This window comes from Sebastes umbrosus, chromosome 4, assembly GCF_015220745.1.
Source record: "Sebastes umbrosus isolate fSebUmb1 chromosome 4, fSebUmb1.pri, whole genome shotgun sequence".
Classification (NCBI taxonomy): domain Eukaryota; kingdom Metazoa; phylum Chordata; class Actinopteri; order Perciformes; family Sebastidae; genus Sebastes; species Sebastes umbrosus.
Genome location: NC_051272.1, coordinates 25679837 through 25968194, shown reverse-complemented (window position 1 = coordinate 25968194; position 288358 = coordinate 25679837). Strand labels below are relative to the sequence as shown.

The window sequence follows — 288358 nt, the reverse complement described above, 5'->3', positions numbered from 1 at the left end:
ACTGATAACTTCATTCTCTCTCTCTCTCTCTCTCTCTCTCTCTCTCTCTCTCTCTTTGTCTCTCGACCGCACACTCCCGAGCCGCCGGGCTTGTAATAACCTGGCTGGCAGAACCCGACTTGTCTCGTCACCCCAGAAAAAACCCATGGACTTTCTAGTAAACAAACACAACGTGCGCCGTACGCCTCTCTCCCCTCCAACCCTTACTGAAGTTTGATCTGCTTCATGTTGCCGGCCTCAGTTTGGCAGTAAATTGGGCGCGGCCTGTCAGACACTATGTTAGTGGCTCCGTTATTACCGACGGTGCCAACGCATCAGTGGGCTGAATGGCGATGATATGCGGGTGGTGGCGGCAGACTGGCAGTTGAATAAAATCATGTGCTTTTGTAGTTTGAAAAAGACTAAAGCCAAAACACTCAATCGCCATCTTTCTAAACTCAGCTGCCTGTTACTGTTGCACCATAGAGCTTAACCTCTGTTGGCGCGTGCTGTGCACTACAACACAGCATCAAAAATACAGCATCATAGAAAGCGCAGCATCTGTATTTATGACGATATTGAAAATCCTACCATTGGGATTTCTAAATACCCTGGTATTCCATAATACCGCCCAAGCCTAGTGACAGTATTATCATATTTGCTCAAATTTACCGACTGTAAGTTTAACCTCTTAAAACCCACCTACCCGATGTTGGGTTCTGGTAAGGGGTTAGGGGTTAAATGATGATCAGTAATGTTTTGGATGATGGTAAAAGTTTTTGTGGTCATCAAAATACAGTATATGCCAATTGTCTTCACTCAGTTCTGTTACACTGGAAAACACACTGAAGCATTTTGATGACTATAAAACCTTTTACCATCATTCAAAACATTGCTGATCATCATTTAATCCTAACCCAAACCCACCGGTGGGCAGGTGGGTTTTTAAGAGGTTAAAACATTTTCTGATATCATAAGAATTTATACTAATTGCATTATAGCAAAAACTCTATTACAACAAAATTGGCCTTTTGAAACTGACATTTATTTTGAAACGATGTGCTATTTTGCAGTTTTCTTCTGTCTGCTGTTGCACTAAGTGATGTTTAACCACCAGAGGTCAGAGCGACTCCAAGTCAAGTGATAGACGTACTGTACTTTGAGTTAATGAAGTTGTTGATCATTTACACACCCAGCAGACACAGAGCAACATTATCATCCCATTGGAGTCATGCTTTTGGCCACTTGAATAAAGTAAGAAGAATATCTGTGTGTTTCTCTAGTCAGATGTATGATTACCAGCCATTTAATGAAACCAGTTCTCTGCCATGTGCTGGGCTGAAAGCATACAGTTTAGGTTTTATATGGTAGATTACACACATGTGGTTGAAACATGCTGTCTGTGCACAGCTAAAGAACCCAAACAGTGAGCTGAAAGAGGCTAAAATCTGCACAAAACTGCTAAATTAAGTGATAATACTCAGTGAGTTCGACACTACAAGCAACAGACAAGTCCAGAATTGATCTGCAGTCTTTCTGTCTTTTTCTCTACAACTGACGTAAATGGTCTTCTAAGCTCAATAATGTCTCAGTAATTCATATTTAGCAATAAGTAAGCACTTATAACTCCCTTGTGATGGTCCCACCCAGTACAGGCGTCGAGTTGCCTGACTGAAATTGAAGTTATACTGTAGTTTGTGTTACTCAGTACACTCTTGTCTCATATCTGTGCTGCTCATAGGGCTGTGTATTAGCAACAATCTGGCAATATGATATGCATCATGATAATATATTGCGATGTATTTTAAGCAAGATTTTTGCACCATATGCATAAAATCTGAGTAAAAAATGTTTATTTTTTAATGTAATCAGAACAGTGGGACCTGCGTTTGTGTTTATCACAGTCCCTGTAACGTCCAATATCATAGCATAGCACTTCTTTTTTTTTGTTTTTCCAAATCTTTTTTAAAGTTTTTTTTTTTTGCAGATGTGGCAAAGTCACCATATCAAATAAAGAACATGGCAGGATGTCCATCACATGAAATAAAAACATAGAAAAAGGACCACCCACCCCATGTTGGTCATGGTCACACTAAAGAAAAAAAATATATAAGAATGATAATACAGAAAAAAAATTTAATAAAATTAAATAATAGATTTAGCATAAAAAAGGGAAGTAAAATGAAGTTAAGCATATTGTTAAGTAAAAATAAAATAGTAATGACAATAGTATAGGTTAGAGTTAAAGTAGGTGAGCTGGAGAAAGGCAATATATTAGTATTAGTAGTAGGCCATAGTTAAAGAGGGTCATAGGAAAGGAATAGTGAAGGTCTCCCCTGCATGCTCCGCTCAGGAAACACCATCAGCATCAGGAGTAATAGTGAGGTCATTGATAAAGACCAGCAGGGGACTCCGAGTTTCTCCCCTTTCAGTGAGAATCTTAACTTTTCCAATTGAATGCATTGTAAGACCTCCTGTGTATCCACCTGTTATGTGTTGGGGGGAGGCGTGTTTCCATTTAAGCAACTTTATGTGCAATTTGAGCTGCTGTCTGCCATGAATGTTTGCATGTAAACTATTAATTTTAAAATTGATACAGTGTTTTTGAGAATCGATGAAGTATCACAAATCGCGATGCTCAAGTGTATCGATATTTTCTTACACCCCTAGTTGCTCATGTCTAGTCATTTATCGACCATTGCTTCACTTCGCCCTCAGAAATGTCTGGATACATGGAGAGAAGTTAGACTCAATGGTCTGTTTGTCTGTCTGTCTGTCTGTCTGTCTGTCTGTCTGTCTGTGTAGGATGCATTCAGCCTGCTCGCGTACTCAGACCCGTGGAACTGCCCCGTTGGCCAGCAGTTAGACCCTACCCAGAGAGAAACCCTCTGCTCCGCACTCAACAGCGCCATACTGGGTAAAGAGCAAACACAGACACATACTGTGTGTTACATATGTATTCAAACTACACCATGATAATGTAACAGCCATGTGGCAAAAAGAAAGCAACCGCTTGACGTTGTCACTGCCTTAGATATAGAGTCTCTCATACTACACTATTTGATGCATTGTGACTCATGTGCTGCATCCCTCCCTGACTGTACTTTTCTGCTCTAGAGTCCCAAAATCTGCCTAAGCAGCCTCCGCTGATGTTAGCGCTCGGCCAGGCCACAGAGTGTGTTCAGCTCATGGCCCGAGTCCGGTCTGGTTCCTGCTCCTTCGCCAGAGTAGACAACTTTTTGCACTAGCCCAGGTCCAGGTGAGTACGTTTATGTAGTATAAGACATTAAAGTTATAGTTTGGGTGTTTTGAAGTAGGGTTGTACAAGGTACTTAATTCATAGTCGGTGTAATACTCAGAGTAGATGGCGGTCGGTGTGCTCCCATGTTAGGAGATACAGACCGGAGTACCGACACCGTAGCAAAGCAATGTACAGCTGTGAACGGGGGCAGCAGCAAAATGTATTTTAGCCATCTAAAAGAAAGGATCACCTAAAAAAATCATTATCAGTTTAAAGTGGAACGTATCTATACTGTTTTTGTCAACGGAGTCTTGTGGCTTTGGAGAGAGCATAGATAACTTTACTTTCAGTTCAATTCCCCATTGGAAAGGGCCGTCTGACGGCAAGATAAAGTGGTGAAAATATTATAAATATAGCGTACACTTAAACCAATATCGATTTTTTTTTTTGGGGTGAGCCTTTCTTTAATGTGGTTAAAATAAGTTTTTCTGCCGGCCCCGTCCACAACAGTACATTGCTTTGCTCCGGTGTCGGTACTCCTCTGTCTGTTTCTCGAAACTGGGTGTAACGCAGCATGAACCACCTCAGTCTCCCTCCATTATTTTCCTATAGTGAAGCATCTCATTGTGAATTACATGCATAATAAAATGAAAAACATACAACACTGGTCATACAGTATATGAAGTAAAAGATAATATACCCTAACAAAATGAAAACACCAAATCTATGCTGTGCAGGAATATTAAAGCAAGCTGTTTTAATCATGCTACAGTCATTCATTACCTTGCTTAGATGATTGCCCGTCTCTCCACAGGTTAATGTTAAGTAGCACTGAGAGAAGGCATGTCCAGCAGGTAGTTGTCATGGCGACGGAGGAAAGAGCATGCGTGTGATTGGTGTGTTTGGCTGTCCGTCAGACCGAGCCAGCGGCACAGACAGAGGAGCAGAGGAGAGCGGGAGAGAAGAAAGCTTCCTTTTAATTTAGTATTATCAAATAAAGAAATGTGTGACACTATTTAAAGATAATTAATTATTATTCTGTTTATCTAGCCATTTTTATAGCTCTTTTTTTGTCAGTTTGTTGTGCTCATCCTGGACAAAACAAATTGTAAATCCCCTTTTTTATTTTTTCTTCTGTTTTAATGGGTGGATTTTGATTTCCTACGATCAGTATTTTACGTTGTTGTTCACCATATCACAGACCACAATACCCACATCTGGTTACCACGGTAACCCCCACGACTGTAGGTCAACTTAACAAAACCTGAGGTATATTAACATCATCTTTGATAAGATACAGAGGACAGAAAGACTCTGAGCCCTTTATCCTCCTCAAATACTTTAAAGTGCGTTCATGTCTTGAAATACACTCAGCAGGGCAGCAAACAAGTGTTCAGCATGAAAAACACCATTGATAGTGTGGAGCAGACCATTATCTCTGGCCAAGGCTGATGCCATTCAGTAGTATACACCACCACTGATATAGAATATAAAATGGACTGTGAAAAGTAAATTATTCCAGAAAGTTGGAAATAAAAATCGATTGCTGTGTCACAGTGATGAAATGTTTCAATAATAAAATGCTTTGTGCTAACAGGTTAGACACATCCTGGGAAAACTCATGTAAAAAACACAATTGAAGGGCCTCTGTAGTGGCGAACACCACCAGTAACCAGGGAGAGAGGTTGAAGACAAGGGATTAAAGGGACAGTTCACCCCCAAATTCAAACATACATATTTTCCCTCTTACCTGTAGTGCTATTTATCGATCTAGATAGTTTTGGTGTGAGTTGCCGAGTGTTGGAGATCTCAGCCATAAAGATGTATGCCTTCTCTCCAATATAGTGGAACTAGATGGCCCTCGGCTTGTGGTTACAAAGCGCCAAAATAATACATTGGTAAAACTCAACAACAATGCGTCTTTCCAGAAATTATGACACGGTTACTCAAGATAATCTACATACCTTGTTGTGAGCATTTTCATGCGGGAACTATTTTCTTTTTACCACACTACACCTGCCAACCTTATCACCGCGCAGAAGGAAGCATGCATCTACTCGTGTTATATTTTATAGCTTGCCAATACTGCTAGCTCACCTAGCACCACTGAGCTAGCTAACGTTACAGCTCAGTCGAGGAAGACGCCATTAATGTTTACGTCTCGCGCTGTCACAAGCATGAGCCTCTTGTCCATGGGTAGATGCACACTTCCTTCTGCACAGTGATACGGTTGGCGGGTGTAGTTCGGTAAAAAGAAACTAGTTCCTTCATGAAACTGCTCACAACAAGGTGTGTAGACTATCTTGAGTAACTGGGTCATGATTTCTGGAAAGAGACATTGCTGTTGAGTTTTTCAAATTTATTTTTTGGCACTTTGAGCACCACAAGCCGAGTGCCATCTAGTTCTGTTATATTGGAGAGAAGGCAGACATCTCTATGGCCGATATCTCCAACATTGGGCAACTCACACCAAAACAATCTAGATTGATAAACAGCACTACAGGTAAGAGGAACTATATGTAGTTTTGATTTTGTGGTGAACTGTGCCTTTAAATTTGAATATAAGAGGTTAGAGCCTTAATATTACTGTAACGACCACAGGATCGACCCAGCAGTGATGTCATTGCAGGTGGCAGAGCTCAGCACCAACACCTGCTCTCAAGACCCAACATAATACTATTATCATGGTCGCCTTGATGCCAGCATAAAGAAAATCAGTATCAAAGGAAGACTAATGAGCACAGTGTGTGGACGGCTAAAAGTCAAGTCACCTCTGGGGTTTTCATTACTGCAGTCTTCACACATCGTCCACAGTCTGACCTGCTCTGTGCATGTGCTGTTGCAATTAGAATTTCAAATTAAGAGGTGAAATCACTTAATTTAATTAAATTTTAGGGTGATAATTGTGATTATGATAATTAAGTCATAGTCTTTCTTTCATTTTGGGTGTTTGATTCAAAACCTCAAAGGTTGTTAAAGCCAATTGTGTGTGTTGGAAAAAAAGGCCTTTTTCCACTCAGACCCCTCCATTTCTCTAACACCCATAAACTTGACTTGACTATTTCCTACCTATTATTACACAGGAGGACATAGTCAAGTTAATTTATAGCCCAAAAGTTTGTCCCAGAGTGCCTCTCAGTAAGTACAGAAAAAAGATGATAATATAATAATAATAAAAGATAAGAAATTATTTTTCAGGTTCGCTGCGGGCCACCATGAGATTTAATAGCTGATTAGACTGTTGTCAAGCTATTAAATAGGCGTTATCAGCCGCTATAAGTCCTATAGATGTAGGTCAGTAGGGGCCTACTACACCCACTAGTAGGTTTTATCATTTATTCACATGGTAGATCACCGAAAGAAGGTATTAAAAAAACAACACAACAGCAACCGTAGTAGTTATGACAGGAGTAGAAGCTGAAGTCAGGAGCTGTAGTATATTCACCCATCCATTATCTGTAACAGAGATGATGGATGGGACATGGATGTACTGTAGTTTTTTTTTAACCCAAAACACAATGTTTTCCCATAAACTTAAGTTTGTTTTTTTTTGCCTAAACCTAAAGAAGTTGTAGTTTTGTTGCCTAAACCTAAAAAAGTGTTAAAAACTTTATGTTTCACTCAGTTTTACAACATGTTAGAACGTGTTGCTTTTAACTTTCACTTTCACTTTCACTGCGCAATAGGCCCCTACTGACCCACATCTATGGCATGTTAACACCTATTTAATGGCCCGATAACAGTCGAATCGGGTTCCTTTAACCACATTGCTCCTGATTCGGAGTCAGATCAGCAGTAAAAAAAACTACCAATTACCACTTCTTGCCCCCAATAGTATGAAATTACAGCTACAACGTCGTTTGTCAACCACCCCTCGTTGTCAGCCACTTAGTATGGAGCCCCAAAGTGTTTGATATTAAGTGATAAACTAAGACATTATGAAATACATATCATATGAATGAATGGAGTAAATTATATACTTCAAAATGCCCTTTTTCAAATTTAGCCAGCTAGCTCATATTAGCTAGTGGATAACTTACCGGCTGGTTCCTCATTCACTAGCTAGCTAGTTGAATTAACCAACTTGTTGCTGCTGCTCATAAACACACTACACAGCAACCAAGCTCTCTTTATTTAGCTTAACAAGGCTACATATGCTACCTACCTAGCCAGCTAACTAGCTAGGCTGGCCTGTGGGCCGGTGTGAGCGGCTGCAGATAACATCAGCTGGTTAATTCAGAGTTACTTAGGCAATGTAAAGTGCAAAGTCTTTGTCTTTGCTAGCTAGCTCCTGTTGAGCCTGAGTTGGGTTTTGATAATTTCTTAAATAAGTTCACAGTTTATTGTCTCTTTAATATCTGTTCATGATTTTTTGTTCATTATTTATTTCATATTAATTTGATATTTTAGTTTAATACATTTAAACTTGTGTCTTTCTGTCTCTGTATCTAAACAGATGATTGTTCACTGCAAAAATTACAAATTGGACTTCACCCTATTTCCAATTGGATTTTTAATACAAATTTGTTTTGTTCCATCTCTTAGCTTTATCTGAAACATTTTAACTCTTTTGTTTTTACACTAGACTTATTTTCTACCAAATAGCAATGACTTAATGTTGTCTGACTAGTGGCAAGCTGTCACATCTTTCAGCTGCTTTGTTGTGACCTGGCAAATGGCTTGTGGATCCACCCTGAAGTGTATATTTCCATTTATAAGAGAATGTGAGTCTATGGTAAAGAAATATGGATTAATATGTGGGGTTTACTACAGGGTATGTGGTCAAACTTTTTACCAAGCTGGTTTTTATAAAGACCTTCTGCTATAATAGGAACTATTCTAATAACCACACATACAGTACACACTCAACGACATCTGCTTCTACAGCTGTAAAGGACTTCTGTTACACACACACACACACACTTGTACGTGAAAGAACAACCTCTGTTGCATACCTGTAGGGAACAAGTCTCCCAGCTGTCCTTTGTGTTTGAGCCTGGGCTGCGTCTCAGCACTGTTACAACGCACCCTTCCTCTTATCCCTGCATAGACATAGCCACTGATGTGATCAGTGATTGTTTTAAGGAAAGGAGGGATGTGAACAGTTTTTGGAAATGGGCCCGAGGCCTCTGAAGCCACGTGGACTTCTTCCGGAAAGGCCGGAGAAATGGATTTAGGCATCGCAGACAAGCTGTGCACAATTGACTTCTATCATGATTTTAATTTCATATTTTGACTTTTGAGTTTTAGCAAAAAAATAAAAATAAAAAAAACAATTGTGAAATGAGTTACCCTCTACTTAGCATGACTTTTAAAACGATATAAAAAAAAAGGAAAAATGATAATTGAAAAAAAAAAAAACCTATGTACTGGAAACATGTTAAAAAAGAAATATTGTATTCTGTTTAATTTTGACAGAATTATTTTTATTAAAATACATCCATAAGCATATGATTGATCTCCTGTTTTTATTTTGTGTGTTTTTCTTCTCCTACAGTCCAAAGATGTGCAAAAAGGTGGATTGCAGACTGTAAACTGTGAAGTATGTGGATAAATGACTTGATAAAGGACATTTCTCATATCTACCCATGCTGCCTTTTATTTTATACACCTCCCAATACATCTGTTGTACAGATGTACAATCAAGTATCAACAACTCAAAAGCAAAAGCAGCACTCTATATAAGATACAAGCAGAAAGCACATGGGCAGTTTCCCACAAAGTGAGAATTCATTATAGTGGTGGAATTGGTAACTTGAGTAAGGAACTGTTTAGTCTTGACTCATGGCTGATGAATGTATAAAATCCTTATCAAACAGGGTTGTTGCAAACAGGCCATACAACGAAAAAAATATTGAAGTAATGAAGCAACAAATGATGAAGTAACAGGTAAAAAAAAACATGGGCACAATAATGTGAATGCATCCACTAACCACATACATGTTGGGATGAGATTGAAGGTTTGGAAGAGACCCTTTAGAACCGTATGATCAGGCTTCTAATCATACATTTAGTCGTGCGTGCACGGCCCCTAAGTTTTCAGGTTGTTGAAATGAAACACTGAATCAAACACTAACATATCCCCTGTAGACACCACTGGGAGTAAGACGGAGGCAATCAGTGCTGCTCTTTTTGTAACTAACACACCTGAGGCAGTGTCGATGGCTTGTACAGCATTAATGTGCTAATTATGCTATTTCCTGTGAAATGTCACCCTCACAAAATGTTGAGTGGAAGTTTGGAAACGAACACTGGGAGCTCCCTCTTAGCATGTTTCCTGTTTCTAGATGATGATGTAGGAGGAAAGGGTTAGGAAGGAGGATGAGGGATGAAGGATGAGGGTCGGGGGATGAAGGGATGAGGGATGAGGGGTGATGGTCAAGGGATGAGGGTCTGGGGATGAAGGGACGGGGTCGTGGTGTGGCTGGAGCGTCTGGAACCCAGGGGGCTCTGGGTTATTAACACGTTTACTAACGAGAGCATGGCGTTAGTGCGGTGTGAAAGACCCCTCATCTCTTTCCCAATGTAAGTCTATGGGAAAAAGTCTTTTTGGGCCACGTGACGTACACGAAAGTTGTAGTAGCGCCGTTTGGCCACTACGAAAACTGTCATCAACGACCGGCGCTCTTTCTAGGGGTGTGCACGGGTGGTGCTGGGTGGGAAACCCGGAAGCAGGTGGCCGGCTTTAGTGGAGGAATTGTGCTGGAACAGCTTGGCTTTGTTATCGGTCCGGTGGTCTGGTGAGGCACGCTGCAAGCGTGCAACGGTCCCTGCTGTACTCTGCTCCTCTGCCTGCCTGCCTTCACTAACACACCGCGCTCGTTCTCGCTCAGCTCGCTCCACCTCTACACGTGCATGCGCGCACCCTATACAGTGCAGAAGAGTTAGTTTAGCTCTGAGAATATTTAGTGAATGTACTGTGGACGTTTGTGCAGAAATAAATGCTGCAGCTCCTCCAGACCAACAGAGGATTCCCGTGTCTTGTGAAGTGATGGGGCTCCGCAGCGAGTTACTTTATCGTCTCCGACCGGGTGCCGGTGTCTCCCCTGTTCCCTCCGGCTGCGGTCGGGAGGCTGAAGCAGGAAAAGCCAACACTAGGATCAGCATTGATTCATGGAGAGACCTTCGTCTGGTCAGCTAACATTACAAGCAGGTGAAATATAGAGTGATATTGTGGTTTTAGCTGAGTGTCGCCTCACTGTTTTGATGGATGCTCGCTCACATTCACGTAGCGCGTGCCCATGGTCGAGCGCGAGCAACAGGACACTGACTTTCGTTGACTTAACGGCCAAAGGTGTCGCTGTTACAACCAATTTCTGATTCTTACAAACTTCTTTTAAGCAGATTGTATTATTTAATGTCTGTCAATTGACTACAATGAATATAGCCCATATTATTCAATTGTTTTTATGATACACAATGAAGCATTTTCCAAAGTCACATATAGGCCTACTGTATGTATCACGGAACATGCAGAGTAAAGTGATTGAATCACATAAATATAAATTACAGGAGCTGGGACACTCAGATCGTTTGCATCTTAATGTATTACACTCAAGTGTAATACAATGTAATGTATTTGTCACAGGCGTGTTGCTGGATAGCTGGATGTTTGTGCCTGTTAACTTGTGGCCATAAGACATCACAATATGGAAGTTCAGTTTACTGTATGTTCACTGTGCTGGTGCATGCAGTCTGCCTGTTTTAGTGCAACAACAAACAACAGACATTTTTATGATTCCACCAGCGTTCACAGCAGCTTGTTTTATATACACATCATGTATTATCCGTCATCTATAATTTCTTATGTGTGGTATCTTTCGGCTTTACAGTAGTTGGACAGCAGAGGGCATAAGGGGGTTGGGGAATACATAACCACCACAGCACTGAGAGGCATCCTCAGAGAATGAGCTCTTTTTTAATTTTACTCTGTTCATGTTACACATTCTTAGATAAATAATATACACACAGCAGGCCTACTATGCTGGATATTAGATCTCAGGTCCTCTTTAGAATAGCTTTTCCTTATCACTGTTTTTTTCTTTTGAAGTTACACATTTTCTCAAGCTGTTCCTCATATCCCACAGATAAGACGATACACACAGAATAAGCAACTTTAATCAATCTTTTAATGAAGAGGAAACATTGCACATTCATATCTCAAACATAGAGTTGTAGTACAATTCCCAGTTATACAAAAGCACTAATCTGGAAAGTATATTTTGAAGGCTTAAAGGGAAGGAATTCTTGGTTTATTTATAAGTCTGTAACTGAAAATACAGTTTTGATATCAATCTTTGGTTGAAGACGAATAGAATATTTAGAGACCAACTTTGCCAAAAGCTGAGATGAACTGCTTATAAAGACTAATTTGATCAATTTCTTCTGGGAAGCAGGGAGCTTGCAGAGGTTGAAGACAAATAAAGAAGCCTGCAGAATATGAGGTTAGGGAAAAAAACACACTTCTGATGGTCGCTAGAGACTGTGTCACCTCACTGTGAATTTGTTTTTTCCACCTCATCAGTCATGACTCCCATGAGTTTATCTCTGAAAATTCTGTACCTGTATACACCTGTTTAATTTGAATTACATTAGAGCAGCAGGTAATCTCTATAAACAGATATTGGCATATGAATACAAAATCCAACAGGGACAAGATTTTTGGTATCGGAAGTGTTGTGGTTTCCGTTTGTAGTCCGTAGTATTGACCATCACGTTTGAGTGGGCTTTGGTTGCATGCAGGTTTAACAGTCCGTATGGAGAGCAAAAGAGCGGAACGTATATGCCGAAATGCAATCTGGCAACGCATCGGCTATCATCTGATGGTGATTTAGCTTTTTATTAGCTTTTTTTAAATTTTCTTTTTCCGCATTCATATGCAGATATCTGTTTTTAGAGATTAGCCATAGATGTCATCTCTTAATTCCAACTCCATTCTCGGGTCTCAAGTTGCTAATCAGACTGTAAACATGACCGGCGTACGGAGGAAGAAAATCTTGGCCCTGTGGGGACACCATATGCTGTCGGTCGGAACTGTCCTCCCAGGAAGAACGACAGCATCAGTTGTTTCAGTGCCCCAAAATGACATACAGTGTGTTAACGTTGAAGTGACAAAGCCTGTAGAAGACTGTAGAAGTTAGCACCCAAAACCCAAAGAACATACTGTATATTGATAAGAAGTGAAAGTCAATTGGTCGTTCCATTGCAACATCAGCGCAGAGCTACGCCTACACCATTTTAGACTGAAAGCGGCTACCGGACGCCAGTAAAACGTACGTCTACAAAAAATATTTCTTATTTCTTATTTCAAAACCTTAACCATAGCATTGTCACATCATAGGATTGATTTATTTTCTGATTTGTAACTGTTTTGGAAGGCACAGACAAACAATGTGGTCGCACCGACGGGCGTCAGATCTGAATTCTATGTGTCGCTCTAGAGGGCATGGCAAGGATTTGTCGTTTAATTTGAAGAACTCGTTTGTCGGACTGGTGTCAATGTATTTCCAGCTACAGTATGTTGTCTGCCAATTATGTGATGTAATTGTGGTACCGCAGGAGGCTCAGAGCTGTGAACTAAAAAACAATATCAAATGCTTTTCTTTTTCTATCCTAACCACATGGTCATCATTATATGGGAGATAACGGATTTTACCAGTAAGCTGTTGGGAGGTTTATTGGATGTTCTGTGTCAATCTATACATCTAAAGCTATGTATGTCTATATCCCTACAGCTTAAAATGCCATCACTAATATCTTTATTGCTTCATAATGCTAAAAATGCCTTTATTAAAAACAAAATGACAACCCTGTCAAGCTGTATTTCACTTTTAAAACAATTTGCTCTGAAATAAAAGGCTGTTACTCAGAGCAGAACTGCTGCTGCTCTCCAAATAACCTGTTGCTCATTGACATCCCAGACCCGATTCTGAAACGGATGTGTTCTTCCAGCTCTCTTTGACAACTTAATCTATGTTTATTATAACACATGCCAGCAGTCTGTCTCTTCTGAAGCTGGAGAGACCTTCAAAATATTTATCTGAGCTTTAATACCAAACTACGCTTCATTTTGCAATGACAGTGACAGTTTTTTATTTGAATATTTGAATTTTAAAAAAGAAAACAACTATTTAGTCATCATCAAATAACTCAGGTGGCATTTGATGTCATCTGCATTGTCTGTATTCATATGTTACATAGCACCTTTCATTATGAGTAAACTTAATGAGCTTCACATTCAAATGGATACACTGCATGTCATTCATCAACATCAGGTTTTGGGCTTGTTTCTGAGAATCACATCACATTTCAAGCCTGTAGAGGCTTCCAAATCTGCACAAATTCAATACAGCAGCCTAATTGAATGTGTTTTTCTCTGGACCTTAGGCTATTTGTGGTTTTTGGTCAAGGCTGGTTAACAAGGAGAGGAGTGGGTGAATGTGCTTGACGGTGTACAGGGCTGCGTGTCCTTGTAAGCCTTGTAAATAGAATGGAAGAGAAACGTGTAAACCAGTGCAATTTGCTGCGGTTCATTCAACCCCCCCTGACCTGCACAATGTGAACAACATTCGGCTGCAGGTTTGATATTAAGAATTTTGTGGGAATCAGTATGAAATGGTGTATAGTCAAAACATCTCCAAGACATCTAATGAAGAGTTGGAACAAGCTGAAACATGATATACATAGTGATAATGATATGACTGTGAGACAGTGTGAATGAGATCCTTCCAACCTTGAAGCTACTTGAAGTTGCAATGTGTAATACTTAATTAGTACCTAACAGCAGGGCAAGAATACGCAGAATTCCACCAAACTGCTGAAACTCTGAGAGACGGTCAAAATAACACAGCTATCTTATAATCTTCAGGTGTGGCGTCGGCCATCTTTGTGTTTACTGTGCCACTAACCAGTAGCAGAGCAGTTAAGCATAACAATGGTGCGTCTTGCGATAAAAGCAACAAATCTGGCACAGACGTAGGTTTATATGTTATGAAAAAATACTCATTTAAAGCCAATTTGATATATGATGAAAACAGCCATGTTTTATCATTTTCACCATCTTACATTCGGAAGGTAAGGAAGTGGCCTCAAGGATGGAAGTAACAAGAAATAATTGAAGAAAAGGGAAGTGATGAAAATGCTTACGAATTAATAATGGAAGTTTTTGTTACTTTCGCCCAAAATGTCAATCAAAAACCACGCCCACTGGCTACAGTGCATGTCTGCAAAAAGTCGAGAGTGCGGTTCGCTAAGTGGGCGTGTTCTTATTTTTTGATATGGCGGAAGTAACACAAAATTGCGTGCTGTAAACGATAAATGTCAGTTGTGTGTTGTGAATGATGAATGGTCGACAGTTGGTTATCAGATCAACACTTTCAAATAAAACGTCAATCAAGTTTATCAAATAAGCAATTTATCACTCTATTTTTCAATTCACATACATTTTCATCACTTACGTTATCAATTCAAAAGCAATTTTCTTTTTGCTACTCCCACCCTTGAGGCCACTTTCCTTAAACGATAAATGTAAATTTTGTGAATGATGAACGATGAATGTAAGATGGGGAAAATGATGAAACATGGCTCTGTTTTCATCATATCACGACTGTTTTAGTCAAATCGCCTTTAAATGAATCAAATCACAATAATTTATCACTCCATTTTTCATTTCACATCCATTTTTATGGCTCCATTTTTAAATTTGCATGCATTTTCATCACCTTCTTTTTTTAATCAATTAATTATCGTTACTTCGACCCCTCATACTGTGACCTCTTCACATTCTGTTGATAATATTGGTTCATTTTTTGAGTGTTTTAAAGGTGCTAAATATGGGATTGGGAGCATTTCTATTGCCTCTCAACGGCTCTCAACATGGCGACTGCAAGCTGGCGGCTCGCAGCTAACAGTGCTAACAGCATTAATAGTGCAAACAACAGCGAAAGTGCTGGCAGGGATAACAGTGTAAACAGTGTTAACCAGAGGGGGAACCGGAGTGTGGGTTCCATGCTTCTGCGACGACGCCATCGACATTGTTATCAGACATTGCCATATGTGAGCAGTGCAGAGTGGCGTCTGTGAGCTAGCCAGTGGGGCACGCTCACATACACGAACATGCACTAAAAGGCACATGTGGCCAGCCCGGCTATGTCAACTAAGCACAGAGAAGCTCTGATTACAACGTACAAAGAGGGATAGCTTCAGTGACTTCATTCTCTGCTCGAGTAGACATTACTCCTCTATATCTTTACATAGCAAATAGTTGTTTGTTGCTATGTTAATGCTCTGGATATCATATAGAGCACCTTTAAACTAAAATTCTGGCCAGATCTTACACATTGCACTTTTAAGGGCAAATAAAAGGTAAAATACTGGATATTGAGGGGTTTAAAAAATAAGCACTAAATCAGTGATTAGGCTATAAGGCCGCAGACCATTTTGATTGTGCACCACACACGTACACACAACACAAGCACTACAACTCCCAGTCGAGTGACACAGAAATACATGCCGGTCGTCCAGGAGGTTAGTGGTTCAAACACATGCTTGAACATTTCACTGGGAGCGTTGTTAAAATCCCCTTTCTTGTGCAGACGGAGAGCCGAGCCTGTAATTATGCGTGAGGTGAGAGCGGTGGGCCGCCTCTGTCAGCGCTGCGGCCAATGAATTTCCTACATCACATATTACGCCCTCGAGGCCCGTCGACATCCTCGCAGCGCTGCGAGACCTCTGGCCTTCAGAATTGGGATGGAACATTCAGCGTGGTTGCTATGGTACGCGTTAGTCACCTTGGCAACGTGCTACAGCGTTCTCCGAGGGGGGGAGGGGGGGTGTAAATAACGCAACACCCACTCTTATTGCCAAATCGCTGTAATGCATATTCATAGTCACATGCGAGTCATTAGAGACATGTTTTATTAGTCTACCCACCCATCTATCTATCCATCTATCTATCCATCCGTCCATCCATCCATCCATCCATCCATCCATCCATCCATCCATCCTTTCAGCCTTCTATCCTTTTTGGCTTGACTAAATAGTAATTACTCTGAGGCCAGTTGAAGGATGCAGCCCCCGCCTGCTCTCAGCTAGATTGTAATGGGTTCATAAGCGCTGCTGATTGAATTGATTGCCACAGTTGGAGTCTGGCTGAGATGTACAATGGGGTGGAATATGCAGAGCACAGAACATTAATCAGCTCACACGAACGGGCCACAGTCTCTCATTTTATTTCAGGTACAGTTGAAAATGTATACAGTACAAGTCATATGCAAGAAATGACAGCAAAGAAATAGATAATATTACTTTTTTTTTTTTTCTCCATTGGGTTTGACAGATGTGTTGCAGCGTTGCCTTGTTTGTTAGCCTGGTATCCCGAACAAAGTAGTGTAGCTTTACATTTACCGTTTTTAAATGTTGTGTAAATTTTGCACATTATGCTAACAATAAAATACAGACCCAAAGACATACAATCAGAAGCTACAGTATGGTGGTAAATGGTTAACAGTACTTACCTTTACAAGAATGTGATGTCCAACTAAAAAAAAAAAAAAAGGACTTTAATTTGAGGGTTCCACCTGCAAGGCCATGCACAAGTATTTTAGGGGTCAGGGGTCACAATTAAATTAGAAAGAGTGGTTGCACATTTTTGAGATTAACACAGTTTCTTTAAAGTTGTATTAGGGCTGTCAATCGATTAAAATATTTAACTTACGGCTGTCAAAGTTAATGCGATAATAATGGGTTAACACAAATTCATTTTAATGCCACTAATTTCTTTAACGCATTAACGCAATCGATCTTTCTGAGGTTGTAGCGGGCTCAGTTTTAAAGCTAGTGTGAAGATGCTGGTATCATGTGAAACTAGAAAACCTAATGAATCCATTGGCACCAACCATGTCATACTAGCTTGTCGTGAAGGAGGCTAAATAATGCTCCAAACCATTTTCAAAAGAGTCCCTTGACCTCTGACCTCAAGATATGTGAATGAAAATGGGTTCTATGTGTACCCACGAGTCTCCCCTTTACAGACATGCCCACTTTATGATAATCACATGAGGTAATAACTATGGACAGTCATGCAATTAATTGTGAATAAATATTTTAATCAATTGACAGCCCTAATTTAACTTAAACTCCATTTCTCTCATCATACAAGTACATACATGAAATTTGACCTCTGCATTTAACCCGTCATAAGCATTGTAGGAGATCGAACCACCAACCTTGGGGTTAAAGGACGACCTGCTCTTTCTGTTCAAAATGTACCTTAAAGGGAGTCAAGCATTTAATACTCTTATCAGCTTTATGCAAATGTATGTATATATTTATTATTGGAAATCAATTAACAACACAAAACAATGACAAATATTGTCCAGAAACCCTCACAGGTACTGCATTTAGCATAAAAAATATGCTCAAATCATAACATGGCAAACTGCAGCCCAACAGGCAACAACAGCTGTCAGTGTGTCAGTGTGCTGACTTGACTATGACTTGCCCCAAACTGCATGTGATTATCATAAAGTGGGCATGTCTGTAAAGGGGACACTTGTGGGTACTCATAGAACCCATTTTCATTCACATATCTTGAGGTCAGAGGTCAAGGGACCCCTTTGAAAATGGCCATGCCAGTTTTTCGTATGTAGGTTTTTTTAGTTTCATATGATACCAGTATCTTCACTCCAGCTTTAAAACTGACCCCGCCACAACCTAAAAATCACCAGTTGCGTTAATGCGTTAAAGAAAATTAGTGACGTTAAAACTAATTTGTGTTAACGCGTTATTATCACGTTTACTTTGACAGCCCTAGTTGTAATCCTTAACATTTTCATCATATCAAACCCAGAATACTTTTGGCTGGCATTTATTCTGATATAGCCATTAAATGTATTTGGGTTCAGTCTGGGTTCTGTTTGCGAGCATATTAAGTTTCCAGCAGCAAGTGGAGATCCAGGGGAGCTGATTATAATCGTAAGCCGCAGCCATATGGACGCTGGAGGTCAAAAACACAGACACATACAAAGAGGAAGAGCTGAGGGTGGAGGAGAGGAGGGACGTGCGGGCGTGACTCACTGAGGTAGACTGTGACTTGTTGTCAAGAATGTGAATGTACAACAACAAAATCACTAGTCTTCCACAACGCGTTCACGCTGTTCTGACGGGCTCCAGAGTCAACGCGCTGCCTCCTGATTATCTGACAACAGCAGCCCTGTAAGTCAGAGGAGTTGTGACATCAATTATTGAGGATTCTCCTGATTAATAAAAGGTTTTGTCTGCTCTCTAGTGTGGGGATCAAGAGGAAAGTGAGGAGTTGAAACTGCCTGTGAAAACCGTGCATTATTGAATGAATGACTGAATATTTCATTTTGGGTCATTTACACAACCCATCCCTCATGCAATTAGTCAGACACATGAACTAACAACAAACCCAACATGTTAACGCACCATCATCTAACAGCACAATACATGAAAACCAACCAAAGATAAACATAAACCTTCAACAATTCAAAAGAGTCTGAGGAATTTTTCTATATGTTACTTTTCTCCTCCTGCCCCATGCTTTATTAATAATATTGTCAAATGAAATGCAATAACTAGGGCTGTCAAAGATGACGTGATAATAACACGTTAACGCAAATTTGTTTTAACACCATTAATTTCTTTAAGGCATTAACGGAACTTGCAATTCTTTGGTTGACATGAAGGAGGTTAAATAATGCTCCAGATTTATGCAAAAATTTGGTGAGGAAAAACTGACATGGCCATTTTCAAAGGGGTCCCTTGACCTCTGACGTCAAGATATGTGAATGAAAATGGGTTCTATGGTTACGCACGAGCCTCCCCTTTACAGACATGCCCACTTTATGATAATTACATGCAGTTTGGGACAAGTCAACTAGAGATTGATTGACTATGGACAATCATGCGATTAATTGCTAAATGCAATTTAATCGATTGACAGCCCTAATAAATATCAACCAAACATAAACATAACCCTTCCACAAATAACACACAATGGAAAAACAACAAATATACCAACACACAAACACAAGACACAAATCTACATTTACATCCATTAGTGCCAACACTTTATATTTGATCTAGTTCATAAATTGCTTTATAAATAATCAAAGTCAAATTAAATGTAATATCCTCATTAAACATCAAGGATCACATATCTAAAGAGAGGAAGTCATTAATACTTACTTAATGTACAGTTTAAATGTTTTTTAATCGTTTTTTTTATTGCCAATGTGTGAACAGGTTGTAGCCTAACCTAAAAAATGAGACCTTCAGCGACTTTATGGGTTTCCTCTATCAGCCTGTAGACTGCTTTTTGGTAAACTTAACATTACTACCAAGGATGTGAAACATACAGTGATATTGTGGTTTTAGCTGGCTAATGTTGCTAACGTTAATCAACATGATGCCTGTCAATTACGTTCAGTCTCGTGTGTGTCGCCTCACTGTTTTGACCGATTCTCGCTCGCCTCTACGTAGCGCAAGCGCGAGCAACAGGACGCTGACTGTCGTTGACTTATCAGCCACAGGTGTCACTGGTGTAACAAGCAATTTCTGATTCTTACATAGAGCCCCTTTAAGGCTAATCATAGAACACAGTGTCACAACACACTCCATGCTGTATAATGACCGACCTAAACGTGTTTGTGAATCACTTTGGGCTTCATGACCTTATACATTCATCACACATGATGTAAACATTAAGGGACATTCGGGCACTTTGGGTTCCCATGTTGGTGCAAACAGATGTGTGAGGTAGCAACAAGTCTCATCGTGGTTATTTCGATGTGGATCCTGCTCTGCTTTAAGCTGGGCTGGAGCGTGGAGAGAGTTCTCAGACACACACACACACACACACACCCAAAGCTGAGCAGAAAGTTGTGACAGAGCGGCTGCTTTAATAAGAGTAAAAGGACACTCGTTTAATCTCCTGGTATTGGCTCTCTAAAGCACTGCCAATAAAGTTGGATCTCTGCAGGATAAAGAAGAGGAGAGCTGAGGAGAGGACAGTGAAAAAGGTAAAGGAAGGTAGGGAAAGGAGAGTTAAGGAAAAGAAGGGATAAGAATGGAAAGGAAAGGAAAAAGGAGTATAAAGGAAAGGAGAAAGGGCTAGGAACGAGGAGGTAAAGGAAAGCAAAAAGGAGTAGGAAGGAAAGAAAAAAAGGGCTAGGAATGAGGAGGTAAAGGAAAGGAAAAGGAGGAAAGAAGTGGAAAGACAGAAGAGGAGAGAAAATGAACAAAGAAAAAGAAGAAGGGTTGAAAGGCAGAGAAAACCAAAACAAAAGGGGAAGGAAATAATAGGAGAGGAAGCAAAAGGGAAAAATGGGGTAAGGAAAGGACAGAAGAGGAGAGGAGAGAAAAGAAAAGAAAATGTAGAGGAAAAGAAATGAAAGAAAAAGATAAGAGGAAAAGAGAAAAAGGAAAGCAAAGTGCAAATGAGTGGGAATAAAGCAGCGGGGTAACTGTTTTCATGTTCCGCAGTTGTCTGTTATTCAAGTCAAACATCACAACAGTATTTGTGGCTGCAGGTTGTGTTGTGAATGACAAATATCCTGTAAATGAATGATAATGGCTTGTTTAGCTGTAGCCCGCCTACAGCGCCTCTGCTCCATCCTATTTCCTGTTAATATCGCTGGCTTCAGCCTCGCTGACCTCTCCGCCGTTCTTCTATTTCTATTAATCTTTAATGGCGGGTAAACGGCCCCACGCCACACACTGACCGACGCGGCTTTCCCGTTTCATTATTGTCCCGGAGGAGAGACGGGAACAACAAAAATCACTTATTTGTCTGAAATGTATTGAGGATGTGGATTTTCTATGATGCTTATAATGTTTCTCCATCACCTGTTCTGTCTGCGCCGAGCTGTTTCAAGCATCAATGAATTCCCGTTCTTTAATTATGGCCAAGATGGACAAGACGTGTGACTTCTTGTGTAACGGTGGCCATCTTCCCCGGTCGATGGTTTTACTGTGACAGAGAAGGTGCCAAGCTATTGCTACTTAATAGTCCACATTGTATTTAAACTTGGTATTTTTGTGCTCAGTTGCAGATAAAGATCAGGATACACTAATATTATAAGTATTATACTATTTGTAGAATTAGATTCTAGTGGTGGCTGCGTAAGATTGTTTCTGATTTGTGTGATCCTAACATTTCCAATAACCCCCAGAGCGTTGTTGAGTTGAAAAGTCAAAATTAATTGAAAAAAGATAGATATAATCATTTCCAAAATTCACAATATGTTTTTATCTTACGAAATATTCTGTTTCAGTCCATATTTGTTGGCATTTAGCCTTTCAAAAACAACATTTTCACTGCGGTCAAAAACCTATTTGCTTTCCCGCTTGCACCATAAATTACATTTATTTAACCACAATATAAAATAAAAAAAAAATCTATTTTGGCTCTAACCTTATTATAGTAAATTAATCTAAAGTCTTTACAAAAAAACGTCATATGTATCTGCATTCGCATGACGAATCCGTCAAGACGCCATCACTTTATTTATGTTGACAAAACTAACGAGATATGTTGAAAAACGTCGATTTAATGAAAAAGACTAACTCATTTAATACACTGAATCATCTCATTCAAATTGAAGATTTTGTTCGAGGATTTGTTTTTTAAGGGTGATGTGTCAGAAAATATGGGGCGGGGGCTCAGATTTTCTTAAATACAGGGGGGGGGGGCTTCAAGGAAAATAGGTTGGAAATCACTGGCTTACAGTGTACACACACACACACACACACACACACACACACACACACACACACTGACACCCTGCTTGCTGATCTCAACAAAGGTCTGTGACACTCTGACATTTGGAAGTAGATGAAATGACCGGCAGGGTCGGGGGAGTGCTGCGCTCCGTGTTTTAATGCTTGGGGACAAGAGCTCTTAAGACCTGAAAAGAACAGACACACACACGCACACACACGCACACACACACACACACACACACACACACACACATCTCTTTGGGACCTCAATACCTGCTTCAATACCTTTCTATTCATATCCCTGCTCTCTGGGTGCTCTGCTCTGCGGAGCCTTTCAGGTCCTCGTTGGGGTTGAGGCGCTACAGGACCAAATCAAACCACCGTCTGAAGACCATTAAGGAGCTGGACCCGGGGCTGTTGAGCTGTTAAATGCAGAATTCATATATCACTACCGCTGGAAAAAAACGTCATATCTCATAGAAGCACCTTCATTTTACACATTCTTATTTAACCCATGACATGGATGATTGATGTCTGAAATCACAGAACAGGGTAAATGGATTTCACTGGTTTGTATATTAAAATATACTGTAGAGTACTGTGGGAAGTTTAGTATGACAAAAAAAAAAAAACACCCTAGCTGGTGTTTCACAAGCTTAAAAGCATGTGATTACTGAAAAATCACAGTTTTTCCGCAAGAAACAATACTGTTTCCTCAACACCAAAAAAGTGGTAAATCCTTTAGTTCTTTCTTTAACTGATTTTCACATCCTGGGTGCTAACTAGCTGAGGCTTTGGTGTTTCCGCACTTCCACGGATCATTTATCAGCCGAAGAGCGTGTGTAGCACTGCTTTGCATTATGGGGTTTCTGCAAATAATGAACCTCCTCAGCTATATGAAAAAGTATCTAGTGCAAATTTAAACCATTACAAAAAAGCAGGAGTGTGGTTTGGGAGGGATGACACAAGACCTGGGATTAGGATTCAGGATAGAAAGCTAATATATTACATGGAGATCTATTTTGGGGGTGGGAGTCGCCATTAGGGGGGAGGGGAGGTATTTATTATTATCATTATTAGTAATCAATTTATTATTTTTGTTTCATTTTTTAATTCATTTTTTTCAATTATTGTTTTGCTTTGAACTATGTATTTTTTTGTTAATAATTTCCAATGCATATCTTTAAAACCAATAAAATCTGATCACAAAAAAGGATTCAGGGTAGAAATGACATGACAATTTTAGGTTTATAAATAAGTAATAAAAAGTGCTATTATAAGAAAAGAGAAAAAAAAGATGAATTGGAAAAAAAAGTGAGAATACAAAACAAAACAACCAATTATAAAACTAGAATTTTAATAATAAATAATTTTCTATTATCTAAACTGCTGTTTCAGGCAACTTTATTTTCTCCCAGATAACAGATAAAAAAGAAAAAATATAAAATTGCAGTTTTTGTATGGGTAACCATCAGGTGAGTTACAAAAAGTACAAAAGTAAAAAAAAAAATCTATAGCTCTGGGTTTAAAACTGAAGCTAACTTTCTCTAAAAACATTGAATTTAGTCAAAGAATGAAGATGTGGATCAGTGAAGCATTGAGTTGGACCAAGAAAAAAGGACGTGCAAGAAACTCTGTTCCCTTACAAACTTGTGTATAGTGATCTAATGTTACACACGTAACTAAATACTGATTGGGTTGAAATATCCAGCAAAAATATATATGTGTAAAAACTTTTATGGTGGTGTTTTCCCATACAAGAATCTAGATGAATCTGAATCCCAGGTATGTATTAAAAAACATATTTAGCCAAAACTTAAGAGAAAATAAACTAGATATTATGTGTCTGGTATCAGTTGGCAGCAGGTTGGGCGGCGGTAAAGTGGAGTTGCTTTGTTAAAACAAAAGGGTACCCCATTGATAATTGTGATGAAGATGAAACTATTGAACATTTACTTTTCAATTGCCAGAGATCTAGAGATGTATGGAACAAATAAGATTAATGTGAACTATAATGCAGTGATGCATGTTTTTTATTGGATGATTATATGTACAGTTGTATCAAAAATTTGGAAGATAAGGTGTGCAGTGGTCCTTCACCAAGTCACCATCTCTAGTGATGTGATGTTCAAACTGGTTATAGCTGAACTGAACAGACAAAGAACACTAGACATCAGACAATGACATGCACACCTTGGCACTTGATCAAATTGTAGTATTTTGTATTTTGTGGGCACTGTCTTGTCATGAATTGATCCAACTAACACACCCTGATATATCTTATTTTGACTCAATCCCACATACTCCATCCTGCAGTAAATACTCATTAGAGCACCAAACATGTATTAATCCACGGCTGAAAATAGTCCCCCCAAAAGACACTATTTCCTTCTGTTTGAGAGACGTTTGCTAAAAGCTACAATGCCCAGCTGTTTTAGGAAATTACCAAGCCTTTTTCAAATTGAAAATGATAGAGTTGCGATCAGTTTTTAAAGATTTATGTCTTCAGTAAGAACAAATGGGCTTGTGGGGTTAGTGCCATAGACACGGTAGGGAAGTCAGAAAATACTGTGAGGCAGAATAACGCACAGTTGGTTTTGGTCTTTTGTCTCAGGTGTTTGAGATTTGACTCCCGCTTTCATTGGTCGTTGCCGCCTGTGGCTTTAGATGATGTTGTTTCATATTGTGAATTTGATGCCTGATGAAGGTCCATGACTGAAACGTTGTCTAATGACAGCGTGCAGGAATTCGACTTTTCTTCCCCACGTCTGTCTACCAGCAGTGTATTAGACAACACTTTGAGAAGCAAATATAAAAGCTTTCATTAAGTAGCTGTTTTATTAATATCAAAATATATATAACACAGCAGAGCATCACTGACATTTACTTTTATGAAAATCTCACCGGTTGCTTCTGTAAATACATAATAGAGTCAATAAACTCATCCCGGTTTCTATAAAGAGACAAATAAGGGACTGTATGATAATTACTTATGTGGGGAGGGGGGGCTGAATCTCATGTTGCATTTTTTTGAAAAAGTAAAAATCCAGTGTTATTAATAGTTTTTGGACCTTTCCTTTGTCTTAAAAGAAACTGCAACACCCTTCCCCCCAATATCTGCAAATATTATTGAACAGCACAGAATTGGTACAACTTATTTAACCGTGCACTCCAATTTAGACCTCAATATCTTCATGGAACAATTATATAGCCATCAATGCACACATTAGAAGTGAAGCTGAAATTTTCCAAATGTATGACAAACATCTCGTGCTGCATATTCCATCCACTTCATATTTTTGAATAATAGTAAGTAGCTGGTTATTACTGCCACTGAGTGACCTGGGAAAAGACTCTGAAGGTACTGAGGGACTTGTACTATCATATGTTTACCTCACCCCAGAATCCAAATTTGAACTATAAATAGCAATTAGATCAGATGACATTTTAACTTATGCATAAGTATGTCCAATTGTCGATCATGTAACCAACCAGCCCAGTCGCACTGTCGCAGTTCGTGAAATAGTCACGAAATTGAATGTATTGATCCACGTAATTGTGAACTGGGAAGTATAGAGAGCAGCGAACGCCACAGATGGAGTATGTTGGGGTGGGTGGGTCAAAAAAAAAAAAAGACTTTCGCCGAAGGAGACCGATGTTTATGTCCCGTTTGAAAGCACAAGTCAAAGTTAATTTACTTGTCATGTAACTTCCGTACTTAAGTTACAGCACTTCCGGAGTTATTTTAACCCCAAAAACGCAATCTTTTCCTAAATCTAACTAAGTAGTTTTGTTGCCTAAGCCTAACCAAGTCGATCTATTCCTAAACCTAACTAAGTAGTATTATTCTGAAAACAGCGGATCGGAAATTGACATTCATAGGAAAACGCACAAAAAATACGTTGTTGAAAGTCGTGCACAAAAAAAAAAACAATTTTAGATATTGATGTAATTATTAAGTATATCGAGGGCAGGCTAAAGGAAAATATAAATACGGAGAGAAACAATAAATAAATAAAAGACCACCACCTGCTCTCCCAGAAACCCCATCCCTTTAGCCCAAAGAAAACTTCAATAAATATAATAAAATTAATAACCCTTCTCTGACCCCTCCCTTCCCCCAAATAATTTGTGTACAGTCCCTAACTTGACTGTTGAAAGCTGCTGCAGCTTTAGATCTAAATCTTTATCATCTCGTGGTGAACTTGCACAGCCTCCACATTGCACCACGTCGTGTCTGCAGTTTTCCTGCCGTTCTGCTGAGTTTCTCTCTTTACAATGCCCTCATCAGAGGCTGCTGTCAGAGCCAACAATACTCGGAGTGACAGCTGCCTTCGCTGGCCCGCACCGCCACCAAGTTTAAGTTACAGGAGCCATTGATTCTCTATGGGGTGCTGCCTGCCTGGGTTAGCACGCACAATGCCGGGGCAACAATGTGGCTGCATTGTCCAGGTCACGGCGCTGAGCAGGAGAGTGACAGCGTACAGCCAGCTATGAGTTCATTAGACCAGCACTGCTCTCCTTTCTCTCTCTGTTCCCGGTACTCCTCTCTCTCTCTCTCTCTGCCTGCCCTTCTCAGTACTCATTAACGTCCAGTATGAGCCACTGAGTTACAGGTATTAGCCGAGGAACATTGAAGACCGCCACATAAGGACATGCTGCCTGGTTAAACCTGTGAACCCCCCCCCCACACTCACACACACAGAATGACACATTAGAAATTAGCTCCACGTCCAGTCTGCTTCTAATTCTCACATTAAAAAAGCATATTAAGAAATAATGGGCTCCCCATAGTTCACATAACTTACTGGCTCTAGTTATCTGTCTCTCTGTCTTTCTGGAGGACTTAGGTCACTGCGTGCACTCAGACTTGCGCAGAAGAAAAGCTCGGAGGGTGAGAGTTTTGGACTATTATTCTCCCAACCCTGGTCCAACAATTATGGGCAGCCTGCTGAATAGTTCTATGTCATTAGAGCAGGCTAAATTGTGCTCTTCACTTTGGGATGAAGGTCCTTTCACTCAGATCCAAAGACAGAAATAACTGGGAGAAGACAGTAGCGTTCACAATGAGGCTGACAGAGTGTTCAGGGACAGCAGGCTTTCATTTCTCTTCTGGTAATGTTCTATATTAGACTAATGTTCAATTAGGTTGTCAAGGCCGGTTAGTGAAATGTAATTCTTATACAGGGGAGGGGGGTGTGGGGGGAGAATCCTTTTTATCATATTCCATCATATCCAACATGAATAATTCCCCTTTACATGTATGATAAGCTAATCAAATCATTAACCGTTCGTTCATGATGATGATTTCAAATAGGTTAATGCCGTACAGAAAGAGAGCCTCTCGAGTCCATCTTAATCCATGCTGCCACTTCATATGGACAAGGCTCCTAATGGGGTGATGATGCAGGGGCCAAGCTTTTTAAATGAAGTTACACTATATGCAGATGACACGACAGCGTGTGGATAAAATAACAGGTGCGCCTTAAAACGGCAGTAGGCAGAATGTTTTTGGCATCATTGGGCAAAACTTCCATAATAACCTTTCAGCATATTGTAATTCAAGTGTTCTGAGAGAAAACTAGACTTCTGCACCTCCTCATGGCTCTGTTTTCAGGCTTTAAAAAATCTACCCCGTGACAGGAGGCTTTGGCCAATCACAGGTCATTTCAGAGAGAGAGAGTTCCTATTGGCTGTTCATTCAACGGAGGCAGCTGTCAATCACTCATGAACTCCGATCAAATGGTCAAACTAGGCAGCGCTGATCAAATATGAATTAATATTCTGTTACTGTAATGCCTATTTTTGATTCATATTTGATCAGCACTGCCTAGTTTGACCGTTTGATCGGAGTTTGCGAGTGATCGACAGCTGCTCAGAGACGGCAGGCTCCAGCTCGGCTCTGATTGGTTGTTTTCCTCCGGTCTGTGAAATCTTGCAGATGCCATTAAGAGAACCGGAGGACACAGAGGCACATTATTTTTTTTTCAGATCACCTGTTTCACTTGCACTACCGTCGGGGATATAGTGACTGTTTTATAAAAATAACTTTTTTTTAAATCATATTTGCTCCCACTTTCCTACTTCAGCTTTAAAATATAAAGCAATCAAACTCCAGCACCACCACAGATGAAATGCTCACAGTCTGCACATCGTAAGCTTCACACTAGAGTACTGCAGGGATGCATTATGTTCTACAGGTGTTGCCGTTATTGGGCCGACACCCTGTGTGTTATATATGAAGGCTGATTTATCTGCCGGCTCACTCTCCTGCCTCCACTGGCTCCTCATGTGGCGCCCAAACATATAATCAATCACATTGCTTCTTGTGAATTATGTGAAATGCCCAACGTTTGAAGACATTCTCTGATAGAAAATGAACGGAAATAGCAGCATGTTGACCAAAACCTTTCATTTTGTTATCAGGGGTAAATCTGATGACAAGTCTTGGTGATTGCTAGGAAGTCTTATTTCAGAGATAAAGGATTTTTCCATGTGTTTTTGGTCATTTTCACATATAAAGATTCAACTGTATTTGAGGTATTACAATTTGTTGCCGATTAAGAGAACAAAACTCGGCAGTGGCTGATAGCTTGCTGTTTTTGTGCTCTACTCTGATGGACTCTTCTATGGGCACTTCTACATTTTACTCCTTGGTGTACCATGACTTTTTCTCACTTCTCACAATCACAATCTGCCGAAACTCTTCTCTGTCCTCTTCACATCAGGTTCTCTGGGAGATCCATAATGGCGCATCATAACGGCGCGACTCATGTATGAACGTGAAAACTTTGTGGAGAGAGCCGACGAGGGTGCTGTAATTTATTAATGCAATGTTCACGTCCTTTTTGTAAAATATTTTAGTGAACTGTTCATCATAACTTTTTTTATTTGGGAACAAATATAATTAATGAAACATTATTTAAAAGTTTTCTGAATCTGCTTTCCAGAATAATTAAATGTTCAGACAAAAGCTGTGATAAATAATCAAAAACATTTAATTGGTAATAATAATGGTCCAAAAATAATGTAAAATTGCATATTTTGTAGTCAAAAACCTTCAAATTTTCTTGGGGGAGGACCCCCAAACACAATATCTCCTAGTATCGTTTATTCACTGTATAAATTCAGAATTTATCTCTTTATCCTGCTTCATAATATGTAGGAGCATCCTGACTGAGACACTACTCCTATAACCTGAATGATACCCTACTATAGGCTACACATAACACAGGAAAGCACTTTAACTATTAACACTATATACGAACACACCACCTGAACCCTATAATGTTCCAGTTGGAATATAATTGGAGAATTATAGACCCTCTATAAAAGATGCATAGCCTAAGTATAATAATAATAGCAATAAAATGACCGCTGATTATGACTGATACAGTGTAACATGTTTAAAGAAATAATGTATAAATAGGAATAAGTAGCAAGAGATTGCTGATACCGACTGATAGTGGCTTATTTTTTTTCCACTTCAAGCACTGATTATGTCTGACTGGCGGAGCCTTGATGCTCGTTTTTATGTTATATCTGACGGGTGACCCCTAGCCTCTCGGGACTCGTAAACCCAAATGCCACGGGGGCAAAACGTGACCGACTGCGAGAACACAAGGGGTTGTTAAAGTGGTGCTGTGGCAGTAAAACAACACCGAATAGACAAAACATCTCTCTGATATGGAGCCTTTGTTGCACAAACCAAAGCTTCTCCAGGCTTGACTAAGGTTTCACTAATTCCTCAGCTTCTCTTCATCTAAAGCTTCCCCTATAGTGTAGATTTAATTACAGAAATCAATGTGGAAAGTAGAATCTACTCTTTGAGAAGAGTCCCTATTTTTTTAATAATCTTTAGCGTAACATCTTCTCCTCTTCTGTCCTTTCATTTCCCCGTTTACTATCCTTCCCTTTTGTGTCCTTTCCTTTCACTCTATCTTCTCTCCTCTCCTCTCTTTCCTCCTCCCCTCCCCATCCTCTTCCCCCTCTCTCTCACCTCATCCACAGTTCCTGTCCTCCCACCTCTTGCTCCACCTGCTCCTATCGATTTTGTGTTAGTGAATTTGGAGCCGCGGGGAGCTCGGGGGAGGGATAATGACCACTGAGCGGAAGTGAGCAGAGCCGGACGTGGCTACTTCCTGCACAGCATGGCGGTCATTTCATCACCTGGGTCATTTGTCTAACGCCCCCGCCCCCACCACCACCACCTCTACCCCCTCCACTCCTCCTCCTCCTCCTCCTCCCCCACCTCTTCGTCTTTGCTTTTTGCCTTTCTCTCATTTTCTCTCAAGCTTCAGGATCGCTCTAAATACCACGCAGGGCTGCAGACAGAGAGATGACAGACCATCAAGGGTCACTGTGGGCTGCTCATTAGCAGTGCCCTGTGGTTGACTTCAATTAGCCTGCAGAGACACTGTGCTGCAGCCGAGCGCAGTGAGAACATGCAGTCAGGTGGGCTCTCGCATTTACAGTTACACACAGAGCGGATGTAAATTAGACCGGAAGATTCAAACTTCCACTTTCATTTTGTTGCATTCAGTTTGTGACTCCTGGTGGGATTTTGTTTTTGAAAGATTTTCTTTACAGAATGATACAAATATGATGATAACTAAATATAATAGCTGCATTAAAGCTGGGGTAGGCAATATGGAGCAAATATGAAAACAAGTTATTTTTATAAAACGGTCACTATATCCTGAAAGTAGTGCATGAGACAGGTAATCTGAAAAACAATCATGTGCCTCTGTGACCTCCGGTTTCCAACCAAAACAACCAATCAGAGCTGATCTGGAGCCTTGCCGTCTCAGAGCAGCTGTCAATCACTCGCGAACTTCGATCAAACGCTCAAACGAGGCAGTGCTGATCAAATATGAATCAATATTCTGTTATGTTTTCAGAAACATCTTGTAGTGTACTGTTTAGCTGTAAAATTAGAAAGTTTGTGACCCGGCCGCCATGTTGAGATCAGTTGAGGAAATAACAAGCACCGCCCACCAGCTGGAGCAAACTTTCTAATTTTACAGCTAAACAGTACACTACAAGATGTTTCTGAAAACATTTGAGGCGAGAAATGGGCGTTACAGTAACAGAATATTGATTCATATTTGATCAGCGCTGCCTAGTTTGATCGGAGTTCTCGAGTGATTGACAGCTGCTCAGAGACGGCAAGGCTCCAGATCAGCTCTGATTGGTTGTTTTCCTCCGGTCTGTGAAATCTTGCAGATGCCATTAGGAGCACCAGAAGAAACCGGAGGTCACAGAGGCAGATAATTGTTTTTCAGATTACCTGTCTCATGCACTGCCTCCGTTGAATGAACAGCCAATAGGAACGCTCTCTCTCTGAAATGACCTGTGATTGGCCAAAGTCTCCCGTCACCGGCTAGATTTTCTAAAGCCTGAAAACAGAGCCATGAGGAGGTGCAGAAGTCTAGTTTTCTTTCAGAACACTTGAATTACAATATGCTGAAAGGTTATTATGGAATTTTTGCCCAATGATGCCAAAAACATTCGGCCTACTACCACTTTAATATAAACACTATAATAGTTGGTTAATTCAGCTTTTAAGAAGCAGTCAGTCAGTCATTGTCTTCCATTTGGATGTTGTGAAGCTGCAAATAATCCTGATTGACCCGACAGACTCTTTCTACATATTTTGACTGCTATTATTGAAAAAACGAAGTCAGTGAAAATGTGAGTGAGAGTGGTGGCAGTTGAGGAGGAGGAGGAGGAGGCGGAGGAGGGAAAATCTGTGGAGTGGGTAAAATGGCATGATGGGGGAAATGGAGACAAGAAATCGGGGGCGAGACAGAAAAATAAATATAAAAAAAAAAAACAAGGAGAGCGAGCGCGGAGAGCTGTAGAACTGAACAGACAACTCTGAGATTATCAACAACGGTGACAGGAGAAGATGATTGTTGGTAATGTATGTGTGCGTATGTATGTAGGGGGTGGGGGGGCAATTATGTATAACTCCCCCTTCTCTCGCTACACCCCCCCGCCCCCTCTCTCTACCCCCTACGGCGGCCCTGATGGGACACAACCTTTCATTTGCTCATTGCGGTAATTGGTGTATGTGAGGGGGAGGTACATGTGTTCTGCTCCCCCTCTGCGTCTGTCAGAGAATTAGAAAATGAAATTCTCTGAAGAGCAGTGTGCGTCTGCCTTCCTCATCCAAGATGACACATTTTCATTATTCGCCCCGTGACAGAACAGATTTCTCTGTCCTCTGGCCACCGGCGCACATTATGATTTGCAATTCTGAAGATAATTTCTCTTATGATTAATTTTGCAAAAGTACGTTTAAACAAATGGATGTTAAATTAAAAGGTTCAGCAATTAAGTCTTTATTTTTTTTTTTATTGCTACGGGTCCTTCTCGGCTGGGCTGAAAATAATAAATGATAACATCTCTTTACAACTGAAAACAGTGTTCAAATTGCTTCACAAATTAATTAGAATGAACTAAAAAGGAAGCACACGTCTCCCTCAAGTATCATCAATTCATGCCACCTTTTCCCTGTTACATTAAAGCCCGTTTTAAACCAAATAGCATGGTGGGAATATTCATAATCAGCATTTGTAAGCTGTATTTTAAGAATTCTTATTTTTCTTGTGCTAATTTTTAATGCAAAACATGCAGTATCACACCAATGTGAAGAAGTGTGCAATTACCTGCTTTCAAATCGTCCTGTTGTGGCTCTATAACACAATATGTAGTGATGAAATGATTATTTTATTAATGGATTACTTGACTATTATAGTGTCTTACAAATGAGCAATCACTACAGAAACATTGAAGTTAAGGAGGAAGTTTTTAGCCAAACTGTGTAACAGATAAATAAGATGTAAAATCTAAATTTGATGCCTTTTGTAGGCTGATTTTTCACAGGCCTTAGATAAAACCTAAAAGAGAAATTCAGGTAGCCTTCAGCTCTCTAGTTTTGGAAATCTGAAGGGCACACAGAAAATGCAGTAGTCATATTTTTCTACGTACACTTTCATAAATGCAATTGCTTTTCTCTATTTGATACAATCATAAATTGAATAGTTAGTCACACTACAAAAATCTCACATGCATGTTGTTTGTTCTCTTCAGAGACACAAAGAGAGGGACATCCTTTTTGTGACGGCGCCACATTCAATGGAAAAAAGGTCTTAATTATGAGAAATAATAGCAGTAACAGTGCCACTGGTGTGCAATCATCACGTAGCCTTGTTTTGCTGTAATTATAAGGGTTCACAGTTAATGTGAAAAGCCTGTATTCATGTTTAAAAATACTACAAATCCAGGGCTATAAATCCCCTCTGTGTCTCCAAAAGGGATCAAACGCAGAGCACAGAGTGCAGCTGTCTAAAATAATCGGAGGGTTAAAATGTATCTGTGCAACAATATTGGGCATATGCATATATATTTAACCCTTCGGCGGCCTGAGAGGGAATGAAAGAGTCTGTGATCTCCAGTCATGGTTGAAGAAGCGCTGAGGGGGAGAACAGAGAAAAACAGCCAGACCACTGACCTCTCGCAGAGGGAGCATCCTGTACACGGCGGCCTGAGACGAGGGCTCGCCGCAGGGGGAGAAGCAGCCAGAGACGTGGGGGCGGCGGTGGGTTGGGGGGATGGTGTTGCTGGAAGAGCAGCAGGGAAGGTGAGGCGGAGAGGCGAGGGGTGCTCTCGAGAGCCGAGGTTATTGGGTTAGGGGAAGGAGCGCGAGTGGAAAGAACAGAGGAGCAGTGGTGACGGGGGAGGGAGGGGTGCCTTGTTGCGGGAGGAGAGGTGAGGGAAGTGGTGCAAGAGAGGTGCGAGGTAGAGGAGAGAAATGGGGGAGTGATATAGTGAGAGAACGGAAAGGTGCTATGTAGGGATTAAAGCTGAAATGAGCGACATATGGAAAAGGTGAAAGGGAGGTGGAGAACACGGAGGAAGGAAGCGGCGCGGAGAAAGAGGGAATGACAGAGACATCTTTTATTAAAGAATTGCATTTTGTTCCACACTTCGCTTAAGACCCCCCTAATGCACCTGGCACCAGACTACAACCTCATTAAATCCTAATCAGATAGAAGAAAATCAGATCAACTGCAGGTGTAAAATGCACCCGGAGCACACTGGAGTTCAGACTGCATGTAGTAATTGTGTACGCAGAAATCAACTCACAAACAGGTGGAAGGCAGCTCAGGCTGCTGCAGCCCACTTGTCAATATGGATTCACGAGGATACTTTTAGGCTGACTGAACAAGCGCTTCCTGTCAATATTAATTATCCTGTAAATATTATTAGTGGGAGTGATGTGCGAAGCAAACTGAGGGAGACAAATGCATCCAGGAGATGTATTTTCAGATGTAGCTCTATTCTGAGTCATACGAGGCGTACGTTAATGCCTGGTGGAATGGAGGTTTAGGAGGTAATGGCAATTTTTTTGGGGGGAGCTTATGTTTGTCCTTTCTGCTTTATTAGATAGGATATAGTGGAGGAGAAGTGGGGGGAGGAGCAGCTTTATCGAAATCCGAGTGCCTCGCTATAGGACCTGCGGTTAAAGGACGGAGAGATGGGCGAACAGGAGAACAGGTGCTGCGTGCAGAGGCCGGGGGAGGGTGGTGGAGAAGGATGGAGCTGTGGGGAACAGCGGGGTGCGAGGTGAAAGGAGGGTGGCAGCGCCGTCGACACAGTTGCAGGAGAGAAATGGATGGAGGAAGGGCGGGAGGAGCGGTGCTCTCGGCGGGGTCTGCAAGTCAAAGGACCCTCACTTGGTTCACAATTTGATACAGTCCTTTCTTTTCTGGCTCTCTGGCCAGGCCTCGAGCACTTTCCTCCCTCAAATGTTGCCCGTCCTTTCATTTCATTTGATTTCCTTTCCCTTTTTTTTCTCTCTTTCTATTGACTACATCCTTTCCCCTAACCCTGAACAAAATCTTAAAGCTGCACTAGGGAGTTTTACACATCTGCAGCTTCAGGAAGGATTTGAAATGTAAGGAGTATGAAGTAGGGGGCCGAGGTGGTAAAGAGCTATGTTGTTGCTCTGCAGGAGACAGTTTGTATATCACTCCTAAATGAGGATTTTCAGCTTCCTGACACAAGAAGTTTATCCAGAATCTCCAGTGTCTCAATTAGTGGTGCAGATATTTGCTGTTGTTGCTTCACCGTTAACCCTAAACCCAAATACATAACATTAACTGTTACCTTAGAGGCCATGAAACATATTTCAGTTTCTGATGTCTCACGTAAACACAAAATGTTTCGGGGCTGAAGAGCTCAGCTGGAAAAAGGTGATGTCATGCATTTCTGTACACCGATCAGGATTTAGCAATATCTGAACTATTGATGACAGTTATGGGGCTGTTTGCAGGGGCAGAGCCCGATGTTTAAACATTCAGGGCTCAGCCCAAAACCTTGGGGGTTCCAGGGGAATCCCACCGGGGATATTTGTTTCCGAATTATGGCAGCTATATGATCTATTTTTCCAGCCATTTGATAATAGAACTCCTAAAAAGTTGTACATCGTTTGGGAAAAAACATGATAGTTGCCAAGGTAAAAAAAACATCCTGTAGAGTCCTATTTTGTATTCAATTGTTCTCCAACTGTCTTTTTCATTCTGAAACTATAACACAACAAATGTTGAGGGCGACTAATTTTCACTCCTGCCACCTAAAAAAAGGCACAAATTGTCTGATGTTACTATTTTGAATTTACATAACATTAGGGCTGGTGCAAATTAATTTTAACGACACTAATTTCTTTAACGCATTGACGTAACCTGCAATATTTTAGCGGGCTCAGTTTTAAAGCTAGAGTTTTCAGTTTTAAATATAGCGTGAAGATATTGGTATCATATGAAACTAGGAATCCATTGGTACCAATCATGTCATACTAGCTTGTCGGGAAATGCGAAATGGAAACTTGCGCTAAATTTTGGCGAGGAAAAACTGGCATGGTCATTTTCAAAGGGGTTCCTTGACCTCTGACCTCAAGATATGTGAATGAAAATGGGTTCTATGGGTACCCACGAATCTCCCCTTTACACACATGCCCACTTTATGATAATCACATGCAGTTTGGGGCAAGTTATAGTCAAGTCAGCACACTGACACACTGACAGCTGTTGTTGCCTGTTGGGCTGCAGTTTGTCATGTTATGATTTGAGCATATTTTTTATGCTAAATGCAGTACCTGTAAGGGTTTGAGGACAATATTTGTCATTGTTTTGTATTAATTGATTTCCAGTGATAAATATATACAATCATTTGCATAAAGCAAGCATATTTACCCACTCCCATATTGATAAGAGTATTAAATACTTGACAAATCTCCCTTTAAGGTACATTTTGAACAGATAAAAAATGTGTAAAAATCGTAAATCGCGATTAACTATTGACAATCATGCGATTTATTGCGATTACATTTTTTAATCAATTGACAGCCCTAATATATATATATTTATATATACCGTAGGGGCTAATGAAATATGCTATTGAGTTGCATTATGCATTATGGGAATTGTAGGATCTGATGTTTTTGAAGCTTCACACTCATGTTAGGGAATTAAAACCTGGATATCTCAGCCTCTGCTGCAGTGATTTCTTTTCTGTCTCATGCAAGTCCTTAAATAGCCTACTCTTATGGAACTGCAATACTAAATTGCTGGAGTGCCCCTTTAATGTTATAGAGAAAACTATAAGGTTTAAACTTCAACCCCTATTCCCGTTCTAACCCCTAAACCAGCTCCAGGTCCTAAAGTAGACACTTGATGAAGTGATGACCCACAAAATGACCTCTTTTTTTTTTCTTTTTTTTTTACAAAGAACATCCTCTTTCAGAAGAACTAAATTACACTGTTTCTCACAAGGACAACAAGTACAAGAACACACACACACAAACACACACACACACACACACACCAGTTCAGACTGGGACATCAAGACAATGTTTTTGCGCTCCTGCTGGTTTTCACTGGCAGCAACAAACACCTGTGCATTGTGTGCAACAAAGGTTCCTAGCAACAGTCGTCAAAGAGAGACATCGTCAGGATGCACACCTGTTTGATCTGCCGGGACCCTCTGTGATAAGTGGCCCCAGTAACCATGGCGACCAGGATATGGGATGGATCCATGTGGTGCTATTGAATGGCCTTGGATTATAAACACACACACATACATACAAGGACACACACACACACACACACACACAAACTTAGGAAACACAAATCATGCTTGTAGACTGCACACACCTACACACACACACACACACATACACACACACACACATGCACTGTGAGAAACAGCAAACAAAGAACACAAAATCAAACAAACCAACAGAAGCCGCACACATAACGAGGCAGTAGATGATCACCTCAGAGCGTGTGCGCTTTCACACCTGCATGCAGACTCGTAACAGACTTCACACGTGGAGGAACGTGCAAAAAAGGTCTTACATTCAGAGAAAAAAAATAAACAGCAACACACACACACACACACGTAGTGCAAATCAGAGAAACAACACAATGAAGCGCGTAGAGAGAAAACGAGTCGGCAGATGGCCGACGTGCTGACGGTTACTCACAGTGTGCAGGTGGATGAGGAAGCGCTTTGCCTCTCGCTCGAGAACTCTGCGTCGACCTTGGAGTGAAAAATGTGAATCGTTAACCGCAGTAGTCATTCACACAAAAATAGACGTACAAATCTGCACGAAGGAATACATAATTGTCTGCGCTGGTGCATTTTGTATAGACTGAAAGGCCTGATGGAGATGTGAGTGTGCAGTCAAACATGAACAATGCTGCGTGCTGCTCTGTGAGCTTTTCCTCCACGTCCCCGTCTGATACACAGGGATGTGAATAGTCTCCAATTAAGACGTGTGAAACTGTGAGTGCTGTTCGGCTTCTCTATATGTACTCGCATGCAGTGTGCCAGCTCCGATGCATTGAAGTGTAAATGAAGCAACAATCTGTGTTGTTTGTATTCAAATAGATATAATACATCTGCACAGATTCACCTTTGCTGTTCTGAACAAACATTGTATGAAAGATGAACCAATGAATAGACCTTCTGCAGCTGAATTGTATTTACAATGCCAGATAATTAGCACATAAATGTTTCATATAGGGGTGTCAATCGATTAAAATAGTTCACGATTCATCGCAAATTATTCACACATTTTTTTTATCCGTTCAAAATGTACCTTACAGGGAGATTTGTCAAGTATTTAATACTCTCATCAACATGGGAGTGGACAAATATGCTTCCTTTATGCAAAAGTATGATCAATTAACAACGCAAAACAATGACAAATATTGTCCAGAAACCCTCACAGGTACTGCATTTAGCATAAAAAATAAGCTCAAATCATAACATGGCAAACTGCAGCCCAACAGGCAACAACAGCTGTCAGTGTGTCAGTGTGCTGACTTGACTATGACTTGCCCAAAACTGCATGTGATTATCATAAAGTGGGCATGTCTGTAAAGGGGAGACTCGTGGGTACCCATAGAACCCATTTTCATTTTCATATCTTGAGGTCAGAGGTCAAGGGACCCCTTTGAAAATGGCCATGACAGTTTTTCCTCACCAAAATTTAGCGTAAGTTTGGAGCGTTATTTAGCCTCCTTCTCAACAAGCTAGTATGACATGGTTGGTACCAATGGATTCCTTAGGGTTTCATATGGTGCCAGTATCTCCACGCTATATTTAAAACTGAGCCCGCTACCACCTAAAGATTGCAAGTTGCGTTAATGCGTTAAAGAAATCAGTGGTGCTAAAACAAATTTGAGTGAACTCGTTATTATCGCTCACGTTGTCATCATGAAAGTACATGCTATCACGCCGGACATCTTTTTCAAATTAAATGTAATTTTAATCCTGCTGATCTGATTATATTTCTTCTCCGGAGAGATAAGAAAAGAAATCATTTAACAAAATAAATCAATAAAAAACATTTTTTTTTTTAATATTAGGAGACATGCCTTTTAGCAAAATTCATTCTCACATGCACATGCTGTACTTCTACAATCAGGGCCGGCTCTAGCCCTTTTGGTGCCCAAGGCGAAATTCGAATTTGGTTCAACCCCCCAGAACCCTAACCCCATAAACCGCAACACACGTCAGACATCACAATGGTTTTAATACAAAAATTAAGATTTTTATTTTCATAAATAACTGTATAAATAAACAATTGGTCCCTGATATTGTTGGATTAAAAGTGTTTAGTCAGTTTCACTAGAATTTACACTTTTATTAACAAATAAGTGCAGCCGAGCAGATGAAAAAGTGTATTGCCTTCTTTATTTATTTGTTCATTTGTTACCTCAATGCAGAAAATGAGGAAGTATGCCCACTAGCATTTTTCTTTTTAATTATGTATTTATTTATTTTTCTTTTTTAGAGGGCGATAAGCCTCCTCCTGAAGGTGGTGCCTTAGGCGACCGCCTATATGGCCTATGCCTTAAGCCAGCCCTTTACACAATAAACACATTGTGTTGTTTGTACCATAGTAACATACACAAGCACTCATGTGTATGATGCAGATCTTGTCTCTGACCTTCCACTTTTCAAGCATGATCCTTTATTTCCATTAATCTGTATTTTCCTTTATGCTGACAGTCCTTTGTGTCAGCGCTATTGAAATAAGTCCTTTCTTATCATTGTGCAGAGGGGCGAGTCTGACAGCTCAGATGTTATAGTCTGTCAGAGAACAGACAGACAGACAGACAGACACATCCTTTATTCTACGAGCCAATCATGATTCACAACCCGCGTCACGAGGACCGAGCAGCTCGAGCTCAACGCCTTTAATGCAACTTTTTCCTGCTCCGTTTTAAACAACTCACCTTTCATAAGACTATTTTTTCTCAGTACGGGGGAATAAAAACAATCGATTCTCAGCCGATCTGTCAGTCAACCGTCAATGTTCATTTGCTCCTGTGTTTTCTAGTAGACAGGGAGGATAGCAGCAGAGGTGCCACAGCTGGTGATCAAATGTCAGACCAGATGAGGAGATCCTTCTGACTTATCAACCGGCCGCGGTTTGATCTCATCACACACTCATCGGGAACGGGTTATCACTTTACTGCTCGTTAGTCCGTTTTGATGCTCCACTCTGGTTTTTGCACAGTGTGCCTTTGTGTTCACTGCTGGGTTTTTTTTCTCCAACTAGTCATAATTAGCATGTCCCACCATCTGTCAGTCCAGGATGTCGTTAATTTATTCACCTTTCAGATGAGTTCAGAGAATGCATTTTTAGTCAATCACCTGAAAACATAAACAGCCGGTTTTCACATTATAATTTCATAAAGCGTGCCAAAAAAATATCTTTTTGGAGTTATTATTAATGAAACTAAAATTCTGTATTTGGTCTCGCTCTCTCACTGACACAATAATGTGACATGTAGCCACTTTATTAAAGCTTCTGCATTTATTTCTCATCTGTGCTAGAAGCTTTATTATTTGAACAGAATCAACAGAAGTAAAGGTAGTTAACTTTAACAATGATAGCCACCATTGATAAAAAAACAAAAAAACATTGCCAACTGAAATCATGAAAAAAAAACGTCAAGGTGATTTTTACATTTATGGTTAATAGTTTTATATAATCAAAAGGTGAAAAAAAATCATATTAATTAAATTAATTATTTAATAAATTTGTGGTAATAAAAACTAAGGGCTACACCAGCATCTAAATAGACTGGAATTACATTTACAGATGAAGAAGAGATATTTAAGATGTTAAAGATGTTTAAAGGGATAGTTTGGGTGTTTTGAAGTGGGTTTGTATGAGGTACTTATCGATAGTAGGTGTATTACTTACAGTAGATGACGTTCGGCACGCCCCCAGTATCGAGAAACAGACAGGAGCACTGACACCGAACTGTTTTTGTCATCTGAGCCTGCTGGCTTTGGAGAGAGCATAGATAAGTTTCACTTTCAGTTCAGTTCCCCGTTGGAAAGGAGAAGGAAAGGGCTGTCTGACAGCAAGATAAAGCTGTGAAAATATTCTAAATATAGCGTACACCTAAACGGATATCCATTTTTTTAGGTGAGCCTTTCTTTTAGGTGGCTAAAATACATTTTTCTGCCGCCCCCGTCCACAGCAGTACATTGCTTTGCTCGGGTGTCAGTACTCCTGTCTGTTTCTCCAAGCTGGGGGCGTGCTGACCGCCATCTACTGTAGGTAATACACTGACTATGGACAAGTACCTCATACAACCCCACTTCAAAACACCCAAACTATCCCTTTATTGTGCTGTAGCTGACTCTCTTGGTGAACGTTTAGTCAGTGGCTCATTCAACAAGCTAATATGCAGGATGAGACATGTTTTTCATGTCTGTAAGGTAAGATAAGAAGGAGACGAATTACAAGCATGAGAAAAAAGGAGACAATATCAGGAATGTTAATGTGGGTTGTTGTTCAATGTCAGTTAGCCAGTAACTGTGACCCTGGCCATTTTATTTGAGCGTCTGAATTCTGAACGTGAAATGTATTCACTATATAGAGTCATCAAATTGCCACAATAGAACGAAAGAGTAAAGAGAGTCTACATGTACTGCTTTCTGCCAACAATCCCATGATGCAACGAGTCACATTTTATACATGAGAAACGTATCATTGTGTGACTACACCTGTAAATGATTATAAATGTCCGAAATCTCAGTTTACCTCTCACTATGGAGTAAACAACTGAGTGTGTATAATATATGGAGTAGTGGATGACTGGTCTATGTCAAGACTATATCTACACTGATATAGTTTAAAATAAACTGGTTTAATAGGTTGTATGAAAACAAGTTCTCAGTCTTCGTGGACGGAGAACTAACAGCATTCTGACTGCTAAATGCAAAGACAGAAAAATGTAAAATATTAATTTCGCCTTTTTGGGTTCTGTAAGTAGCACACACAGAATGGGATTCACAGAGCAGGTGTATATACTGTATATATATATATATACTGTATATGCTGCAGCAGGAAAAATACATGCAATTTAATTTTTGTTGGACATTAAACTTCAACAAGGAAATCCAAATAAAAAGACGTCTTAGTGTTCCGTTCAAACCTCATGTTGTCAATATTTGCGATTTAATATTTGACCTCCTCGTTTATTTATATATTCCTTGATTAAAACTGATCTCTAACTCCAAAAATAAGAAACCTGAACCACAAACATTGACAAGCCTGTTGCTGCAGGACTCTTTCTCTTTTCTCTCCCATCCTCAAATGACACTCGCCCCGCACCCACTCCACCTCTACCTCCACCTCCCTCACCTCTCCACCCTGCCCCCTCTCCTCTCCTCTTCTCTGCCTTCCTCCCGCGAATGAAAAGGCCACATCAAACAATGGATTTAGCCTGCTCCCTAAGTACATGAGGGGAAGGGAGACAACAGAGGAAGATGGAGAAAAGAGGCTGGGGTACCAGAGGGTGAGGAGTGGTGGTGGGGGTTGTGGTGAGGGTTGGGGGTGTGAGTGGGGGTGCAGCGTGGAGAAGAAGGTGGGAGAGTGGAGGAGGGGGACGCGAGGACCAGGTGTAGAAAAGCAGAGTGGCTGAAGATGGAAGGAATAGGATTTTGACATAAACCTTCAGATCTTTTACACCAAACTCCGTAGATAAAATGTGTCATTTTAGATACATGGGTATTTCCCATATTCCCTGACATTCCCATTCACTTCTCTTTATATATACTAATAATCCCTTGCATTTTCATTTTGAATATATTCACACATTTTATTTCATTCTATGTTTTCATTAGTGCTGAATGTCATTTTGCACATGCAACACTAACTAGTTGTTATCTGGAATCAGCTGTGTTGCTTGTTTGAACTGATAACATGGATATTGTTGGGCTGAACATTTTTTATTAAGTTTTGATTAATTTTTAATCTTTATCTCACTATGGTTGTTATGTTTCACAACCTGATTATCAATTTATTTGATGTTTTTAAATAAAAAAAAATTAAAAAAATTAAATTAAATTTAAAACATATCTCGTTATATAAGGGTGTTTCCGTCACTTTTGACTCTATGTATTTTAATTTTAACCATCAGAACCACTTTTTATTTCTAATTGTCCTTACTGTAAAATAACAATAGCATTTATACATTTTGCTTTTTTAATTTCTATAATATTCTTAAGACATTTAAATTCATGTTCATCATCATTGTGCATCATTGTATATATTAATATAAAATTTTAAAAATAGGGGGATTTCATGATTTTCTCTACACCTTGAAAAATGTAGACAGTAACCATAGATGTCAGTCTTCACACACAAAAAATATAACATATGTTGTGTTTTATGACAGGTATTGCAATTCTAATGTCTCATGTCCTTAACAGACATGTGGCAAAAATTACCATTTTGCTAATATTGCAGATAAATGGCAGCTAGGTCTGCTACGTTCGCTTTGACTCTTAGTATCTAATATACATGAATTCAACAGAAATATGAAATCATTTTTTAAATGTAGTTAGAAATACACAATTACTAAGCTACATGAAAGAACAAACTAGATTTGTTTGGCTTTGAATAAAACTTGTACTATAGTATTTCTTCAGTGTGGCAGTGAGGACTCAGAGGTGTGAGACAGAAGCATTTAGATGAAAAAAAAATCCCATAAATGATTTGCAAACAAAAAATAATTTTATGTTGTTAGTAATGTAAAGTAATATGTACTGTATATAAAACAATATCATTTGAAATAATGTCATAATATAATTGAATTAGCTCATTTTACATATCTCAAAATTGACACCACAGTTGTGGGACATGAAGACAAGTGGTGTTTGGACCCATAAGATGCTTCATCAATTTTATTAAATCACATTATTTAGTAATTATTTTTTATGTAAAGATGGGCAAATTAGTATATATCCAAAATTTCATTGCTGGGACTTAAAAATGCCCGTAGTTGCAGAAACAACTGTCATAAGGAAAAGAGAGAGAGAGAGAAGGAAATGGAACAACATAAAAGCTATTAGCTAAATTTAAAACCACACACAACACCAGTGATAATGATACATGTAAAGATAATTGTAGTGTTTTATACCATATTTGTCTCATATTCATTCTCAAATTTGCTTTTCTGTATCCTATTTTTTGTTGCTGAAACCAATTTCCACACTGAGACTCATTGAAATGCAATCCATCACAGGTAGCCAAGCAGTAGTAGTACAGAGGGTGTTTTTCCAGCCAGTATTGAAGACGAGCTACACACAAGGCCACACCAGAGGAACAGGTACAAATTGTTTTCACGGCTTAACAAAGAGCCTTTTTTGAAGTTGGACTGAAAGACATCTGAAGCTATGATAACTTAAACCGGGAGAATCGATTCAGATTCTGCCTCAACTGCGGAGGCACTGGCGCAATATCGGTGACTTTTTTCTGATGGGAAAGTGAAAGGAGCAACAGGAGGAGAGGAGGCAGACAGGAAGTGAGGGGAGCAGAGGGTGCAGAAAGAAGAAGAGGAGGAGGAGGAGGAGGAGGAGGAGGAGCAGAAGGTGGGGGAGCAGAGAGTCTCCCACCAGCGCTGTCACAACCACACGCTCGGCTGCTGTTGCTGCTGATTGTGATTGCTGTTCAAACAAGGCCGACAGCTGCCACAAACATCTCCCGCTCTATACGACACACATGTACGCTCACCTATGGACACACACACACACACACACACACACACACTGATATTGCTCAGATGTCACTCTTTATGGCACCCTGTTATCTGTCTTTCTTGCTCCGTGATAAGACGGCGGCCGTTGTGATTGCCCTCTGGTCTCGGTAAAGTACGACAGCTCAATCACTCATCAAATCAAGATGTTCCCTCGTCATGATGGAATACCGGAGTCCTCCATCACAGACTCCTCTCTTCTTGTCATTCTCTGGTTGCTTCAGGATTTTCATGTTTTTACCTCAACTAAAGAATGACGTCATTATAAAAACCTCCTTGGGATCTCAGAAATGTACATTAAAATCTGGACACTCTCTTTTTCTGTTCCTCCAAAGAGGAAGGGATGTGTTCCAACACAGACTCAGGGCAGTTTGTGAAATAGTCACGAAATATTATCTATTTGATCCGTGAACATTGACACGAATTTCCCTTTTTTTTTTCATGACGCTCAGCCCGACTTTCAACAACCTGTTTTTTGTGCTTTTTCATACGAATGTCCAGCAACACGTGACGCACGTGTCTACTTCCGCTCCAGTCTTTTCAAATTAAAACTACTTAGTTAGGTTTAGGAACAGTTTGACTTGGTTAGGGAGCAAAACTATTTAGATTTAGGAAAAGATCGTGTTTTGGGTTAAAATAACTGTGGAAGTGCTGTAACTTAAGTACGGAAGTTACATGACAAATAAATCAACTTTGACTTCTGGTTTCACATGAACACCGGTCTCCTGGGCGAAAGTCCTGTGTTTTTTGATCCACCCAGACCTCCTCCCTACGTGGCGTTTATCACTCTTTATATTTCCCAGTTCAAAATTAGGTGGATTACATTCTGACCATCATGAAAAATTGTTTAAATTGGTGTCTATGTACACGAATCAATACAATAAATTTTGTGAGTATTTCACGTACTGCTGTGCGACTGGAGTGTATGTTCACCCAAACAATATGGCTCCAATGTAAGGCAACAGACGCCTCTGTCACTAATAGAGCTGCAACAATTAGTCGATAGACAGGAAATCAACTACTTTGTCCTTTAAGCACAAACAGTTCACAGTTCCAGCTTCTTAAATATGAGAATGTGCTGCTTTTCTCTGGTTCATATCAATGGGAAGTGGATATCTTTTTGTTTTGGACTGTTGGTCGGACAAAACAAGACGTTAGAGGATGTCTCCTCGGGCTCTGTGACCGAGAGAATAATCCGCAGATTAATCGATAATGAAAGTAATCGTTCACATTTTATTCACTCCACTTCCCCACAAAACGGTTTCACTTCACAGCCGAGGCCCAATCCAATCGGTATGCCGTGCATCTACACGCACAACAGAAAACCAGTTTATCTAAAACCCACCGATCACTCCACTGTACCGAGGGAGCCTGCCTGCTTTTTTATATTTGAAATCAAACACAGTTGTCTGCACCGGAGGGCGAAAAAAAGCCTGCAGTTTCTAGACAATCTGCTAAAGCTGATAATGACTCTGGGCAAAGAGGGATTAGTTATGCATTCACAGCGCGTTCACTCAATAGTATATAATTCACACTGCTTTTTTTCCTTTTTTTTTCATCCTCCACAGGTAGCAACAATCGCGGCATCATCACAAATGCACTGAGGGCTCTCGGTCTTTCTCCTGTTGTTTTACCTCTATCTCTGTCCGTCTCTGCCATCCTCTCCATCACACACACACACACACACACACACACACACACACTCCTCCACAGCAGTTGTACATTATGGAGTGGTAACCAGGCAGCATCTAATTGCAATAATTGGAAGAATGTACCGAGCGGACTGTTTGAACACCTGTTAGCACTGAATTTCTCTCATGGCTACAGATTGTATGTGCTGTGTCACACCATTTGGTGCGCGCATGTGTGTGTGTGTGTACATGTGGGTGTATGTATGCATCCGTGTGGGAGCCTCAGATTGCGTTCCCCCCCCAGTACAAGCTCATGTTAGGGGGGTTTATGTAAATAGTGAATCCTGGCTGCGCTCCAGTTTCCATTTTGACACCTCAGACCCTGCCAGAAGGAGGCTGCCTGTCACTGACACATCCCAAGGCGATTCACCCAGAATAATTTGGGACTTTGACAAAAAAATGAATGATATGCATGATACATCTTGGCCTTCACACTTCTCATGCTGCCATCAGTAGTCTCCTTTAGTTTTTTTTTGGAGCCAGTTTCAGCTCATTTTAATCAGTTGTAACAGGGCCGACTGAAGGCATAGGCCGTATAGGGGCGGGTCGCCCTCTAAAATATATTTTTTTTAAACGACTAAACACTTTCAAGCCAACAATATCAGGGACCAATTGTTTATTTATGTTATAATTAGCGCTGTCAATCGATTAAAATATTTAATTGCGATATATCACATGATTATCCATGATTAATCGTGATTAATCGTAAATTGGTCGCACATTATTTATCTGTTCAAAATTTACCTTAAAGGGAGATTTGTCAAGTATTTAATACTCTTATCAACATGGGAGTGGACAAATATGCTGCTTTATGCAAATGTATCTATATATTTATTATTGGAGATCAATTAATAACACAAAGCAATAAGAAATATTGTCCAGAAACCCTCACAGGTACTGCATTTAGCATTAAAAAATATGCTCAAATCATAACATGGAAAACAACAGCTGTCTGTGTGTCAGTGTGCTGAAGACTCGTAGGTACCTATAGAACCCATTTTCATTCACATATCTTGAGAAAATGGCCATGCCAGTTTTTCCTCCCAAAGATTTAGCGTAAGTTTTAACCTCCTGCCCGACAAGCTAGTACAACACGGTTGGTTCCAATTCCAGTCTCATATGTTGCCGGTATTTTTCACTCTAGCTTTAAAACTGAGCCTGCTACAACCTAAAAGTTGCGTTAATGCGTTAATGAAATTAAAAACGAATTTGTGTGCTTTATCATTGCGTTCACTTTGACAGCCCTAATTATAATAAAAACTGTTTATTTATGAAAATAAAAATCTTAATTTTTGTCTTAATACCATTGTGATGTCTGACGTGTATTGCGGTTTACGGGACTATAGTGGTGGTGGGGGTGGCTCCAAATCTGAAGTCCGCCTATAGGGCACCAAAAGGGCTAGAGCCGGCCCTGATTGTATAACATAGTGAAATAACACATCTAGGGTTTAGTTAGACCAAGTGAGGAAACCTTTTTTTTAGAAGAAGAAGAAAAATAAATATAAAGTAGTAAAATTGTCCTAAATTAACTAAGTGAGAGCAGGCCTGTGTGTGTCCTAGGAGTGTATTTGAGATTCAACCGGTGTAACTAAAGACTCTGCTTCCTCTCGTGTCCTTGCTGGGGGACATCTGGCCAGATGTGTGGAGCTGTCCGCCGCTCCAGGTGCTGAAAATCTCTATTTTGCCATGCAAGGCTTTAACGCGCATTCGCTTCTCTCTCTTTTTTCCACACTATAATTTCACCACAGCTTTTAAGAAAAGAAAAGAAAAAATTCAAGGACACATTTCTCCACACGAGAAATAAACTATTAAAAGCGAAATCCTTTTGCGGCAACAGTCTGGTAAGGAGCTTTTTTTTTTTAACTGCACAGCTTCTGAACACAGAGACCAATGGTAAATGGACTTGCATTTATATAGATGGACTTGCATTTATATAACGCTTTTCTAGTCTTCCGACCACTCAAAGCGCTTTACACTACATGACAGTATTCACCCATTCATTCATACACTGATAACAGAGGCTACTAAGGTGCCAAATTTGCCCATCAGGATCTAATGGACACATCGACATGTGACCTGGAGCAGCCGGGGATCGAACCAACGACCTTCAGATTGGTGGACAACCTGCTCTACCCTCTGAGCCACAGAGACCAACGAAGCTTCTGTGTGTGTTTCATGTGTCCAGACTACAGGGACACGAGCCAGCTATTGATTCAGTCGGAGGGTTTCAACATTGAGCTGTTTGTCATTTGACCCCAGGAAGCCCAAACAGGCTGGTAATCCATCAGCAGGTATACAGACACAGGTAGGGCTGCTCTGTCTGCAGGGGACCCAAAGAAAAAAAAGCACCTTTTTCTTTCCAAATCTAATTACACAGCCTGTTAATGATAATTGGGGCATCTTGAGGATCGATAACACTGACCAGACTTTTAAAAGAGATGTGTGGAGATGTGTGGCCACCTGTTCGTGTAGATTATGAGACACTCTGGTGCGTAAAGATGTGGTGGGTAAAGATCACATACCTGTTGATATGCTGCAGGTCAGTCGCTGCTGCTGCGTCCTCATCACCATCACCATCATCACATCTGAAGGGAGAAAACAAGAAGAGGATCAGGCAGACATCTAGTCATCTTTAATGTAAAAAGTGGTTAATCGGGGTTGTTTCTATCTCCCTATGCTCGCTGTTCATTATCTCTATTTTACCAAAAGACAGTGCGCTGCTCTCCTATACAACCTCCTCTGCTCCTCCTCACCTCCACTCTTTCTATAGGTTCATTTCTTTTACTAAAATACCGAGAATCTCAGTGCTCACCTGGCTGCTGCTGGAGGAGAGATGATGGAGAGATGGAGAAGCTCGGTGCGTCTGAAGCGGAGAACAGTCCTCCGGTGCGCTGCTGCCTGCTCCTTTAAAAAGCCTCCACTGATCCAATAGGAGGTCTGTCAGCCTGATGGGACCATGACGTCACCACCAACCCCCCCTAAACACACACACACACACTCGATTTTGAACTATAGCTTAAATTATATCAGCATTATTTCCTAGACATAGAAGACAAAAAAACAACATTGAGACATTTTGTTTTGTAATGGGTTATGTATGAATAATTGTGATGTGTTTTTTTTTTTTTTGTCTGATGGGTCTTACTTGTCTGTCTGTCTGTCTATTGGATGTGCACTGTTAAGAATTTGCCAGTAAAATAACAGTAAAGAACTGGCAGCAGGGTTGCCTTTATGCTACTGTAAAATTAACATTATTATTTACAGCTTTGTACTGTTAATGAAAAATACAGTTTGTTTTTAATTAATTTCACAGTATTTTACAGTTCATTTGCTGTTTAAAGATACATTATATTGCTGTTTTTCACCTTTCTTTTACATTATCTTACTGATTTGTTTTAATGCACTGTTTAGGTTGTATTCTTTACATACATTTTAATATTTTTGCCTAGATGAATAGACTTAGCAGGTTACAGACATAGGAATAGTCACGCTAAATACAATTAAAAGCACTTGTTAGGAATAAGGCTATAATAGACTTGTTGACACTTTTCCCAAAATGTCTGTCTCTAGCTGGCTACAAGCACAGAATGCAAACCATAACAACATGTGAGTGAAGAACAATAAAACTAATTCACTGATTTAACAATCATTTACAATGTACAAGCCTCACATGTGCAGATCAGGTCCCAGAATTAAAACAATACTGCATGAAACTGTTACTGATGATACTTTAGACAGTTGATCAGCAGTAAAGTGCTGTTTTTTAAGAATGCATTATAGTTCAGTTAAAAAAACGGCCTATGAGCGTAATTTAACAGTAAAGCACTGTTTTTAGCAATAACAGGTTAATACTGTTGAAATCCTGCTGTAAATTAACAGCAATTGTTTACAGTGTAGAAGACAAAAAAACAACATTGAGACATTTTGTTTTGTAATGGATTATGTATGAATAGTTGTGATGTGTTTTGTTTTTTTGTCTGATGGGTCTTACTTGTCTGTCTGTCTGTCTATGGTAACAGTAATGTCTATTGGATGTGTACTTTTTCTCAAACTGAGCTGCCTGTGGATGCAAAATGAATTTAATTGCAAACTGACAATAAAATTGTATCGTATTGTATCGTATTTAAACTGTGTTGCGTTCCTCAGTGAGTTTGTTCATTTTTATTTTCCTGCTTTTATTTGCATTTAGATAAAGAGATAAAAAAAAACAGCAGCTTCTTATGTGTTTTTTCCACTTGAACATATACTGCAAAAAGATTGGAAGCAAGGCGAGCAGGAAAACACATTACTGCTGTGTGTGTCGACCCTTCATGTCTTCATGATGGCGAATCCAAACACATCTCCACTATTATCAATATTATAATCGCACAGACAAAGAGAAGCAGCAGGTGAGTTCCAAATGTAAGAGATGGTAATTGTGCAACAGGCTGCAGCTCATCATCTGAACATGTCCTTTATATTTTGTGTTTGACTTATATATTTTATATATTTCATAATGTTACTAAGGACATTTACTCAAGCATTGTAATTAAGTACATTTGGAGCTCAATCGTCCGATCAACAATAATCCTTAAAATTACAATTCAGCATATTTAAACAAAACCAACAACAACTACCAACAGCCATAGTCCTCACAACCTTAATGTGTTGTCACCGGTTAGATTGTCAAAATGAGAAAAATGAGCTTCAATCCCCGAGGAGCTACATTAGCGTCTTAGCATTAGTGATGATTGCATACAGTTACCTAACTTAATGTTGCAAAATGACTTCATTACTCTACCACAAAAGATTCATCCTTTGACATGACTGTCCGAGTCCCACTCCACTCGACCATAAAATATGCAGTTTGTGCAACGAACTGGCAACTACTTGTTGTGAAGTGAATGCAGTGGAACAGGGGAGGAGGAGTGAGACATCTAATGGCTGAATGTTATCAATGTTACCAGTTGCACCTTTAACAATCAGCTTAACAACTACATTTTGTTTTATTCGTGTTCATGCAGACCTTTGAAATGGTTTCATGAGACCAGCAATGGTTGATTTACGTAACGCAGCCCACAGAGCCGGTAAACCTGCAACTGTAGCTACAGGATTGAATTAACACTGGATTTACATGTTTTCCTTTATGACACCAGTGAAATGTCAACCTTTTAACATGTAGACACATTTCGGGTGTCTGTCCTGAGCACCCACAGCAGCCCACTCTCTCCAAACCACACTTGAATCAAAAACAAGGGAAGCAAAGCACTTCCAATTCTTCCAGCTTTACCAGGTGTCATTAACATCCAAGGCTGCATCGTAGCGTGAGTGTCACAACCTTGAGTGTCAATTATGAATGCATCCATCAACCTGTGTGTGATATAAACATGGATATCTAAATTACTATCTGTCATACCTTCTATTGATTATTGCTATTGAATGTTGGATATGTTGTAATGAGATCTGTGCTGTGAATTGGATGTTTTTCCCAGTAGGGAGCCCTTTTAAACCCCTTTTTTCTTTATTGCAAAGATAGAGCAGTGAACCCAAGGCCGGCTTAAGGCATATATTAGGGTGGAACGGTTCACAAGATTCACAGTTCGGTTCATATCACGGTTTTGGTCAATTTCTGATTTCAACGTGCTTTTCATTTATTTGGCAAAAATAAGTTAACAAATGTTTGCCTTAACAAAAGTCTGTCTTACATAAAGAACATAAACACTTCTTCATTGACAAATCTTAATTGAAAGAATAGGTCTTCTACAGTAATTAATACAAACAATGCAGCTTTTTTAATTTCATGTAAATATGATGAAATTATAGACTAAGACCATTAACTGGCAGGACATAAATTTAAGCATAAGCTCAACCAGAACTATGCTAAAAAAAACAACCAAAAAACAGTATAACATACAGTATGTGTCTCAATTCCCTGGTTATCAGCTCTTAACTGAAAGATTAGTTTTTCCACTCAAAAAGTGCAGTATTTGGAAAGGAATACGGTTGGATTTCTGTACCACTGTGTTATTTAAAAATAATTAATAAATATAAAATACAATACAGGGATTGTGCTGTTGCCCCTATAACAGTTTCCAATCTGTCACTGCTTGTCACAGTGCTTCAGAGAGATGCTCAAAAAGTAGCTTTTTATCTCCCACACATTCAACAGCGGCTCACTGGTCATAATTCTTACTATAACAGTTAAGGCACTCAAATGCTGACATATTCTCAATAAGAAAAAATAAATTACAAAAATGAAATCACAAATGTCTGTAATGTAAATGTAATGTTCCATCTTAAGGTGGTTGGTAAATCCTCAACTGCTGCTTATGCTAGTTTATGCAGGGCAGGCCCAACAGACTAACATTCACACATGAAGGCTCACGCTCTTTGACCATATGATTTAATTCTGTATTGTTTACGATGGAGTGTGGTCATATATGCAGTGATAAACACTCTTATAGCATTAGATGTTACTTTGGCACGGTGTGAATCTGCAGTGGGAGGCTGTCTGAACGCTGTGGGGGAACAGACTCTCTGTCCAGTCTGCTTTTGTTTCGCTCCGCTAATCGACACACTCTGGTGATGTCTAAATGTTTCATGTGTCCACATATAAACCCGACTTCAGTTGAACAGTGTCTGCGTACAGTTTGACACAAATCGTTGTCAGTTTAGCTCGACTATCATGAGCTACTGGACGCTACAGCGCTACTATCATTCCTGGTGCGCTACCAAAACTTTCTGGGTAAAACTCACGCTCCAGAGTTTACTGTTCCGCGCATGTAAATAGTAGGCATAAACAGCTGTTTGGGTATCGGCGAACCGAAAGGATGTCGCGGACCGAACCGAACGTCCTGTACCGAACCGTTCGGGTCAAATACACGTACAGTTCCACCCCTAGCATAGGCCATAATGCTTTCGCCCAGGGCTCCACCTTCTAAGGGGCGCTGGTCAAAAAAAAAATGGGCACCCTTCTTTTATTTTCTGCATTGAGGTAACAAATAAATAAATACATAAAACAAATAAACAAACTAATAAATAGATAAACTTTTTACCCCTCTAACTCGTGTTGTAGTGAAACTGACTAAACACTCAAAATCCAAATTTTGCCTAGGGCACCAAAATGGCTATTGTACATATATTTAACATTGTGGTATAACATTTAAAATACTTAGAGTGATAAATCATTAAATCATTAAATGCCCGAGAAAATCGTGTGCATTGTATCCCAATTGCATTAATCTAACTGTTAGGGTTTCCATACGCCTGTACATACAATGTGATGTTTTGAAAAAGGAATGCATGCATGTCAATATAAGAGCATCTTACTGTATGTGTATGTTTAATATTTACACCCGTCATTCCTGCCTGTCCCCTTGTTTCCTCCAGCTGGAAGCAGCAGCGCTTCAACAGTATTTAGAACCAATAAAGAAATTGAAAAACGATGTTACATTTCACATGAACTCTACTCGCTCAGCAGATGACAGCTACGCATAATCTGTCACCGTGTGTCTCCCTGGCGGAGTGATGGCACAAACGCTAGAAAAGAGGTGTATTTTCTGACACAAATGAGCAATTTGTAAGGCCATTGTGTGCCGCGTGCATCATTGTACTTTCTAATTTCCCAGACTCAGAAACCATTGTGGCAAATGCAATTGTGTTGTTGAGTGCTTGTTTTTTTTGTTGTTTTCTGTGGGTTTTGTGTTTTTGTGCAGCTTTTGAAACGGGTCTGCACACACACACACACACACACACATATAGACACACACTCACACAGACGTTTGTTTTTTCAGTCTTTTTGGGAACTTTAATGTAACCTGTGTTTGTCTGTGTTTCCTTTCACATACATCTAGGCCAAGTCCAAGCCCTTTCATGCGAGACTGTAGTAGTTTGACAAAAGCAGTGACGACAATGAACGGTGGGGCGGCAAGGTCGACGGTAGCACTCTGCCAGCTTACAGTGAACACAGCATACTGTACTCTAAGCTTAGCTTAATATAAAAATTGGACATAAGGGGAAACTGTTAGCCTGGCTCTGTCCAACGATAACCAAATCTGCCCACCAGCGCCTTTACAGCTTATTCATTAACATGTTAGATCTCATTTGCTCACTCACTATTTATTGGTACTAGTACTACTACTACTACTACTACTCTGTTTACTGGAGTATTACAGCCATGCAAGTCTATAGCACCAACTTCTGACTAAACTACGCTGTAGTCGATTTCATTCGCTGATGAAAATTGCGCCTAAATCACATTTCTTTTTTTGCGACATTTTAAAAGTTTGACAATTGAATGGAATCTGATATGGCGTTTACAGCTGGTAATGCCGTCCTGACCCACGGCGTCGTCGCGGAAACGTTGCACCCACTCTTGGGTTCCCCAAGTATTCACACTTTCAGCACTGTTGCCATTGTTTGCACCATTCGTGCTGTTTGCACCGTTAGCTTCTCGCTGCCGGCTCAGCCGTCGCCATGTTGAGAGCTGTGAGGACGCAATCCTTCAATCATAGATAGGCCTATGCTCTGAATTTGGAATTTAACACCTTTAATTAGTGAGCTTTAGAGGTGCAGATATGCGGATTTTGTTACCCTCGGACAAAGCCAGGCTAGCGGTTTCCCGCTGTTTCCGGTCATTGTGCTGAGCTTACCTGGGTGCTGGCTGTGACTTCATATTTAGCATACATATGAGAGTGGTATCAATCTTCTGATCTAAAGGCTGGCTCACACTAAATGATCTTTCAAATACTAACAGATGTTAGAAATATGAGAGACCCCACACATAGCGACATATAATGTTAATTTAACAGTTTTGTTCCTATAGTGTGTTGAGAGCAACAATTTGGCCAAAACAGCAGACTACACACTAACAGATTCCATTCATGAACAACAAGAATCCCGACTAAAAAAAACGGAAATCTTGCAAAATCTCTGGCGAGCAACACAACGTTAGTGTAAACAAACATGGCAGACGATGGGCAGGAAGAATCAGCTATGTTATTTTTTGCACTATTTTGTACTGAAAATTCACGAAAGATGGATGGATGAAGACACGTTAAATAAATGCTTGCGTTGTTGCCACAAATGAACAGGTTGGTCCTCCATTTCTGAGGTCCATCTTATTACTAATTTATGCTTCGGGTTTTGCATTAGCTCATGCATTAGTTGTTGTCCTTCCTTCTTCAGTCAGCTTGGTTCCCAATTGGCTATCGTTCTTTCCCACGTGACTGCGTCATCGGCTGTCTTCGGGGTTCCCCACACAAAAGGATATCCGATCGTAAATATTGAACATGTTTAATGTTTATGATTTGAAATCGTGCAGCCAGGATGGAATTCCGAGCCGATCAGGGGATAAAAAAAACACTCTTAACATACCTCATACCACAGGAATATCTTGAAAGATAATCTTTAGAATCATCAAAAAATCGTGTCTTTGCTGACGGTTGTTGGGAGCGGGGAAACACAACTATTCCTTTAATAATAAAGTGAAAAAAGTGCACAGCAAGACTCAGACATTACTAAGAAATGTGTTTTTGTTAAAAAACAATTAAAATTAAAATTAAAATGAAAACCTATAAAACCAAGTTTTACATACAGACAAACATTACATACATTATGAACACGCTTATATACCAATCAAACCAATCAAAGTCTAACTCTCTCTCATCATTGCATGTATTACAAGCAAACTGTCACAAATGCCAGATGTACAAACAAACACTTGTAATTTTAAATTTAATAGAATGTCCTCATTCACACACACACACTCACACACGCGCGCACACACACACTCACACACGCGCGCACACACACACTCACGCACACACACGCACACACACACACATACACACAGAAAACAACATATGATTATTGCATGCACCAAATATCTACAACACACTCAGCCAAGGAATCTAAACACGATGTGACATTTGTTAGATGAAATAATAGATTAATGGTCTCCCATGGGGGAATTTGGATAATGTTTCAGGTTTTTTTTTTGTTTTGTTTTTTTCAGATGTTTTGGACAACCTGCTGTTATATTCAATTTTGATAAACAATGCAGTGTTCAGGCAACATGAAATATAATCAAAACTGTCATTCACTGGTTTTAGGTAGAGACACGCTGCAGAGCTGTGAGTAATAGCTGGCAGTTCTTCTGCTGTCCTTGGCCTGGTCAACTCCACCTTTACGTCTCGCATTGCATACATTTTTACATAACTGTACTAGATATATCATCATCCTTTTTATCTTGATTAAAAATGAAAGGTTTTGCCCTGCAGCTGTGTGAGGAAGCCTTCTTCTATGTTGCACAAAACAGCATTGCTCCTACTTTTATTAGAAAATTAAGAATCCAGTCACAATGGAACCGATCTGAGAGAAGCCAATAAACAGCCCTTGTTTTTGGTTGGTTGACAATGCAGTTTGTTTTTTAATGGATTACGTTTCATGAGCCCATCGGGGCAACTCAGAGAGCAACACGCAATCATGTGAAAATGTCACACTTAGCAAAATCAGAACGTTTTACCATGACATTGCAGTATACAGCTTTGAAATAAAAACATTTTACGGTATATACAGAGTTGTGCTTTTGAACTATTTAACATACATAATGCATTTTTTCATTGTTAAACCTGCAGTAGGCAGAATGTTTTTGGCATCATTGGGCAAAAATTCCATAATAACCTTTCAGCATATTGTAATTCAAGTGTTCTGAGAGGAAACTAGACTTCTGCACCGCCTCATAGCTCTGTTTTCAGGCTTTAGAAAATCTAGCCCATGACTTGAGACTTTGGCCAATCACAGGTCATTTCAGAGAGAGAGCGATCCTATTGGCTGTTCATTAAACAGAGGCAGCTGTCAATCACTAGTGAACTCCGATCAAACGTTTCATCAGAGTTTGCGAGTGATTGACAGCTGCTCAGAGACGGCAAGGCTGCAGCTCAGCTCTGATTGGTTGTTTTCTGTGAAATCTTGCAGATGCCGTGAGGAGCACCGGAGGACACCGGAGGACACAGAGACACTTGATTTTTTTCAGATTACCTGTCTCATGCACTACTGTCAGGATATAGTGACTGTTTTAGAAAAATAACTTTTTTTAATCATATTTGCTCCAATCTGCCGACTGCAGCTTTAAAGTAAATGTGTTAGACCTGAGTCCTTCAGTTCAACATCTGTAAAACCACTAATAGCACACTGAATGTAAAATCATAACATATAAGAAACATCTAGGAATGTCTATATTGCAAAATGTGGGCATATTGTATACTCACAGCATAAAGTCATCATTTTGACAGACTGCTATATATTCATAGAGTTGAATATGACAGAGATTACAGTACAGTTTGACTGAAGTAGGTCCAAACATCATTACAGAGAAAGACCTTCAAAATCTATAATTCTGTCTCCACAGTTTATACAGAGGGTCCTGTAAGCATGGCAACCACTCCAAATATCACACACACACACACACACACACACACACACACACACCATCAGGTACGTATCATACACCTACGCTCCCAGACACACAAACAGACATACACACGCACACACAAACAAAAATCAACATTGTGAAATCCTTCAGGAAATGTAAACCCTATAACTCAAACATAATTATGTTTTAGAACAGGATCTTAATTAACCCTTTGCAGGTAGGATCTTCAGTTTACGACTTAAATCAGTGTAATGGAAACATAAAGTATAAACAGCTGATACCAGCTAAACGTGTCATTTTTGTAACAATGGCTCAATGACTTGAAAAACATTTTGCAATCGGCAGAGCAGCGTGTGCTGTGGATCTTTAATCTTATTACACGGCTTTGTTGAATACTCGATTCTGATTGGACAATCACAGCGTTCTATGGTCTGTTATTTCTTTATAACAGACGGTTGCTATGTATAACAGACCGTTGATATGGGCGCAATTCTGATGTCAGACTCTGGCGGACTTGACTTGTGACAAGTTATTGATTTCTTAAGTAAGTAGCTGTGTAATAACCGGGATAATGTACAGCTATAGGGCATCGCCCTGTCAGGGTTTCTTTCACAACAATGACCGGCTCACTGTACATTATCCCTTACATAATCAACCATTGGGTAGCATCCAGCCCACTACAGTTTCATATTGAACCGAAAATATTTTTGCACTTCTCAAGTGGTGGGCTGGCCCTCGCCGGGTGCATCGTCTGGCACGCTGCGACCGATGTCTGCCTGGACCTCGCCGCTGCCCGGGGCCGTGGAGTTCTCGCTGCGCAGTGCGCCTTCTCTCCCTGTGGGGATGGACGGGATTCCCGGCGGGACTGTCAAACCGGGGCGGACTGTCCTCAGTGCTTGGGGTCTGCAGCGATGTCGTCACCCCGTCTCGTTTACCATGCTTATGCAGTGTGACTTTTTGCGATCAGCATTCATAACAATACAACCGTCATGATTAAATACTTTACTAGAGCAACAAGTTCTTCATGGATCTAGCCTCGGAATTTTGCTCCCAAAGTGCTACAGATTTAACTTTAATATGTTCAAAATTTTCTTCCGGAGGAGCACCACACCACAGCATCCCAAAACCCTATGGGAAACACTGTATTACATCATCCAAAGCTGGCCCCCACTTCAAAACTCATTCTGGCGCCGCTGTCACTGACACATGATAATGATAAAACAGCATTGTTCTTGTATTGTAGTGTGGTGTGGTTACTGTAAACTACTCCCCTCGGCTCTATCGGGCTTTATAGTGAGTTTCAACAACAGTTGTTTAGCAACTGTACTGTTATGACTCACTCTCACCGCTCCCATAGTGTCAGTTTTCAGATGCAGCAGGGAGCTAACCTGACCTGCCAGATGGTTTGTTACACAGAACCCTCTGAGAAGCCGTCATTGGAAACTGTTTGGAAAAGGGCTGGCACTTATATAAATACTTGGCAGGTGATTGGAAGAACTATCTGTCAATAAAACTCTCTCTCTGAATATTGGACTTACATTCATCAGGTGCAAACAAATGAATGATAAAGGTGCTCTGTAACTGCTGGATGTGTAAATAAGCAACTGTTTGCTAACAAGATCAACCTAAAAGAAGATATGTCAATGTACACAGTTTGTTTCTGTTTTCCCCAAGTGGCCAATATTTTTTCACATGTTTTAGCTACTATTATATAAATGATAAAGAAAAATATAAGATCAGACCATTACTTTGGTCTAACTGCTTCACTTATATACTTTTTAGTCTTTTCAACCAGTATGTTTTCACTGTCACCATTACAAGAGAAAAGGTGGGGGAGGGGTTTAGCCAACAGTCATTTATGTAGATACCGCCTGGTATAACATCGCAGTCAAAGTTGGAAATCGTATTGACGATAACCGTGATATTAAAAAAATGAAATATTGATATCATGTTGATAATACACATATGATAATATTGTGTAAATAACCCAGTTAAAGTGGCAGTAGGCAGTATATATTTTTGGCATCATTGGGCAAAAATTCCATAATAACCTTTCAGCATATTGTAATTCAAGTGTTCTGAGAGAAAACTAGACTTCTGCACCTCCTCATGGCTCTGTTTTCAGGCTTTAGAAAATCTAGCCTGTGACGGGAGACTTTGATTAATCACAGGTCATTTCATTGAGAGAGCGTTCGTATTGGCTGTGCTCCGGTCATGTGACCAGAACTTGGCGTTCCTTCATTAGATTTCACAATGACGGCAGCGTCTCAAACATTCTCATTTTACAGCTAAACCGTGCTCTACAAGATGATTCTGAAAACATTTGAGGCAAGAAATAGTTATTAATGTAACATAATATTGATTCATATCTGATCAGCACTGCCTAGTTTGACCGTTTGGTCGGAGTTCGTGAGTGATTGACAGCCGGACAGCAGACCTCAGATCATCTTGTTTACCTGTGGTATGTGAAATCTTGCAGATGCCGTTAGGAGCACCGGAGGACACCGGACACAGAGGCACATGATTTTTTTTATGTACTACTGTCCGGATATAGCGACCGTTTTATAAAAATAACTTTTTTTAATCATATTTGCTCCAATCTCGCCTACTTCAGGTTTAAGTCACGGTTATGGTTACTCATATTTTTTAATGTAATTCATTTGCCAAAACAATAGAAAAAAAACACTGAACAAAGGTAAAGATGCATTTGACTGATAGCATTATCATTAGGGCTGTCAGAGTTAATATGATCATAAAGTGTTAATGCAAATTTGTTTTAACACCACTAATATCTTTAACGCATTAATGCAACTTGCAATTTTTGCAATAGCGACGGGCCCGGCCGCTATTCAGTCTTTCATAGGTTGTAGAAGGCTGAGTTTTAAAGCTAGAGTGATACTGGCATCATATGAAACTAGAAAACCCAATGAATCCATTGGTACCAACCATGTCATACTAGCTTGTCTTGAAGGTGGCTGAATAACACTCCAAACTTAGATAAAATTTTCAAAGGGGTCCCTTGACCTCTGACCTCAAGATATGTGAATGAAAATGGGTTCTATGGGTACCCACGAGTCTCCCCTTTACAGACATGCCCACTTTATGATAACCACACTGACAGCTGTTGTTGCCTGTTGGGCTGCAGTTTGCCATGTTATGATTTGAGCATATTGTTTATGCTAAATGCAGTACCTGTGAGGGTTTCTGGACAATATGTGTCATTGTTTTGTGTTGTTAATTGATTTCCAGTAATAAATATATACATACATTTGCCTAAAGCAAGCACATTTGCCCACTCCCATGTTGATAAGAGTATTAAATACTTTTTGAACAAATAAAAAATGTGTGATTAATTTGCAGTTTATCGCGATTAACTATCGACAATCATGCAATTAATCACAATACATTTTTTTAATCGATTGACAACCCTGATTATATACATTGGGGTGTAACCGGTATTGACGATAACCGTGATATTTCAAAACTGAAATATTGATTGAAATCATGTTCATAATACATATATGATGATGTTGTGTCGATAACCCAGTTAAATCACACTTTTGTATGGTTATGGTTACAGATTCTCTCGCCATCTCCCTACACTCGTATTTTGAGTGTAATTCATTTGCCAAATAAAGAGACAAAAAGCACAATAAACAAAGTTAAAGATGTATTTTACTATTTCTTTTTTTTTCAAATTTTCTATAGATATTTTGCGATGATATCGTTACCTTGAATTCTTTTGGCCGTGATAATCATGTAGTGAAAATCTGACAGCCCTAATATGTAAGCCCATATGGCAAAATGTTTTATATCATACCTTCTTACCTCTCGGATGTACCTTCTCTTTATTTCAGTCTCCTTTCACTCTGTGACTGTGTGGGTGGAAGTTACTACTTTTTTTTCTCCTAAAGTGGATAATATGAGAACGGTAAAACCTGTGCAGGCACACAATGCAAGTCAAATTGTGTTTTGAGTCACCCTCGTTTAACCTTACCCTTTACCACAGACCTAAACTTAACCCTAATTCATGCCTCAGCCCACACACGAACTCCTCGCATTGTTTTTTTTTACAAGCGTGGAGGTACACGGCCGCGTAAACAGGCGTGTACACACACGTACAAATCCACACAGACAATTGTAGAAGTCCTGATGTTTTTAATCAGCAGTGGGGCCCCACCCTGGCAGATAAGCGTCTGGTTACGTGTCTGTAAAGAGCAGTGGGGAAGGCAGAGTCACCTCGGCAGATGGCCCTATCAGTGTTGGGTAAACCAGCGGCCAGAGCGGCCGTGTTTGGCTTAACGGCCTATAAGTAATTCATTGTGTTCACTGAGAAGGAGCATCTGTCGACCCCTCGGCCCTGGAAATGCACGCATACACACACACACACACACACAGTTATGCATAGATGCATAGATAAACATACTTACATGAGCATTCGGTCACATGCACAAATGCAGGTACACACACACACACACACACGCACACACACACATGCACACACAGGGCTTTCAGGCTCATTTGTAGTGGGCAGTGCAGGTGGCTGGAGGAAAAGGAGAGGTCTTTGTTCCATGTGACCTGCTCTGATCAGATAACCACCACTGATCTTAGTTAATACTCACTAAGAACTCATTTACCTGCTAACACGAAGGCAGGTCTTAAAACAGACGAGGGAGATAGAGGGAAAGAGAGACGATGTAGAGAAAGACGTGCAGCTGCAGCTCAACAGGAGGTCTAAAACTCACAACAACAAAAAAAGTCCAAATACTGGATTTACATTTTTTACACTAATGGCCTAGTCAATTTATGTTGTCTCTCACTTATGCTCTTTATTGAATAAACTCTTGTTCAATCACACCTTCCCTCTCATATTATGTCTTCTCAGTCTGTAAACAATGTTACGCCTCAACAGCGAGCGCTATTATAATAATGACATGCAGAGGCTATTCCTTCCGACACAAACATCAACTTGTATTGCATTTCTTTATTCATAAGCATGGCTGATAACCGCTGAAACTTGGCAAGTCATCTTAAAAGGAGCGTTCTGGGGATGTGATAGTAATTTCAAAAATTGCTTTTAATTGGAGTTGGAAACTGAAGATTTCCACTTCTTTTCCACTTTTGTGTAGAAAACAGGAACAAAAGGTGAAAAAGCTAGAGACTTTTAAATGATGCCATTGATATAAACAGCTTAATGACACGATACAAAACTAAAATCTGTAAAGGGAGCCACTTGATGTTTGATTATAAGATAAATCTGGTGGTATTCTATATTTCTGTTATCGTCAACAAATCAAGACCAACAATGAATTCCTCATGAATTCAGGATTAGTAAAAATATCTATATTCCTCTGTTTGAGCAACTATGACAAGTCAAAATGTATACTATGAAAATGCCTTTTATGGTCACACCACGTGGAGATTAATTCTATATTAGCTATCTTTATTGTGTTACATATAGTATTTGTGGCAGTTTGTTAACAATTAAAACCAGGTACAAACAAGTAGTGTTAAGGCCTTTTCACAGCAGGGGCATGACAAATAAACAACACAGAAAATATGAAATTCTTGCCTTTGAATATTGTCTGTCTAGGGCTTTTATTGTGAACGGTAAGAACAGAAGGAGTGGATCTGGTCTGCGCTGCCTTTGTGCCCTTGTGGTTCCTACTGTCTGCATGTCGAAGTGTCCTTGATCGAGACACTGAACCCCAAGTTGCTCTCCGGGCGCCTTACAGCTTTTACAGCAGCCCACTGCTTCTAAGGGTGCAATGCAGAGGTCAAATTTCATGATGTACCTGCATGTCTATGCCTAATATCCATCCATCCATTATCTGTAACCGCTTATCCTATTCAGGGTCGTGGGGGGGCTGCGAATGTGGAGCGAGCTATAGAGTGAATGAAGAGAGGGAGCAGCGTTGAGAACAAAGCAGTGAATCACAGAAATAACGTTATTTATTAAATTTATTTTCTGATTGTTTCACGGCAGTTATGTTCTAAAGCACAAATAAACATACAACTAACTATGCACAACCTTGCGGGAAGGAGCCATGTTGACGGATTTTGAATGAAGGCAGCTGAAGGGCAGCCTTCATCCAGTCCGGTCAAACTACTGACACACCGGTAGCAGAGACAGAGGAGCAGTGGGAACACTGGAGCACATAAAAACACACAACCTGTTCTCATCCGTCAAATATGGTCGCTTTGTATCTAACAGAGCTAAAGGGGGCCTTGTACCCTTGGATGTATAATGCTTGTGCCTCGGTATCAAACGTTGAGGGCCGTGACAAAGCGACGGTAGCCTGTTAGCTGTTATTGGTTGGAGGTTACACCCTCATGTGGGGCCCACAGGCTCTTTGCTGATGCCCAGAAACGTCCCGAACACAGCAAAATAAGAAGTAAAGGGAATACACAGACAGGGGGTAGGGTCTCTGCAGATAAGACAGGATAAGATAAGATAAGATATACTTCAATTATTACACGGCTGTGTTGAATACTCGAGTCTGATTGGTCAATCACGGCGTTCTGCGGTCTGTTATTTCTTTATAGCAGACCGTTGCTATGTATAGCAGACTGTTGCTATGGGTGGTGGGATGGTTTTTGTGTCAAATTATTGATTTCTTAAGTAAGTAGCCATGTAATAAGTGGGATAATATACAGCTAGCGGGTCATTGTTGTGAAAGAAACCCCTTCAGGGCGATGAGAGACCACCGTGCAGCATCGCCCTGTCGGGGTTTCTTTCACAACAATGACCGGCTCACTGTACATTATCCCTTACTTAGTTACAAATACTAAAACCTGTAGTTCTTTAAATAATAAAAGGTAATAAAAGACAGTAGTTTAAAATACTAAAACCATGTAGAATCATACCAAATAATAATCACTTTACAATATATTACTTCTCAATAAAATCCTATCATATAATACTAGACCTACTTGTTGCTGTATTTTGATGAAGAACGGAATGAATGAGTTTTTGTACCGATTTTAGTCGGCAAATTGTCATTCTGAACCGTCTACCTGAAGGCAACACCCCGAATTGTGGGTTCAGCATACGTGTTGGATCATTCAAAATCTTCTGTGCCTCCCTGAGCACAGATTTTTCATATAAAGGCTGAAGGTAGTGATGATCTTCATGGCCGTTTGAGTAAGACGTGCAAGTTCAGACTTTTACCGTACCACACTTGCATGCCATATCTACGTTCACTAAAATCATTTGATAAAACTGAATCATGAGTTTACTACACCACAGAATCTAAAGCCTTCTCAAAAAATACATCCTCTGTTGTTGCCTAGAACCAAGGTTTTCAATATGCACATGCCATGTGAGCGAGCTGTCCACGTGGACACCAAGATATTTATAGGCGGAAACCTGTTTTTTGGGTATGTTGTGAATGAATGCTGGACTATGGTCACCAATTGACTTTGGATCGAACATCATCTCCTCAGTCTTCTTCACATTTACAATAAGGTGGTGAACATCAGACGGTCCACAAACTGTTTGAAGATACAGACACCACCACACACTTCTACTGATGATTGAGAGGGATTATGTTTGTATAAGTCTATACATTGTTTTATGGGAAATTCCTGCATATTATACCTTTAATATTGGATTTTATGTAGATGTAACTGCCAGTGGTGGTGGCTTTGCAGCCATGTTTCCAGCAGTTTCTGCTGTTCTTGTCGCCAAGTGGGAGATATTGTAGCTGTCGGAAATTCCCGCTATCTCTTACTCTGGCTGATGAATAGGAGGCTGGCAGGAGAGGTTTTTCCCACTTGGCATGAGGCCTGCAGGCAGCTTGGCCTTCAAGGTTAATGTGCTGAATTTTCTATTAAAAGCTATTAATTATATGCAAATATGCACCCTACTGAACACTGAACACTGCTGCTAGCATGGCATGCACTTCTCAGCCAAAAGGAAAGTTTTGGCAACCTGCTGTTTGTCAGTCATGGATCTGAGTATTAAAACGCTTCTGCTGTGAAGCATTTAGGCAGCGGGTTAGGAGGCTACTGCCATACAGTGTAATGCAGGAAGCAAGGAGGACAGATGCAGGCTGAGATATTATATACTGTAACATGTGCAACCGCACTTGCTTTTCAAAGTTAACGATACAACATGACAGAGTTACTTTTACAAATACCGTCTCCAAATACTGCCAGCGGCTGATGGACATGTTCTTAAAGCATGGTTGTTTCCTTCAGCCAGCACTCTGCCAAAAGAATAATAACAGAAAAGTGGTCATCACTCTGCTTTTCAGCTCACACTCTCAAATGGCAGAAATTACAGGCCTGCTTCAGCTCTAGCTGTTGAGACTCGGCTGTAATGTGTAGAGCCGCTCAGTCCCCCACCAAGGCCATTCTCCTCTGACTGAATTGGGAACGTGAGAGGGTAGTGAGGCAAGTTCAGGTGACCTCTTTTTAAGCTCTTCCTTTTGAGCATGGTCTCTTTTTCTTTGGGGAAAATGGCAAAATAATTGTGTCCCTGACTTCTCATCTTGTGCTGGCAACCTGAGTGAGGAGAAAGTTTGACCCAGTGGAAAAAATTGTCCATGTCCTGTTCATGATCAATACTCTCCTAATGCCTGATGCTTGTTCTCTGCTCTACACCCAATACCTGATGCACGCACACACGCACACACACCCCTTAAAACTCAGATGGCCCGCCAGCTGGCCCGCCGCTATACTGTCTTTCAGAGCTTGTGGCGGAGATACACATTAATGCAACTTGCGATTTTTAGTTCGTAGCGGGCTCAGTTTTAAAGCTAGAGTGATATGAAACTAGAAAACCGAAGGAATCCATTGGTACCAAACTACCACCTACCATCATGCTATCTTGTCGGGAAGATCGATAAATAAGGCTACGAAGTAGGAAAAACTGGCATGGCCATATTCAAAGTGTTCCCTTGACTTCTGACCTCAAGATATGTGAATCAAAACAGGTTCTATGGGTACCCACGAGTCTCCCCTTTACAGACATGCCCACTTTATGATAATCACATGCAGTTTTTTGATGCAGTATAAATGTATTATTTTCACGTACTCTAAAATGGTGTGTTCGAATATTTTTACATACTGGGGTCCCTAAACAGTCTTGGAATCACATAAATTAGGTATGACTGTAAAGCTGAGACTCTTGTGAAACCAATGAGCCCAATTGTATTCATGTGTGATGATGATAGTCCCCATTGTAGCCATTTCATCATAGTGAGACCATTTTTTTTTTTTCAAATTTGACCTCACTGTATAAAATGACCTGTGGTGACCTCTAGGATAATCACAGCCTCATGAACCTTTATAACCACAAACTAGAGACCTAGGGCATTCAGAGGATGGATGGTTTCCTAGGTAGATTGACAATAAGGAGGTTTCTGAGCAGTTTCCAGAACAGAAGTGCTCGCCATCCAATCGCTGAAAAATCCAATTCTTGCAGAAATCTCCAAATGTCAAACGTTGAGTGAAAAAGAAAAAAAAATTTAAAATTTAGCACCAAATTTGTGTAAATTGTATAAACCCAAAAATTGCTGCAACAATTTATGAGGCATGACAGAGCCTGGTAATGGCCATCACAAACTTATAACATCATGTTCTACGCTCTTATACACTTTGACAATTTATTTTAATTGATTAATTAATTTGATTAATTTTTATTTCTTATTAATGACAAGAACAACTTGACACACAGTGCTGAGCTGCATCTCAAATTAATCTTCAGGTTCCCAGCTTTCAGATGATGTATACTGTTGACTATTTATCTACCCCTGAACATCCCCGACCGCTCTGAAAAGGGGGCTGAATAGTATGGTTAAAGCCTGGCGAATGAGAAATATAAGCCAAAAAACACAGAGCAAAAAACTGGGACAGGTGTGTGTGTGTTTTAAAATGCTGAATTATAACTAATTGTGAAATGGCAATTTTCTGTTGTTTACAATGATCAAGAGAAAGGAATGGATAATTGAAATTTTTCACATTACATAAGTATGTGCACACACATACAAATGCAAAAACACACACAACAACCCCCACACACATACACACTGACAAACAAGTGTACTGGCTGTTGCATTTTCACTATCCTTCCTTTCCCCCTGGTAACTCACATCTAAAATTATGCCTCACTTGAAGAAAATTGAAATTGAAAATGTGGAACATTTAGCAGGAGGGTTCCCTTATAACCAATTACACACGAGAACCAGGAAACGGCTTCCTGAGGCTGAGGAGTTATTTTCAGCTGAAATAAATAACAGGAGGTTGGAGATATATGATTAATAGCGTGTTTTTTTTAAATGTGAAAATTAATTATGCTTCACCAAAAAATGACACATGCACTTTCCACTGTTTTGTCTAGGAATTTTACATCTTCTCATGACTTTTAAGGCGAGATGTCTTGACCAAATGATTCATGTTGAGGTGACAAGCATGGAGACAAACAGTGCGTGTGGTGTCCTGTGCTGTGTATATATTTAACCCATGACACTTTCTTGTTCGTGTCTAAATGAGCTGTGATTTGCGTGGGTGCACACTGGAAAGAAAAAAAAAGACAAAATTTCCATAAAATATCCAACAGTTGTGTCTGTTATTCGTGCTCTTGTCACACTTGGCCCGTGCCTCCCCACTTCACACACACTGTCTAAGGGGTAAATATACTCTAAGTGGTATCAAAGGTCTGAAACACAAACACATACATTTAAAATGCTGCCGCCTCAGATTCATGTTGGATGTCAGTTAATGTGTCTTTTATCACATGCACTTAAATTTTATGCGCCTGCACCTTCGCCGGCTGAGAGACCACAGGAGGATTATGAGATGTATTATCAGCGTGTACTCTAATTTATTTAATTGTGTCTTATTCATAGGTGTTTAGGGACAGTGTGTGTATTAAATTGTATTCAATTTAACTATTTCTCATATAAGTCATGCTACTTTTACTTAAAGAGGACCTATTATGCTTTTGTGTTTTCCCCCTTTCCTTAAGTGTGTTATATAGTTATTTTGTGCATGTAAAAGGTCTGCAAAGTCACAAAGCCCAAAGTCCACTCCAAAGGGAGTCACTCTCCTCCACAGAAACACTGCTCCTGAACTGCCTGAAACGCGTTGATTGAAGTCCCGCCTTTTCTTCTGTAACGTGGTGTTGTCACCAAGTAACATATTTTGCCTAGCGGCTAGTTTTGACACGCCCTCAAACAAAGTTAGTTTGAGCGGAGCTGGAGCGGTGGTTGGTTCGGTTGACCAATCATAACAGTGGGCCAGCTGACCAATCAGAGCAGAATGGGATTTTCGAGAGATGGGGGGAACAGAGCGTTTCAGACAGAGAGTGAAAAGATGAGCTGCAGCACAGCTGTACGAGGAAGATAAAGCTTCTTTTTTTTTTACGTTAAAGCATGCAAACGTGTACTAGTAGAAACCCAAAGTATGAACCTGAAAATAAGCAACACAGTCTCACGGTAGCTCGTGAAATAGTCATAAAACGTAATCTATTTGATTCTTGGTCATAGACACAAATTTCCCTTTTTTTTTCGTGACGCTCAGAACGACTTTCAACGACGTATTTTCCGTGCGTTTTCCTACGAATGTCCTGCAACCCCAGACGCACGTGTCAATTTTCCGCTCCAGTTTTTTCAAAATAGAACTACTTAGGTTTAGAAATAGACTGACTTGGTTAAGCTTAGGCAACAAACTAATTAGTTAGGCTTAAGGAAAAGATTGCAGTTTCGATTAAAATACCTCAGGAAGTGCTGTAACTTAAATACGGAAGTTAAGTGACAAATAAATCAACTTCTGGCTTCACACGAACACTGGTCTCCTGGGCGAAAGTCCTGTGCTTTTTGACCCACCCATCCACCCTGACCGCCTCCCTATGTGGCGTCACCTCTCTTTATACTTCCCAGTTCACAATTACGTGGATTACATACGAATTGATTTCGGGCTGACCATCACGAAAAAAAAATTGAAATTCGTGTCTATGTACACGAATCAATACATTAAATTTCATTCATGAACTGATGTGTGACTGGGCTGAAATAAGCATAATAGGTCCCCTTTAAGTACAGAATCTGAATCTGGCATTTTTTGTTGGGACAAATACATGCAGCCTTAAGAAATACTAACATCAGAGGGTCCGGCTTTGGGGCCCTATGATCCTTTGGGCCCCTGGACCTGTACCCTGCAGGCCCGTTCATTAATCCACCCATGCAGGAGGCAGAGAAAAGTGTATCCTACAGCTGCATCCTCCTCTCCACCGTCTATCTCCCCGTTCACCTCTCTCACAGTCCGGCAGTTCCCATTTTGCGGCAGCGGAGAAGACTGCAGCCGACTGGCCTGCCGTAATGCATTTGTGATCACTGTAATTTCTCAGGGAAAAAAAGCAGAAATCAGTCACTGCCACAAAAGACACGAAAAGTTCAGCTGCATAAGGATTGGAAAGTTACAATGCTAAAATGTCCTATTGTGCTCTGAAATTAGGCTGGATCGAAAAGTTAAAAGCTTTTGTTAAATGCCAAACACAACTGTCTGGGTAAGAAAAACGACAGAGGAAACGGTAAAACAATGTATTTCTATTTGCTCCCCGTGCTTTGAATAACCTTTTCTAAATGCCTTTTATAGAGAAGTTTGATCAAGTCAATGAATTTGCTCTATACTTTTCATCCAGATGTCCTTTAATGCAAATGCTCTTTTAGATATTTCTATTGGTTATAATGACGGCAATTGTAGACTTTGCACTTTGTTCGGCTCCATTATTTCCTGTTCCAAAACAGGGTGTTAGAGAGCCTTTCGCTCTCTGTTTTTTTTTTCCTACATTTTTAAAGATTGTACATAAGGCCAGTTGTCACAGAAAGTCGCTGCTTGCATTTCTTTACCACCCCTTATTCCCCCTGACTGCTGAAATGGGGACAATTTGAAAATTTTCAAGTAACTCCGCCTTGGAGTGTAGGGTGATAGTGCCAGAAGCGTGTAATTAAGAGCAACATTTCTGTGCTGTGCTGTTTCACCTGGAAAAAGAGAAGAGTGGCAAGAATAGACACTGTCCACTTTGGGCTGTAAAAAGCACAGAAGGATGAAAAAATGATCTTTAATAAGCACTGTGTCTTCTGGCAGATAGGCTAAAAAAGGTGTATAAAAACAATCAGATGTCTCCATCCCTTCTGTACTTCATGGGCTGATGCTAAAAGCTGAGGCGAGGGTCCTGTGCTGTGAGCGCTTCAGTAGCTATTTCTTAGAAAATAGCAGAACAACCAGAGGATAGGTACATAGTTTTGAATTACTCCTGTGTGAGTTATTGTTGTAGCACACTAACACCTGTATGTGCACACATATATGCGTGACAGGCGAACACGGGCACCTCTCAAACACGCGCACTCATGCACACAAACATTACACAAAAGCACACACACACACACACACAAATCTCCATCTTGAAGCACTGGTTTAATCAGGTATAGTTGAAAAGGAAAATGCCATTAGATTTTAAAGTGGATAATTTCACATCCTTCCCTCCATTCATTTCTTAATTTTTCTTTTCAAACTGGCCTTTTATGCCCACTACATGTGCTTTTATGGAAAATTACAACATTCAAACGAGACTCTTTGGTCAGGGATAATTGCACAAAGAACCATTAGCAGTCTTCCAAGACCAATGCACTGTGAACATTTTTCTCTTTCTTTTTATAATGCGGTTCTCAATCCGTAAGAATATGCCTCATAAGAAAAAGGATAATCATAATTTAATTATCTGTCATTATGGGGAGCAAAGCGTGGGTCACCTTGGGTTCACTTATGCTACATGCTGTTATAAACAAATCAATTAAATGAAATAGGCTAAACAAACAAGACAGTTATATACACTGTAGGTACAGTGGCCGAAGGGCTGTTATATTTCTCTGCCAATTTAGTTAAAGCAATTATAGTCATGTTCAAAGTTAGCTGGAACACACACACGTGCTTCCCACCTACTGATCAGTAAATTGGCACTTCAGTGGAATCAGCAGGTGTATGTTTGACTCATGTGCAGCCACTATATGGTTACCTTCAAAGTGGCAGTAGGCAGTATGTTTTTGGCATCATTGGGCAAAAATTCCATTATAACCTTTCAGCATATTGTAATTCAAGTGTTGTGAGAGAAAACTAGGCTTCTGCACCTCCTCAAGGCTCTGTCTTCAGGCTTTAAAATATCCAGCCCGTGACGGGAGACTTTGACAAAGCACAGGTCATTTCAGAGAGAGAGCGTTCCTATTCGCGAGTGATTGATAGCCGTCTCTCATAGACAGCAGATGGACAACAGACCTCAGATCAGCTCTGACTGCTTGTTTTCCTCCGGTCTGTGAAATCTTGCAGATGCCATTAGGAGCACCGGAGGACACAGAGGCACATGATTTTTTTCAGGTTACCTGTTTCATGTACTACTGTCACGATATAGCGTTTTATAAAAATAATGTTTTTTAATCATATTTTCTCCAATCTCGCCTACTTCAGCTTTAAATGCAATTCACTGCACTTAGAATTGTATTCAGAAAAATATTACACTTGGATGCTCATAAATGGAATTATAGTATATTCGTTTCAGTTACGTTTGGGTTACTCACATGTATGATGGAATTCTCTGATTAGAAAACCATTTATAATAACTGTATTATATAACAAACGTTTATTTCATTGAGGTTATTTCTTATGGAGGACAGAACCTGCCAAATTCAAAAAATATATATGAATAAATAAATATATGAAAATTCTATTCATGTATGTATTAATTTTTGTAAATTTATTTATTTAATTATTTTTGCATTTATTTCTTATTTATTTATGCATTTATTTTTTCTATTTATTTCCATTTTCTATTTATTTTTCAATGTACCTATCTATTTTTGTACTTATGCATTTCTTTACTTATTTATTTATGCATGATTTTCCCTTTGCATTTCACCCCTTATTTATTTCCCCAAACATATTTAATTCTGATGCATTTCTTCCTCATTATGCAAATGCGTGGGCTGTCACTCAACAAGGTTTAGCTTGTTCAGAGCAAAAATAAATAAATAAAAATAAATGCAAAATAAATAAATAAAAATGCAAAATAAATTAATACATTTAAAAATGTAACACAGATATATGCATAAATAAATAAAAGGGGAAATTATACAGAAGATTAAATAAATAAGGGAATTAATACGAAGATAAATAAAGACGCAAATTAAAACGGAAATATCAATTTAGGTCACATTCAATCAATTAATTAATTGGTAGTTTTATTTTAGTATTATTTTTGCTATATTTAATGACATATTTATTAATTTATCGAGTCATTTGTTTATTTAATTCATTCATTTTTTTTTTTTTGGCAGGTTCCATCCTCCAGAATTTCTTTCATCTTCAACCAATGTCAATACAATTAAAGTTTCATTTACCTTCTATACTCTATACTCATCTAACATAAGTTTTGTGTTGTACTGCACTGTAACCATTATATATAACAGTCCTTTACTTTGCACATCACTGTATGTGATTTTGGTTTCCTTTTCAGCTGCCTCTATCATAAATCCATTTGATTAGTTCAGGGGTCCGCAACCGGCGGCTCCGGAGCCACATGCGGCTCTTTGGCTCCTCTCCAGTGGCTCCCTGTGGATTTTGTTTAAAAAATTAGTGGAAATGAATAACTGTTTTTTTTTTTTATTTACATTTGCATTTGTATTTATCATTGTTGTAGGTCTATGGTATGATGGTATGATGGTACGACGGTACGACGGTACGACGGTACGACGGTACGACAGAGTATTAGGGCCACATTAAGGAAAAAAAATAAATCTGAGATTTCGAGAATAAAGTAATAATATTACGAGAATAAAGTCATAATATTACTAGAATAAAGTCATACGTTTACGAGAAAAAAAACGTAGTATTATGAGAATAATGTCATAATATTATAAAGTAGTAATTTGACGTGTTATTTAATTTTTTTCTCGTAAAGTTATGACTTTATTCTCGTTATATTACGACTTTTTTACTCGTAAAGTTATGACTTTATTCTCGTTATATTACGACTTTTTTACTCGTAAAGTTATGACTTTATTCTCGTTATATTACGACTTTTTTCTTGTAATATTATGACTTTATTCTGGAAATCTCTGATTTCTTTTCTCAATGTGGCCCTAATACTCCGTAGTACATTTGCACTCAGGCCCTCACTGCATTAGACTTATATACTACGTACTTAGACTATAAACTGTGTTACCTTCATTCAAGATTCAAGATTCAAGATTCAAGATGTTTATTGTCTCGCCGGTTAAACAGGTACAAACGTGTGAAATACTTTTTGCTGGGAAGCTCCATTAAAATAATAAGTTATATTACATTTACATTACAATAACATTTACATTATAAAAGGAAATACTTTGTACAAGGGCATATAAGAACATATATATCAAATGTTTTGCAGCTCCAGACAGACTTTTTTTTTTTTGCCTAAAACTGCTCTTTTGATAGTAAAGGTTGCTGACCCCTGGGTTTGTTGATACAGTTGCTACAGGATGCAATACCACTGTTCACCTGTGGAGGATGTGGTGGCGCTGTTACAGCAGCTCTGAGCTCTTTAGTCCAGCGCTGCTGTGTTCTTCTTCTTCTGCGCTTCCTGCTCGGCTCACTCACAACAAACACAGCGGCTCTCTGACTCTAAAGATAAAAGCTTCAGGAGAGGTAAAGTGATATGTTACAGTTACTTCAGCACTGTGGGGGATAACTGAAGCTGGACATGAGGTAGAAGTCTGTGCTCAGTAGACAACAGTAGCTGTAACTTGATTAACTAACACAAGCAGCTGAACTGAAGGACAGAAAGCCTCCCAGTGGGATGCTAAACACCTGAAGTGAGTAACTGCTTACTGTGTCAGATGTCTAGTGATGTAATTAACGGTAGCTGCTCTGCATTGTCGAGCTGGCAGTCCTCTCCTCATGCCTGCTGTGCTGCGACCATTCACATGTGTGTTTTGTGTTCCTCTATATCCACACATAGCTCATTAAAGGGCACTCCTCGCCCTGCAGATGAGCTTTATAAAGTCAGAAAAAAACAACCCTAGTGACGTCATCAGGGTTATCTCAGTCTGGATTTACACATTTCTAACAGAAAGCCTGCATTGCATGCTGGGGGATGTGGAGTTTTAATGCAAAAACTGCTGTTAACGTTGCATTATGGGAAACGTAGGATCTAATAGTTTTGGAACTTCACCAATACCAAGGCCTATGGAAAGGACTCAGAGTCCAACCAGATCAGGACCGAGCAGAAGACGGTCCTCTCATCCCTGCTGTGCTGCGACGATTCACATGTGTGTGTGTTTTGTTTCTGTGTTCCTTTATATCCACACATAGCGCATTAAAGGGCAATCCTCGCCCTGCAGATGAGCTTTATAAAGTCAGAAAAAAACAACCCTAGTGACGTCATCAGGGTTATCTCAGTCTGGATTTACACATTTCTGATGGTACGTGTCCACAGGTTCCGTGCTTTCCACGCTCCCTATTCATTGTCTATGCAAGCAGCCGCGCAATGCATTCCGGTAGCGTGGCGTCGCGATTCGAGAGACTAGGCGTGCAGGAAGCCCGCTCCTCATTTGCATAAAGTTGAAGTCCTGGCTACTTTATGCAAATCACGGGCGTCTGACGCGACTCGCCGCCTCTCGAAACTCCCGAAGATCTTTTAAAATAAACGTTGTCGATCCAAAATAAAGACATATTCAGCAACTGCATGGGTTATTTCTCGCCTCAAATGTTTTCAGAAACACATTTCAGTGAACTATTTTCGTGAAATAAGAGAAGAAAGTTTCCAAACGAGCCTCCATACTGGTTCCGGTTTGAAGCAGCAGCCAACAGCGGGAAAGCGTTCGTCCAATCAGGAGCCGAGTGCCTTGTTTCTAGGGACAGCCCACCAAGCGTCCAATGTTGGAAAGCGTCGCGTTGCCTCGCGATAAAAAACGCCCCTGTGGACACGTACCATAACAGAAAGCCTGCATTGCATGCTGGGGGATGTGGAGTTTTAATGCAAAACTGCTGTTAACATTGCATTATGGGAAACGTAGGATCTAATAGTTTTGGAACTTCACCAATACCAAGGCCTATGGAAAGGACTCAGAGTCCAACCAGATGTGGACCGAGCAGAAGACGGTCCTCTCATCCCTGCTGTGCTGCGACGATTCACATGTGTGTGTGTTTTGTTTCTGTGTTCCTTTATATCCACACATAGCTCATTAAAGGGCACTCCTCGCGCTGACGATTAGTTGACTCGTATGTCATGTGGAGTAACCCTAATGATGTCATCAGGGTTATTTCAGTCTGGATTTACACATTTCTACGATATTTTAATGAAAAGCTGCTGTAACGTTGCATTGTGGGAAATGTAGGATCTAGTAGTTTTGGAACTTCACCAATACCAATAGAGAGATGAAGTCCCTCCCCTTCCGGTGAATCCCATGGGACCTTATTTCGGGCAAGGCCTATGGAAAGGAGGCTGGGTCACGCGTCATCAACGCGTCATATCGACAACACATGCGCAGTAAAATCTGGCCTGCATTCGCCGAAATTGAGCCAATCGCAACGCACGACCGCAGCTTCAGTAACACTGCGCTTGTGTCATACCCCACACCCCAAGACCCGTGACCCAGCCTCCTTTCCGTAGGCCTTGCCAATAGAGAGACGAAGTCCCTCCCCTATATAAAGGAAGCTGGATCACGCGTCATATCTTTTGGGGTAAAACACATGCGCTGTAAAATCTCGCCTTCATTCGTCGAAATTGAGCCAATCGCAACGCACAACTTTAATGTTTTCAGTGACGTGAAAAAAGCAAGTATCTCTTCACATTTGTGCAACTGGAAATAGCAAATACTTTGTAGTTTTACTCCATCAGTTGCTTAAAATGGTGAATCCATTATTAAAATTGAAATGTATTACTGTGTTTTGATCCAGTAATTGATTTCACAACTGATAATTTTAGCAATAAAACCTGTTTAACTTGAAAACTTCTTCTCCCCTCTCACTTTCTACAGACAAAACATGTAAGAGGACTGTACTTGTGATGTAGTCGTTTCACCGTACTGGCTGCCTTTCTAACTACCTTCTGAGGAGGGGTTTGAGGTCATTCTCTAATCACAGCGATGGATGACGACACCCCCACCCTGAAGCCCAGACGGATCCAGAATCAAAACGTGGTTCATCGTCTCGAGAGGCGCAGGATATGTTCAGGCCGACCCGGAGCTCATTGGTACAGAGTACGGTGCTTCCACCAGAACCTTTTCCCCAACTTCACTGTGGTCAACGTGGAGAAGCCGCCCTGCTTCCTTAGGAAGTTCTCACCAGATGGACGCTGTTTCATCGCCTTCTCTTCTGACCAGACTTCTCTGGAGGTAAGAACAGTTAACTAAGGGTCTTTTTCCCCTCATATTTCTAGTTAAACTGTCTACATAGCAAATATTGTGATTTGTTTTTAATCTTTCAACTGTCTACTGCAACCTGCCCAGACTGGAACATACTTGTCCATCTCACTACTAGGAGTGTAAGACAATATTAATACACTTGAGTATCGCGATATTAAGTTTTGTGATACTGTATCGGTTCTCAAAAACACAGTATCGATTTTTAATAGGGCTGTCAATCGATTAAAATATTTAATTGTAATTAATCGCATGATTGTCCATAGTTAATCGCGATTAATCACAAATTAATTAAAATGTACCTTAAAGGGAGATTTGTCAAGTATTTAATACTCTTATCAACATGGGAGTGAGCAAATATACTTGCGATATGCAAATGTATGTATATATTTATTATTGGAAATCAATTAACAACACAAAACAATGATAAATATTGTCCAGAAACCCTCACAGGTACTGCATTTAGCATAACAAAATATGCTCAAATCATAACATGGCAAACTGCAGCCCAACAGGCAACAACAGCTGTCAGTGTGTCAGTGTGCTGACTTGACTATGACTTGCCCCCAAACTGCATGTGATTATCATAAAGTGGGCATGTCTGTAAAGGGGAGACTCGTGGGTACCCTTAGAACCCATTTTCATTCACCTATGTTGAGGTCAGAGGTCATTAGATGTCTTTGAAAATGGCCATGCCAATTTTTCCTCGCCAAAATTTAACGCAAGTTTGGAGCGTTATTTAGCCTTCCTTAGGTTTTCTAGTTTCATATGATATATATGATACCAGTAGCTTCACTCTAGCTTTAAAACTGAGCCCGCTACAACCTAAAAAATTACAAGTAACATTAATGCGTTAAAGAAATTAGTGGAGTTAAAACTACTTTGCGTTAACGTGTCATCGCATTAACTTTGACAGCCTTAATTTTTAATCCATATTTAAGAACTATATACGGTATGTTTCACCGTCTTCTACATTTTTTTATTTACTTATTTTGTTTACCTATAGAATCCTGCAAGCAATTTTATTTTATTGTTTTTTTTACCAATATACGATTGCAAATAAAGTAGGGCTATGATGTTTTATGTTACAGGGACTGTGATAAATGCAAAAGTGATCCCACTGTTCTGATTGCATAAAGAAATTTACATTTTTTACTCAGAATTTCTGCGTATGGTGGTGTTTTCTTTATACTATGACAGTTTTTCTAAAATTAGATTTAAAAAAAAAAGAAATATAACGCCTAACTTACAGTATCACAATATATCGCAATATATCGAATCGTAACTACTGTGTCGTGATACGTATCGTATCGCCAGATTTTTGCCAATACACAAACTACCCAATTTACGCGAGACAAAGATGTGAGGATAAAGAATTTCAATCCCACTCTTCCTCCTACAGATATATGAATATCAAGGCTGCCAGGCGGCTCAGGACCTGCTGAGAGGCCAAGAGGGAGAGACACTTCTGACGGCCAATGACCAGCGTTCTCTCAACATCCGAGGCCGCCTGTTTGAGCGCTTCTTCTCCTTGCTCCACGTCACCAATGTGGCCTCAAACGGAGAACACCTCAACCGGGAGTGCAGCCTCTTCACCGACGACTGCCGTTATGTCATCGTTGGGTCGGCTGTGTACGTCCCGGAGGAGCCACCGCCTTACTTCTTTGAGGTAACAACACCATCACACTTACTACAAATTAACTCAAAAATAATTAAAACTACAAATTGACTTGCATAGTTTGGCTCAGGCTGCCCCTTTCATCCATATTTCATCTCCTACCAGGTGTATCGGAACAACGAATCTGTGACTCCCAACCCTCGGTCACCTCTAGAAGACTACTCCCTCCACATCATCGACCTCCACACTGGCAGGCTGTGTGACACCAGGTCCTTTAAGTGTGACAAGATCATCCTTTCCCACAACCAGGGCCTCTACCTCTACAGGAACATCCTGGCTGTGCTGTCGGTCCAGCAGCAGACCATTCATGTGTTTCAGGTGAGCAGGTTTACTATTTAAAATGTAAATCTGCACTAAATCATTGTCAGTGATTTAAAACTTTAAAACATGTTCAATTCTGGCACGCCAGTGAGTGATGTTATAGGAGGTGTTTTGTTTTATTTAGTACGAAGAGACATAACAGGTGAGGCAAGACAAGACAAAAAGACAGACATTGCATTGGGTAACATGACGGTAACAGTAACAGCAAAGTAATAATCTGGGATTGGTCCCTTGATTTGGGAGGTTTGTGTGTGTGGGTGAGAAGATGCACGTCTGTTTGTTATGTGGTATACACTGTGTGTGTGTGAGCATGTGCAAAGGTGTGAGTGCAGAGGAGAAATTATTGTTCGTAATGGGGCAAGAGAGAAAAGAATAATAAATGAATAAATAAATAAAAATAATGTTAAAAAAAAAAAAAAGGTTTAAATCTCGATCCGACTTCGGATTACCAGTATCTGGTAGTATCAAGCCAACGCGAAAACGCAAATGGCCCTCTCTAGAGTTGTAGGTCATTTGGAGCAGAGCTAGTGCATGGAGTGTGTGTGTGTACGTGGGAAGTGAGTGGTGAAGCAAGAGAGAGAGAGTGGCGGCGATGGGAGTGAGTAACGGTATCGACTACGGGCCCGAGCAGGAAAAGTTAACAGAGTTGGGTTTGTCCGTTCTGGGCTTCTGTAGAAACATGGCGATGCAATATGGCGGGCTCCATGAAGAGAGGAACCGCTCCCTATGTAGATATAAACAGGTCATTCTAAGATAACGAAAACACAACAATTCTTATTATATATATACTTATCAATGTTATATTTCATTTCTGCCAATAGATCCCCGTAATTGGACCGGTCCTTTTAAATAACATAAATAAGCAGTCTCATACTGCGTTTTGATGTCGTTTATGGCGTGGTGTTTCGCCTAAGCGGGGTTCAGCCCCTTCTCTTACACACACACACACACACACACACACACACACGGAGCTCAGCGGAGTAGAGGAGCGACGGACAGCAGAGAGTTGGAGAGTTGACGACGGTTGCACTTGTTGTGTTGCTGTTCATGAAAGCTTCACGAGTAAAAACACCTGTGTGACAGCTGACGTAAAACGAAGGCTCGGATAGAACTCAATATAGCCAATACCGACCAGTTAAAAAATGAAATTGACTCTGACGTATTTACAAAATTGTTTTCTAACAATTATCTACATAGAGTGCTGCAGGATTGAGTCCTATAACCCGGAAATGATTTATCATTTTAGCACTTCCGGTTCCCTCATCTGGAAGTCAATGGGTCTTTAGTTAGATGCCTGAAATAAGGTCTGTAGTTAACACAAGCTGAAGAGATTTTAACATTTTGTTCTACGATATAAAATAGGTCAGTAAATATCATATTCGTGGATTTTGAAGCTTTTATGCGTCTTAAAAAGGCGGTTGCTAACAAGTGGTTAAATGAGACTACTAAACGCCATCACGCCGGCTCGTCGGCCTTTACAGTCTCGTTGTTTATACTCATGCAACTGTGGTGTAGTTCGTTTATAGCCTAACGTTAGGGTTTTACTTGTGGCGATTTCATTTACACTTCAAAAATCAAAAAAAGTGGTGTTCATTTGTGGAGATTATCTTGCTGAACAAAACGTGTAAGTATCATAACGTTTTTTTCCACAGAGTTTATTTTCTGCAATAATCCAAAACCCAATAGAAAAATCCCAAAGGCTTTTGGTCGAGGCAACCCAGGGCGATGCTAACTTCCTGTTTGGCCTCCAAAAATACGTCAACTGCTTTGTTTTTTACTTCCTCTTTTTTCTCTCCCTCTCCCAGGTCACTCCAGAGGGAACATTTCTAGATGTAAGGACTATCGGGCGGTTCTGTTATGAGGACGACCTCCTGACTCTTTCAGCAGTTTACACGGAGGCGCAGGCTGAGAGTCAGCCGGGCTTCCCTCGCCTTTACACTGACAAAACCATCAACTCCCTGAAGCACAGGCTGCTGGTCTACCTCTGGCGGAGGGCTGAGCAGGACGGCAGCGCCACTGCCAAGAGGAGGTATACAGTGTTACTCTCCTGCTTTCAGTAGATTAAAAAAACAACTTACTTTAATCCATCTATTTTGTTTTGCCACTCACCCAGGTCCAAGTCACATGGTGTTCACTTAGTTGTTGATTCAGTGTTCCCTATTTCACCACAGTAGAAGCCATGGCTGTATTGAGATTTCATTTAGAAATCCTAGTCTCTTGTAAAGGTCCTTAAAGGTTTTCTATTTGATTTCCAGAGCATTAATATAGCAGCAAACAACTATTGTCTATGTAAAGATATAGAGGCGTAATGTCTACCTGAGCAGAGAATGAAGCCGCTCTCCCTCTGTGTGTGTTGAAATCTGACCTTCTCCGTGCTATGTTAACATAGCCGAGCCGGCCGTGCGTGCCTTTTAGTGCATGTTTGTGCACGTGAGGCAGTTACAGCTGATAACGCCGTCCCGACCGACTGCGTTGTTGCGGAACCGTAGCGCCCACCCTCCGCTTAGCACTGTTGACGTTATTTTCACTGATAGCGCTGTTTGCACCGTTAGCTACGAGCCGCCAGCTCAGCTGTCGCCTTGTTGAGAGCCGTGCGGAGGCAATAGAAATGCTTTGACCATCAAAAAAATATTTTTAAGTAGCAAAATGTTGCACTATAAAAATTAAGTGGATGTAGTTGATAAATATTTTAGTTCATAAGCTATATTAGAAATATTCTAAAATTATTAAGTATGCTTGTCGAATACTAAATTCAATGCTTAATTCCTTCGACAATAATCGTGATATCAAAATCTCATATTGTGACACCCCTAGACTGAAATAAAGTAGCGCAACTGTCATATCGTTAGGATACTTTAATCTAGAATCATCAAACGCCTAAAATTGTAGCAATTGTATCACTTTAAGTGACAACAGTTGGTTATTACAATTGAATTGATGTTATATATGTGAACAGTATGATCTCTAATTCATCAATAAAGGGTTCTGTAGTGTAATTTAGGTTTGCAACTGATGACTAATTTCATAGAATCTGTCTTTTTCAGTTAATTAATAAATTCAAAATAGTGAATTAGTGAGTGTGTCTGAAAGATGTTCAGTTTACAAAGACATAAAAGTATTTACAGTTTGGCATACCGCTGTAAAGGTGGATAATGTGTTAACTGCAAAAACTAGCTCTTCAGTCTATCAAGTACCATTTCCATATTGTGCTGATGTTGGATATTCATTTAGCGACCGGTTTAGTTCATGCAACTCTCGGTTTTGCCGTCAGATTCTTCCAGTTTTTTGATCAGCTGAGGAGGTTGAGGATGTGGAAGATGCAGCTGCTGGATGAGCATCACCTCTTCATTAAATACACCAGCGAAGACGTGGTCACACTCCGAGTCACCGACCCCTCACAGGTAGAAACACACACACACACACACACACACGTATCTGAATTCCTCCCCGTGTTCTCCTCGTTACTCTCCCCCGCTTCTCCCGTGTCTTTTGTTGTTCATGCTGCATGACAGGGATTCCTCTTTCAGGTCTCCAAGGACACGTTTCTCTCTTCAGTCCTGTGACTCATTCATGGCGACAAACAAGATACTTAATTAAGGTGTTTTTATTTACGTCAAACCTCAGCTCTCTGGTTTCCTTGCCGATCAGCTATTTTTTTTTCTCACCAATGAAGAATATATAAATAATCTCATATTCATTATAAACATACGTAGAAGCCAAAGCCTAAAATGCCTTGTTACACTATAATAAATACCTCACCGTTCATGACTGTACTCGGTACAGTACCGATTGCAAAATTCTGGGCCGATATCGATGTTTTAAATAACAATTTGGCCAATAGCTGATACCGATACCGATGTTTTTGTTTATTTTGTTTTTGCTGTTATTTATTCCCCTTTTGTGCCTGGGAAACAAAGACCTCTTTATTATAAAAAATAACTGAGCTGTCATTCAGCATGTCATTACACTGACTTTGAATGAGCACAAATTCAATCATACAAATTTATCAAAACAACCTTTAGTATAACCTTCTTTCACATTAAAAACTGCTTCAAAAGCCTGTTCAGCTGCTATACAACTACCTACTCAATGAGAAGAATGTTTCAGTACTTACACAGCCCAACAAAAATATTTGTTTTGTGAAACATAAATTAAATGACCGCATTTAGCCGGCGCAAAACTGATGCAACACAACAGATAAACATCGGCCACTGCCATGATCGGCAAATCTCATCTTATTTGCCGATAGTCAACAAGGCGAATATCAGCCGATACTGATGTTCGGCTGATAAATCGGTTCATCCCTAACTTCTCCAAATCTCCCCATCCCTTCCCTTTCTCCCACAGCCGTCCTTCTTCGTTGTGTACAACATGGTGTCCACAGAGGTGCTGGCTGTCTTTGAGAACACCTCCGACCAGCTGCTGGAGCTGTTTGAGAATTTCTGCGACCTGTTCAGAAACGCTACGCTGCACAGTCAGGCCGTCCAGTTCCCCTGCTCCGCTTCATCCAACAACTACGCCCGACAGGTCCAAAGAAGGTACTGAGGAGAGAAATGTCATAGATATTAGACCATTGAATTCAAATGCCAAATATGTTTTCTGCCAAAATTGAACGAATTTCAGTTTGAACATAATTGTGCTGGCAAGCTGCAGGGTCCACGGGTCTTTTCTGAATGAAAGGAAAAAAGAACTGTACCTGATGGTGTGCTGCCAAATGTCAGGGAGGATTTGAAGAAGGTGGTTAGGAAGGGAAGCAGATCAGCAGCCATCGCCTGGAGGAGGAGGAGGAGGAGGAGGAGGAGGAAGAGGAAGGAGTTTTAGGACTTAATCTGGATATAGAAGAGAGACATTAAGACGGTCAGCATGGCTGGAGGAGCTGTGATTGAATTTGGCGGTTCGACTCACCAGTGTAGGTGACAAAATCCTCTTTGGAAGGTAAAGAGGGAGGACCAGACAGAGGGGGAGGGAGGGGGGGGGAATTGAGGAAGGAGAAAATAAAGGATAGTTTGAGCGAGGCAAAGGGCTTAGAATTGGATTTTAGAGTGGTGAAAATTGATGTCGGGAAGAAGGAGAGGAGAAATTGAAAGCTAGTGAGCACATTCAGCAAACCAGATTTGTACCACTTACAACTGGCTAGCATAAGCCCAGTTCACAGGGTATTAGACGGCCACAAACCAAGTATAGAGAGATCTGTAGGTCTGTGAGAATGGAGCACAAAACAAGGTGAGAGGAAAGACTGAAAGTAGGGATGGAGGATGGAAAGGGACACCACAGAGTCACTGCTGAGTATTGGTAGTGTGTAGTGGGAGTCTGGACTATAATTTTGCCAGGTTTGTTTGAAAGAAATGGCTTCTCTCACGAGGCTGTTTCTGAACTTCAAACCAAACTAAGAGGAGTACCACTTAAGGATCTTTTGTTTTCCATCTAGACCACAGTGCCAAAAGAGACTGTTTATTCACTAATGAAGATTCCTGTTGCTGTTTAATGTTTTATGTTTGTCCGTGCCTCAGATTCAAGGACACCATAGTGAACGCCAAATACGGCGGGCACACTGAGGCGGTGCGTCGGCTGCTGGGTCAGCTGCCCATCAGCGCCCAGTCCTACAGCAGCAGTCCTTACCTCGACCTCTCCCTCTTCAGTTATGATGACAAGTGGGTGTCAGTGATGGAGAGGCCCAAGACCTGCGGAGATCATCCCATCAGGTAAGGACTCTATCGGGGTGAATGAGCATCGTATTCAATTATGTCACAGAATCACATTATCAATAACAGGCCATGTTAACGTTGTTACTAACAATACATCCTTAAAAAGATTCATAGGCTGTAATGATTAGTTCAAGTACAAATTGGGGCTGTCAATTGATAAAATATTTAATCGCGATTAATCGCAAATTAATCACACTTTTTTTTTTATCTGTTTAAAATGTACCTTAAAGGGAGATTTGTCAAGTATTTAATACTCTTATCAACATGGGAGTGAGCAAATATGCTTGCGATTTGCAAATGTATGTATATATTTATTATTGGAAATCAATTAACAACACAAAACAATAACAAATATTGTCCAGAAACCCTCACAGGTACTGCATTTAGCATAAAAAATATGCTCAAATCATAACATGGCAAACTGCAGCCCAACAGGCAACAACAGCTGTCAGTGTGTCAGTGTGCTGACTTGACTATGACTTGACCCAAACTGCATGTGATTATCATAAAGTGGGTATGTCTGTAAAGGGGAGACTCGTGGGTACCCATAGAACACATTTTCATTCACATATCTTGAGGTCAGAGGTCAAGGGACCCCTTTGAAAATGGCCATGCCAGTTTTTTGTCGCCAAAATGTAGCGCAGGTTTGGAGTGTTTTTTAACCTCCTTCGCGACAAGCTTGTATAACATGGTACCAATGGATTCCTCAGGTTTTCTAGTTTCATATGATATCAGTACCTTCACTCTAGCTTTAAAACGGAGCCCTCTACAACCTAAAAATTGCAAATGCGTTAAAGAAATTAGTGGCGTTAAAATAAATTTGCGTTAACGCGTTATTATCGCGTTAACTTTAGCAGCCCTAATTCAATGCAAAGCAGCATGGATCTTTGCCGTATTGGGGCAGAGGCCCTCAGAAAACAACGGACTGGAATAAAAGAAGAATTTAATGGTACTATTTTCTCTCTCCACAAGGTTTTATGCACGGGACTCGGGCCTGCTGAAGTTTAAGATCCAGGCAGGCCTGCTGGGACGGCCGGTAAATCACGCCGTGCGACGCCTGGTCGCCTTCACCTTCCACCCTTTCGAACCCTTCGCAATCTCCGTCCAGCGCACCAACGCCGAGTACGTGGTCAACTTCCACATGAGGCATGTCTGCGCGTGAGGAGCTTGTGCGTGTTTGTATGCAACAAACTAAACTCGCACGTGGAATTAAATCGCAGGACCGTTGGGCTTCTGTTAGCAGCTACTGGTGAATATACAACACAGTTTGTTCTGTTAGTCGCCCTCTCCTCCTCCGGAGAAATCGGCAGACCTCTCCCTGCATTCTCCTCCTGATGGAAGCCGCTGTTCCCCGCCTCTTTCCCCCCTCCATCACACAGTGGTCACTCCACTTCCGCCACTCCTCCCCCTCCGCGAGAAGGCAGCAATTCTTGCCTTTCCCTTTCGTCTGCGCCGCTTCGCCTCCTCTTTCCCCCTTCCTCCGCAGAACAAAGAGGGACCTGCAGGGAGGAGAGGCTGGAATAAGTGTAAATGGAGATGTGGAGAGAGTGATTGATGTGCGACGGAGGTGGGAGCCGTAGGTAGCCGGACCTCTTAGAAGGAACCAAAGGTGTTTTCTTTTTCCTACCGTGCACTGAAAGCTGCACATTCATATCAGAATTACTTATCCGGTTGGTCCATGACCAACTTTCTTTCTTCTCACATGGATGGGGAAAGAGGTAATTTTATATTATATTGTTTTTACACATTTTTACTTATTACCACTTGTATATATTTTATGCCAATAAAATTGTCTAAATTTTGTTCTTTGTTCATTTTTTCCAAACTTTACAGAAAGTAGAGGGTTGCAGAGGGATAGAGATGTTTTTTGCATTTTAGTGTTTGTATACAGTAGCTGTGGTTTGATTTGATTTTAAAGCTGCAGTAGACAGATTGGAGCAAATATGATTAAAAAAAACGATGTCACCATATCCTGACATTAGTGCATGAGACAGGTAATAAGAAAAAAATCATGTGTCTCTGTTTCCTCCGGTGTCCTCCTAATGGCATCTGCAAGATTTCCCAGAAGGAAAACAACCAATCAGAACCGAGCTGGAGCCTTGCCGTCTCCTTGCGAACTCCGATCAAACAGTCAAACTAGGCAGCGCTGATCAAATATGAATCCATATTCTGTTACTGTAATGCCTATTTCTCGTATAGAATATTTTCAGAAACATCTCGTAGTGTACTGTTTAGCTGTAAAATGAGAAAGTTTGTGACCCGGCAGCCATGTTGAGATCAGTCGAGGAAATACCAAGCACCGCCCACCAGCCGGAGCAAACTTTCTCATTTTACAGCTAAACAGTACACTACAAGATGTTTCTTAAAACATTCTACACGAGAAATAGGCATTACAGTGACAGAATATTAATAATTATTGATCGGAGTTTATGAGTGATTGACAGCTGCGTCCGTTGAATGAACAGCCAATGGGAACGCTCTCTCTCTGAAATGACCTGTGATTGGTCAAAGTCAATTTAGTAGATTTTTTAAAGCCTGAAAACAGAGCCATGAGGAGGTGCAGAAGTCTAGTTTTCTCTCAGAACACTTGAATTACAATATGCTGAAAGGTTATTATGGAATTTTTGCCCAATGATGCCAAAAATATTCTGCCTACTGCCGCTTTAAGCTCTTATCTATATATGAGAGTACTTTAAGACTAGACAGAGAAAAGCTAGGTGTGGCAAGAAACCTGAAGTAGAATTGGTATTGTTTCTGCTTCACACCTCTAAATATTGACCTGTGTATTTTCTCCTGTATATGTTTCTTCATATACTGTGTGTTTGTTTGTCTGTGTGTGTGTGAGCTTGTGCATGAGCAGGCATGGGCATTTTTTCTTTTTTTTCTTTTTATGCACGCTTGAGTGGGAAAGCATCAGAATAGAAAAACAATCACTAACAGTGTTTAATCTGGATAAAATTGTGCTTTGTCGTACACCAGATTCTGTACTTTTCCTGTCATACTTGCCTGTAACTTATCTAATAATCGATTTATCAACTAGCTGTACAGACATCCCTGCATTATTTTAATAGAGCTTTATAATGAACCTGAAATGACGTTAGCACAAAGCTGTAACACATACGGAGAGCAGACAAGGCACAGTGTAAGTGTCATCATATTTAATTTGAATACTGATCCCTGCAGTCTGTTCTCCTACAGTATATAGGATCATAACGTCGCTATTTTAAATCAGGTCCATCTGTGTGGCAAACTAAAGCGCAGGACATCTGTTTAGCTCAAATGTGTTATTAAAAACACGTAAACAAATCTACAAATATGCAAATGGACTAACACCCCTTACTTCTGACATAAATGCACAGTAATATCACAAAGGCAAAAAAAAAAAAGCAGCACACACCCAAGCAGCTGCAAGAGGTCATGGTGGTATGGAGAGCAGGTGCTGAGGGATTAAGTGTTCCTCTAGCCTCTGGTTACACACTACAGTGGACCTGGAAGGTGTGTGTGTGTGAGCGAGACAGGGGTTTAAAGTAGAGGGAAGAAGGTCTTTACGGATGGAAAGATGATGGAGAGATGAAACAATCGGTGAGAGACGGGGGGCGGGGGGGACAAAACAAGATGGAGGGAGGTAGAGATGTGAGGATCGATGCGGTGTGAGTGTAGTGGCTGTATTATGCAGCTGCTTAGTTTTTGCAAAGTAAATACTATCTTGATCAAGGCTTAGGGAGGCCAGGTTATGTCATTGTCATAGTGTGTTTGTGTAAGCTGGTGTTTGACAACATGCTGCGATAATCAACTAATTGCAGGAAGCGCACACAGCAGGCAGACACAGGCGTTCATATAAGAGGACACTGTGTTGTCCTCCTTTAACAGATTGCTTATAGAAAATTTGCAGGATTGTGTACGTTTGGCGAGGAGCGGAGATAATGCTTCCTCTCATGCGTTCATGGTTTTGTATTTCATTGTTTTTACCCAAGTAAATGTAACTCCCCTTATATCTAAAGTAAGCAATCATCAGCTATTCAGTTTCCCCACCGATGTTTAAAAGCCACTAAGGAGGCAGGACACTGGAGTTAAAGTCACTGCTGGAGTCTTCAATGCAACACTACTGTATATTACTACATGAACCCAATGCCTCCTAGTACTTAGTACAATAACAAATATGTCATATCTGTCTTATTCTTAAGAATCAGGTAAACCCAGAGCCTTCTCCCTGACCTTGGTTGCTACGGAAACATAACCACTCTCTGCTTGGTAACCAAGTCTTTTCTAATTGCTGTTGTCTTGGCAACAGCTCAACCAATGTAATCCAGAAAAGGCCACAATCCTAAGTGTTTCCTGTTGCAGCGCTCGCCTTCTCGGAGCAGTCTCTAAACACACACAGACACATTTAATCATTTAGACAACAAAATCTAAGAACTGTGCTTCACAGCGTGAGGTTTTGGCTCGGCAGATGGCGGGGTCGACACTGAAATACAGAGATATTATAGCGGCAGCACTTATGGATCTGCGACGTGAAACACTTATTTTATTTTAATATGAATTTTTAGTATGTTGTTCGGCATTGTGAGCTTGAAATGATTCACAGTGTGTCTCAAAAGGAACATTTGAGTTTCTATTCAGGGCTCGTTCTTTTGTTGGTTCATGGTCAAAGCATAACAGCTCAAGCTGTGTGTACTTTTAAAGAAAAAGAGCACTTGAAAACACACACATATGGAAGGAGGTCTGACAGTTACGCACAGATTTCTGCAGCGTCACAAAATGTATCACAAAATCAGCATTAGTATAGTAAACCATCAGTTCCAGTTCTACTCTCCTTAGTGGTGTGTAGTGATTCCCAACCAGAGGTACTTGTATGCCCAAAGGGGCCAATATCATTCTTATACGAGAGCCTCTTAAGCTTAGAAAATCATTCAACTCAGAAAATCTAATCACATTGGGAGAAGGAGCTAGATATTGAGCTGACAGATGACTATTGGGAGGGAGCGTTAAATTGGGTCACCTCCTCCTCATCATGTGCTAACCTAGCTCTCATTCAATTTAAGGTTTTACATAGAATCACTCATTTACCCATGGCTTAGATCCACGGTGTGACTGTTGCTTTCACTCACTCAGATCTGACTCATATGTTTTGGTCATGCTCTGCTCTTCAAAATGATTGGCCTTTGGTTTTTTTACACCCTTCCAGATGTCTTAGGGGCCCTATTAAACCAGGTCCACAAATTGCCATCTTTGGAGCACCAAGGGGTCTTTTTGTCATCTATTGTTCTGTCGGTTTTGTTTTTCCTGAAAATATGAAACATGGAGATATTTGTTACTTCTGGATACTGTATTTGTACGTACATCTCCAGTAATATAAAAAATACTTTGGGGGAAAAAAAATATATCCACATATTGAGTCAACTGTGACACCTTAACACTAGGCCTGCATGTTGCAATAGAGAGGGAAAACTCGTTAACAAGAGAGCAAATTTCTCTTAACAGTTAGCTAAAAGTACTAGATAACAGTTCCAATAGTAAATTATATATTGTATATTACACAAACTAATGATAAAATAACATACATTATAGCATTACTAATAATTGGTAAACATTAATTATTATTTCTTTGTTTTTTTACAGTAAAATAACGATTAACTCAGTGTAATAACTATCAATTTACCATTTATAAATGATGGTTAAGTGTTTTTTTTGTTTTTTGAAGTTTGTTTTGTTCACCCGCGGCTAGCGAACTGCCCCATGAACACCTCTTTTGGTTCAGCTATAGTTAGTTAGATAGAATATTATAGATCCAAGACGAAACTGACAGAAGGATGGGACTTGGGACGGGAGAAAAAGTCGCAATTACTCCTCTGCCCCTACACTCTCTCTGCTACTTGGAGATGGAGAGGGGGTATGACAGGTTAACAAGGGGCATGCATTTTGTTTTTTGCATTCCCCCCTCAAATCGTCTAAATGTAAATGTTGTTACAGTGTGCCTGACTACCATCTCTTGCTAGGGGCCCACAATCCATAGAAGCTCCAATCACCAGAACAGAGATGCAGTACTTCCAAATACAAATACTTAGTCCTGTAGCTGACGTAGAACAAACATTTTTCCAAAAAGTTACCTCCCCAACAGGACTGCTGTTTAAAAATCACTGCATCCCCTACAGTCCACTCAGCTCTGACGGATTTAAGAGCTTCACGAGAGAGCAGTGTGCAGTGAGCAGTGAGCAGTGAGCAGTGAGGGGGGCATGTGGTTCAAGTTTACGACTCAAACTGGTGAAAAATACAGGCGAGATGGTGAAGGAAGAACAGATAATCATATGGATACAAGGTAGTGGCTGCAAAAAGGTCAGAAAAGATTTACCAGGGGGGGGATTTCATTATCCCCTGACATATAAAAAGCAGCCCGAATGTCCTCTGATGACTGAAGGGCCACAGCTTTATTACTCTGAAGATGGCTGCCATATTTCTTCTCTCTGCATTTGCTGTCATTGTGTTTTGCTCCACTTTGTTGACAGTGTACCTCCCGTCTGTTTTGGTGGGTAAACTCACTCTGTAATTATATAGCCTACACATTTCACTGAGTCATATCATTATATTGTATATGAATAGACTCAGTTTAAACAAATAGAGTAGTTAATTTCACAATATACAGTGCAGAGCAGATTAACGTCTCCACTTCCTCCCGCTGTACAGAAGTGCAGCCAAAATATCCCGTATGTGGGAGCAGCCATCTTGAGATTTTAACGTCATTTGAAGCCAGAGTCGGTGTCATCGGGCGGTGGAGCTGCTGTTTCGAGGTCACCTGACCGAACCAGAAATCGTCTTTGGAAAAAAAAAATGTTTACGTGTACTTTTACTTTTTAGTTTGGCCCATATCCCATCCGCTAACATGGAAGAGGCGGGCTTTATGAGCTATACTGCAGCCAGCCACCAGGGGGCAATCAAGAGGTTTTGGCTTCACTTAAGAGGAGCTGTCATGTCTTCCATCTTTATAAACAGTCTATGTTTTTGACACCTGTACATATAAGACATTCCCATAAGAAATGTCATCTAAATTACAAATATTTTTTTCTCAATGACCCTAACAAGATATCCAAGATAAATGCATCTCCTCTTATATGCATTGATGCATACCCAGCAGGAACTATATCACACACTAGGAATACACACACAGTTGTGACACTCACACACACACACACACACACATGTATAAGACCCAACCTCCACCTTTGCCCCCTTCATATCCCTCACCTGTTATTGTTATCGACCACACCAGTATTATTCCTCCTTGTTACATATAACACTATGGCAGTGTAAACATTTCATTTCACACGGATTACCCCTTCAGCCATCTGTACAGCTGATTGAGACCGGTTCTGCACTTGTGGAGCCTCCCGGTGAGAACCATCAAATCACAAACACCACCACCTAATGAGTGGAGGGAGCAGGCAGGATCCCATTGAGGAGGGAAGGAGAGGGTCTAAATATTGACAGCAAATATTTGATTGAAGGGTAGAGGTGTCCCCCGACTCATAGGTGTGTGCTCAGACACACACTCCGAAATCCCCAACCCACAGGTTCCATGTGTTATCAGCGTCTACAGCTGTCTTTGACTTGGAAAGAGAGGGGTGGATGCTTCTTATATGCACCTACACACACAGTCCTCGGGGCCTGCACCATGCTGAGACAAGCTTGACTGTGGTAGAAGATATTGTGTGTGTGAGTGTATTCGCTGCAGATTACTTCTAACTGACTTCATATTTGCCATAGACACACCCAGTTGGATGCCGGCACGTCAAACACACAAACACTACTTTCTATGCAACCCTCCAACACACACTCACACACACCTGACTGAGCACCAGTCGGGGGGTTTCAGGTGGAAATCCGCAGGGAAGGCTTCGCAGCATGGCCGACCTAAAAATACAATGCACTGGGATGTCCTTTGTGAATAAACAATCGCACTGAAACATTAGCGAAGCAGAAAGAACTAGAAAAGAAAGGTAAAGAGACAAGCATCGGTGTTGCACAGAAAATTGCCATGTGTTCGGTGAATAAGAGAGGGAAACAAAGACCTCTTACTTGTGTGTGTTCATGCCTGTGAAGGACAAGGTTAAGCCCATGTTGTCAATTTGCATTTTGAAAACTAACATAGGCTGGACTCTTGCATTGTGTCTGTCTTGCAGCAGAAGCTTTCCTTATTACAGTAAAAGACAAACTGAGGTGAGCCTCAAACTGATTTAAAACCAGTTCTGCAATTTGTGCATGCAGTAGTGTGGTTAGGTAGACCCCGAGCAGTGCACCAGGCTTTGCCCTCCTGCTGGTTCCTGAGACCATGGAGCACTATTCAGGTGATCATTCAACAGGTGATCAGAGTTCTCCACCTGTTGGACAAAACATAGAACTGCATCTTCTTCTTGGCCTACTTTTCTTTGAACTACAACAACCCTGTGTGTCCCCGAGCAGAATTACCTAAATCCTGGATTTAATTACAGTTTAAAAGAGGACAGAACCTCCATAGAATAAATAAATGACCCGCTAAATAAATAAATATGTCATTAAATGTATCAAAAATAATATTAAAAATAAATGTAGCCATTAATGAATTGATAAAATGTGAGATGAATTGATATTTCTGTTTTAATTTGCTTATTTATTTATCTTAGTAATAATCCCCTTAATTATTCCCTCTTATGTTTAATTTTCCCTTTTATTTATTTATGTATTTATTAAGCAGCCCCCTCATTTGCATAATGAGGCAGAAATGCATAAATAAATGTAAAAACAAACGTATTAAAAACTGTATAAAGAAAAAAATACAGAAATCAATAAGTTTGAGGTAATAAATAAGGGGTGAAATGCAAAGGGAAAATCGTAAATAAATAAATAAAAGCATACATTTAAAATAAATGCAAAAATACGTGAATAATAAAAATAAATGCATTCATAAATAAATAATAAATACAAAAATGTATTAATTAATTTAAAAATTAATAAAAATAAATACACAAATAAATAAAAGGCAAAATTAAACAGAGGAGTAAATAAATAAAGGACCTAATACAAAGATAAATAAAAAAAGAAGCAAATTAAAACATAAATATCAATGTCACATTTTATCAATTAATTAATGGCTATTATTGATTTTGGCAGGTGTAGTCCTCCATGCTACTCCACCACATGTAAGGAATACTGAACGTTTTATTCCGCCACATGAAGGCCTGTCTGTACCTAAAGGTCATATTGATAACATTTTTATGTAGACAAATAATTAAAAAAATAATAATAATACATCCACAGAGCATTTAGAGAGAAAAAATTATGGCTTTTCCTAAAAAAATTAATTATGATTGTGAATTAGTCATTTAAAAAAACGGGTCCAAAATGAATGTTTTGTTTATCTCTGTGGAAGATATTTGATGTTCGGTTCCCATAGGGGGAATGCAATGGAACGGGGGTGGGAGAGTGTGACATCTAGTGGCTAAATGTTATCAATGTTATCAAAAGCACCTTTAAAGGAGCAATATGTAGCACTGAAAGCTAGCGTTTTAAAATGGGTACTGCAGTCTAAATTCAAATCATTAGAGCCGTGGACCGTCTGCTCATGTGCCAAGGCTTTTCAGGTCGGGTAGAACCTAACGTTAACGTTATCTCTGTTGATCCATTCAGTTTACTTGCTTCCATGGCTGCAGAAGGCAGAAGGCCAATTTGTTTCATATGTGGCAGCGGGGTGTTGAAATGGGCAGTAGACGGGATCACACCGACCAAAACAAAAACAGACGTTCCGGACCGGATTGGAAATTTCAAAGGATACTGGAATGTGTTCCTCTCCAGATGTTGTTGCCATCTCTACCAGGAAGACGTAACCGAAATGATGTTCAAAGTATAAGACAACAGGAAAGTGGAACAGTTTTATGAGCAGTTTATTCATATTAAAACATTACACAAACATTTACTCACTTCTGTGACACTGGGATACATACGGAAGCATTTTGAGGACTATAACACCTTTTACCATAATTCATAATATTGTTGATCATCATGTAACCCTAACCCCTAACCCGCTGGTGGGCAGGTGGGTTTTAAGAGGTTAAAAAAAGATTGGTTGCTAAAAGTTTCCCAAACTGTGTCGTACACAGCTTTGAAAACTGCCATTTAAAGGCTATGTTGTGGTATAGAACAAAACTTCCCAACATTTATCTTAAAGGTATAATATGCAAGAATGAACTAAAAAACATTTGACGGATGAGAACAGGTTGTGTTATGTGCATGTGCATGTATAAAAAACAGTCAGTATAGTATGTCAAAAAATTACGCAAAAAAGTCATAGTGTAGTATGTCGAAATATGTCAGGAAAAAAAATCATGACACTACATCAATGTGCAAACACAGCAGCGAGATTTGTGAGTTGTTGTGACAAGAAGAGGACATCCAATGGATTAAAAACTATCAATCATCTGTGGATTCCTGCACTGACCATTTGCACTGTGATCTCTGTACATAGACATACTGTACATCCTGTTCATACATACAGAACACATAGGCCTACCTTTAAATACAACTCTTTAAATGTTGCAGTTTACATACTATAGCTCTCATTTCTATTTCTATCTGAAGTTAACTATACTGTATACATATATTTTATATATATATATGTATAATTTATATAAAACTGCTAGGTTTTAAAGCTAAAGTGAAGATATTGGTATCATATAAAACAACAAAACCTAAGGAATCCATTGGTACCAAACATGTCATACTAGCTTGTCGCGAAGGAGGATAAATAACGCTCCAAACTTAGCCTACGCTAAATTTTGACGAGGAAAAACTGGCATGCCAATTTTCAAAGGGGTCCCTTGACCTCCGACCTCAAGATATGTAAGTAAGTAGTAAGTAAAGCTTTATTTATATAGCAAAACACACCCTTACAAAGTGCTTCACACACAAATGAAACATCAAACAATGATAAAAACAAGGAAAAATTACAATATGATACACAGAAACAATGAGAAACAGATCAAACAAAAACAGACAAACACACATGTGGATGAGGCCTATAGAAAGGCTTGCCTACAGAGATGGGTTTTAAGAAGCCACTTAAAACAGCCCAGAGATTTAGCAGCTGTGATAGATCGGGGGAGGTGATTCCAGAGAGTTGGGGCTAAGACAGAAAAGGCCCGATCACCTTTTGTTTTGCAGTTTGAGTGGGGGATGGATAAAAGGCCGAGATTAGAGGATCGAAGTGTTCGACAGGCCGAATACGGACCAAGGAGATCAGCAATGTAACTGGGGGCGAGGTCATGCAGTGCTTTATGTAGTTAGCAAGATCTTAAAGTTGATTCTGAATTTTACAGGGAGCCAATGGAGGGATGCAAAAACAGGGGTGATGCAAAAACAGGGGTGATGTGAGACCGACTGCTAGTTCTGGTTAATAACCTGGCTCCACCAGAACCACCTGTAAGCGATTTAAAGCAGATTGACTGAGGCAGGTGTAGAGGGAATTACAATAATCTAGACGGGAGAATATGAAAGTGTGAATTAATAGTTCAAGATCCGTGGAGGACAAGATGCATCTGATTTTTGCAATGTTTCTTAGCTGGAGAAAGCAGGTCTGGACAAGTTTAGTGACATGATGATCAAAAGTCATATTCCAGTCAAAGATGACACCAAGATTCTTAGCTGTTGGATAGAAGTGGGCCAATAAACTGATGAACTGCTAGAGCAAATTGTCTGGTCCTATTAAAAGAATGTCTGTTTTATCAGGGTTTAAGTGGAGAAAGTTGAGAGACATACAGTCTTTGGTTGCTGCTAAGCAATCATGGAGGGCGGACAGTTGATTGAGGTTATTGGTTTTCGCTGAAAAATAGATCTGAGTGTCATCCGCATAACAATGATATGACACGTCATAAAAGCTGCTGAACAAATGACCCAGAGGAAGCATATACAGTGAGAAAAGGATCGGTCCGAGAACCGACCCCTGAGGGACTCCACACCGCAAAGGGGCTGATAGGAGACATGATTATTTATACAAACATGAAAATATCTGTTAGTTAAGTATGAAAGAAACCAGTTTAAAGCTGTACCAGATATGCCAACCCAATTTTGCAACCTGTCAAGTAATATAGCATGATCGATGGTATCAAAGGCAGCAGTTAAATCCAGTAAAATGAGTATGAAGTGTTCACCTTTGTCTGCATGCATAAGGATGTCATTTGGTACTCTGAGTAACGCTGTTTCTGTACTATGTTTTTGGCGAAAGCCAGATTGGAATTTATCGAATATTTTGTGCCCCTCCGCCACTTTCAGAAGTTGGTCCGTAACTATTTTCTCTAGAATTTTTTATATAAATGGCAGTTTTGAGATTGGTCTGTAATTATCTAATTGAGCTGGGTCGAGAGAGGGTTTTTTAAGAAGCGGTTGAACACTGGCAGTTTTGAAATAGTCAGGAATAGTCCGGATGTGAGAGAGTGGTTGATGATTGAGAGCAGGCTGGGGCCTAAAACAGGAAGGACGGATTTTAGAAATTTTGTGGGAACCTTATCACAGTGACTGGAGGAAAGACGCATGTGAGCTACAGTGTTTAAAAGAGTTGGCAGAGAAACAGGACTGAATTCAGACAGTAAAATCGGATGGCTGAAAGGGGCGGATGGTAAAACAGTTGGGGAAAATTTGGACCTCAGACCATCGATCTTGCTGATGAAATAGGTTACAAAGTTTTCACAGTCGTGAGGAGATGAGACGGGAATGGCAGGTACAGTGGGGTTTACAAGCTGGTTAATAGTGCTAAACAGAAGTCTTGGATTATTTTTATTGCTGTTAATTAAACTGTAAATTGTAAGCTTTAAATTAAATGTGAATGAAAATGGTATCTATGGGTACCCATGAGTCTCCCCTTTACAGACATGCCCACTTTATGATAATCACATGCAGTTTGTAGTCTATATAAGTCTATATGAGCTTGCCATGTTGTGATTTGAGCATATTTTTTATGCTAAATGCAGTACCTGTGAGGGTTTCTGGACAATATTTGTCATTGTTTTGTGTTGTTAATTGATTTCCAGTACTAAATATATACATTGCATGTGCATAAAGCAAGCATATTTGTCCACTCCCATGTTGATAAGAGTATTAAACGCTTGACAAATCTCCCTTTACGGTACATTTTGAGCAGATAAAAACTGTGCGATTAATAATCACGATTAACTATGCACAATCCTATGATTAATCACAGACAATCAAATTCTTTATTCTAGAAGACTTTTAGTGAGCCTGAAACAGAGCTACACTTCCTCACCAAATGGGAGAAATATAAAAAACATTAGGGAAATATATTTAAAAAAAGATAAACTAAGAACTAAAAGTTTTCTACAGCTCTCAGATGAAGAGAAATTATCAGTCCTACTGGGGGAGGACACTAGGAGCTGTGAGCTGGCAGCAGATGTTGCTGCCTGCCATAATATGAGGGGCAGTGACATAAACTGAGGTACAGGCACAGCTGTCCGCAACTTGTTGTTTGATGGTTTGTTAATTTCCTTTGTTTCCTGTTGATATCGTTGTTCTAACAAATTTTGACTTGGAGAGCGTAATGATTTTTATTTTTATTTTATTTTATTGATGTTAAAGGGACTGTTTGTAACTTCTTACACGTATAAGTCACCCGGGTCGGTTTCCCATGCGCGCTCGCATATGCGCGCTCGCGTTCGGGAGGCTGAAGCAGGAAAAGCCAACACTAGGATCAGCAGTGATTCGTGGAGAGACCTTCGTCTGGTCAGCTAACATTACTGCCAAGCAGGTGAAATATAGAGTGATATTGTGGTTTTAACTGACGTGTGTCGTTTCACTGTTCTGAGCGATGCTCGTTCATGTCGCTGTTAACAAGCATTTCTGATTCTTACAAACAGTCCCTTTAATGAAATGTAACTATTGTAAATTTTCACCTTTTGAATATTCTTTGGTAATATGTACAGTGTTACGTCATGCCAATAAAGCCATTTGAATTTGAATTTACAGTTTTTCTCAATTGTTTACACACAAATACTGGTACTTGACACACAATGACCACAACATGTAACTCATGCACCAACCCCCTGAACCAATTCTGCTAAACTACAAGCACAATTCCTGCTTTACACTCAAATTGCAGTTCTAAAACACACTTTTTTCAAAACACTACACACAATTCTCTGCACTTGGCACAATTTTCATGAAGAAAATCTCGTTTTCACAAGGAACACACTGTCATTCAAAATTCTAAAGTCAATTGCCCTACTATGCACACTGACTCATCACATGGGCAAACACCTGTCACACAGTGTTACAATTAGCAATCAGAGCTTTAGCATAAAAGGGCAAACATTGCTTGTGATGTGGATGAGGTGCTGTGGCCAGACCGAAACAGAAGAGAGGATGCAGCATAGTTTTTTTTTTTCGTTTTTTTTTTTACTGTAACTGTATACAGTAAATTCCTCTGTTGTTTTGTATGTAGACCACTGTATGTGCAACTTTGTGTTGGTTGGGATGTACACTGTGTACATTGTTTTTGTGGGGAAAATAAAATATATTTGTTACCGTGTATTTGTGTGTTCTGAGTATAAAAACAATATTCTAAAATATTTTACAACACACTTATGTATGTACTGTCTGTAGTAAGTGTAACACTGAACAAAAAAAAGGCCTAAGTCATTATGATGAATGGAGAAGAAGTGTTTTCCATTCATCATAGTGTTTTACATTGAGCACATCAGTGTTCAACTGGTTCTTATAAATGTCTATTCATATGATGGTTTGTGTGTGTCATTTGAAAACAAAATACCATTTTGAGAAGACATAACATTGTTTTGAATGTAAAGTTTCATTTTGCAGGAGAATTGAGGGGTTTTGCCCATTGTGTGTGTGTGTTTTTTGATTTGTGTGTAGAGTTCTGTGAGTATGAGGCATGCTTTCAGAAAATGTGTGTAAACAATCGAGAAAAACTGTAAGAGAGAGAGAGAGAGACAGAGAGAGAGAGGGAGGTATATTAGAGGGGGGTCCATGACGTCAGAGGTCAGCTGACTGGTTTGTTTTGCCTGCTGGAGCTCGTCCTCATAACAACACAGCCAGAGGACGACGGAAGCAACGACATCAAAACCTCTAGAGAAACTAGCGTCGTTTACTTTCTATTTTACCGACAACCCACCAGCACAGACACCTACGGCTAGTTTTATAAATAGCTTTTATATTATTGCTGTGATACAGCCTCTACCTCCTGTTTATCTCATCTCACTGCCAGCTGGTTGACTTTGACGCAATAATATGCCTTCAGAGAAAACCTTCAAACAAAGAAGGACATTCGGTAAGTCTTCACAGCTTGTTTACCCGTTTCACACAACAAAACCTCGGCTTAATGTCTTCTAAAGTACTGCTGTATGTGTGTAGCAGTCTTCTCTGAACTGTACAGGACTGAATTACATGGTTAATGTAGACAGGGACAGATAGTTGTTAGTTATTAGGCTTCATGTCGTCTTCAGTTTAGATGATTAACGGACAGGAGATGACGTCAGCCTGCTGGAGCTATATTAACTATAAACGGAGGTCTGTTGTCGTGTCAGCTTCTCTAAAAGACATTATAGTTATACTAAATGCTCTGTCACTCGTATTAGCCTGCTTACAGGTTTAAATATGGGCTATAATACAGGCTAATGGGGCTGTTTGCTGCAGGCCTCTCTCTGCCTGAGTGTGTTTATTTGCATCAGAGCTGAGGGAGAAAAACAAAGTGCTGTCGAAACGCAGGGCAGAGAGAAAGAGAGCTGCAGGATTGGGGGATGGGACAGTGTTTTTTTTGGAGGAGGAGGAAGAGAAGAGAGGAGTTTAGAAGAGGAAACAGATGCAAATGGCACCTAGGAATATAAGTTAACCTTTTGTTTCCTTTTGTTTGAGGGCTAGGCCACAGCCTCGATGCGGATTTAAGTTTCACTTATGCTTTCCTAGTCTGCAGACACAAAGACAAGGCCTGCTGGGCTTTTTTATGACTTATATACTTTGCTTTTCAGTAATTTAGTACATAAAAAAGGTCTGCAGGACAGATAATAATGCATACAGTGCACTTTCATAGACTAAGCTACTAGAGTTACCATACAGTCTCTTCTGCACTATATTCACTTTTAACAGTTTTCTTCATCTCCTGGTATTTTTATATCTGGTATATGTTTTTTGTACTTTGCACTACTAACTTTTTTACTGCCTTTTTACTAACATGTTTTTGCACTATGGATCTGTGATGCGTGAAACTTGAATTTCCCTCTGGATCAATAAAGTTATCTATCTATCTATCTATCTATCTATCTATCTATCTATCTATCTATCTATAACAGAATGTAGATCTGTAATTACTTCCGTATCACTCTATAAATGGTCCTTTAGTGGACTTTTCCTACGTGTTTCATGTCTTGAACGAACAAAGATGGAAACTGTTGCCTTTCAGTACTGGAAATATAATTCCCAGTATGACTAAAAGTAACTGACTTCCTGTTAAACGACACGCTATTGGTCCAAATGTGCGCAACCAGAGCGCACGAGGACCAGGCAGCAGAGAGAAACATGGTGTCACGTGTGTTGAACTATATTTGAAAACGTGCTAAAGTGAAGCTTTGAACTGCTAATTGTTGGTTATGGTGGTCACATGACTATATACTGTATATATATATATATATAAGCCATATTTATTCAGTCTAGGAACAAACATGTGGTGTGCTTTAGTGGTTGTTTACAGTGTGATAGTGTTCACCAGCTGAAAGTCATTATATAACATTTCAGTTTTTATTTGACCCCTGTGCCATGACCCATGTTTGAGTAAATACTAGGGCTGTCAATGCGATTAAAATATTTAATCACACATTTTTTATCTGTTCAAAATGTACGTTAAGGAGAGATTTGTCAAGTATTTAATACTCTTATCAACCTGGGAGTGGACAAATGTGCTTGCTTTATGCGAATGCATGTATATATTTATTACTGGAAATCAATTAACAACACAAAACAATGACAAATATTGTCCAGAAACCCTCACAGGTACTGCATTAAGAATTCAAAATATGATCAAATCATAACATGGCAAACTCAAGCCCAACAGGCAACAACAGCTGTCAGTGTGCTGACTTGACTATGACTTGCCCTAAACTGCATGTGATTATCATAAAGTGGGCATGTCTGTAAAGGGGAGACTCGTGGGTACCCATAGAACCCATTTTCAGTCAGATATCTGGAGGTCAGAGGTCAGGGGACCCCTTTGAAAATGGCCATGCCCGTTTTTCCTTGCCAAAATTTAGCGTAGGCTAAGTTGGGACTATCATTTATCCTCCTTTGTGACAAGCTAGTATGACATCGTTGGTACCAATGGATCCCTGAGGTTTTCTACTTTCATATGATGCCAGTATCTTCACTCACCTTTAAAACTGAGCCCGCTATAACCTAAAAATCACAAGTTGCATTAAAGAAATGAGTGGGGCTAAAACAAGCTTGCGTTAACACGTTATTAATGCGGTAACTTTGAAAGCAATAATATATATATATATATATATAATGTATATATGTATATGTGTATTATATAAGTCAAGTTTACTTAAGATAAAAAATAGAAAAATGTAGACATTGCAGATAGAAAATATAAAAAATAAGTGAGAGCTGTGTAAAACTGAGCCCGAAACAACCTCAGAAAGATCGAAGACCGGCCGGGTTAAATTGCAAGTTCTGTTAATTTTGTTAAAGAAATTAGTGGTGTTAAAACAAATTTGCTTTAATGCCTTATTATAGCATTAACTTAGAAAGCCCTAGTAAATATACTTTTAATATTTCACAATGTTCATAACATTGTCATTACATGACTCCATTTCTGATTGTGAAACAGTTCACGTTGCATATCTGTATAATACATCATAAGATGATTCAGGAATCCACGGGGAATCTTCCAGATGTGCCAGGCGGTACTGACTAATTCCCCTAATATGACAGAACCGAAATTTATGAAAAAAACCCACAGGCTTTTAGACCAACTGCTTCCCATTTCATTTCCTTTTTTTCCTCTTTTATTTGATTGTCAGCTGATGAGTTGGCTGTTTGTAGCTTGGTGTGGTCAATAAAGACCGATGACACACATACAGAGCTTCCTTGTTCCTGGGCGGTGAACTCATTGAAATGTAGTCATGGAACAACAATGTCCTACATTGCCTCAAGTTTAGCATGAAAATGGCAGCCTCAGGGAGGGAAACATTTGTCAGTCAATTGAATCAGATATCCAAGCGCACAAATTGTCTTCTTAGCAAGCCTTTTTTTTCTAGAATGTCACAAGACTGGATACCAGTAACTCAAAGCAACAACTGTCTCTGACAGCCACCAGGGCCCAATGTGCTGCTGCCTTTGATTGGTTGGCTCGAGAAAAACAATGTTTAATTTCATTTTTACTATTTCTACCAAAGGTTTCATTGTAATTCAAAGTCCAAAAATATCTCAATATTTTTTCCCCCATGCTCAAGTTTATGGACTCATCTCCTTTTCACCGTCAGATTGTTGTCAGTACAAAGTGCAGTAAGCCCAAGGTGTCATCTGGTGCCATTTATTTTGGCCCAGTTACAAATCACTTAAAATGGGGTTAAACCTCAGAAAGGAGGGGCCTGCTCTGCCCTAGGTCACCAGTGACTAAGTGATCCATCCAATCAGCAGCTGTGTTACTGACCTCTTGACCTATCATTGTTGAGAGACAACCTATTGTTGAAAAGGTCCATCTTCAACATGATTTTAAATGATGCTGCCTATACTGTATGGAGGACGAAACCTGCCATAATAAAAAATAAATGAATCAATAAATAAATGACTCGATAAAAAAATAAATGTCATTAAATGCAACTAGAATAATATTAAAAATATATGTAGCTTTTAGTTAATTGATAAATTGTGACATAAATTGATATTTCTGTTTTAATTTGCTTTTTTATTTATTTATCTTTGTATTAACTTAATTATTTACTGTTGTTTAATTTTCCTTTTATTTATTTATCTTTGTATTAACTTATTTATTTATTTATATATTTATTTGTATGAATTTCTATATTTATTTAATTATTTATGGATTTATTTTGTATTTATTTTTTATTTATGTTTAAATGTGTTTATTTATTTCTGTATTTATGCATTTATTTATTTATGCACGACTTTTCCTTTGCATTTCACCCCTTATTTATTTCCCCAAACTTATTTATCTCTGTATTATTTTTTTTAACACATTTCTTTATGCATGAGGGGGTCGTCACTCAACATGTGTCATCATAGAGTAAATTACACAAATAAAAACATACATTTAAAACTATATATAAAATGAATAAATAATAAATATAAAAATATGTAAATACATTTTAAAATCAATAAAATATAAATACATTAATAAATGAAAGGCAAAGTTAAACAGGAGAGTAAATAAATAAGGGAATCTATACAATGATGAATAAATAAAGAAACAAATTAAAACAGAAATATCAATTTCTGTGAGGTGTGTGCTCAGCATGCCTGTCTGTTTGTAAGGGATGCAAACTATACACACTTGTGAACACACACTGGAGTAATTGAGTAGAAAATGAGTGAATCATAATGTTTGTCTTATAATCTGCTAATCACTGTGGAACAATGTGGTTACACTATGAGTGGATTTTAGGAAAGCTCATTATGTTTTTCCACTGGAGCGCCTTAGTCCACTAAGCAGCCTGTTAAATTCACTTTCCAAGATATTTCTATTCTGCTTGATATTAAGCTTTGAGAATATAATCGCATTATGAGTTTTTTTTAATGAATATTATGTTTCAAAGTAGATCTTGTAAAAAAAATAGTGTAAGACCAATTAGAGCTGTAACATTCTTTGTTTAAGATCTCAGTATGATATGTGACACATGCCCATAGCTGTTGAAACACATATTATAATAACAAACACCTCAACTGCTGCTCCTCACATGATCTTTAAATATGTTAATTCACACATAATTTATGCCTGGGTGGGGTGGCTGAAAGGTTCTGGTAAAACCTGCTTGTGGGTTTGGTTTTTGATGGCTTCTCTTTCTCTGTTCATGAGTTCCCCCGACCTGCTAATCTCTATATGTGCTAGTACACTTCCATTAACCTGAGTCTGTTTTTCTGCCCTACAGAACAGAGAGTAGAAGATGTGAGACTGATCCGAGAGCAGCACCCCAACAAGATCCCAGTGAGTTCAGATATGCACATTCACTTGCAAAGCCAGTGAAATCCACTGAAGCAACACTATTCTCAAAACAATTATAGAAAAAAAAAAATTTAAGGGCATCATATGATATGATATGATATGTTTATGAGCATGACGACGTGCTTAATGGCACGCAGTAAGACACGAGTAAGAACAAGACAAACATGCTGCAACGGAAAGTGTCACCACATGTTTCCTGGTAGTCCTCTGAACTTTCCGTGAGATGGTTTTAAATGTCATGTGTTGGCATCAGACACATTTCTGCGAGGGCTTTCTGCTTGTTGACCTCCATTTATTTTATATATAGTTTTTGTGGTCATGCTTTTTTTCAGCTTACAGTGACCTCAGCAGTTGTTTCTAGTTTTTTCTAATGAGAAATGGTTGTAACTGCTCCTGCTAATGAGTCAGGTGCCGGGTGTCTCCCAGCAACCACAAATAAACAAAGGCACACCTTGTGTTTCACCTGCTGGTTTTATCATTTAGAGATTGAGTATCACCACAGCCTTCCATCTGCTGCCCCATGTAAGGCCTCTTATCGTCTTGAAAGCACCCCACTGTGTGTGTGTGTGTGTTTCCTGTGTACTCTCAGGGGGTTGTAAACTGCCTTGTCATGCAAAGTGTTGACAGCAGGGGCAGATGTGCTGTGTCACTGTAATGTAACTCCATCCAGCCTGTGGGGGGTAGGGGAGGAGTAGACAGATTGTAGCTCTCAGATCAGGCCCTGCCTCACTGAACAGTATACCTACCAAACAGAGGTCAATGCATTTCTAAATCATTGCTGAAATCTCTAAATGGGCACTCCACTGATTTTAAACATCATATCTGGAGTTCAGGATCTCTCGGACTCTGCTGCTGCAATTTTGACCATTCTTTTTTAAAAGTTCCCCAACTTTGTGGATGTGCTTTAAGGCTGCTTTACAGTAAAGTGATGGATTTCTCTGAACTTATTTGAGTGATCTAGCTCCGTAGAATGAACAGCGAATCATTCTACGTTATCATATTCATTTTGCTCATATTTTTGAAAGTTGAGGTTCAAAGTGCCTTCGTTGGAAACAGTGCTTTATAAAACGATCTTACCAGAAGGTCCATTTAGTAGCTGTTCTGGAGCTTTCTGCTGATCTTCATCAGCAGATATATATATTGACATCCAGCTGTTTATTTTTAAATATCACAATATCTGAGTTTGTCAATATTGCCCTGTCCTGATTACCATCTATTTGATCTATAAACATTTTCTCCAATGAATCTCCAGAAAATGTACTCATAATGTACCATGATACATTTTATCTGTCAGACAGCTCCTCGTAGCTTACATTGAACGGAAGGTTATCTATAGTGTGCATAATATCCTAATAAGGTAGCATAAACACACACATCACTAGTCAAGACATTAGATGGCTCAGATAAGTGATTGAGTGTGTTGTCAGATGTATAAACTGTGAGTCGATCAGAGATGCTCTGTGGCTGAATGAAAGGTTCATAGCTCAAACTAATCAGTCTTGGTCCACTTAAGATTCATAAGGACAGTCCAGCAAGGCAGAGGGCTGTGCTCTTTTTTATTTACCCGATCATCTGATATGTGTGACTTCATCTCACTGTTGATCACGGACTCTGGACTCAGAACAGTTTCAGCTGTCGGGTATCGGGTTTAAAGCAACAGGAAGTACTGCCTTCATAAAGTTCCAGCAGAAGAGAAGGGGAGAGGTCAGTGACTGACGTGTGTTTGTCTCCTGTAGGTGATCATTGAGAGGTATAAAGGAGAGAAACAGCTTCCCATCCTGGACAAGACCAAGTTCCTGGTGCCAGACCACGTCAACATGAGTGAACTCATCAAGATTATCAGGTAGACCTCACGTCCTCTCCTCTCATTTCTTATCCGCTCCTTTCTTTTCCTCTCCTCTCATTTCTTATCCCCTCCTTTCTTTTCCTCTCCTCTCCTTTCTTATCCCCTCCTTTCTTTTCTTCTCCTCTCATTTCTTATCCCTTCCTTTCTTTTCCTCTCCTCCCTTTTGTTATCCCCTCCTTTCTTTTCTTCTCCTCCCATTTCTTATCCCCTCCTTTCTTTTCTTCTCCTCCCATTTGTTATCCCTTCCTTTCTTTTCTTCTCCTCTCATTTCTTATCCCCTCCTTTCTTTTCTTCTCCTCATTCCTTATCCCTTCCTTTCTTTTCCTCTCCTCCCTTTTGTTATCCCCTCCTTTCTTTTCTTCTCCTCCCATTTCTTATCCCTTCCTTTCTTTTCCTCTCCTCTCTTTTCCTATCCCCTCCTTTCCTTTCCTCTCCTTTCATTTCCTGTCCTTTTGTATCTCCTTTCTTTTCCCCTCCTTTCTTTTCCTCTCCTCATTTCCTGTCTTTTTGTATCTCCTCCTTTCTTTTCCACTCCTTTCCTATCCCCTGCTTACCTCTCCTCTCCTCTCCTCTCCTCTCCTCTCCTCTCCTCTCCTCTCCTCTCCTCTCCTATCCCCTCCTTACCTATCCTCTATTCTCCTCTCCTCTTCTCTCCTCCTCACTCTGCCATGTCCTTGTCTCGCCACCAGGAGGCGCCTCCAGCTGAACTCCAACCAGGCCTTCTTCCTGCTGGCTAACGGCCACAGCATGGTCTCGGTGTCGGCCGCCATCTCTGAGGTCTATGAACGTGAGCGGGACCAGGACGGCTTCCTCTACATGGTGTACGCCTCCCAGGAGACCTTCGGCGCCGCCACAACCGTCCAGTGAACAGCCTTCCTTCTTCTTCCACCCGGCAGGTGTTTTGGACAATTGTAGTTTTTAGCCCCCTCCATGTTTCTCGCCACACACCTTTAGTCTCGACTGTAAGAACTAAAACACAACCTGCTAAATCTAAACACAGCGTACGATAATTCCCCAGCTCGGTTGTGATCTCTATATTATGACTGCAATGAGCGGATAGCCTGTTCGTGTACCACCACACTCACCCAGTAGCATAGAGCCACACGGGTCGACCACAACAGCAGAGTTTAAGTAGAGAAATCCCAAATCTGACTCAGGCCGATAGAGTTAGTGTTTGTCTCTGCTTCTTTATTGTCCTCTCTGGTGAATCATGTCCGCCGTCATGGCAACGTACCGCCTGTTGACGGCAGTTATTTTCAGTGTTGTGGTTACGTGTCTCCTCGGCTGTATTTATGTTAATGTATATATACATTTCAGGTAGTTATATTACATAAAAGTGGTGAGGCTCTGCCACTTCTCTATATATACATTAGCCAATGAACAAAGCCAACCTTAATTTTAAGGTTTTTTGGAGACTAGAGAAAGTTAAGGGTTTCTGGGTTCACCTGTTTGTTTTTAACGGAGCATTTTATCGCAGTGAAAAGGTGAAACTGTGGAGTCTCGATCAGAGTACTTTTGCCGGAGAAAAAATGCTAAATGAAGTAGAGAAGATTAATCTACGCATCTCTGCTGCACGTCTCGTCACATCCTCTCAAAGGTCCTTCCTCAGTGTTTTTATCTCTCCCTGCCTTGTATCCTAAAGCATCTTCACTGTAACAAAAAAATATGTTGGGGAAACTGCTTTTGCTCTCGAAATAGATGATTGTAGTTTGCAAAAAGAAATGCCTTGGTGTACAGATAATGTTGACTTTTACAGCTTTGAATATAAAAGGGGTTCCAATGAGAGTGTAACCAAGTTGAATTTGGACACACTACAGGAGCATGCATGTGTGAATGGAGGATGAGGGTGTTTCTGTAAATGCTGATGAGGGGAGGGGGTCGACATTTTTCCTTTCCTTTCTTATCTCCTTTGTCACAAGTATTTATGGAGGTGATCAAGGGATGAAGGAAACAAACAGGGTGATGAGCATCATGTCTGACTGTCCATCTGCCTTTGACCCACGGGGCTGATTTCTCACAGCTGTCACTGTTGTTCAGTTTCAGTTCACTGAAACTCAACAAGTACTTTCAGTGTGGGGGATCTGCCCGGTAGGTTTTTAAGGGCTGCACTCTGAAAGAAAGAAATAACTGAATCTCCTGTCTGTGCTCCTCCTCCCCATCCTCTTAACACATCGAGGTTTAGCTGCTTTTATATCGCAGTATTTTATCATTCGGGTTCTTTTTATTTTCTGTGATTTTTATTTCATTGTACAACATGTCTTTTCTCTTCGCTGTCTTCAGTATGTGAAGTAGGCCTACAAAGGTGACTCTTTTTTTCCCAACTAGTGAAAGCCACTGTGTGTTTGTTACAGAGGGGTGGAGCGTTTGTTTCAGTGGTCTTTTCTGCCTGCTCCTCTGTTTCACACACACATATCCACACACAGCAATATCATACAGCCTCCTCTTATGTATTTATGTTGGTATTTTGTAAACAATAAAAGGAGAAAAAAAAGATCAATCATGGGGTTCTTGTGTTTTTCTGCCCATAAACACATTTATCGCTTTTTGTGACGCCAGAGGGAGCTGCGTGAAATCTGATAAATTGCCCAAATGATGTGTCTTGAGTCAGTGTTGGTTGGGGCTGAAGACCAAACAATCTGAGGGTTGTGGCGCTAGAAAGAAGTGAGCTTTCCAGACCTCTGCTACCCGCTCTCCAGCTCTGCTGCAGGCAGGCTACATTAGCCACTACTAGCATACTATAAAACGAAACTCCAAACAAACTGGCGGCGGTCGAGTTGCATTGTGGGTAGTGTGAGTCAAGATAATGTTACAGTGCCTCCGGGGTCTGAGAAGTGAAGCCATGCGGAAGTGCTTTAAACTTGCATTATTTCTAATAGCCAGCAGTATTAATACAGCATGATGTTCATTTAGTAAATGATGGTCCCATTTAGAGTCAAATAGACCATAAAGCAGGGTATGCCTTAGGGGCGTGGCTACCTCGTGATTGACAGGTCGCTACCACGGCGTTGTCTGGTCTGGGAGCTGTCCAGGTGTTTGTCTTACAACTTTAACCCTTTCACTGTGTGTTTTCAGTTCATGAAAGTTAATTATAACCTTTTCGGTCACCTGAAAACGTCTTAATCAGCGTTCGGTTGTGCTTAGCTCCATCCTCTCGTGTCACTTCTGGTTGCAAAAAAACAAGATGGCGACAGCCAAAATGCCAAACTAGAGGCTTCAAAACGGCAGTCCATGAATCAATGGGTGACATCACGGTGACTGTATCCACTTCTTATATACAGTCTAGGGGTGTAAGTAAATATAGAAAAAATTGAATATCATGTTTTGTGATACTGTATCAATTCTCAAAAACACCGTATTGGTTTTTAATTAACAGTTTACAGTTAAGTCAATACTTTATTTCATTTTCAAAGAGATGCACTCTGAAAGTTGCGCTATGATGTTGGTTTTTACAGGTCCCACTGTTCTGATTGCATAAAAAAGATTTTATGCTTATGGTGGTGTGTTCTTTATACAATGACAGAGTTCCTAAAATCAGATTAAAAAATCGCAATATATCTCCTTACTTACAGTATCGCAATATACCGCAACATATTGAATCGAAACCCCTGTTTCGTGATACGTATCGTATCGTCAGATCTTTGCCAATACACAGCCCTAATACAGTCTCTGTACTCCACTGAGCACTCAGCCTAATGAATTCAATGGACTAGGCCTCTCTCACAGCAGACAATTTGACTGAAATAATTTGACTTGAATAATAATAAAATATATAATTTATAATAAGATTAAAGATGACTGAATTCAATTTAGCTGTGTGAGTTTCAGGGTCCTGGTGGTGTTCATGATTGCTCACTGTTATAGCTCACTGGGACACCATTGTTAATGTTATTAGTAACACTTGTGTTAAAACCTGATTTACATCAGTTATTTAGCATTTTTCTATCATATTAATATAGTGGGTTACTGCCAATTATTGTTAAGATGCATCACTCTTATTCTGTTAAGGTGCACTGGATGTATTGAAATGTTTTGTGCATTTGTAATAAGACTTATCATTCAACTACATGTAACTCTGTTTGGACAGTGGTTTAGTAATTTACAGTAGATGTACGTTTTCAAGATGTTTCAACAAGCAGGCTTGTTCAGTACTTTATTTATTTTAGGGAATTAATGACCTGGGAGGAGTATGATTACCTGTTGAACTCTGGGTAATCAAGAGGGAAAGAAATCACGTCCAGCAGAGAGTCACAGGTGTGAGGGTCGTGATTGACCAGAATTTCGTTGTGTTTTATACAGTATATAAGACTGTTAACTGTTTGGCTTAGACTGTGAACTGTTTCGCTGACCAGCTCGCTCGGATGTGTGTGAGTTTGGGGACTGTAAATACTGTGAAAGTATCAAAACACTCAATCCATGGAAAAATACCCACAGCCCGTATTCAGAAAATGTGCGTTTGAAACAAGCCGTTAGGATTTCTGTCCATTTGTGATGTCACAAATATACACTATTTAGACCATTTCACAGTTTTTATCATAAACATTCTAAATGTGTCCCAGTTTATTTCCTGCTGCAGTGTATGTGAACAACATCAGCTGACAGGAAGTAAACATGGACCCAAGCTGTTGCCTAGCAACGCAATTCTTTTGAAATGCACTAAAATGGAGCGTTTCAGACAGAGAGTAAATACAGGTATATTCAGGCAGACTATATGAGAAAAATAAAGTTTTTTTTAAACATTACAGCATGTAAACATGTTCTATTAGAAACATAAAATACAAGTATGAACCTGAAAATGAGCATGATATGGGACCTTTAATGCAAGCTTGCTTAAAGAACAAACTAAAACAAAGAGTGCACTCAGGTTAACACGGACTAAAGACTAAATTCCCTGTGTCTTTCTGTTTTGTTTTCTATTCTATTTTTCATATTGTGTGGTCATGTATTTTGATATGTGAAATACCTGCATTCAGTTAATACAAGGTTGAAACTGAGATACTGTGTTTGTGCTCGTTATAAGCTGCATGACTGAATACGTGAATTCATATATTTTTTCAGATGTTATTAAGAACAGGATTATTCCCTTAGCCTCTCATTGGTCATTAAAGAGAGTGAGAGTTATTGTTTTTTCACAAGTGTATATTTCTGCTAACTTCGTCAACCTAAGTCTGTTGCTAGCTCTGAGCTCTCCTGTCAGTTCCGTTCTCTGTATACATCCATGGTCAGCTCCATCGGGGCCGTTTGAATGCATTCAACATAAATGTCAGTATATGGGAGCTCTGCAGTTGTAGCGTCGGCTGATTTGACCACGGAGATGTGAGTGTCGCTTATGGCTGATATTACCTTTAACTTATTAAATAAAGCATATACACTATGTGATGAAAGACAGAACATATTTTATTACTCAAGCATCCCTCAAAGTTCAGATAAAACAAGTTCTTAAACACAATACGTAATAAAACATCTGACCTACAAATGAACTGTGTTCAAACATTTGCACACAAATATTTCAAAAGCACATTTTTACTAAAGATGAACATGCATGCTGGAGCATCAGATTCTTACAGATTCAGATTCATGTTTGGCTTTAAGGAACCTGCAGAACTAAATAGTTCCATAAAACCCTACAAAAGTGGAACTATGTTACAAAAAAACCTAAAAAAGAAGGCACTCTTTGGTATGATCTATTGAGGCAACTCTTTCTTGTACTGTGCAACCATTCACACATTTATGAAGTGCTTTAATGTTCATAAAGAGAGTATTTTAAAGGGGAATTACGCCCACTTTAGACTTAGACCATAGGAATAACATGCATGAATTTTGAAAATGGGCGTAGTTTCCCTTTAAATGAACATTGAGCTGATCGATGGTTGGCTGGTTGATTCTGAGCCCCATATTTCTGTGAAAATGCGATTACTCCGAAGACATTTATATTGCAATACAAAAGCATTATTTTAAACAACAGACAGAAGTTGTTATACATACTGAATATTCAGTATTTACTATTTTAAATAAACACCCCGTGTCCCGGTGCTGTGCCCTCCAGGGGCGCAGATAGAGTTTCATCTGAAGGACCAGCTGTCCTCGTGTCTGTAGAACTCTGGGTCCTGCCCAGCAACTTGCACTGTGAAACATTTTCTAACTTAGTTAGACTCCTTTCACTTTTAACAGTCCTGAATTGTCTTTTGCATAAAGGCCGTACATATTAATTACAGAAAGAGTCAGTTCCGCCTCTCCGGGAGTGAGGTTAGGATTAACGTCCGGGCCGCTCAACATTCATTCACTGACATCAACAACATGAAAAATGAAACATCACCAAACTGAACTGAAAAACAAATTGGCACTTTTGAAATGTCCAACATTGGTGTGATCTGAAGATTCAAAGACATTCTGTACCGACTGAAAATATTCAGTGTGATTGTCTTGGTATAGAGGAACAGTATTTGGCACTGTATGCCATTTTGCTCTCAGGTTGGCCCAGAGAGTAGGAAGGTAGAGAGGCTGCAGATCACCCAAAAGGGATGGATTAACCCCAGGCACTGGTGAAGGGACAAAAATGAATGAATGAATCCCTCTGTGATCCCTCAGCTGCTGAAGAGGGATTCCTTTTTCAAAGTGTGACCCGTGTCCCAGCACAGGGGTTAGATACTCCATATCCATCAGGACATCCGCCACTTTGGCAGGCAGGGAAAATGCTAGTGATGGGAATAGAGAACCGTAGTCGTCCGATTCTTTGGCATCTCATGCCTCTGTGAGTATTGATTCCTCTTATTGATGCTTTCCGACCCGTACACATGCACAATGACGTAACGGCATACGCACGCTGTATCATTCAGTTTGTTTGGGAGCGGAGACATGGTGGAGAGAAAAAAACGCTCAAAAGCATGGGGCTACTAAACCTTAGGAGGCACACCCTATTTTTCCCTGATAACGCGACACTGTGAACAAGAAATGTGTTAAAACCAACAGAATGAGAGTTAGTAACGTTACCTGTTAAATAATGGAGCTACTAACGTTAACGGAGGTGCCATTGAGTTACAATTATCAAGCATTCAAACTCTGCTCAGTAAAATAACATTGGGTGAAGGTAAATTACAACGTTATCATGATGTGTTCATGTAATCTCGTAAAATTAAGTTTTTGGCGAGAAACTTGAATAAAGGCATTTGATTGAAAATGTTTTCACAGCAAAATAAAAGATATGAGCGAGAGAATTATGACCTGTTTAACTTCCTAACAACTTACCAAGATTTTTTTTAATCAAAGTAAATACTTAAATAATCATAATCATTTGAATTGTGTTTTTATGCAAATAACCACTATAGCCCCCGGAAGCCACGGTGTAATTCAAACACTGTAATTTACCATGTATATAATGTTTATGTAAAATATATCGAACATTGAATGACATCAGATCGAAAATGTTATTCCTTCATTTAGCGCAGAGATTTCAAAAGTGGCAGATACATTTTCTGAGTGGCAGACAAAAACAAATACTTGTCTGCCACAGTGGCAGAAAGTGATTTCTTGTCAATGTAGTCATTAATTAATTGATAAAATGTGACATATCTATTTATTTATCATTGTATTGATTCCCTTATAGATAACATGTCCTGTTTAATTTCCCCTTTTATTTATTTATGTATTATTTATATTTATTTTGATTAATTTTTTAATTCATCAATTTTTAAATTATTTTTATTTAAAAATTCATAAAAATAAATAAAAATAAATAAACTGGACAATTAAACAGAACAGTAAATAATTAAGGGAATTAATTCAAAATTAAATAAATAAAAAAGCAAATTAAAACAGAAATATCAATTTATGTCACGTTTTATCAATTAATTAATGGCTACATTTATTCTTAATATTATTTTTGCTACATTTAATGACATTTATTTATTTATTTTTTGATTATTTTTGATTTTGGCAGGTTCTGTCCTCCATACCTTCCAAGCATGTAGAACAACCTACAGTGGCCTTCAGGTAATGTAAAAACATGAAAGGCTCTCTCTAAAACTAGTGTTTGGTTTGTCCATTCAGGTTTACTGTAGATACATGGCGGTGCAATATGGCGGACTCCATGAAGAGGACCCGCTCCCTATGTAGATATGAAGAGCTCATACACTAATGAAAACATAGTTCTGAATATTATATTCCATTTCTGCTAATAGCTTCTACTAAATCCTACACCCTGGACCTTTAAAATGTGCCATGTTGAGTTTTCTTGTAAACAAACAATAGTTAGGTTTACATTAAGTGTTTCTCACCATAATGCATTGTGTGTATCCTTACTCTGTAATCCTATGTTTTAAATCCTGCACTGTTTACATCCATGTTTACCACGGCACCGCTCATCAATACATTATTCCATAGTGCTACAAGTGGTAAAAAATACCACAGGGTACCTTTAAAGTGACTCTTTTTTGCTCCTCTTCAAGGAGGATGAGCAAGACACTCATTTTAAGCAAGTTCCGAGTATGTAGTGTGTTTGCAAAGTCGATATGTATACTACATTATTCCGCTTATTACACGGCTACTTACTTAAGAAATCAATATTTTGACACAAAAACAGTCCGCCTCTGTTATACATAGCAAGTATTCAACACAGCTGTGTAATAAAGTGTTACCAAACACTTGAGTATGGAACTGGAAATTGTGGATGCAGGTTGTTAAAATTCTCTTTGTGAACTTTGATTGGAAGTTGCGTCCTAAAGTCGGCTTTTGATTGTCTTTGCTCAGCGCGTATTGAATTTCCTGATGTTATAAAACAAAGAAAGTTTGTTGATTTCTAGCTGCAAAAAAGTATGTATCATTAACTGGAACACCGCTCTTGTAACTGTACATCACATGCCATCTATGGACAGCAGTGAGCCGAACCTGATCACGACACATACTGTACTAAAGAACTGATATTTTAAAGTCTCAAGGCTTTGAATAGTATAAGAAGCGTTATACCAGCAGATTCAGTCAAAGGGAAGATAACACTTGTACCCACTTGACTTAGTGCCCAGGAGGTTATTAGGATACTGGAGAGTTGTGTCTTTGGTTTGGGAACCATCTAGAAGACTATAAATGCTGAGTCATTAGCTGGGAAGCAGATTTTGAGTCTCTCTGTTTGTACTGCTGCACCATAGCTAAGTTCCAGCTACGTCTCTGAGATGAAGCAAGGCAGAGTTTACAGAACTCCAGCTTTTCATTTGTGGAGAACTGCAGAAGGATGAAAGCCAATTTGAAGACACAGCCTGCGACAAGCGCTCCTCTCTTCTCACCAACCTGTTTCTGTTCCGTCCTCTCATCTCTCCGTAAGCTGCTGTAAAAGAACTACAAAAGATACGATGGGTTTGGGCTTTCAGCTCAGCAGTCTTTGAACAGACTGCCGTTGCCTCGTTGTACCCAGAGGCAGGTTGTCTGTCCGTCTGTCTGCTGCTGCTGACTAGCTTCAGCAGGAACATGAGGTACAGCTGTGTTCAGATCCACTGGTGTATCTGCTGGTTAGTCCCCTGAGTCCTTACTGTCAGAGTGAGGAGTGTACTTCAGTCGAAATGTCCCTGTGAAACACAACAGAGAAACACAGTTGCTGTGTTGAAGCTTTGGCAATGCACAAATAATACATGCTTGAGCCAAAACAGTAGAATGATGAAATATCAGCCTATTCTTATGTATTTATGCAACGTATTCTCACGCAACGGTTCATATGATATCTTCCGAAAAGGTTATTCCTCCTTTTTTGTTCGTTTTCCTACCAATGTCCAGCAACACGTCAATTTCTGCTTGTTACATGCATACAGTCTTTTCAAAATAAATTTCTGTCTTTTTTTCCAACATACTATAATATGACTTTTTTAGCACTTTTTGACATGCTGATACTATGACTTTTTTTGACATACTATACTATGACTTTTTTATCACTTATTTCGACATACTATATTATAACATTTTTAGCACTTTTTGACATGCTATAGTGTGACTTTTTATAATTGTTTTCGACATACTATACTATGACTTTGTTTTTACCAGTTTTTCCAACATAGTATAATATTACTTTTTTTAATCACTTTTTTCGACCTACTATACTATGATTTTTTTTTAATTATTTTTTTTCTACATACTATCCTATGACTTTTTATCACTTTTTTTCCCAGCATACTATACTATGACATTTTTTGACATGCTATACTATGTCTTTTTTATCACTTTTTTCTACATGCTATACTATAGCTTTCTTATGATCACCTTACATATACCATGACCTAAAAATGTGGTCATTTATTTTCATGAACATTGGAGCTTTATTTAGCCCGACTTTGCAGTAACTGTATACAGTATTGTTTACACTAAAACATTTTGATGCACTGTGGGCTAAATTTTTGATAATTAAAAAATCTAGCAAGATCATTGGTAGAGGACAGCCGGAAGATGCAGAGTAAAAAGTTTGGTGTCAATTGAGCAAGAAATGTTGGAGGAGATGGGTTAAATTAGTTTTACAGTTTTTGAGAAAAACAGACTGATGGACTACATCATTTCTACCAGGTTGAAACATGTGACCATTTCACATTTGGTCCTACATTTTGGTGGAAGTTGCAAAGTTGTAGCACGTACAATTGATTTGTTATAATTTTCAAAGTTTTAAACGGTTGCTGTAGCGCCACCATCAGGACTATTGGCCCATGAATCCAGCTGAGGAAATTTAGCATAGGACTGGACCTATGTGCAAAGTGTGGTTTATTTTCATGCATGGGAATGCAGATTTCCTAGGTATAATAATAATATCCCGCAAAACAAGAGAGGCCGGCAGCAGAGCAGCTGGCTGGCCCCTAATAACACATTCTTTGTTTTGCTCTAATAAAACAGAGAAGATTAACACTACCTAATTGAAAACATTACAGTCATAAAAATATCTACCCAATGTGTCTGCACTGTGCCACCTAAGTTAAAGTGTTTAATTGTAATCAATTAATAAACAATTAAGAGATTAATAAAATTAGCATTTAAAACGTGCATTCGGAAAAAAAGATCATTAAATTTGCCAATTCAAAATTACAAATGAATAATTTATTTATAATGGAACTTTAGTTGATTAGTCTATCAGGAAATACTGAGCTTGGTTCATTAGTTCATTCCTTCACTCACCTTGCTGTGCTGAATCCATGGCCGGCTGTTTGCACTCCTCTGCTCTGTGTCCGTTGGCACCGCAGTTATAACACGACACATTCCCTGCTGCCCGCTTCTGGCTTACATTTCCCACAATGCCATGGGGCTGGTAGAAGGCAAAAGCTTGCTGCTGGTCATGTGACACGGGGCTGTGGCGGTAGAGGGGCGGTGGCACCATCATCGGGTAGGAGAAGGGCGTGGCCCCGGTGCCGGCAGGGCTGGACGAGGCTATAAGGGGGCTGAGGTGAAGCAGAGGTCCCAGGGTGAAGAGCGAGGGGCCGGCCGGGAACGGCTGCAGGTAACCGGCTGCTGCGTATCCAGGCAGCGCCCCGTAGGCGCCACAGTTGCCCCGACAACCGCAGGAGCTGCAGACACACATGGAGGGAGCATGACCTGAACTTTGATCCAACGAAGAGGCAGGAGAGGGGGAAGGGGAGGGGCTAGAAGGAGGCTGGGCCGGGTAGTAAGTGTTGCCGGGCACCGCAGCCACGGGAACACTGCTTGTGGTTGCCATGGGAACAAAGCCACCGCCACTACTGGAGCTGCCAGACTTTGTGGAGGGACAGGAAGAGGAAAAAGAAGTAGGCGGGTAGGAGTAGTATCCAGACGGAGAAGGGGATGAAGAGGACGAGAGGTGGAAGTGCAGAGGTGGGTGGGAGACGTGGTGAAGGCTGTTGGAGGTGGAGGTCAGAGCAGAACTGGTTTCTACCATTAGACCCACAGCCCCTCCCGCCAGGCCACGGCAAACCAACGAGTCCTGGAGTGTGGAGGAGCCGTCCATGTTCAGCCCGGGGAACAGGTTCTCTAGCCTCAACCCCATCCCCACAGTGAGACCCGCCGCGTAGCCGGCGCCAGCTACAGGCAGGCCCGAGCCCAGCGGCTTAGTCCTGTCCTCTGTGCACAGCGGAGGTGGCCGGGGCTTACGAGGGGAACTCAGGATGCGTGCTGGGTTTGAGACTGGGGAGAGCAGGGTCTGGGGGTAACTGGCCTGCGGGTGGTAAGGAGGCTGCGGGATGCCGAGGGGGAGGTGGGAGCAGGAGGGAGAGTGAGGAGGAGCTGGGTCAGTTTGGACAGGTAGGACCTGGGCTGTGGGGCGACTGGAGCCTGCGGGGCCGCTGGAATTCAGGATGAAGAGACAGGACCGGTCCTTCTCTGGACCCCCTCCTGCTGCATCTGAACCCGACACACCTGGAACACAGATACACGGTGGAGTGTTGAGAACTATGTGTGTATGTTGGGACTGAATGTCACTCATATACAGTATAAGTACATTCGGTATCAATAAAAAAGACAATATCACAATATCAAGTATTTCATTTCCTCATTAATGATCTGGCTTATACAGGATGAATTACACCTACTGGTGATTCAATATTTCCAGTAACATGACTTCAGATGGTTTGGACATATCAAAAGGCACATTGAATGATAATCACATGCAGTTTGGGGTAAAAACCATGTAGTTTTTAGCATGAAGTATAAATGTGTTATTTTGGCCTATTCTAAAAATTATGTTTGAATATTTCTTAAATATTTTCTCACTGTATAAAATAACCTATGGTGACCTCTAGGATAATCACAGCCTCATGAAACTTTACAGCCACAAACTAAAGACCTAGAGCATTCAGAGGATGAATGGCTTTCCTAGGTAGATTGACAATAAGGGGGTTAAGTATGGGCAAGTGTGTAAAGGGGAGACTCGTGGGTACCCATAGAACCCATTTTCAATCACATATCTTGAGGTCAGAGGTCAAGGGACCCCTTTGAAAATGCAGTTCATGCCAGTTTTTCCTCGTCAAAATTTGGCGTCTGTTTGGAGCGTTATTTAGCCTCCTTCTTGACAAGCTAGTATGATACAGTTGGTACCAATGGATTCCTTAGGTTTTTCTAGTTTCATATGATGCCAGTATATTCACTCTAGCTTTAAAAGCTGAGCACACTACAACCTAAAAATCGCAAGTTGCGTTAATGCATTAAAGAAAATAAATAAGCAAATAACACAATGGGGGAATATGACTCAATTTCCACTAACACCATTTTCAAGCTGCTGCATTCAAGAATATGATTTGGCTTCTGTCCCTCTGTGATAATTCAATAGTCCTGTGAAAAAAAAAAAAACGTACGCCTGTGAATGTCTCTTGTCCTGTCGAAGGTGGAGTCACAGCAGAGCGGTGTTCGGGGGGAGCAGGAGGAGCTGGAGTAGCCCGAGGAGGAGCTGCTGTCTGTTGAGACGGGGTGATGGTGCGATACGGCGTCCACCTCCACTCGCAGCTCCCCTGAAATACACATCAATGCTTTAACCTTTTTTAATCCATTGCACTGAGCATTTTGGCTGGTTTAGCTGCCCAGTGCAACCACTGCCTCATACTGCTGGACACAAGAGTAGCAAAGACACTTCACAGATTAATTAGAAGTTACCTTCAAATGAATCAACTCATTTTGGGTCACTGGCAGCAAACAGTTTGCCTGTTCTCACATCTAAACATTGTAAGACAAGCCAAACCAGCTGTGTTACCTGCAGTGGAGGTGGGATGTATTGAAGGTCCCATGTGACTGGAAGGCGTCACCCTGGCGATGCCGCTGCAGGGCCGCTTCTCCATCTTCATCTCCCTGCAGGGGGACAAGCACAGGCAGAGAGGTATGTATGACGCATCTTGTGGTTCATCCTGTTTTGTGTATCTTTAGAAGCTTATTTTGCTAGCATAAACACAACTGGGCAAATAACCTTATAGGATAGACTTTTACTGTTTTTAAAGGAATGTTCATGTGATGGATGGACCTTTTCTTCTAGACTGGAACAGAACAAAACATCCCAAATACCATACATTTAAAATTTTAAAGTCTCCTTGAATTACAGCCCAAGTTATGTTGGAAACCTGTTTTGTACGGTTCTCAGTTTATGCCCAAGAGAATGGCAGCTCATGTCAACCGGTCACCACCAGGGGGAGACATTATCCACTCAACGTGCTCATCATCCCAACTGCTCTTCTACAAACACATCTGCAAACCTGTCAAACTCGTCGCATGGAAAACCACTGCAGCCACTTTCCATTTTCTGTGTCTTGTTTAAGCATGCGCGCACACACACACACACACACACACACACACGTGTTGCCACAGGCCTAATGGAAACCTGTTGATACTAGGGATGGAAACATGATCAAGAGATGATAAGAGCAGGCTTGCATATGAAGAAGGTGTGTGTGTGTGTGTGTGTGTGTGTGTGTGTCTGCGTGTGTGTGTGTGTGTGTGTGTGTGTGTGGATATGTTTGTGTAAGTAGTAGTTGGAGCATGTGGACGCATTTGCTTGCAAGTCCATGTTTTTGTGCTTTTGCATGCGTTTCTGCTCGTTATCTCCTCATAAGTATATCTAATCTCTCCGGCCCACTTACAGCTGGTTAACCATTGACACTATATGGACCGTTACTGTTGTGCATTTGCTGTTGAAATCAGCAGCTGATCGGTCTGTCTGTTAATCGTTAATAGGACAAAGTGTCTGCTAATGCCACAAAGACCTGCACTGAAAAAGGAAAATTAACTCCAACGAGCCTCAAGTTGAGGTCAAACCGCACTGCATGAGAAAAGCAACAGCATCACTTGCCAGCGCCGCATCCACACTGAATTCAGCACCTCCACTATATGGGAATTTCCTATTGACCTAACTACACTGCTCAAAAAAAATGAAGGGAACACTTAATCATCACAGTATAACACCAAGTCAGTTAAACTTCAGGGATATCAATCTGTCCATTTAGGAAGCACAAGTGATTGTGAATCACTTTCACCTGCTTTGGTGCAAATGAAAGTGACAACAGGTGAAATGGAGAGTCAACAGCAAGACAACCCCAAAAAGGGAATGGTTTTACATGTGGTGGCCACAGACAATTGCTCTCTCCTTATCCTTCCTGACTGATTCTTCTCTAGTTTTGTGTTCAGCTAGTATCCTTGTCACTGCTTGTAGCATGAGGAGGTACCTGCAGCCCAATCAGGTTGCACAGGTAGTCCAGCTCCTCCAGGATGGCACATCTATGCATGCGGTCGCAAGACGGTTTGCTGTGTCTCCCAGTACAGTCTCAAGAGCACGGAGGAGGTACCAGGAGACCAGCCGTTACACGAGGGGGGCTGGACAGGACCGTAGAAGGGCATCAACCCAGCAGCAGGACTGGTATCTGCTCCTGTGTGTGAGGAGGAACAGGAGGAGCACTGCCAGAGCCCTACAGAATGACCTCCAGCAGGCTACTGGTGTGCATGTTTCTGACCAAACTGTCAGAAACAGACTCCATGAGGGCCCGACGTCCTCTAGTGCTCACAGCCCGCACCGTGCAGCTTGATTTGCATTCCCCAGAGAACACCAGAATTGGCATGTCCACCATTCGCGCCCTGTTCTCTTCACAGATGAGAGCAGGTTCACACTGAGCACATGTGACAGGCGTGAAAGAGTCTGGAGACGCCGTGGTGAATGTTATGCTGCCTGTAACATCATCCAGCCTGACCGGTTTGGTGGTGGGTCAGTGATGGTCTGGGGAGGCATATCCTTGGAGGGTCGCACAGACCTCCATGTCATAGCCAACAGTACCCTGACTGCTGTTAGGTACAGGGATGAAATCCTCAGAGCGATTGTCAGACCTTACGCTGGTGCAGTGGGCCCTGGGTTCCTCCTGGTGCAGGACAATGCCCGGCCTCATGTGGACGGAGTGTGTAGGCAGTTCCTAGATGACGAAAGCATTGATGCCATTGACTGGCCCTCACGTTCCCCTGACCTAAATCCAATTGCTCTCGTGATTTTCTCCAGATGTTCTGGCAGATTCTAAGCATGCGAGAACGTGAGAGGATGCATGTTAAGCCGCTCTTGGCCCAAAAGGATGGATGTTACTCAGAAAGCAGGGTCTAACTTCACTTCCACGGAGTTTACATACAAAGGATACAAACTGCCAAAACTGAGTGTGAGAGTGCGTGACTTTAAACAGAGAGCAAAGGGAATGTTGTACTATACTATCTTTGCCTCTCAAATATTGACTCAGTGATTAATTACTCTAGCTTAAGGCTGTCAAAGTTAACAACAATAACGCATTCAAATTCATTTGCATTAACACCACTCATTTCTTTAACCCATTAACGCAACTTTCGATTTTTAGGTTGTAGTGGGCTCAGTTTTAGGATACAAAGTGCCTACCGCCATCTAATTTAAGTAATACACCCACTATGGATAAGTACTTCATACAACTCCACTTCAAAACACCCAAACTATCTCTTTAAGTTAGCTATGCTCTTTCTAAGTTTGACATTGCAGTTATTAGCTTATTAGCTTAGCCGGCTTATTATCCCTTACTTAATACCCCTTAATTACCACATAATAACTACAAATAAAGCAATGCTATGCTTTGGTATACCAATATTATTAGTGATTAGTGATATCTACTTACTTTTGTATCTCTAGTTGAGTTTTTTGTAGCTCTAGTTGAGTCTTGAGTTTCTTCTTTGCTCCTTGGGTCAGGTCGTATTTGTTCAGGTCTTCCTCTGTCAGCGCTAAAAACTGTAGGTAACACAGGGAAAAAAACATGTTTAGGAAAAGCACACATACTGTTACACACGACTACAGCTTGAAATGCTGATTTCAGTGGGATATTGAGCGTACTTGTTGTTTCCTGTAAGATTATGTTGAATAAATAAATGACAGGAGAACATCTGAAGCTGACCCACCTCCTCCATGGTGAGCTGTTTGAAGACAGGGTAATACTTATGGAGCCGAAGCCTGCGCAGCCAGTCCAGGATGCCGTTCTGCTCTGCAGTGTTGGGCTGGGACTGGGATGGTACCTGTGTATGGGACTGGGAACGGGACAGGGAGTGGGACTGGGGGTATGAAAGGGACTGGCAATGTGAGTGGGACGTTGGCTGGGAATGGGACAGGTGCAGGGACTGAGGCTGTGAACCGCACTGACTCCCGGTTTGTGGATGAAGGTGGTGCTGCTGAGAGTACGAGTGTGACTGACTGGGATGTTGCTGGGAGGAGGGATCACCTCCACCAGCCAAGGGGCACTGGGTGGACAGGGCTGACACATGGGGAGGGAGGGAGGACAGCTGGGGGGAGTGCTGGTGAGGAGGAATGGAGGGAGGAAGAGGAGGAGGGAGGGAGGAGAGGTGAGGAGAGGGGCGAGTCAAGACAGAGCTGTGGGTGCTGACGACGGGCTGGACGCTGGCCACTCTGTATACCGCCCTGAGAGAGGAAATACAGTCAGACGATGATGATGATGATGATGATGATAAACGCTAGAAATACAAAGAGAGAAAAGATCTTACCTGTTACCTCCTCTGTACTGAACCATACAGCCAAGATCTGAGGGACAGAATGAAAACAAAAAGTCCTTCATCATCAACTGTTTTAATAAACTCATTTATGTTCAGTATTTTGCAACTTCTTTGGCTCCGTTTTCACAACAGAGTTTCAATGTTCAACACTCTGAGCCTTGGCCTCAACATCTCACATAGCACACTAAATAAAAACCTCTATATCGAATGAACTGATACATCACGCAGTGAGTTAATCAGTGCATCACAACAACTTGCAGGTGTTATGGTAATAAAGTGATAACGTCTAAGCCAGGTAGAACATTGGGGATAATGTGTATATGGCGTCTAACATGTTGGACCTTTATCCAATCATAATCAACCATTGTGTAGCCTAATTCAAATGAAATCAAAGTGGTCTGACATCTAGCCCGCTACAGTTTTATAATGATCAGAAAATATTTTTCCACTTCTCAACGGGTGGGTTCCGCGCGGTTGGCTTGGAAAGGCCCGGGGTGAAGGTGGCCCGCAGCTCAGACTATGAGTTTTACAGCACCCCTCGCCCGGACCTCTCCGTTTCCTGGGGCCGTGAAGTGCTCACTGTGCAGTGCAGCCTCTCTCCCTGTGGGGAGGGTCAAGGCTCCCGGTGTGTCTGTCAACCGGGGCAGACTGTCCTCAGTGCTTCTTGGATCTGCAGTGATGTCGGCAACCCACCCGACCTCTTAATTTTGCTCTCAAAGTGCACCAGATTGAGGCATTTAACCTTAAAATTTACAAAATTTTCTTCCAGGGTAGCATGCCCCCGGGCCCCCCTAAAGGGTCAGAGGTCCACCCACCACAGTCTCACAAAATCCTGTGGGAAACACTGTATTACGTCATCCAAAACTGGATATTCTCCCACTTCAAAACTCATTCCGGCGCCGCTGCCACAGTATACATCGTTTTTATCACATATGATTAAGGATGTTAATATTAACCGTTTAATCGTTAACCGACATTAAGCATTTTAACTGATTAATGCCATCGGTTAAAAGAAAAATTGATATCTAATTAAAAAAACTGAGAAAAACTTGTCACTTTAAGGAGAAAAGCTGGTCCACCTTAAGAGTCCACCTTAAGAGAGTCTGAGCCAGAGTTGCAGATACAGAAAGTTGGCTCCGGTCTTGAGCGGAGCACAGAGCTGAGGAGTTGTAGCCTCATAGCATTTATTCACCGACAAATAAACTGTACCAACGCCACCAACAACCTCACACTCACCACCGCCACACACACACACACGGTCTGTTGAACACTCACTAAAGTTACGCAGCGCTGACAGACCGTGTGTCTGTGACAATGGCTAGCACGAAGCCACCGGGGCACTGCTAGAGCTAGTAACGTAGCACAAACACACACACTGTTTGTTGGAAACTCGCTATCATTACGCCGGGCAGACAGAGTATCGTTACGCCGGGCAGACACACAGCTGACAACCTGCTAAACTAAACTAAATGATGCGGTGGTGGTGGCGGACTTTTACTGGGAAAGTGACTGCATGTCTGCGACACTTCATGCAGCACCGTGGCTGCTACAGTAGCTCTCCTGATGGTGAACTGGGGACTCAGTTGTCTGTTGTGCTCATACACTGCAGCAGACGCACCGCTGCATGCGGAGCACAAATTTTGTCGCTTAATGGTTAATAATCGGTTAACGAGAGACGGTTATCAGTTAATTTTTTTTTCTCCAAATTAGCATCCAGATTTATAATATAATATGATATGATATGATATGATATGATATGATATAATATAATATAATATAATATAATAGTGCTACGGGAATTTTGCAACATTACATTCATTCACTGCTTTCATGCTTTACATAAGAATCTAATATGCTGGTCTGGTGTCCATGCAAGGTTTATCAATATATTATTAAGAACCTGCAGACTCATTTTGTTTTTTTCTGAAAGCGGTGTCTGCTGTGTGTTTCGTGATATAAACCCATTACCCATGTGTTCAGTGCAATACATGTGATTACAGCCTCATATCCAGCTTATGAGGAATGGAATGTGATATATTGTAATGGGGGGGGGCAGAGCTCTGTGTGTTTGTGGAGGCAAATTACAGCACAGTTAGACACTTTCATATTAGCCTTGGCCTCCCTGGGGTCTCCTGTGAGTCTGGCACGCACACACACACCTACACACAGAGGTAGAACCACATGCAAAAGTACACGCACACACAGATATACACTGCACTGAGGCTATAAATACTCTCCGGGATGAAGTCACACTCATAGAATCAAACACACACACCAACATGAGGTCACCACACTCTAGGCTCCCCAACACAAACATGCCACGCTGAATTCCCACACCAGACTAAAATAGACCCCGTCCGCTCCCTCCAACACCTCCAAAACACAAACTGAAAATCCTGCCTGGAGTCTCACCTCTCTCACCTCTTCACTGCCACCAACCAAGACCAACACTCACGGCCTTGTCCCTTCCATTACCCCTTCTTTCACTCCCCTCTCTCTCTGTCTCTCTCTTCTCCAACACCAAAACCTAGACATGAAATCTTTCATCTTGCTCGTCCCTCATTGGCACCTTCCCTTCACTGCGTCTAAGAATAGGGATCTCCTGTTTTATATCCCTGCTGCCCTGTTTAGAGACTCGCTGGTTTTATTCACAGCCACACATTCATGACATTTGGAGTTTAAACTGTAGACTGTATATAAAGATGGACGACGCGTCTCCACTTCAGCTCACTGTACAGAAGTGAAGCCAAAATATCCCGTATACCGGAGCAAAAGAACGTATATTGCCAAGAAGTGAAAGTCAATTGGTCTATGCTTACGCCATTTTGGACTGAAAGTGGCTACCAGACCGCCATTCAATAGTATAACATTCAATAGTTCTAGTATATATCTATACTAGTGTTATATTCTACAGAAATAGCCTGGAGCCAGAGTCAGCGCAGTAGTGATTGGGGGGCTGGAGCCGAGGTATCGTGGTCAGATGTCAAATGTCAGATGTCAATCATGACGTCTTTTTACAGCATTAAATAACTAATCAAAAGCAAACTTATCAGAAAAGTTAAAATTTGAACAAACATCAGCGTGAATATAACTACATAAAATGTAAGAAATCATCTTTTGGGAAAAATGTATTTGACGTGTACTTTGACTTTCTAGTTTGGCCCGTGTCCCATCCTCTAACATGGAGAAGGCAGGATTTTTTAGCTATACTGCAGCCAGCCACCAGGGGGCGATCCAGAGGTTTTGGCTTCACTTTTGGGGAGTTGTCATGTCTTTATACAGTCTATGGTTTAAATCTGATGTTGTCTGCTACATGTAGTCTCCTATTTCGCTACATAAAAAAGGCAAAAGATCCCAAAATTTAAGAAAAAAACATTATTGACAAAAAAAACAATAAAGACTTACTAGAGCTGGAGGTGAACGGGCAGGTCGGGGCTACAGGAGCAGTAGGAAGGGAGGAGGATAATGGAGGGAGGGGGAAGGGGAGGGGGGCAGGACAGTTGGGTGAGAGAGGTCTGGCGGAGGTGAAGAACAGCTGGATGCTGTGGTGCTGGAGGACATGGCAGGGCAGCGCTGTCAGACACCTGGGCGCAGGCAGAGAGATGGAACAGCAGGGGGACAGACAGGAAGTCAGACGGACACAGGGAGGCCAAAGGAAGCCAACTGGGTTTAAAAACTAAAGAAGAGATGCTATATCACATCTAGCCGCACCATGGAGGTGCACTGAAGAATTTGCTTTGTGCATATTAACGCATATCAACATTTTAAAGAGGACCTATTGTGCTTTTTCTATGCTATTTTTAGGTTCATACTTGTGTTTTGGGTTTTTACTAGAACATGTTTACATGCTGTAATGTTCAAAAAACGCTTTATTTTTCTCATACCGGCTCTGCTGTAGCAACTCTTCTCACCCTCTGTTCGTTGTTTACATTCATAATGATAATCTTGAGGGGAGGCCTGAATGGACGGACTGCCAGTGTCGATGACTTGGCGACTTTCTCGCTAGATTTAGCAACTTTTGCAAATCCTGCTAACTACTTTCATTGGAAAAGAGTTAGCAACACCGGTTCATTCTAAAAATCTAGTGTACTCTTGCTCGTTTCCCTGCCTTTAGGTTAAATTCATTCTTTCTTTAAATCATTGTTTTATTTGATGGCCTTTTCAAGGGCAAAAATAAACAGGAAGTGATATGGGACTCACCTGGGGTCAAGCTCTATGGACTGAGGGAGGAATTTCTCCACTCCATCATCAGGAAATGCTTGAGACAGCTTAGAGAGAGAAAAAAAACATATACTAAAATAAGTGCACTGTGTTACAGTATTACACTTCTATGCTGATGATACCGAGCTATTCATGACTATAAAACCTGACAGTTTAAACAGCTGAATACATCACGCAATTAAGACCAAATATCTGTTGACCATAATTAGATCAGAAACATAGGGGAAAGAGACTAACTCATTCATTCATTCATAATTTCATAAGCTTTTCACATTTGTGACGGGTCAATCTGTAGAATAAACAGCCGTGAAGAACTGTTACTATTCTCTCAACCTGAGCGTAGTCTGAGATTATTATCATAAAACAGGGAAAGTGTGTTTCAGTGGTGGTACTGACCTGGGTCCGCAGCTCCGTCACCTCCTGCTGACTTCTGACAACGGATGACACAAAACCGTCTGACCAGCTGGCCTGGAGGAGGGAGTGGAGAGGAGGAAGGATGGGGAGAAGGGGAAGGTGAAGGTGATGGAGTAGAAGGAGTAGAAAACCAGGTGGAAGGAAAGGGTGAAAACATGAAGAGATGAACAGAGAACATTTGGAAGCGTGAGCAGCTGTCTGTTTTTACACTGGACCCACCTCGAACACATATTCACTAGAGTCTTCAGATGTGTGCGTCACTCCTCTCAGCACCACTTTCTCAATCACCACTGAAAGAAGCACAGATCGTTTCAGAGATGATTAAACACACTTCACAAGAAGAGACAGTTGCTTTATCACATCAGTCATTTAGAGTTGATAGAGAATTTAAACTTGGCCTCCTCTCGAAAGTAAGAAATTATCTGAGGACAAAACCAGTAAGTTACAAGTGAAGTAGTTTAATTATTTCATCAGGTGTAACTACACAGACTGCGATGTGAGCTCGCCAGTCGACTGCACTGCTGGTGCACTTAAGTTTGAGCACAAAATGACAGTAGTGTATATGGGTGTAAGAAAATATGAATACACGAGTATTGTGATATTATGTTGTGCGATACTGTATTGATTCTCCAAAACACTGTATCGATTTTTAATTTACCTCTTAAAAATCCGACGGGCCCGACCGCTATTTGCTCTTTCGGAGGTTCTAGCGGGCTAAAATCTAAGGAATCCTTTGGTACCAATCATGTCACACTAGCTTGTCGAGAAGGAGGTTAAATAACGCTCCAAAGTTACATCAAATTTTGGCGAGGAAAAACTTTTTCCATCTGGACAGAAGCTCTGTCCTGCCAAATCCCTTCCCACAGCTGCTACTGTACAACTCATACAGGATGGTGTTCCCCACCTGGGATTCTATCTGTCTGGTCCCACCTGTACTCTGTCCACCAGCAGCCGACAGCTATTTGTATCACATTTATAACTCTGGTACTGGCCAAGACTATCATCTGAGTAATAATCCAGCCGTCATATCTGGCACCAAATCCTCTGTCTCCTTGTTCTGTGGTTCTGAAATGACATTTCCCCAGGCCAAATGATCACCTCACCCAAAATCATCCAGTGTAGCTTGAGAACACATAATATTTGTATTTTAAAGTTGATATGTTATGACTTTATAATGTGAAATTTGTAGGTTAAACTCAGTCTCCTCCTGTATAAAAACATAATGACCCTCTTTTTCTGCATGTAGCACTTGTTTACAATAAATATATGGATGCAAATCTGTCGCACATTAGTTGAAGGGATAATTCAGATTTCTTGAAGTAGGGTTGTATGAGTTATTTATCAGTGTATTACCTATAGTTGATGGCAGTTGGCTTGCCCCTGGTTTGGAGAAACAGACAGGAGTGCCAGCACGAGAGAAAAGCAATGTACTGTACTGCTTTGGACAGGGGCAGCAGCAAATGTATTTTAGCCTCCGAAAAGAAAGGCCCACCTAAAACAATCAATGTGTAATCATAGTTTATGCTATATTAAGAATATATCACTGCTTTGCCTTGCCTTCAGACAGCCCTTTCAGATGGAGAAATGAAACTGTTGTCTATGCTCTCTTCAAATCCACCAGACTTCATTGACTAAAACTAATTTTACCTCGCAGAACACAGGAGTTGCTGGTCTACTGCTGCATCAATTGGTTAGTTTATTTGTGTTATTGTGTGACTTTGGTGTTTTAAAGGGGTTAGTTCGGATTCACCAAAGTCACAAAATAACACAAACGAACTAATGCTGGGCACATAAAACACAAGACTAAAGCCGATTTTGGGCCCGATTCCCCCCTTCCGACAGTTGTCAGCAAAGTCCAGATTTTTTGATGGTTCTTAAGATTATCTTTCCAGATTTTGTGTGAGGTATGTTAAGAGTGTTTTTTTTACATCCCCCGATCGATTCGGAAGTTCATTCTGGCCGCTCCGATATTAAACATGTTCAATATTTCCGATGGGATATCTTCTTATGTCTGGGGATCCCCGAGGACAACTGACGATGCAGTCACGTGGGAAAGAACAATTGAGAACCAAGCTGACTGAAGTGGAAGGACAACAACCGCTGTCATGGAGGCCGCGGCTGTTGCAAATGCGAAGCATAAAGTGGTAGTACATCGCTAATTCTTCCTGCTTGTCGTCCACCATGTTTGTTTACATTAGATTTCTATTATTTTTTTGAGTCGGAACTCTTGTTGTTCATGAATCTGTTAGTGTGTGGTGTGCTGTTTTGGCCAAATCGTTGCTCACCACACACTATAGGAACAAAACTGTTAAATTTAACATAACATGTCGATATGTGTGGAGTCTCTCACATTTTCAAAATCTGCTTTTAGTGTGGGCCAGCCTTAACCGATCGAGGCATCGGTAGACCAGAAACCCCCATGTTCTGCAAGGTAAAATTAAGTTTTTTGTCAATGGAGTCTGGTGGCTTTGAAGAGAGCATAGATGGATAACGGCTTCAGTTCCCCGTCATAAAGGGCTGTCTTATAAAGCTAAAGCTTTAAAAATAATCTAAATATAGTGTAAACTTAAACAGATATAGTTTTTTTTAGGTGGCTAAAATCTGTTTTGATGCTACCCCCGTCCACAGCAGTACATTGCTTTGCTCCGGTGCAGGTGCTCCTGTCTGTTTCTCCAAACTGGGGGCTTGCCGACTGCTGTCTACTGTAGGTAATACACTGACTATGGATAAGTACCTCATACAACCCCACTTCAAAACACCCAAACTATCCCTTTAAGAGGGTTTGCATTCACATGTGTGCACACATCTTGGATTATTTGCGCATAATGTCTATTTCTATGTCTGGATGCATGCCTCAGGTGCAGAGGCAGGTTAGGGCTGCTCCACTGCCATTAGATCCATGTCATTAGATAGAAGGTGAGAATGAGTTGAAATGGTGGGAACGCTAAATGGATGGTGTGTGTGGGTGTTTGCAGGAGACCTCCGGGTATAGATTTAGACACATTAGACTCCAAAACTCTCCATCTGAAACCACATGAGGCGTGCAGGAACAAGCAGCAGGGGAAGGGAAGACATGAGTGGAGGAGGAGACAAATACAGAGGGGGATAAAGGAGGAAGGAGAGAGGAGTCGCTTTCACACACGCACACACACACACACACACACACACACACACACACACACATCCCTCAACACCTTGCTGTGTGCGTGTTGGGCAGCAGCTGTGGAAGGCTCTAAATGCTGCCTGCCATTCACCCTAATCTAGGCTGCTACACACACACACACACGCACACACACACACTTTATGAAGTCCAGGAGTGACGTGATCAAAAGAAGAGTTTCAATTATCTCCTAAAGAGATGATACTGTGCATTGATATATATCCCTCATGTTGCCTCTGTGTCTTTATTACTTTACAACTACAGTTTATGTGTGTGTGTGCCAAAAAAAAACACACATCGTAAAACAAACACATGAGGTGTGGCTCATTCTGCCCGGCAGGTAGCAAAATCTGTAAACACACACAGGGAAAATGGTAGGGCATGGCATATAAACTTAATTGTGTGTGCCTGTTAGAGTGTGTGTGTGTGTGTGCACGCTTCTCTGTGCTTTATGTGTTTGCACATGCTGAATACAACTGTGTGTTTGTGTGTGTGTGTGTGTGTGTGTGTGTGTGTGTGTGTGTGTGTGTGTGTGTGTGTGTGTGTGTGTGTGTGTGCGTGCGTGTGTGTGCGTGTGAGATTTATGCTGGTGACAGCTACATTATGTGGTGTGACCATGAGGTAGTGAGATAGTTGAGTATTGTGTTACAGACAGAGGCAGGGGGCCAAGACAATACCAGACTGGCCTGGAGAGGCTCGCCCCGACTAAAACCACATACTGTACACCCCGAGACACCAGCTGGTCACTGACTGATTGATTTCAAATGAATGATAATGGAAGGTATCCTAGGTGATCAAATGATCTCAGTGTAAGTGGGATTGTGACTTAGGCTGTGTCTGAAATCATTAATTCATTCACTACTCCCTACTCACTATCCAGGGACTTCTATGTAGAGGACTATATAGAGCAGTGATTCTCAAAGAAGTCTCTGCAAAATCATTTTCTATAAATTATAACATTGTGCTGTATAATTAAGAAGTGCATATCTACAGATAGGGAGCATTTGCACCAATAAAACAAGCATGCTGTGTCCATTACTACCATCTACATTAGCTTTGGGCCAATAGAAACTCTGATATGATTGTGACACATCACATCAATCTGTCATCAATCAGTCACTTCCCTCAAATGCAACGGAAATATTCCAATCAAATTATTTTTTGAAGTAATATGCTTAATTACTATGATGTGTTTGGCAACACTGTTACAATAACTTCTGTTATGATTTGTTCAGAGCTTTCTGCCAATAATTTGAATAAGGAGCAATACGTGTTAAAGTTGAAGAACTTACTGAAAGTCAGCATTAAACTGGTCATTTTAAATGTCTGGATTTATTAGGACGTTGGTATTAACATGATTCAAATTGAAATGTGTTTCTGTTTATCACTATGAAACAGGTCTGTTTTTAAGTATTTAGGTTGAAAAGTTTTACAATACAAATAGTTTAAATGACCAAGAGTACAAATGGTAGTAAGCCTATGCTTACGATTGTCGATTCCGATTAATTGTTATGATAATGAAGGGTTCCTTGGAGAACTTTTCTACCCTGTAAGGGGTCCCTAGCCCCAAACAGTTTGAGAACCTCTGATATAGAGGACTATATAGTGAGCTAATCAGCTAAATGAAAAGAACACGGACACTACTTGGGTCATTTTTCTCTGCGCCGTAAATTATGTTTTTGCCAGATCAACGTCTGCTGGTAGACCGACCATAATAAATACTGGACACTGACATGTATTTTTGTGTGTGATAAATACATATTGTAAGCTATTTTGTTGAGTTGTCTCTTAGCGAAATGCTATGAGTGAATTTAAATTCTCCTTGGTAAGCAGTGATGCAGCGTATAGGTCTAGGGGTTTTATTATGAAAGGTAAGAATTACCGGCAGTTGTGAATGTAGGGGCGATAAGCGCATTTTCCCAAATAAATAAGTACTTTGTGGCTGTTTGTGTTGTGATGCGCTGCTCTGCTCACATTAAATATATTATTTTTACGCTGCAACGAGACAAGATTTGTCTCAATCGCGTTGCTCTCTTTCCTCTCGTCCGTCTGCCATTTCCTTTCAGCGCATTGCATGATGGTATACAGTGCTCGGTTAGATACCATCGTTTTACACTTGTAGACATTTTTTCTAAGGAGTTGGTAGAGACCAAAACAGAGCAAAAAGGGGAGTGATTATTACACACACACCTAAGCCTTAGGGCAGCATTCTTAAGCCTAGTTGTAGTGTTCAGATGTGCCAGCATGCCACATCTTGTTCAACTGGGCTTAACTGGGTGTATAACATGACACGCACAGATGGAGGGTCGGAATGAGGCCATACACATACATAAACTTGGAAAAAAAAGTTTGGAAATTTGTGTTTGGTGGATTATTTCTCTGTTGTTCCGATGTCAATTGTCATTGTATTTTACATTGTTAGAAAGCCTGTTTATTTACCTTCACAATGATGTCCAACTTGTAAGGATCATGCATTTGTGGGATGAGCAGCACAGCTGATTATGTGGGGAGCGCCCAAGTTAAATTTGCCAAAATTCTCTGCCGATGCTAAACAGTGTATTCTCCTGTTGTTGTTGACTCTTGTTGTGAGTTGTTTGGTGGATTGGATGATTGAACTCTCTATCAGTAACAAGGAACAAACAAGACATATTGGCAATTTTACACTTTATTCATTTAATACACCGTCAGGAGCCTCAGTAGCGGTGGAAGATCCATACGCAGCCACAACAGCCTGGCACCTCCTCCTCATGCTGGTTACCAACCCGGTCACACGTTGCTGTGGGATGGCGTTCCATTCCTCAACCAGGATGCAATTTGGTTTTGCGCAACACCAGCTTCAACTTGCCCTATCGCACGGGCCTTATCCAGATTAGACAAATTTGGCATGCCGATGCTTGGAGCAGACACCAAATGATCACTTTAATAGGGCGCAGCACCCAGCAGGCCCCATGCACATCAGGCACCTGATTGCCAGCACCTGGAGCTCAAAACAAGAGTCAATGCCAACAGGAGAATACACTGTTTAGCATTGGCAGAGAATTTTGGCAGATTTTACTTTTACTACGCCCGTGCGATAGGGCAAGTTGAAGCTGGTGTTCTGCAAAAACCAAGTTGCATCCTGGTTGAGGAATGGAACGCCATCCCACAGCAACGTGTGACCAGGTTGGTGACCAGCATGAGGAGGAGGTGCCAGGCTGTTGTGGCTGCGTATGGATCTTCCACCGCTACTGAGGCTCCTGACGGTGTATTAAATGAATAAAGTGTAAAATTGCCAATATGTCTTGTTTGTTCCTTGTTACTGATAGAGAGTTCAATCATCCAATCCACCAAACAACTCACAACAAGAGTGAATACCAACAGCAGCTGTGCTGCCCATCTCATAAATGCATGATCCTTAAAGTTGGGCATCATTGTGAAGGTAAAAAAACAAGCTTTCCAACGATGTAAAATACAATGACAATTAGCATTGTAACAACAGAGAAATAATCCACCAAACACAAGTTTCCAAACCTTTTTTTCCGAGTTTACATACAGTAAGTCAGACAGAGAAACAATGAGATGAAGAAAAGTAGAAAGTAACAAAATAACAACAGCGTAGTAGAAAATATTTCCATCACAGAGGCCCACATGTCCTGTAAATAGTACAGGATCACCTTAAGTGTTCTGCTGGGAGTGACGCAACCATTTAGAAATGTCGTAGGAATATAAAACAACAACAGCCTCTGTAATGACGGCTCCAGTAGCTCACCTTTTCCTGCTTTCCCCTGGTGGTTCTTGGTTGGTGCAGCTGCATCCTGGCCCTGCCCAGCAGGGAGAGGAGGAAGATGAGGAGGTGGTGGTGGTGGTGGTGGGGGAGTTTTAGGAGAAGGAGGAGGGAGGTCCGGGTGAGGAGGGGTAAGTTCCTGGCTGACCGCTTGGTCTCGTTTTCCCATGGTGACCCCTGAGCCCAGCCCTGAGAGTGTGCCGGCTTCTCTGGTCTGACTCTGGAAAGCAGAGGTGAGAGGTCATTCAGTAAAAGAGAGGTTAAAACCACGGAGCAGAGGTCAGGGATCACTAGTACAAGACAGTATTACCTCCTTAGCCTCAAGTACAGCTTGTTTGCACACTGGTACCTAGGGATGGGTAATGAAACCCGGTATTAATCCAGCACCAGTGCTAAATCATTCAAGACCAGAGTATCGATTAGCTCCAACGTTACCGGTTCTTTTAAACGGTTTGGTGTAATTCATTATCACATCTCCTCTGGTATCTGTGTCAGTGCTGAGCTCCTCCACACACACAAACGTGTCAGCAAATAGAGCAGGGAGGCGGCGGGGGAGACAGTGAAGTAAACCAGGTGAAGTGAAGATAACTACAGCAACTACGCTTGTTACTGTTAGTGCAATAAAACCTTTGGGAGTAAATAGCCAATACTTTATCAATACACCTGTTCAACAAGCATAAACCTGTAAACATGTAAAAGCGATATTTCAATCTGCTCTGTCCGCCATATCTCATCCACCGCCATTATGTTTACACAAGCACAGCATGCTAGCTCGGCTAAAAGCGAATTGTTACAAACAAGCTTAAACAAAAGCAGTCTGTATGTAGTCTAACTCTTTAGTTTACAACGTGTCTTAAAATGTTTGTAAACTAATCTGCTGGCTGAGACAAAGCAGCCCCTCCTCTCTCTACCAGCGGTACCTGCAGCAGTGAATCACATCAGCAGAGGGAGGACAGAAGCCAGGAGGAAGGATTGATGCTGACTGATGTTTGTGTTCTGCGTTCTTAATAAACTTCACTCAGGACTATTATCTATTTTATTGACATTTTAGATAAGTTTCCAGTGAGATATTATTGAGGTTATACAATGACTTTGCTGTTGTAAAAAATACTGTTGCTGCTCTAGAAACATTTAATTATATTTGAAATATAAATACATTCTAATCCTGTTCTGAATTTATTCTTTTTTTAAATAATATATTAAAAAGCAATTATTTAGTCATGAAAACAAACCGAGTATCGATAAATAACCAAACCGATCAGAGGAGTATCGTTAAGAGTAGTAGCATCGACAAAAATCCATCCCTACTGGTACCAATATAACAGTGACCTCAAGGTGGTATGTCTTTGCTTACACATGGGTCAACTGCAAAAACGTACATAGAGAACACTGCGTCTGCTCCCAGATGGAAACGGTCCCACACAGTTTCCCCCTCCTGTCAACTAGCTGCCTTCACAGTCCCACATGGACACAAAAACACACACAAGGCAACATTCAATAACCATCTTTATGAATGCAACGGTGAAGCTGTGCCGTCATTGCTTGAACAAACTCGAACACTAAGCGACGCTCTTTCCCGGGCTGGCACCGTGCTAAGACAAAGTGAGGAGAAAGATCTGGCAGCGCACACAAACCAATATTTGGTTAATTAGGACGCTCTTATTTATAGCAAAGCCCTCGGGGAGCTGTTGTAGGGAGAAAGAGTTGACATCCAAACGCAAACATGGAGCTGTTTTTTACTGTTGGCTGGACTGCTGCTCCGATTAGGATTGGGATTGACGTGCTTTGCTCAATTACACCTCAGAAACCCAGAACTCCTGTTTTCAAAACAATATTTCTGTGATGAGTCATTTACTTTCAGTTTGTGTTGGATGTACTTTCCCATAACTTCCCCTTCAATTAGTAGTTTCCAAGGGTGCTTTCCCACCTGTAGTTCTGTTCATTTGTACCGGACAAGGAAAAAAACAAGGGATGCACCGATACCAGTATCGGGTCCAATACTGTGCTCATGTACTCATACTCGCAAAACGGCTCCGATACAGCGGCACCGATACCAGGTTACGGCAGCGTGACGTTAACCTCTCATCACCATCTTTCGGGTCCTAACGCACACGCTCATTCTCCACCTTCCCGACAGTGTGGGCGAGACGGGTCGGTAGTGCACCCAACCCGCGGCCAGGATCCCACCTCAGCTGGCGCACGCCGGCCCTCACTTTCACTGCGCCACGGGGTTTTGCTTGCACCCTCTGACTCGCGAGTGCGTTAGACTCCTTGGTCCGTGTTTCAAGATGGGTCGGGTGGGTTGCAGACATCGCCGCAGACCCCTGGCGCCTTTTAAGTGGGCCGAGCCCCGCCCTGGGGGCACGGCACGGTTGGAACGCACTGAGGACAGTCCGCCCCGGTTGACAGTCGCACCGGGAGCAGGGGGCCCCGTCTGTCCCCGGCGGGGAGAGAGGGCGCAGCTAGCACGTTGGCCACGGCCCCGGGAAGCACCTTCACCCCGAGCCTTTCCAAGCTAACCTAGAGCCCTTCGCGGTGCACCGCCTCGTATGCGGGACTCCCCAGCCTGCCCCATGTCGCTCACACCATCCAGCTGGCTGTTAACGAGGGTCTTTTGGCACAGAGAAATACTCGTATCGGTACTCGGTCTTGGCGAGTTTCCAAATGTAAGTACTTGTACTTGTACTCGGTCTGAAAAAAAGTGGTATCGGTGCAGCCCTAGAAAAAAATATTTATTGTTTGTTTTAATTGTTAGGCTTATGTTCACACTGGCTTTTTACAAACAAACCAATAAGATGCAAGTCAACCAGAAGTTCATTCATTCCTATGGGAACCTCCGTGATTTCTGATGTGATTGCGAAACCCCTCCTTCCGTTTTTCTTGGTCCGTAATTTGCCTCGAATACATTGAAATAATTTAACATTTGCGACAGATTATGGACAGACCGTATTCATTGTGTGCCACAGGAATTAGCAAATTAATAAACTGATTTATGAATGTAATGCATCTCTATTTATACGTTGTTGATGCTGATAATAATGATGACAAAAAAAAATCTGTTTCTATACACCCCGTGTGTTGCCTCTGTGCACTGCCTGTCGGCACCTGTGTCCGTTCGGACTTGAAGCTGTTGTTGGCACTTGCTCACATTGTTCCTTCCTATCTAGATCCTTGCTTGTGTTGTACAAACTCTCAGATGTACGTCGCTTTGGACAAATGCGTCTGCTAAATTAAATTGGAGAATTGTGTGGAGAATTATAAGGTGATAATATGTTTTGTGTTTAAAGCTTGTTGTGCTGCCTCCAAGTTTAAAAAAATAACAATTAAAGTAGGTTTAAGGGAAAGGGGCAAAAACAAAAGTTTGTATAATTACCACAGATTCTTATCACCCAGACTATTGTTCATGAATTGAAGGCTAATGCATGTTTAACCGAAAGCAAAACATTAACATGGCAATCCTGTACCACAAGCTGTCAGTCATTAAGACAAACAACACAGTTTGTGAATCCTTGGAGCCCACAAGATTATGAAATACTACTCCAACTCAAAGCCAGTACTGTAAATGATTTGTCATAATAATGCACTGTTTATATGTTTAATTACAGATTATCTATGAGATGCAAACACAGAAGGAAATTCAAAGAAACTGAACTCATTTGAGCCGTAAAATATAGTATCTGTTCATCACTTAAATGAGATTTTTCTGTAAATAAGGGTAAAGGAGTAATCAATAATTTACTGAACCTTCCAATGTAATGGACAGTATGCTCTGTATAATGTGGACTGATGTGGTCCAGTGAGCAGTTTAAGTTACTATACTTACTGGAATACATTGATATGTTTAAAACCAGTTTGTAGATGCACTGTGTTTGTATCTACCCTTTTTTAAATAAAGGTTACTACTCACAGTTCAACAGGAAAACCCCTCGTAATGCTGATTCATGAAATTCAAAATAAAAAGATTACATTACAGTTAGAAGTATGCTGCTCTCTTAGTTTTCAGAGGGAAAACCCAACATGTGCTATTGCACGCACACATGCACGCACGCACGCACGCACGCACGCACGCACGCACGCCATGGGCCCGTAGATCTGAAAACAATTAAGAGTGCTACTGCCACATCCGCATGTTACTTGCCCGACCTGCCAACTCTCTGCTCTGTCTGCAGACTTTTAGAGAGGGGAAGGAGAGTCGGACTCTGTCACACTGTAGGTACATGAAGTAAAAACAGCACGGATGTAAACAACATGAATCAGCGGGAAGGATTACAAGGACGAAACAGAAAAACATGGAGTGTGTGAATGAATTTACAAAATGTGAAAACTATAAAACAGACTGTGTGCTGACAGCAACTCCTCCACCCTCTCCTACAACAGCCAGCTTAACTCTGCTGTTAATTCTGACACGTTTTTATAGATATATAAAGCACTCATATAATAGGGTGATTATGCGGGTTTGTGTAGGCCCAACAGAGGTGGCCAGTGTACTCTATGTGTTGTTTATGCCGCTGCACTGTTGCAAGATCGAATTCAACTATTTTTCCACTGAAGTGACTCGGCATCCAGCTGCTTTGTGTTAAGATAAGCTCATGCAAGTTGACTTAAAATCCTGCAAGAGGAACAGACTGCAGTGGCCGAGCTGTCTTATGCATAAGACAGTTTGAGGTACTTGGACTTTAATGAGTATGTACTATATACATTTACTGAACTCTAGTTTTAAAGGAACATATTGTACTTTTTATTCTTCTACATGTATCTTAGAGCTGTAATGCTTTTTGGGTTCAGATCTTACATACAATATATACTGTATGATGAGTTTATAAAACATTATGCAATAACTTAGGGCTGTCAAAGTTACTGCGATAACGCATTAATGCAAATTTGTTTTAACACTGTTAATTTCTTTAACGCTTTAACACAATTTGCAATTTTTAGGTTGTAGCGGGCTCAGTTTTACTGGCATCATGTGAAACTAGAAAACCTGAGGACTCATTTGGTACCAGCTATGACATACTAACTTGTCGCAAAGGAGGTTAAATAACACTCCAAACTTGCACTACGTTTTGGCGAGGAAAAACTGGCATGGCAATTTTCAAAGGGGACCCTTGACCTCTGACCTCGGGATATGTGAAATGAAAATGGGTTCTATGGGTACCCACGAGTCTCTCCTTTACAGACATGCCCACTTTATGATAATCACATGCAGTTTGGGGCAAGTCATAGTCAAGTCAGCACACTGACAGCTGTTGTTGCCTGTTGGGCTGCAGTTTGCCATGTTATGATTTGAGCATTTTTAATGCTAAATGCAGTACCTGTGAGGGTTTCTGGACAATATTTGTCATTGTTTTGTGTTGTTAATTAATTTCCAATAATAAATATATACATACATTTGCATAAAGCAAGCATATTTGCCAACTCCCATGTTGATAAGAGAATTAAATATTTGACAAATCTCCCTTTAAGGTACATTGATTTCCGATTAATCGCGATTAACTATGGACAATCATGCGATTAATCACGGTTGAATATTTTAATCGAATGACATCTCTAAATAAAATGCATTGGACTGTGTGTAAGGTTTCTGTGCGTAACATTTTTTTAATCGGATAACGGATTAAAAAAACACATACGAAAAAACAGACTTGGCATGCAAAGACCTTTAATGATAGAAGTTATGGACAAATATTTCAAAGGAAAAATCAGTCCTAAAACACAGATACACTTGACATTGTTGCCTGTCTCCATTTTAGCTAATGTAAACCGCTTACAGTAGAGATGCACGCTGAGTGAAAGCTATTGTGTCACATATACTGTATATCTACAGTAGGTGACAGAAGGCCTGGCTAAAAGCTGCTCTACTGTAGATAATGTACGTGACTACTCTAGTTTACAATGAAACCCTGTCATACCCTTCAGAGCACTGAGGGAAGGAAAGAGAGCCACAGAGAGAGAGAGAGAGAGAGAGAGAGAGAGAGCGCATTTATAACTTCCTGGGGATTCACTGGAGACACACACACACATGCACACGCTCACAGACACACTCACACACACCACAGAGGGTTGATTTCAGCATAGAGAAATGTGCTGACCTGCACTAAGCAGGAGCCAAGGGCAACAAAACACTAAATACAAACGCTCCTCTCTGAGCTGGGTACTTTCCCTTCACTGCTCACACATGTTTAAACAGTATTCCTGCCTGCTTCTGTGTGCAAGTCTACGTCTGTGTGAAAGAGAGGAACAAAATACCCAACGTTATGCTTCTTTAACTTTCTTTTCCCATCTCTCGTAATCTTGCCCGCGTTGATAGAGAGTAGGTTTATTTCTCTGAGTCCTGATTCGTGTCTAAATAATCCCTCGTCAGCTCTCTGCAACATGATCCCAGATGTTACTGTAACAGAGGGTTAATGAGCCACTCAGTTCCTGGGAAATCCCCACCTCTGAGAGGGACCACATGTAGCTGTAAACAACTATGGTCTTTTCCTTCCTGTCCTCTCTTGTCATCAATATTTGGACATTTTATGGTTGACCACTGATCTTGCTGCTAGAGAATTGCATTTACCTCAAAATAATAGTTTGTTGAGGTAGCCGAGCTGATGTGTTTTGGAGTACAGACAGAAAGGAAGCATGTGGAGTTTTATGGTTTTTTAGGTGCACAGACTATGTGGGCGTATCCAAGTGCAGCTATTATTTTGGGTCATGTATGTGCAGCAGAGCAAAGTGCAAAAGGGCTGCTGGCTGAGGTGGAATATAAACTTGAGGGTGTGATGATTAATAAATATGCTCTCAGCCAGTCACATAACTGGTCCCATCGCTCTGAAACAGCTGAGCCAATCACAGGGAAGCATGACGACAGTGACTTAAGACTCACCCCGTGTTATCTTTAAGTCTTGAAGAAAACTTTGTTTTTTGGCATGCCTCCACAGTAAAGGACTCTTCTCACGGGGTGTGTAATTCATAAACAAATAGTCATTTTGTGGGGGAAGTATTTTCTTTAACAAATGGAAAGACGGAAGACGAAAAAGATGCTTCTTCAGGAAATCATATTGTTGTCTGGATGGTGCCGAGCGGCACAACGTGAACACACAGCACCACAAATCTGCAGCCAGAGGCAGATGGTGTGGGTTTTTATATCAATTGTACAATGCAGCAATCCGACGCTATTGCAGTCATAATACTACTGTATCTCATAGATGATCATATCGTCATAAATTACCATAAAAAAGCACCGAAGAGAAAACATTAATCACCAATTTTGCTAAAAAGAAAGTGGAAAAGGAGGCGATGACAGACATGATTTGACTTATGTGTCTGAATTTTAATTGTTTTAATTTGTAAGATTCTTAACTGAAAGTGTTTCACATGAATGCTTTCTACCTACATTTTGTTGAAAATGTTAATTTATTTTTTCACATTTGCATGAATTTATTATCCATTTTCTTTCTTTCTTTTTTTTTTTTTAAATGCAGTTTCAATCTTGATATGAAACTGCTAAAATTGCCATCATACATGAATAGAAATTCACGTGGCAGCTCATTCACACCAAAGAAAGCTACACTTTCATACAGCATACAAAACTATTTTACATGCCCTCCCTACCAGAATGCAAGACAACTGAAGATGTAAACTGCCTTTTAGCCAGTATGAATAACACATGATGAAACTACCAGAGCCACATACGACCAATCAAAATCAAGGAAATCCCTTCCATTACATATGTGTAATATTTTGTGAAGATCTGAAACTTGCTCTATCGTTAAGTGTACATAAACTCTGACTGTGTTGTTCCCTACCTTGTGCCAGCATGTGCAGTGTGTGTGGCAGGGCTGGCAGGCAGACAGAGGCAGGTAGGCAGCGCTGGCATCGGGCAGGGAGCAGGCAGCAGGGGACAATGAGGCCAGCGGCAGGGACACAGTCTGATGGTGATAGTGGTGATGTGGCTGAGAGTGACACGCGGCAGCTCGATCCCCGCCAGGGCCTGCTGCTTGAGCCTCTCCTCCTCCTCCTCCTCCTCCTCCCCGGCTCACCTGCAACAACCAACGAGTTCAGTAAGATCTAAATGGGAAACACAGCTAGAAAAAGGTAATTTTGCTGTCTTGTACAGCCACTTGTTGAACTGGGAAATGTAGTGTAGTGATAAAGTGACAGGAGCATGATTTCACAGATTGCTACTTAATCTTTGAAGAGTCCAAATTTGATGCTGAAAATCAAATTTGGGTATGGCCCAATCTGTCCACTTATTGAAGTTTAATCTTTAAAACACTGTCAGATATTTTCAAGTCACATTTAATTATTATTTTTTTCTGTCTTTGTAGACCATCACAGTGAGATAAGCCTTGGGCATGTCGTGCCTTTCTCAATGTTGGGGTGATTTTTTTATTTTTAGTTTCTCTGTATATTGCATATACTTTTTTTTCCTCAATACTGTGAACCTTTGCATATCCCCTCCACTTGATACGAAACCACTGTTACAAAACGTTGTGACCGAGTTTGGCCCAAAGCATTCCGCTGTATTTATACTCTACTTAAGAAAGGCCCTTATTTTGTGCCCATTTGCTCAAGTGGACCCTATTTTCCTTTTTTCTGACAACATTATGGAAACGACCCTACAGAAAAATTAAATGTTTTTCTTTACCTTTCGCTTACTGTTTGTTATTGTGTCATGTGACTTGTTGCTGGAAGAGACAAAGGCAGAAACGGGAGAGTTGGAAAGAGGAGTGCCGGTGATGTCAGAGTTTGTTGTTTGTTCAGAACGAGACTTCTCAGAGCGAGACACACAATAACAAACAGATTGAATCAAGCAAACGGTCAGAAAAACATTTAATTTCTCTGTACGGTCCTTTCTATAATGTTGTCAGACATTTATAATAATAACCTGAGCCTGTCAGTGGCAAAAACAAGCACTTTTAGTGAACGCAACGTTACAATTGACCTTGCAGCTCATTTTGCGGCTGCCGGTGAGAGCGTTCTCCCTCAATACTGAACCAATTTAAAAAATTGTTGTCCCCATTAGTCACTTACACACAAAAACATGGGAAAATAGGGTTGAAAAATACCAAAGCGACCCTTTAAGTATGTTTCTGAGCTGTTATAGAGGACCCAGGGTCCCAAACTTCAGTGGATACAAACTGGTTATTTTGGCCAGGTTTGATTCTACATGATTTTTCATCACAAACTCCTGCTGGCTGTCAGCTTTCACCTACAGGCCTGTAATTTACTTTGTTCACCACTGACACATGACTGAGGTCTGTTGTGTAAACAGGAAGCCTGTCATTGACTGTGTCTCACCTGTAATTTTGGTGTGTAGGTAACATGTCAGAGTGCTGTACTCATCTGGAACATATTTCCTCTGCCAGGTCTCAGGAAAGCCTGAAATTAGTCCGGGCTTCACCTGCTGCAATGACTTTTCCTTTCCTCTGAAAACCTCACCTGTAGCCAGGGGCCTGATGGATGGGCGGACGTGGTGATAACTCAGCGCTGGTTAACAACGCCCAGTGCTCTGAATTTACGGGACTCTTATGTCCTGAAGCAGGCACCTCTTCAGAGAGATGAGGATTCATAGCAGAGTAACATCCTGCAGCGTGTCCACCATGCGGTCAACTCACCTGCTTTATGAGCTTCAGACGGTGGGTAACCACATGTTCTCAGTCAACCATCGAGTGGGACTTTCACTAGATATTGTTTTTTTTCTATGCCACTCAAACCCAAAAGATTATACAGTGCAGGTTTTGTAGCCGCTAAACGAATACACATCACATTGAACAGATGGGGTGGCATCTGAGTGGGAGAATTTAGACGTGTTAAATTGTATTTCTGTAAGACAAGTTCTAAGTGTCGGATCATTTAAATGTTGAGAAAGTAGCATTTCTTCCCAAGAAATAAACTCCCATGGTACAGTATGCAGTAGAACATGTTTCCTGACCTGCCCATCTACATAGAATCTCGCAAGTGATTACATTTCAGTCTGTGTTGTGTTTTGAATAGGGCTGTCAAAGTTAACACAAATTCATTTTAATGCCACTAATTTCTTTAACTCATTAACGCAACTTTCAGGGTTCAGTTTTAAGGCTAGAGTGAAAATACTGGTATCATGAGAAACTAGAAAAAAACTAATGAATCCATTGATACCAACCACGTCATAAAGCGCTCCAAATTTAAGCTAAATTTTGGGGAGAAAAGTGGCATGGCCATTTTCAAAAGGGGTCCCTTGACCTCTGACCTCAAGATATGTGAATGAAAATGGGTTCTATGGCAAGTCATAGTCAAGTCATCACACTGACAGCTGTTGTTGCCTGTTGGGCTTGAGTTTGTTATGATTTGAGCATAGTTTTCATGCTAAATGCAGTACCTGTGAGGGTTTCTGGACAATATTTGTCATTAGTTTGTGGCTCTCCACTCTCTAAGCATCCCTCTCTCACCTGCAGGATGTCCTGGATGTGTCCGAGCTGCTGCCTCAGCACCTGCCTCTGGTGGAAGCTGAAGGCTGGTGGTGAGAGGCCATGGTGAACAGCAACAGGCCTTTACTTTGTGTCTATTTGTTAAAGGGGACCCTATTTTCCTTTTTTCTGACAACATTGTAGAAAGGACCCTACAGAGAAGTAAACGTTTTTCCTAACCTTTCGCTTACTGTTTGTTATTGTGTCATGTGACTTGTTGCTGGAAGAGACAAAGGCGGAAAATGGGGGGGAGGAAAGAGGAGTGCTGGTGATGTCAGAGTTTGTTGTGTTGGAGAACAGAAAGCGTAGCTTAGTGGTATCTAAAAGATTTTTAATGTCATGGCTGAATATTTAGCTTATTTTGAAAATGTGGATGTGACACGAGATTTCAGAACGAGACTTCTCAGAGCGAGACACACAATAACAAACAGATTGAATCAAGCAAAAGGTAAGAAAAACGTTTAATTTCTCTGTACGGTCCTTTTCATAATGTTGTCAGACACTTATAATAACAACCTGAGCCTGTCAGTGGCAAAAACAAGCACTTTTAGTGAACGCAACGTTACAATTGCACTTGCAGCTCATTTTGCAGCTGCTGGTTAGAGCCTTCTCCCTCAATACTGAACCAATTTAAAAAAATGTTGTCCCCATTAATCACTTACACACAAAAACATGGGGAAATAGGGTTGAAAAATACCAAAGTGACCCTTTAAGTATGTTTCTGAGCTGTAATAGAGGACCCAGGGTCCCAAACTTCAGTGGATACAAACTGGTTATTTTGACCAGGTTTGATTCTACATGATTTTTCATCACAAACTCCTGCTGGCTGTCAGCTTTCACCTGCAAACCTGTAATTTACTTTGTAAAAAACATGGGAAGATAGGGTTGAAAAATACCAAAGTTACCCTTTAAGTATGTTTCTGACATACATTTGTGGCTCTCCACTCTTTAAGCATCCCTCATCTCACCTGCAGGATGTCCTGGATGTGTCCGAGCTGCTGCCTCAGCACCTGCTTCTGGTGGAAGCTGAAGGCCGGGTGGTGAGAGGCCATGGTGAACAGCAGCAGGAACTGCTCCTCGGTCCTCCCGTCGTTCAGCGCCAGCCCGTAGTTATTGATCACTGTGTCTATGTGAGTCAGGGTCCGGTACAGGACGCCCGCAGCCTCCCTGTTGTCCGAGCCGAGCAGGGCCAGAGACACCAGCAGCTTGCTGCGCACCACCTCGTCCGTGATGTTGGTGAGGCCCGACAGGTCGGCCGGGTTGTTGGCTCTGATCTCCGCATCCCGCAGCGAGTGGTAGTCCTTGCGGGCCAAGTCCTCCAGGCAGGAGCCGAGGAAGCGCAGCTCGATGGGGACGCAGAGGTCCAGGAGGCCGCAGAGGAACTCTGCTCTCTGGGCTGAAGCGAGGGACGAGAACCAGCGGTAGACCCCCTCTCTCTGGACACAGCTGCGGCTCTCCACCATCCTCACACATCCACCCAGACTGCACTACTCACAGTACACCTGGAGAGTACACTTCACAACAGAAGGGTGTATGTGTTCTAATGTGTGAGCTAATTTGTCAACTTTCACTTATAATGTAAGATTAGATTTATTTTTGTAAAGACTTATTTTATACAGTATACATATTGTATTCTGCTCCTTAAGTTAGAGAAAAATAAGTCGTAATATTAGAAGAAAAAAGTCATAACGTTAAGAGAAAAAAGTCATAACTTTACCAGAGGAAAAAAAGAAAATAACACGTTAAATTACTACTTTATAATATTATGACTTTATTCTCATAAGACTTTTTTTTCTGGTAAACCCATCACTTTATTCTCGTAATATGACTTTATTCTTGAAATCTCAGATATTTTGTTTTTCCTCGATGTGGCCCTAATCTGCTCCTTAAATCAGATCTGGAACTATTTAACCATCACTCACCTTCACGTGCTTGTATAAGGTGATTGATGATTAAGATTGGCGGAGTGATATGAAGTTAGAAGTGATGTGCCACCTTTTTGGATAATGGGTGTTTAATTATCCTATAGGCTTGAGTTGAGTCATTAAAGTGGAGCCTGTTGCACAGACGAAGCTCTTGCTTTACCCACAGCAGCCCTATAGTAGTTTAATAAAGTAACAAGTAAGTTTATATATAGTTAAGGCAGCGAGAAGCCTGCCTTACAATAGTGACTCTCTCAACGGTTGTTTCCACTCTGCAGCAGTGAAATGAAGAAAATAGTGACTGTCTCACTCTCTCAGTGTTTGTATCCACACACTGCGGTTGTGAAATGAAAAAAGCAGCTGGTATTTCCTTTGTTGGCGGCCCACAGCAGCAGCAGCAGGCCTTTCGGAACCATAGTCTCACCAGGTCGCCTCATATGGATCACCAAGCTGGTCTAGTCTGTGTTGCTCGGCAACCTGGAGTCCCTCCGCCGGGTCCCTCTCCACCGGTCGGACCGTTGCCTCCTAACGGCTACAGCAACACCTCCTGCAGGATGGATCAGACTGGATCAAAGCACCTCTGCTCCATTCAAGGAGACGCTTCAATCACACAGAGACTTCTCCTGCTTCTCCTGTTGCTTCCTGGAGAGCTGCTCCTCCGTCCTCATGGTTTTCCACAGCTTTGAGCTGAAGCCCCGCTAGCAGGACTGTGCTAGGTTCAAGTTTAACAACACAACTCGTGTGGCCTGAAGCTACTACTCCTGCTGCTGCAACTGGAAAATAACATGACATTACCTCCTCAAACTTCGCTCTTCTAGTAAAAACAAATGCTCCCCTACTTGTCCAGAGTGCGTGACTAACTTCAGTGCAACATGTTGTCCTCCGCCTCCCTGTTTTCTGCCATGAGTATGAGTCTTCAAATCAAGGGGAGAAAAAAAACAGCTGTGTATAACATCAACCACGAAGACCCGCCCACCACACTGAAGTCTTCTCTGATTGGATGCGAGTCCCGTCTGTAGGCGAGGCCCTCGCTCCTGATTGGCTCAGAGGGGATATCCGCTGCCCTGTTGTTATTTCACATCTTTTTCTCATGCGCTCATACATATCTAGCTTTATTACTGGAGCTTTTAAAGAGCTAGATAGGCCTACACGTTTAAACTGATGCTATGCAATCTGTTTAGTGTGATAGTGTAACCCAGGGGTCTGCAACCTGCGGCTCCGGAGCCACATGTGGCTCTTTAGCTCCTCTCCAGTGACTCCTTGTGGATTTATAAACATGGAAATGAATAACTGTTTTTTTTGTTTACATTTTCATTTTTATTTATCATTGTTGTAGGTCTATGGTACGACGGTACGACAGAGTATTAGGGCAACACTGAGGAAAAAAAAAAAAAATCTGAGATTTTGAGAATAAAGTCATAATATTATGAGAATAAAGTCAGAAGTTTACGAGAAAAAAGTTGTAATATAATGACGATAAAGTCAGAAGTTTACGAGAAAAAAAGTTGTAATATTATGAGAATAAAGTCAGAATTTACGAGAAAAAATAGTCATAATATTACGAGAATAGTCAGAAGTTTACGAGAAAAAAAGTTGTAATATTATGAGAATAAAGTCAGAATTTACGAGAAAAAATAGTCATAATATTACGAGAATAGTCAGAAGTTTACGAGAAAAAAAGTTGTAATATTATGAGAATAAAGTCAGAAGTTTACGAGAAAAAAGTCGTAATATTATGAGAATAAAGTCAGAAGTTTACGAGAAAAAATAGTCGTGATATTACGAGAATAAAGTCAGAAGTTTACGAGAAAAAAAAGTCGTAATATTATGAGAATAAAGTCATAGGTTTACGAGAAAAAAGTCGTAATATTATGAGAATAAAGTCAGAAGTTTAAGAGAAAAAAAGTCATAATATTATGAGAATAAAGTCAGAAGTTTCGTAAAGTTATGACTTTATTCTGGAAATCTCAGATTTTTTCCCCCTCAAAGTGTCCCTAATACTCCATAGTACATTTGCACTTTGGCCCTCACTGCATTAGACATATATACTATATACTTAGACTATAAACTGTGTTACCTTCATCACAATGATCAAATGTTTTGGGGCTCCTTTTTTTTTTTGCCTAAAATGGCTCTTTTGATAGAAAAGGTTGCTGACCCCTGGTCTAGCCAATAACAAAACTGACTATTACAAATACAAACATTTAAAGACACAATATTTAAGGACTAGTGCCATTTCCAGAAATTAGAATGCTATAAATAAAAAAAAAGTCAACCATAAAGTTACAGTGAAGAGTATCAAAGTGTAATAGGAGCTATATAAATTTAGTAGTTTGGCAAGGGATGGAAGATGTGGTTGTGAAATTTCTTGTCTGTCCAGCTGTTGATTTACTAAAGCCACTGTATAGATCAAAGCAGCAGTGGGTGGAAATGGAGCAAATATGATTAACAAAAGTTATTTTTTAGAAAACGGTCACTATATCCTGACAGTAGTGCATGAAACAGGTAATCTGAAAAGAATCATGTGCCTCTGTGTCCTCCGGCTCTCACTAATGGCGCAAGATTTCACAGACCAGAGGAAAAGAACCAATCAGAGCCGAGCTGGAGCCTGCAGTCTCTGAGCAGCTGTCAATCACTCACAAACTCCGATCAAATGGTCAAACTAGGCAGCGCTGCTCAAATATGAATCAATATTCTGTTACTGTAATGCCTATTTGTCACATAAAATGTTTTCAGAAACATCTTTTAGCTGTAAAATTAGAATGTTTTCTCCGGCTGGTGGGCGGTGCTTGGTATTTCCTCAACTGATCTCAACATGTTAGCCGGGTTACAAACTTTCTCATTTTACAGCTAAACAGTACACTACAAGATGTGTCTGAAAACATTTGATGTGAGAAATAAGCATTACAGTAACAGAATATTGATTCGTATTTGGTCAGCGCTGCCCAGTTTGACCGAGTGATTGACAGCTGCTCAGAGACGGCAAGGCTCCATCTCAGCTCTGATTGGTTGTTTTCCTCCGGTCTGTGAAATCTTGCAGATGCCATTAGGAGAACCAGAGGACACAGAGGAACATGATTTTTGTCAGATTACTTGTCTCATGCACTACTGTCAGGATATAGTGACCGATTTATAAAAATAACTTTTATTAAATCATATTTGCTCCAATCTTGCCTACTTCAGCTTTAAATTGTATCTTCATTGACTCCAAGCGAGCCCCCCCGATGCTGTTATTATGTAGTTCATATCTAGGACCAGAAGATGGAGTCAGATGTCCATGCTGAAACCTGATGCAGCAGCACACTTGCTGATGGATGTGGTGTTGCATCCACCTGGCCATGCCTTGTCACAGATGATGAAAACATCACACACCAAAGACTATTTTAAAATGTTGATTAAACACAGATGTCCTTGAGATAATATCTATCACCTCTTCCTTCACCCGTCCTTAGTTATTCTCTTGTTTCTCCAACAACAATACAGCCTCCCCCCATCCTCATTCTCATTGAGAACATTGGTCTCTAGAGGTAAACCCCCGCCCCCGAACACAGGCCCCGCCTCTCCACTGACGGAGGAAAATTCAGTTAAGGTTGCTATAGTAACCATACCCCTCCCTCTTAACCAGGCCCTGCCACTCCCTCTCTGCATCAGGGATGCTGCCTGCCTGACACACACACAAACACACAAACACAACAAAGATTAAAAGCACAAGAGCCAAGAGTCATTTTCTTTCAAACACTTTCATTATTTTCTCCACATAACTCAAAAACAAAACAGAGTAATTCCCAGAAACATAAAGAAAGAAAGAAAGAAAGAAAGAAAGAAAGAAAGAAAGAGAAAGAAAGAAAGAAAGAAAGAGGAGAGTCAAACTATAGAGAGCTTGGCATGCTGTAGCATGCTGCGGACTAACAGGGTGACGCAGGGCATCGTCACCAGGCTGATGGCATACAGCACAGCTTCTTGAACCTTTTTCAGTCTGGGACCAAAATGAAATGAAAATACATTGTTCTGCCTCTCGGGGTGCAGGCACATCAGACTGTACTCTTGTAATAATGGGGAGGAGGGCAGGGGACACCAGAAATGAGCCTAGTTTGAGTTCCAGTCCGCAGTTTGGGAAACGCTGTGTCGGACAGAAAAAAACACCAGCGAACCTCCCTGCCCCCTGGAAGTTGTTACCGATGGCAACGGGCTCAGCATCCCATCCCATCACGTGGAAGGAGGACGATGCACACACATGTTCACACGGTCCGATGAGCATTCATGTGCACACATGCAAACAAACACAGGCTGGTCTGCTAGATGGGTTTGAGAGATAAAGTGTCTTCACTCAACTATAAAAAAATAACAGACAAATTGTGACTGGTGTTTCTGTCTGTCATTGAGGGTCTTGGATGGTTGGAGGAGAAGCTGATGAATGGAGGCGGTAAATTGTGACCTCGACCCCGGCCACTGCTTGCTACTACACCACAACAGACTTGCATCATTTCATCAAAAATCCTTCCAAACAGTTAGTTCCTGTCAGGCTGCTCCCAGTAGCCCCACATAAAGGCTTCAATCGGTTTCATTTAAAGGAACAGTGTGTAACAATTAGGGGGAATCTATTAACTGAAATGGAATATAATAGTAATAAGTATGTTTTCTTTAGTCTATAATCACCTGAAACTAAGAATCGTTATGTTTTTGTTACCTTAGAATCAGTCGTTTATGTACATACATAGCTGGTGGTAGTGTCTAGAAGGGAATCCGCAAGTTGGGGAAACTGGGTGCGGAGCTTTGCACCTCCCGCTGAAGCTCTGACTGCCAAGAAGCCGGATCTAGGTCTGTCCACAGCGGGCTAGTCGCTGCCGAAGGCTCCGCTGAAGTGAGCTGAAGGAGTTTCTAGCGAAACTGCATGATTTCGTCTGTTTACAATGTTAATACAACCGTCTTCTCTTCCCTGCGAAGGGCTTCCGATCCCCGAGTCGCTCAGTTTACAACGAGAATGTGACGTCATATTTACACAAGACGGATCATTTCTAGCCATAACCATGGTTAAGCAATTGGTCGAGCAGCGATTCTCACGAGAGTTTTTGCAAATGTTTGCAGATCTCAGATCAGATATGGCAGTTTACGGGTTACCTTCTAGACACAACCATAGTGGGTCCTCTTCACGAAGCTGGCCACCATTTTTTTTACAGCAGCCCAGAACGGACAAACCAAACACTGGCTCTAGATAGGCCCATTCGCATTTTCACATTTCTGCTTAGGCCACTGTAGGTCTCTTACACTACACACACGGGAGAAGTGTCAATCTGCAACCTTGCCACCAGATCCTACACACTGCACCTTTAACCCAGAAAAGATCAATAAAAGAGATTTTCACTTTGCTGTTTTATCTCAGCTTCACGATCAGAGACAAACAGGCTTCTCTCCAGACACTGCTCCTATCAAAACCTAACACGTCGCATGTGCTTCTGAAGCTTGTTTTGCTTTCAGATTCAATGCACGACTAAGATATTACAGTACATATGCATGCATTGTTGTACTTTTATCAATTTGCGCTACAAAAGCAAGGCAGGTGGCAACTATTTTTTTTTTTCAGACATCTTGCAAGTATAGTATAAAAGATCTTCAAGTTATGTTTTGAGAGAAGCAGTGGGAGACACTGATTTATCAATATGATATTGTCTTTAATACCATAGCCATATTTCTGGTGTTACACACAGACTTTGCTTCGGTGAATGCAGTATTTCCTCTAAATATCCCCGCTAGTATGGAGGACAGAACATGCCAAAATAAAAAAATATGAATGAATAAATGACTCAATAAATGAATAAATATGTCACTTAATTTGGCATTAGTCATTAGTTAATTGATAAAATGGGGCAAAAATTGATATTTCTGTTTTAGTTTGATTCTTTATTTATTTATATTTGTATTATTTATTTATTTACTCTTCTGTTTAATTTTCCCTTTAATTTATTTATGTAATTATTTGTATTCATTTATAAATGAATTCATTCAGATTTGCCTTTATTTTTTTATTTATTTTACATTTATTTTTAAATGTATGTATGTATGTATGCATGTATGTATGTATCTATACATTTCTTTCTTTCGGAATGATTTTTTCCATTTGCATTTCACTACTTATTTATTTCCCCAAACTTATTTATTTTTTATTCTTTTCTTTACACATTTCTTTTTACATTTCTTTACTTATTTCTGCCTCATTATGCAAATGAGCGGGCTGTCACTCAGCGAGGTTTAGCTTGTTCAGAGCAAAAATAAATCAATCAATCAAAATAAATGCAAAATAAATAAATCAATTAAAAATGTAATAAAAACATATACATAAATAAATAAAAGGGAAAATTAAACGGAAGAGTAAATAAATAAGGGAATTAATACAAAGATAAACAAATAAAGATGCAAATTAAAACAATTATAAATTTATGTCAAATTCTATCAATTAATTAATGGCTACATTCATTATTGTTTTTGCTATATTTAATGACATATTTATTTATTTATTGAGTCATTTATTTATTTTTTATTTTGGCAGGTTCCGTCGTCCATACACCAGTGGTACAGTAGGTGCAGGACTTTGCCAAGGACTACCAGCGACTCAGAGGAAGCTCCATCCTCTGACTGGTGTGTGTGGAGGTGGGAGAGAGTGGGAGGGAGAGACGGAGAGAGCGCAGCTGTCAGCTGATGCTAGTAGGCTAGATGTGGATGAGCAGTGACTGTGTCCTCATGAGATGCTCTTGTAAAGTTCATGAAAAGCGTGAAAGGCCACTGAGCTACTTGGAGACCACACACACACACATGTAACACATACACAGACACACACATTGCTGTAAAAAGACATGCCTGCATGATACAGTTGCAAACACGCTTACATTCTGGACAAAAAACCTGTTTAACCCTCTCAGACCCGTGATCCCGACCGACTTTACTGTATCAATCATGTCATACTAGCTTATCGAGGAGGCGGATAAATAACCCTCCAAAGTTATTTGGCGAGGAAAAACTGACATGGCCATTTTCACAGGAGTCCCTTGACCTCTGACCTCAAGATATGTGAATGAAAATGTGCTCTATGGGTACCAAGAGTCTCCCCTTTACAGACATGCCCACTTTATGATAATTCCATACAGTTTTGGGCAAAAACCAAGCAGTTTTTTTTAATGCAGTATAAATGTTTTATTTTCGCCTATTCTAAAATTATGTATTTGAATATTTCTGCATACTGAGGTTCATTAACAGTCTTGGAATTACATAAATTGGGTATCACTGTAAAGCTGAGACTCTTATGGATCCAATGAGCCCAGTTGTATTCATGTGTGATGATGTTAGTCCTCAAAGTAGCCATTTCAATGTACTGAGACCATTTTTTAAAACTTGATATCACTGTATAAAATGACCTGTGGGGACCTCTAGGATAATCACAGCCTCATGAAACTTTACAGCCACAAACTACAGACCTAGAGCATTCAGAGGATGGATGGCTTTCCTAGGTAGATTGACAATAAGGGGGTTCTGTGCAGTTTCCAGAACAGAAATGCTTACTATCCAATCACCAAAAAATGCAATTCTTGCAGAAATCGTTTTTGATACCAAATCACAGCATGGCTTTTTCTATGGTGTTCCTCAAGGTCTTGGTGTCTTAATGTGGTATTTTGGAGGGATTATTGATCATCTTTATCAATTCTTGAGTGGTAAAAAATGGTAACATTTAGCCTCAAATCTGTGTAACAAATGGTATCAACCCAAAGATTACTGCAACAACTTATGAGACATAATAGAGCATGGGAATCGCCATCATATACTTCTATTATAATTTTCTAAACCCTTATACACTTTCACAATGTATTTTAACTAAATAATGAATTCATGTTTATTTCTGATTTATGACAAAAACTACTTGACACACAGTGCTGAGCTGTCTCTCAAATTAATCCTCAGGTTCCCAGCTTCAACCACTTCTATGTGACATCTACTGTTGACCTGCTATCTCCCCCTCAAGACCCCCTGTACCAACCTAAAAATGACAACGTGTCTATGTGGGTCTCAGAGGGCTAAACACATGTACATTGCAAACATACATAACCAGTATGCAGAGATGCACATAAACACACACACACAAACATTGTCACTCCCAGCATGAGATGAAGACAGAGAGGAGACAGACATCAGAGCGGGGACGGATGAATGAGAGGGACGGGGGTAAAAGCAATGAGCACGTGTGTGGACAGGGAGTCATCAACCATGTATCGAGGCAGCACATACTCGCCAGCTCCTGAGTCTTACACACACACACACACACAAACACGCACGCACGCACCCACGCACGTGAACACACACCTTGAACCATCAGTAACAACACCTGGGCAGGCGGAGGAACCAAAAGGCAGGAGTTATATAAAGAGGGCTGGAGGGTTACAAAATAAAGAATATATCCATCAACATATTGTACATGAGAGAAAATGTTAATAAATAAATTATAAGTTACAAATCTGTTGAAAACTATGATTTGAAGATGAAAAAGTCTGTCTCGTCAGTCCTGTCTGCGGACAGTGGAAGCAGACATCTGGCTGTAATGCCAGCTGTAGCTCTCGTGGCCTGGGGATCAGACCGGTTCAGCCCATTTGAGTCTATATGTGAGCTACCGAAGCTCACTTAAGTCCAGTTTCTGGACTACATTACCTCCCTGTAGTCCAGATAGCCAGACTGGTTCACCCCTCTTTCGTCCACTTCTTTGGGCTACGCACACACCAAGCTTAGCCGAGGTTGGCCCGGGTTAGCAACCTTTAGTTCAAATATTGGTGGAGTCCTCCTCGGCCGGTTGCAGTCCTCTCGCCAGGGACACGAAGGGGCAGCAGATTCGACGTAATACTAATATGAATTTATAGTTGTTGTAGCATAGATAGGCTGACTCTGAAAGCGGTGCTGTCTTTAAATAAAAAAGTGGATAAACAAAATAGCCACTCCAATGTTGAGCAGAATCACCATGACAACCAGGATAGAGCTGTAGGCCTGCGTGGGAGAGAGAGAGAAAGAAAATGGAGAGTGTCAATAATCGGGACACACACACTCAAAGCTCACACATCAGGCTGTTTTCATACAAACATTAATCTAACCTGCTAATACATACAAATGTACACATTCTTTACATTCATCCATTTAGATTTTTAACCAAAGCAAGACATTTATTATTACCACAGATGGTCATTAAAAAAGACTTATTATGCAGGCCGCTGTTGTTTCCGGTTTGAAACAGCGAGCAGAAAACCAGGGACCAATCAGGTGCAATCCATGAGAGGATTTGTCAAGTCCATATCAAGCGCGTCCTCTTGTCAAAGCGTATAGAAGCAAAGAGATGAATCTCAGCCTCTTTGAATTTGGACTGAAAACGCTTATTATATTTATAACATTTTATTGTTTGACACAGGCCATTACGGTAGAATATATCAATAGGATAGAATTAATTTTGTTTTACTTTTGTACGGCACTTTTTAGGTAGACGTTTTAGTGGTGTCGCTTTCAGTCCAAAATGCCGGAAGCGTTGCTTTGCCCTTGTGTCGTTTCCGGACCTGGTGGTCTTGTACTGCTGCATTTAACATTATAGACATGGCCACTGACTATTTGTGTAACAATTTAGCCACAGATTCACAGACTGACCGTATACGGTCCAGCCATATACTCGGTTTTGACCGAGTCGTGTTTGTGCATGTAAAAGGTCTGCAAAGTTACAAAGCCCAAAATCCATGCCAAAGGGAGTTACTCTCCCCCACAGAAACACTGCTCTTTAACTGCCTGAAACACCTTGATTGAAGTCACGCCTTTTCTTCTGTAACATGGTGATGTCACCAAGTAAAACATTTGCATAATACCTGCCTAGCGGCTAGTTTGGCGCGATTCAAACAAAGCTAGTTAGAGCAGAGCTGGAGCAGAGTCCGAAGAGTTGGTTCATCACAACAGTGGGCCAGTTGACCAATCAGAGCAGACTGGGCGAGAGCAGACATGGACGAGAGTTCAAACAGAACGTTTCAGACAGAGGGTGAAAAGAGGTGCTGCAGCACAGAAAAGTAAAGCGTTTTTTGAACATTAAAGCATATAAACATGTTCAAGTAGAAACCCAAAATACAAGTATACACCTGAAAATGAGCATGATAGGTCCTCTTTAATATGACAATAAACCTGCTACGCAGTATAGGGGGATTCAGTGAAAAGAACGTAAAGGGAAACAAACCAATCAGTGCTTCAGTATAGGTGACAAGGAGCTTTGCCTTAACACAATTTAAAGGACCAAAGAACAGTTTCTTTACATAAAGGTAGATGGCTCTATTCATATAAAATTGACGGTGATTGATTAAAGGTTTTTTTGTAGTGTTGAAATAATTTCACACTTTTAACATTGCGTTCATTGGACCTTGTATGACTGCATGCACATCAATCACCCCACTGAATTCTGGTAAGTGTCACTTCCGCTGGAGAAGGCTCTTTTACTGGTTCAGAAAACCCTACAGCCCTGGGGTTTATAAAACCCTAAAAATAAAAACAAAAAAAACAAAAAACAGATGAACTCACAAAACATGGGTGTCAAGTTAAACACAATGCTATCACATTTTGAAGATGCAAGGTTTTCACCTGACAGCAGCAATATTGTCCTGTATTAAAAAAATGTTGATGCTGGCCTTAGTGCTGCTGTGTGATGCTAAAAGTTATTAATCTAGCCCATATTCCTTTAGAAATAGCATAAGAAAAACTTTATTTATACAGCACATTTGAAAACCAGGGTTACAAAGTGCTTCACGGTTATAATTAAAAAAAAAGTAAATAAAAAGCATTTGAATAAATATCTAAGTCAAAGACAAGCAAAAATAGTTTAAGAATAAGAACAAATCAGGGTAATCAAGCATCACCTGAGAGGCCTAATGAACCTACTATGGGATCAGCTACTTACTATTACAGTAATAGAATGGAGCCCAATTGTGTAACGCCTAATCTTTTGAATTCAATCCAAAATTTGACAGGAAGCTAGCACCAGGTTCATGTGGGAACGCTGTGGCGTCTTTGTTAATAATCACACAGCAGAATTTTGAACTAATTGTAGTATATATGCTACAGCTTCTTGGCTTAAAGCTAGTTTGAAAGATAAAGGGGAATAGCGTGGTAATATTTCTTAATGGGAAATAACACGACTGAATAACCAACATAACATGTTTCTCAAAGTTCGACTGGGAATCAAAAATGACCCCTTTGGAATTCCTTAAGCGTTCTAGTTTCATATGATATCAGTATCTTCACTATAGCTTGAAAACCCAGCCCACAACAACCTCTGAAATACAGGATAGTGGCCGGGCCGGGAGTGTTAAGGGGTTAAGGAGGACATCATCGTCACAGCAACGATGAGAGACGCTCATTGATAATGTGCACTAAAGGGAGCATGTAAAAGGAGAATAAGACAAGTTCCAGGATTGAGGAACTCCACAGATCAGAGAAACACAATTTGACATGTCGTCAAAGAAGTGTCAATTAGATAAATAGTGATAAAACCAGAGCTATACTAGATCATGGATGTATTAAGAAAACTGGATACAGCGTTGGAGGCGGGGCCCCGTTCATTCCTATGAAAGTTGCTCAGTGGTGCATGATGCCAAAATGGCTCGACTTCCGACTGGAAAAGTACCCGGACCTTCCGGCGATCGTCCGCATCCATTTGGCCTCCCAGACCTCGCTCCAGCCTCGGTCTGGGTCTCATTCACATGAACGGAGGAAGGGAAATAACTCTGGATTCAGCTATTAGTGCATTTTACAACTTTAAAAACTTAATTTTTTAAATAAGGGCTATTCAAGTGTTCATACTGGGATGATGATTCACCTAAAAAAAAATTATCCGCTGAGTTACACACATCTCTTTCCCAATTTAAGTCTATGGCAAAAAGTATTTTTGGGCCCACTGGCATCACGTGACGGACATAGAAGTTGTAGTACCGCCGTTTGGCCACTACGAAAATTGGGATCAACGACCGGCACTCTTCCTGGGGGCTTGTACTAGATATGTCAACCCACTTCCTCAGACAATCTTATAAGATGTTATTACTAAATAGATTCACTTGTTATATGGTTTGCATTGTGTTGGTGGCTGGAAACATGACATAATACAAATGGTCCCATCTAAAACAAATGCCACAAAAAAAAGGAACCAATTGTAATGCTGTTTAATATTTTCAGTGTCTTTGCAGTGCATTGAGAGAAGGCCCAGCAGCAATGGTGAGACATGTTACGCAGTGCAATGATGAAGGAGCAATTTGCATCTTAAGATAAATAATACAATCCCGCGTTGATCCCAGAGGGAGGCCCAGCGTCTCTGACAGAGCGAGGTCAGAGGGCGAACCCGGCTGCAGAACAGCAGCCTGGAGCTGGCAGGGAGTCAGTGTCTTGCTCAATGACACTTAAGCAGATGCTTGCTGACAACCTGGGTCATGTGGGTGAAGGCCAGTCTTTCTGACCACCTGTCTGCACTGGGTAAATATGTGAATGTGAATCTAGTATATTCACTGACATCATCATCGATGCAGCAGGCTTTTTTTTTACCCCACACAGAATCCCTCAAACGTAGTCGCCTTTGCTTGAAAATGTAACATTTTATAAGTATTTCCATAGAGTGTATTTTGGTCTTATCAAAGGATTTACCAAAAGAGAAGACAGAACACCTTTGGTTCTGTTTGAATCTAATAATTTGAGCAGTAGTTGCAGTAGTAGAGGGAAAATGGGAGTCTGAGAACACTGCGCACTGATATCAAGCAGCATTAGTGCAACATTGTTGTAAATGAATTTGTCCAGAGTGGCTGCTAACAAGGTTTCTGCTGATCAATCCGGTGATAGGCTTATCACGCATCTGTGTCATAGATGATTACCAGACCAGGTGGATGAAACTCTCTGATCATTAGCCTTTTGTACCTCTATTTAGTAAGAAAACCTGTGCTTTTTTATGTATCCATGCACTGTAGTACAATTCCTGACTTCTAGATATTCATATCCATTTCCACTTTTAGTTGATTACTGAATAATTTGATTGTTTTTCAGTGTAATTATTTAATTTGTGCCGAAGGAACATAATCATCCACAATTAGTATTTTCAATTAGTAAATCATGGAAACTCTCAGATTATAGAGACAGGTTCTTCTATTAAACCACTAGGTGGACATGTTGGAAAATAAACTGATCCGCTTTCTTGCTGAGAGTTAGAAGATTGATGCAACTCTAAATAGAGTGCTCCAGGGAAGGCGTATTTCTGTAGGCAAACCAGGAAGTCAGCATCGCACTGGGTTCCCTCGACAAAAAGCCATTGCAGAAAATAAGATCTGTGGTAAACAAGCGTTTATGATACTTACACATTTTGTTCAACGAGATAATCTCCACAAATGAACACCACTTCTATGATGTTTGAAGTGTGAATGCAATCACCAGAAGTAAAAAGCTAACGTTAGGCTATAAACGAGTATACACAACAAGGTTGTAAAGACAGACGAGTCGGCGTGATGATGTTTGATTAAGCCATTTGTTAGCAACCGCCTTTTATAAGACACATAAAGACTTCAAAATTCGCGAGTGGAGTATTTATTTATGTATTTTATATCGTAGAACAAAACGTTAAAATCTCTTAAGCTTGTGTTAACCAGAGATTTTATTTCAGGCATCTAACTAAAAACCGATTAAAAAAAAAAAACGGTGACTTCCAGACGAGGGAACTAAAAGTGCTAAAATGCTAACCCATCTCTGGGTTTTAGGACTCATTCCTGATTAGCTTAGCTTGCAACTTGTCGATTTCACTCTTAATTTTTTGGTGGTGAAATTTACTGTTGTATTCAAACATATTTCAAAAGTACAAAATCATTTTCCCCACTTTTTTGAGGAAAAAAAGTCAGTTAAAGGAGCAGTACGTAGGATTTGATGGATCTAGCGGTGTGGCTGCAGATTGCAACCAACTGAGTACCCCTCCGCTCCCTTTCAAAGACTGCAGTAACGAGGACCTTCACCTCGCCTACTTTAGGAGCAACAACAGTCAGAGGTCAGCTGGCATTACCACAGTTTTGCACTCTCACAAGCGTGTCAGAGAACTACGGTGGCCTTCAGATAACATAAAAGAGCAAAAGGCTCTCTCTAGAGACAGTGTTTGGTTTGTCCGTTCTGGGCTACTGCAGAAAATGGCGGAGCAACATGGCGGACTCTGTGAAGAGGACCCGCTCCCTATGTAGATATGAAGGACTCATTCTAAGCCATTTTTTTACTTCATTATTTTTTAAAGGAAATGGTGGTAGCAGTTTACAATAATGAATTTTAAGCAAATCTCCCATTGCCTTTTGTACATGTTATATTCATCAACAGTATGTTACTGTTTTACTACCATGTATTTTTAAATCAATCTATTCTACTCCTTAAGTGACTGGTACAACACTCTGAGCAGCATTTTCTATTATTATGTCTTCAAATCTATAAGTGAATGCTGAACTCACCACCAATTTCTTTAATAACTACTACTTACTTTTCAAAAACAAAAAATGCCAGAGCCATTTTATTCTTAATCCTCATGGTGTAAAATCATGAAAATGCAGAGATCAGTATTCTTCAGAGATAACAAAGATCAGGTTAAGTATAATCACGGTAAAAATAGTGTGAGCCCCAGATTGGCGTCCTTTTCCCTTTGCTTGGAACTTTGTCTGCCGTTAATAGAGAAATGCAATTTAATCTCCCCACCAGCTCCCTTGACCCTACAAAACACCATTAATAACAGAAAGCTTATTATCCTGAGGATGAAGTGCTGGCAAAGAACAAATCATTTTCCTGCTTACTGGCACGGAGAACTGCCACTATGAAGCATCTGTTAAAGAAAAGTAACTTATGTCCTTTAGGCCAATTTCAAGCAATTATTGATTAAAATCATTGGAAACCTTTATTCACCTTGATGCTATTAATAACGAATAAAATGACTATGTGTAATGTGAAAATGTAGGGATGCACCGATTCCGATACTGGATCGGATATCGGGCCGATACTGATTCAAATAACTGGATCGGATATGACAATGGGGCCAATGTATTAAATTAAATTTTATGTTTATATTGGGGCCGTCAATCGATTAAAATATTTAATTGCAATTAATCGCATGATTGTCCATAGTTAAACGCGATTAATCGCAAATAAATCACTAATTTTTGTATCTGTTCAAAATGTACCTTAAAGGGAGATTTGTCAAATATTGAATACTCTCATCAACATGGGAGTGGACAAATATGATTGCTTTATGCAAATGTATGATCAATTAAAAACGCAAAACAATGACAAATATTGTCCAGAAACCCTCACAGGTACTGCATTTAGCATAAAAAATATGCTCAAATCACAACATGGCAAACTCAAGCCCAACAGGCAACAACAGCTGTCAGTGTGTCAGTGTGCTGACTTGACTATGACTTGCCCCAAACTGCATGTGATTATCATAAAGTGGGCGTGTCTGTAAAGGGGAGACTCGTGGGTACCCATAGAACACATTTTCAATCACATAGCTTGAGGTCAGAGGTCAAGGGACCCCTTTTTCCAGTTTTTCCTCGCAAAAATTTAGCTTAAGTTTAGAGCGTTATTTAACGTCCTTCGCAAGAAGCTAGTATGACATGGTTGGTACCAATTGAACCTCGGTCTCCTGCATGAAAATGGCACGCTACACCACCACCCACCACCCTATACTCTTTCATGTCACAAACTTTACTACAACTGATCAGAGGAAGAAGTTTTAATAATTAGAGCACAAGCTCAGAGACATACGCTCTGCAGTGACTTCAAATCCTTGACACAAAACATCAAGCCCCAAGCTAGTAACCATGGTCTGCTTTTTGATCCTTATCTGAATTTTGATGCTGACATATAAAATATCACCAGCACTGCCTGTCATCATCTTAGGAAATAATGCAAAAGTACAGCCACATCTTTCCCACACAGATACCGACAGACATGCTTTTATCACTAGCAGGCTTGACTACAATACCGTAATGCTTTCTTTTGTGGCCCGCCAGACCAGAGTCAGCAGGAGAGGACATATTGTGTATACATACACCTTTTTTGAAGTCTCTTTGGTGGTAGATTCTTGAAGTTTGGAGTGTCATTTAGCCTCCTTCTCGACAAGCTAGTATGACATGGTTGGTACCAATGGATTCCTTAGGTTTTGTAGTTTCATATGATGCCAGTATCTTCACTCTAGCTTTTAAACTGAGCCCACTTAAAGAGATTAATGGCATTAAAATGGATGTGTGTTAACGCGTTATTAATCATTAGCCATCTTGTTTTTTTGCAACCAGAAGTGACACGAGAGGGTGGAGCTAAGTACAACCTAATCCTGAATGAGACGTTTTCAGGCGACCAGAAAGGTTAAAATTAACTTTCATGAACACTGGTACCAATGGATTCCTTAGGTTTTTCTAGTTTTATATGATGCCAGTATCTTCTCTCTACCTTTAAAACTGAGCCCGCTACAACCTCTGAAATATTATTGCGTTAATGCGTTAAAGAAATATTATGAATATGCAAACCGGTCGTTGTTTTCTAAGGCTGGTTACGTAAGGCACACACGAGTATATGAGTGTGGATATATTTGAAACTGATAGAGAGGAAAGAGGGAAACCTGAGCAAATACTACTAATAAAAAAAGTAATAATAATGAATGTGCATGATGATGCTGATGCTGATGATACTGATGATGGTAATAATAATAATAATAATAATAATAATAATAATAATAGAAAAACACAAAAAAATATATTTTGTATGCTCTCTTCAAAGCCACCAGATTCCATTTATAAAAACAGTCATTTTAACTTTACCTGTGAGGTAAAATGACTGTTTTTGTCAATGGAGTCTGATGGCTTTAAAGAGTGCATAGACGGATATAACGGCTTCAGTTCCCCTTTGGAAAGGGCCTTCTGATGGCAGTGAAAATATTCTAAATGTATTTTAGACTCAAACTGATATTGATTTTCTTATGTGGCTAAAATACGTCTTGCTGCTGCCCCCGTCCACACCATTACATTGTTTTGCTCCCGTGCCGGTACTCCTGTCTGCTTCTCCAAACTGGGGGCGTGCCGACCGCTATCAACTGTTGGTAATACACAGACTATGGACAAGTAACTCATACAACCCCACTTAAAAAAATCTGAACTATCCCTTTAAAGAGGTGTCCCTGCTAAATCTGCTCCTTCACCTGGCACTGGCCTTTCAGTTGTGCCACGATCTACCACTAAGACCAATAGAGAAGCAGGTTCTAGTGTCAATCTGGAGCCGATGGCGTCACAATCTGTTGACATTTCCAAGCAAAATCATAAGATATTATTTTTAGCTCACGTTTATCTACTAACCTGTTCCTTAATTGTTAATGTCATTTTATTTCTGTACTTTTAAGATCTCTTTGTCATCATGTTAGTTTTTGTTATTGTGGGCCATGAAGGGCTCGGTCGTCTGGGGACGCATCTTACTGAGGTGTTGTTCCTGTAAATATGAGCCTTTGGGATGCACAGAGGTTCATTTCTGTGTTCCATGATGACGTCTGGTTGATGTCTTTGAGTGGACACAGAGGTGCAGTGCTATTTTGGTATTTTGGATGCTTCATACTGGATAGAATAAAAGAGAAAGCATTTTTTTGTTTGTTTGTTTCTATGTAATGCACTTTTGTATTGCAATCTTGCACAAAAAGCACCATATCAATCAAGTTTGATTGATTGATTGATGGATTGGTAAAAAGAGCTCCTTTGTGTGTCTGTGTGTCGGATCAGCCCCAGCGTTCCCATGGTGTTTGCAGAGCTCCCTGTGCGTATTTATCGGACTGTGATAGTATCTATGTGTGCTGCGAACCTGTCTTACACAAATCTCGCTTGCTTCTCTGCGGCTGCAAACACACACACACACACACACACACACACACACACCCCACCTCCACCCGCCCCCCCCCCCGCCGCCCTGTCACTGACACACGCCCACCGATTGGCCGCCGCTGAAGCAAGGCATAAGCTGTTCCCTAGCAACAGAGCGCTGGTTAACCAATAGGGGGCCTTCTGTGAGGAAGGGGCTAGTTTGCCAGTCTGCTGTTACTAAGGTGCAGAGAGGACCGCTGGGGTTCTCTCTCTGCCTGTATATGTGTGTGTGTGTGTGTGTGTGTGTGTGTGTGTTTTAGGCTTCATATTTTCACATAGCAGGTAGCAGCAGATAAACTAATAAATAACCGACTTCATCCACTGTGCCAGAGTCCTCACACTGCTGCAGATAAATTTGGATTACAGTGAGCAAGTTGTGCGAGGAGTGTGGAACTGCATTTAACAGTTTACACACAAGTGGAGTGTGTGTGTGTGTGTGTGAGAGAGAGCTTGTATTTCTAATGTGCTCAGTGCATGTCTGTAGCGTACGATGTGTGGTTTTCCTGTTGGTTTCATTAGCTAATGCTGCGACCGTATTATCATCCAGGATTAGCGTGGTCAGGGCCGTCCACCAGCCTGAGTCAAGACGTAGCCAAAAAATTATATTAAAACGGCGTAATCCTCCCTGCTTGCTCATAGTACAAAAAAATCTTTCTTTATTTCACAAGGTTAAACCTTGTGCCTCTCTCCCAGGATTATCTTAATATGTGGGATAACATTGTGTTATGTCACTGGGGATGGAATGTATCCTCATGACAGTGGGCAACAAATCCTTTTAGTCAAATCAATGTGTGGCAGTGACATGACAGATATGACAAATGCACCATACAGCTGCTGTCCTGGGTGATATTAAGGCCAAACGGAGCCATGCAGAGGTTCAAACCAGGCGCATAGCCAGTAATGGGCCTGGGCGGCACTGGCCCACCCAGCAAAGTTTGATCAAAATGCATTTTGTCACAGAAAATAGCAAACAATTATGTAAGAAAATAAATAAATATAAACTTGATAAATTGTTTACCTGTTGTGTGTGTTTAATTTGCCTTTGGATTAATGGTCTTTTCAGACCAAATGCAAATAATTTGTAGGAATTAGGGCTGTCAAAGGTAATGTGATAGTAACGCGTTATGCAAATTTGTTTTAATGACTCTAATTTCTTTAACGCAATTTGCGATTTTTAAGTTGTAGTGGGCTCAGTTTTAAAGTTAGGGCGAAGAAACTAGAAAACCTGAGGAATCCATTGGTACCAACCATGTCATACTAGCTTGTCGCGAAGGAGGTTAAATAACGTTCCAAATGTACGCTAAATTTTGGCGAGGAAAAACTGTCATGGCCATTTTCAAAGGGGTCCCATGACCTTTGCCCTCAAGATATGTGAATGAAAATGGGTTTTATGGGTGCCCACGACCATCTAAAAGTGGTTTTGGATATTGTACTGTTTTGTGCCAAGCAGGACATCCCCCTACTTGGACACAGGGAAAATGCAGATGCTCTCAATAAAGCAGTGGTTCCCAACCTATTTTCCTTCAAGCCCCCCCCCCCCCCCCCCCCCCCCCCTATTTGTGTCTAAGAGTTAGTCTTTTTTTATTACATCATCTTTCTGTAATGAATAGAACTCATTAGTTTCATCAACATAAATAAAGTGATGCCGTCTTGATAGATTTGCCATGCGAGTGCTGATACATAGTATGATCTTTTTTTTGTAACGACTTAATTCATTTACTATAATATTGTTAGAGCCAAAATAGATTTTTTGTTATTGTGGTTAAATAAATGTAATTTATGGTGTTGTTAGATTACTGCTTGACTGCCCAGTTAATATGGGTTCATCAACCAAGAGAGAAAATAGGCCTTTGACCGCAGTGAAAATGTTGTTTTTGAAAGGCTAAACGCCAACAAATATGGCTTGAAACTGAATATTCCGTTCAAAAAGTATGTTTTTTTAAATAGCTTTGTATACAGACTTTTGTAAAAACCATCCAATAAGTGTGTTATTATGATTTTAGTTATACATGAGCGGATCAAATGTTGACAACCTCAGAGCAGACAAATCCTGGTGCATCCCCCTAACAGTGGCCTGGACCCCAGGTTGGGAACCATTGCAATAAAGGAAACTTTATTGTTACTGTTCAAATTCCTGTGCAAATATGATCCACAGATTCAAAATCGTCTAGATCAGCTGCCCAGAAACAGAACTTTAATGAGTCCAGATGTTCAGAATGAGCTGCTGGAGTTGGCAGCCTCCTTGCTGCTGTTGTGCGTGATCAAAGCAGAAGTCTGTGAAACACCAGGCACCTATTATACCCTGATAGCATATAAGGATGAGTCAAAGCGTGAACTCATAGCTCTTTGGGTGAGATATGTTCACGCAGGGAAAATAAAAGAATGAGCAATCGGGTTCCATGGACACAAGTGACATGGGCGCAAGTGGTATTTCAGAGATGCTACTACGGGTGATTGAACCACTGCAACTCTCTGTGCGTTGGCTTCAGTTTCAACGAGGCCTCCGTTATATTAGGAAACAAGGAAGGTGTTTCTTGTGATTCTAAAACAAACTTTTCCTCAAGCCGTGTGTGTCCACTGTAATTCTCACAGACTGAATTTGTGACTCTGTGCAGCGCCAAAGGTGTCAGGGCACATTAGCGCATTCTTTGATAAAGGAACAATAGACACAGTTTCATGACAGGCAGCAGAAGACACACAAGGTTTGTGGAAGCTCAAAAACGGCTCCATCCAAATGCCCGTGCTTGGAATTTGTGGCGATTGATAGAGAGACACTGGAGCGCCAAATCCAGAGCAATGAGCAAAATACTGACGTTACTCGAAGTAATACTGGAAATACTTGCTGGAGTTTGCTGAAAGCAGTGAACGCAGTCCCTCCAACAAATACAAAGAAGTTCATATTTTTACTCATCACATTAAATAACTTGCTCAGTTTTTTGCACAGAAGCAAAATTTCAACCAGATTTCATTGTATCTAACTACAAAGCGTCTGTCCAACACGTTCTCATCCCAACTCGTCACATACCACCGCTTTGTCTCGCCTCTTGGTGTCGCTTTATTTAGGTGTTAGGTTAGGTTTGGGAAAGAACTGTATGGTTGGGCTTAAAACTACTATGTTTGGACAGTGAAAATGACACTGAACATTGCGAACATGGGACACGAACGAACAGCTGATTGCAACGTGAAAGTGAAAATGAGTGCACGGGACACAAACAGCGTTCTCCTGGATGAAGCCTTGTGTTTGTTTGACCCATCCACCTCCGTTCCCGCCCCTTAGTGTGTCTTTTCACTCTTTAAACTACGCCACCATACTTTCTGGGAGCGTTTACTGTTGCCGTGGATGGGTTTACATTATAGTTAATGGACTCTATAATGGCAGTGGTTACGTCAAGGCAAGCAACTAATACGCCTATTTGGAAATTACCTCCACTAAGAGTATTTCGCAGATGTTTCTGACTGCGAGTAACCACGACCTAGGTGTGTTAGGCTACGCATTTGGCCTTTTCTAAACAGGCATGTTTTGAAAGGGCACTGCACTAGTGTGGTTGATTTAAAGGTTCTCTATACGATACTATTTGCTATGTAAACTATATAGAACCATTTTGGCATTGATATTCTTTTTAGCAAGAAGAAAAACAACTACAATATTAATTGACTTGTTTTACAAGGAATGAAACAGACACTGTTGCAGTCAAAATATATTATTACTTTTGGTTATATTTTGGCTCATGTGATTAACTTAAAAGATAAAACAACTTTAATGTGGAAGAACTTTTGATCCTCAGAAAATTGCCTCCTGACCCTCTCCACGGGGAGGTAAGAGATCAGACTCAACAGCAGCCTTGCAGCTGAGAAGGATTCAGTGTCTCAGGGCACTTTAGCAGAATGGATTAACTTGGCTCCCTACTCATGCCATGCCACAGTGCCCCCCAAAACAGTACACCAAGAAAACCATTTAATCCTCCAGTCTAACTTCTTAAACCTGGAAATATTGGGGGTTGGGAGTTCATCAGTGAGGTCTGGTTTCTTTATTGCTGAAAGAGTGCTTGCTTATTGCTGTAAGAGCACATTTTGCATTTATCTCCTAAATTTCAACTCAAACTGCTTGTGCACCAGAAGGGTTTTCAGCCAGTGACCATACAAATCACCTGAAAGGAAAGTGCCGTGTTGAGGATATCAGCAGTTTTGTGAAAATCTTGTGTAGCTGTAATCTCATCTTTGTATTAGCGTGTACCAGAGTCGTGTTAGTGTGCTCAGTATGAGACTTACCGAGCTGCCTTTGCTCAGCATGAGGCTGTGGTCCTGCTGATCCGGTGTGATGGGGGAGGACTTCAGAGGGGGGGAGAGGGTGAGGTCCCGACGTAGAGGCCGTGAATCCATCTTTTCCCCCGGTCTGTCCAGCTTGTGCGCTGAGTCTTTACCCCCCTCCCTCCCCTCACGGTTCTTATGCCTCTGTCGTTGCACAGTGTGCGAGCGCCCCTCTCCGTGAGATTGACTGTGCCCGGGCCTCTCCTCCCCGTGCCCATGGGGCTTGTGGGTAGTGGAGTCTCTGGGCTGTAAAGGCTTCATCTCCATCTCATAATTGCTCATTTTCTCCTCATCCTGCTCCAGTAGCCGGCCTCCCCTACCGTGCACGCCCCTGTGCCCCGACGTCCAAGAGGCAGACGAGGACGACTCCGTCCACCTGTCTCCTCTGGTCTGTCTGTGATTGGATGATCCATGCTCCCGGGACTTGTGATTGGAGGAGCTGTGTTTGTGTCCGTTGGTCCGGCTCGCTCCTCGTCCGCTGAGCCCAACTCCTCCTTTTGACAACACCCCTCTCCTCTTGTCCTCGCTCCAGCTGTTGGCCCGTGGGTACTCCCCCTTCCCTCCTCCTCCGCCGTCTTCACCTCCCCCGCTTCCTCCCTCCATCAACACCTGGATCTCCGTCTGCCCTCCTCCCCCACCTTTCTCACCCTTTTCTCCTCCGTCCTTCGTCTTGTCCCCGTGGTCCACGGCGCTCTGCCGGTGGAAGCGGGCACTTTTGGTGCGCTGGGACGGCCGGGCGGGGGGAGGCGGGGTGTGGGGCGGTGAGGAAGAAGGGGGGCTGAGGTCAGGGGTGGCGGCGTCGTTGGAGGGGTCGTCGGAGCCCGTGCTCTTTACATAGAGGTCGGGGCTGTCGGCGGTGCCGGCGCTACTCGACAACCCCTCACCCTCCACCTCGCTGGACACCTGGCGTTTGGGACGCTGCACCTCCATGCCTGCAAAACACAGATGACACCAAAAGATGACGAACATTTTGGGAAGCGGTGAGGTGGGGAGAGCTATGAAACAGGCTCCATGCTTGTTGGCATTACACGGCCATCGCTGCTTACTGCTTTAAAATTGTTTAAATGACAGCCAAAAAAATCAGCACAGCCAACAATGACATGCATATTATCTCAGAACATGTTAATGCCCTGACACACCAAGCCGACGGTCGGCCGTTGGACAGTTTGGGGCCGTCGGTGAGCGTTTGTTGGCCTAGTTTTTTCGGTGTGTCCTGCACCGTTGGCTCTAGTCTGCCCATATCGGAGGTTTTTCAGGCAGCACCCGTCGGTGTGGGAAATCTATCTGATTGGCTGTTCAGCTTAAACAAATAAGTGCATGAGAAGAGAAACGGATGTGAGGAAAGCAAGACACACACAGAGGGAGGCCTGCACCTGTATTAACAGGGTGGTCTAGCAGCAAAAAAATCTATTTAGACTACTATTATTGAAAATGAATTAAGTTGTTACAAAAAAAGGATCATATTACGTATCTGTATTTCTGAAAAATCTTGTAGTGTGGGCCAGCGTTAAGGAACTCGATGTCCAGGACGTACGTATCAACACAAACATGTTGCAAAATATCAGCACTGATACTTGTTGACATAGATGTCCTCACAATAATAGAAACAGACAGCTGCTGAGAGCAGAATAGATGGCAAAAAGAACAATCACTGTCATCTCAGGTATCCGTGTGTGGGAGTGTACAGTACATGTCATAAAGTCAGTGTGTGTGTGTGTCACTGCACTGAGTAGCGCATGTTCTTGTGGGTTGGCTACCTGCAGCGCTGTACAGGTGTAAGTGACAGAGGCAGAAACACAAAGCTGGAGGGTGGCTTACACTGACCTTTATCACCATCCCACACACACATATGTATTTTGTTTGTTCACGCATGTGTAGGCTCACGTGTTCTTACATATATAGTCTACTTGGCTGGGTTTGTGGACTATGGACATGAGCGGCATTTGAGTAAATATGTATGTTGTGATTTTGGTGAATGTGTGTGTGCCCACCGTTTCCTGGGTGCTGGAAGGAAGGGGAGAACTGCTTGGCGGTGACCCTCGCCATGCGACTCTCCTCCTGGGCTTTCTGAGCTGCTCCTACTGCTGCCTCTGCTTTACCCTGCGCATGAGCCGTCCTGACGCACAGAAGACAGGAAACAAAGTTAGAGGACAATAAATAAATCAAACTTTAACTTTAAACATTCAGAGTCATCGTCAGTGATGTCCAAAAACTAAATCCTTTAAGAAAAAAGTACAGCCGGTTGGTAGGAGATATGGAATTCTAGTTCAGTAGAACAGAACAGAATAGAAAAACATTGTCCAAAAATACTATGAAAACCCCACAGCAACTGACCTTTGCAACAATACTAGTGCCAACAGTGCACCACAGTATTTCAGTGTTTCACTGATATAGGGGTATTTGAGGTTGAGCCCTGGTTTATTCAATACACACAAGACGCAACCAGTTCACCTCCATTAACTTTATATTGGATTCTGGTGTTTGTTGCCCAAGGGCTGATGGGATACATTGCAATGTGGAGCCAATCCTTTCATGGTTCAGGTAACTGTATTCAAATTGAAGAATCAGAACGAAGCAGACACCGTGAGAGCTAGCTAGCTAGCATATAGTCATGCACCCTGACCCCATGATGACACACGTTGAGTGACAACCCCCTTATTTGCATAATGAGGCAGAAATGCATAAAGAAATGTGTAAAGAAATGTATAAAGAAAATAATATAGAATAAATAAGTTTGGGGAAATAAATAAGGGGTGAAATGCAAAAGGAAAATCGTGCATTAATAAATAAAATAAATAAATGCATACATATATAAATATACATACATTTAAAAATAAATATAAAATAAATTGCAATATAACTGCAAAAATAAATACATAAATAAATAAATAAAAGGGAACACTAAACAGAAAAAGTAAATAAAATAAAATAAATAAAAGGGAATTAATACAAAGATAAATAAATAAAGAAGCAAATTAAAACAGAAATACCAATTTATGTCACCTTTTATCAATTAAATAATGGCTACATTTATTTTTAATATAATTTTTGCTACATTTAATGACATATTTATTTATTTATTTATTGAGTTATTTATTTATTCATTTATTTTTTATTTTGGCAGGTTCCGTCCTCCATAGCTATCATGGTAGAGAAGTGAAAATTAGAGCCTGGTTTTAAAAATACAGGAATTATCATGTAAGAAAGAATAGACTCAAGCAATGTTGCTGTTTTATTTATTTATTTATCCTTTATTTCAGAAGCAGAACTTATGATTTATGATTACCTTATTTAAGAGGGTTTTCTTTAATTTGTTTTTCACTAAAAAAGATGTGTCCTATCTGTGATGCAATAAATATATTAGTTTCTTGACAAAATGTACTGTAAGTTAAAGTGATGCCAGCCTGTTGTAGTGCCATTTTAAAAGTTTGAAGCATATTTTATTATTACACTACGATTATTGTGATAATATTGTGAATTACTCATCATCATCAATTTTGGCTGGGATAATCGTGACATGAAATTTTCATATCGTCCCATGCCTAGTTGGGACCCACGTAAAAACAAGTTGTTAACGTTTATTGTCCAACCCACAACCAGTTAACCCGACAGGGTAGACACGAGTTAGAGTGCGGGCTATAGACAACTTTTCTTTTTCTTGCCATTTTTGACCACATTAACCCAACATTTTTCTCACCTGAAAAAAGGAGCTTTTTGAAATCATTATTTTATGCTCTCGACAGAACACAAAACTATGTAAAGGAAAACAGCTACGTAAATTGTGAGTTTGGCTGTACCACACCTCACCAGATGTTAGCTATGATGCAGAGTTTTGTTGTTTGCCAACTTAAAGGTGCTAAAGGTGCAAATACAATATCCAGAGCATTAATATAGCCTCAAACAACCATTGTCTATGTAAAGATATAGTGGAGTAATGTCTACCTGAGCAGAGAATGAAGTCACTCTCCCTCTGTGTCTGTTGTAATCCGAGCTTTTCCATGCTTCGTTGACATAGCGGGCATTTTAGTGCATGTTCGTGCATGTGAGCGTGCCCCATTGGCTAGCTTACAGCCGCCACTCTGCACTGCACAGTGGTTATAGCTGATAACGCCGTCCCGGCACTGTTGCAGAAGCATTGCACCCACCCTCCGGAGTTGTGCCTAGAAGGTAACCCACAAATTGTGAAAACCTGTAAAAACTCTTGTGAGACCTGCTGCACGACGACCTATCCCAACCATTAAACATTCTAACCTTAACTAACTTGAGGTAAATAACTAACTATAACCATCTTGCGAGAGTTTCGCAACTTGTGGGTTACCTTCAAAACACGACCACATACCGCTGATGCCTAAACCTAAATAAGTTGTAGTTTTGTTGCTTAAACCTAAAGAAGTTGTAGTTTTGTTGCCTAAACCTAAAGAAGTTGCAGTTTTGTTGCCTAAACCTAAAGAAGTATTTTTGTTTGTGTTCAAAATGTGACGTTTCATTCAGTTTTACATGTTAGAACGTGCTGCTTTTAAGTTTCACTTTCACTTTTACAACGAACCACATCTATGGTGCTTATCGCGACTGATAACACCTATTTAATGGCCTAAAAGCAGTCGAATCAGGTGCGTTGAATATCAACATTTTCCTCAAACATATTATAAAATTACAAAGAAAAACAATATACAACTAAAATTACAATATATTAACTCCCATGGTCTACGCCATTTCTGACAACATCAACAAACACGTCACAACTCGTGAACTCTGAGCTTTCACAAACTTTCCACGAGGTTGTGAATACCACAAGAGGGTTCATATGGACTGTTCTCATCATCACGGTAAACACGACCCCATTTGAAAAGACCAGTAGTTTAATATGAATATGTTAAATTAGGCTAATTTTAGCCACATGGTGTTTGTACAATTTCATTTCGTATTTACTGTTTGCAGGCCGTAGTAACACTAACTCATTTTTCTCCTTGATTATGGAAACTTAAATAGTACATCTCCATGCAATCATATCCCCATAAATCATTTATTCCCAGGTATCATTATGAAAAGAACATGCAGTGTGCACCCCTTTATTCATATCTGCGTTATCTGTTGTTGTGGCTGATGAATCTCATTATAAAAGACACCTGAGCCAGAGGGTGAGAATAAACACACACACACAAACACACAAGACCATGAACAGCATAACATATTACATGACACCTCACACAGTAGCAATTATTACAGAGCTATAGTGTGATGAGGCACGTATTCATCTGTTTACAGGCTCTGTAATCATTTGCTTGAAAATGTGTTTGCTATCACAAAATAATTCATCTCACTGCTTCTGCCTGTCGGGCTCTTCACAGCTCCTTCATCTCTCTAACTGCTCCTTTACAGCCTCCTTTTCATATCTCACTCGCTCTTTCTTTTATTTCTTCCCATGTTCCTTTCTGCCTCTTCCTAATTGCTCTTTCCGTCTTTATCACAATCCCCTTTTCATCTGCCTCTTGTCCCACCCTGTCTCTCTCTCTCTCTGGTTATATCAAATAGATCTTTTCTCTCAATTACAACCCTCTTCTCACCTTCGTCTCTCTTTCCATTCGCCTATCTTTCTCAGTCTTTCGAAGGGCTCTCGACTCGTGTAAAATAACCTCTCCATCCCTCCCTCCCTTTTCTCTCTCTGGGCAGTAACAGTCTTGATGCAGTGTTGCATGTCGATGGCTATTGATTTTTTCCTCTCTGCTTCAATGTTTCTCTTTGCCCCTCTCTGCCAGCGCTGCTGTGCCAGGCCCACAGTATACTCAACACCACCATGTGTGTGAGTGCATGCCTGTTGGTTGTGGGGGAGGTGAGGTGTAAGGAGAGAGAAGAAGACTGTCTTACTGTTGCACATGACATAATCACATGTAGAAATTTTGACAGAAGTCCCGTTTTCACAAGGTTTAAGTGCCGTGAATAAACTGCTTCCCATGCAGACACTCTCTCGGCACAACCTGCTCTCACTTCGGTGCTCACCATAGACTGTATGTATCAAGTGGACGTAGTCACCGTGACGTCACCCATTGGTTTGTGGACTGCCGTTTCGAAGCCTTGAGTTCGGCATTTTAGCCCTCGCCATCTTGTTTTTTTGCAACCAGAATGGACACAAAAGGGTGGAGCTATGTGCAACTGAACGCTGAATAAGACATTTTCAGTTGACCAGAAAGGTTATGATTAACTTTCATGAACTGAAAACACACTGTGAAAGGGTTAAAGTTCTGAGACAAAAACACTGACAATACCCAGACGGGACAACGCCGTGGTAGCGACCTGTCAATCACAAGGTAGCCCCGTCCTAAAGCATACCCTGCTTTATGGTCTATTTTACTTTAAATTGGACCATGATTTACTAAATGAACATCATGCTGTATTGAGACCATAAAATGTTTACAATGTTTCGTGAGGTAATAAATCAAGTGAGAAGTAGGGTCATTTTCTCAATCAGACTTCTTTTTGCAACCAGAGGAGTCGCCCCCTGCTGGCTATTAGAAAGAATGCAAGTTTAAGGCCCAGCCCAGTCTGCTCTGATTGGTCTGCTGGCCCACTCTGTTGGGATTGGTCAACCGAACCAAACTTTTCGGACTCAGCTCCAGCTCCACTCTAACTAGCTATGTTTGAGGGCGTACCAAACCGCTAGGCAGGTATTATGCAAATGTATAACTTGGTGACATCACCATGTTACAGAAGAAAAGGCGGGACTTCAAGTTAGGAGTCTGATCCGTTTTATTATTCTATTCGTTGCGAAAATTCGCAATACGAGATAAAGCTGAATTAACTACGTGGGTGCAATGAATATCGCTAGTCCCAAACGGGGCTAATGAATGAATGACATTAGCAAGTAGCTAATGTTTAGCTGCCTAAAGCACAATCACTACTGTCTAATCTTTAGTAGTTTACATCCTTTGTTTTGTGATCAACTCTGATTCCAGTTTGTTCTGCCATCACCTGCCACAATCTATCTTTAATTAATTCCACATCTATGTATTCTTTGATTTTTTTTATCATAAAGCGATTTGTGCGGGGAGACAAAGTGAATGTTTATCAGATGCCATTTTGGATGATGACGTTTGAACGGACGGTGGCTCTGAGTGGTCAAACAACCCTCCTTTGGCTTTAGACGGATGCAGAAAAATGCAGGAAATCAAACCTGTTCCAAAAACTTTAATGATGGACGAAAGTTTCGGAGTCGTTGTGTCAACGTTTGACACAATGTGAGGTCGTATTTATTTTTACAACAATTGTAACAATTTCGGACGAAAAATACGGACTTGGTGTGCAAAGGCCTTAACTCCCTTTGGCGTGGACTTTAGGCTAAAGACTAAAGGAAAGGGAACAGCACAAAAGCACACTAGGTCCTCTTTAATATCTCTCTCTCTCGCTCTCTCTCTCTCTCTCTCTCTCTCATCCTTTCCTCCACAATATCCTGTCCGACTCCTCTCTTCCCCAGGAACAACCTGTTTCAGGATGAATCAACTGCCTGCAGAGAATAAGATGCCTGTTCAATAGGGAGGTGATGAGGGGGAGGGAGGAGAGTGTGTGATAAAGGAGAGGTACAGAGGGTGTAATGGAGAATGGCATGGGGAGAGACTGAAAAGGAAGAAAGAAGATGGAGTTAAAAGGTGTTGTGAATCCCTACCAGATTCATTGTGAGACAGCGTGATTACAGCAGTGTCGAAAACTTGACAACCTCTACATCTCTACATTAAAGCAAGGCGGGGGGTGGAGGGGTTCATGAGAAATATGGTTTTACTGTAGATTTGAGAGCCACAAACACTGGCATTAGACATGGCTGCCGTTGTGTCCACTGTCTGGTTTCACATCGGGCTGTTTAGCAGGCATACCATATTCACTATCTTGGCCTTAGAGACAATGAATGTCTGTATAACCTGTTCTCACTCTCAACTCGTCAAATACCGCCGTTTGGCAAGTGCCCGTCGGCATCAGAAAACGACGCACGGAGGCACCCTTTAGCGACAACTAACTCAACTAACTGCAATGTAAACCCACCTGCGGCGTTATTCGGCTGTCAGAGCAAGTGACGTAGTATTAATAGCGTGAGAGTCCGTTGAGAGCGGGCGGGAGGGCTGGTGGATGGGTCAAACAAACACAAGACTTTCAACCAGGAGACCGGTGTTCGTGTCCCGTGTGAAACTAAAAGTAACGTTGACATATTTTGTTGTGTCAGTCTTTAATCACATGACTCGTCTTTATCGTCAGTCCTGTGAGTCAAGTGAGTCACTAGTCAGTGAAGTGGTTGTGTTGCCTAAACCTAACTTCCTGTGAAAAATGAAATTTCTTTTGAAAGGACACTAGGCATGTAACAAGTGTATATCAACACGCCACCTCCGGTCCGGTCCTGTTCATTTTCAAATAGTATGTTTCACCTTAGGAGGGGAAAAGTTGAACAGAAACAAGGTAAAACCAATGAGTTTCTTTAGTAATCTCTATAAATAGATTTTGCATTCATATGTTGGATATGGAGGCAACGAGTCCTAGCAGTATTGACCAATCATGTTCGAGCGGGCTTTGGTTGAATGCAGGTAAATAGTCTGCGTGGAGAGCAAAAAGAGACAGAACGCACTGGCCGAAATGCAATCTCAGAACCAACTAGCTATCGTCTGATGATGATTTAGCTTTTTATCGGTTAAAAATCTGCTTTTAATCTGGCTACTTGTGAAGCAATCCGGTTGTAAACGTCGTCTCTCAATTCCAACTCCATTCTCAAGTTCATAGGCGCCAGAATAGGGGGGTTAATGAGACTTTTTGTTGGACCTTTATCCAATCATATTCAACCATTGTGTAGCCTAATTCAAATAAACTCAAAGTGATCCGACATCCAGCTCGTCACAGTCTCATAATGAGCCGAAAATATATTTACACTTCTCAACTCAAATGATATCAACCCAAAAATTGCTGCAACAACTTATGAGACATAATAGAGCATGGGAATGACCATCATATACTTCTATCACAATGTTCCAAGCCCTTATACACTTTCACATTTATTTAAATTACATAATGAATTAATTAATTCATGTTTATTTCTGACTCATGACTAGAAAAACTTGACACACACAACTTGCCGATCTGCATCTCAAATTAATCTTCATGTTCCCAACTTTCAGATGATGTACACCACTTCTATGTAACATCTACTGCTGACCTACTATCACCCCCTAAAGGCCCCCTGTACCACCCTAAAAAAGACCAAAACATGTCTATGTAGGTCTCAGAGGGTTAAGAAGCTAGAATGAATGAGCAGGGATACCAAGGCCAAAAGGACGAGGGAGATAAAGGAGGACAGCGAAGAACAGGAGAACCAAAGCAAACAGCAGATGGAAGAGATACACACAGAGGAAGACAAACACAGGCACACTGAGGTGAGATGAGAGGAGAGACAGGGAGAGTTAGTCTAATCCAGGACTCATGCTAAGCTCCTCCATCATCTCCGTCATTACTCCGAACCAGCTGATGAGGATGATTCATACCTGAATATCTAACAGAGCTTTCCGGTTTGCATCACCGCTAATGGTGGATGTGGGATGTGTGTGTGTCTGCGTGTGTCTGTGTGTGTGCGTGTGTGTGTGTGTGTGCGTGTGTGTGTGCGTGTGTGTGTGTGTGTGTGTGTGTGTGTGTGTGTGTGTGTGTGTGTGTGTGTGTGTGTGTGCGTGCGTGCGCGTGAGAGTGTGTGTTGGGCTTTAGGCTTGCTGATGAAACGAGGTCACAGGATTGCAGTGAATGGCTCCGTCCACAAAGCGCAGTGAGTCACTGGTGTGTTTATCTGGTACCAACTAATCACAGGTAGCCTGATGCCACATCAGTTACATCAGCACATGTGACAACAGTGATCAGGGCACATCAGCCTAGTATCATACACACACACATACAAATCCGGGATTTACTGTAACATCAGGCACGTGGACAGCTGACACCGAATGTCTACCAGCTCTGGGATTTTGTTCTGAAGCTGAACCTGACCAGGTCAAAGGTCAGCTCTGCCTCCTGACATGGATCAACATTAAAGGGACTGTATGTAACGTTTTACACATATAAATAATGTTTTATTGCCAATGGGTGAACAGGTTGTAACCTAACCTAAAATAATTAGACCTTCCACGACTTTCTATTTTCCTCTATCAGCTTGTAGACTGCTTTTAATGTGAAGACTGCGGGCCGTTTTTTCCGGAAAAATTCAACGGATGTGACGTCATGCACACGAGCGAATGCCTTTAATTTCAGTTATGCTTACAGGGCTAACAGTGTGCAACCATAGCTAATGTTCGGTTAGAAAAATGGAGTCCGCTAACGCCAACAAACGACCAGCCACCACCACAACTCAGAGTCCAACACAAACTCCACGGAGGCACAAAAAAACAAAGTTATATCTAGTGTTGTGGGAGTGTGTGTGCACGTGGGAAGTGAGTGCTGAAGCAAAAGAGCGAGAGCGGCGGCGAGTGTGAGAGAAAACAAGAGAGCAGCAGAACAGTAGTTATTTTAGCTTTGAGAATATGAAGTGAATGTACAGTGGAAGTTGCAGTTGGTGCAGAAATGTGTCTTGTTTCTCTGCTGTTGAGTGAAGTGACGGGGGTTAACTCCAGAGCGAGTAACGTTATCGACTCCGACCCAGGAGACCAAAACTACGGTGTCTCTCTTGTGCCTTCTGACCACGGTCAGGAGGCTGAAGCAGGAAAAGTTAACACTAGGATGAACATCAACCGGGCCTTTGATTCATTTGGTAAGCTAACATTACTGCCAAGCATATGAAATATATAGAGGATTATTGTGGTTTTTAGCTGCTAATGTTGCTAACGTTAATCAACATGATGCTTGTCAGTCACGTTCAGTCTCGTGTGTGTTGCCTCATTGTTTTGACCGATGCTCGCTCGCGTCTACCTAGTGCGAGAACAAGCGTGAGCAACAGGACGCTGACTGTCGTTGACTTAACAGCCACAGGTGTCACTGTTAACAAGCAATTTATGAATCTTACATCGAGTCCCTTTAAGAAGTTGGATAAATGTTCATAAACAGCCAACCTATTTAGAAACATGTGCACACTCCAGGAAAGTTGGACAAAGAGCTGCATCATCCTTGAACCAGATAGTGCTTTCATTTAGCTCCAAGAGCATCTGCAGCGAAAATCCTGTGACTGTGTTTCACCTCTCAGGGTTTCTCCTGGTGTTCCACAAGGAAATACCCTGCTGCTCTGTTCTGGGACACACAGAGAGAGGCTGTCCTGTCCTCGGCTATGCTGCTGTCGGAATCTGGGTTAGACATTTCTGTGTGTGTGTGTGTGCGCGCATGTGTGTACCACAAAGAAAGAGCTGGTTTAAAGACCAGGCTACAAGTGTACTGTATGTACAGTTTGAATTATAACAGAGCGTTAAGTTGGATTTCTGCCATTATCCTATAAAAGCAGCAACCTGCATCTGGACTGTCTGCACTGAACTTTCATCGGGGTTTCATCACTGCTGCATCTACTTTCACTGCTGAGTAGATGCAGCAGTGTCCTGAATACTTTATGCTGCGTTTGTTTCAAAGACCTCATCTCAGATGCTGAAAAACGTTATGGTTTTTAAATTTAGTGTAAATTTAGATTTTTGAGTATTTCTAAATCTGAATACCAGCTGTTCCTCAGGAGACAACATCAATCTGACTATATTATCTAATGCATAATAGAAAAGTTAAAGAGCGTTCATTCATTTTTTTCTGGGTTTACATCCCTTTATCAAGGTGTTGTTGACATCAGCTCTAAAATTATTGGCAAAACACAAAGATCCCTTGCATAGCTTAAAGCTAGGACTGGTAATGTTCTTCAAAAACATTTTTTGTTATATTTGTTGAAACTCTGACTACATCAGCAATCATTAAATCAAATGCTCTGACAAAAAAAGAGAAATATCTGTGGCTGTAGCAGGACTGTAATAAACCCGTCCAATGGACGTGCTGCCTGTCTGCCCACCTGCCTATCTGTCTACCTGTGCGCACTCTGCCTGTGCACTCTCTGTGCGTCCCCGGAGTCTTCCACAAGCTGCTAGCCTGACAGCTGTGACTACTAACAATAGCCATGTTCGTTGTTTACGTTCATAATGATCATTTTGGAGGAGTGGCTTTGGAGGGAGGCCTGAAGGGACGGACTGTCAGTGTTGACGACTTGGTGACTTTCTCGCTAGATTTAGGGAGATTTGGAGCTAGTGCTGCGAGCTACTATCATTGGAAAGATGCCGTTAGGAGCACCGGAGGACACCGGAGGACACCGGAGGACACTGGAGGACACCGGAGGACACCGGAGGACAACGGCGGACACAGAGGCACTTGATTTTTTTCAGATTACTTGTCTCATGCACGACTGTCAGGATATAGTGACCATTTTATAAAAATAACATTTATTTTTTTATCATATTTGCTCCATTTCTACCCTCTGCAGCTTTAATACTGAACACGTTTTGTAAGTTACTCTACACGTCCTCCATGACTTCTTTAACCTGATGCCATCAGGAATGTGTTATAGATTATATAAAACAAATAAAAGGGAGTTTAGTTTTATCCCAGTGGTCATTAGACTTGTGAAAAGCCGCAGTACAAGACGTGGTCAGTTGTATATAGATTCATAAATGCACTTGCACTTTGACACTTTTTGACATAAGGTGTCATCGTGGTGTTGGAAATTGTCAACCATTACTCCCTGTGTATCTCAATATGGTCTTATTTGTATTTTTAGATTGTTTTATGTGTGTGAATGAATTGTTTATTTGCATTTGGGTTTGCAAACTCGCTTCCTTCAAATTGCCCTTTGAGGGACAAATGAAGAATGTTTTGAATTGAATTGAAAGTAACAAGTCACAAAAGAGTTTGTCGTGAGTTTCTATGGTGCTCTGGAAGAATTATATGAATCCAACTTCATAGTGGAGTCTATAACTACAGGACGGGTTGAGATGAAACAGACATTCATGGTCCCAATAGGATGAATCCTAACAACTTTGATGATCCACTGACATTTTCTCATTTTCCTCTCCACCAGCAGGGTGACATTTTTGGCTTTTTCTGAAATATCTCAACAACTATGAGATGGATTGCCATGATTTTGGTACAGACATTAATGTTCCCCTCTAAATAAATTGTAATAAAATCTCTTAATTTTCCTCCACCGCCATCATCAGGTCAAACATTTTTATTTGTGCAATACTTTGTTTTATGACCAAATACCTGCAAATCTAATGACATTCCCATTACCCTGCTGTAGTTTGTGTTTAGTGATAATTAGCAAATGTTGGCATGCTAATACGCTAAATTAAGATGTGTTAGCATTTAGCTGAAAGCACCTGAGTGGTGCTTTGCCTCACAAAGCCACTAACGTGGCTGTAGACTCTTAGTCTTGTCTCTCCTCTGCTACTCGGACTGCCCTCATGAAATAGGTTCAGTCAAGTACTTTTTGTATTGAGATCAGTGTTTATCTGCTTTAAGCATGCGAAAAGTGGCACCCTACTTTAAACAAGGACACGCTGTCCCTCCCCAAAAATAATTTAAGTCCCCCCTCCCTTGTGCATGAGCTCCTGCCCTCCAAATATCCAAGCACAATCCTCTTCAGCATACATTAGTTAAGTTTGCATGATCCGACTATTTAGCTTTACACCTTTCTTTTCTTTAATGTCTTAACCTTACCAGATCCACCAGGGTCCAAATTACAACTCATGAGATTCAGTCAAACAGTGTTCAAACCCACAGACCTTTTAAGGTTAAATGATTTTCAAGGAAAAACTTCAGGGTAATATCAGGCAACCTAAAAATGACTTTACACAATCAATGTTTCATAAGTTGTAGCGGGCTCAGTTTTACAGCTAGAGTGAAAATACTAGCATCATATGAAACTAGAAAACCTGAGGAATCCGTTGTACCATGTACATGTACGTATATAAATATGTATTGTGTTTGCATTAGGGCTGTCAAAGTTAACGCGATAATATAGCGAAAATTCATTTGAACGCCACTAATTTCTTTTCTTTTTTTTCTTTGATAAGAGTATTACATACTTTACAAATCTCCCTTTAGGGTTAATTTTGAACAGATAAAAAATTGTACGATTACTTTGCGTTTGATCACGATTAACTATGGAAAATCATTCATTAATCGCAATTAAATATTTGAATCAATTGACAGCCTTAATCCTAACAAAACAGAGAGTTTACCAGTCCTCCCAGTCAGCCAGACCACTTCTATTAGCATAAGGCTATACATGGGACAAAGTTTGAGCTTGAGGTCTCAGTGGTTTATGTGACAATCTGTTCATTACAGTTCTGTCACAACGTAAAAATCATACAAGAGCGGAGAGATCTAATCATCGTAATATAAAACAAGCCAGTGACTGATGTGAACTTTAAATTTGTCTACATTTCTTTCTTTCTCTTTCTGCGCGACTTATCAACAGTGTGAGATGAGTTAGGTGAGCAGCTGTGGCCGTACTGCCTCAGCTGAAGACTGTCATCAGGACTAATAGGACTGGATCTTTAGTGATTCGACTCATGTATCCTCTTGCTTGTGTGTGTTTGTATGCCTCTAGTTCAGCCTCTCTGCTCTCTCTTGGGCTGTCTGCCATAATGCGGAAATCTCACTTTTACTTTTTTTTCTGTCTCACTTTCTTATTGTCTTTTTCTCTCTAACTCCCACTTTTACACTCTCGTTATCTCTCATTTCTTTGTCATACTCTTTTGTTTTCTCTCGCCCCTTAACAAGCTTGTCCATCTCAGTCTTGACGATATTTAATTGTGATTAATCGCATGATGGTCCATAGTTAATCGCGATTAATCGCAAATCAAACGCACATTTTTATATGTGGAAAATGTACCTTAAAGGGAGATTTGTCAAGTATTTAATACTCTTATCAACATGGGAGTTGGCCAATATGCTGCTTTACGCAAATGTATCGTTATATTTATTATTAGAAATTAATTAACACAAAACACTGACAAATATTGTCCAGAAACCCTTACAGGTACTGCATGTAGCATAAACAATATGCTCAAATCATTACATAACAAACTGCAGCCCAACAGGCAACAACAGCTGTCAGTGTGTCAGTGTGCTGACTTGACTATGACTTGCCCCAAACTGCATGTTATTATCATAAAGTGGTCATTTCTGTAAAGGGGAGACTCGTGGGTACCCATAGAACCCATTTTCATTCACATATCTTGAGGTCAGAGGTCAAGGAACCCCTTTGGAAATGGCCATGACAGTTTTTCCTCGATACCTGTGAATTACTTAGGTTTTCTAGTTGCATACCAGTATCTTCACTCTATCTTTAAAACTGAGCCTACTACAACCTAAAATTTGCAAGGTGCGTTAATGCGTTAAAGAAATTAGTGGCGTTAAAACGCTAACTTTGACAGCCCTAACGCAAACACAAGGACATATACATGTACATACATGTAAGTTACAGTTATTGACCATGATGTCAGTGTGTTACATTATTGATCTGTTTCAAGGTCAACTGCTAATCAGATCCCCTTTTCGGACAACCGGTTCATTCACAAACTCAGTGCCACTAACCCGGCCGTCTGAGGCTGTTTTCACTCTGCAGCCATTTATCCCAATTGTGGCTCATATATTTCCTTTGCAGGACAGGACATCTGTTGTACAACATAACCCAATAGAGGAAAACACGTGTGCTGGCACTGGGAGGCTAGGTGTCTTCTTGGATAACACTTAAGTTACAGGATCTGCTTCCTTTTTAAATTTACTTAATAGTTATTTTACTGTTATAAAAACAATTAAATGATAATTAAATTAATAATGTTTAATTATGAGTAATGCTATAACTTATGTTATATTATCATTCATTTGTGTAATATGAAATAATTCGTTTATAAATTCTATATTGTATCATAGCTGATAGGAGACAATTACATTCTGATTACATTAGTAAACTATTTATTAACAGTTTATTATTGCACACATTATAACATTATATAAACTATATTACGTATTTGTTAGTGATTACCAAATGATTTGTAAACCTTTAAGATATTGTTTGTAAAACATCTATAAACATGACATAGATTAGATGGACCAGAAACCAATTATTAACCTTTGACACAGTCTAAATAATGTTTATAGATACTTTACAAAGTATTTATTAACCATTTAACAAAGTATTATAATCATCAGTTGTAACTTTATAATAGCCATCCAAATAATGTTTATAGACGGTTTACAAACCAAATATTTACCATTAACAAAGTGTTACAAATATCTAACTATGTAATGTTTATATATGTTTTACAAACAATTTCTTTAAAGTTTATAAATAATATTTTAATCATTAACAAATACTTATATACAGTATATAGTATATAGTATATACAATGTTATAATATGTGCAACAATAAACTGTTGGAATAACATAAATTATAGCATTACTAAGAATTAGTAAACATTATTAATTATCATTTCATTGTTTGTTAACAGTAAAATAACTATTAACTAAGTTTAATTAACTATCAATTTACAATTTATAAATGATGGTTATTATAAAGTGTTACCTATTAGGACTTCTTGCCATTATATTATGAGTCATAATCACACCCCTTAGTTTTAGAAATGCAAGTCAGGCGGTATAAGTAATTTTCTTGTTTGTGTCAAGCCCATGACAACAAACATCCAAAGTTTGTTGAATTTCTCTTATGGCTGTAATCTGTATGGTACAACTGCCAATCCAGATAGCAATAAATGTTTGGCCCAGATGTGGCCCACATCTGTAGTTCTCTTATGGCCCACATTTGGCCTTGAATGACGGCGTTGACTCTGGCTTCCTCAACTCAGCCACAGGTCCAGCTCATATGGGCCAGATGTCAGGTATTTTTGTAGGTCAACCTGGAAGTTAGCATCACCCTGGTTCCCTCGACAAACAGTCAATGGGATTTTTCCATTGGGTTTTGGATTATTGCAGAAAATAAACTCTGTGGCAAACAAATGTTTATGATACTTACACGTTTTGTTCAGCAAGATAATCTTCATAAATGAACTTGATAAAGTTGAGTTTGAGAGTTGGCGTGATGATGTTAAGTAGTCTCATGTAGCCACTTGTTAGCAACCGCCTTCTTTAAGACACGGAAAGGCTTCAGAATTCCCAAGTGGGATATTTACTGACGTATTTTATATCGTAGAACAAAACGTTAAAATCTCTTCAGCTTGTGTTAACCACAGACCTTATTTCAGGCATCTAACTAAAAACCCATTGAAAAAACCCATTGACTTCCAGACGAGGGAACCGGAAGTGCTAAAATGCTAACTCATATCCGGATTTTAGGACTCTTTCCTGTCACACTCTATAAGCACAGTTCTCTAACCTTTAGGCCAGGACATATGTGTTAAATTACATCATATTAAGCTACTTTTCTAAATACTCAAGGCTGTTGCTACGGTACCAGGGAAATACTGTTTAAATACCGATACAGCCATTGGGGAACTAAGATAGATGTTTTACTTGTGACCTTCTGTATTACTTTTCAGAGCTGGCTCAGGCAAACCATCTTATAGTGGATATAAATTGAACTGTGGAATGGGATTCTTCTGAAGCTTGCTGCCAAATTGCTGGCTCAGTTTGTATCCCTGGACTGAACTCATTATCCAAATGTTCACCTTGACACTTGTTAAAGTTTCTTATCCAAACCTCGCTGTACAATCTTCAAATTATGTTTTTTAAAAAAAAGAACAGCAAGCACTGCCACAGAACTACTGTATCCATGGCCCTATGGTTCCTTAAACAACAAGGTCTGGGACTAAAATGGGTCATAAGCCTACTTCTGATGGGTCCCCAAATGACAAGAGTATCGATGTGTATCCATGACTACAGGTCCCAGGACAGCTAATTAATTTCTGAGCCCTGAGCTGAAAAACAAAAATTGTTGCTTAATATTCTTGTCCAAAAGTTTCTAGCTGCTGTAAAGAAGGTCAGGGCACGCCCATTAACATCATAACCCCAACTGTGCTCATTGTTTTGGTTCAATGAGCAGAGTTATAATAAGAGCGGGCTCTCATTTCCATTCATCAGAGCAGCTTCATCAGAGTCTAAACAGCTCCTGATGGTCTCGCTTCACTTGCTATTTCACTTGTACAATAACCTTCTTAACCCTACTTTCTTCTTAACCTTAATCCTGTTCTTAGTCTGTCATTGATCTCAATTCAAAAGCTGAATGGGGCCATCCACAAGTGTTTACATGAAGAGACAACGCCACCAATGATTCAGACACATGGAGCCATCAGTAGGGTGACCGGACGTCCCGAAAAATTCAGGACAGTCCCGAATTCCGAGCAGTTGTCCCAAATCCTGTATTCTGTCCTGCTTGTCCCGGAAATTATACCAAACCCGAGTTTTGATTAGTTATAGCCTAATAAAACAAGGCATTGTTATGTCCGTTTTCAGAGACTTTAAAGGCCTTTGTCAATTCAGATTATACATTAGCCCTGAACTAGCCAGCATACACACAAACCTCTGGACTAGGTGGCCTGTTATTTCAACCAAAGTAATGGAGGGAAATGACAAACACAGGAAAGACAGACATACAGACTCATCCACAAACCATAAAGCCACTACCTGGACAGAGCGATCTCAGCCTTCTGCCGGGCGATGTCGGCCGCTTTCTGCGCTCCTTCCACGGCTCGGTCCACCTTCTCTCTGATCTTACTGGCCCGGAGGGGAATCAGGTTCTTCCTTTTGCCGCTCACCAGGATGTTCTGTTTGTACTTCCCTTCCTCTTTTGTGCCATCAGGAAACGTGGTGCAGCCGTAGCCGTGGCGTTTGTTGCTAAGCCACTCCCCCTCGTACTGTAGCCCGTCGGACCGCCGACTCACACCGAATCCCGTCCGCTTGTCATTCTTCCACTCCCCGCAGTAGGTCTCCGTTGCCGTGGCGTCCACATCGTCGTCAGCGACGGCCAACTCTGCGTCTGCATCTCCGAGACTGGAAAGGTGAAAGGTTGCATTGGTTTGGCTGGTGTGTTCCATCAATATGCCTACATCCTACAGGTAAGCTATGAGAGCTCTACCATAATGTGACAGAAAGACTAATGCACCAATGGCAATGATTTCAATCTCATGTCTGTGCAATAAATATAAAGCTGGAGTCAGGAAGTGGTTAGCTTAGCTTAGCATAAAAACTGGAAGCCGGGGGAAACAGCTAGCCTGACTCTGTCCAAAGTTGAAAAACATGCCTACCGTACCACCATCTCTAAAGTTCAACAATCTAATATGTTCTATTTCTTTTGTTTAATTTGCACTTCTGTGCAGCCTCACAGGCTACAGCATGTGTTGTCAGGTATGGTCGGTGAGCACAGGTTTTTCTTTACAGGCATGATGGTACCAAAGCTGGCAACCTCGGTGTGACCCCCTTGACATCTGGCATTAAAATGTGTCTCATATCTAGATTGAATCTAGATATGATTTAACCTGATTATATTTACACTTGGTATTACTGTGTCTCGGTGTCCACATTGAGATCGGATTGAGATCCGATCGCTCTGTCTGAAAGGGCTGAAAGGAAGCCTGTATTACGTAGGGCTTGCAGCCGGGCACTGCCGGAGAGGCGGTGTGTAATGCACAGAGAAATCAGCCTCAAAACGGCGCCGTTTAAGGGTAGAAGGCCCGCAAGTCTACACTCGCACACACAGAGGGATTAGGAAAGGAGAAGCTGAGCCCAGACAGAGCGGTGGCGGTGGCGGCAATCTCTCTGGTCCAGCGACCGGAGGAGCGCTGGAAGCGTGCAGCAGGTTGAACCCTGTCCGCTCCACCTCCATCTCCACCCCCACCTAACACACCTGGCCAAAGCTTTGAATGTTCGCTGTTGATTAATGCCGAAGCTCCGGAGCCCAACAAATTGTACTCAGGACAGACGTAGCATTACGTATTTCCACCCACGTAGTTGTTATGTGGATTGAAAACGCAATCCGATCACCCAAAACACATTTTATATGGCAGGTGTAAAGGGAGGGTAAGAAAAAGCCCGACTTTTGTTTGTCAAGAAATACTTCCAGAACATTCGTCACTTGGAAAGAAAATAAAGGCATTTCCCAAAATGTTGAACTATTCATAATAACTTTAGTTGCAGTTATAATAAGTGTCTTGCTCAACCAGTATTCACATAGGCTTGTTTTCATCTTGCCTCCTCTGGCCCATTAATTAGATCTGTACTGTCGTTTAGTATGTTTTCACTGGCCCGGCATAAGATGTATCACTATAATATGTTCAAATGATAGGAATATCTAACACATTAGTAAATAATTGATTAATAGCAATACATTACATAAAAATGTTGTAGGCTATTTGATCTTACATTCATACATAAGCCCTCAGTGGCTTTTTCTGTTCATGCTTACAGCAGTAGAATGGAAAAAACCTAGAGGTTTCTCTCCTTATCAGCCTTGCCAATAACTAATCAGACCTGATAAGATGCTGTCAGCCACTTAGCCAACAAACAGGGTAAAGAGCTGCTGACTCGTGTCGTCTAGTAATTGGTGCCTTTAAAAATAAACCACCTCAATCCAGCGTACTTGGAATTTTACACTAAGTCCTTCCGGTAGTACACATTTGATTCACCACATTCATGTCAGAGGCGCTGCTGTTTACAAGATGAATGAAGCAGGATTTAATTTTTCATTTGTAAATCAGAGTAGCCAGCAGCATGTCCACTCTATGACGGACTCTGAGCTGGTGTGTCCAATATGATTGATCAGAAAATGTTAAAAGACAAACAGAGTGGACAACAGCGGAGCAGAGAGACAAAGATAACAGGCTTATCACTGGATGACACAATGTAAACTTTTTATCAAGCCAGCTGACCAGTAAATTGACCTTTTGACCTATAGGCCACTTTGGATCGCGTGCCAATCCATTTTGAAGACACTTAAATAGGACAGGTGCTTGTTGTTGCCTTGATGTCCTTCAGATGAAGGACGGCTCTTTTCAGTACGTCATCCCTCCTTGTCCTCTCACTCCACCCTTCTCCCCACTCTCATTCATTCAATTACCTCATGACAGAGTTGATATAACACACATAACTCTCCAATTATTCAACTGTTGCTTGTTTTTTTAGGACTTCTCATTTTCAAAGGGAGAGTTATTGGAATGCAGTCAGCCGGTACAGTATGTAGGATTTAATCTTCCCATTAAATGGCATTGAAACTGCTTTGACATGTTTCTGCATGAAAGCACCCGATTCAACTGTTATTAGGCCATTAAATAGGCGTTATCGGTCGCTATAACCACCACAGATTTGGGTCATTAAGGGCAAAGAGTATAGAAGCAAAGAGAAACTCTGGTGCTTTTTTGACACCAGCTGCTAGATGGCGCTGCCATGGAATCCATATATTCGGCATATCCGGTTCTGTCAGCTTCCTGCTAGCTGTATGCGGCTGTAATAATGGATATACTGGCTGTAAGTCATCACTTTTATTATCTTATTATACACCCATGGGCTTTTCTTCTTCAGTTTGGAGACAACCTCACTAACTAGTAGACCATACCTCTACCTGACTTGCATTAGAGCTTGCCCACCCCAATCCCTTCCATCATCTACTCATGTTATTACCTGATAGTGGAGTTGATATCAGATGCAGCAGAGGACACAGTACTCATCCCAGCCTCGCTCCTGAACGAGCTCTGTTTAGACCTCTGGGAGGCCAGGGAGCTCCTGGACTCGGACTTCCTCAGCTTGAGCCCAGACAAGATGGACCTCCGGAACAGCCCGCCTTTCCTCTTCCCCTTCAGCAGCTCAGCCTCGCTGTGTGCCGTCAGCACGAAGCCTCCACGAGACACAGCGGGGCTGCTGCCGCTGCTGCCCGTGCTGCACATGGAGACGCTGGTGGTCAAAGTGCCAGGAACCGCAGGAGGACCAGGAACCACCGCCCCGGTCCGGTCCAGCAGAGCTGTACCATTGCTGTGCTCCGAACCGGAGCGGAGAGAGTTTATGGAGGTACGGAGCGGGGAGCGGATGACGGCCGCCATGCCGTATGGGACACTCTGGCGAACTCCATAGCCGTGCCGCATCCCGCCAACCCACTGGCCTTGAAATGTTCCTAAAGAAAGAGGAGAAAGAGAGGGTGGGGTTAAGACACTGCAGACCACTGATTGGATGGATCGCAGAGAATCACCACTAGAATCGTTATTTATGCGAAAGGGACATCCTGCTCAAACCCGCCATTGTTAAATGGGTCGTGTCTAGAAGGTAACCCACAATTTGGGAAACTCTTGCGAGATGGTTAAGGTTAGGCATTGACCACGAATAGTTGAGGTTAGGTACTGATCACGGGGAAGTTTTCGTTGATAATTATCATGCCCTATAGTGGACTAAAATGATACCACAATGTATCCTAAAGTGTAATGTCCAATCAGTGGTCAATAACTCAAGAGCTATAACTACCATCATGTATTGCACAGACGGGAAACAAACAATCAACAGTTGCTGGATACAAAACTTGACTACCAACCGCGCAAAATGAGGAACTGCCGCGGAGCCCCCAGACATTCAATGGCACCAAAACCCCAAGTTCACGGTGTATACAGTATCATCTTTTTGGTTTTCAATATCAGCTAAGCATTATGACTTCATGTAGGGGCCTTTTCTCATTGTAGCCCGATAATCATACTGAATTGCAATTTCGTTAGACTAGTAGTAGTAGTAGTAGTAGAAGTAGTAGTAGTAGTATTAGTGGTAGTATTTTATTCAGTCATCACACATAATACAATAAGTATAAACAGTACAAACAGTATAAATAAAGTCAGCAGTCTTTGTATTAAGTCAGAATCAAAATGCTTATATATGCCCAATCTATATTGTTATCAAATTAAGCTACCCTCCAGAAATAAAAAAATCATTCACACTTGTAACCCTAAAAAATAGCTTTGTAAACCATTGTTTTGTAAACCAAATGTAAATTACACATTATTATATTTTTATTAGCATTGTTCCATAATTTGACCCCAACTATAGAAATACATCTCCGTTTAATACTCGTTTTAGCTTTTTGTACAGTAAACTTACAAATACCTCTCAGATCATGTTTGCTCTCCCGTAGTGAAATAAACTTAATACATTTATATTATTCACATTGATAACATTAGAGTTGTTATTGCTGTAAGGCATCTTACAACAACCTGTACAGCTGTGTCAGTCTCATCCACACTAGTCACTATTCTTTATGTAGCTAGATGGATAACCCAGTTGGGAGACAATCCCATGCCGTTGACTGGTGGAAACAGCTGTCGATGGGCACAACACTGGACCTATTTGAAACATGGTTAAAAAACTATGGAGGACGAAACCTGCCAAAATAAAAACTAAATAAATAAATGACTCAATAAATTTATAAATGTCATTAAATGTAGCAAAAATAATGTTAAAAATAAATGCAGCCATTAATTAATTGAGAAAATGTGACATAAATTGATAAATCTGTTTTAATTTGCTTCTTTATTTATTTATTTTTGCATTAATTCCTTTCGAGAAATATCAATTTATGTCACATTTTATTTATTCTGTCCATGGCATGAAAGGTACAGTTTGATCTGAGTCGTGTCCTTTCCTTTATTATGTATGGTGATAAAGTGATTCTTACTGTCAAACGATTATGGTTTCTGACCTGAATAAAACTTTGAGAAATATCCCAAAACTGCAATAATTTCACAGCGGTCTCAGAGTAGTTCACCTCCTCTCTGTTATGTGTATAGTCGTATTTTTGATCAAATAACTTGAAAAAGTAATAAGTTTCTGTCCATCCATTCTCAATCATTCACACCATGTCTCTGCACATCCCACACTCACTGCTGCATAATAGTCCTTACATCCCCATGTTGCTGAAAAGTAGGCCATCTGAGTATGTGTGTTTCTGTCATTCCTCTCTCTCTCTCTCACACACACACACACACACACACACACACACACACTCAAACGGAAGTGTGTGTTCCAATAGGAGTGCAAGTGATCCATCCCGCCTGCCCGTACCTCTGATGTAACAGCACTCTGATTCATTCTGTAGCAAACGCACTCGCTCTAACCAAACTACATGACCATATAAGGACTGCAACCACGTTCTCCGTCTCGATCGCAAACACACACACAACATTTCCCTTGTGGGCTCAAGTGTCAGTGAAGTGGGAAGTGCTGAATGGAGCCAACGCTACGAGCCAATCGTATTCTTGCTTACGTTCTAAGATGCACTCACGTGGGCACAACAAGCGCATCCACAGCGCTGTTAAAAAAGTGAGAAGTGGTGTTGTTTCTGGACCTGCCCTTGTCATTAGGACAATATGCTGCCTCTCATCCCTCACACACACAAACAAAAACAGAGCCTGTGTCATAGACAGCTGGTCAGCACATCTGGCCAGGCCTTTGTAATCATGTCAGCACACAGCTGTACGGCCATATGACAGACGGATCAAAGAACACACACACACTCACACACAAACACCCGTGCAACAGCGTGATAAGATTACCATTTCATTAAATGGCCGCCAGCATGCTTGAGCAGGAGAGAGACAGAGGGCAATGAAGAAGAGAGAGAGTATCCAGAGACAAAAAATATCCTGTGTTTCTGTGTGACAGTGTTTCTGCTGAAGGTGCAGAAAGAGGTAGACTCAGACTCAGACAGAGAGAAAAAAAAATGTCCTGACTGCTACAGGTCACATTTGTGGTCATAAGAATAGAAGAAAAGTTGATGTTTAAAATGAGAAAACCCCGAAGTACAAATCAGTGAGCTTTAGAGGTGCGGATTTTGTTGCATTTGTACAGAGCCAGGTTACCGTTTCCCCAACACATTCTCACTCCCAACTCGTCGAATACCGCCGCTTGGTCAGTTCCCCTCGGCATCGGAGACCAATGCACGGGGTACCCCTCTTGCGTTACTTTTGGACGGACCAGGGACGGCGTGTCAATATGCGCTCGTTACATGCATAGTGTCCTTTCAAAAGAAACTTCCGTTTTCACAGGAAGTTGGGTTTAGGTAACAGTTAGGAAACAGTCATGGTTGGCGTTAACCTCACTGACTAGCGACTCACGTGACTACTGAGTCACGTGACTGACGATACTAACGAGTCACATGACTAACGACTCACAGGACTCACGGGACTGACGATATCGAAGAGTCACGAGACTAAAGACTGAAGTGACAAATAATCAACTTTTAGTTTCACACGGGACACGAACACCGGTCTCCGGGCTGAAAATATTGGGTTTGTTTGACCCATCCACCAGCCCTCTCGCCCGTCCATAACGGACTCTCACGCTATTAATACTACGTCACGAATAACGCCATGGGAGGGTTCACATTGGAATTAGTTGAAAGCCCGGTCTCCCCGTCACATACTGACGCTAAAGGGTCCCTCGGTATGTCGGTTTCTGATGCCGAGGGGCGCTTACCAAACGCTGGTATTGGATGAGTTGGGAGTGAGAACGGGTTGGTTTCCCCTTGCTTTGAGTCTGTTAGCAAAGCTATGAGGCTGCTGGCTGTAGCTCCATATTCACCATACAGACATGAGAGTGGTATAAATCCTTTCATCTAACTCTCGGAGAGAAATCTAATAAGCACATTATAAAAATGAGGACCTGTTCGATCAATTTGATTGACGTCCGACAGCGCAATTGTTCATTTACTTTTACTATAAAACTGTCAAGTATCTTGATTTCTCGTATATTAACTGCAAAAAAGAGTCCTGTGGGGGTAATGCGGGAATATTAGCTGTGTCTATATTCTCAGCATGAAGTTAAATATGTTTTCCAATGGGTGTTTGACTTCCTTGCAGTATGTTCTCATACACCGTTCATAGCTGTACCTACGAAAAGTGAATGCACTCTAATTTGTGTAATGAGAAAGTTTGTGACCCGGCCGCCATGTTGAGATCAGTTGAGGAAATACCAAGCACCGCCCACCAGCCGGAGCAAACTTTCTAATTTTACAGCTAAACAGTACACTACAAGATGTTTCTGAAAACATTTGAGAAATAGACATTACAGTAACAGAATATTGATTCATATTTGATCAGCGCTGCCCAGTTTGACCATTTCATCAGAGTTTGCGAGTGATTGACAGCAGCTCCAAACAGCCAATAGGAACGCTCTCTCTCTGAAATGACCTGTGATTGGCCAAAGTCTCCTGTCACAGGCTAGATTTTTTAAAGCCTGAAAACAGAGCCATGAGGAGATGCAGAAGTCTAGATTTTTTCTCAGTACACTTTGCCCAATGATGCCAAAAACATTCTGCCTACTGCAGGTTTAAACAGTTTCAGCAAAAACTGAACTATAACCTCAATGACGGTAGGATTCATCTCAGGGCTGTTGTATCAGACTGCATTACTGTTAGCTCAGGGCAACTATGAAACTGCAACTTAGTGCGTGCGTGAGTGAATAAATATATGTGGATCAGTGTGTGGGTTTTTGCTTTTTCATGATTCCTTGGAAGCATATACCACCCTGGATCAGTAATGCCTGAGTGAATCAAATATTCAGTGGGGCACTAGGCTGCTTTTCCAATGTGGGCCTGTCGCTCTCCATGGTGCTGAAAGATACAGTCTGAGAGGCAGGCTGCTACTCGGGATACTCCTTCTAAATCAAACCCATTTACAGTTTCCATGTGATATAAGTGAATTACACAGAAACACTAGAAAACATGAGCATTTGCCAGACTGAGGTACACACTTTGAGCAGTCAGAAAAAAACTGTACATTTTGTACTTTTTAACATTTTACCTGCTTTGTGACAAGAGACATGCCACAGCAGATTAGTTTCGATATGAACCTGTCACAGTTGTATTGAAAAAAAAAAAAATTGACCTCTGTATATGCAAAGGCCGCAACCCCGGGCATACAGTTGTGAGGAGAATCTGCTTCACAACTCGCATGCCAAAACGATTTCAGTGATTCTGCCTGGAGGCCAAACAGGAAGCACTCTCAAATCATATGGGCCTATAACCCAGGCCGAGGCGACCGCGGGCACGAGGCAGCCGCACAGAAAGAGTTAACACAGAGAGATCAAAGCTGCAGAAACATCACAGAGGCACAGCGATTTGATCACGCGCCAAACCCCGGGCTGAATTCATAATTGTCTCTTTAACAAATGCGCACGTCTGTTCTCTATTTCTAGGTTAAAACCATCTGTCTGGTAAGGTCTGCATTTCATTCGAAGGACACAGCAGTAGAAGACACTTGTCAAAATTTGTTTGAACTGCAACTCACATCTTTTCACTGGTTACAGAGGATTCAAAGTAGTTCATGTATACGTCTATATCATCGCACAGTAGCCTCTGTTACTACTTTACACCTCGGGATATTGATTCGTGAAGCGCAGCGGTAAGAAAGAGAAAGCATGGATCAAGACGTGACTGAGACTGTGAGGGAGTTGAAATTGGTTATTTTATGAATTATTAATGCGTTGTTTCACCATGTCAGCACTTGCATGTTGGAGGAGTGTCTGTATTCGTGTATGTGAGAATGGGGAGGAAGAGTACGATTACACAACACAAGGTCAAGTCTCTCACACAGTTTACTTTCTGTCTCAGATTGTTTATGCTGGTGGGGGTTTCAGTGGCAGCAATTTGAATTCTTCAGTTCTCATCCAATGCTCCATTACCACAGCGGAGAAATGTATAATTACAATTACAACAACAACAACAACAACAACAACAACAACAATAATAATGGATTTTGCATCTTAGTCAAAAGACTCAAACGGCAGCTATCGGCTATCTACACCCGATCAAGTTGAATATGCTACTTAATTTAATAATAGTTAGTTAGCCGAAGGCTTTTCTGCCAGAAAGCCCTTTCTAGCAGAAAGATTTATTAGTAGTAGTAGTAGTAATACTAGTATTAATATAAAAAGTGACAATGTATGTGGAGGGAGTAGGTTGTGGTGGACGAACGGGTCAAACTCAGAACTTTCACCCAGGGAGGCCAGGGTTTGAGTCCCATGAGGTGTTCATTTTTATACTTTGATGACTTATTATTTTCTTTTTAAATAATAATTATTTTCAGTTTTCAGTCTTGGTTAGGTTTAGGCAACAGAACTGCTTGGTTAGGTTTAGGCAACAGAACTACTTGGTTAGGTTTAGACAACAAAACTACTTGGTTAGGTTTAGGCAACAGAACTACTTGGTTAGGTTTAGGCAACATAATTACTTGGTTAAGTTTACGCAACAGAACTACTTGGTTAAGTTTACGCAACATAACTAATTGGTTAAGTTTACACAACATAACTACTTGGTTAAGTTTACGCAACAGAACTACTTGGTTAAGTTTACGCAACAGAACTACTTGGTTAAGTTTACGCAACATAACTACTTGGTTAAGTTTACACAACAGAACTACTTGGTTAGGTTTAGGCAACAGAACTGCTTGGTTAGGTTTAGGCAACAGAACTACTTGGTTAGGTTTAGACAACAAAACTACTTGGTTAGGTTTAGGCAACAGAACTACTTGGTTAGGTTTAGGCAACATAATTACTTGGTTAAGTTTACGCAACAGAACTACTTGGTTAAGTTTACGCAACATAACTAATTGGTTAAGTTTACACAACATAACTACTTGGTTAAGTTTACGCAACAGAACTACTTGGTTAAGTTTACGCAACAGAACTACTTGGTTAAGTTTACGCAACATAACTACTTGGTTAAGTTTACACAACAGAACTACTTGGTTAGGTTTAGGCAACATAACTACTTGGTTAGGTTTAGGCAACAAAACTACTTGGTTAGGTTTAGGCAACAAAACTACTTGGTTAGGTTTAGGCAACAGACATACTTGGTTAGGTTTAGGCAACATAACTACTTGGTTAGGTTTAGGCAACAAAACTACTTGGTTAGGTTTAGGCAACAGAACTACTTGGTTAGGTTTAGGCAACAGAACTACCTGGTTAGGTTTAGGCAACAGAACTACTTGGTTAGGTTTAGGCAACAGAACTACCTGGTTAGGTTTAGGCAACAGAACTGCTGAAATGTTTTACGAAAAATATACATACAGTATCTAATGTGTGCCCGGGTCGGTTGCAAATAGCATTGTTGGCTACAGACACCTGGGTGCTTGGCCAACAAAAATATGTCATCCCTGGACCACTCTATATCTCAAAACAATTTAACAGTACAGTTACAGCAATTCACCATAAATAACTAAAAGAGGCAAATCATTAACAATTTAAGATGGTGCACCCTATAACCTATGTTATGTTTGACAATTAATCTGCAACGGGAAGATGAAATAAAATATAAAACTGGTGAGAGAAAAAATTAAAAGACCCTCCCATGTTCTCACAAAAAAAACTGTGACTAACTTCAGCGAAAAGCTCTTTTCTTACCCTCATCCTCCGTTATACATTTTCATACAGTCCCTAATAATTGAGTTTTAGAGAAATTGCAGCACCATGCCATCCCAAGCGCTTCCAGGGCAAACTTCCTCATTAGTATGTCCAGTTAGTAATGTATCAACAGTGGTGCGGGGCAGACGTCCAAGATAGATATTTAGAGTTTTCATGTTTCAGACAGCATTGCTAATCCTCACTACAACCATCAAACCACTCCCATTACATAAGCTAAAGCCTGCAGAGGGGTTGTTGTGGCAGTAGATGAGGTACGTATTAGCAATGGGCCTGAAGAAAAGAAAAAAACACACTTCTGAATACTTTTCTTCACTGTATAATTGAAGCGCATCTGTAGGAAATCCAAAAAGCAATGTACAAATGCTGAGGAGGTGGATTTTTTTGGACTCCGCCATTTATGGGTGACGATATGCGGATACAATGTGCACTGCTTTTAGGAGAAAGAAGTGAGTCTGGTACATTGCATGTGTAAATGTGTGTCCTTGAATGTGAGTGGATTTATATTTTGTACTGTAGTGTTAGAAATACCAAAGACAGAAAAAGAGACAGAAGCCAATGTGTCAGGATAACCCATTATATCAGGTAACCCCAACACATCAGCTGAGGAGAAAAGCAACAATTGCTCAGGCAAAAGGAAAGACAGATGGTGACTGACAGACAACAGGTCATACAGACCGGCAGGATCAACAGACACATAGCAGACAGACCAGCTAAACCACGGTCAAATCACTGAACACTGAAAGCAAGGGAAGTCAGTTCAAAGCTAAACCTCTGCCTGTGTAAATCACTGTGTGGGACCATTATCCGTTTAAGAGATTTCGCTTAGGCCCTTTTTCTGTCTGAGTCTTTCAGATTCCCATTTGAGGATTATTTATCTGCTAAAAAATGTCATGAAAAAGACCCATGATAACATGGCGGTGTGCCGTTGCCCTGAACATTTGAAAATGTCCAACCTTGTTTGTTGTTTTATAACCGATTTTGTTTTGATGACCTTGATGTATGTTATAATTCAGCATTATTTGTAAATATAATTTTGTACATTAATACAAATAGGTTGTCTTCACTTATACCTTTTTGACTCTCCAAATCAATCATACGTATATACAGTATACAGGTTGGAAACATAGACTGTATGTAAGAAGTGGACGTAGTCACCGTGACGTCACCCACTGGTTTGTGGACTGACGTTTTGAAGCCTTGACTTCAGCATTTTGTCCCTTTGCCATCTTGTTTTTTTGCAACCAGAAGTGAAATGAGAGGGTGGAGCTAAGTACAACCAAACGCTGAATAAGACGTTTTCAGTTGACCAAAAAGGGTATACTTAAATGTGCTATTGATAACATTGATAACATTCAGTCACTAGATGACGCATTCTCCCTCCCGTGTCATTGCATTTCCTTCTTTTTTTGACGACGACTCAGAGATACCATGTGATACTAATGTCGGCTCACATGCCTTGTTAGAAGTGGTAACCAAACGTTAGACACCTTCCAAAGAGATAAAGAAAACATTTGTTTTGACCCGCCAAAATTTTTAAAAAGATTAATTCACAATCATAATATTTTTTGTCAGGAAAAGTCAAACTTTTATTCGGCACCTTTCTAAAGGCTCTCTGGATGTTTTTTCTTTTTTTAAATATTCATCTTTAACTCATGAACTGAAAACACACTGTGAAAGGGTTAATGTTCTAAGACGAAAAAACGGACAACTCCCAGACTGGACAACGCTCTATTAACCACTTCAGCAACACACCATCCTACATCTCCTCCAGCATCGATGCGCAACAAAGAGGTATGTGTGCGTAAGTACCGTAGACTGTATATAAGAAGTGGACACAGTTCGCAATGACGTCACCCACTGGTTTGTGGACTGACGTTTTGAAGCCTTCACTTCAGCATTTTGTCCCTTTGCCATCTTGTTTTTTTGCAACCAGAAGTGAAATGAGAGGGTGGATCTAAGTACAACCGAATGCTGAATAAGACATTTTTAGGTGATCAAAATGTTACAATTAACTTTCATGAACTGAAGACACACTGTGAAAGGGTTAAAGTTCAAAGACAAAAACACAGACAACTCCCAGACCGGACAACGGTAGCGATCTGTCAATCACAAGGTAGCCCCGCCCTAAATCATGCACTGCTTTATGGTCTATTTGTCTCTAAATGGGACCATAATTTACTAAATGAACATCATGCTGTATTGAAGAAGACCTGAAACTAGCAATTGAGACCATAAACTCATGTTTACAATGTTTACTGAGGTAATAAATCAAGTGAGAAGTAGCCTCATTTTCTCATAGACTTCTGTACAATCAGACTTCTTTTTGCAACCAGAGGAGTCGCCCCCTGCTGGCTGTTAGAAAGAATGCAAGTTTAAGTCACTTTCGCGTTGGCTTCATTTTTCAGACCCGGAGGTTGCCCACTGGTTGGAAAACAACCTAAAAAATGCACCTTAGACATGAAGTAGCTTTCAAGAACACCGACAGTCCCCTCCATAGCGAATGGGGGGCTGAATCTATGAGATGTTTGCCTTCTGAGACCACTAAATCTTTCAGATGATGTAGTCAGAGAGTATTGAAAAGTAACAGGTTTGAATACTGCACTAGCTAATGTGTTCACCAATGTCCACGCACTCTGCTGTACCATCCTTGACAAAGACACAGTTAAAGAAAAAGGTCATACTGTATCTACTTAGAACCAGGATGGATTTAAAGGCACCCTGTGGATATCTGGAAAGGCAGCAGGACCTGCCAACATCCCTTCTTTAACAACATGGTGGAGATGCTCTACCCTCTATACAGGGCAACCTCAAGCATCTGTGCAAACCACGGAGGGATCACACTCCTACTCATACCAGGCAAAGTGCTTAACAGGATCATCTTGAACAGAATAAAGGAATTAGTCAGCACTCAGCTACAGGAGCGGCACACTGGATTTCACAGAGACAGATCCTGTACTGACCAAATTATTGAGCAATGACGGATATCTTAGAGCTTTCCGCTCTATATCCATGTAATTAAGGAGTATTTGGTAGCATGGATAGGAAGACTCTTTGGAATATTCTTCAACGTCGTGGTTTATCAGTCACGTTTTTCAAAATGTTCAAAAACACATGAGGCAATGACTTCATAATTAACTCACAAATGCTTTTGAAGTAAGGACTGGGGTCAAAGATGCAGAGGTGGGACCAGGTCATTGTTTCGCAAGTCACAAGTAAGTCTTAGGTCTTTGCACTAATGTCCCAAGTCAAGACAGACAAGTCTCAACCCGAGGCAGATGGCCGCCCACCCAGAGCTGAGTTCTGCCCAAGGTTTCTACCCGTTAAAACTGAGCTTTTTCTTGCCATTGTCGCATATGAATGCATGCTCATGGGGGATCTCTTGTTGGGTTAGGGTCTATATACCTGCTCTATATGAAAAGCATCTTGAGATATCTTCTGTTAGGATTTGACGCTATATAAAAATTTGTTGAAATTGAAATTGAAATTCCAGTCCCAAGTCCTACACTTTGACTTTTGAGTCTCAAACAAGTCATATTGCGCTCTCCACCAATGTAATGCCATTTTAACAACAGAGTAACGTTGGTTGTTCATGGTTTTCTTCTGCAACTTGATTGGATGCTGTCGGATTGGTTAAAACAAAGTCGATCTGGGGAACTAAGTGTAATGTAATCAAATGCAAGTCCCAATAATATTCACCAAAATTAAAGAGTCTACACTTCAACAAAAAAAACACCACTTTTCGAGAATTTAGCAATAAACAACAAAAGATAGAAATTGAGTTTGTTCAGTTCAGTTAATTTTTTCCCCCACAAGTAAATCATCTTCCAAAACAAATCAATAAAGGATGCTTCAAAAAGTAAATAAACTCAACATCTCTGACGCTGTCTGAGTTACCTCCGGTACCGGGCCGTTGATCATCTTCGTGCACACACTTTTTAAATAACATACTTTTTAACCTTTGGGCTTGTGGGAAAGTATCAAGTATTTCCAGGGTAAAAGGCTCCAAGTGAAGTCATGGGTCACTGGTGTTGAAGTCCAAGTCGAGTTGCAGGTCTTTTTTGATTTTGTCAAGGCAAATCTAAAGTCTTGAGTCCAAGTCATGTGACTCAAGTCCACATCTCAGCAAGGTTTCCTACTGTCATCTTTTCTATTTTTGTTGGGAACTGACAACAATCAAAGACAATGCATGAGAAGACCAGTAGGCTACAAGCTCACTCTTATCCAGGATAAACTGGACTCAACAACCACAGAGGAAAGACCAAGAACCTCAAAGTAAATACAATCAACACCAGTGCAGTTACAAAGGAAGGTGGAGGTTTCATACGCAGTATTGTAAAAACGTGAGCAGCACAGATGCTGCAGGATGAGCTAGAGTTTGCAAAGCAAAAGCAGTGTTCCTGCAGTTGAAACTACCCAGGATTAAAACCAATACCAGTCAGTCGTACTTTATGGAGACATAGAGGGTCACCATGACAGCCAACAATAAAGTGCATTACTCAGTACATGTCTGAAAAGAAGGCTATAGCTAATAATAAACCTGTAGAAGACGCAAACAGGCCAGGGATAGGCTGGTCATCTCAGCAAGAGCCCACGAAGGTAAGACGAAAAGAGGATGGCCAATTTAGAAATGGCCCTCAATCTGAACCCTTCCAATCTGAACATAACCCATCTACATGCATGGCTGAGTGGTCCAGAAAAACACATCTTGTTTTCGCAAGCCAACAATTAGTCTGTTTTAATCGAACTCTAGAGTGGTTCATTTGGGCAGTTGTGAACATAGTAATCGTACTCTGGTGCAAACCAAAACAACCAGTCCAGGACAGCTTGCTAGAGGTGGTCTCGGACCGTTTCAAGAGAACCAAAATGCAGGCTGCCTGTGCGGGCATTGGTTGAGATGCACACAGGTTAACATGAGTGAACGAGGGCTGACCTGGACTTTTGCAGAATTCCGATGTTCGCTTGACATCTGGGCCGAAGAGAACACACAGAATATGCTAAATGAAGTCCACAAAAATAGTGACGTTTATGAAGTCATGCAAGATAAACTGGAGGAGAAGGGATTTGTGTGCACAGTTAGATCAGCGCTGAGTTATAATAACGCGCTAACGCAAATTAATTTTAACACCACTAATTTCTTTAACGCATTAATGCAACTTGGGATTTTTATGTTGTAGCGGGCTCAGTTTTAAGAGTGAAGATACTTGTCTCATATGAAACTAGAAAACCTGAGGAATCCATTGGTACCAACCATGTCATGCTAGCTTTTCGCAAAGGAGGCTAAATAACGATCCAAACTTCTGCAAAATTGGGTGAGGAAAAACTGGAATGGCCATTTTCAAAAAGGTCCCTTGACCTCTGACCTCAAGAGATGTGAATGAAAATGGGTTCTATGGGTACCCACGAGTCTCCCCTTTACAGACATGACCCCTTTATGATAATCACATGCAGTTTGGGGCAAGTCATAGTCAAGTCAGCACAAACCAAAAGTATCAATTTCAATCTGATTCGGACTAGCCAATGGCTTGTGAAAGCGCCCTGAGTTACAGGATGATAGAAAACACAGTGGCTGTGTTAGCTGAAGAGCTTCCTCCCACACACTCAAATAGGCTGCAAACATATCCTCTCAAATACAGCCTTTTACATGCACCATAACGTTCACATCTAACCATTACATGACCCAAAGGAAGCAGGTTTTTGACTCCATTGGGCCCACCTATCATGCCTCAGTGTAGATAATAATTTATGTAGTTGCTGGGCGTATTTATACATGACAAGTGAATTTATTATGTCAGCTTACATAACATGGTCAGAGCTGGAATAATTACTGCACTGTTGGCGGCCCTTTAGCAAGCTAGCAAGATATGTTAATGTTGAACAATTATAATGTTGTTGTGGCGTATTTGCCAACAGCTGGGGGACAGGAGGGAGGTTCCAGGATGCTGCTGAGCTGTCACGACGAGCATCGTTTAATGAAGCATCTGTGATTGGATGTGCCTCCATATAAGTGCTCTTTTCTTTTCTTGTCGGTGTTTGGTGAAGTCTTCATGGAAGGATGGTTGAATGAGTTTCTGTGCGTTTGACACTGTGTGTGGTGTATCAGCTAGTCAAGTACAACAACCACTACTGCTGTAATCTCTAGCTGTTACCACTGTTGTACACAGTGACAGTTGTAATCTCTGCCTCTCCCTTTGTGACTCACTTCATTTCTCACTAAAATGATTACTGAAGCTGTCTTTTCATTTTTCTACTTCACTCCCTCTCTCTTTCTGCGTGTGTGGTTGGTAATCAGTCAGCTTAGCTCTTCATCTCAGTAAACACCATTAGCCCGGAAGGCCAAGCCAGCCAATCAGAGCCCGGTAAAGCCGGCCGGGTGGCCAATAGCAGCGGGGAACACTCAGTCCCTCGTGACACGCTGACCTGCTGCATGTCGGTGAGCGTTGCTATGGAAACCCTACTGTACAGAGCGGCTCCGTTGGAAATGCAGTGGAGCGAGGGAGGAAAGAGAGAGGTGGGAGGAGAGGAGAGAGGAATGTTGGCAAACGTAGGAGAAGAACGAAAAGCCAAACAGCAGAGATAAGATAGAGGAGGAGTGTTTCAGAGAAATGTGGCATCAGGTGTAGTTGGAGGGGAGAGTGGGACCGGCAGTGAGCTCAGAGACATGACTGTGGGAAATGTAGCTGGCTCTCAAGTGCACAGCGTGTTCCAAAAGTATGTAGGCAGCAGAGCATCTTTCAGTGTCTTGGCTCCTGACTCTTCTTGCTTTGGACATGAAAGAGGCCTGAGGTTTCAAAGATGGACTGTCAGCTTTGGGGCACGGTCACACACGAGGGAATGCAGGCGATTGACCATCGCCTGCCGACGCAATATTTGTGGTGAATGTGGGCAGTGCCAAGTGGGGTCAATGGTTGGCCGGCGTCTTTATGATAGTAAAGACGTGTGTGACACACGTCTTTACTATCGTTTGAGGCTGCGTATTTGCCGGTCAAAGTTCACCAAAGTTGAACTCCACACAATGCGAAGATGCAAATGCTTTATTCACCCCTGAAAATGAACGGGAGGTGAATATTCGGCAATGTTAATTCTGCGCATGTGTGACTGTGCCCTTAATCTGAGAGTAATGCCGGGTACACACTATATGACAATCAAGCCGGTTTTGGGCCCGAACACCCCTCCCTATTATAGCAAATAATTGTTTGCTGCTATATTAATGGTCTGAATATCGTATACATGTAAAGCACCTTTAAACTGACATTTGTCAGGTGGCCAACACACAACACAACCGATTCAAATGAACGCTAACGTTGCTTTGTGTCTGCTGAATGTGTAAAAGGTAGGCAATGGTTTGCTGGCACGTTAGCCATAATAACTTTATGAGGTGAAAAAAAGTCAGGGCAGTGTGTCTGTCAGATTGCTTCGGGGTTACTCTGCCTCCATAGTGGGCAGAAATCAATAACTAGAGCTTTAAGTCCACAAATTGCTCTTTCGAATCAAGCCAACACCAAACTACAACCCTGTTGGGTCTGAAATGTTCTCTTCCTAATTAGTGTAGTAATTTAACAGATATGTTTCCAGACAGGGGCGTCCTGCAAGCAATCCTGGGGGGGCAAAGTTAAAGCAGGGGGCATGCGGGTCCTTCCCCAGAAAAATATTCAAAAACTGTGGGGGGATTATTTCAACTTCACAAAATCTGTTTTTTTTTAAGCACAGTAATCTCCCGCTTGAGACGGCTTATAGTGATCACAATTACATTGATCAACCTCTTATATGGATCAAAAGCTTGAATCAGAATCATTCCTATACAGATGCTGTTTAAATACTGTAATTCGCTTATAGAAATCAAGTTCAAGTCGTCCGCTTACAGTGTTCATTTTGGGTCTAGTCATACACAACATATGGAAAATCATTTTAAAACTATTACAATTTTTTGTTGTTTTTCTTAACTCCCTTGATAATTCGTCTCGCGGACCGTCTGCCTACCAGCTTGATACCTGTGCTGCGTGCACATTGATATCATAACGGGAAAAAGAAAGTCATTTTCTCTGAATGGAAAACGAAATGTGCACGGGGAAAGGCACCTGTGGTTGAAGTGGATTGATAATGTGACAGTGAAACTCTTCATTTCCCTGGAGTCAACACAAGCTAATAGCCAACTGGAAGATAATCTCCACAAATGAATATAATTTTTATGATTTTTGTGGTAAAAAGTTACCGTTAGGCTATAAACGAACTACACCACGGTCGCATGAGCGCGAGTAAACACAACGAGGCTGTAACGGTGGACGTGATGAAGTTCAGTAATCTTATTTAGCCCCTTGTTAGCAACCGCCTTTTTAAGACACATAAAAGCTGCAAAATTAACGAGTGGGATATTTACTGGCGTTTTCTATTGTTGAATAAAACGTTAAGTTTGGCATCTAACCAAAAACCCATTGACTTCCAGACGAGGGAACAGGAAGTGATAAATTATCTCATTTCTGTTTTTTAGGACTCATTCCTGCACCACTCTATTAGCCTCTTGACATATATAATCTTTCTCTTTACCTCATCTGCGTGAACAGCTGAGAGACAAATCTCGTTGTGTAGTGTCCCCTGCCAAGACCAGGACCTGGTTTCACACAAGCATTGCTCTGCAGACCTGGATCAGGGTTATTAGCCATGACTTTTGCAGAACACAAAATCAAGCTAAAGGATGCAATGTAAAGATAACCCAGGGAGGCATACAGTATGTGCCATGTGAAAGTCATGTTAGTAAGTCATAGCAAGGTAACATTTATCCTGGCAATATATGAAATGGATTATCATTGCAATACATCCCCTCTTTTTAAACTGGAGTATTTATCATTTTGAGATTATTTCTTATCTCTCTGTTAAATTATGTGGGGTTGTGCTCCGGCTTGATCAACTCTCTCTATTAAAACCATTTTATTCTACCTCATAGATTTATCTAAAGGACAAATGCATGCTGTTATAATAAGGACACTGTGTACTGTTGGAGCAAGATAAACACTCATAACTAGGCCAATCTCTGCTGCATTTACAGTATGTGGGTTCAAACACTTCACAGAGCTACAGTGTCTCTCCAACACGTTCCTCTCTGGGAGGTTTTCCTATCACTTTCTTTTTTGCAGTCCATTTTTGTCTTTCCCTTTCTTTCTGTAATGATCTCACTCTTCCTTTGATTAGAGCGTATCTCTCATCGTAATCATGATAATCATCCATCCATCCAACCAGCTATCTTCCCATTATCTGTTTATCATTTGACTGATCCATTCGTCCATCAATCTGTACATCTGTCGATCCATCTATCCCTCCCTCACTCCGCCCGTCCATCCATCCATCCGTCCGTCCGTCCGTCCGTCCGTCCGTCCGTCCGTCCATCCGTCCGTCCGTCCATCCATCCGTCCGATCTGTCTGGTTCTGTCAAGCCGCCTTCGTCTCCTTTGTCCTGATTCAACCCCTCTAACCAGTCTGGTCTGCGGATTTTATCAGGCTGCTCAGGACTGTGTGTGTGTGTGTGTGTGTGTGTGATCCAGGCCGGCGTTGTAAAACGGCCTGCTAGTTGTAGAGTTATGTAACAAAGCTTTAACTGCATGTATGCTACTGTCAGCTCTGTTGCTCAACTCACACCAGATTTCATGTGTGTGCATCTTTGCACGCACAATGTGTATGCATCTATTTTTAAGCTGGAATCCATTTGGTGTGTGGTGTCTCATTAACAGTGACTGACCTGAGCCGCGGTTTAAGAGACTCAAAGTGCATTGATGTCATTGATTTCAATGTGATGCATCTCAAGATATTCTAAAAATTAAAGGTCCTTTGAAATATGTTTACATATTTAAATTGTGAATCATAAATGAAAAAGAATTGTACCTTTAGCTTTTTACTGCAGTCATATGAAAAAAAAATAACATCGTCACGGATATATTACATGCATTGAAGTTGCCAACACTTAATTTGGCAAAACTGTCAGATTCATGGATATTACAAGTGTCACAATAGTATTGGAATTCGATTTTTCTGGCCATGTCCACCAGAAGATACTATAATTGTTTTGGCTGTATTTTCAACACATTCTCATTCCCAACTCGGCAAATACCGCAGCTTGATCGGTGCCCGTCAGAACGCCTGTTACATGCATGGTGTCCTTTCAAAATAAACTTCCGTTTTCACGGTTTAAGCAACACAACCACTGAGTTAGGGTTAGGAAACGGTCATGGTTGACGTTAACTTCACTGACTAGTAACTCACGTGACTCACGGGTCTGACGATACAAATGAGTAACGTGACTAACAACACACATGACAAAATAAGTCAATGTTACTTTTAGTTTCACACTGGACACGAGCACTGGTCCCTGGTTGAAAGTCTTGTGTTTGTTTGATCCATCCACCAGCCCTCCTGAATGGACTCTAATGCTATTAATACTACGTCACTTGCTCCGACTGTTGAATAACGCCGCGGGTGGGTTTTCATTGGAGTTAGTTGAAAGCCCGGTTCGTCACATACTGTTGCTAAAGGGTAAATGGTAAATGGTAAATGGACTTGCATTTATATTTATATAGGAATTGATGCAACACGCTTGCAAAACCTTGTAACTCATTATCCATGTTGAATTTTACCACTGGTGGTTGAGGCTGATGTTGTTTGTTTTCTTCTGGAAAAGGTTCACATAATGGGGCATGACGAATCAGGGAAGAACACGTCATGACTGATAAGACCCAATCAAGAAGCGAACGTGGGTGTATGTGTCATCGTTTTGAAAGGTCTCCGTTTCTGTCCATCCAGACTAAAGGAACTAGCGGCGATGAAGGCCGCCTGTTGCGTCGCCTCACGTCGCCTTTGTTTTGGCCGATAAGTTGGACTCAAACACACCGCAAAGACTACAGTCGACGGCCAGTTAGCACGGCCTTCTGCGCCTGTATGAGATGAAATTCGTCATTCAAAAAGGGAAACAAGAAGACCGAGGACGGCATATATACAAGCTGTTGTTATGATATGTACATGAAATAAAGCTGCGTTTGCCGACCATTTTCACACCACTCTAACACACCGCTTAGCTTCATTCCAGATGGCCATGTCGCTGTGGAAATATCTGTGTATTGGAATGATCAGATGAGATGAAGATAAAAAAAAAATTTTAAGAGCCTTCTGTGTGTGCCCTCTTGATTTTACCCGTTGTCTTGCTTTCCTCACGTCCGTTTCTCTGCTCCGCCGCCGATTCAACATGCTGAAGCAGCCGAAAAGCCTTCGACACTGGCAGTCTAGAGCCAAACGCCTCTGTTTTAGGGGCTCAAAAACGCCGTGATGTGGATGTTAAGCATAAACGTAGCAAAAAGTATTCATTTTAAAACGTATTAGTGCGGATGTAGCCTTAGCATCCTACACTGGCAGTGTAATCTTTTGTTCTGTGGTGTATTTAATGAGATATTCTACAGAGTACAGGAGTAATTAAACTGGCATGGTACATGTAAGCGGGGAAATCAAGGGTGAAGACATGGATTTTCTGTTTCTACCATCTCTGTTAGATGATTACAACATCTGTTTTCTAAAACACTTTGTTTTCTTGGTACTTGCTGTCCTCTGTTCCTCCAACCTTTTACTCATCCCTTAAGACTGCATGGCCTCAATTGAAGGCCTGCAAATACACAGTGTGTCCTTATGCAGCTGAAGTGAGGGGTGAGGGTTGGGAGGAGAAAGGAAGAGTCCGAGGTAAGGAGATTGAGAATCTTCCTCACAGCCTGTCCTGACGCAACCCCCTGCCTCTGCCTGAATGTCTGTGTGTGTGTGTGTGTGTGCGTCGACGAGGCACGGCAGAAGAAAGCATGACCCGAGAAGACCTCTGGACAAACGCCTCCTATTGTACATCTGTCACCTCTGTAACCGTCATCGGCCTGTCAATCATTCTCCAGTAAGAAGTCGTTTTCACAGATGACAGGTGTCAGTCAATATCAAATATCGCTCCTTGACAGGCACTGTTTGGTTCACACATCCTCACATACACATACTCAAACCCACCCCCAAAACACCCACAATGCATCTGGCTCTGTGTCTCTCCTCCCCCTCTTACCTCCATCGGAGTACGTCTCGGTTCCGTATCCGTCCTGCAGCCCGTTGTTCCAAGTCCCCTCGTACTTCCCGCTCGTCCCCGTGCTCTCCCGCAAGCCGTAGCGTCCCTTAAAGCCGTGCGTCCACTCCCCCTTGTACACCCAGCGGCCCTTATTCTCGACACCCACGCCGTGTCTCTTGCCCTGTGCCCAGGTGCCCTGGTAGGTGTTCCCGCTGGGCCAAGTGTAGACGCCCAGCAGCTCGAAGCCGTGGGCCCAGGAACCGCAGTACTCGCCCTGGCCCTTGGGTCCCGTGCAGATCCCGTGGCCGTGCGCCTTGCCCTCCTCCCACCCTCCGCAGTATGACCCCCCATCGTCAAAGTTGAACCTGCCGCCAGTGGACATGCATGAAACAGGTCTTGGCAATTCCCCTGAAGCCTCGACAAAAAGAAAAAGAAAAGAAAAAGAAAACGAAGGGAGGAAAAAGAAGGACAGGTTGGTGCTAGAACCAGTCCATGGACCAGAGTCTGGAGGTTGGTGAGGTCAGGGGTGAGGAGGAAGAGGAGGAGGAGGAGAGAGTGGGAGGGAGAGGGAGAGAACTCCCACACGAATCAAGCAACGCCACCCCTTGTTTCCAGCTGGTTTGGAGAAGAGGAAGGATAAACGAGGTGAAGAACTAAACTTGGCCCCTCACAGGGGTGTCACAGGGGCGTTGTGGGAAAGGGTGACGCTATTCACACCATCCTCTTGGTGGGCTCGCTATAGTGTCGGCTAGCACTTCCCAGCTTCTCTGTGGCAGATGCAGGTGAGAGAGGAGGAGAGCGGGCCCAGAGCTGCCATTATCCTCTCTCAGCAGGAGTTTAAACCATCGGGCAGCTCCACCGGCCAGCCATCGGCCTGCCTACACAGTCTACGACACACAACTCTTCCTCCTACTCCTCTCCTGCTTTCCGCTCAGACGCCCGCGTTCAGCCGCCTCCTACCTGGTGATGCCTCCACCTCTCTGGGGCGTAGAGCTGAAAAGTCTCCCCGGTGGCAGCCCTTCAAACCCCCGAGCCTCCAGCATAGAAGCCACCCGCACCCTTAGGCTCTCTGATCAGCACCCTAACTGGAGCTGTGACATGTTGTGTGATGAAGAAAGAAAGAGAGTTTTTTTCTTCAAGCCTGGTCCTGATGATCAGACAAAAAAAAAAAAAGACCATGTAAAGTCTGACTCTAGCTTACTTCAGGCTTCACCATCCTCTTCTTATCCCCAGCATTCACACACACACACACACACACACACACCTTGTGCCTGGTTGCACAGCGAAGGAACACACACATGCATAGAGAGAGGGAGAGACAGAAAAATGGGGAGAAGACATAAGGTAATCTGCTTGGCTGCCTTCTTTTTCTGTCTGTCCTGTGGTGCTGGAGAGCAGCAATGCAGTCTCCTGCCTTATGCACGCACACACTGTACGCAGGCACACACACAATCTCTCTGACAGCAAGTGCGCACACACAGACAATGAAAATAAACAACTGAATTGATTAATTCCTCCTCCTCTATTCCCCCTCTCCCTCTCTCTCAGGCTGTCTGTAGGTCTTTAATCCACTGCGTCCATAAGTGGTCTCTCCTCTGCGTGGGTTGCCTTCAGGTTTGATGAAATAACATCCATCTATATGATCCTGTTATGGTGTGTTCTGTCCTCTTCAGCATCTCCTGCTTGTCTCCATGTTTCCCCTACGGAGCGCCGGCTGACGCACAGCCTGCCTTCCTGCCTGCTGTCTTGGTCTTACAATCTCTTCTCCTCCTACGGCTGGATCTCTGTATCTCTCTCTCTCTCTCCTGATCTGTGTGTGTGTCTGTGTATGTCTCTCTCTCTCAGAAAATCGGCTCATTAAAGAGGACTGTTCCACTGCAGCCAACCAACCCCCCCTCCTGCTGCTCGATAGCACACTCCAGCTCTTAAAGAGACACACATGCTTCTCGCTGCCTCCCTCACCTGTAGCTGCTTATACCCTTTGTCTTTATTTCTGCATCTTGCCTCACTTGGTTCTCAGATGGTTGGCTCGATCTGAGAGTCTAAAGACGACTACAATTCTACAATTTCATTTAGCAGACACCTTTGTCCAAAGCGACGAACATATGAGAATTCGTACAACACGAGCAAGGATCTAGATAGGAGGGAACAACGTGAGAAAGTGCCAACAACAGCTTCAAGTCCCAATGTCCCGATATCACCAACGTCATCAGTGTCATCATCATTATCATGAATATCCTAATCAACGTCAACAACATCCTCAATATCATCATCATCAATATCATCGTCATCAACATCATCAATGTCTTTAGGTGCGGAGGTGTTCATGAAAGACCTGGCTCTTTAGCTTTTTCTTAAAGGTGGAAAGGCTCTTTGCGGATCAAATAGAGTTTGGTCACTCATTCCACCACCGGGGGACTACAGACAAGAAGAGACTAGCCAGCAACTTATGGTCCTGTTGTGATGGGAGAACCAGGCGCCTTTCATTGGCCGAGCGCAGTGGGCGGGAGGGAGTGTAGACCTGGATGAGGGAGTTCAGGTAGGCGGGAGCCGTTTTTGTTGCTATTTTGGAAGCGAGCAACAGTGTTTTGATTTTGATGCGAGCGGCAACTGGGAGCCAGTGGAGCGATATGAACAGCGGAGTGACGTGTGCTGTTTTGGGTTGGTTGAAGACCAGTCGCACTGCTGCGTTCTGGATCATCTGCAGAGGTTTGAATGTTCAAGCAGGGAGGCCTACTAGTAGGGAGTTGCAGTAGTCAATGCGTGATATTACAAGAGCCTGTACCAGGAGTTGTGTTGCATGCTCTGACAGGTAGGGTCTGATCTTCCTGATGTTGTATAGGGCAAATCGACACGGCCGAGCAATTGAGACTACATGAACCTTAAAGGTTAGCTGGTCATCAGTCATGACACCCAGAATCCAGGAAGACTTTGTGGGTATGAGTTTGGTTGGTCCAAGCTGGATATTGATCTGTGGTTGTATAGATAGACTGGCTGCGTTGACAAGGAGCTCAGTCTTAGATAGGTTGAGCTGACGGTGGTGTTCTTTCATCCATTTAGCGATATCGGCTGAACCTTCGCAAGTAAATAGCCAAGACGTTATCAATACACCTACTCAACAAGCATAAACATGATGTAAACATGTAGAAAAGCGATATTTTAATCTTGAGTGCCCGCAGTCTCTCATCCACCGCTGCAATGTTTACACAAGCAAAGTCCACTAGCTCGGCTAATAGCGAATCATTATATCATTGTATGTAGTCTAACTGTTTAGCTTAGTTTGCCACGTATCTTACAATTCTTATAAGCTGATGAGCTGGCTGAGACAAAGCAGCCCCTCCTCTCTCTACCAGCAGTAATGTTACCTGCAGGGAGTGAACCATATCAGCGCACATCTTTCTTTTTTTAAATAATATATTAAAAAGCAATTATTTAGTAATGAAAAAGAGCCAATAAGAGTATCGATAAAGAAAAGAGTAGTAGTATCAATAAAACGATACCCGTCTAGTGATACATATTTCCAATCAGCAGACAGGTGAACCTTAAAGGAAGAGCTCAACATTTTGCCAAATATGCCTATTCACTTCCTGGCTGACAGTTAGATTATTGATACCACTCTCATGTCTGTATGGTAAATATGAAGCTACAGTCAGCTGCTGGTTAACTTAGCTTGGAACACAGTGTTAACTAGTGAGATTTAGACGTGCTGGTAGAAACCCGGCTTTTGTCAACATGATAGCATCGCAGCCTTGCAAGATGCAGGCACAAAACTATACAGGCATGTAGTAGAGATCAAAATGAAGGTCGAGTTCGAAGATGGATATGGTCAGGAGTCTGCTGCATCTACAATAATGTTAGCTAGCACTTTAAGCAGGAAATTTGTTTTAAAAATGCCAAGAAGTATAGCACTAAACCTCTTGGTTATCATAGGAGATGGAGACTCACTGGTCACTGCTTTCAGTATAAGATAAAAGATGCTTCTGGTTGTAGCCACTAGTGCCGTCTGGGCAGACTGTATTGATTAAAACCAAAGCATATCTGTGCTGTAAGACGGATGACTGAAGAACGCAGCTGAAACATGTCTGGTGTAGACAGAGGGTATGTAGTCATACTAATAGTTTTAGTTTGATGTGCTGAGGTTTTTTATGCTAAAAGCACTGAAAAATAACATTTACAAATCTTCTACAGCAACATTACTTTAAAGAAACTGTGTCCCTGTTACACTACATTATCCAGAGCTCATTGTGTTTATAGGGGGGAAAGAAATCAGTAGGAATAAGTACGTAGTTCCACTTCCTAAAATATATTTCATTAGCATGGAAGAGGGATATTTGAGTAAATCAGGTTGTTAATGATGGTTTGTATGCAGCGGTCACTCTGAGGGAGAAACAGCACGAAGTCCTCCTTATTGACTAGTTGATATGATACTAACAGAAATATAAGTAAGGGATAATGTACAGCTAGCTGTACATTATCCCGCTTATTACACGGCTACTTACTTAAGAAATCAACAGTTTGACATAAAAACGGTCCTCCAGAGTCCAACATCAGAACTGCGCCCATAGCAACGGTCTGTTACAGACCGTGGAACGCTGTAATTGACCAATCAGAATCAAGTGTTCAACACAGCCGTGTAATAATGCTTTAGAGAAACCCAAACCTAAGTGTGAAATAGATTTCATTTACATGCAGCACATGGTTACGAGGGTAAGAAATCAGTTTTGGTCTTTAAAATGATTGACTAAGTTTTAAATTTACACCATAATAGTCAGCCAGTACAGCCACTGTATTGCTGGTGCCCACTGAGGAGCTTTACCTTCACAGTTGAGGGTTAAAGCTGGGGTAGGCAACATTGGAGAAACCAGCTAGAGTAAACTAGATTTTGAAAGTATCCAACCAAAAGAACCAAGCTCAGTGTTGTCAACTCTTTTCCAATGAAGGTTGCTAGCAGCACTAGCTCCAAATGACGCTAAATCTAGCTAGAAAGTGGCCAAGTCAACAACACTGACAATCCGATCCTTCAGGCCTATCTCCAAAACCACTCCCCCAAAATTATCATTATGAATGTAAACACGAATATGGCTATTGTTAGTACACCTTCTATGGGAGCATTTATAGTTAAAACACATCACTAACTGCAAGTAAAAGCTCCAGTGGGCTACCTCAAGGTCTGTGAGGTGAAGCCAATGTGTAAGTGCCTTAAACTTGCATTCTTTCTAATAGCCAGCAGGGGGCGACTCCTCTGGTTGCAAAAAGAAGTCAGATTGTATAGAAATCTATGAGAAAATGACCTTACTTCTCACTTGATTTATTACCTTATTAACATTGTAAACATGAGTTTATGGTCTCAATCACTAGTTTCAAGTCTTCTTCAATACAGCATGATGTTCATTTAGTAAATTATGGTCCAATTTAGAGTCAAATAGACCATAAAGCAGGGTATGCTTTAGGGGGAAAGTTTATTATAACCTTTTTGGTCGCCTGAAAATGTCTTATTCAGCATTACACCCTCTTGTGTCACTTCTGGTTGCAAAAAAACAACATGGCTACGGCCAAAAACCCAGATGGTGACGGAAAAAAATGCCGAACTCGAGGCTTCAAAACGGCAGTCGACAAACCAATGGGTGACATCACGGTGACCAAATCCACTTCTAATATACAGTCTATGAAAAGCGCTCAACCGTTACTTTTCATTTCAGTTGAAAGCCATTTAAAGTTGACACTGACTTGCAGTTTGTGCTGCATTTCAGCTGCAAATGTCCGCACAAACGGGCTTGCATGTATTAAGAAAACTGGACACTGTTCTCAGATGACGCCCGCCCCATTAGTTCCAAAGCAAGGTGCTAACTGGGTGTATAAGCTGGAAAGGGTTGTTCAGGGTCCCTCAGGCTTCTGTATTTTGGGCCAATAGAGCATGCCTTCCTGCATGAATGAATGAATGGCGTAAAAATAATTTACTGACTTGTGAAATGTGCATTTATTTGACTGTGTTCTTCACTTCTGTTGGTACACATTTTTTAGTTTACTTGCCTCATTTTTGAGTTTTGTGCCAATGTGGTGTGATGTTTAGATATCAGTGTGGGCAGAAAGGAAACACCAGATGATACTCACATTATTTTAGATAAACTTCTCTAAACCACTCTTTTTGTCTGCCTCCTCCTACCTCTCCCTGACTGTCCTCTCTTACACTTCTTCCCATGTCCTCCTTTTCCCCGTTCAGCTCCTCCCTGCAGCTGTCCCGTTGCCGTTGTTATCCTTGTCCTTCTGTCTGCCAGTGTCTGGGAGAGCTAAGCCAATTCCAGCCCAGATTACAGTAATAAAATCACTGTGAGGCTGGGGATTAGGGTTTAGGCCTCTAAACACACTGGTAGTAGAGAGAGAGAGAGAGAGAGAGAGGAGGAGGGTAGTGGGGGAGGATGAGAGAGAAGGTGAGCAGGTGATTGAGAGGGCAGGCGGGGCGATGCACAGTTAGTGTGATTTCCTGACCACAACAGAGGGATTAGGATTTAGAGAAGTTAGTAACACAAGTGTGGGCGCTCACAAATCCATGACATCATCTGAACAGAATGAATAAGCTAAAAAGGCACAGACACTAACATGGATAACAGCTACTGGGTCACACAGAGTAAAAAACAGAACATGAGTGAAATTACATATATGTATGAGGGGTCGTATAGGTCTTAGAGGTATAATATGTAACAATATGTAACAGTCTGTGTACAGCCACCGAAAGTCGTCGGTGGCTGTACACAGAATTCAAAGTTGGCCACTCCTCCAAGGCACAACGTGCAAGTGAGGGAGAGAGAGAGAGAGAAGTGATGGGCGAGGGAGGTATAGAGTGAATGAAGAGAGGGAGCGGCGTTAGTGAGAACAAAGCAGTGAATCAGAGAAACCCAAGACTTTCATCCAGGAGACCGCTGTTCGTGTCCCGTGCATTACATTTCACTTTACAATCAGCTGATCAATCGTGTCCCGTGTTCACAACGTCAGGTCCTATTTTCACTGTACAAACGTTGTCATTTTAAGACCAACCACGTTGTATTTTTCCTAAACCTAACTAAGTGGTTTTGTTGCCTAATCCTAAATAAGTGTTTTTGTTTATTTCGCAACATTAAGCATGTGTTTACTGCGACCGTATATTGACGCCAAGTGGTTGTTAAGCATGTGTTTAGTGCGACAGAAAAAATTGATGCCGACGAGCTGGGATGAGAACGTGTTTGTTTATCAAGTGGTTCTGCTGAAAAAGCAGTCCATTGCATCTGGAAAGAGTGTGAGAGCAAACCAAAACAGTAAAGTTGAGGGCCGTAAAACTAAAAACAAGTTAAAAAAACAACAACAAAAACGCTGAAACGCTCTGTAGATCTGAGGACAACTGCAGAGTCGGGTGATAATTCTCTGTGGGTTCATCACTACCATCAACACGGTTCACATTATATGTAGTCATTTGATCCATTGTTAATATGAAAATATTGATATTATTATATTGAGTGTGGCTTTAAAGACATTTTATTTAGCAATTTTTTATTATCTCAATTTAAATTAAAAAATTCTTTTGCAATCAAAGAATAAATGTTTAAGATTTTCAGAAGTTATATCTACTTTCAGTCTGTGGCTTAAATTAGACGTATATTTGTGTATAAAAATCCAACCCGGGCTCTTGAGAAGGAGTATAAATAGCCATGTCATTTTAGGCTTTCAGCATGTCATTTGTACGGCACGCAACAAAACCACGGTATCATCTGCAGTTAGGTTGAGGCAACAAAACCACTTAGTTATTTTAAGCACAACCATGACGTCTTTCCTAAACCTAACTAAGTAGTAAATAAATACATATAGAAATAACGTAACGTAAGTACGGAAAACACGTCACAAACGTCACTAATGTTACAAAACAAAACACTGTTCTTGTACGCCGGCGTCTTGGTTAAAAGTCATGTGTTCGCTTTTTATTCTACATCACAAGCTCGGAGTATGGCATATTTACGTGGATGCGTTTACACTGCAGTCCGTACAGACTACATGGCGTACAAATGATACACCACAAGCAAGAAAGGCGTTCTTATTGCACACTAAATGCCGTGCGTATTATGGTGTCATTCATACGCCTTTTCGTGCGAACGGGCTGGGAAATTACAGCGTCAATTATGGCCAATCTGGCAACACATAAACTCCAGGGTAGAAAAAGTAGTTAAAAGTTTTCCAACCGGTGCCTCCATGTTGGATCAGACAACAACTGTAAGCAAATGTAAAGCCACTGCTAAATCTTAGTTTAAGTGTTCTTTTTCTCTTCTCAGTTAGGCGGCCTTATCCAGCAGCTCACTGTGTTTGCTCACCATCTGGTCTGTCTGTATAATATGTGACATCTCCAAGCAATCAATAAGGGAGCTCCTCTGGGGGGTCAATAATTACGTATGTATGTGTGCCTTGGAATTGTGTCCCTTAGCATCAAAAAGACTGAACCACCAACCAGACTTTGTGTAAAAAAAAAATAATGAAAGATCTGCTTAAAAGTCTAAATAGCATGTGGTGGTTTGTTTGTTGGGTTGCTAGTTTTGTCCACTTTGACATCCTCATCCTTGATATCCTGGCATCGAAAAGTGATTCAGTTCTTCTATATATAGACTGTATTCACATCATACCAAGTCTGACAATCTATTCTTGCAATATAAGGTACACCAAGTTAAGAAGAAGCTAGAAATATCCCCCTTCCTTGACCTGGCATACCCGTGTTCTACAAGTTTCTCTCTTTCTCACACACACATTCACGACTGACGTATCTCTGACGATTACACGCTACGTGCCACCACGTCAGCAGTGCACCCAAAAAAATCTCGTCTTTAGTTATTTATAAAATCTTTTCTTGTCCCAGAGTTAAAATAAAAAAGGGGGTCGCTGGAAAAAAAAAGGGAGAAGAGGGGCTGGGAAGGAGGGAGAAGAGAACAAGAGGAAGGCAGCCTCATTCTCATCCATCTCTCCCTCTCCTCTATTATTCATCAGCCTCTTCTCATCCCTCGTTCAACATGCTGATGGAGGATAAAATAGGTCAGAGGGATAGGCTGGTGCTCGCACAGTGACTGATGTCTTCCCTGACATGTCGTGCACTCGTCCCCTCCTCCTTCCCCGCATCCCTTGCTCCTCCTCTCCCTTCTCTTCCCCGCTGTAGCCGCCACTGTCTCGTCGTCCCATCTTTCTCACCCACACTGCTTCCCCGGCTCTCCATCCCCTCACATCCCTCTCATCATCTGATGATTCCTCAATACCGTCGCTCCTCTGCTTAGCTCACGTTCCTCGCTTCCTATTCTCCCCCTCGCTTGTTGTAGAGGTGTGAAACTCAAGACAAAGGACATGTGTTGCTGCTAGCCATCTGCAGGGGGCACACCAAACCATTATATCGATGAAGCCGTTATCTACAGATAAAGAAGCGCCCAGTAAGCAGAAGTGGTGAGGAAAGAAGCAACTTAGCGAGGAGTTCCGGGAAAGTTAAATCCAGTGTTATTTGATCCGCCCATCCACCCCGACCTCATCCCTACGCGGCGTTAGCCGCCATTTATACTTGTTCACAATTAAGTGGATTACATACAAATTGATTTCGTGGAATATGTACTTATTACAGTGCATTTACTTTTTGAAGGTATAGCTACGAACGGTGTATCCCCATAGACCCCCATGTTAAAGTGCCAAACTTTACATCAGAAATAAACATGCTTACAGCCTGGTACAAAAAAACAGTTTGGTCCCTTCAGCTAATTTCCCCATTCATGACAACTGTACAGGGGGTGACTTTTTATATGACTTACCCGTTTAAGTTAAGCATAATTGAGGGCGTGGCCGTTTTGAGTGACAGGTGGGTGCCGGCTCAGGTCACTTGCTGCAGGCCGTCTCCTCTGCTGCATCACCCGGGCCCGCCTCAGCTCCACCACCGCTCCACCACCGCTCCACCACCGCTCCACCTCTTTGCCCATTTTTGGATTAGCCAGGAGTTTGGCTGTGTCGTCGCTGGAGCAGCCCACTTTGAGCTTCACAATGGCTCTTCAGAAATCTATGGGTGACGTCACGGAGACTACATAAATATTTCATACAGTCTATGGGCACAACTCAATCTGTTCCGCACTATGTGATTGGTTGATGCCTTTATTTGCAGTGCGTAAGTTCAGAAAAATCAACGCAAAAAGTACATCGCTACTCGCGTTCTGTGTGAAATGTTTCATGACAAAAACAACAGTCTGCACAACAAAAACATGGTCTTTAAAAGGCACTAAATATTGCCTTTTTCAAACATATTTGGGAATTTATCAGTGTTTGTAAATCTGATTTAAAAAATAAAATTTGCAAACACATGCTTTAATCATTTATTTTTCTTTTACTAAAGAAAATGTACTCCCATTACTCTGATGCATAATCAGACGTGCATTGTCTTTCCAATTTTATCCTCACTTTGTATTACCACCTTTAGAAGCTGTCCTCATCACAATAGGATCATGTTTATTGTAAACTGTGAAAAAGCGTCCTCTTGCAGCAGGAAACACAACAACTTTTGGATGCATTAAAACATTAGCAAAAGATAATGACATGTTTAATCACCAATGGCTGCACTAATCAATATTATCATACTAACAATGCATCACATGACTATGTGTAAACAAACCCAAAGAGAATTATCACCCGACTACAGTTCCCCTCAGCTCAATTGAACTTTTTAGTGTCTTTCAGCTCATTGTTTTGGTTTTAGTGCCTGCAACTTTAATGTTTTGGTTCACTCTCACTAGGGCTGAATACTTAATCAAAATTTTATCGAAATCGCAATAATGGCCTACTGCAATTTTGAAATCGCAATGAAATAACCGATTAAATATTGCAGTGCTGCAGAGCTGTCCTGGCCTACACATCATATTCTACAGACTTAAGAAAATATCTTTGTTTGGTACAGATCCCCACAAAAATCACACCATAATCATTTTAATACGTTTTCATGAAAATGAGAATAATGATGTAAAAATTTGCATTTCCTCTAAATCGCAAATTATATCGCAGTTGCAATATCAGTCAAAATAATCGCAGTTAGATATTTTTTGAAAATTGTTCAGCCCAAACTCTCACCGCTCTTATCAACCTTGTTTTCAGTAAAAAAAAAACTGTACGCTTCCTGCTTAGCACTAAATTTCAACCAACTAGTTGGGGAACCTAGAAACAGATATAAAAGGAGAGTGAACATTTGACTTACATTTGTCAGGTGTCCAGAAACACAACTCCAAATGAGTGCTAATGTTGCTCAGTATCTGCTAGGTGTGTGAATAAGTAGCTGTTTGCCAATATCAACTTTACACGATGGTAATACGTCAATGTTGTGTTTACAGCTTGTTCTGCTGCCCCCATCTAAAGCAGGTTTAAGTGGAGACAAGTTGTAGCTCTGGCACTTCTGGTGGTTTGCTACACAGCTCTCTGTTCTCAAGTACAGTAAAACACCCACAGTAACATCACTGACGGGATGTAAACAGTAAAGGAGGAAAGCTACAGAAACGTTTGATGGATTTTAGAACACGTGTAAACAAAGAACCATGTCATCGAGAAGCTGTTCAACTACGCAGTATGTACAACCCTTCGGTCCTCACAAACCAAAACCACATGCAATTTAATTTCAATGCTAAACTATACTAAGATGTGGCTCCAGGTATTTAAACACTAATGTGTGCTTTACTTTGCTTCACCACACTCACTAGTCTCAAAATTGACATCAGCATTTTGGCAAATGTTTCTTGTGCGCTACCCACATAATCAGCTGTGCTGCTCATCCCACAAAGGCATGATCCTTACAAGTTGGACATCATTGTGAAGGTAAATAAACAGGCTTTCCAACGATGTAAAATACAATGCCAATTAGCATTGTAACAACAGAGAAATAATCCACCAAACACAAGTTTCCGAACTTTTTTTCCCCAGTTTAGTTAAAAAATGTCAACGTTGAATATTATCTAGTGAAGTTACAGAAAAGCGTTACTAAAAGCGTTACTAAAAGCGTACCATAATCTACCATCTGATGTAATGGTATATTCATAAACGGAAAATAGTCCATATATTCAAATTTAACTTGATCAGTGGGAGAAAATAAAGGCTTTTGGTTTTCTGTCTTAAACATGAATGAAATTCAGTTTGTATTACTGAATTATTTGCAGTACAGTTCAAATGATATGTTTTATAAAAGGTAATTACAAAAACATATTTCACACACACACACACGCGCGCGCACACACCTCCCCCCCCCACACACACACACACACACAAACACAAACAGTTTGGCGTATCCCACTATTGGTCTTCAAAGAAGACTTTAGCCATGGCGAGGGCAACCTTAGCAACCTTTTTGTCCTTGGCGTCAGCGCCCATGTTGGCACGTGCCAGTCCAATCCAGTACTGCTCTGTTCGGGTTTGGTAATCCGTCACTGTCTCTCCCTCCTGCACCGCGGGATGCTCCTCTTCATCTAGAAACACAAACACACAGGTAGAGAGGTTAAAGTTGCTGGTAACATTTTTAAAAGATCATGGTCAGATCTACTGAGAACAGCTTCTAGCTGGTTTCCTGCCAAATCAAACATCACTTTAAAAGGAGCTGGTACTCCTGTCTGCTTCTCCAAGCTGGGGGCGTACTGACCGCCATCTACTGTAAGTAATACACCAACTGTGGATAAATACCTCATACAACCCCACTTCAAAACCCCTGAACTATTACTTTAAGGTTAATGCTAAATTTGAACAGAAAACCTACGTTGCAAACCGTGGGCATGGAGGTGTACTTTTACCAGGCAAAAACCTAAAACTAGAAAACCTAAGGAATCCATTGGTACCAACCATGTCATACTAGCTTGTCGCAAAAGTTAAATAACGCTCCAAACTTGCGCTACATTTTGGCAAGGAAAAACTGGCATGACCATTTTCAAAGGGTTCCCTTGACCTCTGACCTCAAGATATGTGAATGAAAATGGGTTCTCTGGGTAACCACGAGTCTCCCCTTTACAGACATGCCCACTTTATGATAATCACATGCAGTTTGGGGCAAGTCATAGTCAAGTCAGCAAACTGACACACTGACAGCTGTTGTTGCCTGTTGGGCTGCAGTTTGTCATGTTATGATTTGAGCATATTGTTTTATGCTAAATGGAGTACCTGTGAGGTTTCAGGACAATATTTGTCATTGTTTTGTGTTGTTAATTGATTTCCAATAATAAATATATCCATACATTTGCATAAAGCAGCATATTTGTCCACTACCAAGCTGATAAGAGTATTAAATACTTGACAAATCTCCCTTTAAGGTACATTTTGAACCGATAAAAAATGTGTGATTAATTTGCGATTAATCGTGATTAACTATAGACAATCATGCAATTAATTGTGATTAAATATTTTAATCGATCGACAGCCCTAATTTTCACATTTGTTTGGAAGGTTGGTATACGTTATATCTGTTTAATATCAAGAATATCCTGATCTACATAGTGTGCTTGTTGCTCATTAGAAATTGCATGAAAGGGTAAAGTGGAAAAGAAAGACAGTGAAGAGGCAGAATAATCCCTTGCCTTCCTCATCCTCGCTTTCCTCTTCAGACTCCTCTTCCTCCCCTTCTGCTCCTTTCGCCTTCTCCTCTTCCTCCCCTTCTGCTCCTTTCGCCGCCTCCTCCTCCTCCTCCTCATCTTCCTCTGACTCAGACTCTTCCAGCCACTCCTGTGTCTCTGTGGAGAAAAACATCATAAATCTAAATGAAACCTCACGTAGTTCTGTCCCATCATATCATCCTCCAACTCCTCTCCTGCATCACAACATATTCAGACTGGCTGCTTCAGAACCACCTGCTGAGCTGACACGGAATACATTTCATATAATTTTTTGTCTACGTGCGTTACTTCGCTTTTGCATTCTTGACATGTCCACTCACTTGGGTCCATTTCCACCAGAACCTCCCACTGTTCCATCTTGTTGAGGTCCAGAGAGTAGAAGTCGTTCAGGGTGAACTGGCGGTCGCCAACCTCGAACATCCCTCCGTACAGGAAGAGCTTGCCCTGACGCGCCGTTGCCATGGCACTGGACCTCGCGCAGGGCTCCACCAGGGGGGCCGAGGCTGAACCGGAGGAGATTGAAAAAAAAGAAAACGTGATTTTCAAACCAATCTATATTTTCGCTCTGTTTTTTCACATCTTAAATTTGTTTAGTGTGTGTAATCTTGCCATCGTCCTCCTCATCCTCCTCCTCCTCCTCCTCTTCCTCCTCCTCCTCCTGAGCTCCAGGGATCACTTCCTTGATGGTCATCACTGTACCGTCCTCAGTGACAATCTCCTTGATGACCTCAGTGGGTCCTTGAAGTGCCCCCTCTTCCTCCTCCCCCTCCTTCCTCTCTGCTCCCTCCCCCTCTGCTCCAGCCTTCTTCCCCCTTCTTCGTTTCTTCTTCTCAGACTTATTTCCCTGGACAGACAGAAATAAAACGATTAATAATCGCAGACATCGGTCGAGGCATCGGTCTATCCAGGCTGCAGCCCTCTTATTCATTTGAATGAAGCCAGTCAAGCAGCGTCCAGCAAAAAAGTTCAACCAGGCTCAACTTTTGCTGCAACGCAACGTTATCCGGCAAGGCCCTGCGTTGGCCAATCACAAACATGCAAGCGCACATTCCTGGCAGATTACTCTGTAACTTGAATTGCGTTTCTACTGTTTACCTTGTAATTGTCGCAAATAAAGATAAAATAGTAGCTGCCGTGAAAATTGATTTCCTATTGAATTATTGAGGCTACATAAACGTTATCTTGCACCTTTGATCTCACAAACTCTGTTTCTAATTTGTAATAAGATTAAAACATTCGTCAATGATGCATTTTCCAATCAAAACATCTAGCCAAAGTGCATCAGATACAGGTGGACAAATGCACCGTTTTTCGACAGACTAGCTCGTAGTTCATCCCTCGCTGCCCCACCCATCATCACATTACAGTTTATAATAGTGGTTTGTTCAAAACATGACCGTTTCTTATACTAGAAATAATGGTTTATTTGATCTATTTTACATTTTAATTATAATATAAGTGATTTGTTCAAAACAATGTTGTTGCAGTTGCTACTCAAATGTTAATTTATATACAGTACATATGACAAAATAAAGCAATGTTAGTCTGTTATTAATTTGTTTAATTTTTTCTCTTAAAAAAAAACAACAAAAAGAACCATCAAGACTACCGTTAAAGTATCGGATTGATAAGCAGTATCTTTAACAGTAGTAGTGCTGTTAAAATCTTTACAATATACGCAGAACAGAGTCTGGAGCCAAAACACATCCTCTCATCCAAACAAACATTCATTCATTCAGCAGCTTCATGGCCGTGTAGCTTACCCTGAGCACGCCGGGGAACCAGCGGTTCTTCACTGTGTCATACAGGTAGAGGTCGTTGTAGAAGTCGCCCTCCAGTGTCTCCTCCTCTTCCTCATCACAAACCCCACCAAACAGCACCGCCCGCCCGGCTGGGCCCACCGCCAGAGAAAACCCAGAGCGAGGAGGGGGCTTGTTCCCAGAGGGGCTCACCCTGGACCACGACCACTTCTCTGGAGGTCAGAGAAACAGTCACGACGAGTTACAAAAAATAAGAAACAAAGACAGTAGCAGGATGATTTCTATTAATGTTCATCATTTGTGTTGTCTTCAATAATATACTGTACGTTTTTAGTACCTTGGCCATCTTTACCCTCTCGCTTGAGAAGGAACATGTCAGAGTGGATGGTGCCCTTCTCTACATCCTTCTTGACTCTCTAGATAAACACACATACACAATTAGGCAGACCACATCACAAAACATTATGTATTATCAATCCTTGCGCATGCCCGTCTGAAATGGGTTGATTGCTTGGCCCCTAACCGTGGTATGGCTGCTTGAGCTCGCCAAGTGTGAAGTTGATTGGATGAATGATTCTCAAGATATGCGAAGGGCAGTCATACATACATACAAAGACAGACAGAGATTCCTTCGTTTGTAATTAGATGATGCTGCTACAGCGCCACCTATTGGCCAAATGGTACCAAATTTGTCATGGTCACTCAAACATCATATCTTCACTCGTCCACCAAATGTGGTGGCAATAACACAAAACATCCAGGAGATATGACATTTTTTTGTAATATAAGCCCTGCCCACAGCATTTGAGCTAACTTTGAGGGCCATCTATAGTAAAACTGTTTGGGACATTAAAAATCCAAAAAAGTAACTTTTCTCAGCTTGATCCAGAAATGTTCTGAACCAAATTTGGTGATGATTGCTCAAAATTTGCAGGAGTAGTAGCAAGAAATCTGATTTGGACAAAATTCAAAATGTCAGAAAATCAATCTAGATGTAAATGGGCGTGGCTTATGTGGATAGATTCAGACCCACAAAATCCAGGAAATAAGAATTTAGTTCCTGAGACTTAGGGTTCAAAAGTTACAGGCCAAAACGTAAAGTGCATTGTTATAGCGCCACCGTCTGGCCAAATTGCACCACATTCGTCACTGCACTCCATGGAGTCCTGAGCAATACACCCGCCAAGTGTGAAGCTGATCGGATGAGCGGTTCTCGAGATATGCGAAGGACAGACAGACAGACAGACAGACAGACAGACAGACAGACAGACAGACAGACAGACAGACAGAGAGACAGACAGACAGACAGACAGACAGACAGACAGACAGACAGACAGAGAGACAGACAGACAGACAGACAGACAGACAGACAGACAGACAGACAGAGAGATTTCTTTGCTTTATAGTTAGATGGGAGTGGCACACATGCACACACACACTCACCACTTTAGAGTATCCCCCGTAGATGATGACACCCATGCCGTCGGGCGTGGAGGTCATCTGACAGGCAGAGCGTGGGGCGGGGGCGGAGCCCGACGTTGTGAGGCGTGACCAGGAGAAGGTGTCCAGGGAGAAGGAGTAGATGTCATTGTAGTAGATAAAATCCCTACAGGGGGAGGAGAGGGAAGGAGGAGGGGGAAGCAGGAGAGGAGAGGAGAGGAGAGGAAAGGGCTGAAACTGAATCACAAATTGAAACAGAAGGATTTGATACATTAAAGAGCCTGAGGAGGGTCAACTCTATGACCTGTTGTAAGGAGATGAGACGGGTCTGATTGCAGGCACGGGGAAGGGGGGGCATTCCTGTCATGCTCTACACTACTTTGATTGGTTTGTGCGGTACAGGAACGCCCACTTATATTCCACATATATGGAAAGTATAAAAACATGCTACATGTCCCTTAGAAATTAAAAAGTAAATACCACTAATTTGTGAGGGAAATGTCTTTATTCTTTGATTTTTGGGTTGCTGGAGAAGAATTAATAAATAATGCCTGACAACTACTGATATATTTGACTTCAGGACATCTCTGACTACATAAATGCTGAAAATCAAACATTTTCTGTATTCATTTAGATATTTTCCAAACTAAAAGTCCCTAGAAGTGTATGATTCAACGTTTCCCCATGGTCTAGTGTTAAAAAGGTTAATAAAAATCACAATAAATTGTAATATCGAATCGCAATACTTAATGATTCATAATACATATTGAATCGGCACCCAAGTATCGTGATAGTATCAAATCAGGAGATTAGGTGTATCATCCCACCCCTGGCAGAAAAGGGCAGCCATACCCGAGATTTGTCGCAAGTAATCCGAGGCACCTCCTTCCTTTGAAAATTGTGCTATGTAACTAAAATAAAGAATTAACATTTCACTACCAGCATCATTACATTATTAGCATCACTGGATGTTGAATTGCTAGAGGCTAGCTTTGTTAAGATGGAATTGGTACAAATTACCTATATTAATGTAACACTAAGCAATTCCTGTAGTTAGCTACAGGTTGCCCCACTTGTTTCATCAAAGTCACAAATAATTAAATTATTTAAGAATTTGACAAAATGTGAGTTAAATCGTACTGAATGCAGAGCCACTGATTTGAATAATACGAACATATCTTTTTTTTTAATATACTTATACAGCGAGCCAAGTGTGTCCTATGAATGAATTCAACTTATTACATTTGATGTATTGACTAGAAGAGATTTAAACTCCATTCACCCATTACGGGTATGAAAGAAGTACCTGTCCACCATCCACTCCATTACAGACATATTGTCCTTGTTTATTATTCAGCAACCTTCTGCCTACCTGGTGCTCTCATGGAAACCTCCAAACACCAGCAGCTGTTTCTTGCTGAGGACCATTCGGTGGCCGCTGCGACCTGGTGGACCACCGGGCGCCCTGGAACAACACAAAATATGAAATCATTTCAGAACCCTGATGTCTGTAATGTGATCATTATAAATACAAAGTAAATACCCACAACACCGTGCATCTATGGGACATGTTAAATCAAGCAGTGATTTTATGGAGCTATAATATTTTATTGCCTAAGCAATCAACTTATCTACTGATAAGGCTTACATTACAGGACATTATGAACTAATTAAGATCTCCTCATAAATTAATTTGATGTGAAATAATATTTCTGGCCACTCTCCTCGTTAAAGCGTTCGTTCTGCTGATCATTACTTCCATTTATGATGCCTTTCGTTCATCATTACATCTATTTTTATGAACATTTTGCACATACTTGATGTTCTCCCACGTGTGTGTAGCCAGGTGCAGCACCCAAAGGTCCTTGTAGTGGTAAAACTGTTCCCCGTTTGGAGAGGCAAACTCTCCCCCAAACACCCAGAGCTGACCCCCGCCCTGGGGAACTACCACCGCCTACGGGGGGAGGAAGGGAGGGAGGAAGGGAGGAAGGGAGGGAGGGAGGAGTGAGACAGAAAGGAGGGGAGCATAAACAGAACGAGATAAGATAAGGACGTTTGATGTACTCAGCTTTGACTGGTTTTCTTGCAACAGGCCATCAGCCGTGATGACGTTGCTGATAAGTTCCAAAGTTTCCTATGAATTGTGCTACAGCAGTCTGCCCCCTTGTGGTGTAAATGGAGAATCACATAATCAATCAGGGACTTCAAAATGATGTTCCAGTAGAGCAAATATAGAACTACCAGTGTCTATTAAACACAGTATTTTCATTAATATTAGTCACCTGCTTACTTGGAAGTGGTGCTGTGTAACTTAAACTATTGCTGGGAATCAGATAAAACACAATAAAGCTGAGGACTTACAAAGGGACAGAGTGAGTGCACCAAAAGAGGCTTAAGGATCCTCTATGTGGGCGTACCTGGTGAGAGCAGCGTGGGGGAGGAGGGTTGGGGATGTCTGACTTCACCCAGCTGTTCTTCTTGATGTTGTAGAAAAACAGATCGTTGTACAGGTACGTCTGCAAAAAAAGGCAACGAGGGGTTTTTAAATGAAGGATTTGTTCAGTGGAAACCAGGAAAAAAAGGAGAACACATCAAACTAAGGCTGTCAAAGTTAACGTGATAATGAAGCATTAAAAGCGTTTTTGTTTTAATGCCACTAATTTCTTTAACGTATTAACGCAACTTGCATTTTTTAGGTTGTAGGGGACTCGATTTTAAACCTAAGGAATCCATTGGTATCCATGTCATACTAGCTTTTCAAGAATTGGCTAAATAACGCTCCAAACTTAAGCTAAATTTTGGCGAGGAAAAACTGACATGGCCATTTTCAAAGGGGTCCCTTGACCTCTGACCTCTAGATATGTGAATGAAAATGGGTTCTATGGGTACCCACGAGTCTCCCCTTTACAGACATGCCCACTTTATGATACTCACATGCAGTTTGGGGCAAGTCATAGTCAAGTCAGCACACTGACACACTGACAGCTGTTGTTGCCTGTTGGGCTGCAGTTTGCCCTGTTTTGATTTGAGCATATATTTTATGCTAAATGCAGTACCTGTGAGGGTTTCTGGACAATAATTGTCATTGTTTTGTGTTGTTAATTGATTTACAATAATAAATATATACATACATTTGCATAAAGCACACACAGATTTGTCCACTCCCATGTTGATAAGAGTATTAAATACTTGACAAATCTCCCTTTAAGGTACATTTTGAACAGATAAAAAATGTGCGATTAATCACGATTAACTATGGACAATCATGCTATTAATCACAATAAAATATTTGAATCGCTTGACAGCCCTACATCAAAGCACAAAAGCTTCATAACAGTTTGTACAATGTGTTCGTCTGTGATACAGTGTTGAATAAACTAAATCTCAGTTGACCAACTGTTTGAATAAAGACGGTTTCCGCTTTAAAGAAGTTGCTAAAAAGTCTGTAGCTGGTGGACACAGATTAAATGTCACCATGTTGAATCATCTAATCACCTACTCATTCAGTCATTCAGAGGATTTTCTACTACCTTCCTGCCGTTGAAGAATTCTCCTCCAAACAGGATGAGTTCATCTTTCTCAGGATGGGCAGAGAGAGACGCACTCAATCTGAAAAACATGAAAAGACATCAGAGACTGAGATACGTTCATCTTCCTACCGTGGCTGATGGGCATAATTCATGCATATTGGTGCCATCTCCCCCTGACACAGACATTACCGGCTCCCAGAGAATGTATCCTGACTTCTGCGAAATCTCTCAACAACTGCTGGAGAGATTGGGACAACATGTTCTACATTCACCTTTCTCTCGGAGGATGAATCCTACTGACTTTGATGATGTCCTGACTTTTGCACTGGCACCACCATTAGGTTACTTATTTGTGGTTTTGAGTCAAATATCTCAACAGCTATTAGATGGATTGCCATGAAATTTGGTAAACACGTGTGTCCCCCTCAGGATGAGATTTTTAATCTTTCTGTGATCCCCTGAACCTTCAACTCGTGCCATCATCTAGACTAGCACCAACAGACTGTTTGCCCAATTAAAGGCTGCGTGTCCATCAGTGTGCTCCACTCCCTTTTCCCCTTGAATGATAAACACTATACCTGCTAAGCATGAGCCTTTTAGCATAATGACACCACAGAAATCTATGAAACAGCCCATCGGCGACTGCAACTTCCTTTTTAAAGCTAGAACAGATTGGGCTGCATGGAAAACTCATGATACTCTTCTACATCTGTATGGTAGAGTCCGTCATTACATTTACTATTATTACTCGGTTTGGTTTGGTTGGAACATGGGCTCATCCCTATATGTTCCCAGGGCATGTGTGTCTCTTGATATAAACTAACATTGTAAGTGATTGGTAAGGGCTGTCTTTGCTGTACAAATTGCAAAAGAACGAAGGGAGATCGGGGTTTCAAATGCAGATTGAATGGTGAGAATCTGTTCAGCCAATGTGGAGATATCAATGTCAAAAATCAAGAAAACGGTCTTGTCCACAAATTTGAGGGCATAGTCAACATATTGAACCAGGGAAACATACATTCAACCTATGGAAACCTCGGGAAAAATATCGCTGAGAACATGAAAAAGTTTGAAAGGTCTCCTTAATGTGTCATATTAAGAGGATATTACGCTGAGGAACATAGATACGCTCCCTTTAATCACTGATGATTAGGCTGGTTGATGATGGCAGGATGTACTCAAGATTTGATGTTATGCTGTCACTTCACATTGATATATTGAGCTAGCGTTACGTGTGTTTTTTGTATTTTATTATGTTCTATGGTCAAGTCTATAAATGCAAGACAGATATTTCCCAATAGGGCCAATAAAGTTGAAATTGCCTTTCACCTTGCTGATGGAGGTGGACATGTTGTTTCTACAACTTGGGTCTTCTTTGCATCCAGATTCTGAAACTCTGCAATCAGAGCCTCCAAATCCTCCTGGAGACAGAGAAGGAAGGAAGGAAGGAAGGAAGGAAGGAAGGAAGGAAGGAAGGAAGGAAGGAAGGAAGGAAGGAAGGAAGGAAGGGAGGAAGGAAGGAAGAACAAAACCAGAAGGATGTAAATGTTTTTTTTAAATATTAGTGAATGTTTTGGGTCCTAGTAATATTGCTAATGTTAAAGGTGCTACTGATAAAACTGCTAACATTCAGCGACTAGATGTCGCATTCTCCTTCCTCTGATTCATTGCATTTACTTTGTAACTTCACAACAAGTCGTTGCCAGGCACTTACCATCAATCTCAGCCATTTATCCTTTTTTTCCACACTAACCGACGACCCAGAGACACCACGTGATACCAACGTTGTTTTATTATTGGTGCTCAAGCCTTGTTGGCTTTTGCTGTCAGGGCTCCCAAACTCTGGACTGCACTTCCTATAGAGATACGATCATCTAACTATATATCCACTTTTAAAAAACTTTTGAAAACACATTTTTTTAGGATAGCATTCCTATAAGTAGAAGACTGGGTATAAATATATGTATGTATACATCCGTTTCTGGACGCATGTGTACATTTATACACATTTATGTATATATACTGTATATTTGTTTTATCAACTTGTCCTACCATTTTACCACTTCTACTATTATTGATATGTTCTGTGATGTTCTGTTTTAGCAGTTACCATATTTGTTTTACTCTATTTATCTGCTTTTATTGTCTTGTGAAGCACTTTGTAACATCTGTTTTGAGAAGTGCTATATAAATAAATGTATTATTATTATTATTATTGTTAGAAATGGGAACCAAATGTTGGATATCTTGCACAGAGATTAAATAAAACATTACATTTGGACCTGCCAAACTTTTCAGGAAAAGTTATACTTTTATTTGGCACCTTTCTAAAGGCTCTGTGGATGTATTATTTAAAAAATATATATATATTTGTCTACATAAAAAATGTTATAATAGCAGTAATACTGCCAGTCCTAATAATAGACAGTTTTGTTAATTCCATTACATTATTAGATTAGACTAATTTAGTTTGAGAGTTTAATTTTAATTAGGATTTGTAGTACAGACCAATATCTAGATAATACTTTCAGCAACATATAAACAGCATAACATATAACAGTGATTAGTGCCATGTGAGCGGTACAGATGTTCACATCTGGGGTGAATGCAGTAGTTACCTCCTCTCTCTTGGACCTCTTTGAGACCTTCTTCTCCATCTTAGCAGCAGTCTTCTCTGCTCCCTTCACCTTCTTCTCTTTCTTGCCTTTCTTGCCCATGATGACAGCTGTGATGTTCTGACAGATAGCGATCAGTTACCGGGGTTTGATCTGTGATTTTAAGTCGGTGTCACATGGGAAACCAAACAAACTCGCACGCCGGAATGAAACCTCTTTCCTGAGTGGCAAAGAGAGATTTACTTCCTGCAACAAACTTGACGTCAGCACCGTGTTGACGTGTAACAGCGTCCTCCAGCGTGAAGGAGGACACACAGACGGTCACACTCTGAGCTTTGGCCATCTAGACCAGGGGTCAGCAACCTTTACTATCAAAAGAGACATTTTAGGCAAAACAAAATCCACAATAATCCGTTTGAGCATTGTGATGAAGGTAACACAGTTTATAGTCTAAGTATATAGTATATAAGCCTAATGCAGTGAGGGCCAAAGAGACAATGTACTACAGAGTATTAGGGCCACATTGAGGGAAAAAACATCTGAGATTTCCAGAATAAAGTCATAATATTACGAGAAAAAAGTTGTAATATTAAGAGAATAAAGTCATAACTTAACGTGAAAAAAGTTGTAATATTAAGAGAATAAAGTCATAACTTAACGTGAAAAAAGTTGTAATATTAAGAGAATAAAGTCATAACTTAACGTGAAAAAAGTTGTAATATTAAGAGAATAAAGTCATAATTTAACGTGAAAAAAGTTGTAATATTAAGAGAATAAAGTCATAACTTAACGAGAAAAAAGTTGTAATATTAAGAGAATAAAGTCATAATTTAACGAGAAAAAAGTTGTAATATTACAAGAATAAAGTTATAACTTAACGAGATATTTTTTTTGTAATATTACGAGAATAAAGTCAGAACTTAACGTGAAAAAAGTTGTAATATTACGAGAATAAAGTCATAACTTAACGTGAAAAAAGTTGTAATATTAAGAGAATAAAGTCATAACTTAACGTGAAAAAAGTTGTAATATTAAGAGAATAAAGTCATAATTTAACGAGAAAAAAGTTGTAATATTACGAGAATAAAGTCATAACTTAACGTGAAAAAAGTTGTAATATTAAGAGAATAAAGTCATAATTTAACGAGAAAAAAGTTGTAATATTACAAGAATAAAGTTATAACTTAACGAGATATTTTTTTTGTAATATTACGAGAATAAAGTCAGAACTTCACGATAAAAAAAGAAAATAACACGTGAAGTTACTACTTTATAATATTATGACTTTATTCTCATAATACTACGACTTTTTTTCTCGTAAACCTATCACTTTATTCTAGAAATTTCAGATTAATTTTTTTCCCATCAATGTGGCCCTAATACTCTGTTGTACCGTTGTACCATAGACCTACAACAATGATAAATAAAAATGTAAACAAATAACAGTTATTAATTTCCATTTTTAAAAATCCACAGGGAGCCACTGGAGAGGAGCTAAAGAGCCGCATGCGGCTCCGGAGCCGCAGGTTGCAGACCCCTGGTTTAGAGTGACCTTCAAGTACATACAGTAAAACATGATACTCGGGCAGTGGTTCGCAACCAGCGTGTCCCCAGAAAAATTAAGAATAGTTTATTTTCACTATTTAATTCTCTGTAGAAGATAGCCCCATGTGATTAAGAGTCATAAAAACGATATTCTGATTATAGGGTGCCCTTCCAGTTGAGAAAACATGATAAAGTGCCCTCTAGGGTCAAGTCAAGTCAAGTCAGTTTATTTGTACAGTCCAAAATCACAAATTTGCCTCAGGATACGACACCCTCTGTCCTTTACATTGCGACCCTCTCATTGGATAAGGAAAAACTACCCCCCAAATAAACCTTTTAACAGGAAAAAAAAAGAAAAATCAAAGAAACGGGTGCCCTTCCAGTAGAGAAAACAAGATAAAGGGCCCTCTAGGGTGCCCACAGCATACAGGTGCCCTTGTTTTTCACCTCTGCTCCTCAGACAGCCCGAGTCTACCACTGTATATGATCATATCTTTATTTTTCAGTCAGCTTGCCAGTGGTTACTTTCATGGTTGAATGTTATTTATTCTGATTAAAGTGTGGCCAGAAAACACAGGGCGACAGCAGAAAATGTTGAAATTTGGTCTCAAGTGGTGGGAAAAGGTTTTAATATTCCCTTGATGTCAGATGTGTTTCACCTATTACAGGATATCTTTTACACAAGCATGTGAATATGCATGAATATATATGTATAGGGACAGATTAATGCACTAGGGGGCCCCAAGACAAGAAAGAGCTGGCGGCCACTATTGACCCAAATTATAAAGTAAGTAACTGACACAGAGACAACCCGAAGTTTTCAGGGTTTGGGGCTCTGGGGCAGTTTTTCACTTTGGCCATTTTATATATCGTAAAGCTAAGCTAAGTATCATACAATTGCTTAAAGCTTTAAGCCAGTTCAGCAGTTCAGAAACCAACAGCTTAACTATGTAAAACAATTGTTGGAGGGAGTGAAGCTGATGATGATGAGGATGATGATGATGGCGATGAGGATGATTATGATTAGTACTGAGTGGTAGTGTGGGCATTCACACGCTCTGTGATCCCATGTGCTTTCATTGTTTGCATGTTTGAATACACGTGTCCATTTATCTTCAGTGTGTGTGGAATGTCACAGAGAGAAACAACAGGTGCTATAATGAGCCGGACGGGGTCTTGACACCCTGATACGGCATTTGTTTGCTACTAACACCCGTCTTGACAAGCCCTGAATTACAATCACAGCACTTATCCATCCTGATAACTAAAGTTTCAACAGTAACATTTGTCAATTTTCAGCTAAAATAAGATGCTTTGATGCTGAAAGTCGGGTAACCTTTTTCTCAAAGATGATTTGAACACCTTGGAGATATGGCAAATTGAAAATGGTTGACAGTATGTATTATAACCAGAAGAGGGCAGTCGTGTGTTGCTTTGGAACCAGTCAAGAAACCTTCACAGTTGACTTGAACCACGGCATTACAATAGCTCGGCAACTTCAGGGTGCTTTGTGTTAATCTCCTTTGATAATGAGAGGTTGAGTGATATTTTAGTGCCTGACACTCAAAGAGATGAAATGTCCAACTAAAGTGACTTCTGGATATTGAGTAATGACGTCTGCTTTGTGGAGGGACGCTATTTTTACAGATATATATTGCCAACTGCAGAATTCAATTTGGCAGTCAAAAAGATTACTTTATATTGCTTTCACAATCTCAGTGACTCATCTACGCCGTCTGCTCCTTTGAATGGGTCGCCCCTCTCCGGTTAAATGGAAGTCCTCCTTCGTCTCCGTCACTTCTAATTATTTCATATCTGTTCACAGTGATTAAAAATGGAGGAGACCATGTTTAGAATTGACCTATTAATTCATCAAGGCCGCTTTCTGCTGTGGGTATCAGCTCTTTCCAACCATCTGTCAGCATATTGTGATATTCATTTTCCTTCCCAGCATCTAAAAACACTGACAAAAGCTCAGACACACGTGTACACACACGTCAGCTGACTACACACACGCAAACAGCACATGACTGTTAAGGCCACCACTCACTGCTGACTGCTAAACTTTGGTGCTTTTCTGAGGCGCCACAGGGGTGTCTGTGTGTGTGTGTGTGTGTGTGTGTGTGTGTGTCTTTCATTGATTGTCCATGCGTGAGGGACATTTAGATCAAATGACAGCCCCCATTTCTATAAATGAGAGTAAAGATAACTTTACACTGAACTGTGAAACATGAGAGGTTTTAGATTTACAATTTATACAAATTTCAAGGCTGGTTAATGCCTCTATGATGCTGTTCTGTGACTCACCCAAGCGACACATAAAATTATAAATCAATTATCTTAAAAGTGCCTCACATGAGGACACAAACAGTTGACTGGCACTATGCCATCTGGGAACCCAAAGCAACAACCTCATTGCATCATTGTAAGCCACTATGAGCCTTCGCATACTACTTTTCTTGTAACTAAACCAAAGATGAGCTGTATACAAAGGCGTGCAGAAAGCTCTAAATAATGAACGTTTTACATTTACTGAACACATACTGAACTTACGAAGCAACATATTTGCCTGAGCATATAAACTCGGAAAAAAAAGTTTGGAAATTTGTGTTTGGTGGATTATATCTCTATTGTTACAATGCTAATTGGCATTGTATTTTACATGGTTGGAAAGCCTGTTTATTTATCTTCACAATGATGTCCAACTTGTAAGGATCATGCATTTGTGGGATGAGCAGCACAGCTGATTATGTAGGTAGCGCCCAAGAAAGATTTGCCAAAATGCTCTGCCAATGGTAAACAGTGTATTCTCCTGTTGGTATTGACTCTGAGTCGTTGGTGGATTGGATGATTGAACTCTCTATCAGTAACAAGGAACAAACAAGACATATTGGCAATTTTACACTTTATTCATTGAATCTACCGTCAGGAGCCTCAGTAGCGGGGGAAGATCCATACGCAGCCACTACAGCCTGGCACCTCCTCCTCATGCTGATCACCAACCTGGTCACACGTTGCTGTGGGATGGCGTTCCATTCCTCAACCAGGATGCAACTTGGTTTTGCAGAACACCAGCTTCAACTTGCCCTATCGCACGGGCCTTATCCAGATTAGACCAACGTAGCATGCCGATGCTTGCATTGGCAAAATTCTCTGCCAATGCTAAACAGTGTATTCTCCTGTTGGTATTGACTCTTGTTTTGAGCTCCAGGTGCTGCCAAACAGGTGCCTGATGTGCATGGGGCCTGCTGGGTGCAGCGCCTTACTAAAGTGATCATTTGGTGTCTGCTACGAGCATCGGCATGCCACGTTGGTCTAATATGGATAAGGCCCGCGCGATAAGGCAAGTTGCATCCTGGTTGAGGAATGAAATGCCATCCCACAGCAAGGTGTTACCAGGTTGGTGACCAGCATGAGGAGGAGGTGCCAGGCTGTTGTGGCTGCGTATGGATCTTCCACCCGCTACCGAGGCTCCTGACGGTGTATTAAATGAATAAAGTGTCAAATTGCCAATATGTCTTGTTTGTTCCTTGTTACTGATAGAGAGTTCAATCATCCAATCCACCAAACAACTCAAAAACAGAGTCAACACCAACAGGAGAATACACTGTTTACCATTGGCAGAGCATTTTAGCAAATTTTTCTTGGGCGCTGCCCACAATAATCAGCTGTGCTGCTCATCCCACAAATGCATGATCCTTACAAGTTGGACATCATTGTGAAGGTAAATAAACAGGCTTTCCAACGATGTAAAATACAATGACAATTAGCACTGTAACAACAGAGAAATAATCAACCAAACACAAATTTCCAAACTTATTTTTCCGAGTTTAGTTTACAGCACTGTCGATAGATATCTCTGTCATCATTCCAATCATCAGTGAGAAAATGGCCAAGGTATTTTATTTCCTTGCATGTCGTGAGAGGAATATCGTACAACTTAAATTTACTTAATTTAAATTGACTTTACTTGACTTAAATTGAATTGATTTGACTTGATTTGACTTTACTTGGTTTGAGTTTGTTTGATTGATTTAACTGACCTGACTCGACAAAACTTGGTTTCAGTAATTGATTTTACTTGTCTTGTCTTGTCTTGACTTGATTTGGCTGATTTTGTGATTCTTCAGTTTGACTAGACATCACTACTCTTGTAGTAATGTCTGAATTGACATGACATGGGTTGACTAGATTTGATTTGAAATAACCTGGCTTTGCTTGGCATGACCTTGTTTGGCTCGATTTGATCTGATTCAAGTTAATTCAAGACCATTTAACTGGACTTGACAACACAGGTACTTTTCAGGCCCAGGTCAGTGAGCCAAAAGGGAACATGGACATCTTCTCTGAACAAATGTTGTTTACGCTGATGAAGCCAGGAGAACAGATGGCTGGCTTGCACCTGTGTCCCTCTGCATGAATACACACACACACAAACACACAATCACACACACACAACCACACAATCACACACGTACAAATGCTTTTGTGACTCAGCATCCCTGCGTCAATACTGCCCTCAGCATCGTGCCGTCTGCCTGTTAGCCTGAACATCTGGTCGTGACTGACGCTGGGTAGAAAGAATAAAGGACAGAGGTAATGAAATGAGCAGAGATGTTGACACCTGAAATGATTACAATTACCCAGGCTGTGATTACCAAGGTTTTTCAAATAGACGCTGTTGTTACACACACACGAACGAGGAAGCAGGAATACACGCTCAGCTGTGGACCAACATGGAAAACGGATATCATGCTTCTGTTGTTCGGCTTCATGCTCAACTGTACTTTATTAAATTCAGGCAAACACATATACAATATATTTCCATCATTGTTTTTGTGAGAACCTTGCATTTACAGTACAATATTAATTTACCACAACATCGATCTAATTCCAAACCACCTGTTCCTGTTGTTTCATTATTGTGAGATTTTCACCTGCATGTGTCTTAGATTTGCTTTAAAGGACAAGTGTGTAACAATTAGGGGGATCTATTGGCATTATGGCTTATTGATTTTATCTGTCCACACTTAGCTGGCACACACATTACTGGCTTTTAGGCACAAATTAATGAAGCAATAACTGACACGGGAACTTCCCACTTGCTTCCCTTTTTCTTGTTTTCCCTTGAGCCTCACCCTTTCTCTCATGACCTTTTTACACTTTTCCCTCACAATGTTTGCTTTCATTTTGCCTGTTTCCTCCTCTACTAATCTGACTTCTTTGTCCCTTTCAAACCTCTTGAACAGATTCTTACATTCTCTACCTATTTTTTGTGCATATACCGGTAAGTGCATATAAGTGCAACATGACAGCAATAAAAGAGATGATCAAATTGTTTGGAAGTCAACATTTTTCAATTAATGCAAGTATGAAAATGCTAGAACATACTTGTAAAAATCATGTGTGTGGAATATGTACTGACTGTGAAAACAAATCTTAATCATGATTTCCCAAAGTTTTGTCAAAATCCAATCAGCAGCAAGGCAAATACACGAGAAATGCAGAGGTGCTGTGTGAGTGTGTCTCACGTCTTCTTCCTCTGTGCTCCTTTAAACCTCACAAACAATAGAAAGACAAGTAAACAGTGACTGATTGATCCCAATGCACCACCCAGTGTGTGTCTGTGTATTTGTGTGAGCCTCCATGCACACGTGTGCTCATTATGTTCCAGGGAGCATGTAAATACCGCTACGTGTGGATGTTTCAGTATGTGTGTGTGTGTGTGTGTTTATGTAGAGAAATGAAAATCAGAGCTCACACCTGTCTGTGTTCCCAGTAGTGTTGATATAGACTGTTTGTTGTACTGCAGTCAGGTTTCCTCTCACAGCCTTTATCTGCAGCAGCAAAGTGTGGGAAAAAGAGGAAATAGTTGAGAAAATAGGTGGTTGTGATTTGGTCTATCTTTTATGTAGCTGTCAGAAATGACACATATTATCCTTTGGACATGACAAAAGAAGCAAACTAGTTCAAAAACAATAGTAGAATAATGTAATTTATTGTCTGAACAAGTTCAAGTAAAACAGTCACCTCAGTAAATTAGCATAAAAAGTAGGGCTGTCAAAGTTAACGCGATAATAACCCTTTCGCGCAAATTCGTTTTAACGCCACTAATTTCTTTAACACATTAACGCAAGGCCTCTGACCTCAAGATATGTGAATGAAAATGGTTTCTATGGGTACCCACGAGTCTCCCCTTTACAGACATGCCCACTTTATGATAATCACATGCAGTTTGGGGCAAATCATAGTCAAGTCAGCACACCGACACATGGACAGCTGTTGTTGCCTGTTGGGCTGCAGTTTGCCATGTTATGATTTGAGTATATTTTTTATGCTAAATGCAGTACCTGTGAGGGTTTCTGGACAATAGTTGTCGTTGTTTTATGTTGTTAATTGATTTCCAATAATAAATATATACATACATTTTTGAATTACCCACTCCCATGAGTAAATACTTGACAAATCTGCCTTTAAGGAACTTTTTGAACAGATGTGTGTGTTAATTTGCGATTAATCGTGATTAAATATTTTTATCAATTGACAGCCATAATAAAAGTACATTTCTATTTTGTGTGTTTCCATTCTGTTGCTTTGCCACATGAGAACTCTGTCAATATCAGTGTTGTGGGTTAAACTTGTTAGTAAAATGCTAGTAGAACCTATGGAAGCATGATTAGCATGATCCTCCTCTAAGGTTACCGCAGCTTGTTGTTGAATGTGCCTGTTGCTAATAGTTTATGTAGGCTACAGTAGAGTGCAGACTTGTAGATTTTATGGTCAGCAATAAACCTTTCTCATCTTTAGAAGCATAAAAGACAATTACATCGTTGGCAAACAGGGAAGTAGCGTAGCCTACATAACACATAGCTACTGTAAAATGGCAGTACATTACTGCTCTGTAGCAGCCATGAACACACATCAGGATTTGACTGTAAGTGATTTACAGTAAATGTCTTTCTGTATCAAGACAATCAGCCAAGATGGGCTCCTTGACTCATGTAGGTTTAAGAAAATACTAGGCTACTTGATAAACCGAAATTATACTTTCTGCATACGAATACGCATGATTCCGCATGAATTTTCTCATCAGAGGGTGTACATGTAGCAAAGAGTATCGAAGCAAAGGGGCAAAACTCCTGTGCTTTTTGACAACAGCTTCTAAATGGCGCTGTGGTGGTGCTGTGGTAGCACTGCCGCCATTTTGGACTGAAAACGGCAGTGAGCCTGTGGCCATGGATGTATAAAGAGACCTTTGTAAATCAGAACAATACGAACAATCCATGAGTTATTTTCCTATTTAATAATAATTTAGTTTTACTTTTGTACGGCACTTTTGAAGCGGACATTTTACTGGCGTAACTTTGCTGCTGGGCGCTGACGTTGCAATGGAACGAACAATTGACTTTCACTTCTTATCAATACATGTTCTTTGTGTGTAGGATCTGTACGGACATCTGCGCACCTCCAATTTTTTGTGACCGTGCAAACTTGTCCTTGTCCTTGATGCTACCTGCATCTCTACAGCTCATTTTTTAAAACAATATAAAGACAATCAAATGAGCAACAACTCGTGGAGGGAAATTGAATATGAATAGAAAAAGAAGAAAGTGTGTGTGGGCAGAAGAGGAAATATTCAAGAGACCGATTTGTGAAGGCAATGAAGGAGCTGAAGGGAAGGAGCGGTGCAGCAGGCAGGAACGTTTCTGTTCTTGACTCCAGTATAAACAGAACTACTGTCTGCGTCCGCTTGGGAGTATATCAGGTCCTTTACTATACCAATGTCACAACATCAAATTTAATCAACTGCTGAAGTAGCTGTAATACAGTTGTCATTTCTGCTTTGCTTGAGACAGATGTGTGTGGTCCAGTCTGTGTGAAGTCAGATACTGTAGATAGCCATATGTATCCCCTGCTGGGCTCTGAGGAATGACTCAATGTTAACGCATTTCATACAAAGGTGTCTGACATTTACAGAGTCTGGTTTATCTCATCTGGTTTAAAGGACACAGTTTGTTTAAGGGTGAGCTTGTAAATGTGTTTGGTTTTGGTTGTTTTATTCTGATAATAGAGAAGAGGGAAGTCCATTTGTCAGTGTAATTTGCTATAAGGCCAAATATCTGTGTTTAATAAAAATTAGGTATTGTTATGTTTGTGTCAAATCTGCCGTAGTCTACTGAGGATGAAGATTAAAGTATATTGAATACAAGAAATAATGCCTTCTGGCAGCTTTTACTTTTGTATAAATATAAAGTGGTGGGTCAACAGACTTGGGGCATGTGCTTGCCTTCATCTAATTTCAGACTAGACAGATTGTTAGGTTGCACAATAGAGACTTATTAATGTACTCACCCTGCAGCAGAGATCATTCTTTAAGTGACCCCACTGGCAGTGTTTCTATGTTTATAGCAGGCACATGATGCTCACATGCAACGCCTCAAAAAGGGTATTGCCCTCCAAGGCACCAACAGCCTTTAGACATCACGCTCTTTTCTTAAAGCTGCAGTTGGTAACTTTGAGCAAATATGATAAAAAAAAAAGTTATTTTTTGTAAAACTGTCACTATATATACAGTATGTAGTTCATGAGACAGATAATCTGTGAAAGAAAATCCTTTGTGTCCTCCTAGTGCTCCTAATGGCATTTGCAAGATCACCGCACTCGAAGGAAAACAACCAATCAGAGCTGAGCTGTCTCTGGGCAGCTGTCAATCACTCGCAAACTCCAATCAAACTGTCAAACTAGGCAGCGCTGATCAAATGTGAATCAAGATTCTGTTACTGTAACACATTTTAGTGTATTGTTTAGTAGCACCGTTAGCTGAAACAGGCAACAGAAATGTTTCCATCACATTTAGCACCTTTAATCATTTTGTCTTCACTGCACTTATATGTCTGAACTATACCTTTTTTATCTGATCGCTGATTTATTTTTTTTTGCTTCATGTCATGATTAATGACATGAAGCACCAGAAGCTAATAAAAAAAGTGCAGTGCATTTATTTTACCTGTAGTCTCTACACCACAAATTCCTACACCTCAGTCAGGGTGTAGGAATGACACTGACAACAGAGAGGTGACAGTGGAGGAGGTTCCGAGGGTTCTGCACCCTGCGTTAAATGCTATGAACACCCACACAGGTGTTTCCAGTTTATTTGGCTGATTAGATCTCTGCTCACTGTAATTTCTTGACATCTTCCTGAGTCTCCTGTCAGCTTTCATCGCACCTGTTTGGGCATTCTTATCATTCTTGTTGGTAGATGGAGATTTGTGATCTCATGAATTCCACCTTCAGCCTGAGCAGAGGTCTAATCCGCCGGAATAACTGGAAACACCTGTGTGGGTGTCCAGAGGACAAACAGGTTCAGCTTATACAGAGTTTGAACAAAGTGTTCAGATGTACAACAAAAAACAACAAATGATTAAAGATCTTCCAGTGCCTAGAAGTGCCTTTTAAGGATGCCCCACAGGTTCTCAACAGGTCATTTACAGTGCCACGCGCTCCACGCAGAAAATACCCTCTAACTGTTGCGTGCAGTGTCCGACTTTCATGGAAATGCACGGCAGCGGGTACCCCCGACGTGCGCAAAGGGGCGAGGGCCCGTTCAACGCTGCTTGCAGCTTTAATTATTATTATTATTATTATTTGTGAATTATTAATGCAGTTCATCCGTGTTCAAACACCTATCAAACATGTCTGATTAGCTTGTTACAAATAATTCAGTTGGACTCCAGCCTGCCTGACTGTAAACATAAGGCAGGTGTGTGGTAACATCAGGGAGCTGTCAGGAGTTAATTTGTTTATACACGGCAGTTTGTTGACTCACGCTCACTTGCTTTCACCTCCCTGCAACACACCTTCAGGTTAATTATACATAAATATGAGAGCGGGAAAGATAGAGTGTGTAATTATTGGGGTGGTAATCATGAGTTGAGCCCTGGTTTCCAATGAAAAACCAGATGCTCTAATAGTTTCCATCAGACATGCCAAACAAGCCAACACAGACCATTAGTCACATGTTCTGTACGTTGCAGTTCAGCTGAGTTAAAGGGTTCAGATACGTCACAAAAGTATGGACAACAGGGACCATTTTATTAACTACTGGTCAAAGGTGATCACAGGATCATTTGTATAGATCCCCACAGCTAAGGATGTCTTGGAAACGTCTGCAGCATAGGTTTATTCAAGTTCCTCAGCATGTTTTCTGTGATTTAGTCTTTCTAATTGAAGGGTAGGCATTCCTCTTTCATCACGCCATTGTAAGGCAGATTTACAGACTTCGCTACACTGATCAAAGAAGCAATAAAACAGCAGGCCTATGTCTACAGATGCAACTCAATCCAAGATCGGATGAGAAAAACAAAAACACTCAAAGTTCAACCAGATGAACTTCAGATGGGTCCATAAAAAAAAATCCAGTAAATTCTCAAAGTGTTGGATTATAGCCAGAGGACTATGCACCCCTATACCTACACAAACAAACACATACACACAATGGTATTCCTCCAACAACAGTCTCATGATCAGCTCTCCCACGTGCATCTCTCAGGCTGTCTGAAGAAAACCCTGTCAGCTGCTCTCTGTCAGACAGTAGCTGAGGCCTCTCTGTGAAATGTTGCAGCAACCTGCAGCAACCTCCACTACATTGCAATTTCCTAAAACACTCTTTCAGAGTAAGTTTGTGGCTGTTATGTAGTTTCAAGTCCCCATTAGGCTCTGCTGGTATGTGGTACAGGGATTTCATGGTCGTTTGATGACATCATCTCTACGTTTTTAACTTTTATGAGTGGTAGCCTTCCCTCGTAAATGCAGTGGAGCATGCGTCACCATCACCCCATTCTACAGAGAATGTATAAAGACACAGGAACATCAGAAACAAGAGCAGTTTGTGTGTTTAATCCTGTCTTGTTGTTGCCTCTTTACATATCCAGCAGACAGCAAGCTTTCCATTAGAGTTGTGTTTCTGTCCACCTGGCAAATGTAGGTCCAATATTCACTCTGTTAGCTCTATATCTCACATATGTCGAAAATGTGAGAGATCCCACACATAACGACATCTTATGATAAATTAATTTTGTTTCTGTAGTGTGTGGTGAGCAACGATTTGGCCAAAACAGCACACCACACGCTAAGAGATTCCATTCATGAACAACAAGAGTACCGACTAAAAAAAAAATGAAATCTCGTGAAATCTCTAGTGATCGAACGGGACTATAGGGTAAACAAACACGTCGGAATTAGCGATGTTAGTTTTTGCACTATTTTGTACTGAAAATTCACAAAAGATGAATAGAAGAAGTCATGGAGACACATTAAATAAACACTCGCGTTGTTGCCACAAATTAACAGGTTGGTCCTCCATTTCTGAGTCCATCTTATTACTACTTTAGGCTTCCTGTTTCACATTAGCTCATGTATTAGCTGCGGTTGTTGTCCTTCCTTCTTCAGTCAGCATGGTTCCCAATTGGCTATCGTTCTTTCCTATGTGACTGCGTCATCGGCTGTCCTCGGGGTTCCTCACACACAACACGATATCCGGTCATAAATATGAACATGTTTAATATTTACGATTTGAAATCGGTGTGGCCAGGATGGACTTCTGAGCCGAACACTCGTAGCATACCTCACACCACAGGAATATCTGGAAAGATAATATTTAGAACCATCAAAAAAATGAGGCCCCAAGTCAATTCCCAAATCAAGACAGACAAGTCCCAAGTCAAGTCCCAAGTCAAGACAGACAAGTCCAGAGTCAAGTCCAAAGTCCTCAACTTTGAGTTTCGAGTCCTAAACAAGTCACAATATGCTCTTCATCAAATGTAATGCCATTCTAACAACAGAGTAATAATATATTCAATTTGCAAAACTTGTGAATGCTTTATAACATTTTTACTTATTTGTTAAAATAAGTGTGACTGAACCTAATCATTAAAAAAAAAAATTGAGGAATTAAGTGTTGACTTGCTGGTAATGAATAAACGTTAGTTGATTCAAGAAATGAAGGGAAATTAATTGATTCGTGGCACACTTTTTTAAATAACTCACTTTTTCATCTTTTGGGCTCAAATACAAGTGAAGTCACAAATCATTGGTGTTAAAGTCAAGTTGCGAGTCATTTTTTGATTTTGTCTTGTCAAAGGTCATCTCAAAACTGGCCAACTTCATCTGATGACGAAGATCACATGATATAATCGAAAGCTCCAGAAGAGCTACTAAATGGACTTGAGATGGTGAGATGGTCAAATAGAAAGAACGGGTTCAACAATCTTGAGTTTAAAACATGGATCACTGTTGAAACTATTAACTTTGTCCAAGTCAAAGTCCAAAACCTTGTCCAAGACCTTGTTAGTCCATGCTGAAGTTGCTTCTTTGTGTTGTTCAGGATTCCTGTTCTCATAACTTGACCTTACTTTAACATGAGACTGTAAAACTGACCTTGGATCAGTCTTCAACTTCCAGCCCTGGCTGCTCTGGATGCTTTGAATACTTGAGAGGATTAGTTTGTTTGGTTCTATGAACATTCATCAGCTGTGTGTCATGTTTACCTCAGCAACCAACCTTACAAAGTCCTGCTCACTGATGTGTTAAAAAATCTTTCTAAATGTGCAGTGGGTATCTATCAATGTATTTACTTTAAATACATATTAAGAAAGAGTTCGGTTTTATTTCAGTATGTCTTAATATTTATTTTCCAGGATAAAAAAAAAACAAGAAAGAGGAAAGAAAGATAAAAGCAGCAGGGCAAGGACAGATAGGTTGGTTGCTGACATATTTTTTACGATAATATGAGTTATCGTTAGCCAGGAAAAATCAAGGCTATCGCACACTTTGTTTATATTAGGTCTATCTCTACGTTAACTTTTGGAGTTATTTATTTGGATATACATGACGTTGAACATCCCAATGGGAAAAGGTGCCTGAGTAAAAGTTATCACCGTGAACATATCTTTCCATCGCATAATGTAATCCTCCTCGCTGCGCCCACACTTTGCTCAACGCAGTGAAAAAGCATTGTCGCGCCGCGCAAACCATTGGAAATAATGGGTTTCAGAGAGCAGTGGTGCCATTGGCGCGTTCTCTGGGAAAGGCCCTTAATACACGTTGCAGCAGCCTGCTAAACGGAACCGGCATCGCCATGTTTCTTTTAGTCAAACTTGTCCGACCTAGTAACAGTAACTAAGGGGGGCGGGGCTTTGAGTCAACTTTACTTTTTGTTTAACTGAAACTACAAAAGCAGCTATTGCACAAGTCGAAAGTTACTTTTACAGGTTATTACAATTGTTATATTGTACCACAAAATTCATAATGGATCCAAAACCAGCAGTGTTTGCAATGATCTCTCCTCAGACGAAACCACTGTGCCTTATGGTTACAGGAAAATGTCACTGCTACAATGGCTACATCCGCACAGTAGGCTACAAGTTCTGAGGACAAGGCGACTCAGAGGCTTTGGCATTCCACATCCATTCAGTTGCAACCCACAAGTGGGAACAGGAATTTCCGACTGCCCGCGAGTCTTTGATGGATACTGAAGTACCCAGCATCAGCACTTTCCTATCGAACGAGGAGGAGGAGTGTGAGAACAGCATGTGAAGGCAGAACAGAAAAGCACTTAGCAGAGTACAGCAGGGAGATATTCTGACAATGTAACCCTTTGCTTCCTCTCTCTACTTCACCCTGAGAGATTAAAAAGATAAGTCAGACACGCATCCTTCCTGTGTGTGCTGCAGAGACTATAGAGCTGGATGAGAGGCAGTTTAACACAGGTACAAAGGTCACATAGTTACAGCTGTACACCTGTATACGCAGGCACAGAGCAGACTGATGGTCATGGTGTAAAACCTGGACACTGCAAAAGAGAAATTAAAACTTTATCTTTTGTGTAGAATTCCATTATTGAGAAAAAAAAAACTAGAATTACCCCTTTGCGGTTGTATGCCTCCGCCAACCAGACAAGTAACAGTTTACATCCATGTCTGTCCAAAATGTCATCACTTCATCATTTTATCCTGTTAGACATTTCTGTGAAATTGTCATAATTAGCATATGAATTCTTGAGTTATGGCCAAAAACTTGTTTAGTGAGGTCACAGTGAACTTTGACCACCTAATTCTAATCGGTTAGTCCTTGAGTCCGAGTGCATGTTTGTGCCAAATTTGAAGAATTTCGCTCAAGGTGTTCCCGAGATATCATGAGAATGGCACGGACATGAGGTCATAGTGACCTTGACCTTTGACCTTTGACCACCAAATTCTAATCAGTTTGTCCTCGAGTCCAGGTGGACGTTTGTGCCAATTCTGAGATATCGCACTCACGACGGACAACCCCTAAACATTATGCCTCTGTGACTGCAGCCGCCTCCGCGACTGCGGCCTCCGGCGCGGAGGCATAATAATTTAAAACTATAAATAAACAATAAAACCAAAGTTCATTAATCATGCTTTTAAAAATAAAGCTCAGTATATACTATTCTGTAAACAAGAGAAGTAGGTCATATTTTATGATCATGGACCAGAAAGCTCGGCCAAAAGAGCCTTAAATTACAACTACATCATATTGTTATTGGGTGAAGGCATCCAAGTCTGAAACCTCTGGCTTCCTCTTGATCTCACATACTTTTTAACACTTTTAATGCAGTAGTCACTCTAGTGCTGCCAATGTCAAATAAAATAAAAAAGACAAACACTGATGGACGATTAAGTGAAGGACAGCATGAAACAGTTTCTCCAGAAGCCAACAGCTGACCGCTGTTTGGCACAAGTTCAGGGTTGAAGGACTAACAATGTTACTAACAAGTGACATTGTTTGTCTAGTTAATGTTTTAGTACAACGTGTTTGTTTTGGCACAGCTCAAGAGGAAATTCTGTTAAAAAGCGAGCAAGTACAGGACCTATTGTTTCTACTCCCTTTTCATGTGGTGCAGCTTTTGACATCAATTAGACTTTAAATACTTCAGGAGACAATCTCGAGATAACTGGGTTCAAATTGTAGTTCATTTCATAGCATGCTTTGTACACATGACTATATTATGCAGGGTGTGTCTTGTCTGCCTTTGTCTACTGAAGAAACACCAGGGGTGATTTGATATACAACAATAAATCCTGCATGTGGAATGTAATGTGCACCGGAGGTACAAATTATTATATTACAATATTTCTGTACACACTGAGGCTGTGAAATCAAGGACAAGTTGGAAACTACTGGAAGGTACTCACCCTCATCTTCCTCAAACCTGTGTTCATTCTTTCTGGCCACTTGGGGGCAGTGCAACCAGCTGTAAACAAAACATCAACATACTGTATGTATAATCAGCTTGTAAAAAACCTACATTTGTGCCAGCTACTGAAATTCTTTGGTGGAAATGTGTGATTTTAAAATAAACTCCATTTTATTTCAGGAAACATCAGTAGTCCCATGTGCCCAAATACTAGATAGAGTATGATAAGAAAATGGCTGTATCTCAGAAATTACAAGGAGCACAATCAAGTATTTGATATCTATGAACTCATAAAAAGTTGAATATCAAAGATATGCACACATATGCAGTGTAAAAGAAATATTCCATATGGAAAACATCTAATAAACACAATGTTAGTATTTTTCAAAATTATTTTTCATGTGATCTAAAAATGTCAAAGTTGTACTATTTGATAGGCTACTTATCCAAAGTATGGCCGTACCAGATTTTAAGACCTTTGACTAATCAGAACAAATGTTGTGGTATTTTTCCTTATCATACTAAGTATAATCTTTGGGCACAAATGGGTTAAGCATACAGCAGACACAACATTAGCATTGATTAGGAGTCGTTTCTGGCAACCTGATATTCTATTCTACTTTTAGTTCTGTTTTGTTTCTTTGCTTTCGCTAGTCTCCAGCTTCACCAGTATGCTGTTTGGTGCTGGTCATCAAACATACAGTGGGTTTATATGAGCTTTTTCACTGAAAACAAGGATGACGTGAGCCGCGAGACTGAATTTAAACAGCAAATTTGCAGGCCATGAAACCAAAACAATGAACTGAAAGATGCTAAAACTCTCTGTAGAGTTGAAGGGAACTGAAGCTGTGTTGCTCAATTTCTATTATTACACACTCATTTCATCCATCGTTTATATTAAAATATTCATTAGAGTAACTTTAACTAAACATAAACCAAAGTCAAAACCTTCACCATTTAGTGTATTTTTTGGTATTTGCTCATGTTGCTGTGTTTTAGTTAGTATTTCACCACATTTGAAACAATTTAATAAAAATAAGAAATAAAGGAGAACCAATTAGGGATGCACCAATACAGATACAAGATCAGATATCGGGCCAATACTGACTCAGATAGCTGGATCGGGTATCAGGGGGCCAGTCTATTAAATTAAATTCTATATGTATAGACTATATACATTATATAGTGGGATTTTGATTCCTGTTTAAGTTTTGACCAATTTGTTGCTGCATTAAAGAAGTTTACACTTGAATTGTAATTGTAAAGATTTTTCATCAACTTGCTGGTGTACGATTTATTATTTTAATAATAAATAACAATTTAGTAAATTTTATCTGTGTATTTATTTGTTAGGAAAGTCAAGCCTGATGTCGCCTTACATATAAAAGAATGATCTCAGTCACTTCCACACAGTAAAGCATACAGCTTATTATTTAAACACTGTTATTACACGGCTGTGCTGAATACTCGATTCTGATTGGTCATTCACAGCGTTCTGCGGTCTGTAATTTCTTTACAACAGACCGTTGCTATGTATAACAGACCGTTGCTATGGGCGCAGCTCTGAAGACGGACTCTGGCGGACCGTTTTTGTGTCAAAATATTGATTTCTTAAGTAAGTAGCCGTGTAATAAGCGGGATAATGTACAGCTAGCGGGTCATTGTTGTGAAAGAATCCCTTTCAGGGCGATGAGAGACCCCGACGCGAAGCATCGCCCTGTCAGGGAATCTTTCACAACAATGACCGGCTCGCTGTACATTATCTCTTACGTATCGGATTGGTACTCGGTATTGGATCGATACCCAAAGGCCAGGTATCGCTACCGATATCGGGGCTGAAAAAGTCAAAACAGTGCATCCCTAGAACAAATGAAACCAAAACCAAACACAACAGAACACAAGAGTGGAAAAAAAACTCAGGATTTATTTGTAAAGCACTTTACACAAAATGCCCTGTAAACAAATTAGAGGGACTAATGACAATAAACGACAACAAGTTTCCTAAAAATAAATAAATAAACTGTCTACAGTCCTATTCATGTTAGTTTCCCATCTGCTTTGTGCGATGGCTGGAGTGTTAGAAAGGTTCTACCTCTAAAACATCATACACATTAACCCCTCCTGCATCCACCGGCGGCATCTCTACGGGAACAGCGCTGCCACGGTAACATGTACTTTTGGTCCGTTGCCAGGAGGAGGGTCGACGTTAATAATACAGCACTAACTTTTTTTTTTTAGTAACTGTCGCTGTGCGTGTAAAAGTAAAAACAAAAGATATGAATGGATGAAAAATAAAAACTAGCAGTTCATACGGTGATCTGAAAATGTGATCCTTCTGTAAAAAAATTGAAAAAATAAATCTCTCTCCATAGGCTGAAGCATACGGTTGTCTGTCTGCTTATATTATCTCTTTGACCTTTCACCCCCACCCACATTACGGACCCCCAAACACACGCACACACATAACCAAATGTGACTGAACATAATAGAGGATCCAAGTGTTGAACAGTGAAACGTTTAAATGTAAAAATCATAAGTGCCTGTTAGTACAGAAGGTTACGCTTCATCTGTCCATGTGTCCAAGAAGAACACACCAGAGCCCTCCGATGTAGACCCCCTCCCCCCCCTCCTCCACACACACACTAAATCACATACCCACCCACACACACACACACACACACACACACACACACACACAACACTAAAAAGAGCATCAAGTTTCTTTCCGTCACTCTGCTCTAGACCACAGTTACATGGCTGTATTACAGTATATAGTCTGAAACATTGTCTCTCAGTGTGATGACATTTTGATGGCTCAGTACGTTGACAGATATCGATCCCCGAAGTGAAAATGAGATCGCTGACCCCAAAAAAATAAATCAACAGCAAGGAAACACCACATACTTTGAATATGACCCACTTTTCAGTGACAGTCATAATCCAATCCCCCATACTGGTGCCACAAACTGACCACATGATGATTAATTAAACTCCAATTCCCAGAAATCCTGTGAGGTGACATCTGTAGACTGCACACAGTAAGCTCCTGTTTACCAGCATGGCTGGTCTACAATGCTTTAAACATAAATATGTAATGTAAGTAAGCTTTGAGCAACAACATGACTGAACAAGACATTTTAACTTCTATGTATAGTTCTTCTCTGAGGGATTTAGTCAGCCAGAAAAATGAGTCGTATTACTGTAAAAATGAGAAAACAAAAACCGTCTCTAACACACTAAGACCTTCAATCAACTTCACTCTCTTCCTACAGCAGCATAGACGACTTTAAAAACACACTGGGAGAAGGGCTAAAACTCAACAGACAGACACTGAGCGGGCATTTTAGTGACCAACGCAATATTTTACATGAAAATATTCACAAAAAAAACAACGATAAAATTAAAACAATTCATTGAAATGCATCGTTAAAAAAAACAAAACAACGCATTATAACCTACAAAAGGATAGTTAGTGACAAAAATAGTCCATACTCATAAGAACATAAGAAAAAATAGTTGAAGACCGCTAAGACACGGTAGCTTCAGAGGCCTGCATGGTTCTGTCTTCATCAGGTCCTTATCAGCACCCTGCAGGCAAGGCGTGTGCGTGTGTGTGTGTGAGAGAATGGTGTGAAAGAGGTCAACAGAGGTCAAGCTTCATCATCTGTGATGTCAGAGCCCAGAGGTCACTGTTGGTGCAACCCGATTGGCCACTGGATGTAAGTAAAGGCCTTTTAGGTCGCCTGAGGCACCACCTCCATCACCTTCTGACACAAGGCTGTGGTTGAAACTACAAAACACACACACACACACACAAGAGAGGCGATTACACACAATGTCAAGTTTCTGAATCTCAAACAAGCAAAGAGGTGACAGGTGTCATACTCACAGATTCCATTCAACATCCACTTGGGTTTGCTCTTCCACCACACGCCGATGAAGTAGACAGGAAGTCCGGTAGCGATGATGCCGAAGCCGATCGCACACTCCTTTGGAGTCTTCCAGAAGGAGACGATGATGAGGAAGAGGCAGGCGAGCACGAAACTCACCGGCAGCAGAATATTCACCTGCAGGGAGAAGAGATGAGGAGGATTTTTGACAGAAACTCTAAAAGATTCAAAATCGTCAGGCAAAGAGAGGAGTCCCACAGCTGCCTTTTTGATTTTGATGGTTTGCCTAGCTTGAGGCTAAATAACGCTCCAAACTTACACTAAATTTGGCGAGGAAAGACTGACATGGCCATTTTCAAAGGGGTCCCTTGACCTCTGACCTCAAGTGAATGAAAATGGGTTCCATGGGTACCCACATGCAGTTGGGGGCAAGTCATAGTCAAGTCAGCACACTGACACACTGACAGCTGTTGTTGCCTGTTGGGCTGCAGTTTGCCATGTTATGATTTGAGCATATTTTCTATGCTAAATGCAGTACCTGTGAGGGTTTCTGGACAATATTTGTCATTGTTTATTGTTGTTAATTGATTTCCAATAATAAATATATACATAAATTTGCATAAAGCAAGCATATTTGTCCACTCCCATGTTGATAAGAGTATTAAATATTAGATAGATCTCCCTTTAAGGTACATTTTGAACAGATAAAAAATGTGCAATTTAACTATGGACAATCATGCGATTAATCACAATAAAATATTTTAATCGACTGACAGCCCCAAGAAAGACGTTTGTTCAGCTCTCAGTACTTCTTGTAGCGTCTAACTGAATCTCTGTGGTTTGAGGATCAGTTTCTCTCCTGCATCCCTGTTTGTACTTTCAGATATCCGCTTTGTTTTACTGTTTCCCTTTAAGCAGTGTAAGAGTCAACACTGCCCTGGACACAGCTTTATCTTTGCCTCAGCACACTGTCGTGAAATATCACAGCTACTCAAGACCCCACCCAACAAAACCCCTAAAGCCACAACTGACTGAGTCTCTTTTCAAAAAGCTTTTTAGAGTGCAAAAAAAAATAACAAATGTGAATTGAATGTGACGGGAAACCAGTGTAGATGTGTCAAAATGGATGTATTGTGGGACCTCTCCACCTGTATCTGATGCACTTTCAGTAGATGTTTTGACATATTGCTCTTGTTTCTGCCCTTACAAGCAAAAGACTTGTTGCACTTGTTGCAACGAGCATTGTCTGCATCGACTCGACTGATGTTTAACCACACTTTCGACCGTTTTGCTCTCTCCGCCATTGTCGATAAGAGCAGGGTGTCTTGAAAAATATTGCCATAGGGCTTGTTTAGTACCTGGTTTTGGTACCCATCCCTAGTCTGGTGTGGAAGAACTTGACCTCAACCCCATTCAATCCATCCCTTTGGATGAACTGGATCATCGACTGTGAGCCAGGCCTCATCAACCCAACATCAGTGTTGGACTAATGCTCTTGTAGCTGAATGGGGACAAATCCCTCCAGCAGAGTTATTGTGGCACAATGATGCCCGCCAACAACCACTAATGAGCGGTATGTTCAGGTAGACTGAACAGGAACTGAAGGTGTCATGAATCTACGAGGTTACTGATGAACAGCCTTAATTAACCAAAAGTGACGAATAAGTAAATTGAATTGCGTGATTCTGTGGCAGCTCTGCTCCAGATCTGTTGATCAGCAGGAATGTGACAGGACAAAGAAAGGAGAAAGAAATAGAGTAGGAGAGAGAGATGGAGGTCAGCAGAGAGACAGTGCCACCACTGTCCCACCACTCACACGCACACACACACAGTACTGGGCCAATAAATCTATCTGCCTCTTTCACTTCACTGCCCTGACAGACTCCGCCTCTGACCAGCACACAACGTAGTGCCAGCGGGAGGATGAGTAGAGAGCATCACACACTCACATTCACTCACACGCAAACATACACTCACATGCAAACAAAGAGCAACAATAGCACAATGGTGTTCTGTGTTTTGGGGAGTCCTGCAGCAACTGGTCTAGTCAGGAGGCATCGTGCACTTCCTCTTACACACACACACACACTGCTCCCCAGCAGGCCTCAACACCAGCTGACAAGCATCCAGCTTCTCTTCTGTCCTTTAATCTGCGATCACTCTCCATTCATCCGAGCTCTGCTGAATGGAGCTTTTTCTCTTCGCGTGAGACAAAGAAGAAACATTTCCCGCTGCCAAAACTAACTCCAGCAGCAGTCGACGGTGACAAAGACCTCTGTGATCATCATCAGAAGGTCGGGAGGAAAAAAAGACGAAGCCTTATCCGTGTGCCAGTACTGCTTCTGATGCTCTGATTGGCTGATTGAAGTTTGGCTCACCTTGATCGGCCGCTCCAGCTCCGGCTTCTTATAACGGAGCCACATCATCCCGACGATCGCCATGGCGATGCAGAGCCAGTTGAAGAAGCTGAAGAAGTTTATGACGGAGAAGATGTCGTTGGAGAAGGCGTAGAGCAGCGTCATCATGCACTGGAGAGAATCAGAGGAGAGCAATTAGGAAAACCACTGATCACTGCTGTGTGTAGAGAGACAGCAGCTTGTTTCTAGTAAAACACTACTACTATTGTTGTTGCTTTATATTTGTCAAGTGTTTAATACTCTTATCAACATGGGAGTGCTTGCTTTATGCAGATGGATGTATATATTTATTATTGGAAATCAGTTAACAAAACAAAACAATGAAAAATATTGTCCAGAAACCCTCACAGGTACTGCATTTAGCATTAAAAGATATGCTCAAATCATCACAAGGCAAACTGCAGCCCAACAGGCAACAACAGCTGTCAGTGTGTCAGTGTTCTGACTTGACTATGACTTGCCCCAAACTGCATGTGATTTTCATAAAGTGGGCATGTCTGTAAAGGGGAGACTTGTGGGTGCCCATAAGCCCAATCCAAATGTCCCCCCTAAGGCCTTAAGCCCTGAACCTTCAGGGATCTGACTGACGTCACGTCTGGTAAATGGTTGAGTGTGAGAGCCTGCAAGGGCTTGAAACGGTATAAATATGAACGGGACCGCACTTTGCAGCAACACATCACTTTACCTTGATGACACCAATTGTGGGTTTTTATTTTACACATTTTACTGCCTATTTGTACGTCTTCCAGGCTTCCAATTTACTTGTTTTTGTCAAACTTATGGTGGCTGGTGCCAAAGTGGTTGATAAATAAACCAGGTGTGTAATATAGTGTAATGCTGCATTCCTGTGATTTCATTTGTTTTTTATCTACCATCTTAAATCCTTAATGTTAATCTGTGTAGATTTAAATATGCCTGGCTGAACACCTATGTGCCGTCCTCTTTGTTTATCTTTTTTTTACGCCTCCGGGCTTCCCCTGGTAACCGTGGTAACCCTGTGATTAACGTAACAACGCTATGAATTGTGGATACTTCCCTCAGGCAAAGTCTGCAGAAATGCACACTCACGGGATGTGCTCCTAAAGAGCACAAAATGTCTGTGAGAGAGCCCTCAGGGAGGTGATTTGACAGCGGGACAGCCCTAAACCCTCATGGACTTTGCAGGAACGAGCCTCAAAGTCTGCGAGTGTGGACATTGGGATTGGACCATAGAACCCATTTTCATTCACATATCTTGAGGTCAGAGGTCAAGGTACCCCTTTGAAAATGGCCACGCCAGTGTTTACTCGCCAAAATTTAGCGCAAGTTTGGAGCGTTATTTAGCCTCCTTCCCAACAAGCTAGTATGACATGGTTGGTACCAATGGATTCCTTAGGTTTTTCTAGTTTCATATGATACCACTATCTTCACCCTAGCTTTAAAACTGAGTCTGCTACAACCTAAAAATCGCAAGTCGCGTTAATGCGTTAAAGAAATTAGTAGTGTTAAGACGAATTTGCATTAACACGTTATTATCGCATTAACTTTGACAGCTCTAATCCACACATACCCCTCAGCAGCATTATCCTAACACTTCATTATCACTGTAAATTCGTGCAGTGGTATCCTTCTGATTTAAAGATTCAAAAGACATTTATTCAATTTGCTGAACTCGTAGTACTGTATGAAATATCTGTGTGTTAGTGTTCAGAGTGAATTAGAAATTAAGAGTCCATACGGTGAATATAAGTGAGGGCAGCGGGGTCAGCAGGGTGGGGTGGATCATGGACAGCAGATGGGGCAGGTGACCTTCCCGGGAACCCACGAAGAATAACCTGAGAGGGAAGGAAAGACATAAACGCTGAGTATGTACGGATGTATGATTCCAATCAATGCGTTTTTTGTAGCAGATTCTGTGTTTATGCGGGTGTTTTTCAGCTCTCACTGTTTCTCCAAACCTGGTTAGATACTCTCCATCTACCTAAATGTTTCTGGGTTTGTGCATGTGTGTTTTACCTGGATGATGTGAACAGAGAGCCGTTGACAGATCCAAAGCAGGACAGACCTACAAACACCGGGATGATCCACGCCATCACACCCAGGTGTTCGTTACCAAAATCCTGCAAGACACACACACACACACACAAATGAACAAATAAAGAAAGACTCCAGTAGCTCTCTTTCTCACACTTTTTCATCTGCCCGGCCGCACTTCAACGTCACACTGTGGCTGTGCGCACTTCGCACTGGGGGCCCGTTGGGGGTGCACCGTGCCAATAAAGGTTTATCTTGTGATAAAGGTTTATCTTACATTATCTTGTGATTTAGGTAACTAATCAGTGATTTACCAAGACCACATTTATGATTTTTGGGTCTGTGTTTTCAACTTCACAGAATAAAAATAGTAAAATAGGGAACAGCAAAAATAGTAAAAATGCACTGACTATATTTGGCACTCTTCATACAAAGAAAGCGGTACTGTAGTAGCAGGAAGTAGGTGTGTGCACTCACCACAGCCACGGCCTCTGAGCCCAGCATCTGCTCAGGGGAGAGGGTGGTGAAATAGGCCAGGTTGGTCAGAACGTACACTACCGTCACTATGGGCAGAGAGATGATGATGGCGCGGGGAAGGTTTCTGAGGAAGAAACACACACAAACGTTCTTAGTTACAACTCCGATTACAACCACAGACCATCAATCACTCCGCTGCAAACAAGTGTGTATTTGATCATAAAAAGTCACTCATTAATACTCACTTGTAAGGCTCAATCATCTCCTCAGTGACAAAATTCAAGTAGTTCCTGTAAGCAGAAGAGGCACCAAATCAGAGACACAGTATGTAGCACTGGCAAAGCAGATATAATGCACACCGTACAAATAAAACTGTTCCGGATTTATCTATAAGTGGAAAAGGATGAATTTTCCCAAACTGTATTCAAAACTTAACACAAGAAAATTCAACTTCCTTTAGACAAAGAAAGCTATTTGTTTTATAGTTAAAACACAAGAAAGACAAAGGGGGGGAGAAATAAATTCACAATCTAGTTTAATTCAACACTAAGGAGAGAAACATAACCAGGAAGCAGGCTGGTGGATAATTCAATATAATGGATAATGGACATTCAGTGAAGTCTTATCTTGATGATAAGATGATATTATGTTAATGATACGGTTGTCAAAGTTAACGTGATAATAACGTGTTCTGAAAGTGGATAATGAACAGGCAACGCAGTGGCTCGCATCCTGATCACACTGGTAGGTCGATGTGTTAACTCACCAGCCACCATAAGCAAACAGGCCGCTGTAGAGGGCCAGGCCGATGCTGCCAAACTCATATTTAGACCCCTCGAAGGAATTTTCTGGAAGAAGACGGTCTATGCCACCTGGAGGAGAACAGGGAGAAAGAAATGGGTTAACCCTCTGAGACTCACAATAGACCCTTTTTTGTCTTTTTTAGGGGGAGATAACAGGTCAACAGTAGATGTCACATGGAAGTGGTGTACGTCATCTTAAAGCTGAGAACCTGAGGATTGTGAGGAGCAACACTGTGTGTCAAGTTGTTGTAGTTATTAATAAAAAAATGAATTGATTAATTACTTAAAATAAATTAAAGTTGACATGTCTGTAAAGGGGAGAAGAGGATAGAACCCATTTTCATTCACATATCTTGAGGTCAGAGGTCAAGGGTCCCGTTTGAAAATGGCCATGCCAGTTTTTCCTTGCCAAAATTTAGCCCAACTTTGGAGTGTTAATTAGCCTCCTTGCCGACAAGCTAGTTTGACATGGTTGGTACCACTCATGGTTTCATATGATTTTGTACCTTCACTCTAGCTCCAAAACTGAACCTGCTACAGCCTGTGAAAGAGATTTAAGTTGGTCGGGATCACGGGCGGGTCTAAGGGGGTTAAGACATAAAAAAAACAAAAACATATCCATCTGCCTGCTGGCAAGTTTACCAGCCAGTCTGGAGAACCCAAAATGTGGAACAATAACTGAAAGAATGATCTGTAGTTGCCCAACGCACACTAAAAAGCCTTTGGAGGGGGTGACATTCATTTTAAATCTGTCTCGGTATGTGGATCAGGGAAGGCCTGCAGAATATAATGGAGCCAAGACAGGCTGAGATGATCAATAAGACCAGACTGTGGCGTGTGACTACAAGAAGAGAGCAGAGACATGTTTTATTGGCTTGCTCAAGGGCAGAGCAACAGTGGTTGAGGGATGGGAGAGTATTACTATTTTACTTCAATCAGCGGTTGTGCGGATTTATGACATTTTGGTCACGGTCCCTCTTCTCGGATCTCCAGATTGCTGCTGGTTTGAGGGGATCTGAGCCACATTCCTGACGGAATTGCCCCCCACAACACGCATGCACATTCTCAGACACAGCGACGGTTGCTAAACATACAGCCCGGGGCAGTGTTGGTACTGGGAGGGTTAGCCCTAAGCCACTGTGTAGCGTGGGAAGTACCCAATTACTGCGCTATCCAAGTGACTAACTGCCCTCCTGACAAACAGGCTGGTTGCATGACCTCCTAAGGTCCTGTTGCCACACTTGCGCTGCTCTACATACAGCACCAGCCTGACAGGGGAGCTGTGCTTGGGGTCTATGGGTCCTGGTCTGTACCATCTCTAAGCTGACGTCCATAGCTGAGGCTCCTAATGGTCGTTTTAACTTGTTCATAAAAGCATCAAAATGTTTCCATCAGTTGGGGTGAGGTAATTGAATTGAGGAGTCTTCCTCAATGTAAAAAGAAACTAGAATTGGTTGTATGCCTCCTCCAATCAGTCAAGTTGCAGTTTGCATCCATGTCCATCACTTCATCATTTTATCCTATTAGACATTTGTGTGAAATTGTCATAATTAGAATATGAATTCTTCAGTTATGGCCAAAATGTGTTTTGTGAGATCAGTGACCTTTGATCACCAAAATCTAATCAGTTAGTCCTTGAGTACAAGTGGACGTTTGAAGAAATTCCTTCAAGGCTTTCCTGAGATATCACCTTCACGAGGAATGGGACAGACGGGAGGTCACGGTGACCTTTTGTGAGGTGAAGACTCCGTATCAGAAAATAATATGTGGCGGACAAACACAAATGAGTCCTCTTTCAATCCTCTTTGTGTCTACTTTACTCTCGCACTGCAATTTAAAGCTTTTGTTCTTCTTCTGTGGCTCACAGATCTCTCCATCACACTGATAAGGAAACACTCAGAGCATCAGACGGTCACATGATACCAGTGCCGGGCAGTGAAAGTGAAAGACACACACACACACAACAGAATAAAATATGCATGCACCATTTAGAACACACACACACACACACACACGCACACACTTAAAAGGTAGACACGTACCAACAAAGTCTGAATGAAAAACAACCTGAGTTCCTTCCTCTAGTGAGTTTAAATTAGATTTAATAATAGGGATAAGAAGGATTTTGGCACTTAATGGAGTAAAAAGTACAATGACTTTACTCAGGCCACATTGGTTTAGTGCGACATACCTACACAAACATACCTTAAAGAAGTAGTTCAATATTTTGGGAAATACACTTATGCCTGATTCAGACTACACATTATTTTTGTCAGTTACGATGATCGCTATGTCAGATTAGTTGATTGAGAGTCATTCATTCTTGTCGTGATTTGGCCGAGAGACATGACAGACTACCCGTCAGTCACCGACCAATCGCCGCTAGTCTTCTTTCACGGCGTGCGTGTTGTCATCAGAAAGGAAGCTTGATGCTAATAGAGTGGTGCAGCAATGAGTCCTAAAACCCAGAAATGAGTTAGCATTTTAGCACTTCCAAGTGACTTTTCACCCTCTATGGTCACTTTCTTGGCTACTTAGCGAAAGGGGAGTATCCAGCAGCGGTTGCGGTTGCTCCATGAAAACCGCACTATACAAACATCAGTTAAGTACCACTCTACTGTCGGATAGAAGCCATCAGTATTGTTTATTTAGTTATTTTAGCAGTCTGTAATGATTTGGTAACGCAAACGGTAGCGCTGCTATCTAGGTAACAGCGGTGATCCAAGCCCCCAGGAAGAACAGCGATCTTTGAAGCAAATTTTTCAAGTGGCCAAACGGCGGTACTACAACTTCTGTGTCCGTCATGTGATGCCATCGGGCCCAAAAAGACTTTTTCCCATAGACTTACATTGAGAAACAGACGTCTGTAACTCAGCGGATAATTAGTTTTTAGGTAAATCAACTTCCCAGTAAAAACACTTCAATAGTCCTTATTTAATTCATTAGGTCTTAAACGTTGTAAAAAGCACTAACAGCCAAATCCAGAGTTATTTTCCTTCCTCCGTTCATGTGAATGAGACACAGGCCAAGGACTGGGAGGTGGGGTTAAAAGAAACGCTACTGCTCCTGCTCTATGGGCCCAATGGATGCTGAAGATCGCCGGAGGATCCGGGTACTTTATCACTCAGCAGTCGAGCAATTTTGGCTTCACAATGAACGGGAGCCCGCCTCCAACGCTGTATCCACTTCTCTTTATACATCCACGCGTCGATCGACATTTCCGATGATTGCGCAACAGCCGTGTTCGATTTTAGACAGCACTACCCTGTCGAAATTCACACACTACGCAAGTAAGTACATAGTGTACACAGTGTACTACATGGAAGTGTACGGAAATATCCGAATTGAGACACAGCAACCGTGGATCAGGTAAAGGCAACATATTACATGGATTAGCCCTACTCTTAGGACTGAAATGAATAAAGTTCTCCACTTTTTAAAAAATAAAACTGACTATTTGCTAAGACGTCTGTTTTGGGACCTTCCCACTACACAAACACACCACCTTTTATTATTGGCTCAAGGAGAGCTGAGCTGGTGTGTGAACCAGCAGTGCAAACCCACTTCAAGATGTCAAGCAGCACTTTTACATCAGAAAATACTGGTCTGTAAGTGTAACTGTGTATGTGTGTGTTTTATTAAATAATCCATGTTAGGATAGCATAGATAAAGAATAAGAAGGTGAGAAGAAGCAAATCCCTGCATCACAGAATCACAGTTGGACTGTGACAAGAAGAAACCGAAGTAAATCAGAGGTAAGTTTACGTGGCTGAGATCAGTCTCTGTGTGTTTCACTTCCAAACAGGATGGGCAGGTGTCAGATGGAGGAGCAGGAGTTTACTGCAGCTAATCAGATTACACTGTTGTCTAATCTGAGACGCCAGCAGACTCTGACCTTATGAGCCACAGAGCTCCATGAACACACACACACAATATCATTATTTGGGCTGTCAATCAATATTATTTTTCTTTCCTATGCTCTCCCATATGGAGTCATAGGAGAGCCATAATAAAGAATAAATATGTAAAAGAATAAGAAAATACATGTGGAAATATAAAGACAAATATCAAAACATAAAAGAATAATTATATGCATTTTCATCTTATTTTCACATTTATTTGTTCATTTATTTCAGTATATATTTATTTATGTGTTTTTTTAAATATATATTAATTTATTTTTGCATAAAAATAACTATTTTTTTCTGTATATGTATTTATTTATTTTTATATAATAAACCTTTTACAGATGTATTCTTTATTATGGGACTCCTATAACTCCATACTCCCTTATTTCACCACCTCCTCCCCCTCTCACGCATCTACCTTATAGATTTTGTCCCAGACTGACATATGAAACATATACATGCGCACGCACACACACAATAACAAAAATCTCCTTGTTTTCTTGTTCCCTAACCAAATTTGTTCTGTTAATGTTTTGTTCTGTCTTGCAATAAAAAAGAAAACAAATCCAATGACTAGTAAACAGCCTGTATTATATATATATTTTTTCTCTGTTTCTCATTTTCTTTCTGAATCAGTCATCAATAATAAATGTAAACTCTAAAACAGACTTATAAATCACTCAATAACCTCCAACTGCCAAACAGCAGCCAGTGGGGGTTGCAGTGAGGACACCCTGTCAGGTGAGTCTGTTGATGTAATCACAGCCACGCGCCCAGGCTTTGTCTAAATCTAGATTATCTGTGGTGTCTCCGATAAACAGTTATTAGAGGCACTGAGATGTAACAGACTGGTGTTACAGATTTAGGAATGCTGTTAGAAAAGCTCACTTTTGAAATAGGACTAGAATTACAAATAAGTAGAATTACTCTTCATGCTCCAGCTACGCACTTAAACGGGTATTAGACAGGAAGGCGTGGCATTCAATATATGTGGATTAGGATGACTCAAAGGCGGATACAGTTCCTGCTTCTTCTGAAGAGAGAAGAGGAGGAGGATCAGTTAGAGCTCAGGCTTGTTTTTTTTAGTCGAGATGGGCTCCAACTTGATACACTGGAATTGAGGGAGGACAGACAAGCTGCTAGCTATGGAGGACAGAACCTGCCAAAATCAAAAATAAATGACTTGCTAAAGAAAAAAATATCATTAAATGTAGCAAAAATAATATTAAAAATGAATGTAGCCATTCATTAATTGATGAAATGTGACATAAATTGATGTTTCTGTTGTAATTTGCTTCTTTATTTATTTATCTTTGTATTAATTCCCTTTTATTTACTCTTGTTTAATTTTCCTTTTTATTCATGTTTTTTTTTTTAATTAATTAATTTATTGAGCAGCCCCCTCATTTGCATAATGAAGCAGAAAGAAATGCATAAAGAAATGTAAAAAGAAAAGAATACAGAAATATATAAGTTTGGTGAAATAAATAATGGATGAAATGCAAAGGGAAAATTGTTCAGAAATAAATAAATGCATAAATACATAAATAAATACATACATAATAAAATATAAATATAAAATAAACAAAAAAGTAAATACAAAATAAATAAATAACAAATGCATAACTAAACAATAAATGCAAAAATAAATAAATACATTTACAAAATTATTAGAAATAAATACATAAATAAATAAAAGGGAAAATTAAACAGTAGAGTAAATAAATAAGGGAAATAATACAAAGATAAAGAAAAAAAGTAAAGAAATAAAGAATAGCAAATTAAAACGGATAATTAAAACAAATATACATTGGTGTCACAATTAATTAATGACTACATGATTCTAAATATTATTTTTGCTACATTTAATGATATATTTATCGAGTCATTTATTTTTTAATTTTTTTATTTTGGCAGGTTTCATCCTCCATACTTGGAAAAGCCAAAGAGAAAATTTCAACTGCGGTGGACAATAAAGTCGATCTAATCTAATCTAACTTCTAAAGCTTCCCGCCTCTTCATCCGTCTGCTAGTGTGAGGTCAGCTATGGGAAACTAACTCATAAAGCTTACCCAAACTCCAGACAAACAACTACAACTAACTCACTTGTCTGAAAATAAGAGAGGACCTGCTGTGATGTCCCGACACACATCGTACAGAAATCATTTGTATCTTATTGTTTATTTGATGAGACAATGCTCCATACATATGTTGCAGCAGGTTTAAGTTCTATCTGTGGTCCCGAGTCCCTCTGCTACTGATCTCTGCCAGTGAACAACCAGCTTCCAGAAACCTCATACCTCCTCCACTCTCTCTCGCCATTTCTCTCTCTGTATAATAAAAACCTCTCTCACTCTCTTTCACCCCCACCTCCCCTCTCTCTAACCTCCTCCCTCGGCTCCAATCTCTTTCTGGTCCACTTCTGAACAATTCCAGTCAGTGTTGAGGTCCTGTTTGCCCACCAGTCAGCTGATCTGAGACCTGTGACCTCTGACCTCTACACAAACAGCCCACTTTGCGCATGTGTATGTGTGTATGATGGAGGATTGAACTAGGATTGGGCCTTTTAATCAAGAATCTACATCTTTTGTCTTTCAGCCCTCAAAACATACATTAAAAACGGGTCCAGAATTGTTCAATCTTGGTGACATGAAGTGGCTACCATCATATTTAATACAATGCCAGTAGCAAGGTGAATGTTGAACTTACAATCATATTCTATCTAAACACCAGCAGGTTTCAGGAAATCTAAGACTTTGAGAACTTTTAATGCTGCCAGGAAGTAACTGAATACAAAAAGCTGACCTACATCTGAATGAACACGCAGTAGTTAAAGTTCTGGATCGAGAAAAAAAAATACTTAATTGTATTAACTTTGTTCTGTATAAATCACAAACAAATAAATCATAAAATCATTACATGCTAAAAAAAAATAATTGTATTTAGCACTTTAAAAAGGTACTGTTTGTAACTTCTTACATGTATGTCCCATGCGCGCTCACAGGCGAAAATTCACTTCGCTCTTTGTGTGAATGCAACATTAGATGCTTTAACCTTTAAACTGTAGGTTTGGTGTTGCAGTTCGAGTCAAAGTGAGACTGTCAAGAAAACTGCTGACTTTCAAAGCTGGATCTTACAGCTTGTCTAGGGTAAATGTCAGGTGAGAGGACAAGGAGTTCCACAATCAGCCCTCAGTCTCTGTGAACTCCACCTCAGTTTAAACTCAGTGACATTTCACTTCTCCAAGGCATCTCCCTTTAAAAAACAACTTGTTTTTCAACTGAACTTAGAAAGAATCTGACAAAACGGACCCTGCTGTCAGCTTCCAGCTACTAATCTATAACTCTATTTGCTTTATGATTAACTTCAATCTGCAAGACTTGCTCTGCGTCTCACGCTGACTCATTCACATTCAACAAACATGCTTGTTGACTTCCCTTTCATCGGGTTTCCCCGTACCCCTATCGCAGCCCTGTTTTCTATTTGTCTCTCTCGGAGGAGAAATACAGCAGCCGACAGCAGCCGACAGCAGACAGGAAGAGAGCCAGCCGTAGAAGTACGACATGGGCTTGGCAGCAAACACAGACAGGCAGCAGGGGGGCTGTAAGCCTGCAGGTACCTGGTAAAAGCTTTTTTTGGGATTGGATAGGCAAGTGGACAAGTATTATGCCAACTTCAATGTTTAAGACAACAAACCATAGTAGTCTAGTTTCTATGACATGGACCTAATGAACCCCAAAGTCTTCGTTGAGAGTAGCACGGCCTTCCTCTAGATGGCAGAGTTTGATTTCCTGAGCCTACTTCTTGTCTGTGTTTGGCCCAATTCCAATCAAGCTACTACACCCTCCCACTCTGTGGTGGAGTAAACTCCGTTTGTAGTCACACTCACAGCTCAATGAAACACCCTTCATTAAGGTGTCGGGTGTAAATACAGCAGCAAGCTTTGGTACAAACTTCCCTCCGGCAACTATAAATATCAGAATCAGAAATACTTTATTGATCCCCCGGGGGAAATTGGGTTACGTTACAGTTGCTCCCATTATAGAAAAGAAATATATAACAGAGAATTTATGAGAAAATACAAATCGGAAATACAGTATGTAAATTATATATAGGCCTACTACAATATAACAGTGCAAATAATAATGTTGAAAAATGGGATCTATGATTAAGTGTGTACTAATGCAAGACTAGTAGGCCTTTAAAAAGAAAGAAAAATAATATTAGTTTAAATTTACATTATAAATAAATGCAGTGTTAATGCCAGTATTGCACAGTTGAAGATTATTATGGGGGTTATAGCTGCAGATTATGGAGGACAGAATTTGCCAAAATCAAAAATCAAATAAATAACTCGATAAATAAGTCATTCAATTTAGCAAAAATAATATTAAAAATAAATATAGCCATTAATTTATTGATAAAATGTGACATTAATTGATATTTCTGTTTTAACTTGCTTCTTTATTTATCCTTGTAATAATTCCCTTATTTATTTACTCTTCTTTTTAACTCACTTTTATTTATTTATGTATTCATTTTTTATAATTGTTTTAATGTATTTATTTATTTTTGCAAATATTTATTTATGCATTTATTTTGTATTTATTTGATTAAATATATGTTCTTATTTATGTATTTCCCCAAACTTATTTATTTCTGTATTCTTTTTTCTATACATTTCTTTACACATTACTTTTTACATTTATATATATATATATATATATATATATACATATACATATATATATATATATATACACATATATATATATATATATACACATATACATATATATATATATATATATACACATATACATATATATATATATATATATATATATATACACATATACATATATATATATATATATATATATATACATATATATATACATATATATATATGTATATATATATATATATATATATATATGTATATATATATGTATATATATATATATGTATATATATATATATATATATAATAATAATAATAATAAATATATATATATATATATACACACACACACAGTATACCAATATGTCTATTTTATTTCGAGCAATATAGTTTTTTGTTTGTACCGGTAGTTGCATGGAACTTTGGAACATTGTTGTACAGAGCGTGTTTCATGACGAACACAAACCGTATGCCCTTAGTGACGCGTTGCACGCCGTCAGTAAGCACGAACGTGCAAACGGAGTGGAAGTGGGCAGGAAGGGGATGTAGGGGCCGGATTGGAAGTGGGCCATACCTTCTTAAGAAAACCTTCAAAGGTCCGATGACTTCTAGTGAATGGGACACGAGTCCTTGCTTGGACAAACGGACTGTTTGTGTGACTCAACATCTTGCAGCCAATAAGTAGATTTTCAATGAAAGGAGCTGTGTTCTGCTGAAGAGCCATTGTCCGCTCTCTGTGCTGTCCTCTCGTCTTTGGCAACACTTCACAACATCCTGTGGCCTTAATGAGGGTTCGGCCCGACTCCAAGGAGCTAAACACTAGCTACTCCACCTCCACAGATTCACTGCTCGCATCGGACAAAGACAACAGGCCTGGTTGAGATCAACTTTGGCCAGGATGGGATAACACTGCAAATACGGGGTTGGTGAAATTTGGGGTGACAGGGGTTCAAATAAAGAAAAAAGTGCCATCATAGCCTCCTGGATTACACAAAATCTCCTCAATTAAAGATATGGAAACATTTTAAAATGTGTGTGTCTTTCATGTTGACTTTAGAGCAATTGTGTTTTGCATATGAGATTATTGTTGTTTTGGTTAAATTAGCTTCGCAGAAACACATTGCACGCATTGAATTTTCCTGAAATAGATGTCTTTATAATGACCTCATTTCAGTTTAGGATATCCCATCAGAGCATGAGGGTGTTTGTCTATGTCGGAGGAGCAGATGAGTGCACACAGCAGGGCATAAATCAAATTAACCACTTCCTGTTTCAGGCTGGGTGGAACAGACTGCAGAGTTAAAAATGGTATGCTCCCTGCCTGAATTACTAAAGGCAGGGCCGGCTTAAGGCAAAGGCCATTTAGGTGGTCGCCTAGGGCGCCACCTTCTGGGGGGCGCCGGTCGCCCTCGAAAATAAAGAAATTAATTAAATTGTATTTATTCATTTTTTTTTTAAATGCCATTGGGCGCCCTTCCTCATTTTCTGTATTGAGGTAACAAATAAAGAAAGAAATACACTTTCCCCCCCCGTAACTCTCCTTCTCAAACTTTTTCATCTGCCCGGCCACACATTTGTTAATAAAAGGTGTAAATTGTAGTGAAACTGACTAAACACTTTTAAGCCAACAATATCAGGAATTGTTTATTTATATTATAATAAATGCAGTTATTTATGAAAATAAAAATCTTAATTTTTGTCTTAAGATCATTGTGATGTCTGATGTGTGTTGTGGTTTACAGGGCTAGGGTTAGTGTTCTGAGGGGGTTGAACCCTAAACCTAAAGCAGCACCAAAAGGGCTAGAGCCGGCCCTGACTAAAGGCACTGACACACCAAGCCGACGCCAGTTTGGGGCTGTTGGTGAGCGTCCATCGGCCTAGTTTTTGCGGTGTGTCCCGCACCGTCGGCTCTAGTCTGCCCTTGTCAGAATTTTTTCGGCCAATTCAGCATGTTGAATCGACGGCGGAGCTTGTCGGTGAGAGAAGTCATTCCGATTGGCTGTTCAGCTTCAGCAAATCAGTGCACGAGAAGAAAAACGGAAATGAGGAAAGCAAGCCAACGAGTAAAGTCAAGAATACAAACACAGAAGGTTCTTCTCATTTTTCATCTTCATCTCACCTGATCCTTTCAATGCACGAATATTTTCCTGTGGCCGTCTGGAATGAAGCTAAGTGGTGAGTGAGAGTGGTGTGAAAATGGTCGGCAGACGCCGCTTTGTTTCAAGTACGGATCATAACAACGGCTTGTATATCCGCCGTCATCGGCCTTCCAGTTTACCATTTTGAATGGCGAATACAGACTACCGCCGCCTGCTGGTGTGGAGAGTTATCTCCCCTCGAGCAGGAGCAGAACGTGCGTGTTAACTTGCCGTCGGTTGTAGTCTTTGCGGTGTGTTTGAGTGCAACTTTTTGGCCAAGACACAGGCGATGTGATGCAAGGCAATTGTCGGCTCTCGTCGCTGCTAGGTTTGTTGTGTCTGGGCCTTAAATCTATTGACTGTGTGCTTTCTGCATTTTAAGCCAACTGTACCGCATAAACAAACAACAAACAATTTGCAAAGAGGATTAAGCCCTAAGAGTGTGGAAGTTGGCCTTCAGGGCTTTATTTTATTGTGGTGCTGATGCACAAATTTGTCACTTGAAAGAAGTGGGCATTAAAGACGTCCACGACCCTCTGATGGGACCTTGTGAATGTGCGTGTGTTTGTGTGTATGTACGTGTGTGTGCTTGTGTGACGTACCTTGGCCAATCTTGACGAAGCCGATGATGATGATGATCCCCAGAGCCAGGAGCTTGGCCACGGCAAAGAAGTCCTGCACTCTGGTGGCCGCCTTCACACTGTAGCAGTTCACAAAGGTCAACAAGACTGCAGAGACAGAGAGAGAAAGAGTGTAAGTGTCGGCATCCTTAAGAAGCAGCTCTTTAAACTCCACCATGGCGCCTTCACTCAGTCTGCCAGATACTGTGCAACAAATGCTTTCTCATTGGGCGCACGAAGAACTAACGTCTATGCGTTTCTGATGTTAAAATAACTTTTAACAATGTTTCCCTGAATCCTCTTTAATTTTTAATTAAAAATGAGGTAACGTAGGCGTGTGTGTGAGTGTGCATGTGTGTATTCACGGCTCTCAAAGCACGCTGGGAGCTGGAGAAGACTTCACAGAGACTGGTGGGATAAAACGCTTCCCACACTATTACCCCTTTTTCTTTTACCCACACATGTACGGTGATGTGCGCACACATTCAAAATAGGGTTGTTGAAACAGCCCCTAGCCCTGGACACTATTAAAAGTGATTAACTAAAGCAGCAGGTCCCTTCAAAGCTCCTAAATCAGGTCGGGGCCACAACAGAAAGAGGAGACAGAGCACAATGAGGCTCTGTGTTAAAGTGACCAAGATAAAGAGAGGGGGAGCCTGAGTACAGTAGAGGGATGGGCACATAAACACACACACAGAGAGGCTAGCCTCCAAATTCATGCACACACAAAACGGGATACTACTAGGGCATATATGTGTGCACAAACTTCGCATGTGTGCAAGCCAACACAGAAACACACTGAACTTAATTACACCAATTCCCACAGAAACAGGTCAAATGGAACAGTAACTCCCACTAAAATAGACCTATGGAGCTGTAGATGGACGTGTCACGTGTGTGTGTGTGTGTGTTGTGTGTGTTGTGTGTGTGTGTGGGGATTTGGCTGTCAGCCTCACAGTGACCCTGAACACCCCACTGCCTACACGGCAGGCATGCACACGCATACCCGAGCGAGCAATCCTCGCGAAACACACAAACACAGAGAAGTGAGCCTCTCAGTCTACGGCTTTGTCATGTGGTCTCAGTCAGGATTTAGCCTTCAGTCAATCTGATGATTAGGTACTAGGGTTACTAGCTGGCACTCACACACACGTGCACACATATATATATATACACAATGTCATGTGTAATCATGTAGTCAGATAGAGATGCAGTGTATGATGTGAAAGGGGGGATACTTGTTGTGTGTGGCGGTCATAGAAAACATGTACAACCAGAGACTGGTGCTGACAAGTTAAAGTAGCGAATAATCCGGGGATAATATGGTTAAGATTCCAAACAAAACAAGTTGAAACACACTGAAATTTACCAGCATTTGTAGCCAACACGTCTACAGGCTAAAAGAACAATTCATAACTGACCTTAAATAGCCTAAAGCATTGCAGTTGAGGTTTATGGCTGCTTTGAGGGAAATTAAATGTACCTGTTTGTTCATCTCATTCAGTTTAATTCTCATACATTTTCGGCAACAACACATTATTAATGATAAATTCTCTTTTTTATCCTCCAATTTAGAGCAGAGAAAGATGCAATATGATAATTTAGTAGCCTACGATGTGTGGTCTTGGATAATATAGGAAGTCAAACGACCCCCTAGGTATAATAAAACTAAATTAATGAATGGGATATAGGGTTGAATATGAAGATTTCACCTATTTAACTCAACAGATGTGCTGAAATGGGCCCGCTGAATTCCCTTTAATTCATTTCTTTATATTTTAACATATTTAATTCCATATTTAAAACACTGTGGCCTTACTATTCTGTCAAACCCAGGAAATTTGTCATAATATGAATCTCTTTATATGGAGGACGGAAACTGCCAAAATAAAAAAAATAAATGACTCGATAAATAAATAAATGTCATTAAATGTTGCAAAAATAATATTAGAAATATGTAGCCATTGATTAATTGATAAAATGTGACATCAATTGATATTTCTGTTTTAATTTGCTTCTTTATTTATTTATTTATCTTTGTATTAAATCCCTTATTTATTTACTGTTCTATTTAATGTTTTTTATTTATTTTAGCATTTATTTTATATATTTTTTATTTTTTCATTTATGTTTTTATTTATGTATTTATTATGTATTTATTTATTTATGCACGATTTTCCCTTTGCATTTCACCCCTTATTTCCCCAAATTTTATTTATTTTTCTATTCTTCTCTTATGTATTTCTCTCTGCATTTCTGCCTCATTGTGCAAATGAGGGGGCCGCTTAATAAATAAATAAATACATTTTAAAATGCATTTAAAAAACGGGAAATAAAAGGGAAAATTAAACAGAAGAGTAAATAAATAATGGAATTAATACAAAAGAATATATAAATAAAGAATATATAAATAAAGAATAAAATTATCTATATAATATTTTATGCTTATTTTTGCTCCATTTAAATGATATTGATTTATTTATTTTTGAGTTTGGCAGGTTCTGTCTTCCATATATTTAAGCCTCCAGGCTTAATGCTGTTGTTTCTCAGTTTGGAAAGTCACAGACAAATATATAAAATAATTATTATAAAAGGAGAAAATTAAACATAAAGAAATAAGTAAATGAGAATGCGTGTAAGTAAATTAAATTACCATAAATTACTCCTAATGGGTATCACTTAATGAGACAATTACCCAGTGATGCACGCGAGCATCTTTCATCGTAACCGGAGCTGATGTAATAACGCGGCAGTTTTCACCACTGTGATTGAGGCTGCGCACGTGGATGGTATAATGTAAATGTGGGCGCATGTGGCTCTCTCAATGGTATCACACGTGGGCAGTAAGATGACGCACTGAGGCGATGTAAACTGTCTGTGAGGTGAGTGGGTTATCTTTCCTGTCTGTCCGCACTAACACACTATTTATTTATTTATCAACGATTTTCCCTTTGCATTTCACCCCTTATTTCCCCAAATTGTATTTATTTTTTCTATTCTTTTCTGTATGAATTTCTTTATTCATTTCTGCCTCATTGTGCAAATGAGGGGGCTGCTTAATAAATAAATAAATTAATAAATGTAGAAATTAATAAAAAAAAAAAACATAAATAAATAATGGAATTAATACAAAGAACATGTAAATAAAGAATACAATTATATATATATAATATTTTTAGTCTTATTTTTGCTACATTTAATGATATTCATTTATTTATTTTTGATTTTGGCAGGTTCAGTCCTCCATATATTTAAGCCTCCAAGCTTTAACGTCGTTGTTTTTCAGTTTGGAAAGTCACAGACAAATAAATAAAATAATGATGAGAATGCGTGTAAGTAAATTAATTAATTACCATAAATTGCTCCTAATGGGTGTCACTTAATGAGACAATTGAGCCAGTGATGCATGCAAGCATCTTCGGAGCTGATGTAATAACGCAGCAATTTTAACCACTGTGGGCGAGGCTGTGCGCGTGGATTGGTATATTTAAATGTGCGGCGCGTGTGGCTCCTCTCAATGGCATCACACGTGGATAGTAAGATGTCGCACTGAGGCGATGTAAACTGTCTGTGAGGTGAGTGGGTTATCTTTCCTGCCAGCCACACTAACACGCACAGGAAGTGTAACTTCATTTACATTACTGCCGCTGGCACAACTCACACACAACAAACAACAACACCACCTATTTATTTTAGCATTTATTTTATATATTTTTACATTTATGTATTTATTTATTATGCAAGATTTTTCCTTTGCATTTCACCCCTTATTTCCCCAAATTGTATTTGTTTCTCTATTCTTTTCTTTATGCATTTCTACCTCATGTGCAAATAAGGGGACTGCTTAATAAATAAATAAATTTAAAAATTCATAAAAAAAACCCATAAATAAATAAAAGGGAAAATTAAACTGGAATTAATACAAAGAATATATAAATAAAGAATACAATTATATATATAATATTGTCTACATTTAATGATATTCATTTATTTATTTTTGATTTTGGCAGGTTCTGTCTTCCATATTTTTAAGCCTCCAGGCTTAACATCGTTGTTTCTCAGTTTGGAAAGTCACAGACAAATAAATAAAATAATAATTATTGTAAGTAAATTAAGTTACCATAAATTGCTCTTCATGGGTGCCACTTAATGGGACAATTATCCATCAGTGATGCACGCGAGCATCATCTGAGCTGATGTAATAACGCGTGCAGTTTTCACCACTGTGGATGAGGCTGCGCGCGTGGATTGCCATATGTAAATGTGTGCATCACACGTGGGCAGTAAGATGTCGCACTGATGTAAACTGTGTGTGAGGTGAGTGGGTTACCTTTCCTGTCTGTCCACACTAACACACACAGGAAGCGTAACTTTTACATTCCTGCCGCTGGCACAACTCACAAACAACACAACACAACAAACACCTAAAGTTGCGTCATCCCTGGCTCCCACGTCTCGACTCGACTGCTACTCACGGATGCAGAGGCAGGCCACCAGCTTGGCCCCGTTCTCCGGCACCGGGCAGTCAGGAAACAGCGGCTTGAGGAGGTAAGTGGCGAACACGTAGGCGACGATGTACTGCGATGACGGCCGGATGATGAGCAGCTCGATCCACAGCTTGAGGAAGGCCGGCAGAGAGCCGTACACCTCCAGGATGTAGGCGTAGTCCCCTCCGGACTTCGTGATGGTGGTGCCCAGCTCCGCGTAGCAGAGCGCTCCCACCGTGGAGAACACGCCGCACACAGACCACACCACCAGGGACAGACCCACCGAGCCGGCCTCCTTCACCACGCCGGTAGGGGTGACGAAGATGCCCGAGCCGATGATGGTGCCCACGATGATGGCCACGCCGTTCAGCAGGGTGATGGTCCTCTTGAGAGTTACCCCTTCTTTCTCCTCTCCTCCTGATGCTGTCTCCGCGTTGCTAGGGTCCGGTGCTGCGCCACCCTGGTTACCGGAGAGCATCTTCTCCGTGACCTGCTTGTCCTCATCTCTGTCTGCCGAAGAGTTAGAGCTTCTCTTCTTCAACCCTGACATCGTCTTTTCTTCCTTCCTCCTCTTCTTCTTCCTCTTCTTCTTCTTCTTCTTCCTCTCTGTGTGTTTGTGTTGGAGGTCTGATGCCGGCCGGGCTCAGCAGCCACGAGGAGAGTCTGTGTGTAGTCAGAGCAGCGTGCTTTCTCTCGTTATGTCTCCTCTACACGCGTCTACAAAGAGTCTGTCATCATCATGATGTCCCTCCTCCGTCAAGGGCCAGCCCCTGCTCGGCTCTGCTCTGTTCTGCTTTCTAGTCCCGGCGTCTCCTCCTTCATCCTCACCAGAAACCTGCAGCACTTCTTCTGTACTTTTCCGCCCTCTAGTGGCTTTATTTTTATTGTTTTTAAAATATATATGTATTTATTAAGCAGCCCTCCTCATTTGCATAATGAGGCAGAAATGCATAAACAAATTAACAAAGAAATGCATAAAGAATGCATAAAGAAAAGCATAAAGAAATGTATAAAGAAATGTATAAAGAAATTAACAAAGAAATGCATAAACAAATTAACAAAGAAATGCATAAAGAAATGCATAAAGAAAAGCATAAAGAAATGTATAAAGAAATGCATAAAGAAATGCATAAAGAAATGTATAAAGAAAAGCATAAAGAAATGTATAAAGAAAAGCATAAAGAAATGTATAAAGAAAAGCATAAAGAAATGTATAAAGAAATGCATAAAGAAATGCATAAAGAAATGTATAAAGAAAAGCATAAAGAAATGTATAAAGAAAAGCATAAAGAAATGTATAAAGAAAAGCATAAAGAAATGTATAAAGAAATGTATAAAGAAATGTATAAAGAAAAGCATAAAGAAATGTATAAAGAAATGTATAAAGAAATTAACAAAGAAATGCATAAACAAATTAACAAAGAAATGCATAAAGAAATGCATAAAGAAAAGCATAAAGAAATGTATAAAGAAATGCATAAAGAAATGTATAAAGAAATGTATAAAGAAATGTATAAAGAAAAGCATAAAGAAATGTATAAAGAAAAGCATAAAGAAATGTATAAAGAAATGTATAAAGAAATGTATAAAGAAAAGCATAAAGAAATGTATAAAGAAAAGCATAAAGAAATGTATAAAGAAATGTATAAAGAAATGCATAAAGAAATGCATAAAGAAATGTATAAAGAAAAGCATAAAGAAATGTATAAAGAAATGTATAAAGAAATGCATAAAGAAATGCATAAAGAAATGTATAAAGAAAAGCATAAAGAAAAGTATAAAGAAATGCATAAAGAAATGCATAAAGAAATGCATAAAGAAATGCATAAAGAAAAGTATAAAGAAATGTATAAAGAAATGCATAAAGAAATGCATAAAGAAATGTATAAAGAAAAGCATAAAGAAATGTATAAAGAAATGCATAAAGAAATGTATAAAGAAATGTATAAAGAAAAGTATAAAGAAATGTATAAAGAAATGCATAAAGAAATGTATAAAGAAATGTATAAAGAAAAGCATAAAGAAATGCATAAAGAAATGCATAAAGAAATGCATAAAGAAAAGCATAAAGAAATGTATAAAGAAAAGCATAAAGAAATGTATAAAGAAATGTATAAAGAAAAGAACACATAAATAAATAAGTTTTGGGTAAATAAATAAGGGGTGAAATGCAAATGGAAAATCATTCAAAAATAGATGAATAAACATATAAATAAAAACATACATTTAAAAATATAAAATAAATAAAACATAAATGCAAAAATAAATAAATAAAAAAATTCAAAAAATAAATACATGACTAAATAAAAGGGGAAAATTAAACAGAAGTCTAAATAAATAAGGGAATTAATACAAAGATAAATAAATAAAGAAGCAAATTTAAACAGAAATATCAATTAATGTTGCATTTTATCGATTAATTGAAGAAGAAAAATATACATCAATATTTCTTATTCCCAGAAAGCATGTAAAGTCTATATCCTATATGCTGGTATTTCACTTTCAACATTTGACTATCTATCCAACTTTCAATCCAGGAAGGATGCAAAAATGGCTGCTGCAGACAGAAAGTTTACATAACTTAAATCAGTGGGTGACACCCTGTATTTCACTCATGACTCTGGGCTATAAGAACATTAGCTATATAGCGGATGGGCCAGAATGAATAAATAAATAAACATAAATAAAAAATTGTATTTAAAAATAAATATAAAATAAATAAAACAAATGTAAAAATAAATAAATTCAAAAAAATAGATGCATGACTAAATAAAAGGGGAAATTAAACAAAAGTCTAAATAAATAAGGGAATTAATACAAAGATAAATAAATAAAGAAGCAAATTTAAACAGAAATATCAATTAAGTGGTACTACACCTCTCTATACCTCTCCCTGCACCTTCCAGTGATCTGGGTTTTAGATGGCCCCACATGAGGGACCCCAGTCAAGTCTATATGACATCATCTCTACATAACAATAACAAGTAGCAGCAATACAGCACAGGAGCAAGAATGACTCAACAATATGGAATCAATACATTTCTTTTCCCCAGCCAGGCACCCAAACCAGCTGGACTGGTTTTATGGTGTTGTAATCTCATAGAGAGACTGAAAATAGCCTGAGGGGAGTTGACACCATTGATGTGTTTGACACACCTCAAGAACGGGAATCCAGAACATGTCATTTACAGATCTGGCACATCCGCTTTAATGGTAATGTTCTTATAGCCCAGAGTCATGAGTGAAATACAGGGTGTCACCCACTTTATGTAAACTTTCTTTCTACAGTAGCCATTTTGCATCCTTCCGGGATTGAAAGTTGGATAGACAGGCAAATGTTGAAAGTGAAATACCAGCATATACTGTAGGATATAGACTTTACATGCTTTCTGGGAATAAGAAATATTTATGTATATTTTTCTTCTTTAATTAATGGATAAAATGCGACATTAATTGATATTTCTGTTTAAATTTGCTTCTTTATTTATTGATCTTTGTATTAATTAATTAATTATTTTAGTCATGTATTTATTTTTATAATTGTGACATAAATGCATAAAGAAATGTATAAAGAAAAGTATACAGAAATAAATAACTTTGGGTAAATAAATAAGGGGTGAAATGCAAATGGAAAATCATGCTAAAAAGAATAAATAAACATATAAATAAAAACACATTTAAAAATAAATATAAAATAAATAAAACATAAATGCAAAAACAAATTTAAAAAAATTAATAAAAAAATCATAAAAATAAATACATGACTAAATAAAAGGGGAAATTAAACAGAACTCTAAATAAACAAGGGAATTAATACAAAGATAAAGAAAGAAAGAAACAAATTTAAACAGAAATATCAATTAATGTCACATTTTATCTATTAATTAATGGCTTAATTTATTTTCTATGTTATTTTTGGTACATTTAATGACATTTATTAATCAATTTATCGAGTCATTTATTTATCTATTAATTTATTTTTTTATTTTGGCAGGTTCCATCCTCCATAGCTTAGAGGTATGACGAGGAGAAAATGCAAACTTCACACAGAAAAGCCCCAGACGCCCCTCAGATACAATCCCAGGACCTTGTTGCTGTGAGGTGATCGTATCACCCACATTAAGAAAGTACCAAGTACACAAAACACATACAAGTGATCATCATCATCATCAAGTCACATCATTTAAAGGGAAGTTCCCCCATAAATCCAGAGATTCTGCAAACACAATTGAAAAACAATAGAAATGTGCAGCGAGAGAAGAAACATGGTTGAGAGTTCATTTTTATACTTTCATTCTTGTATGTATGCCTTTTTACGTATATTTCTGGATTTCCCCTGTAATTTCTTCCCTTTCATCATACCTAGAAATCATTTTCATATAATTCCGTAGATTGTAGAGAGAAGTGGACGTAGTCACCGTGACGTCACCTATTGGTTTGTGGACTGCTGTTTTGAGGACTTGTGTTCGGCATTTTGACCGTTGCCATCTTGTTTTTTTGCAACCGAACGCTAAATAAGACATTTTTAGGTGAACGAAATGTTACAATTAGATCGAACAACGCCGGGGTAGCGACCTGTCAATCACAAGGTAGCCACGCCTTAAAGCACACCTTGCTTTATGGTCTAGTTGACTATAAATGGGACCATAATTTACTAAATGAACGTCATGCTGTATTGAAGAAGACTTGAAATTAGCGATAGAGACCATAAACTCATGTTTACTGAAGTAATAAATCAAGTGAGAAGTAGGCTCATTTTCTCATAGACTTCTATACAATCAGACTTCTTTTTGCAACCAGAGGAGTCGCCCCCTGCTGGCCATTAGAGAAAATGCAAGTTTAAGGCACTTCTACATTATAATAATAATAATTAGCTTCACTTCTCAGATCCCGGAGTTGCCCACTGTATATTCCTTTGTAGAGACTTTCTTGTACAGTGGATTTCAGGTTAGACTTCCTGTTAAAACTGGTCTTCAGGGTTTTAATAGGCAACAAAGCAGTGTGATCATGTTCGATAGAGATGGGCTGATTAAAGAAACAAGTCGAGAAGCAGGTCAGTTTGTACGGGACAATGACACCGATCCCAGGTCCCATGCAACCACACAACAATGCTCGTAAATGCTGCTTAACCAACTACGCCCATTCAATTTGTAATTAGACAACAGAGAAGGAGGCTTCGGGGACAGGAGTGGCAGATTATAGGGCGAGGTGTTGCGTGCGTGGTTGGAACGTGGCCTTGCTTTTGGTGCCAGAGTTTTAGATTTGAGACGTGGTAGTGTTGCCAAGCCATGTTCTTCTGGGTGCACAAGCACACACCAGAAAAATGCACTCGCTGCAATTTGAGTCTGACAGCTGCCTCTCAGACCATCTCTGTGCCAGTCCCACAAGCTCACCAGCACACTAAACATCAGCAAACCACCATGGGCCACATTGTGGTTAAAACTATGAAAGTACAAGTTGTATCGTCCCTGTCTCACATCACGGTGAGACACAAAAAAAAGCATATTTGACTTTATATGAACATGAATAGTCTCATACCTCTGTAGAGAGAAAGCCCCCCTGTGAGACAAACACACAAGTCTGAGCTGTGTTCTTAGTACTTATGATACACACACACACACACACACACCACAGACAGACAATTTCCTTTGTTTAGACTAGGTGGACAAGGTCAACGTTTATTGGCCAAATCCAGCCTGAAGGAGCGTCCTGATATTGTCTCTGTCCGTCTACACAAAGCCTGAAGAATGCAGGACCTTCAAGCCACAGATCAAGAGACATAAATATATCTTAATCCACGTCTGCCATCCCTGACTCATCTAACTGTGTCTGTCTGTCTTTGTAAACCCATGCAACAGCTCCCATAGGCCCCCAAGAGACATGGGAATACATGTAGGGGCTTTTCTTTTGGTCACAAACCCCATTAAAAAAAAACAGCAATGAGTTGATCCAACTAACAGATATCGTCTGTGTATAGACAAAGCCTGATTTATCGTATTCCTCTGTGGCTGAGAGCTCAATTTTTGTCCAAAAAACACCATCGTGCTGCTGTAAATCCTCACAACAGCACCAAATGTGTATTAATCCGCAGCTGAAAATAGACCCCAACAAATGTACCATTTACACTTGTTTGGGTGACGTTTGCTTAACACTACAGTGCCCAGCTGTTTTAGGAAATTACTGAGCCTTTTTCAAATTGGCGTTTTTGGTCGCTATAAGCACCATAGATGTGGGTCAATAGGGGCCTACTATGCCCAATATTAGGTTTTATCATCTATTTACATGGTAGATCACCGAAAGCAGGTATAAAAGAAGACGACAGCGACCTCTAGTGACCGTGGTAATTATGACAGGAATAGAAGCGGAAGTCAGGCGGTGTAGTATAAACAGTGTGAAACTCCATAAAGGGTAGAGGTCAGGGATGATGGAACAGGGTTTTCACCCAGGAGACCGGGGTTTGTATTCTAAAAAAAATAAATCTGAGATTTCAAGAATAAATTCATAGGTTTACGAGAAAAAAAGTCGTAGTATTATGAGAATAAAGTCAAAATATTATAAAGTAGTAATTTTGTACGTGCTATTTTAGAGGGAAAATATAGCAGCATGCCGCCTGTGTGAAAATGAGGAACGTGGAGCATCTTGTGAAGTTATACTTTAGTTTAGGTTTCACAAATAACAAAATACAAAAACGTGTATTTTTTTTTTTTTTGGGGGGCATTTTCCATTTTTATGACAGGACAGTGAATAGAGTCTTGAAAGGGGGGAGAGAGAGAGTGGATGCGGAAAGGGCCACAGGCCAGATTCGAACCCGGGCCGCCGCGGTCAGGACCAAGCCTTAATACATGGACGCCAACTGAGCTAACCCAGGCGCCCGAAACGTGTATTTTAAGTTTCGCTTTCACTTTTAAAATCTAGTAGGCCCCTAATGACCCACATCTATGGTACTTACAGTGACTGATAATGTCTATTTAATGGCCTGATAACAGTCTAATCGGGTGGCTAGATACCACAAGAGGTAAGTGAGTAAATGTGTTTTTGGTTGAACTGACCCTTTAACGAGTAAATAGCTCGTTGGCTGTATAGACCTACATTATTTGGAATAAACCTTCATGACTGACTATCAAAAAAAAGTTACTAATATTATTTCATGAGTAGCCTATGTGATATCTAAAAATGAATGTCCATTGACATACAGGCGTACCTTTTAGTGTGCACCATAGTAACCTTGTTCATTGGCCATCAGTGAAGCAGAGAGATGAAAAGAAGAAGATGAAGACGACGGGTTCTAATTAGAGAACTCGTCTTCCTGCCGCCCTTCTGTTCTCTGTTTGAGGGGAATCGTTTTAGATCAACAACCCAAGAACCCCTCCAGGTCTCCATACAGGCCGAGATATAAACAGGAACATAAGAGAGGCCCTTTTTCCTTCTGAACTCCAAGCCAGCTGCTCTTCCTCCTGTTCTACTCATCTCTGTGCTCTTCAGCCTCTCTGATGTACAGCATTTGTTTGGTGCTTCAGATATTTCAGACAAAGGACTTCCATCCCATGTGATCCATGTTTTTACTTTATTGCTGCGTCTAAACTGGTTTGCTTGAATGCATTTGTGAGCGTACCTCATTTCACAATATCATATCCGTACAGGCTGCACTATATTTCACAACATTAGAGTCATACAGGATGCACAGTTAGTAGTAACTCTGCCCATAGTTCAAACTGTAATTTGAACAAACTGTAATAGTAACTTGTACAATATCTGCAAACAAAATGCATGTTAAAGGACTATTTTTATTAGATGAAAATAAGAAAAATGGTTTGGCAAAAGTTTGATGGAGTTGGACTTATAACTGGCTTGAATAAATGCACCGTTCTGCCATTTGGGGGCTTTTTTAGACAGATGACAGGAAATGAGGGCAGAGAGAAATGGGGACTGACATGCAGCATATTAAGGCCTCCAGCCTGGATGTTGCAGGGTGCCCCTGTTTAGCTGTTTTTGGAAGAAAAACTCTGTATACTGGAGTAAAAGATTCTGCAAATAAATAAAAATAAAGTGAAAAGCTGATAAACCCAATATCATTCTCAATACTTTTAAAAGGGGATAAAAAACAACAACTAATAAATAGGCAGAAAGTTAGTTTTTCTAGCCTTAACGGTCATGTTTTGCTTATTTAGTTTCATGGTCGCAACTGCCTCCAAATTATACCCACTTTACATGAATTGATTTTTTGGCCACTTTGGGGCACTGACATATTATCACCAGTGAGCTACCTCCAGGTCTGAATGGTGAAGCCAATGCTGAAATGCCTTAAACTTCTTTTCTTTCTAATAGCCAACAGGGGGTGACTCCTCTGGTTGCAAAAAGAAGTCTGATTACGTAGAAGTCTATGAGAAAATGACCCTACTTCTCTACTTACCATACTTCTCCCATTAGCTAAAGGTGCACTTAAAAAAGCAAAGGATTTATTCAGAGCAAGTGCAGACACTTTCCAAAAACATCAGCAGAGATGTTAAGAGGTACTAAAAAGTCCTTGCGCTACTGCCAAGTGTGTTGGGTGGATAGATTGTTTGTATACAGTATGTTTGTGTATGTGATGATTTCAGTGGTCAGCCTACATGCAGATTCCCTGGGGGAGAAGCTGGAAACAGTGGGCGTTACTGCAGCTGCCAGGACAGGACCTCTCCCACACCCACACCACAGATTCACAGCTTTGTTTACCAACTTTTCCCATCAGTGCAAGTAAAGTTCCTTCTCATATCTGCTACGCTACGCTCTTGTGAAAGATTCCACGAGAAAAATTTTAAAGTCATAAGTCATTGTTACATTCATTATGACACATTAGAACCATAGAGGACCAGTACTGACTGGCAACAGTCAGTCTGTGTGCCAGTGGGTTGAACTTTGTGGGGAAACCTGCTGGATTTTTTACCAGTTGGTTTGGTAACGATACCAAACATGACAGTGATTTCACAATGATGTTGGCACACAGAGCCTTTTCATGCACATGCTTGCACACATACATGCATACTTGAATACACGCCAATAGGTGAATCTCCCACGAACAAATTTAGCCAATAAACAATAGGTTTGAAGATTAACATGTTCACTAATGCCTCCTATAATCTGTTTTTGCCCAAATAAAAATTCCTATACAAAGAGGACCAAATTTTAGAACACCAAAGCTGTTTCTGTTCTCTCTAATACGATTTTAGATCACATACAAAAAATCCACATTGTATATGTAAGTCCCAGTTCATTCAGCGGTTATAAAATGTTCTCGCTACAAAGATACACATGCATGCTTAGAGTCGCACACATTGTACAGTTCAAAGCTTCTGGGACTCCAGTCAGTCTGTCCATTCATACAATCAGGGGAAGCCCAGTAGAGACCGGTGCGTCCCTGTACGCTCAGGCCCCCGTCCCCCGCAGCCAAGCACAATAAACACCCCCAGAGGTCGGCTTCAATCGCCACCTCTTTGGTTTGAATCAGGTGGAGACCAAAATCACACCGGGCCGTGGTAACAGCGCATAAAAGAGTGTAAACAACCCACCCTCAGGACCCCAGGCGTCTGGGTGGGGGCCACCACCAAACATCCCCTCTCTGTGTCAGGGGGGCTTCAAAGGTATCGGTGGGGATAGGGTGGGGGTGAGACGGAGAGGCAGTGGTCAACAGTTTTTATTTTCAAACTTGTTCCTGCTCAGAGAGGAGTTGGTTTCAGGTGGGTCTGCAGCAGGAACAATGGGGACGTATGCATTTCTTAGAAAGACAGTTTGTATAGCAGCACCTTTGAAGGCTTCAGACTTGTGTTTGGTATTGTCTAGCGTTTCAGGTTTGGTTGTAAGTTTAAATTAAAATGCGTCACAATGCACAGCAAAGCACTCACCACTTAATTTCTGCTCACGTCATAGGGACAGGTTATATCTAGAAGGGGAAACAGCAAATTGGGGAAACTCTCCTGAGATGGTTAAGGTTAGGCATTGACCTTGAATAATTAAGGTTAGGCATTGACCTTGAATAGCCAAGGTTAGGCACTGACCTCAAATAGTTAAGATTAGACATTGACCTTGAATAGTTAAGGTTAGGCATTGACCTTGAATAGTCGTGGTTAAGCATTGATCTAAAATAGTTACGGTTAGGCATTGACCTTGAATAGTTAAGGTTAGGCATTGACCTTGAATAGTCGTGGTTAAGCACTGATCTAAAATAGTTACGGTTAGGCATTGACCTTGAATAGTTAAGGTTAGGCAGTAACTTTGAATAGTTAAAGTTAAGCATTGATCTCGAAGAGTTAAGGTTAGGCATTGACCTTGAATAGTTAAAATTAAGCATTGACCTTGAAAAGTTAAGGTTAGATCTCGAAATAGGTCGTTGGGCAGCGAGTCTTGCCACAGTCTTTGTAAGTTTTTGCAGATCTTATCTTATCAAATTTCGCAATTTGCAGGTTACCTTCTAGACACAACCGTGAGGACACAAATACAAAAACACACAGAGATACACATCCTTTTTACATCACACATTACTTTATTGTTATACATCATCTATCAATAGATCAATCTTTAAAATCATCTTTACATCTATATCATGTGACACCTTTGGGTGGTTTTCAACACACAACCCCCACCCGCCCACTCCCGCTACCCCCGAGGAGCAGGGGTCTCTGAGAGCAAAACACATCCTGGTTGCTCAGCTGGACTGGCTCCTATAAGGAGCCATCCAGGTGGAGCAAAGCATGCTGGGAGGGGAGAGGGGCCTGGTGAAGCCCTGCAGGGCAGGAATGTCGGCTGCCCACTGGACAAACAAACAGCTAAAATATGTAGTGCATACAGCATACACCTGCTAAAACATTATTCTGCGCTACAGAACGCATGGAAAGATGCACAACGGTGTAAAACATCATGAGGGAAATACAGCACGATGACAGCGTTCTGTAATAACTGGTAACACTTTATGATAAGCATCATTTATAAATGGTAAATTGATAGTTAACTAAACTCAGTTAATAGTTATTTTACTGTTGACAAACAACAAAATGATAATTAATAATGTTTAATAAGTATTTGTTAATGATTAAGATATTATTTATAAACCCTTACTTGTTTGTTAACAGTAAAATAACTATTAACTAAGTTTAATTAGCTATGAATTTACCATTTATAATGATGGTTATTTTAAAGGGTTACCTAATACTTTTGTTTAGAAAGGCAGACAGTGATACAAGTCAGGAGAAGACACAAAAAAGGGAGATTTTAAACTCCCAAAGACGTAACTGTGA

At 40.6% G+C, this 288358-nt stretch overlaps 7 protein-coding genes across 13 annotated transcripts in view; 3 read left to right on the top strand and 4 right to left on the bottom strand.

The window, feature by feature from the left end:
• The window catches only part of ranbp10 (RAN binding protein 10), a 48873-nt gene extending 40068 nt beyond the window's left edge, over nucleotides 1-8805 (top strand). The window contains exons 13-15 of one of the 2 annotated variants that reach the window (XM_037766716.1): nucleotides 2785-2896; nucleotides 3097-3238; nucleotides 8718-8805. In XM_037766716.1, the coding sequence (XP_037622644.1) occupies nucleotides 2785-2896; nucleotides 3097-3227 (243 nt within the window). In that variant the 3' untranslated portion in view covers nucleotides 3228-3238; nucleotides 8718-8805. Of the gene's footprint in view, nucleotides 1-2784; nucleotides 2897-3096; nucleotides 3239-4034; nucleotides 6629-8717 lie in introns of those variants that run through there. The other variant, XM_037766715.1, reaches the window with a different exon arrangement.
• A 65433-nt stretch (nucleotides 8806-74238) lies between these two features.
• Nucleotides 74239-86612, top strand: det1 (DET1 partner of COP1 E3 ubiquitin ligase). 3 transcript variants are annotated; one of them, XM_037768353.1, is made up of 9 exons: nucleotides 74239-74388; nucleotides 76722-77078; nucleotides 78508-78774; nucleotides 78889-79101; nucleotides 80910-81133; nucleotides 82376-82505; nucleotides 83452-83642; nucleotides 84615-84806; nucleotides 85782-86612. In XM_037768353.1, exons 2-9 carry the CDS (start codon nucleotides 76830-76832, stop codon nucleotides 85969-85971), a joined length of 1656 nt encoding a protein of 551 aa, XP_037624281.1. In that variant the 5' UTR covers nucleotides 74239-74388; nucleotides 76722-76829; the 3' UTR covers nucleotides 85972-86612. The 3 variants fall into 3 exon arrangements, with proteins under 3 accessions (XP_037624281.1, XP_037624282.1, XP_037624283.1); XM_037768354.1 differs by having other exon boundaries at nucleotides 74365-74555; XM_037768355.1 differs by lacking the exon at nucleotides 74239-74388 and adding an exon at nucleotides 75018-75164.
• Nucleotides 86613-99871: 13259 nt separating this feature from the next.
• Nucleotides 99872-109376, top strand: map1lc3b (microtubule-associated protein 1 light chain 3 beta). Its single transcript, XM_037767319.1, has 4 exons — nucleotides 99872-100128; nucleotides 104960-105015; nucleotides 106770-106876; nucleotides 107569-109376. The coding sequence occupies exons 1-4, from the start codon at nucleotides 100089-100091 to the stop codon at nucleotides 107744-107746; spliced, it is 381 nt and encodes a 126-aa protein (XP_037623247.1). The 5' UTR covers nucleotides 99872-100088; the 3' UTR covers nucleotides 107747-109376.
• A 4964-nt stretch (nucleotides 109377-114340) lies between these two features.
• Nucleotides 114341-149197, bottom strand: zcchc14 (zinc finger, CCHC domain containing 14). Of its 2 annotated transcripts, XM_037767541.1 has the most exons (15): nucleotides 147341-149197; nucleotides 146313-146354; nucleotides 143688-143921; nucleotides 135883-136117; nucleotides 129194-129264; nucleotides 128957-129028; nucleotides 128540-128607; nucleotides 127745-127923; nucleotides 124331-124367; nucleotides 123734-124247; nucleotides 123457-123566; nucleotides 120549-120643; nucleotides 120157-120309; nucleotides 118013-119221; nucleotides 114341-116430 (listed from the first exon to the last, which is right to left on the bottom strand). In XM_037767541.1, the coding sequence occupies exons 1-15, from the start codon at nucleotides 147791-147793 to the stop codon at nucleotides 116375-116377; spliced, it is 3528 nt and encodes a 1175-aa protein (XP_037623469.1). In that variant the 5' UTR covers nucleotides 147794-149197; the 3' UTR covers nucleotides 114341-116374. The 2 variants fall into 2 exon arrangements, with proteins under 2 accessions (XP_037623469.1, XP_037623468.1); XM_037767540.1 differs by lacking the exon at nucleotides 146313-146354 and having other exon boundaries at nucleotides 147299-149197.
• A 6941-nt stretch (nucleotides 149198-156138) lies between these two features.
• On the bottom strand, nucleotides 156139-212352 carry jph3 (junctophilin 3). The gene is made up of 6 exons (XM_037767328.1): nucleotides 211941-212352; nucleotides 192104-192590; nucleotides 189116-189481; nucleotides 172497-172621; nucleotides 170467-171437; nucleotides 156139-157270 (listed from the first exon to the last, which is right to left on the bottom strand). Exons 1-6 carry the CDS (start codon nucleotides 212320-212322, stop codon nucleotides 157190-157192), a joined length of 2412 nt encoding a protein of 803 aa, XP_037623256.1. The 5' UTR covers nucleotides 212323-212352; the 3' UTR covers nucleotides 156139-157189.
• A 713-nt stretch (nucleotides 212353-213065) lies between these two features.
• klhdc4 (kelch domain containing 4) lies at nucleotides 213066-235185 on the bottom strand. 3 transcript variants are annotated; one of them, XM_037767331.1, is made up of 14 exons: nucleotides 234896-235185; nucleotides 233607-233698; nucleotides 232278-232356; nucleotides 231165-231263; nucleotides 230565-230701; nucleotides 230120-230212; nucleotides 228751-228913; nucleotides 227645-227723; nucleotides 227311-227519; nucleotides 226157-226391; nucleotides 225868-226050; nucleotides 225512-225664; nucleotides 224202-224416; nucleotides 213066-213204 (listed from the first exon to the last, which is right to left on the bottom strand). In XM_037767331.1, exons 1-13 carry the CDS (start codon nucleotides 234992-234994, stop codon nucleotides 224244-224246), a joined length of 1794 nt encoding a protein of 597 aa, XP_037623259.1. In that variant the 5' UTR covers nucleotides 234995-235185; the 3' UTR covers nucleotides 213066-213204; nucleotides 224202-224243. The 3 variants fall into 3 exon arrangements, 2 of the variants coding, with proteins under 2 accessions (XP_037623259.1, XP_037623258.1); XR_005206602.1 differs by having other exon boundaries at nucleotides 213170-213204; nucleotides 224163-224416; XM_037767330.1 differs by lacking the exon at nucleotides 213066-213204 and having other exon boundaries at nucleotides 222276-224416.
• An 18372-nt stretch (nucleotides 235186-253557) lies between these two features.
• slc7a5 (solute carrier family 7 member 5) lies at nucleotides 253558-277921 on the bottom strand. The gene is made up of 10 exons (XM_037767738.1): nucleotides 277080-277921; nucleotides 272587-272712; nucleotides 261218-261323; nucleotides 260697-260741; nucleotides 260452-260575; nucleotides 259957-260060; nucleotides 259679-259775; nucleotides 257923-258072; nucleotides 255544-255721; nucleotides 253558-255444 (listed from the first exon to the last, which is right to left on the bottom strand). The coding sequence occupies exons 1-10, from the start codon at nucleotides 277639-277641 to the stop codon at nucleotides 255389-255391; spliced, it is 1548 nt and encodes a 515-aa protein (XP_037623666.1). The 5' UTR covers nucleotides 277642-277921; the 3' UTR covers nucleotides 253558-255388.
• Between the last annotated feature and the right edge of the window lie 10437 nt (nucleotides 277922-288358).

Coding starts and splice junctions, on each gene's coding strand:
- det1 (XM_037768353.1), top strand. CDS start 76,830: ATGGATGACGACACCCCCACCCTGAAGCCCAGACGGATCCAGAATCAA. Junction 78,775..78,888: donor CACCGCCTTACTTCTTTGAG/GTAACAACACCA, acceptor ATCTCCTACCAG/GTGTATCGGAACAACGAATC. Junction 82,506..83,451: donor GAGTCACCGACCCCTCACAG/GTAGAAACACAC, acceptor TTTCTCCCACAG/CCGTCCTTCTTCGTTGTGTA.
- map1lc3b (XM_037767319.1), top strand. CDS start 100,089: ATGCCTTCAGAGAAAACCTTCAAACAAAGAAGGACATTCG. Junction 100,129..104,959: donor CAAACAAAGAAGGACATTCG/GTAAGTCTTCAC, acceptor TCTGCCCTACAG/AACAGAGAGTAGAAGATGTG. Junction 106,877..107,568: donor GAACTCATCAAGATTATCAG/GTAGACCTCACG, acceptor TCTCGCCACCAG/GAGGCGCCTCCAGCTGAACT.
- zcchc14 (XM_037767540.1), bottom strand. CDS start 147,793: ATGGTGGAGAGCCGCAGCTGTGTCCAGAGAGAGGGGGTCTACCGCTGG. Junction 129,265..135,882: donor CCAGGGGAAAGCAGGAAAAG/GTGAGCTACTGG, acceptor TGCTTCTTTCAG/TGGTGATTGAGAAAGTGGTG. Junction 128,608..128,956: donor TGACGGAGCTGCGGACCCAG/GTCAGTACCACC, acceptor TCTCTCTCTAAG/CTGTCTCAAGCATTTCCTGA.
- jph3 (XM_037767328.1), bottom strand. CDS start 212,322: ATGTCCACTGGCGGCAGGTTCAACTTTGACGATGGGGGGTCATACTGC. Junction 189,482..192,103: donor GATATCAACTCCACTATCAG/GTAATAACATGA, acceptor TCACCTTTCCAG/TCTCGGAGATGCAGACGCAG. Junction 172,622..189,115: donor GCTGAGATCGCTCTGTCCAG/GTAGTGGCTTTA, acceptor TCTGTGCGTCAG/GACGGCTCATGCGCAGGGTA.
- klhdc4 (XM_037767331.1), bottom strand. CDS start 234,994: ATGGGCAAGAAAGGCAAGAAAGAGAAGAAGGTGAAGGGAGCAGAGAAG. Junction 227,724..228,750: donor ACGGGGGATACTCTAAAGTG/GTGAGTGTGTGT, acceptor GTGTTTATCTAG/AGAGTCAAGAAGGATGTAGA. Junction 226,392..227,310: donor GGTTCCCCGGCGTGCTCAGG/GTAAGCTACACG, acceptor CTGTCTGTCCAG/GGAAATAAGTCTGAGAAGAA.
- slc7a5 (XM_037767738.1), bottom strand. CDS start 277,641: ATGTCAGGGTTGAAGAAGAGAAGCTCTAACTCTTCGGCAGACAGAGAT. Junction 258,073..259,678: donor TGCCCTCACTTATATTCACC/GTATGGACTCTT, acceptor GATTCTCTCCAG/TGCATGATGACGCTGCTCTA. Junction 255,722..257,922: donor AGCTGGAGCGGCCGATCAAG/GTGAGCCAAACT, acceptor TTCTCCCTGCAG/GTGAATATTCTGCTGCCGGT.